The sequence below is a fragment of the Amblyomma maculatum genome, chromosome 8 (genome assembly GCF_055883805.1).
Source record: "Amblyomma maculatum isolate TAMU_Amacu chromosome 8, ASM5588380v1, whole genome shotgun sequence".
Taxonomy (NCBI): Eukaryota; Metazoa; Arthropoda; class Arachnida; order Ixodida; family Ixodidae; genus Amblyomma; species Amblyomma maculatum.
The window spans coordinates 28058001-28346358 of NC_139351.1; the positions used below are offsets into that span (position 1 = coordinate 28058001).

The 288358-nt window shown below is 45.9% G+C and overlaps 2 pseudogenes; one reads left to right on the forward strand and one right to left on the reverse strand.

Annotated features, from left to right (window-relative positions):
* The first annotated feature begins 78194 nt into the window (after positions 1 to 78194).
* LOC146180814 (uncharacterized) lies at positions 78195 to 204912 on the forward strand (annotated as a pseudogene).
* A 356-nt stretch (positions 204913 to 205268) lies between these two features.
* LOC146180815 (uncharacterized) lies at positions 205269 to 208429 on the reverse strand (annotated as a pseudogene).
* Positions 208430 to 288358: the final 79929 nt, after the last annotated feature.

Genomic DNA, 288358 nt, shown 5'->3' on the forward strand with positions numbered 1-288358 from the left:
CTCGGACTTCGGCAGTCTTCTAGGCTCAGGGCGTTGCCTGGACGTCTGGCGCAATACTCGTTACAATATATACGCATAAACCTGTATTTATTTCTTTTACACGCCGATTCCACTACCTCAGATACTTTACTACAGATCTGACAATCGCCTGTGGCATAAAATATTCAGTTCAGAGCTGACGTATCCATTCATTAGTATAAAGGGTTCCATCTTGTATTCGAGCTATCTGTATCGATTTGCAATGCCTTGAGAACACAGCGGCAGCCTTCGTTCTGTAAAAAATGTATCTGTTTATTTACTTAAGTCTGAGAGCTTCAAAGAAGCACTGCTGGGCTCTACTGTGTGCACAGGAGCATAATGCGGGGTTTGTAAAGATTGTGAGTAGTAAGCGGATTGTTATATTGCAACCAAGTGAAGCTGTATACTTCGCTTTTCTTCCAGTGCGCTGTATAAAATGGCTACCTGCGACCATGTGGAAAGCAAAGTTCTTGAAAGCAGCCTACTGAGAAAGTGTAGAACTGGGCTGAACCATACTCGTGAATCATCAGCACAAAGGCAGACTCCTACTAGGAAAAGGTGAGTTTTTGAAGCCAACAAAGTAGAAACAAAATTTTTAACAATGATATTTTGTAATCCGCAAATACAGGTCAAATAATCATCAGCTTACACATAAGGATGCAGAAAAAACCTAGAAAACTTTACAAAATCTACGACATCGTGCAAGCTCGTCAGTAGTGAAGGCAGATTATCCAGACTAACGAATTCCGAAACTACGGGAAAAAAAAAAAGAAAAGGGAGAAAGAAAATCTCTGCAGCGTACAATGACGTAAAAGGATTTGGGTACTGAATAATACTGCCGTGCTTAAAGCGTCGAAGAGTAATAAAATCGCATTTCCAGATATCTGTTCATGCTTCTTTTTACACAGACATTTTTTTTCTTCCTATTTCACCTCTCCGTAGAAACAGGGCTTCAAAGAGGGGATGCGGAAAGGGGACAACTAAGCTCCCTTCTAATAAGCTTTCCCTGCAAGCTCTCTATATTTGTATTTAATTGAATTTAGGGAGTTTACCGGTTCAGGCGCGTTCCCGCTTTTAAATTTATTCACCCGGAGCGGCATTTTCTTTCGAAATAAATGTGAAAGTACTAAGTCTATTTCCTCATGGCCTCAACCTGTCTTTTTCCTCGCAAGCAAAAATGTAAAACATTTCTTTTACTGGCGTCAGTGAAAGCGGTGTAGAACATGTGGTTATAGCGGTACTTGGTTTAGTTGTCAGCCATTGGAGCGATATGCTACGAACTGTTCTTTACGTTTGCCGCTTTGCCCTTGAAAATTGAGACGACCTCAATATTAACAAATTCAGGAGCATGTTACACGGAATGAATTCAAGCGAAAGACCGTCAAAATAGAAATATGGTGAATAAAGCGCTTAAGATTGCTCAACATGCCATCCTAGTTTTCAATTGGTGCACGCTGTTGCTGCGCTCCGTTCAGATCAGTAACTTTTGGATCAGTACCAATAAGGCCCTATTTTCACTTAGTACGAACAACGAAGCACGTTATAAATGCATGCATTGTTCTTTCCTCGATCATCGTTAAGCATAGCTTTTCTTACCCTTGGCTTGCTTATTCACCAATCCCCTAATTTCTGTCTGCAAGACTTTGCGCCCGCAAAAGAACTGAGCAATTCGGTGGAGTTTATCACTCAGCTCTCCGGCACGCTGAAGGACTTTATATGACCCAAAGCATCTATGTAATAGATTTTTATTCGGGACTTGATCTCTAAGCTTGTAGTGTTTGCGACTTCATCGTGAGTTGTATCGCCAGGCATCGGTGCGCTGCTGGTCTTTAGTGCGCAGTCAGTCGGCCGAGTCTTCGGGCTTCCTTTGCGTGCTAAAGGAAAGCCGGGTTCCCTGATATACACTTGCTGAAATATTGGTCGTTTCATAGCCATGATGAGTCATTCCTAGTCCCTGTAGTAATTACCGCTCGTAGTTAAGCATTTTTACTCGTTTCCAATCAGTTGTGGTCATTACAGGTCATCGTTTGACATATTGATCGTTTTGTAATCATTATCACTCATGACGAGTCGTGTCTAGTCATTGCAGTCATTACCACTTATCGCAAAGCGTTTTTACTCATTACCAATCAGTTGTGATCAATACAAGTCGTAGTTTGAGATGCTGGTCATTACAAGTCATTATTAATCATCATTATTAGTTATAGCATCAGCCATTAACTATATCGATGTCTATTTATAACTTTTAGTAATTACCTATCACCATTAATCGTTTTCATTCTTAATCTCCCTCCTCACACATTCGCTATTTGCGAGCGACACATAAGCGCGCAGATGCGACGCACAGATAACGCGCACACTTTTTCGCTAAGCCTAGCTTTCACCTTAAAAATCTTCCCGGACTCATACAGGTTGCTGTAGCCGAAGGCGCTGTAGCTCGGCATTCTGCCGCTAAGTACTTCTTATAAGAAAAAAGAAACCCCGAGAAGCAAAACCCAGACGCCAAATACAGCACTCTCGGCACATGCGCTGCGGTGAAAGGCGTCCACGCTATGACTGTTTGCAAGCTTGATGGCGAAAGTTGGAAGCGGCGCACCACGTGACCCGTGTTGACCAATCGGGGGCACAGCGGCGCGGGGAAAAGAATCGCGGTACTCTGAAAATTATCGAGTGACTCCAACCCTCCTGGAGACTCAGTTGAAGGTAGCGTCGTTGTGCCCCTACGTTACTATGGAGACCGCAGGAACGCCAGATAAGGAGAACTAAGATGTTTTCCCATGCCCAGCGGGATTAGTCGGTTAAGGCGGTAGGCTGGTGATCGCAGGGTTAGGAGTTCGCTTACAGATGGAAGATGATTTTTCACTCAGAATTTTGCGGTCAGTTCAGTTCAGTTCAGTCGTTCAGTCGTGTCCGATTTTTCGTGACCCTATGGACCATATCACGCCACGCTTTCCGGTCTCTCACTATCTTCCTAACATCGCATAACTTCATCTGCAGCGCCTCAAGGATGCCATATCGCGTTCGCTGCCTACCCCTTCTCCGGTGACCCTCAACTTCTATGTTGCTTCTAAACTTAGCTAGGTTGAGCTGCCAAGCATATAACTGGCAGTACCAGCAGCTCGAGGACGCTTTGAGCAAAAAGGATTTCAAGAGCGTCTTGGACACCAAGCGGCGGGGACAGCTTCGCCGCTTGAAGCCACTTCAAGCTTCAAGCATCTTAACACGGTACTTCGGCGTTGATACAAAAAAGAAAACACTACAAAATTGTCCTTTTTTTTTCCTTACAAATAACTACGCATCGCAACAAGACACGCTGGAGCACACATGCACTTTGACAGCAGAGTAAACTTGGTGCCTCACGAACTATGCTTCATTTTCTTTTTTGCCACAGTTCACAAGTAGGAAGTTAGCTCTATCTTCTTCCCTATCCACTCATTTATTTGTATACCTTATAACCTTTGCCGATTGAATAACGTTAACGAAACACCTTCTTCGTAGCTTTTAATGCCGCTCACACGTCAGCTCTACATAGGCAATATATTTGACCTCGCGCCCAACATTACCCACATAAGATATTAGCGATAATGTCTTTCAATTATTTCTAGACGGAAGGCGTTACTGCCATTTACGAAATATTTCCGATTCTCTTTAAAGCTCCAAACCATAACCATAGCAATGTGCTACTCTAAATTCTGCTAGATGCTTAAACATGAAGACATTTTTAACTTTTTGTTTACTTGGATACAGGCACACTTCAGTGCCAGCAACCTTCGAATGTGCTGCACCACCCCCTCCTCCATTTTATAGTCGTAACGGAAGCCGGTCAAGAAGCGAAACATCTAAATGTTTGTATCGATCCACATTTCAGGATCCGCTGCCACGCAGAAGTGCACGAGCGTGTAGACGTAACTGATAAAGAGAATTGGACTGAGCAGCGTCAAACGTTTATCAGCCACGCAAAAGGATCGCTGTGTCCTCGTAACTGTAGGAGAGAGGAGTTGTATTCCTCAGCAGTGTGTTCAATTTCCAACGGTGGCTGTTTAGTGAATTGGTCTTGCGACTACTAATATGTCTCAAATCAAATATCTAATAAATGCGTCTATCAAAGGTAGCTCCAAATTCCCTTCTGAAATCGTACAGAGCAGGCTATGAAGTATACGTATACTGCTCCATAAGCTGGCCACTGCGCTTCGTTCAGGGAGCCTCAGGCGTCGGTCGACGGGCCTTGAATAAAAGCGCCCCTCGGGGCCTAAGCCGTCAACAATGAAACGCCTGCGCAAAACGTTCAACAATGAAACGGCCCCGGAAGAGGTGGGGAACTTGGCGCTGAATCCAGTATACGGATGCTTGACTAGCCCCAACGTGGATTAAGTCGTGTACTTTGTGAGCGACACAAGGGGTGGGAGCGACTAAAATGAGGTTTGGGCCGTTTCGCTTTTTTACATATTTTGATGTCGCGCTGTCTTTTTCTACATTTTTCTGTAAGGTGAATCAGGGCACGAAACGTGGCTTCTGTAATATTTCTTTGCATGGTTCTGAGGTCAGAAAATAAACCTCTAAGTATGAGCGGTTACAGGCGTTGCCAATGAAAGTTTTTCTCACGAACATTTTTTTTTCTTCTAATAATGCGAGATATTGCTAGAAAACGGGCAATAATAGAAAACTGGAAGGAGCTTATTAACGGTTGGAAAGACCATGAGTGGGCACCGCGTGTCAGCCAGGAATATATTTATTTTCATAAGCTTTCAGTTGAACGGTTGCGACCACTAACGTCACACGACTGGTATTGCTTTTGGAACTGGGGGGAACGCATGGCCCTCTGGCTCCACTGAAGCGCAACGCCCCAACGATGACTCAGCGATATGGCATTGTAACGCTTTACTGTGCATTCTTGCCCATCGATTTGGTTTCTCCACATTTCCCTTAGACAAAATATCTCTGCCGTGAGCGCTTGAATTGTTTGCCAGCGTGAGGGCCACGTAGCCATGCCGTTGTGATTTATTTGATGACTGGAGGGGTGTCGCAATCGTGACACTCCGGAGAAGTAACTTTAAGGAGCGCTTACTTACTTATTTCACGATGCTGTCAATCCTAAATTAATGGTAGGTAGTAAAGGGAACAAATAAAATACATATCACAAATATTACGAAGTACAGACATTTTTAGACCATTTTTACAGAATTTCTCCGCAACGGACGTCTAATTCAAATTTTAGCACGTGCGTATACTCTTCACAAGATCACTTGGCATTTTATAAATTGAAAACCATTTGTGAAAATAAGGATACTATTACATGTCATTCTGTTTGTTAATAGAAGTAATGTACAGTGAATTTTTTATGAACCAGGCACCCGTATAAGGGCGAAAAGGCGCAAAATAACTTCAATAAATTGGGCTGGTAATTTTTTTGTACAAACGTTCCATCGTGAGGTATTTTCCCACCGTGATGGAAATATACTTGATCAGCCACAAACGTCATATATCAGCAGATCTGTTGGGAGATAGCGCGCGAAATACTAATGACACGCGGTCTCATATACAACGCGCTTGCCAACACGACGAAACAACGCTGACAGTATCTAAAGGAGCGCTTCAAGCACACCAACAATTACAGATTGATTAGGCCACTGTGATTAGCTAACAGGTGATTTACTAAGGTAGACGCTAATAATATCAAGACGGACAACTTTCGACTTCAACCAGCCTAGGACGAAACTAGGCCTTGGTGAAGGCTACGTGTCTACAGGTCATATCCATATTATAAATGAAGGGGTGATTAAATGCGCGGAGCATAACTAACCCGATATATATGGAAACTTCGCTGTAATTTGGATGGGATGGATGGAATGAATGGAATATAGGAGCGTCCCCTTTGAAACGGGGTGGTATAGCAGTTGCTAGCATGCTCATTTTCCCCCCTTTATCTTAATTATTGTTTTAGATTGGTTAACTATACCATCATTCTATTTTTGAATTTTTGTTTCCACGATACTAACATTATGTCACTTTTCCGTTTTTAACCCACCAATCTTCTGATCATTTTTTGCTAGCTTCCACCGCAGGTTCATTCACCCGGCCACTGTTATCTCTAAACCCCAGAGCTTCAGGAACAGTGATTGCGCCTGCACCATCTTCCGGATGGATACCATTGCATTCGAGTATATTATGGTCAATTGTTTCACTGGAGTTTCCACATACAGCACATGCGTCATCTCCGTTGTTAAATTTCTTTTTGTAGCTGCGTGTTCTAAGGCACCCTGATCTAGCTTCAAAAAGTAGGGCACTGCCTCTTGAGTTATCAAAGAAATCTTCCTTCCTGATCTGCATTTTTCACTTCCGGTATAATTCCACACTCTGTTTCTTTTCCATCGAATTTATCCAATTTTTACCTTCTGTGTTTTTCACCTGTTGCTTAACGCTCTTTACTTCTTCGTCATGGTGACCAGCATACTAACTGGTTAGTTTCTCAGTTTTTTTCCTCCATTGTGAGTCAACGCTTTTTAGGTATAGGTATTTAAATACTTTAGCTACCCATTTGTTACTGTCCAATTTCCTCAACGGTTCCTCATATAATATTTTACTCTGAGTTTCCCGTACTTCGAAAGATGCCCAGCCCATATCTCCCTGTACCGCCTCATTTCTAGTTTTGCCGTGGGCACCTAGTGCTAATCGTCCAACGGATCTCGGATTTGTTTCTAATGTCGACTGTACCTCTGATTTTAGGCACAAAACCGCATTTCCGATAGTAAGCCCGGGGACCTTAATTCCTTTCCAAATACCCCTCACCACCTGATACCTGTTGTATCCCCACAATGCCATATGCTTCATTATCCCGGCATTCCTTCGCTCTTTTGCCCTTAATGATTGATCATGCTTTTCAATGTATGCCAATCCTTCGTTTACCCACACCCCGAGATATTTATAATCTGCCACTCAGGGTATTTCATGGCCTTGTATTTTAAGACCCTGATCAGTTGAGCCGTTGAAAATCATCAGACCCGACTTAACGGTGCTGAAACTGAAGCCTAGAGCGTCCCCTTCGTCTCCGCAATACTTAACTAGAGTTTGCAATTCTTCCAGACTCTCAGCTAGCAGCACAATATCATCTGCATACATTAAATCGGGGAGGCGCTGCTCTACCGCCTTTCCACCTAATCTATATGACAGGTTAAAACCTAGGTTTCTTTGTTGTACCCTCTGTTCCATAGTTATTACATAAAGCATGAACAGCAGCGGTGATAGAGGACAACCTTGGCTTAATCCTTTGCAACCTTGACAGCTTGCGTACTTCTTACCCCTTCCCATGCAATTTCTCGTTTGTTATCCCTGTATATTTCCAGTAGAAAACATGTTATCTCATGACTGACATCTTCTTTTAATATGTTCCACAGGAGTTCCCTGCTTACGTTGTCGTACGCCCCGTTTATGTCCAGGAAGGCCAAATACAAAGGTCTATTTTCCACTCTAGATATTTCGATGCATTGGGTAAGCACGAACAGGCTATCATCTAGGCGCTTACCATTTCTAAAACCATTCTGAAGTTCTCCGAGTATCATCTTACTTTCTACCCATGCTTGCATCTTTAATTTCACCGCCTGCATGGCTAACCTGTATATAACAGATGTTACGGTAATCGGCCTGTCGGATTTTGTTTGCATCCTATCTCCTTTCCCTTTATAAATCTTATTCGTTATGACTGTTTCCAAAGCTTTTAACAACGTGTCCTTACTTCTTGGGCCAAGTTCTTTAATCAGCTTGATCGGAATTCCATCTATTCCTGTAGATGTGCTTTTATCAATATTTTTTTCTGCCTGTTTCCAGTTTAGATTGGTCAGTTCTAAGCTGCTTTGCATTCTTCTATCTTGTGTTTACACTCTCCTTCTTCGCCTATTTCCATTTTTGTGACTTTACAATAAATTCCCTGCGACATTCGACAGTAGCCAAGGGTCGTCTGCCTGTTGCGGAATTCCCACGTGATTTGTTTCTCACATTCTGTATCTGTATTTGCAATAACTAGGTTGTGTCGTTCACAAAATCTAGCATTAGCTTCCCGTTACAACCCGTGTGTCCATCCAGATCGTCGATGTGGCCGTTCATGTCCCGTCTCCAAACTGGCTTCTATTGTCACGGAGACATTCAATGAGACCCTTATTTTCTTGCCTCCATTGGTGTCCTGCTCCTAAATAAACTACCCCTAACCATGTCCTTATGTCGGCAATTGTTCCTGATACCCAAATATGTTCTTTGCATGATGAGTTTATTCTTTGCCAATTTATTCTTTGGTGTATCAACATACCTAACCCCTCCCTCAATTTTTTCCGTTCTGGTTCTGTTGCACCCTTTCCAGACGTAGCCTTCTATAAACGGCGGATCTTCTAGATCCATGAGATGAGCCTCACATAAAGCGTACATATTTATTTTGTCATCCTTCAACTGCTGTTCTATTTCTAGCTATTTCTAGCCATTTCGCCCTTTTTCTACCTCCTTGCATGTTTATGTTGCTGATCCTGGTAAATCTCTTTTCTTGTACTTTTCTTTATCGTCTATACCATTTTGTTGGGCTCAGCCTCTGTTATCACCCTTTCTTCTGCTTCACTTTCAACTACCCCTGCGCACGAAGCCCTCGCGGACCTCCTAAAAAAGCTACAGCTCTGCCTGCCAAGCGCCAGCCGATCTGTGCACCCACCCTTCTGTTCAAATGGATGCCATCTTGCTGAAAAGCCCTGCCAAAACCTGCTCTATGCACCTCCCAGTTTACCTCAACCACTTCGAAACGCTTCTCCAGGCTTAACTTTCTTATGTCTTGATTAACTGTCACCATGTCCTTTTCAAGCTTTCCGTTCGTTCCTAGCACCTCCGGTACTATGCATACAACTATCTGCGCTCGCTGGGCTATCGCCCTGATATTGAGACTCCCTTATCTAAACTTTCCATCACTCCTGCAGCATCACCATTTAGGACGTCGCTTAGTCCCGCGGCTACTATCACCATATTGCGCTCTGCGGAATTTTTCAACAGCCCATCTTTACTCCCTTTGAGCACAGCAGCACAGCGCTCATTGTCATACCTAGGAGTTTTTTGGAAATTGTCTAATCATTAGCGCCGCGTCGTGGTCGTCGCTCCACTGGCCTAGTACGACTGCGGCCACCACGGCAGGAGGCGCGCAATGGGCTGGTATATTATCACGAAACCTGAGGCATGCTGGCTTCGTCTACAAGTGCTCGGCTACAATAAAAACGTTGCTCTGTATTCGATTCAGCATTAGCTGCATAAAACGAGAATGCAACGAGCACACATAGGTTTTATTCCTGTTTGTGCGCTGATTTATCGCTATTCATACCGTACGCACAATTAAGATTTCTTTATTCGGTTTTACTATTTGCGGAATCCAAGGTGGTTAGCATGCGGTGTGGAGTGCACCTAGTTGAACCCCTCCTGTGCTCGAGCATCAGACAGCTCAGCGTGGCTCGTGCGCTTGCGTCGACTATTGCGAGATGGACGGGATGAAGCCGTAGCCAAGAACAGGAAAGCCGCCAACGCACAGTCGACAGCAAACGTGGTGGCTGCCCTCAGGGTTGGTTCCCCTGTTTCCCCCTTGTTGTGGAATATTATTATCGCAGACCTCCTGGACTATCCAATGCCTCCTGGTGTCTTCTTACAGGCGTATGCTGACGACACCATAGTATTAATACCGGCCAGAACGCGCCATGAACTCGAACTGTTGTGTGCAGACGTCCTCACAGGATGGCCAATTCCGAGCCTCTCACTCCCGTGTCACCATCTCGTGGGCCAAAAAATATTCTGTATGCTATTTTCTCATGGCGTGGGCGGCATGGAAGAACGTAACCACACCGTGCGCTTTGCTGGCCGGCCGCTGAGCTTCAAACAAGAACTAAGAATTTTAGTTGTTGTTTTTGACCGCCATCTCACATTTGTACCCCATGCTAACTTCCTGCGGGACAAGACAGAGGTACTCCGCGCCTCGTCACATTTCTTTCCTCCCTCTTCTCTCCGTAGGCTTTATTTTCAGGTGATACAGCGCACCATTACCTTCGTCGCTCCAGCTTGGGGGTCTCGCCCCGTTCATTCCCGCCTTCGGGATAAGATAATTACTGTTACTGCGCGGCATGTCCCTCTTCTCGCTCCCACAGGAGCATTCTGTACAACGCGCACGGCTGCTCTGCAGGTACTTCTCCGGGTACCTTCTCTGCCCTTGGAGCTGGACCGCCTGTTTGCAGAGTACAGCCTTTTAAACGGTGTGGATCCCGTCACTTTTGGAGGTCGCACTTAACTCCCATCCGATATTCTTCCACACTGATTTCTGGTGTGAGCATGCCTCTCTGGCCTTTCCTTTCTTGTTCACCCCTCTGCTCCCTTCAAATTTTGCTTTTCTGTCCTCTCTTCCCGGTCTCATGTCTTCACGGATGGTTCCTATATATCCCACTCTGCGGATGCTGCCTTCATTGCATTTTCATCTTGTGGCGCGCTACGTAAAGTAGCTCGGTCTCGTCTTGAGACAGCCTCCAGTGCCTTCTGTGCAGAGGCCGTTGCGTTTCGCGAAGCTTGTTGTTATGCCCGGCATGCCCATCTCCTTTACTCTTGCACATCTAATCTGATTACCTTTCTCTCCTTCAGACAATCCATTCTCTTTCCACCCGAGATTTCCGCATCCGCGACATAGAATTCACCCTTGCCACCATATCTCTTCACCGTCCTGTCTTTTTATATCATGTCCCAACCCACTGTGGTGTCTGGGGCAACGAGCTAGCAGACAGGGCAGCCTCTCTGGCGTCGACGCGTGGTCTCTTACGACCGTCGTGGCTATCGCCTTTGTCTGTGCGCACTCGTGTGCGCACTACTGCTCTAAAGCTGTGGGCATCCATCTGGACCGCAGATCACTCAGACACCGTCTTGTCTATTTTTGTCCCCTCCATTCTTCGTCTGCCCCTCTCTTTCCCTCCGTCCCGTTCTCTTGTTCCTCTCCTAACGGTCCACGGCCGCTTTCCTTCGTACTTCCATCGCTTTGCACTTCTTTCTTCGCCTTCCGGTCCATGCGGTGAAGCTAAGGGTGACGTGATTCATTACCTACGCGCCTGTTCACTCATTGCGGATATAGCAAAGATGCTGCCTGGGTATACGAACTTTGTTTCCCCTCAAGACTTCCCTTCTTTGTTATCTTCCGCTCGTTCTCGCGCGCTGCTTATACGCATTGCCGTTGGTGTCTCTTCCTTGCTTCCACCTGTCAGTCGCGTTCATCCCCCCCCCCCCCCCCCCGGATGGTTCGCAACCCTGAGTGCCCTCGTTTACTTTGATCTATACTAATACATTCCGTAATGACTGTTAGCTGAACTCTGTTCGTTTTTTTTATCAATATTTGTGCATCCGTAACCCTTGTTCCTACCTCTTTCTCCTCCTTTTCTTTTCTCTCTCCCACATTTTTTTTGTTCTTGGGACCTGCATTGTTTACCCCCCCCCCAACTGAACTGCCCCCTCTCCCTTCTCTCCCCCCTCTTTTTTTTCCCCTCGTCTTCTTTTCTTGACTTCTCTTCCTTCCCACAGTGCCCCGCCCCTTCTTTTATCGTGGACATTTGCGAGCACATCACAAGGATCTCGGCACGCTGGATACAGCCTTGTGGTTTTTTTTTTTTGTTTTTTCGTCTCTATCATGAGCCATTTTGTCTCGGGGAATTTCTGCCCTAAACATCACTTTTGCCGCCCGACATTTGTGCCATATAATTATTTTTCTTCTGACTGGCTTTCTTTAAATTTTCTCTTAAGAGTTTCCCATTTTCTTTTGTATTTCAATTGGTTTTCGCCTGCGATAACCTCTGGTTTAGTGCAGGCTTTCTCTCATTTTTTTTTTGTGATTTTGAGAGAGTTTATAATAAAGGGTGTTCAACACATAGTCGATGGTGGAGGTAAGGAAAACTGGTTTGCAAGGCAACGTAGCAATATATATCTAGGATCGATACAATCGTGGTGGTGCCCCTTTCATCGGCGTACATGTGGCGATGTCGCTGTCTCTAGATGGCGTTTTGATGCTGTCTTCCCAAGCTCTGTCAACTGCAGCATGTTGGATACCACTTTTGCTCACTACAATACGTGGCACTCAAGCGTCGATTTTGAGTCCATAGATGGAACTCCGAGGCAGGCAATGACCTATGCGAATACATAGTATTTTGTTGGAAGTTCTAAAAGCCAGATACGGCAACAACCGGCATGCGTTGACCATTCTTCTTAATACAAACTAAAGCAACTCACCTTGTGACCGCACATTTAGGAGATCGGGCCAATATTTCAGCCGTGCTTAAAAACAACTCCCCGACGATAGAAATCCTTCGCTGTTTGTTCTGAATGAAATGTGTGTCGCTTCAGGAGCGCTAAAACCGCTTTTTGTTTTAAATTACTTGGAGTCGTGATTGCTTACGCATTGCTGAAAAAGTCCGCACAATGTCTACTTCGACATACATACTCATGAGTCTAGTGATTCAGTAGATTTTCTTCGTTTACATCTAGAACATGTTACCTATATTATATATATATATATATATATATATATATATATATATATATATATATATATATATATATATATATATATACATACATATATATACATATATGAAGGAAAGAAGCAAACAGTTCTGTTGGCTTATTTTCTTCGTGTATTATAACGAGCACCCTCATTTCAACTATCATCATCATCATCAGCCTGATTATACCCACTGCAGGGCGAAGGCCTCTCCCATATTTCTCCACTTAACCCGGTTCTGTGCTAGCTGCATCCACTTGACCCCTGCGAACTTCTTAATCTCATCCGTCCACCTAACTTTCTGCCGCCCCCTGCTACGCTTTCCTTCCCTTGGGATCCAGTTTGTTACCCTCAGCGACCATCGGTTATCCTCTCTTCGCATTACATCCCTATTGCAAAAACCAGTGCCACTGGGTGCCAGCGCCTCAGCGCCATACCTGATTATGGTCCCAGTATGACGCTGGAAACTGGGCGCGCTGGAACGCGCTACACTGGGACGCTCCGCACTGGCGGCACTGTTCGCCCGGAGAAAAAAGGCGTGGGATAAAAATTAAAAAGCAAAAAGTAACGAAACAAGTTAGATACAAAAAAACAAAAAAGAAAGTAAAAAGAAAAAAAAAATTAGTGCACCAAGTGCGCTTCGAACTCTGTACCTAATCACATATAAATAACTACCTTAGCACGCTAACCGCTCGGCCACGGTGAGAACTGAATTCTGTTCAGACATTTCTGTGTTTTATTTCAGTACCCGCATTTATAAGGTTGGGACTTCATGTTTTGCAGTCTACAGGCCATTGCTACCGCTCTAACAATTGCAACTTCTTGATCTTGCTGTCTGCTCCCACGACTTGCAACTAATGTTCTGGGTGTCTATGCGTGCTATTTTGTGCACTGGAATCATTTTAACATGTCGAGTTTGACATCGCTGGCAAATTTACCAACGCCGGCTCTTGGGTGGTGCTCTTCTACCGTGGGCGTAATTTTCGCTGAACACGGAGCTTTAGCAGAAGCCTTCAAGGAAAAAAGTGCGACCAAGCTTCAATACCGGCAAGCGCCACAGCGATGACCCTAATTGCGTGTGACTAAACCTTATTTGTATGTAAACATTGCTGGAAGCGTTGCGATGACCGAGGGCTCGGCTGCTTGATACGCCGAGTAAGAAGGAGCGCAAAAGCTTGAGAAACACGCCAAATATTATGTATTACAAGCGCTGTATGTTGTTGCTTTTTCTCTCATGGGCCCATCGCTCGGTAAACTACTATCTTCTTGGTTTTAGTTTTCCTTTCTGCTGTTTATACTGGGCCGTGGTGCAGGCTACGCTCGCCTGCGATTGAGCCCGCATTGAACATTTTGGCAGTAATCATTGTGTTAGAGTGCCCTTAAGATCAGCTGTGAAGTTGGTTATGCATGGTAGCCCACATTATTCAATTCCAGCGTTAGTTGTGCGTTAATCGTCAGTGTGTCATGAGATCGAGGCGCGGCGGTCGTTGTCTCTCTCGAAACGCTCGAAACGACCTATGGAAACATGGAAACTCTAGAAAAAAAATATCGCCTTTGTTTTCTTACCAATTCGCAACGACTTCGCAGCAAAAAGCGCTTGCTTGAACCAAATTTTTCATATGCCCCCCGATGGTCGATTGAAAGTACGCTGTTGCCGTGTTGGCCCCTGAGGGATGCTACTCCGGCTGACGCCGCAGGGCGCACCGGCGATACTGGGACACTGGGACCAGTGCGGCCCCAGCGCATATACAGCGCTTCTCCCAGTGCATCGCGGATGCCAGCGACTCACCCAGCGTCAAAAGGCTAATCCCAGCGTTTTTCTTCCATCGCACCAGTGCAGCCAGTGTCTTCCCGTTACTGCTCCAGTGAATATCGCCGACCTCCAGCGTGCCCAGCAGATCCAGTGCAAAACCAGTGCGAAAATCTTACTGGTTTCGCACTGGAGACGCTGGTTTTTGCAATAGGGATGTCCTGCCCATGTCCATTTCTTCTTCTTAATTTCCACTAGAATGTCGGTAACTTGAGTTATTTCTCTGACCCACTCTGCAAGCTTTCTATCTCTTAATGTTACCCCTACCATTTTTCGTTCCATAGCCCTCTGGGTTGTCCTCAACTTAAGTAGAACTCTCTTGGTTAGCCTCCACGTTTCAGTCCCATAGGTGAGTACAGGTAAGATGCAACTGTTGTATACTTTCCTCTTGAGCGACACCGGTAAGCTGCTAGTCATAATCTGCGAGTGCTTGCCAAATGCGCTCCATCCCATTCTTATTCTTCTTGTTATTTCCTTTTCATGGTCCGGATCTGCGGTTACTACCTGTCCTAAGTAGAAATACTCGCCTACTACTTCCAGTATTTCGCTACCTATATTTGAGGTAGGTCAGTAAGACCAGTTGCATACAACTGCCAGCCGCCTTGCGCATTACAGGCAATTTTTGGCTTGCAATTACTTAATTCGCTGATTATGTTAATTTTTATAATTATTAAATATGAAAGAAGAAAATAGCAAGACATTGATGCCTAAATTAACAGCATACATACCCTAATACAGTCACGGCTATGTAGCTATTTGCAATATAATATATATATATATCTTCGTCTGGGCATATAATACAATATGCCCAGACGAAGACAAGTCCACTTGTTGAAACGTTGGCTCATCTGCTACCTGAGGCGTACCCTATTTACCCTTGTTCGGTTGTTCTTTTTTATACTGTATTAAGGTATGTATGCTGTTAATTTAGGCATCAATGTCTTGCTATTTTCTTCTTTTTTCTTCCATCGAGAAACACTCTAGGCCAATTTTTGGCCGCAGCGTCCCTAAGGAAGGGAGGAAAGGGGGGCGGGGGGGGGGTTCTTCAATGTGTACTCACAGACATTATCACTCCGTTAACATGATGCCAGCTGCAGGCTTCATCCTGTGCAGGGAACAATCCATATAACAACTTTGTTCTGCTTTCAAGTTTCACTTTATTTTGCATTCATCGACACTGATTGGGACATCACCTATCAATGATATACAGCTTTTGTCAAAAATCTACAGCCTATAGGTCTGCTTCTTCTGCGCCGTGTAGTGGCGCTGATTTTGCATTAGTGGAGGTCATTCCCATTGGAGAGGGCAGGACAAAAATCTTACCATGAAAAGATTCCGACCACTGAGAATGCATTACAAGCCGCACGAAGTGGTTCAGAAGTAGACCCCTAGGCCCTACACTATTGACAAAGACTGTACGTTCTTTGCTGTTGGAGGGAGAGCTCGAGCGGTGGTTAACGAGATTAGTAGACGTGGACTCACGTTCTAGGTCACCGACAACGTCTGGCAGTAATTTATAAACAGCGCGATTGCATCTACTTCATTGCTTATCGTGCCACCAAAGCGAGCCTTCCATATGAATAATTCGCTGCGGATCTTGATGTCTTCCGCCTCGAATAAATAAATATACGGCCCACTTGCATAGTTGATCAAATGCGGAGTAGGTTCGTAGCACTGCTTATCCCTGCTATACTTTTCCTCACTTTGTTATGCTTCGTTTTGCCTGAGCGCGCTCGGCAAGTTTCCTCATTTTTTGTGCTTCTAGGTTCTTGCGCCGTTTAGCTGCAATATCAGAATCACTAAACTCGCGTCCCCGCTGTCTTGGTAACCGTTGTACTTCAGCACTAGAACACGGCGAACCTGCGCCGCAGTGCCAGACGGCCTGGCTTCATCCATTGCACCAGCTTTCCTTACACCATGTTCAGTGATTCTTATTACAAATGAATGACAATAGGCAGAATGTATTGCATCCCTCTTCGGAATGCACTGCTCTGCACACGAAATGTGGGGTGGCATCATAGGGGGAGAGAAAGAAAGATTTGAGGAGAATGTAGGGCATGGACAAAACAGGTGCTCCAGAGTTTTGACACCAACACAGTCCGAGCAGTGAAATAAGGTCTCTAGGACGAAGAAACGTAATCTAAGAGCAGGGAAATGCGCTTGAAAGCGAGCGCCAGTTAAGGCGCGGAGGTAAGCACAAGCTGCTCACGACGCGGCGAACGGCTCAGAGCCGAGGTCCAGGGAGCACCGCACGTGCACGTCTGCTGTCCGTGAATGCTGAGGGGTGGCCGATACGAGTGGAGAGATGCCGAAGTTGAGGACGTGCGAGCGACACACGACTGCTCAGTCCGGAGTACTTGTACAACGCTGCCAGGTGAAATCCGCGACGTCCGCAACTGAGACACGCCCCACTTTCTCACTGGGGGCATCTGTGCGGTAGGTCCGCCTTGTTAAGTCGCGTGATGAGGGCGACGCCACCTTCTCGTTCTCCTCTTCAAGTTCACGGAGATACGGATAGAGAGAGAGAATGAGAGCCCGGCTTCTGCTGCAGCTGTGCGGCCGCTTCGCCTCCTCAATGCTGAGCCGTGCGACGCGCGCGTCGGCAACTTCACTTTTTGCGGCTAGTAGCTCTACGCACAAAAACGTCAGTTAATCCCATCGAGTCCTAGTCGTGCGTAGTGATACGCCGGCAAATATCGAAAAGCGACGGCAGATCTTTGTTTCTGTAGAGATGTGTTTCATTGATTTCTCCGCCCTCACAGTGCGCTATAATTGATCGTTTTGTTCATGATGTTTCTGCTTTTTTTCTTGTGTTTTCTTTCGTTTATTTTTTGATTCTCGCACTTATTCCTGCAAGCCAAATACGAGGGTAATCCCAAAATTTAGGTCTCCAAAGGGGTGCGGCCGTAGGGAAACTGTTTGCGTGGCTTCTCGCCATACTGCTGTGTTCATTGTTCCCCGACTTCCAAACAAGCCATGACATCGCGAAAGGGAGTGCCAGTCTTGGCACGGCTGCTATTTGAAATGTATTTCCCGTTTGTCGCTACCGCCAGGTGCGAAGTTCGCGCAGTTATTCGATTTTTGAACGCAAAAGGCGTTCAATCAATCGAAAGTTATCGCCAGTTGACGGAAATGTACGGAGAGTCATGCATGGATGTTAGAAACGTGGGCAAGTGGTGTAGGGAGTTCGCAGCTAAAATTGACGACGAAGAAAGAAGCGGAAGACCATCAATTTGTGGTGAGACAATCGCGAAGGTCGAAGAAATGGTCCGGCAAGGTCGGACAATCACACTCGCCGAACTCTGCATTTTGGTTCCTGTCATTTACAGAAGCACTACTCATTGGATTTTGACAGCAAAGTTGAAATATCTGAAGGCGTGCGCAACATTTATTCCGCGAATGCTCCCAGACGACCATCTACGGCAACGCGTTGACTCCTCCCGCGCATTTTTTCGTCGTTATGGAGATGAAAAGGACAGCTTTTTAGATTCCATTGTTACGGGGGAGGAAACCTGGGCATTGCACTTCACACCTAAGGCCAAACAAGAATCACGTGAGTGGCGGCATTCCTCTTCGCCCAAGTCCCGAAAATTCAAGCGAACACAGTCTGCCGGCAAGGTCATAGCAACTGTGTTTTGGAATGAATGGCGGCGAGCTGGTATGACATGGGTAGAGTGTACTAGAGTTTTTGAGTGGCGCGACCGGCTGCCGTGGAGAGGGCCTTTTCGCGCAGAAAAGCAGGCGGCGGCGCTGTAGTCGCCCACTCTTGAAAGCGTCGCCCGGCCACTCCGGCCTCGCAAGCGGCTGCTCGCCGCTCCTGGTAGGCTCGGAGAGATTTTGTTTTAATGCGCAAAATGGCTGTGGTGAAGCACGACAAAAGGTTACTCTAGAAAACCATATTATTAACCTTCTGCCAGGATCAAACGTCACTATTTCAGCGATCACTGCCCTTCATTCATTTTATTGCCTGTTTATGACGAAGTTTTCTCTACAAAACGCATTCTAATGAGCTTAGTGGAGCGTGCGAGCAGTATGGCGGTGACTGCATAATAATGTTTGCAGTTTGCCGAAGGCAATTGGTGGATATTGTCAGTTGCTGCATTTATATGGATGCAATAGGGCAGCATAGAATTTCTAGAGCATCGCATTCATGTAAACAGCGTTAATGCGATAGGAAGGCGCATCGCATTAATGCGCCAGATGAGGGTTGAGTTACGGGAGCGAGTCGACTCACGCATGTGGCGCTGCGTTCTCGCGATAGTTAATGCTCTGCATGTAATTTTTTAAAAATACACAGCGCAACAAACATAGCACAAGCGAGTAGACGGAAACAGCGCTGTCCCGTCTACTCTACAGAAACCCACAAAATTTAGCCTGTTAAAGTAAAAAGGGAACAAAGCTTATACACCTGTAAATCTGCTTGTTGCGCTGTGTATTTTTAAAAAATGAAGCACCAACTAGCTCAACTCACAGTTGTCTGCATGTAAATAGGGTATTTTATCACAATCTTTATTCGAACTGTAAGATGCAGACCTAAATGCAGGCGAAAAGAACGATCAATTTGCTCAGCATCCAGTGCACCGTTCTTGATGGGGTTTGTTGCATTTTGGAAGAAAACTTTCAAATTATCAAACTGTAGGAAGCAGAGTTTATATTAACGTGGTCAGTCTTCTTCGTACAAATATCGAGAAACTAAAAAAAGGCAAGCATTATATTTAACTCAGTACTATAGACAAAAATTTCACAAGTTCTTATACTGCAATAATAAGCTGGGACATCCACAGTGCACAAAATTGATGAATTATACACTACTCTCAAATATACCCGTAATTTCAGAGACAATTTTGCAAAATCTTTGTAAACATCGTAAATATTTCTTTCAAGGTGTACACTTATATTTCTCATTTGTCCACTTGAGAGGCTCCAGCAGACGCAGTTTACAAGCAGATTTACAGGTTCATAAGCATTGTTCCCTTTTTTCTTTAACGGGCTCAAATTTATGGGTTTCTGTAGAGAGTACTAGGCCTGAAATCGAAATTCTGCAACACACATTTGCTTTAATTTAACATACTCTCTTTAATAAAACAATTTTCATTCTAATTAGTCCAGCAGTTGCCTCAATAGAGCACTTATGTGCGTCATGTCGAGCGCCCGTCCTGTGTGTCTCGCTGTGTCCTTGTCTTTTTAGCGCTATGCACCAATTGAATAAGAAATCAGCGTTTGCCCTAGGTAATGCTGCCTCTTAAACGCATGATATGCGTTAAACATTTCCCGCCTCTGCGAGACTCCATTTGCATTTGTTTCCATGGAATAATCGCACTACTGCATTGGGTAACTAAACCCGGTGAGTTACACCTGTAACCTTGCCCTAAACGTAATTTGGTAAGACATCTAAATAATCTATAAATTGTGGCCAGCTTCCCAAATATATTTAAATATGGCATGCCTTTTGTATGGTCTAAATTTGAAACAAGACAAACAAAATGCTTAAATGTGTAAATGAAAACACACACTTTATTTACAGAGAGCTGGAACAGGTTCACACAGACAAAAAATGTACATGGTATTCACTAAACAAAGACAGTGTTTCGGGGGCACAGAGCACCAGAGGCTGACAGTGCAACTGGAGCATTAGTCACTGCTCCGTAGATGCCATCTAGCGAGTATTCATAAACGGCTCAGCTTTAAGTGCTGCTGTGCCCTCCTCCGTGCAATGTCACGCGACTTGTTAAGCCCCTTGACATGAGAGTGGAGCCTTGTTACAATATAGAAACCTGTCAAGTTTGCCGTCAACAGCTTTCTGTGCTCATTACAGCCACCACTGCCCATGCCTTTCTCGTCTATGATGGCAAGCACGTCCATTATGCTGTCATGATGGAGCTCAGTGTTACTGAAACAGCCCGTAAAGCTGTCCTCGAGGGCACTGATGAATCTGAATAGCTTTACTGATGGATATAGCAGACCCCCATTGTTACACGAATTGGTGAAGCCAGCAACACCCAAGCGCTCCCCTTCACAAGCAGTCAACAAAAGTTGTTCCTTGCACTCATCGCATTTCGTCTTTAGTAGAAACTTTCTGGCAGCATACCCGGCCACATAATGCGTCAGTCTCGAGTCGCTCCTCTGAGCATTGTAAGGATGGCCTGGAGTTCCTATGCAGCTGTTACCAAGTGCAGCCTCTACTCCTTCAAAATCCCTCTTGTTAATGAGCAACTCGATGAGTTCCTGCTGCTTGTAGGAACTTGCCGCTTGATCCTTTGCAGTCCAAAGTGAGCTCAATACATCCTTCTCAACATTCGAACCCACAACACTTCTTGCTAGGTTGGAGTAACTGAGACAGTTAATGGTCGTCAAGAACTACTCTGGTGTAGGGTTGGCGTTACATCCAGACGACAATCTGACAATACCAAAAAGGTTTTCTATCTTGTCCTGACTCAAGCGAGAAGTCATCAAGTAAGCATAGCCCAGCTCTGCGTGAAGATATTTGAGTAGCTCCAAGGTACCTGTGATTGTCACTCGCAGCCCTTCTGCCGTTGAATCACTCAGGAAATGCTTCTTTGCAGTGCCTTTTTCCCAATCTGAAAGATATTGCAATAACTCCCCAAGCTCTTGCTCTTCAGTTGAGTTTGGTTTCAGGGCTTCAGCTGGAAAGCGCGATGTCATAATGGAGATGAGGGACTCCATTTTCCTGTAGAACAACAACAGTTACTGTAAGTGCAACCCAAAGGAGCAGCAGTTATTATGCCAGACAGTTTACACAAATAGTTAAGGAATAGAAACTGCGTGCAGTGAAACCCGCATTGTCAAATTAAAATTTCTTACAGAAGTGCCCTTAAAAACAAGACCGTAATAATGATGTAATGTAAGCAGCCTGATTATAGAGAGAGCTCTTACCTAAAGAACTTTTGGGTTGGTTCAACGTTTCCACATCGTGCTTCAATCTGCCCTTTGTACAGCTGAATGCCCCTTAATGATTGAGAGCTGAATATCTGGAATGCATAGGAGCATCGCATTTTTTCAAAGTTTTTTGGTTCCAAATGCACTTTACTAAGCCGGGGCATAGCCTTCATTGTTAAGTTGTTTGAGTCGAGTGTGAAAGCCTCTCGAAGTGGTTGCAGAGAGACCTGAAATTAAATAAAACGCGGCAATCAATGTATTAGTTTTCAAATTTTAAGCACAATTATTTTCCAAAGTCATTTTGGTCAAAGTGACGCAGGGAACTTGAAGGCAAGAAAATATCAAAGATTAAGATAATGTTTCACTCTAATTTCCTACAAGGATGTGCTCATAAATCATAATAAGGAAAAGAATATTGGGCATTACTGCGCAACATATTTTTGAGTCAGATGTTAGCAGCAATGCTGTGTTACTGAAACCTTTCTTGGACAAGATATAAGGGCTTAGTTTATCGTTTTATAAAAATATTTATACAGGGTGCTCATGTTATGGTTGCATTGGGGTAAATTTATTGCTGGAACAACAAGCTTAATGTTTAACATTAAGACAGTGCTTAACTGGTATCTCTACAAATCTTGTGCACATAGTTGCCTTACATTCATTACCAATTGATAACTTTCAGTGACATATACTTTAAAAGACACTACAGATCATATGCAATGTGTTTATCAAAAATCTGAGTTACCATCCCATCTGGTGTGTGGAAGCTTGTAGTAATAAATCTGTTGCGAACATTCTTCACCAGGTGAGGAAAGTCAGACAGAAAATGTGGGTGTCTATTGGAATCCGATGGGTGTTTCCTCTTTGCTAGTATGTCTGTTGAGTTTGCTCGCACACCCATTATTCTCCACATCTTCCGGTTCCACGTTGCGGCATCACACGTTACATAGTCGACAAAAAGCCCTGCATTCTCAGCCAAGATTGTTGCCTCGAGAATGATCTTTGCCAGCAGCTCTCCTTTGATAGTTGTATGGGTGTAAAATGCTCCAAGAATCTGGCTCCAGCTTCCTACTAGGGGTACAAACATGACAACCAGGCCGTGGTTGCATGGCAAGTGTTTCTGTTCTGGTGGTGTATAAGGGCCCAAGTCAACAAAGCCATTCACTTTGCCAGCTGTGTTAACAGAAAGATGTTCCGCAGCTTTAATTCACCCAATACTAAGCCTCCATGGCACTTAAATGGGTCCATCACAGAAGTCTTCTTCTTTAGGGTTTAAAGTATTTTTTTCATTAAAACCAAACGCAGCCATATAGTTCGATATCTACTTTCTTATGGTGCTTCTTCCCGGAAGCACCAATATCTCTTGTCTGCGGATATAGTCGTAGAGCATAGGGCTCCGCATCCTCAGTAGGATGCACTCTAGCATCCACTCTTTGTCATAAGACATTCCTCGCGTGCTTTTTCTTTTTGCAGCTTCAAAGCAATGCTTTACAGCAAGCTGCTGTTTTCTAGACAGGTTTTGCAGTTTCTGCTCCAAGATTCCTCAGTTCTCGTTGCTGTGGCTGCCTTCATTCTAGCAATGCCGTTACTAAGAGTGTCAACAGCTGACTGTAGCCTCTTGGCTTTCTTCTTAATGGCTTGCAGCTTGCGGGATGTATTGCAGCGTGTTGTGGTTTTCCTTCAAAGGCGACACTTTCTGGTTTGCAGAGCTTTCCGCAGGTACTTGCAGGACATACAGGGTTGCTCTGCAATTTTTTGAAATGTTTATTGAAATAACATTGAGATGCTTCCGTATCTAACAGACGCTATCCAAAGTGGCTGCCTACAAGTACATATAACTTATACTACATGTGCAACCGAACGATTATGCACCAGGACTTAGTGACTGTAACACATACTGTAAGTATATTTGCTTGAAAAAATAATTCATAAAAATAACAGGAAATGACTTGGGTTCCTAGGAGGTACTGATGAACTAGCTGATAACTCATGATTTAGTTATTAAGCAGAGCGCTTGACGGACACGGTGACAGGAAAAAAAGACATACAAGAAGCACTCATTTTCGTGTCCGTGTTCTTCAAGTGCATTGCTAATAACTCAAAACAAGAAATTAAAAAGCACCACTCAAAAGTGGCAGTGATCGTTCTGCAGAGAAACACTAAATGAAGCAGAACATGCACACGCAGATCAAGCTTTATGCTTCATAATAATTTTACTATTGTCGTGTCTCACCTTCCCTTGCTGATTTGCCCATGCACTTCACACTGAAGAAGACTCCTTTGCTCTTCTCAATCCGTGCCTAAAGACCTGTCGTCAGCTCAGACAGAGACGAAGCTTCCACAGCCCCGCAACAAAGTGGAATGCTTGCAGCTCTTTGAAGAGCGTCTGTGGCTTCCGTCACGGTTACTAAGCGGCACTTCTAGATTGTTTTGTTCCTCACGAACACTTCGCAATCCACGCTGCCTTCCCCTGTGTATTTGAAAAACACTGATCTCTCGATGGCGAGTACGCCTGTGCGAAAGTTCAAGTTGCACTCAACGTATGACACACCATTGAAGTCGGGGAATTCATGTAGTGCCCACGATCTCGATGGCACGGCGAGCTTCCGAAGGTCGTCAAGGGAGGCGGCTGGCTCACAAGCAAAATTGACGACTGCGTGATCCGCTTCTTCGGCTTCGTTATTCTCAGTAGCGGCTGGTGCAAATTCGTCTGATGACGCCACTTTACCTCGGTCAATGCGACGTCGTTATCAGACTCGAGCTGACGCCGTTTTGTGAGTGGCCGCGGTGCCGGTGTTTTCTTCGTTAGGTATGAAGGCACATTCGGCAATATCGTCGGCACAGCGTCAGGCCGAAGAGTTGGTTTGCCTCTTGGCACTCGAACTTCTGTTCCATTAATTATGTTCACATAATGTCTCACGATTAAATGAGGCTGAAAGTGAAGCTCGCACACAGCGCAATCGGCGTCAAGGGGCTTATCAAGCCTACACAGGTTGCTCTCCTAGACAAGTCGTCGCTCTTCATCTATTGGGGCTTTAAAAAGCGATACCTTGCGGCCTTGGACCGTGCGAGCGTACCCAGTCTTGCACCCGGGTGCATAACAGTGATTTAAACGCTGTTTTCTTTCCATTTGAGTCACAAATCTGCGATAGAGTTCGCATGCGCGCACGCACACACACGCATACAGGTCGGAACACGCCAACCTGCTTGAAGAGTGTACGACGACAGCGCCACCGCTACTTTCTTCAAGAAAGGGGGACGCTGGTATGCAAGGCGTGCCGGCTTCGGTCACGCCACTCAAAAATTCTAGTACACTCTAACATGGGCATATAAAAATTGCCCCAGCGTCTGCAAAAATGCATAGACCGCAACGGTGGTTATGTGGAAAAGTAGAAGAATGATCTGCCTTTTAAGTACGTCTCAATTGCTTAACATAAACATTTCTTTCGATTTATTAAAGAACTGGAGACCTTAATTTTGGCATGACACTCGTATAAAACAAAATACAGGGTGTTTCAGGGAAGACTTTAAGTAATTTTAAAAATAGTAGACTCAGAACAGAAAAACACTATTTGCCGGAACACACTCTCTTCCCCAGCAGACATAGGTTGCTACAAAACGCTTCTAATTATTAGTGCATTTACCAACTTTTACTAATTATTTTTTTAATTTTTGTAGTTGGGCGGCTAGTTCCAATGGACAGTTTGATGCCGTGAACGAGACGATGCCAAATGAGTTTTTGAAACGAAGAAAAACTCATTTTTATAGAGCCATGCAACGCTCGATGAAATCCTGCACTTTCTTCCGCACGTGACCTAAGCGCTACGTCAGCTGGTGACGCCTGGCAATGAATGCAGCGCGCAATTTTAAATGCACTGCTAATTTACCTGGCTAGGGAGCCTCGGCGCATTTCTTAGACCGCGGTCAGCGTTATCGTATATGTCCTAAATGAGAATTGGTTGGTTTTGAGGAAAGGAAAGGGGCATTGTTTATCCCGCTTCTCGGTGGTCACTTTTTTTACGTTCAAGTGTATACAATTGGTGATGCATGGGTCATCGATTCGATCGAATCCTTATCAAAAGCTAGCCTCCAACTTCACTTGCAGCTGGATGCTGACTGTAAAACGAAATGATATGACAAACCCTGAATGCTGGACAAAGAATGGTTGCGCAAAAATTCTGATAAAAAATCATGTTATATTTTTGTTATTTGTTGCGGTGTCCTGCAAGCACATCTTGCGGGCATAATCTGTGGACGACACTTATGAGCATAGCCCTTCACTATGGTGCATCTTTGCCTGTTCCACTTTCACTCCCGCCTTCCTCCCTTCTCTTACGGCACTGTTTAGGCATCTACGGAGATTTCGACCACCTGGGGATATCTGACGTGCGCTGACATCGCACAGCACACGGGCGCATTGCTTTTCGCCTCCATTGAAAAGTGGCCCCTTGGCCTGGATTTGATCCTGCATCCTCGAGCCTAGCCCAGGAAGCGTGCAAGCTAACGAAAACTATTCAAAATAAACTGATGAAGACAAGAGGAACTATCACAATAGTGGCGGAAAAGGAGTGGGTTACGTCAGATAAGAAGCGCTAGTTAATGCCATTCGAGGCCAAACCAAGAAGAAATGAAAAATAGTAATTCGAAAAAAGGAAGCCGATGGTCCTCGAAGATTAACTGACTGTATCCCAAGATAAGGCCAGTAGGTGGCAGAAAATTGAAAGACGTGGACAGGTATTGGGGGGCCACTGCCCGTACTGAACCAAAATGAATGCGTCGCGATGGATGGTAGTGGTAAAAAACATTTATTCGGGGCGAGTATATATAAGGAGGGAAGCGCTTCTCCCGGATGTGACGCAATCAAGCTTGTGATGACCGTGTGACGAGAAATTCCTTCCAGTTAAGAAGGCTTTATAGACCGTTAAATAATAGTCAACCCAATAAGAATGTGCCGATGGGAAGTTTGAACAAATAAGCAGATGTGCTTGTGGAGCAAACCTATGCGCTCCTCTGATAATAATCCACAGCTTTAACAATGCCTTTAATGTGAATGTTGCCAATTGTGCTTGGAAGGACAAAAACAAGTTCGTACAGTACAGCCCTAAAATACAAAAATGAAACATGGAAGCGACGGTGCAGGACGTTTCGTCGCATCACCTGTCCTGTGTTGGTATGTGTTCCTTCGTCCGCATTCTTTCGTGCTTTTTCCCCCATTTAGCCATAAACCAACCAGACCTGACTGAAGTCGTGATTCAGAAACACATACCTAAGCGCTTTCTTTTTTCTTCAGTAATGTGTATAGTAGTGCCACAGCACCAAAGGACAAGATCAGAGCTGTGGCAGGTAATAAACGCGGGTAGTAATACGCTAGTTGAAATCGACAATAAAAAATAGGCATGATTGAGGCATCTCAATTGGTGGCGAGATAGCGTCAGTCCTTTAAGGTAACGGAATGATTTCTAAGAATGACAAGCGCGGCACAGTGTTGCTAGTGAGGTGGGCGGATGATGTTACAAAATTCCTAGGATACGTCTGTATAGCTGGCTTAACAGGGTCATGAATTGCAGGAAATTGACAAAGGCCTATGCACTCCAGTATCAGGAAGGAAAGATAGCAGAAGGCGGCAGAAAGTTAGGCGGGCGGATGAGGTTAAGCAGTTCGCAGGGGTCATGTGGATGCAGCTAGCACAGGACCGGGTTAATTGGAGGAATATGGGAGAGGCTTTCGCCCTGCAGTGGATATAGTCAGGCTGATGATGATGAAGATGATGACTCCAGTATTATGTTCGAAGTTGATTTCAAATCTGAACAAATAATATACACCCATTTCTAGTACAGGAAGAGGTCCCACAGTATGACTGCTCTAAGAGAACGTCTTATAAATATGAACAGATTGTTAACGCTCTCTAGCCACTTCAGTGGCAAGCTAGACAGCGTCAAGTTAAAGGAAACATGATAACAACGTCTGACCAACCATCGCCACAAATTAAGAATGATGAAGGGTGGCACTTCGGGCTAGTTGGTCTAGATGTTCACTGGATTGCACATGGCTTCCCCTAAGTGCTTAATGGCGAAATCCATTCCTCGTTCTTCTTCCTCTATATTGCGTGTTGGTGTACTTGTTATACTTTCATCACTCTCTTTTCTTTCTCTTCGTTGCGGGGAAAATTATGTTGACGTCAGAACCTATGCGACGTCTCGCTGACATATCTCGAAGAATCTCGCGGGTACATCTCGCAGACGTGAACTATTTTTCATGAGCTTAGAAAGGCTTTCCCCTTTAAAAACACGATGAAACAGGAAGAGAAAAAAAAGCACAAGGACTAACACAGCCAACTGAAAAGTGGTTTGTATTTTCTATAGATAAGAAGCCGATAGTTACTGACTTTTCCAGTTGTGATGTATGGATGCGAGAGTTGGACTGTGAAGAAGGCTGACCGCCGAAGAATTGACGCGTTTGAATTGTGGTGCTGGCGGAGACTCTTGTGAGTTCCTTGGACTGTCAGAAGATCAAATCGGTCGATATTGTCGACCATAATCCCTGACTGCTCGTTGGAGGGTCAAATTCTAAAGTTAAAGCTCAGCTTCTTTGGTCATCTGATGAGAAGAGAGGAGTCGCTGGAGAAAGATTTGATGTTGGGAAAGGTTGAGGGTCGCCGGAGAAGGGGTAGGCAGTGAACGCGATGGTTAGATGGCATCCTTGATGCGCTGCAGATGAAGTTATGTGGTGTTAGGAAGATAGTGAGAGACCGGAAAGCGTGGCGTGATATGGTCATTAGGGTCACGAAGAGTCGGAGACGACTGAACGACTGAACTGAACTTCGTTATTGACTTGGGAAAAAGAAGTGAAAAATTAAACCGTTTTTCACTTGGCAGTGTCACCGCTCAGGCTTGTACTCTTCCTGTGCCTTCGCGTTGTTAGGGTTGCATCCGTCTACCGTAATATCAATCAAAGTAGAGCAGAAAGCATCAACGGTATATACAAATTGACGCTAGGGTCGTATGCTGAAGATAAAAACATGCATATTAAGTTTTCATCTGAATGACGACAAAGACAATGCTCATTTCGTATAATTTGATAAAACTCTATAATTCGATGAAAAGAATTCAAATTGAACCACGAAGACCAAAGCATGAAGTTTTTCAGCGAACTGTTTTCGTGACAACTAACGTTCAAGGTTAACAGTGCCTTTGAGGTGAAGGAATTTCGGAAGGTAGCGATGGTAACAATATGCTGCGACAACCAAGCAATAAAATAATAAAATCAATAAGTCATGGATGTGAAATATATTAAAGTTATAGTACAGCAGGAATATCGGAGTGTTAATTATTTCAAGTTTCTTTTTCTCATGGCTTGATTATCAACTGAAAGTGATTATAAAATGGTGGTTGTGCGTCAGGGCGCGTAAAGGCATACAATAGTCCACTTCAGTATAAATTATCTGTTGTAGAGCGTAACCAATGCCCGCATGTTAGAAAAAGACAAGCTCTAAGCAATACCGTATAGCAATATATTTTCCTTTTAGAGTCTTTAATGGGCACGAACATTTGAGACAACTCTCGAGTAGGATACTACATATCTATGCATGGATCAATAATAGTGATAAATATTTCAAATTTACCTAAAGCAAACGAAATAACCCATAAATTGGGTTGGGAAGATATATGAGAAATCAGTTCCGACCACACGAACTCTGAGAATGTTATATATATATATATGAAGGAAAAAAGCCAACAGTCGGCGAGGCCAAAAAAAGCGTTGGGGATGATACTTTATGTCATTTTTTTTTATTTTTTAATGTTTACTCCGAATATCGCGTCCGGACGCGATATTCGGAGGTCGTGGGTTCGGCTCCCACCATCGGCACGTTGTTTTTTCTTCTACTTTGTGTTTAATTATCTTTCCCCTAAATAGATTACACTTCTAATTTCTGTGATTATCCAAGTAAACATTAAAAAAAAAATTTGAAAAAAGACATAAAGTACCATCCCCAACGCTTTCTTTGGCCTCGCCGACTGTTGGCTTCTTTCCTTCATGTATTATAACGAGCACCCTCATTTCCCCTTAATTGATCTGCTTGTAGCTTACGAGGGTCTCGGTTCTGGCAGTCTTGAAGCCATAGGTAGCGTAAGAGGGTTCTAGCACAGCTTTCGCCCTCGCTCTTGATCACGTTCTACGTGACGCTGGCGGTAACAAAGGACGTTCCACGTCCGCCGCTTTGGCTGAGGGTGGCGCTGGTGAACACTCTCAAGGTTCGTATACACACAACACAAATACCCAAGCAAGTAGCAGGGGGGGACAGCGGCCGATGTAGCTCAGTTGGTAGAGCACCGGACGCGATATTCCGAGGTCGTGGGTTCGGCTCCCACCATCGGCACGTTGTTTTTTCTTCTACTTTGTGTTTAATTATCTTTCCCCTAAACAGATTACACTACTAATTTCTGTGATTATCCAAGTAAACATAAAAAAAGACATAAAGTACCATCCCCAACGCTTTCTCTGGCCTCGCCGACTGTTGGCTTCTTTCCTTCATGTATTATAACGAGCACCCTCATTTCCCCTTAATTGATCTGCTTGTAGCTTACGAGGGTCTCGGTTCTGGCAGTCTTGAAGCCATAGGTAGCGTAAGAGGGTTCTAGCACAGCTTTCGCCCTCGCTCTTGATCACGTTCTACGTGACGCTGGCGGTAACAAAGGACGTTCCACGTCCGCCGCTTTGGCTGAGGGTGGCGCTGGTGAACACTCTCAAGGTTCGTATACAGACAACATAAATACCCAAGCAAGTAGCAGGGGGGACAGCGGCCGATGTAGCTCAGTTGGTAGTGCACCGGACGCGATATTCGGAGGTCGTGGGTTCGGCTCCCACCATCGGCACGTTGTTTTTTCTTCTACTTTGTGTTTAATTATCTTTCCCCTAAACAGATTACACTGCTAATTTCTGTGATTATCCAAGTAAACATTAAAAAAAAATAAAAAAAGACATAAAGTACCATCCCCAACGCTTTCTTTGGCCTCGCCGACTGTTGGCTTCTTTCCTTCATGTATTATAACGAGCACCCTCATTTCCCCTTAATTGATCTGCTTGTAGCTTACGAGGGTCTCGGTTCTGGCAGTCTTGAAGCCATAGGTAGCGTAAGAGGGTTCTTGCACAGCTTTCGCCCTCGCTCTTGATCACGTTCTACGTGACGCTGGCGGTAACAAAGGACGTTCCACGTCCGCCGCTTTGGCTGAGGGTGGCGCTGGTGAACACTTTCAAGGTTCGTATACAGACAACATAAATACCCAAGCAAGTAGCAGGGGGGACAGCGGCCGATGTAGCTCAGTTGGTAGAGCACCGGACGCGATATTCGGAGGTCGTGGGTTCGGCTCCCACCATCGGCACGTTGTTTTTTCTTCTACTTTGTGTTTAATTATCTTTCCCCTAAACAGATTACACTACTAATTTCTGTGATTATCCAAGTAAACATTAAAAAAAAATTAGAAAAAAATAAAAAAAAAGACATAAAGTACCATCCCGAACGCTTTCTTTGGCCTCGCCGACTGTTGGCTTCTTTCCTTCATGTATTATAACGAGCACCCTTACCTACCTCAAATATATTATTTTGTAACCCTTGGTTCAAGTTAGCTGGGACACCCGGTATATATATATATATATATATATATATATATATATATATACAGTCAAAACTCGATTTAACGAAACCCGATTTAACGAAAATCTCGATTTAACGAAGGTATCCTAATTCCCCCTCAGACGCCCATAGGCCCATCCTAATTCCCCCTCAGACGCCCATGCTTTGACTAACCCGAAATAACGAAACCGATTCCGTGATCTGTCCCGATTTAACGAACCTTTTTTCGAGAAATAAAGGTGAAAAAGTGTTAATTTTTGGTCTATTTTGTAGACAGCACCCCAAAATTTATTGATTTCGAGTCAGCGGTAACAGCGCGGAGCATCTTCATCCCGTCGCCTTTCTTGTCGAGTAAGAATTTTTGTTGTTTCTTTTCATACGCGCTAGCTGCGCCGGTCGTGGTGTTGGCGCTACCCACTCGAAAGTAGCGCGGGGGGTCATGACGATGACCATACGGACCCCCAAAGATTGCGCTAGTTGTATGATTACCAACTTTGGCGCCAATTTGTCATTAGCTGTGTGGCTTGCCGTCCCGTCGGCGGTATTTAGGGAAGATTGTTGCGCCGCTAGCCGAATCGTCCTTTGGGTCGGTGCTACCGGCGTGAATTCGTCACGCGCGAGTGCGACGAAAAGTGAAAATGGTACGTGCTAACCGATGCGACCGCGATAAGCTGGTACGGTTTATGCAGATGCAAAATGCATTATGTTCAATGGGTGTTCGGTCGGGGACTTGACTTTACTACTTTTAAAACAAAAGTACTGTTTAAGCGGGTACGTTTTAACGAGGTTTTACTGTAATCGAATGTACTGAATTATGTGCCCAAGAAATGCCTTATTCAATTTAACGAAGTTCTCGATTTAACGAAATAATTCACGGCTCCCCTCAACTTTGTTAAATCGAGTTTTAACTGTATATATATTGTTGCGAAGAACAAGATGAGCTATGGCACGAGAGGAGCCCTCAAGCTAGGCCAGCTATTAAATCATGGTTTATCCTGTGGCCATGTTGTGCCGTCTCTTTGCTTGTCGCCACGTAACATTTTGGTTAGAGGTGGAGCACATGTCATCCCCATTCTAGCCTTGGAGTATCGACGCCATCTGTAAGCCGGGACCATCGACCGAGGGCCCAGGGACATCGCCGAGCAGCTTCGCCCCAGCCCTTCCAGCCCAGACCCGACCAACTACCACCACCCAGCCCCCAGCCCGGATATGAAGACAAGGAGAACAGACAGACCAACCAGAACCGAGACGAAGGACCCGAATGACCCGAATGACCAAAAGGAAGCGGAAATGTACACGCAACCCCCGCCCAGCCGCTCGTCGCGACCTCGAGCCATCGGTCCCATGGTCTCTGGTGGCGGATGGTTGAACAGCTCCAGGGGAGGCGGATCATCCAAGCATCATCGTGTTCATCGCCATCGTGGTGGCAAGCGCATCATTCTCTTGTATCTTTTCTTGAACATCTCTACACCGCGACGTCACCATCGACTTCAACGAATCGATCGGGACGATCGCTCGGTGGCTCCGGGAAGTGTTGCGAAGAAGAAGCAGTGGCGCGAGGGGAGCCCTTACGCTAAGCCAGCCATTAAATCATCGTTCATCCTGTCGCCATTTTGGGCCGTCTCATTGCTTGTCGCCACGCAACAAAATATATATATATATATATATGTGTTTGTGAGTGTGTGTGTGTGTGTTTGTGTTTGTGTGTTTGTGTTTGTGTGTGTGTGTGTGTGTTTGTGTGTGTGTTTGTGTGTGTTTGTGTTTGTGTTTGTGTGTGTGTGGGGGGGGGGGGGGTCATAAATATCACAATCTAAAAAGGGCCAAATATCAAGATGAACGCGAATGTTGATCTCCTTGCCAGAACTGACGTCAGAGAAGTTAGCTCGTCATCGGAAAATAACTGCGAATGTGATTTATTTACCTTAATTGAAGACCACAATACCAATGTCTCGAATAAAAGATGTCAGGAATGGGGTTAAAAAAAGAGTTCATAAACATATTTGTATACCAGGTAAACATAGAGTATTGTCCATTTCTGGTTTGAACTTCTCGCTGAAAAATATATTGCCGACGTTAGGGAAATATTCAGCTCTCTATCCGAACTGTTTTAGGTGCCAGGAAGAGTTGTGTTCAGAATATGTAAGCACTCCCAGGAGGACATCGTAGTCCAGGAGCCCTCTGGCTGTTCCTTCTAGTTTGGCCCGCTCGACGAGCCGCAACTGATCTGCGGCTCCTCCGTGAAGTACCTCTTACGCGGTAACACGTGTACATAAAAGAAAGAAATACACGCGAGCAGAAGGCAAAGGGTTTCCTAGTGGCGACATGTTTATCACATCTCAAGGACAGAATGTTGGTTAGAATCTTGCCGAAAATTTTCCTTTTTTTTTTTAACAGAACTTCTCTCTTCGCTTCTCACTGTTCGATGTTGGAAGTCGTCCCCTTTAAATGGTACTGTTCTTTAATTCTCACCAAGACCTGTTTGTTTTCGAAATTTGATAGCGTGCCCCTTTCTTTACCGTCAAAATTTGGTGTCTAGGACTGTCTCAAAATGCGTCTGAGTTTTCATCGGCTTTTGGGAGCGTAAGGGTTTGCGACGGTCATGTGAGCGAGGAGAGTTTGTCAAGAAAACGTGATTTTACTTCCGACGAGACTACGGATTCCAAAACTGTTCACCTCTATGCGTACAAGCGATCAGTATAATTTTGTTTTGCCCACTCTCCGATCCCTTCTAATGTGGATTCTGGTAGAGTGTGGAATCATTTATAATGAGCCACGTACTCGCCTGGAAACGTTAGGAAGCTTTCAGTGTGTCCGCTCGCGTCGCAAAATTTAGTGGTCGCGGAAAAGAAACAACTTCTAGTGCTATCGCACGAAATCTTTTTGAAAGTAAGTTCTTTGACAAGTTTATAACAAAAACATTAAACAAACTGGTAGGGATGGGGAAATGGGGGGGGGGGGGGGGGGGCGTTGGCCGCCCTTCGGTTCGGCAGCCCGCTCCTACAGCAGATCGCGCAGCCGTGATTACACGTTAGGCCTTTATCAAGGAGAGTGGTTACGTTAGTGATTTTTATTATTATCGATCTCCTGTTAGATATGCGCGAAGTTTTAAACATAAATTGGGAGCTTGGAAAAGGTATTACTAGGAGAGAATAAGAACGGTCGAGAGAGCTCTTGCTAGACAATACAACTATAACGACATCGTAAGGGCATACGTCGATATAAACGGAAGCAAATTTTGCACCCGTTAAGCAAAAGCCTATTCGCCCGAGATTATAGAGCCGTGGAACAGGCATAAAATCAAATTTAAGGTAGAGCAGCCAGTGATTTGAACGAAATATTGAGGCGACATTACCTTACTTATGTTCTTAACATATTGCGCTTTGCATAAACCAAAATTGCTTTCGCACTAAAAAGAAACAAAAAGAGTCAAAACCGCGTATATAAGAGGACACTTTTGCGTTTTCATGTCCTGGAGCAGATGTTGACGTGAGAGAATCAGGAGATAAGTTGGCTGTACGAAAAATGCTCCGGGCACAAATAACAAAATTTAAAAGAAAGCAGGGACAACTGCTAACAACGGTAAGCGGATCCCTGTGGTGGAGACGAAAATGGCCCTGTGAGGAAATCGATAAATCGGAAGAGGCAGGATGGCTACAGCTAGCTCAGGGAAATAATACTGGCTAATAAATGGCATACTTTTATTCGTTTTTGGACTTTATTGATTGCCTATTTGGCATTATAGAGGAGGTGTTAATGAGAAATTCAGGGGTGATTCTGGTTCGCTTAGCACGGATCCGAAAGCCGAAGTGTAATTCAGCACGCGTCTAGCTCATTTTTGCTTCTTTTGGCTTTGATTTCTTATTAGCACGCGCCTGCGCAGAACGTTGAAGGATGAAGATAACGGTCGGATAACGGTCGGGATGCTCTGTTGAGCCGCTCACTAAAGTATTTCATATCGGGGTGGGTGAAAGAAATACGCTTCATCTGGATCCCCGGTCTCAGCGGTATTTTCCAGAACGAAGCGGCAGATTTCCTGGCTAAGTCAGCCCTTGATGCATCTGTTTCATGTACCATCCCTAATATCACCATTTTTGGAATGTCCCGTTTCCAGCGATATCAATACCTAGCCGCTTCATGCAATGATCCCTTGCTATCTACAGCCGAATACCAGAATCTCATATACTCATGGAAAGTTCGTTCATGTAAATCATGGCAGTGTGAGGTAACGATGACTCTCCTCAGATGCAGGAATCCTCGCATAAATCTTTATTTATTAGAAAATTTACAAAATTTCAAATTTTTGCTTCATATTTTTTCTTTCAATAACTTTTGTGATCTTACATCTTCTGTTTTTGTTTAGTTGTCAATTACTTTAATACGCTAATTCAGTTTGTGTAGGACTTTTGGCAGTCTACACAATCCCCCTTCGTGGATATGTGCCAAATATCAAGGAAGAAGAAGAAGAAGAAGAGCAAGGGCGGAAGGACGTTTGTATGCCTCGCCGCGGTCCTTTTCCTGCGTCGACTGATCCCTCTGTAAATAAACCCCTCTGTACGTACTAAGCACGTAACAGCTTCCTGTGAGTATTAAGCACGTAACAATATGTCGTTGCATGTTCAGCTAATTATCCAACAGGTGCTTCAGGCATTCATTAGGACGAAGGAGCCTAATAAGGCCATTTGTGCAACTTGATCCCAGGAGAGGAAGGCAGCGAGACTACAAAATCCCAAGCGCAGCGTGATGAGAGTAACAACAACGACAACGACTGCAAGCCTCAGATCACGAGCAAGCAGTCTTCCGAGATGGAGCCCTGGGCTAACAGGGCAGGAATTATTTATTTATTTATTTTTTGTATGCCTTCGCAGCCACCTCATGCAGCGCAATTGAGATAGAGAGAGAAATGAGGACGATGAAAGACATGCATGCTAAGTACGAAATGTGTTCCGGTTGGCTACTCTGCACTGGTGAAGTAGCATGGGGGGTTAAAAAGGGGAAGGAAGGAGGGGCGAGGCACAAGTTGTTCTCGTATGCAGAGGAAACGAGTCTTTTAAGGCGAAAGCCCTTAATGGCTCATCGTTGTCAGCAAAAGTGTCACGTTTTTGCGGCGACTTATGCCCAATCACCATTGAATTGATCAGTTCAGTTCAGTCGTTCAGTCGTGTCCGACTCTTCGTGACCCTATGGACCATGTCATGCCACGCTTTCCGGTCTCTCACTATCTTCCTAACATCACACAACTTCATCTGCAGTGCCTCGAGGATGCCATCTAACCATCGCGTTCGCTGCCTACCCCTTCTCTGGCGACCCGCAACCTTTCCCAACATCAAATATTTCTCCAGCGACTCCTCTCTTCTCATCAGATGGCCAAAGTAGCAGAGCTTTAACTTTAGAATTTGACCCTCCAATGAGCAGTCAGGGTTTATGGTCGACAATATCGACTGATTTGATCTTCTGGCAGTCCAAGGAACTCTCAAGAGTCTTCGCCAGCACCACAATTCAAACGCATCAATTCTTCGGCGGTCAGCCTTTTTCACAGTCCAACTCTCGCATCCATACATCACAACTGGAAAGACCATAGCACCAGTTATACTTGTGCTATGGTCTTTCCAGTTGTGATGTATGGATACGAGAGTTGGACTGTGAAAAAGGCTGACCGCCGAAGAATTTACGCGTTTGAATTGTGGTGCTGTTGTGCTATAGTCTTTCCAGTTGTGATGTATGGATGCGAGAGTTGGACTGTGAAAAAGGCTGACCGCCGAAGAATTGACGCGTTTGAAGTGTGGTGCTGTTGTGCTATAGTCTTTCCAGTTGTGATGTATGGATGCGAGAGTTGGACTGTGAAAAAGGCTGACCGCCGAAGAATTGGCGCGTTTGAATTGTGGTGCTGTTGTGCTATAGTCTTTCCAGTTGTGATGTATGGATGCGAGAGTTGGACTGTGAAAAAGGCTGACCGCCGAAGAATTGACGCGTTTGAATTGTGGTGCTGTTGTGCTATAGTCTTTCCAGTTGTGATGTATGGATGCGAGAGTTGGACTGTGAAAAAGGCTGACCGCCGAAGAATTGACGCGTTTGAATTGTGGTGCTGTTGTGCTATAGTCTTTCCAGTTGTGATGTATGGATGCGAGAGTTGGACTGTGAAAAAGGCTGACCGCCGAAGAATCGACGCGTTTGAATTGTGGTGCTGGCGAAGACTCTTGATAGTTCTTGAGTCTTCTTGAGAGAATTGATACTTAATAAAATAATAAACCTTGCCTCCCACCGGGGAATCGAACCCCCCCCCCCCCCCCCCCCCCCCTTGTATCCCCAGCTCAGCGCTTCACCACTGCGCCACGCCCCGAACTTTTTTTTCAGCATGGTATTTATTACACTGAATTTAAAAACGCCACGCCCCGAATCGTGAAACGCTATTCATAATTCCCTTTGTCTACCGTGATGATAATAGCGGGGCTCCGCGAGTGAGCGATACTGCGCCTTTCCTTTCCTGTAGATGAATATATAGAACGTCGGTGAACTTTAATGCGCTCAATGAAATGCTGGTTGTGTTCGACAAGGGGCGCGCGATGTACCGTCACGGCAGGTCATGACGTCACAAGGCGATTCATGCATAAACGTGGTGGTTCTGCTCAATCTTTCTAGTTGCGTCATGCGCAAAGCCTGAGGCTGCAAACTGATAAGGAAATTTTAGAACACTACAGACTTAGCAGAAGGTCCCTGCCACCACCGGACCGAACGCTAACTAACAAGGAGGCCGTCGCTTGGCGGCGCCTGCGAGCTGGGAATTTCCAAGTCCCGTCTGACTTTTTCACACGCAAGTGGAGGAAAAGGCGGACGATAAATGCGAAACATGCAGAGAAAGGGGTACTCTGGATCATATAATCTGGCAATGCCTCGATTCCCTGGCGCCAAGGAAAACAAATAGTAGAGAAGCCTGGGAACTGCTACTGCGGAGCGAGTCCCCCGCCAACCAGCAGCAAGCTATCCGTCTGGCGGCTGAAGCCGCGAAGAAACACTGTCGCTTCGCCTGTCTTTAGTCGCGGAGGCCCCGGCCTCCGTCCCATAGGCCTGCGTGCCGGGGGCGGGGAGTAGGGGGCCTCCTACATCGGTGGAAAAATAAAGTTCATAACAACTACAAAAACATGCATATACGAAGCTGACCCCACAGGGCGTCCGATCCAGGCGTCCGTACGCCCTTTCATTTGCCGCTTCCTCGAACGCCGCACTACACAGAAAACGGTAGCAGACCCAGATGTCTAGAAGGCGTTAGTACAGCAGGCATCAGTGGCGTTTAAAATTGGTTTACAGGATGGAAAAGGCGCTGTATCTATCACAATTCTCCGCGTACACATGTACCATGCCGTAAAGGAAGGGAAGAATATGAAACTGTAGTCACCCTCTTTACTCGAAGCGTCATTCACTGCCACATTCGCAACAAATGCGTAGCAGAATGTGGCACTCAGGCTTCGAAGTGTCGTCGTCGAAGGCGTCGCGCGAAAAAACTACAGAACTGTGTCAAAAATACGACAAAATATTCTATAATTCTGTCGTAACCATCAGATTTTTCTGTAGTCCTGTAGTACTTTCCTGTAGTTCTGTAGTTTTTCTGTAGTATATTTCTGTTGTCTGTAGTTCTGTAGCACTTTTCTGTTGTAACTACAGAAATTTCTGATGTTACTACAGAATGTTCTGTTGTCACAACAGGTTTCCCGTCAAAAACCGCACAGAAATTTTGTCGTAACATCTGCAAATTTTCTGTAGTTTTTTCCGACTGGTCGTTTTAGGCGTCGAAGTGTCTCGTATTTTTCTTTCTTCGCAGCCACACCGGCGAAAACGAGAGAGAGAGAGAGAGAGAGAAAGGAAGAGGGAACACAGGGAAGCTAACTAGAAAAGGTATTCTGGTTGGCTACTCTGCACTGGGAAAGTAGAATGTGGGTAAAAGGGGAAGGGAGAAGGAGCGAGAAGCACATGCACAAGTTGTCCCCGAACGCACAAGCAACGAGCCTTCTTTACTTCGCAGCAACCTTGGTGAAATCGAGAGAGAGAAAGAGAGAGAGAAATGAAGAGGGAATACAAGAATGTTAACTAGGAGAGGTGTTTTGGTTGGCTACTCTGCACTAGGAAAGTGGAAGGGAAAAGGGGTGAAGAACACAGGCAATATTTGTAGCTGAATCCACGGGCGACGAGTAATTTTTTCCTTCGCAGCCACGTCGGTGAAATCGAGAGAGAAAGAAAATGGTGAGAATAAAGACAGGGATGTCAACCAGGAAAGGTGTTCCGGTTGGCTACTCTGCACTGGGGATGTGGAATTGGGGAGAGGGCTAAAAGTGGAAGGGAGAAGGGGCGAGGAAACAGGCACAATTTGTTGCTGAACACCCAGGTTACGAGTTATTTTTTCCCATCACAGCCCCTAAGGAGAATTTGAGAGAGTGAGAGAGCGAGAGATAAAGGGAGAAGGCAGGGCTGTTTACAGCGAAAAGTGTTCCGGTTGGGTACTCAGCACTGGGGAAGTGGAATGGGGGATTGAGAAGGGGAAGGGAGAAGGAACTAGAAACACCAACCCAATTTGTAACTGAAGCCAGTATACCTGAGGTAACAAAACAGTGGCTTCTAGGCCTTTAGGCCAGTCGACTGCTAAGGCCATGGACCAGGGACCCTATCCTTTTTTAGAGGGCGAGGATCGAGTCTGTCCGGAGCACAACGCAGCGTTTGCCTTTCGCCCACAAAAGTGGAGAAATCACACAGGAGACATTCGCTTGTCTCTTGGTAGCCACATTTTCCTCAAGAAGAGCTGTCGATCATTGGTTCTTAAAAGCAACACCGAGTTCGTAAAAGCGCAGCTATGTTAAATGGCGACCAAAATCAAAGAATACAGGCAGTAATGCTTCTGAAGTAGAAACAGCATGATCATAGAAACCAAAAATTTACCACTATGCGAAGCATTTTCATAAAATAACCACCATTTTATATACTGTAGGCCGGTCTTTTAAAGCGGCTCAGAAAGGTGAAATACTGGCAATGTCTTGAATTTCCTTTTTCGTTCTTTCGCAAAATATGATCCCCATGTAGGCCACCATCGTGCCTGACGGCATTCGTTAAAAATTGTCCTTGAGTTCAGGTAGCACATCCTTCACCCGCAATAGCAAATATGCACAGCCGTGAGGAATTAAAAATGATTTCAACGAGTAAAAGCTCTTGCAGGTGCAATACATCTATCGTCACACCCAAGGAGCGGGGTGGCATTCACAAGACGGGGTTCCATCTTGCGGTATTTTATATATTTCATTGTATGAAATATTCACTGGCCAGATGGGCAGCCTGCATATGACCGTGTGCAACGATGATCGCCAACAAGGCGAAGAGAGAAAGCTGTGAAACAGCACCGGTATAGATAGCTTGCCGGATTGCCGAGAATCATCGCCGAATGGGAGCTGACAGGTGCCGATAGAGGGGGCGCGTCGTGCTAAATACAGGCATTTGCTGGCCTTTGCACGGAGTGGAATAATAAAAGCGGTGAGCAACACTTCGAGAGGCCCCTGTTAGCCCTTAGCCGTTCTGGAGGGCGCTGTGACTCGATGTAGGCGCCCGAGAACTACACCAATAAAAGTAAACGGTGGTGCGAAACGAAGTCAGCCTGGCCTGCCTTGTCATTTTCCTCCTTAGCGGAACTAAAAAAAAAAAACCAATCTAATAACAAGTTTGTCCGCAACTGCTGCTACTTCTCTTACTCTCTGCAATGTACTGTTTTCTGCATGCGCGAGAAATGAACGCGTTTATATGTCACATGTGCTGGAAATGCATAGACCTGGAATGTTTACCACCAAACTAAATTCGATATACGCTGAAAATTGAAATTGGGTTAACTGCGCGAAAAAGTAGGACAACAGGAAGAAACACATACGACACTTAGAAGCGCAGACTGTCAACTTTATTCTTCAAGAAAATTGCAAGGCGTATTTACGCACTCTCTGCTACGTGCAAAATCATTTGCTATCCACGTGAACACAAGATAAACACCATATATTCCGAAATCAGCAAGAAAGATACTAAACCATGAAAAGACATACATGAAGCAAACTCTGGGCCGGCCCACAATTATACAGGTAATCGAGCTCTGCTAAGCAATCAAGGGAACTTGGCAAAGCCAAGATAACATCAGATATCTCTGGACGAAAAGATTGAATTCAAAATTCCGAAAACACCACTGCACGAACCGTGCATCAGCACATGAAGGCCTCGACAAATGGAACACTGTAATAAACGCCTAGTCACAACCAAAACTGAAAAAAGAATGGCCAGAAAATGAGCATCAGCACTTGAAGGCTACGTCAAATACAGGAGCCGTGAAAAACACTTAGTCTAATCCAAAACCCAAAAAACATTGCATAAAATGTTGACCACCTGTTAAAAGCTGCGGCGTCAAGTTATAAGTAAGAATGAACAGGCACCAGGTCAAGAGAACAAAACCATTAAAAAGCGAAAAGGCATTAGGACCAAAAATTACATAGCAAAACTTGCACGGGCCGAATCTCCGGCAGAACGAACTGCGAGGCATACTAAGAATTAAAGAGTAAAACCACACAAATAGAGAAGCCAAACCAAATAACTTTTGGGAAACAGAAAAAAATATATAAAAATGAGTTGCAGGAAACTGGGCCTGTCCTGAATACCCGCCTGTTCGTAAAGTGTGTAACTATTGGAAGTCTCCTGAAAGCCGTGCAATATTGGGAAGCCTATACAAAGCCTTCCAAAAATGAAAATTCTTTCGACGTCAGGGTTATGGAAGTCTTGCTGACGCAGCTCTCAGATGTGCCTATCTGAAAAGCTTCAATCACTAATCTTTCCCACCTGTCGTTATAGCCTTAGTCAAAAAACGCGTACTCTCAAAATATGGAGCGCAGTCTTTTTTCCTGCAATTCATACAATGTTCAGGTAGGAAGTCACCAGCTTTGTTTCTTACGTTACGACAGCGCTCTTGTGCCCTTTGATTGAAACATCTTCCTGTCTGTCCTATATATGTCCTACCACAGCTTAGCGGAATGCAATAAACCACTCCTGACACGCAATCAATGTCTTTGGTTTCGTGATTGATGGTGCATCGGCTCTTTTGTGTGCCGTTTTTCATTATTGCACACACCTTTGACAACCTGCATGGCACTGAAAACACCACACTGACGTCAAACTTCTTGGAAATTTTCTTCACATTATGCGACAGCCTATGGATGTAGAGCATTACATGGATTTTTTCTCTTTTTCCTGCTGGTTCTTTCTAATCTTTCTAACGCTGAAAAGGTTTCTTATTAGGCTGTGGCTAAAGGTGCGTCGGATGGACTCGATCAATGGTCTTAAAGGTACGTCCGACGGACCTGGGGCGTTTTTCTCCCGGGATACGTCGGACGGATCCGGGAAATATTTTTCTGAGGTACGGCGGACGGACCCGATCAGGGGTGGACCCGACGCGTTTTTCTCCGGTGTACGTCGGGGGTGGCGCAGTGGTTACGGCGCTCGACTACTGTTCCCAAGGACGCGGGATCGAATCCTGGCCTCGGCGGCCGCTTTTCGATGGAGGCGAAAAGCAAGGCGCCCGTGTGCTGTGCGATGTCAGTGCACGTTAAAGAACCCCAGGTGGTCTAAATTTCCGGAGTCCTCCACTACGGCGTCTCTCATAGCCTGAGTAGCTTTGGGACGTTAAACCCCACAAACCAAACCAAAGCCGGTACGGCGGACGGACCCGATCGGTCAGGTTTACGCCCGACGGACCCGATGCATTTATTCTCCGGAATACGTAAGGTAGATGGGCCTTGGGATACATCGGAAAAGCCGGACGGACCCGAGACCCCGATGGTGTGGTTGTAGCAACATGGTAGCGATAGCCAAATGTAGCCAAATCGAGGTTGATACGAGGTGCAGGAAGTCATATGTGAAATTACGAAGAATAGTACAGTGGCAAGAATAGTGCCTAGAATGGGTGATAGACTACGTTATGGCATGATGATAGGTTTACGTGAGTTGGTACAAGCGGCGCTGAAACAGTTGGGTACCGCCGGCGTGTCTCTAGCCCAAGCATCACGTCATTTTTGTTTGCTGTACGACTGGAGGTGTAGGCGCGGTTTGTGCTCTCCGTGAGTTGCTGTGATGTCCGGACTACGTCCTACAGGAGTGCTGTGTGAGACTACGAGAGTGCTGTGATGAGTGCGGCAATGTCCGGACGGCGGAAGGACATCAAGGTTTCCATTTATGATCACCGATGTTCCACGTACATGGCAGTGTTTATTAGGTGCAGTGGTAAGTCCAAAAACGTCGCGTAAAGAAAGCGTCGTGGGAATGTATTTACATGCGCTGTGCAGCACTCAGACAATAACAAGACATCGACAATTTGTTATCAGACTGCACTACAGAGCTCAACACTCGTAAAATGATATTACTACAAAGTGCACACCTATTGTTTACATTTGTGGGTTTTGAAGATTCGAAAAAAAAAAAATAAACGGCAATACTTTAACCTGGTCTTGCACAAAGTTGTTGGGAATGCACATGATACAGCTATCGCATGTTGGAGCGGACAGAAAATTAGTGCCCAGATGCGCATTACTACAAGTGCAATGGTTCACACTTCTGTAAAATATTAGCTGCCTGGCACAGCACCTTCCTAAATGTTTAGGCTTTGTACTATTATTGAAGGCCACTTTATTATTGATAAAGGATGGATGGATGGAATGGATGGAACATAGGAGCGTCCCCTTTGAAACGGGGTGGTAGCAGTAGCTATCACGCTCATGTTTCTCCCTATATCTTAATTATTGATTTAGAATGGTTAACTAAACCATCATTCTATTTATTAAATTTTTGTTCCTACATTATTACCATTATGCCACTTCTCTGCTTTTAAGCCACCAATCTTCCAGTCGTTTTTTGCTAGCTTCCACCGCCGGTTTATTCACCCGGCTACTGTTATCTCTAAACCCAGGGCTTCAGGAACAGTGATTGCGCCTGCATCAACTTCCGGATGGATACCATTACATTCGAGTATAATATGGTCAAAGGAACGAATGTGATTTATGTGTTGATTAGTGCTGTTTCAATATATTATGTTCACTTTTTTGTTTTCACTTAGTTTATTTTGCTTTTTGATACTAGACAAACACAAATGGCACACTTTTAAACTTGTCAGTCCAAAGCTGAGTATGAATATCTGCCATGCATGTGACAGCTGTAATGCTCGAAAGGTTGACGTGTATAGCATGTACGTACATGCTGCAACGTCTCAGCGGCACGTTTGGCTTCTTGCCCCAAGGTCATGATATTTAATCCTAGTGACGGCAGCCGCACATTGTTGGGGGCAAAATGCAAATGCATCTGTTTCCAGCGAGATGTCAATACAAAGTACAAAGCCTGGGCAGCCAACTTAATCTGGAGCTCTCCACTACAGTATTCTTCATAGTTACCTATGTCACTTTAGGATGTGAAACCCTACATGCCACAGGTAGGGTGTGTTGTTTTTTAGATTTTGTAACCTCTGATCTATGCTAATTGTAGTTCTCAAATAGTTGTTGAAGATGAAACCGAAGCAGTTCTTGGCATGGTTTCCTCCTTGGATTAATTTGCTAATTGCAGTTCTTTGAAACTTGCATCAATGCTGGACAGTTCAAATAGCAGGCAGTTGAATTACAGGGATCATACATTTCAGTTGTGACAAATGGAAAGTAATGGTGGGTGCATGCACATGTGCCCGTAGACAAATACTTAATGGGGTGTATGATTATGATGCATATCAAGGGTCGACAGAAGCTGCTGCTGTCCCATGCAGAAAAACATTGGTCATTTTGTGCATGATGTGAATAATATCTGGTTTAGCATCCCAAAACAATTACGGCTGTGAGGGACGCAACAGCTGAGGGCTCTGGTATATACCCGACCACCTGAGGTTCTTTTACATGCATCAGCATCCTCGTTAACGATGGTCTCGGACACACTCAGTGCTATCATTTTCTTCACCTGGAAGAACGAAGAAAATGACAAGCCTCGAGCAGACAAAAAATTAAGGGGACACCTATTCTGGACCTGTAAAGGTACGATGCACCAGCGTTAATGGCTCTTGTCTGCAGATCCCACTGTGTATTTCCGTTAACTTACATACCCTTTGCTACAAACCTAATCACTAATTCCTTAATTCATGTCTCTGTTATCTTAAACATACTCATTACCATACGATCTTAGGCTGCCCTGTTATGTGATAGATAACCTGGCATAGACCCCTGTTATGTGATAGATAACCTGGCATAGACCTCTGTAAGTCTCGTGTTAACCAAACTGTACAAACATGCTTCCATGGCCTAGAGTAACCTTTCTTACTCGGAGCTGAAACGACCCAGGACATATTTCAAATATAACTTTACGAGCTTGAGTTAACAGCTCCTACCATGTCGTGTGGCCTCGTGACATTCAGCTTGTGGCACTTTTGGCTTGTGCACAGGGTCTATCTGTTAATCATACTGGTTAACATGCATGAAAAATATATTTTCACGCAAACTTGTGGTAAATGGTCAAGTGGTGCACTGCAGATTCTCAAATTTATACCTATATGCATGGAAGGGTGGCATTATCACATAACATGATCAAGAGTTCTATCAGCACTTGCAGTTAATGGCACTTCAATGCCCATTAAAGGACCATCTCATACAACGTTTGCTGCTACCACAAGACCTGTTCTAACAGCGTGATAACACCATTATACTGAGCGATGGACATGTATGCATACCTTAGATAGCTTATGATTGTGAATCTCATTTATTTTTATGACTTCCAATGAGTTCCTGTCGTCAGAAGCCCTACATTTTATTAAAGTGGGACAAGGTGAATATGCTGTATTAAGATACCAAGAAGCTTGTACAAAGAAAATTGAGAGTGAAATGGCTGGAATTTTCAAACATTGAAATAAACAACAAACTACACTTTGTCAAACTTGTCATCGAGGAATGGAAATCATGCAGTCAGCAAAAGCATATCATGGAGGGCATTTTTGGGCATCTTCAAAAACGATACACCCACACCTGACACACAGCTTCATACTTATGAAAGATGACAAACCAATATGCAAGGAGTGTGTATATGAACTAACAATAAACCATATCTTACTTACATGTGCGCCAGACTAGAGAAAGTAAGAGGAAAACATTTTGTGCAATTTTGCAGCAGATCCCTCTCCATCCCAGCATATCCTAGGAGAGACTGCACTGTTCAAATCCCCTGCATTTTTGGTTTCCTAAAATGAAGCAATGTTTCTAAACTAGCTGCATCCTAAAGAACATTTTAGACGTTACACACAAAATAAATACATTAAACCTTGTTCTTGGTACATGGCAGCATTAGTCGTTTATGCACCATAAACATCAACACAACGCCGTAAGGTACACCTCGGTTAGCTATGTTATATGAGATAAGCTTTTGGTCTGGTGTGGTCCTTATTCACGTGATAGCACTGCCATGCGGGTCTAACGTCCCAGAGATAGAAAAGTGACCTTTTCTAAATTCTAACATAATTTTAAGAACCGTGAAGGCGATTCTACAAATCTCTGAAGACGCGCGGGTGTTTGGTTTCGACTACAGTACTCAACTGCTTTATCAGCGTCCGCTTGCTTTGTTTCTTGATGACATCCTGGAATGAGAGTGTTAAAAATGGTATGTTTTTGAAAATTTAGCGTGTTTCTAAAGGCGTTGCTTTTCATTACGGGGCCCACAAAAAAAACAACTGAATGTCAAACGCCGCTAGGTAGGCTTTCTAGCAAGACAGCAGTGTAGCGTGGAAAATTGCTCCGCTGGTCCAGGGCTGGCCGCCGACTTGAAAGGCGAAATGTTCGAACTTAAAGCTATCTGACCACACCTGAAACACTGAGTTGTGAATACTATAAAAATCCGTCCACTCTTCGAGCATTGATACGTCCACAGTGGAGCATTTATGCTCCTCAGGGTAGGCCAGCCGTGGCAACACGGATGCGTGGTTGTAGCAACGATCGCTAGCATGCTACCCTCTGTAAACTTCCAAGAGTCAACTTCTGAAACGAAATGTGCAGCGCACATTTTCCACTACGTACCAAAATCCGGCGACGCATGCATATCTCCCGCGTTTCAAAGCTGAGGCCGCTCAGTCGGGTCACGCTAAACTCGAACATGCGGGTGTTTAAACTACATGTTCGCAAAATTCAATTACGAGGAAAAGATATGCAGGCTGAGCACTTGTCTGATCATCCCCTAAAGTAATAGTAGTAATTCACTTTATTTAGGACTTAAATTAAGCGTCCGACAGGTCGGCTGCCTGTTGTACCAAGGCTAGTACCAAAGAACATTGTGGTTCGTAAGCGGATCATTTGCGCTTCTGGCTTTCCGGTTGCGCATTTATGTATTGCGGTGCAGCGGGTCTTCGCCTCGACGAGTCGACGTGCAGCTAGCTCGCCGCAGTAGCGGCGTAGGCTTCTAGTAGATTCGGCATGTCTTTTGCCACGGCTCTGAGGTAGAATCTAAAGGAAGGATTCAACTAGAAACATCCCATTTCCTCGGTCTGTATGTGAGGAACGAGCATAATGCAATTTCACATACATACTTTGGACTGCCGAATGTTCTGCACGGCGAGGTGTGTGTGCTGCACAAGAATGCTGAATTGGGCGAGTTGGTGCATTTGCATTTTAGGAAACGTAGCGCAAAGAAGACAAGGACAAAATGAGGGATACACACACGAGCGCTTACTCAAATCAGTTGTGAGTAAGCGCTCGTGTGTGTATCCCTCATTTTGTCCTTGTCTTCTTTGCGCTACGTTTCCTAAAATGTACGTATTGCGCCGGCGTTCGATCTTCGGAGATCGATGCTGGATCTAAGACAGCGTGAATGCTAGAAATAGCTCGCTTGCATTACGGGCAGATCGAGGTGATAGTTTCGTGCGAAGCGAAAGCTGCTAGTGAATGTATCTCGATGCCAGCTGGTGGAGCTGGTGCAGTTCGTCGCATCGCCTGCAGCTATGTGCGTGACAAGCGATGCTCGCCGTACACAATCCTGAGTGAAGACCGTGATCTACGTTAGAATGGGCGAACTCTTCGTAGCATCTCATCGAGAGATAGTCACGCGTAGCAAGCGGAATGCCGACATGCGTGGTCGACGTGCATATAGCCATGAGCCTGTATATCGACGTCCTGCGTATCTTTACGGGAGTAGAATGGGTACGTCAGACGTAACTTTAGACACTTCGTTCTTATTATGGCGGTCAAGCGTCAAAAGTATCGCCCGTGGATATCACTGCCGAAACTGATGCGAATAATAAAATGAAAGAGCACTGCAGAATCTGCATTGGAGTAATGCGAAAGCACGGATGCTGCGGTTGGTTGCTTCTGGTTGCTTCCAGTTACTTAATTCACTTCTTGTTTGTGAGTGAGTGAGAAGACTTTATTTACACCGACATGGACCTCGGGGCAGGGGCTCAGCCAGGGGGAGGGTCTCCTTGCCGGATCTCCTGTGCCGTGGTCGCAGAGAAAGTCTTGGAGTAAGCCTCCTCCGCCAGGCGTAGGACGATCTTTTGTTCATCCACATTTGGGCTGCGGATGTAGGACTCCCAGGTAATTTGATCAAGGGATGAGTTTCTTTAGCTCCTGGAGAATCGGGGCATTGCCAGAGTAGGTGATTTTGACTCAGAGGTACGTTGCAGAGATTGCAAGCCTCTGGGTCCCCTGTCAACTCATTATGTAGAGTAACATGAGGAAAGAAACGATAGGCCTAAATTTTTCGCCAGGCCCTGCATTCTGAGGGTATTAAGGACCTATCTGGTGGTGGATAGATCCTTCTGTTTAGTCTGGGAGTCTCAGAGAGCTCCTTGTAGGTGATGAGGGGATCTTTGTCTCCGGGTAGTGGGGTCACCATGGCCGCTCGGGTGTATACATCTCGAGCGAGGCGATGGGCAGCCTCATTGCCTGGTAGACCCTCGTGAGTTGGAACCCAGATGACTGAAACCTCCCGGTTTAGCGGGTGCTTTCTCAGTAGACTGGCCGCCTGCTTGGAAATTAGGCCTTTGCCGAAGTTACTAACAGCCGCCTTATTATCTGAAAGGATAGTTCTGGCTTTAGTGACTGTACATGCTAGCGCTATCGCAGCCTCTTCAACTATTAAAGCATTACGAGTATTAATAGATCCAATTACTTTACGGGAGTGGTTCCCATCTACCACTGCTAAGCCCGCGGCCCCTTCTAGCCCACAGGCCGCATCGCAATTGGCTGATTCCTCAGAAGGGTCGTTTATTAGTTTGCTCTGAATAAATTATGCTCTATGCTGTCTTCGTTCCTTGTCACGAATCGGGTGTATATTCTTAGGGATCGGTGCAATTTTGAATAGTTTCCGCGTCTCAAGCTCCAGGAGTTCCGCGACATAGGCTGGCTCACCTGACAGAAGCTGTAGTTCTTGCAGTATTTTTCGGCCCACTACAGTGGAGTTGAGTCGCCAAATCTGGGCCTCCCTGACCGCTTTAGCAATCTCTTCCCAAGTATTATGCATTCCCATAGCTAGAAGCTTCTCTGTCGACGAGTTGGGGGGGGGGGGGGGGAGGGGATGCCTAAAGCCCTTTTGAATGACGTTCTGATAATTTTCTCTAACTTCTCTACTTCACCAGGAGTGAGAATGAGAAAGGGGGTGGCATAAGCTAACCTGCTGATTACAAAGGCCCAAAGCAGTTTTATTAGGCAGTGTTCTCTGAGGCCTTTGTTCCTGAGAGATATTCGCCTAAATATCCCCGTTACCTGGTCGACATATATACGTCTGCAGCTTTTTCAGGATGGTGGTGTTTTTCCTATTCTGCTGTAGGAAATACCCCGGGATCCTAATGGTGCTGACTCTCGGTACCTTGCTCCTTCCCACGTATACCTCCACTGGTTTGAGTAGGTGCGGTAGGTGGGATTCTCTGGTTAGTTGTGATTTGCTGCACATTGAGAAAAGTTCAGATTTGTGAGGAGAGCAAGATAGTCCTCTATCTAGGGCGTAGTTTTCAACTATATACGCCGCTTCCTGCCGCCTAAGTGATATATCGGCGCTGGTGCCCATTTTAGTCTTTGATACTTTCAAATTGCGCGCCAATCCCTTCCTATGCCATTTTTTTTCGGCTCTACTTCCGGTTACGTGACGTCATATCCTTGACGTCATATCCACTACGGCATCCTTTTCAATCTTTTCCGCTTTCACTTCCCCCTTCCTGCCTTCCCTTACGCTCGGGTCAGGTGTCCACAGAACAAGTGTGGCAGATACTGCACCTTTCATTTCCTGCAACCCAGTTATTCTAATTAATTACCTAGTTAACTTATTGCCCTGATCATTTTTTGGCAGCAACATTAAGTCACCCTCTATCGATTGACACCACTCATTAACCTCTACCACTACTCAGTTGCTCACAACTGCTACGGACACGATTTTGCAGACACGTTCTGCGGACACGGTCTGCGAACACGGTCTGCGGACACGGTCTGCGGACAGAAATCTGTGAACATAGCGAAGTAATGGTTTCGCATTAATACTTTACTTTTCGCAACAGAGTTCCATGCCTCAAGGACACGATAAGCCATCTTCTGCTTGGGACCATCTACGCTTCCGAAAACAAAAGCTTACTCTCGGAGCGACGCTGTATGCTCAAGCTTCCACCTGCGGTGCGCGCCACCGCACCAACGGCTGCGTTATGTCCTCTGTACTTTTCCTGTTTAAATTCATCTCTTTCTGCTACTGTCACAGCACCCTCTCCACTCCCCGTCCTTCTCTGACGGTGTCTCCTCCGGTCACCCTATTCAGAAAACACCTGAGGCTCTAGGCCACATGCAGCAGTGAGGTGACTAGTGGGGCACATATCAAAGTCAAATTTAAATTTAGATAGTTTATTTGGGAAACCAAATCCTGCCAGAAGTACCTGATGAAGCTTAGAGAGCGCTTAGAGAACAGCACGATCCTCACCAAAAAGGGCTTGTAAAGGGCCAAGCAACTACAGAAAGCATATTATGACAAGAGAGCCAGGAACCGAGAGCAAGCTGGACGTGGGCGACAAGGTTCTTGCTCTTTTGTCAAGCGATTCCAACAATACGCTGCTTTCGAGGAAATGACTGTTTAAGTTATTGGAGAGACACAATGACGTCGGATATATATGTTGTCGATCGGGGTCACAGAGTCTCAGCCTTCCACATTAGCGTTGTGAAAAGTAAAAAAAAGAACGAGCGACTTCTGCGCCGAGGTCAGCGGCGGCTGCCAAGGCTGCTTAGGGGCAGAGAAAAGACGCCACATATCTTTCGATGCCTAATCAAGCGAACGATTGCATGGACCTTTCAAAAATACCATGGACAAGATCCTGGTGGCCAACACATCTCAAACGAAAACAGAGGTCCAGTGTGTCCAGGCCTCTTTACAAGACTGCTCTTTGGCAGGGTAGAAAGAGAGGAAGAAGAAGGCTACTGAGTATGAAAGAGCACTGAGATTTGAAGGGGAGCCAAGCCGAGCCAAAGTTTCGACAAGTGAACTTGTTTTTTGTCTGGGCTCAGACGAAGGCAAGTCCACTTGTCGAAACGTTGGCTCGGCTTGCGAACTGAAGCTCTCCCTCAACCCTTGTTCAGTACTTTTTTATACTCCTGTTTGTGTTAATTGTGTGTTACGTACGTTAGATGTTAAGCTCTAAAACATATAATATATGTGCTGTTTTCATAAACGGCGTGACTGCTAGCATTGAAGCACACTAGGAAATTACAACGGGCAATTTTTTGTAGATCACACCTCATTTGAACATAGGAACAGCTTTTAGGAGTGCGTAAGAAGATAATATTTTTCCCACTTTGAGCCGAAAGTGCTCAGGATAATAAACTAATAGTAAATACAAAAATCAATCTCACTCTCGCCTCGAAATCAGTGTACCGGACTGCTCAGCGCGCTGCGTGTGCCTGAGTCAGCGAAAAGCTGATGAAAGCAACAGCACTAACATCTTCAACTTTTCCAGACTACATAAAATGGGAGCTCTCAAAACAATTCCTTCATCAAACATTTGCTCTTCCCGCCATGAGTGAAAATCCACCAGAGCTTTCAAGTAAGACGCGTAACGAAACGGAATTTTTTTCCAATCACTCAAAGAACTTTCAATAACGCTGGTGTTCGACTCACTTCAGGGCCTTTTCGGAAGTTTAAAACCGCAGTATTCACAGTAAACCCCGCGCAAGTAAGAAATTAAAAGCGAGATCGGCATTAAATGTGCACCAAGATCCTGGCGCTCAAGTCCATTGTTCCCGGCTCCGGCCTCGCCTCAACGGAGCGGGGAATTTCATTAAGCCCCTACCCAGGGCCAGAGGCACGGGCGCGCCCATTAGAGGGAGCGCACGGCCGGTGAAGCTCATCAAAAGTCTTGATGACGGCTCCTCGGGTTCTCCAAGCGCCGAGAAATGCACTCGAGCCGGGATGTGATGGATCCGCGGCCTCGAAGCAACGACTTTCTCATCCCCTGTGCGGGCTATATAGGACGAACAACTATACGTTGCGCGGGGGAGGTTGGGAAACGTCGTAATGGCACTGTTCGCGCGAAAATTAGCTTAGAGAAATATAACCAAAGTAAATGCTGATAACAGTCAAGGGCGCATGAAAGTTACTTGTTCCAAAATTTAAAGGAGCCAACAGTCTACTAGTCCAAGGCAAACGTTGGGGATTTTTTGTTTGTTTTTGGTATTGACAAGAATTAGTCTTATGATGACTTTTAGGGATAAGAGATATGGTATCACATGCGGAGGTCGCATGTCGTACTCACCTCAACATTTAAAGAACCCAAAAGTCAAGTAGCGAAAGCCACACATTCCCAAATTAGCCACAATGCGATTGGAAACAAAACAGAGTTGCACTGAAAATGCGTCGACGTGCACGTTTATGAAGGAACAACAACAGCATTAATGGAAGCTGCGAGGGAAAATCAATATAGGTCACTTGGCATGAAACCAATGCATTATTTCACTGCCCCGCTGCGCTTTCGATAAGAAAAAAATAATCTCACTATTTTGCTAATTTTGTGGAGAACAACAGCGTCTTCGAAAAGAAAAAAGGTGTAGGAACAGATGTACCGGCGCGGAAAAAGTAAACGAAGCATGCTTTTTCTTCTACCATTTTGCACGCCGTGCATATTTGAAACTGGTAGTCGTTGTATGTGTGAACCGGTAGTAGACGCAAGTTCCCTTTCACTTGGACAGATATTGTTTTCTTATTTAGAGTGCGGAAGGCGTTATTTTAATTTGACTGAAAAAGCGTGCTCCGTTTACTCATGTCCGCACCTGTCATGCGCAGCGGCCTGTGCTGTTAGAGTTATGTATGAAAACAGTTGACATATTGGCGTTTACCAGAATGTAGTAAGTACCCTGACGTCAGAATTATCTTATTCTAGTGGGCTGCGGTCATTAATTTTCTTTAAAAAAAAAAAAACAGAACGGGACTGCATTACTCTAGCCTACCCGGTATTTCATATCCGACGACTCTGCATATTTATGTATTAAGAAGGGAACTCTATATATATATATATATATATATATATATATATATATATATATATATATATATATATATATATATATATATATATATATATATATATATATATTTATATATATATATATATATATATATATATTTCAGTGATTTTCACATGAGTGGGTTTGTTGATACTTCACAAACGCAGTCAACAAGGCATGGCACTGTTGAAAGACATTAGAAGATAATGGGCCACAGTTACAAAGCATTAGAAGGCAAAAATAAAGAAAATCAACCCAATATTCGGCATCAATGTTTCGCATTTGTACACGATAACTTAAATACAAAATACATAAATTCAAGAATAGGGAAAGAAAATGAAGTATGTACACCCCTGCGCAAAAGTGGGGAGACCGCGCGTTTTAGCAAAACTGCAAGCCAGCTTTTTCTGAAGGTGACGCTGTTATAACGGTGAGGCTGCGATCTTGCCCAAAAACATTTATCAGGTGCATTGTTTTATACAGAAAAATAATAATTGCAGTGCTTCGCGTGGTCTCTCCACTTTTGCGCAGGGGTGTACATGAGGTTTTATTTCCCGATAATACACTTTTTCCGGCTATTTCCAAGACTTTCTCAATACTTGGTTGGAAATCTTCATATCATCTAGCGAGTTGCAATGCCGCACAGTTCGCGGGAAAAAAAAAAACATAAATGTGTTAGTTGTGTAAAAATATACTTCCAGTGTACGTTTGTTCTTGTGACGTATTTTTCTGGACAGGTTGAAGCAAATATATGTGGCAAAATTACCTTTAAGCTTGTTATGCAAGAGCATATACAGAAATTTTAGCCGATGAAACGTCGCACGACTAGATAGCGTATCAAGCCCGATCTCAGACAGCATTTGGGTTGGTCGTTCACTGCGCAGCCTCCAGCGTGTCCATATGTTCTTGCGTGTACGAGAACCAGGCAACGTTTGCGTATTCTTTGATCGGACGTATCATTGCTGTGTACGCCAGAAGCTGCGCTTGTTTCGTGGAATACCGCAGGGCTCGTTGCAGAAGCATCAGCTTTCGCGTCGTTTTATTTGCTTTCACCACAAGTCGGATGATATAATGACACCTAAGTATTTATGTTCCATGACATTCTTGAGTGAAAAGCTGTCATATCCGTAAGGGAAAAAAGTTTTCTTTTCGTTACAGTCATGGAGACTGTTTTGTCGGAAGTTTAGTGACATATGCCGCTTCTCATACCATTCAGCTATCTCGTAAATCTTTGTATAGGCTGATTCGATCTTATCGGCTTTTTGTATCTCTGTACAGAAAACAATCATGAAAAAGCAATCATGTATTTGCAATGTCATTTATAAAAGGAGGAACAGAACTGGGGCTAGTACAGAGCCCTGCGGTACACCGGAAAGGACCGGGACAATGTCTGAAGTGTGGTCGCCGAGTTGCACGAACTACTTACGGCCATTTAAATAGCTGGAAATCCATTGGACTACTGACCCCTCTTCTAATATGTGAGTTAGTTTCTGTGGCAACTTAGAATGGCACACTCGATCAGATTGTATCTGGTTTTCATTAGCGGTTTATTGCTTTTGCGAAGTCGTGTAGATTCTCGACGAGCTACTGCTTTACAGTAGACAGGCCATGTCTGAGGCCAAGTTGATGGGGATAAAGAATGTTATTTGACTCAACGAACTCTATAATAGATTTTAGGATAACATCTTCTAATAGTTTACAACAGGTACATGTAAGAGAAATAGGCCTGTAATTTCAATGACAAGATTTATCACCTGATTTATGAACTGGTATTGTTTTTGCAGCTTTTCAATCCATTGGGAGGCAGCATTCGCGAGCAGATGTATTGAACAGGAGGCATTGATAGGTTCAGCATAACGTTTCAAGAAATTACTTGGAATTCTGTCAGGATCACTGCACTTTTTGCCATCTAGGTTTAACAACAGTGCTAGTACTCCTTATTCGGTCGCAACTATCACGGCAGGCGCTGGCAACTCGGGTCCCTCCTTTCATAGGGGAGGGTGATATCAGAATCAGCCTGCCAAAACCATTTGCATTCTCGTTACCCCTACGGCACGCAGGGACGTCCATACGACTTGGTTGAAGCGTGGCTTTATATGTGGGCTGGTAGCTTACGCTCTCGCGTCGCGTACACTTAAGGGCTGAGCTTAAGTGTCCCCAGTCATGTAGCACTTAACACTGATAGGGCGTGATAGGCGAATAATGTAGCAGGCAAAGGAAGCTTCTGCCGTTGCTTTCGCCATTCAACTAGGGTTAACCAGAGATAAACCACAACTAATTTTTTATTACGAGACCCTAGCTACGCATCTTCACGGCGTAGCTGCGGCCACTCGAGGTCTCGTTTTGGCTGTCGTAGTATTGTTTTCGCAATAAAACGTCTACAGCATTCAAATTATGCGAGAGCAAGCTGCATAAGGACAAGCTCTTGCCTATTTATCAACCGCAACAATTTCGCCGCTGGGATGCGACTTCAACTTCCGGAACTGGCTCAGCATTATTACTTCCGCCGCTCGCTCTGCCCGTTCCGCTGGTCGATCAAGGGCGATTCGCTCTGTATACCGGTAGGTCGCTCTATTCTTGTTCGAGCACCCAGCTCCACTTGACCAGTGGAAATCGCCATAAGAAATCGAGGGCTCTCAACACCGAGGCTGATTCCAATTGCTAAATATCCTTTATCGGCAACGCTTTTGGAAAAATGTAAGGCCAGAATTGGGCTACTTTTAGCTCGTAAGTCACGCAATCCACATACTTAAGGGATTTTGCTGGACGTAACAGTAATGGGGAAATCATGCTAACTGCATGCTTATATAAGGCATAAACAAATCAACGGCTTCCGTATTTGCAGCATTATAAATGGTTGCGACTTCATTTCAAAAAACGTGCGTTGCAGGAAGGCAACTTTACGAACTCAAAAAAAAAAAAATGCCTATGATTGGCTTTAAATGTTTCGTGCTGCACTGCAGATAAAGGACATTTAAAACCGGACCAGCTTTTACGTTGACGACTTTCAGTTTCTTAGTATAGTGTTGGCCTCTGAAACCAAAATTACAAAAGTTGGTTATTTATTTTAATCGATAAATCGCTTAACCACTGAGTTCTGTCTCGTACATAATGCCCACCTTGCAGTATAGTTTACCTGCACTGACGTAGCCCACGCACGGTTTAAAGCAACTATCTCTAATCGGTCAGAAATACACCCGGTATACCCCGGATATACTTAGATTTTACAAAGCGTTTCACTGTGTAAGTCATTTACATTGTTAGCAAAATTAGACCACGAATAATAACATGGTACCTAAAAGTAATGTTTTTGCGTTGGCATTAATGTGTTGAGACAAAATATAACACAAATTAAACACACCAGACCCTATGTCTGTAGGGGGGGATGAGCGGGGGATGAGCGGGCCATAGAGATAAATATAATCTATTTCAGTATATTTTGTCGCAAACTGCAAGCATGGTGGCGGAAATTACTTCATAACGAATGCATCTAAACCAAAATACATCCCCTATTCTACCTCAGTAAAACAATTAGCACACGGGTTCGATCTCGACCGCCAGTCGCTGCTTTTCGATGGAGGTGAACGAAGAAGCGCCCACGTGCCGTGCGATATCGTGCACGTTGAATATTCCCAGGTGGTCGAGATTACTCTGTAGCCCTCCACTACGACATCTTTTTCTTTCCACTTTAACTCACAGCTTCTTCTCTTATGACGCTGCTGAGGTGTCCGCGGAAAAGGTGTGACAGATAGCGCGCCTTTCCTTTCCTGTGAACCAATTGATTGATTGATCAAAACTTTATTTTCCGCCGATTTAGGAAGACCCCTACTTCCCGCTCCTGGCAAGCAGGCCTGAGGAACGGGGACTGGAATCTCCGCGACTAAGGACTGACGAATATACATTGGTTATTCGCGTCCTCAGCCGCCAGGCGGACGGCTTTTTGCTGGTCAGCGGGGACGTCGCTTCGCAGCAGGGTTACCCAGGCTTCTCTACTTTTAATGTTGTCCCTAGCACCTGGATACTTAGGGCATTCCCAAAATATATGGTCGAGGGTCTCCCTCACTTCGCAGGCTTTACATTTATCATTTTTTTCCTCATCTATCTAGGTGTGAAACAACCCGACAGAGTTTGGGAAATTTCCGGCTTGTAATCGCCGCCAGGCTATGGCCTCTTCATTATTTAAGCTAGGATCCGGTGGAGGCATCAGACATCTTCCTAATCTATAATTTTCGATTATTTCTTTGTTTGCAAGCGGTCGTCCATCTCCTGGCAGTCAGGAGACTCCGCGTTTGTCCGGAAGTATAGATCTCGGGCTAAATCATGGGCCGCCACGTTGCCGGGGACGGACGTGTGTGCTGGGACCCAAATTAGGTGATTTTGAGATAGATTTTAGCTGCAGCTGTTAGAATTCGAGTGGCTTCTTGCGAGACCCTGCCTTTTCCGATATTTCAGATAGCAGTTTTACTGTCGCTAAAGATCAATCTAGCCTTCGTTCCGACGCAAGCGAGTGCTATTGCGACCTCTTCAGCCGTGTCAATGTTTCTGTTTCGGATGGTGACGGAGACGACTGGTGTGCCGCTACCATCGACTACCGCGGCGACTGCCACCCCCGATCGGCCGCTTGCAACGTCTACGTAAGCAACTTCTTTTACTCTGAATTATTTTGCTCTTTTAACCAGTGCCTCTGCTGTCTTCTCCCGTCTCTCCTTGTGGTATTCTGGGTGCAATTTGCGGAAGAGAGGACGGACAATGATGTTCTCGCGACATTTTATTTCTTAAAGCGAAATTTTTTATTGCCTCAGCGTTGTCGTCAGCAAGTGTCCCGCTTTGCGGCGGCTCTGATTGGTCGAGACGGAATGACGTCTTGAAGGATGACGTCATGCGTGCCTATATGGTCGTATGGCAATCAATGATCGATTACTAATAATGATAGAATAATTAAAACCTAACAAAGTATTACTAACTAATGACTGATTAATTATTAATTGGTGGTTATTGAAAGTCGTGTAATTAATTAATGCCGTGGCCTTATAGGGTCATATGCCAATCAATGGTCAATTACTAACTAGTGGCTGATTATTTAATAATGCTAGCCTAAATAATTCCTATTTAATGTTTAATTAAACAATTACTAATTATTAACTAAATAAATAATGATTACTAATAAGTAACAGTTCCTAAATAACTAATTAATCATTAATGCCGCACCCCCGGTAAAGTCCTCGCAACAGTAAACGTAGAACAACTGCGAAGATACATGGAGCATAAATGTATTCGCAGAATGGGAAAAAATAGTCGCTCGCTTTACTCGTAGCAGCATTCATCGCTACATGCGCAACAGTAGCGTAGGAGAATGCAGAACTCAGTCTTTCGCCTTTCATCACTTAAGTCGCCAAAGTGTCCCCGAATTTTTAATTTATCCATCAGGCCTGAAAGGCGTCTGAGGGGCAGGATGCTGTCGGGATGCGCTAAGAAAACGAAGTCTATAGAATATTAGATAAATAGATGTTTTGTGTTGTTGTGGTGGTGAAGCTGTGAGGTAGATCAAATGTAAAGCGTTTGACGAGAAAATTACTCTCAATAGCGATCTTTTTCAGTGTCTATGCTAGGTCATTCCAACTTATCTGAGTGAGGTTGAAAACACCTTGTACGAGTAAGAGTGAGTGTGGATAAGATGTGGCAGTGCCTCCAGGGTCTTGTGAAACCGCACTGCAAGCAGTGCTCGGCGTCTGGGAGCCGGTAATGGGCACATAGGTGGGTTAAAAGGGGTTAAAAGATCTGGAACGAGAAATACAGATACAAATACAATCGCCTGGTCATGCTGCCGCTACGGAAGGCATCGTATATAGATATGGGAAGTGATTGATATTTTGACATTTGTTACAGAGATATTCAACAAGTTTGCAGTTAATTCCACAAGTTTCCTTTTAGTCATATCGATTAATCTGTGCAAAGGGCCAGTTTTAGAGTGTAGGGCTAGGACTGGTAGGTCACCGCCGCTTCCGGCGGGGGCTAGCCTGCCACCACATTTTTGTCGGTTGTAGGCCGTCAATAAACCCGCTACCGTTTCGCTGGTGGACGACGGCTGCTGCGACGCGCGTCTTTTACTCCCTCTTTTCTTTCTTTCTTTGCTATTGTCTCTTCTGTCTGCACAAGGCAGCGGAGGTGGCTCAGCTACAGTCAGTAGCAGGCCGTGCATTTTCTTTTCCTACTTCCTACAATCGCAACTACAACAGCATTAATGGTATACAGTCATGCCTCGTTAATATTGACACTTTGGTTTCCGACCAAAACTGTGCAATAGCGAGTCATCCATAATAACGAGTCATGAATAAAAACAAAAAGTATTTTATTGAGAAAAAATTTGTAATTATTGACTGCTTTTGTAATTAACTTTGTAATTAAAAATAGCCGAGCTGTATATGCTACCCCCTCCTCTATGAATCCGTCAACCCGAGATATCATGTGTGTTCTTAAACCTTGTCAGCCATCCTCTTAAGTAGCTGAAGTCAGTAATGCCTAGACAGAGCGTAGAATATTTTTTCTCAGTAAACATCACCCTGTTTTACTGAACAAAATATTCGGTAAGTCATCACAGCTAAAATCTATCAAGACGGAGGAGAAGGAATGGTACGTATCCATAATGTTGCCGAGGCAGCGAGCCTTCTCTTGAAGTATTTCGTCGCTCACGACAGCACCATTCGCGCGCACATTCCCGAACCACATTAACAAGGCTGACTCCATTTCTTCGAACTGTTATGGATGCTGTCGGACTACGGCTGACGCTGTGATGCCGACGTTGAGCCATTTATCAGAGTCCTGTAGTATCGACCTTAACTTCGGTCCAGTCCTTCACGGCTTAGATTGACTTAGATGGCTTTTGCCGTTTGTATGCAGAGATTTCCCGATTCTTTACACTGTTTTTGCCTAGTTAACCTCCCTGCCATTCCGTTATTCTTATTCTTTCTCTTTTGCCTTGTACTGTTTTTGTAAGGAAGCGAGGGAGTCAAGTTGGCAGGCTGCTATGCAGAGGGCTATCGAACAGCCCTTTCCTTCGCCGTTTGTATGTGTTCCTATGAAATAAACGCTGTAAGCTTAAGTACAGTTTAGAACGACGGGTACCCGACTACGAAGAGCTCAAAACTTGTCAAGACCTACTGGCGCCCGGGGAAGGCGAAAGTGTCAGAGAAAGCATAGATCGAGAAATCAGAAAGCATCTATACGTCTCGCCCATACCGAAGAACATGCACCCCGTACATGACGAGGGGAGGAGAAAAAGCAGAGCTAAGCACCTCGCTAACAAATTGGACAAACTCCCGCCGGGATCGGTCGCCTACACCGATGCAGCGATCGGGAAAGAAGGCGACGTAACCTCGGTCGCCTTATTGGACACTGGGATCGCCATAGGAATAGAAAGAAATCGAGATCTACCGCCGGTAGAGGCGGAGGAGATTGCAATAGCCATTGCCATTGCACGACCAGGCGTGAAACACGTCATCAGCGATAGCAAAGCGGCGGTTAGAAATTTTAGCAAGGGTAGTGTCAGCAATCGTGCTGCAAAACTTCTGAACGAGTCGTCTCTCGCCGAAAGCGTGACCATAATCTGGACCTCAGCACACGCCGGTCTCGCCGGCAACGAGGCTGCCCACATGCTCGCCCGCTCCTCGCTACCTCGGGGTGCTGCGGACGCCTCCACAACATCTAAAACCAAAGAATGTATAGGTACCTTTAGGGATGTAACCGACAACTTGAAGAAAGACCGGAGGATATATCCGCCACCGGTTAGATCCCTGAGTAAAAAGGAATCGTATGACTAGAGAAGACTCCAAGCTCGAAATTTCTTTTCGCCCCTGTGGAGGAGTTGGACGGGTGCCAGAGGGCGGAAGAGGGACGGTGCAGAAACCGAAATTTGTAAATTTTGCGGCCACGTGGCAACATTAGATCATATAATATGGAGATACGTTCGTGCCCCAGGGCGCAACGGGATTAAAACTAGCGATGAATGGGAGACCACGCTAAGAAGCTCCGACGAAAAAACACAGCGATTCGCCGTCCGCCTGGCGGCCGAGGCTGAAGACCTCTTCTCCTAGACGAGGCCGGGTGTCCTCTGGCCGCGGTGTGACAGACTGCCTCCCCGGACGCCTGCGTGCGGACTCGTAGGTGGCTGCTGCACCATATTCGGCGGAAATAAATGTTCTTCCTCCTCCTGTCAAGACCGCATCGTTGACTCAAAGTGAAGCCGACATGCGGACCGCCTGGGGTGCAAAATGTGGCAGTTCGGCAGCGCAACAGCGACGAAAACCAAGAGCATGAGAAGGAAGGGCGTCCAGGACGGGACGCCCGGTCCCCGTTGCGTGCTCGTCGCCTTTCTTTTGTCGCTCTACTTCGTGAGTGTGTCTTAACTGTGACCGAAAAGCGTTAACGGCTTCATGGAAAACACTTTGTGACTTGGAAAGAAAAACTTAAGTCCCCCCCCCCCCCCCCCCCCTTTTGGCGCTTATCTTTCTTCCTATTATTTCTCTCTTACGCTTTTACCGGCCTCTCTGTCCACGTTCAGCAGAATGTATTGCGACCACATGTTGCTGTTTTCCCGACTGCGGCCTCTCGTTGCGGCGCTGTCGCTGCACCCAGAAATCTCCCGGTTCCCTCCTTTCGGGGGCTTCTTTACTTAGCTGACCCTCGGTTTGCTGCGTACGTTCCTTTCCGCTCTTGCGCTCTCCCCTCCTCCCTCCTAAAACGACGACAACACGCCCGCGCTTTGGTTCTTTCCAACCCCACAGGACTCACTCAGGCATCCGGCCTTATCGGCTGTCGCGTAGGTTCGCTGCCTGCGTGCCCTTCTTTACCTTCCGTTCGGACTCCCCTGCTTTTTTCAAACGATGTCCATATTACTAAGACAAAAATACACGGGCCCAAATGGGCTATGTGCATTCTTCCCCTATCCATTGTAGAGACAGCGAGTTTCCATATTAACGAGGCATAAGTACATTGAAAAAGTTTAGTCCCCAGAAAAACTGTCCATAATTCGGGTCGTCCATATTAACGGGGGTCATATTAACGGGGTACGACTACTAGTATGATGAGTCCCAGAGCAGGGAGATAGAGGCTCTATAGCCACTGTCGTCGTCACCTCCACAGTCTTAAATGAATATAAGGTTGTATATATTTGTCGTGCCATCCATGATCAGTTTGTTGTAGAGTGATGGCACCGCTGGAATAAGCTTCGCATTTGTTTCGAAATAATATTTTTTTTACTAAAACGCAGTTTGCACTCATCTCTACCATAATAAGCATGTTTTACCATACTATTCTATAGTTTATTCTTGTCACCGATAGCATTCAACGTATTACCGAACACGCCTGCGTTGCCATCGTTGGCTAATTTCCTAATTCCTAATCAAGCCACTGTATGCAATTTTCACTTCTTTAACATTACCAGATGTAGCTGCTTTAAGATCGTTCCCTCGATTCAGCATTTTCATTTGTAAGCCGAAACGGAGCCCATTTTTTTATATTGTTGCACAGAGGATTTCCACTGCAAAACTAATTAATGCAGCTCTGGGAAAACCTATTGCATATTGCCGCGAACACTTCAAAATTGTATTTGTTGTTTTTTAGCAGCAGCCGGCATGCGGCCTTATCACTGTGATTCTGGCACGCTTATCAATTCTGTATTTTTTTGTTTGTTAATGCTCGATGTCGCGAGACGCACCTTTGTCAGTTTCTTTATCGCTCAAGATGCGCCGAGATCTGTCTCGAAGATTCCGGCCACTCGCGTATGCTTCTACAATGTTCCAGGTTCTGCTAGTGACAGTTTGCGACGTTATCTAGATGGTTCTCAGCCGCCTTTAAATTGAGCGTTGATGTGTGCGACAGGCATTCTTTGTTCGACGATCGACGAGCACGTTTGTTGCTATCGCCACCGCCGAGTTGCTTAGTTCTTTTGTGGGAGAAGGTCAGTCCAATAAACAGTTATTTTCAGTTCTATCAAGCCTGCGTCTTTTTTTGGTGTCTACGGCCCTGTAACCACCACGTGACAATATATTCTGCAACAACCCCCTGCAGTGACTGTCGCGCTGTACTCCAATTGCTAAAGTCTTCGAGAATTCAGGAACAGCTCACCGTTGACTTAAATGGTGTGGCTAAGCACTGAGACCTGGGAGCTGCGTCGTCGCACTATGCTACAGTGGTTGCCTGTTCACTGCGACATCGTAGTCAACGGCTAAGCCGGCAATGCTGCAAAAATAGCACCTGAGGACTCATCAGTAAGAATTCCAACTTCATTCTCACGAAGAAATGTAGCAAGGCTTGTGGCTGCTGAATCCCCGCGATCGCAGCACTCTGTTGTGTGATCCGGAACAACAATACCGACATCGAATAAGCACCACCTGTGTCTTTTCGAATGCCACACAAATTGAGAAGATGTCATCGTAATTGTCTGCACCGAATTTGCCTGAATGTGTCGTATACAAATTTCATTCCGCACAAAATCTGTATATCCAGCCGCCCTCTGTGCTGTATATGTGATGTGTGTAACAACGTCATACATTTGATCTGCTCCTGCAAAAGGCTCAGCGCGAACCTCAGGACAATTCGTAATTATTTAGGTTTACTCGTAGTTCAGGACAAAACCCTCCGTCGCTCTCGGTACCTAGTGCGATGGGTTTTCCACTGGGCCAGCCTTAGTAACTTTCCTTAAGGCCACAGGGTTGATAGAAGCCCTTAGAAACTCCTATGTGTGTGCGTATACGTGCGTGTGGAAGTGTTTTCTTTCATCCATTTTCCTTAAGGCCACAGGGTTGATAAAGGCCTTTAGAAACTCATATATGTTGCGTACGTGCATGTGTAAATGTTTTCTTTCAATCATTTTATTGCGAAAGCAATACTACTCGCACTTTTAAGCCTTCGCGTGACCCGGCCGCAGTTACGTTTGACCTTAAGTGGAGTGACGTCACACCAGCTGCTAGATATGGGGGACCAACTCGCTCCTTCAGGTCGCCCAGCCGCAGTTACGGCGCGTGGTTGCTGTGCCGCTCACCTGCGGCGATACTGTCGCTGTGACGTCACACCAGCTGCTCTATATGCTGGCGTTAACTGCTCTAGCCGAGATTCTTTACTATGTCGTCGACTATTAAGGCTAAGGAGAAAGCTGATCGCCAGTGTGAAGCCCAAAAGAGACAGAGCCACAGAAACCACCGAAGAAAGGGAAGAACTTTTTTTTTTAACAAAAGGACAAAGCGCTAACGACACATTCACAGGAAAGAGGACACGGACAAGCGCTGCACCATGCTGCACCAACTAGCCCAACAAAAAGTCCTTCTTGAAAGGGAAGAACGGCTTTCAAAACGACGGGCACGAGATGCAGCTCGTCGAAAGTGCGTAGCCAGGCAATTATTGCTTTCGCAATTCTCCAGGCTTAACCAAGTTGAGCCACAGCCATTTTTTTCTTTCCCTTTCCTTCTTTTTCACCCTCATCAGGAATAGCATGCTAGGCTCAGCACCAGGCAAAGATCTGCTATCATTAAAATGTCTTCCTTCCTTCCTTCCTTCCTTCCTTCCTTCCTTCCTTCCTTCCTTCCTTCCTTCCTTCCTTCCTTCCTTCCTTCCTTCCTTCTTTCTTTCTTTCTTTCTTTCTTTCTTTCTTTCTTTCTTTCTTTCTTTCTTTCTTTCTTTCTTTCCCTTCCTTCCTTCCTTTCTTTTTCTCTCTCTCTCTCTCTGTTGTTTACGACCTTTTATTACAAAAGCTATAGTACGACAGCTAAAGCGAGACCTCGGGTGGTCGTAGCTATGCCGTGAAGAGGCGTAGCTACAGTCTCCTCATAAAAAAATCAGCCTGCCATGACATTTGAATTCACGTTACCCCTATGCTACGGGCGGGAGCTGCCAACTCGGGTCGCTGTTTTTATATGAGAGGGGATATCAGAATCAGCCTGCTAGGACCGTTCGCATTCTCGTACCCCTACGACACGCAGGCACGTCCTTAAGGCTTAGTTGAAGCGTTAATTTATATGTGGGCTGGTACCTTACGCTCCCGCGTCATACCCTTAAAGGATGAGCTTAAGTGTCCCCAATAATATAGCCCCTTACACTGATATGGCGTGATAAGGAAAAAACATAGCAGGCAAAAGAAGCTTCCGCCGTTGATTTCGCAATTCAACTACGGTTAACCATTGCTAAACCACAACTAATGTTTTTCTAACCCAGGGATCGTAGAGTGTTTAACATTCATCATCATCAGCCGGACTATACCTATTGCAGTTCGAAGGCCCTGCCCATTTTCTTCCAATTAACCTGGTCCTGTGCTAGCTGCATCCAATTTACCCCTGCGAATTTCTCAGTCTCATCTACCCACATAATTTACTGCCACCCACTGTTACGCTTATCTTCCCTTGGAATCCAACCTCTATTTGAACTACATGTCCTGCCCATGTTCATTTCTTCTTAATTTCGAATAGAATATCAGTAACTTGTGTTATTTCTCTGACCCACTCTGCACGCTTCCTATCTCTTAATGTTACCCTTACCATTTTTCGTTCCATAGCCCTCTGGGTTGTCCTCAACTTAAGTAGAACTCTCTTGGTTAGCCTCCACGTTTCAGCCCCATAGGTGAGTACAGGTAAGATGCAACTGTTGTATACTTTCCTCTTGAGCGATACCGGTAAGCTGTTTGTCATAATTTTGAGTACGTTCCAAATGTGCTCCATCCCCCCAATATTATTCTCCTAGATATTTTCCTTTCGTGGTCCGGATCTGCGGTAACTATTTGTCCTAGGTAGACATATTCGTCTACCTGTTATAATGCTTCGCTACCTATATTAAACTGCTGCTCCTTTTCCAAGCTGTTCAGCATTACCCCAGTCTTCTGCACATTAATCTTTATGCCTGCCTCGCTACCTTTCCTGTCTGGATCATTTATCATTAGTTGCTGTTGGTGCCCTGAGTTATTTGTGTAGGCAATGTCATCAGCAATTTGCAGATTACTGAGAGATTCTCCGTGAAACATGATGCCTAACTGTTCCCAATCCATGCCTTTGAATATACTCTCTAAGCAAACTGTAAATAACACTTAGGAGATCTTGTCTCCTTGCCTAACACGTTTCTTAATTGGAATTTAACATTACAAAAATTAAAGAGCACTGCAGAATCTGCATCGAAGTAATGTGAAAGCACGGATGCTGCTGTTGATTGCTTCTAGTTGCTTAATTCACTTCTTGTTTACTCATTTTAGTCTTCGGTACTTACAAATTGTGCGCCAATACTTCCCTATGCTCTATTGCGGCTGTACTTCCGATTTCGTGACGTCACATCCTCTACGTCACATTAATTAACTTCTTGCTTACCCGTTTCAGTTTTTCGTACTTTGAAATTGCACGCTAATCCTTTCCTATGCTCTATTTCAGCTCTACTTCTAGTTGCGTGACGCCACATCCTTGACGGCACCATAACTGACTGCCTTAAATACTTCTTTAGTGTTTGGTACTTTCAAATTGCGCGCCAATTCCTTCCTATGCCCATTTTTCGGCTCAACTTTAGGTTGCGTGACCTCACATCCTTGACGTCACCTTGTTTTACTGATTTAATTCACTATTTTAGTATTTCATACAAATGTGGGTAATGAGACCATTTTCGCCTTTACTTTTACATTTTTGCGTCAAATTATTACTTAATTAAATTATTGGCCTAAATATTTTAGGACGCAACATTACGACACCCTGTATCGATTGACACCACTGATTAACTTCTACCATTTTTCAATTACTCACAACTGCTGCGGACACGATTTTGCTGACGCGGTCTCTGGACGCGGTCTGCGGAGGCGGTCTGTGGACGCGGCCTGCGGACGTGGTCTGCCGACGCGGCCTGTGGACGTGGTCTGCTGACGCGGCCTGCGGACGTGGTCTGCCGACGCGGCCTGCGGACGGGGTTTGCGGACGTGTTCTGCGGACGTGATCTGTGGACGTGGTCTGCGGACAGAAATCTATGAGCATCGCGAAGTAATGCTCTCGAATTAATAAGATAATATTGTATATGAAGATGTGGCCGTCATCGGGCCAGCAGCCAGCATAATGTCCATCAGCCATAAGATCACTACCGCCCACTGCCCACCTCGTAGCGAATGGAGTGCTTGCATCGGCTCGTGCCAGCTACAGGACCAGCTGATTCTTGTGCGGAATGCCCTCTGCTAACTTGAAGGCGAAAAATACTGTGGATAAAGTGTTTCTCTCTCTCTCTCTCCACCTAATTCCTCATATTTCGGATGTTTCCGAATCATAGCTTGGAACGATGTTAAATTTGAATTAATCTCTCTTGTAACAGTGTGTAGAAGTTTTGGTGGAATGGAACGGCAGCACACTTTAGATTTGGTGCTACGATTGATATATGCAGTTAAATGGCGAAACGTAGGTAAAACAGCCGTCGCCTAGAAAATAGCCGAGGTCATCTATATCGGTACATACTTTTCGTCGAGCTATATATAGATATAAAATTTAATGCGTAATCACATAGGCAATCATTTCAGCAGCGCCAAGCCATGGTATAGAAAACGATTGGCGTAACGCTGAAGAAAAGGGAGATAGAGACCATGTGGCAACTCACGCGGTAAAACCAAGAAAGAAAGAATGAGCGTGGGCAGAGCGTGTAATTCGATGTCATGAAACCAACGGACTCTGATCAGTATAACGGGAGACAAAGAAGGAATAGGACAGCAAAGCATCGATCGGTTAAACTTCCTAGATGAGAGGAAAGGCGAGCACAGGGCCGTCGAAGCTTGTTTGAGGCAGGTTTATTTTGACGTATACGAGGGAGGTGCCCTTGTGCATCACGGTTCACAGCTTAGCTGTTGACGATAGCGTTGAAGCTGATGTCTTCAAGCTTAAACACTGTTTGTCTGCTCGTTATATCCCCACTCTTCCGCTACCTCTTATTTACCGGTCCCAATCGTTTCCTGCCTACTATCGTAACTCCTATTGTTCAAGCAGCATCACTGTGAACAAATAAGCACTACTCTACACTCCCACATAAAATGTATGCCAGTAGTCTGACAGAGTATGACTGGTAGTAGCATTTTACAGATGGCATATTTCCTATGCTGTAATGAAGCTATGTTATAAACAGCGCCTAAAGAATCATGATAGCTATGGTAGCCATACAATTTGAGAGCAAGAAGTCACCTTGCTTTCTCTTGCGCTACTTCCCTTCTCTTCAGCTTCTCTGCACTGATGCCCCGAATAACCACTCCGACGACGACCCTTTCAATGCGATTCCTTAGTATCTCTTGGAAATGATATGAAATGATCGAGCCGTTCTTTGCAACTACACTTACGTTTTCACTCTAAAATGAAGAATGCCAGAGGTCATTCGCCTCAACCTTGGCAGTATTTCATCTCAAACAAGCGAAATTTATGCCGTCTGCCGTAACACGAAGACGTCAGCAGGAGGCAGCGAAACAGGCACTGCACGCACGGCATTCTTTCGAGCGTAAATCTTCCTCGCACCCGTCTGGACGCAAAGGGACCCCCTTCCAGCTGCCCTCACCTTCTTCTCGACGTTGCAGCGCCTCCCACCGAATAACTTTGCATTCGTTCGACGGCTTTACGGCTTTTTCGAAAAGCCTATCCGACAAGCGACACCGCAATACACGCAGTGTGCTTTAGGCTGCCGCTGCGCGTCGTTTGGCTCTCCTGACAGCCGCAGCGTCGCCTGTCAGACAGCGCGAGGTAGCGCCGAGCGAACAGCCGGTGCAGCAGGAAAAAAGAAGCCTACGTCACGTTACTGTTTCTCGACGCAGTCATGAGAAAGAGACGCGGTTTTGGAACCTTGGCCGTTTCACTTTGCCTCTCTCGACACTGCGAGCGAAAAGAAGTAGTTGAATTCTGTTTAACTAATATCATCGATACTTTCGTGTTTTCCCTTCGAATTATTCCTCACCTATGTATTCCCCAGCTATCCTGCGGCCATACTTGATCAGGGTTGCTTTCATCATTCATTCGTTTTCCTATTCTCATCGGGGCAGTTTTAGCAAATACACCCAACCATCTTGGTCAGGTAGCCAAGACGGTTTTGGCTACATAGCCAGACCTGGTTGGCTAGGTTTCCAGCTTTGTTTGATGAGAATACTGTTGCGATGAACGCAGACAAGTGGTGGCGCGATCGGATCGTTAATCGACCAGAAATGCAACGTGAGAGATAGGGCACATCAGCACAGCTATGGCAGCCATTTGCTCGCAAAAAGCAGTACCGACTCCCAGCACTAAATATATGGGTGTCAGTCGCAGAACACAACAGTCATAAAGCTACGGTATCACCACCAATTTCCACCCCTATAGGTGCTTCGCAAAGATTGGATGCCCACAACAGCAGCGAAAATTGTCGTCCTGTGTCCGTTAGGCGTACGACCAATTTGTCTTCATACTTCCAGGTATTGCTATTAATGGCATAATGTATTACCGCCGTACACACAACCGCGCCATGCAGACGTTATTCTTGACACAGAGCTGACTTTACTACACTCGCTTGCAATTAAAAAAAAAAAAGAACAGCCTAGAAAGTGCGCATACGCTCTACCTACCGAAACACCAACGTGTCTCATAAGAGGTAAGCTATATCTATCTCTCTCTCTCTCTCTCTCTCTCTCTATATATATATATATATATATATATATATATATATATATATATATATATATATCTTTAGTGTCGTTCATATGGAGTGCTCACTCACCGACTGCCCTTCTTCGTGGTGCAAAAAAAAGCTTGCTGCGTTGGTAGCTTTTGAATGTAGTCGAGTGTTTTCTCGGGCTTACAATGCTCATGCTTTTCCTCCAGAGAACCGTAACTTGCTATACCTATCCTCGCAATTATTTGCCAATTAGATATCACGGAGAGGCGACGTGTTTACAATGGTAAGTCGAAGAGTTCGCACATGCAATCATCCAAGCAGGGAGTTCATTCCTCTGTAGAAGAGCCACACCGTCTGAGTTGTAATAGAGACTTGTAATAATTAGCTCGGAGCTGACATCAAGACTATAGGCGCAGTATTATTTGACGAGTAGCAGAACCAGCAGAAAAGCGCCTGGTTTCTCCAAGGCTTCGGCATGTGCAGTTGTGGATTGTCTTCCCGTTCCCCTATTGAAGACTCCCCTATTGAAGATGTCTCTCTTTACTTTTCTTAACCCCTTAAGGAGTTGGAGTTTGAGAAAGATAGAGGGAGAGAGACGGAAAGAAACGGAGATAATGGATGCTAGGAAATATTAAAGAGCTGTTGGGAATAGCAAGCGTGTTGTAGGCTAGTGCGATCAGACCAAAGGAAGGGAAAGCGACGGAAGATTGTAAACTGAGTTGATAGTCCAGCGGTGCTCAAGCTATAGGATGAGACCTAGGTTAAATGCGGACAGATTTGTTCCACAGGCATGCGCTTCCGCAACACACGCGACAGGTTTTGATGCCTCTTTCGGCACAGTAAAAAGTGGACTGCGTTTTCTGCTTGCAGGTGAAAGACAACTGCCGCTTGAGCGCTAAGCGAGTTTTTTCAGTGGGAGGGAGGTAGTCCAAAATAGCGAGATTGCCGTCAAGTATTGTCGCACATTAACATCACAAGAAATTTGGAACAGGTTCGGGGAAACTGTTTTGAACTCATTTTTTTTTTATCGGGTAATATATAAGGGTACCATAACAATTCATATATTCGCAGATTCTCCACAGGCAGGCTTGCTGGTTTTGCTGTTTCATTTTTAATGCAAAATATGTTAATAAATGTGTCATACAATATGCACACTTGCTAGATCAATATGTTAACAGACTATACTCGATTTAGCCTAGTTACCCAGATTCGATGTCGAGTTTGATTTGGTTTGGTTTGGTAAAACTTTATTTCCCACAGTAGGGGTCCTGGTCGATGTCGGGTCGAGGCTAGGTATATTAGGTACGTCTTAGGCAAATGATGGCGAAATACACTATTGAGACCCATATGCAAGCGCACTACAAATGTTTTGCACCACTTAACGTACCTTCTGAATGAAATGCGGTAGCGGTATGTTTGGATTCACTGTGCACAGATGGAAGTTGAAGATGGCTATATTCAATGCACAGCGCAAGAGAATTTCCATCACGCGGCAGGGTAAACCGGTCTGCTTCCGCATTGGGATAGAAACCTAAGTGCAGCGAAGTTGTGGCCATATTTATTAAGGTGAAATACTTTCTTTCTTCATCAGTGGCATGTACAGGAGTTGTCCGTCAGCTGAGACAGGTTCAAAGCCAATCCAGCAGGAGTCAGACCAGAATCCAGTCCAGAACAAATCCTACAATCCAGTCTATTAGTTGACAACCAAAACCAGAAGTCAATTCGGAAAAGAGTCCATAACTCATTCCAAAGCCAATATTATTTCCAATTAACATTTCTTTTAACATTTCTTTTATCATTTCTTTTAACATTTCTTTTAACATTTCTTTTAGCATTTCTTTTAACATTTAAAAAAAATCGTCTCTCCAATCACAAGCCGAGCGCGTTAACAAACTACACCACGCCAAGCATGCGAATAACATATCTTAATTCTCCTTGTCTAGCGTCCCAGCCGTCTCCATGGCAAGGTAGGCTTCACGACAACGACGTCTTCCCCCTCGTCTCTAGGAGGAAGCATGGCCGGTCGTAGCCGCTTGTCGCGCATACATCTTTCGCCGCGACGCAACATGTAGGATTCCTAGCATCGAAGAACAGTGACTTTAGCGTCGAACACCGCCGTGAACCATCTGGCGGCAGCTCTGAACACCAAGCGGTGCGATGAGAGATAATCATCGCCGCCGAGTGGAGCTGCTCACCTCGAATCAGGCACCGAAGAAGTCGCTGTCCTGTCCTGTTTCATTGCGGGGATATATCAAATAAACAGTAGAGTAGAATTAGCTCCAACGGCTTTCGCCTTATCGCTCTTAAGAAGACATAGGTGCCTTCTAGAATTTTTGTTTACTTCTTTCACGGTCTTCAACATTGTCAGATACAACAACGGGTCATAGGGATGCAACTTGGCTACAGAAAGGCTACCGAAAATACAAAGGAAGGCTGTTCGCACCATTGCAAACGTCCCTTTTTAAGCTCATACTATACCTTGCTTCGCATAATTAAAAACTATACGAATAAATTAAATCTATATTTTAAAAATATTTAGACCTTTTAAAAGATGCCGCAAAAGAACATGATACTTCTTACGATTATCGAGTGATCTAGTTAACTAGCAGCCTAAAAGCTTTTATTACTCAACACGTAAAAAAGTGTGAATGCTATATGTGCCACGCCTTCGTACAATATACGCCGTAAATCACGTAATAAGATTCGAAGTACTGATGCTGTTTTTTCTTGCTCTGCACTTTCGTCAATCATGGCTTCTGTATTTATCGCGTATCTATACTTCTCTGTCTCTTCACAGTTATCACTTACGTAGTTTCTTAGAAAGTTTTTCTGATAATTTTTAGCCATGTACAAAAGTTATTTTGTTTTCTTCTGTTTCTCTTCCTGTTTCATTCGTGCTCTGCTGCTGTCGCTTTTTCTGTATATAGGGATGCATCCCACCGTCAAGTAAGTCCTAGTATTTTCGGACGACTCCCTAACATCCTTGATCAGAATACAAAGAAATTTGCATTGGTATTTATAGCCACTCAGACACCGGGTTTTCCGGAGATTGGCAGCCTTCATGGTATCGCCTTCAAGCGTAATCCATTAGTCTTAAAATCAGTTTAGCTACTCTCTGCAATAGCGGGAAAAACTTCAAACCGAATTTCTGCCGCACATCCGAAACTTAAACCACCCCCTTATAATTTACATAACATCTTAAAATGTCCAGCAGCTCCCTCACAATAAAGACACCATGAAAGCTGAGCTGGACTGCGACTGCTTCTAAAATGTTCAATTACCCACGGCTCATCACTGTATCCTTAGCACTAAAACGAATGTGTGTGGTGGGGGGCGGGGGGGGGCAATTAAGCTCCGTCGTTAGGTATCACGCGACAGCTTTACGGCTTCCGTCTGCGGCCCTCCTTTGAGGATTGCCGTCCGCGTATATGCGCTTCGCTGCTCGCTTAATCCCTAATTTCTTACTTTTTTCCTCTTTATCACCTCCCGCATAATATTTACCATGCAGTGGCAAGCCACCATTTGATTTGAAACACCAGCCGACATAGATATAAAGGCCTGTTTATACAAGCCACACGAACGTGCTCGCGTGGCATAGGGGTGAGCATACAACTGAAGTCCTCGAATGTTCGGTTGCCCTCACCTTCCGTTCCGAACTCAGAAGCCCAAGCCGGCAGATCCTGCCAAGTCGGTCATGTCACGTTGTCACGTTCGACCACAGACTCAGCGTTGTGCTCCCAACACACCTCTCTCCGACTCGCTCCTTCCCGCGCAGTCCTCCCCGAGTCCCTTCTTCCCATCTATGGAGGTAAGAAAACTAAGGAGAGAGTGTGACGTCACGTGGCCAACTTTCGCAAGCCAAGCACCGAGGAAGCCGTTCCCTGTCCTGTTTTTGCGCTCTCCCATTCTGTCCCTATGTTTTGATGTCGGTATGTTTTAATGCGCGCGTCTGCCTTGGCGCGGGCGCGCGGCTGTCTGCTGTGGCGAGCATGGATTATCGCGCCGATTCCCCGGTGCTACGCGCGCGACAAACCCCGCGTGGCGCTGATTCGCGCATGCGCGATGCGCAGTGGTAGTAGATATCACCGCACGCTATCACGTGGTCTAATCACGTGGTGACCAACTCGCTCTCTTTTATTTTTTATTACTAGGCTTCAAGAGCATTGCCCGCGCTCCCTCAGTTTTCCTTCCTTCATGGGTTGGAACCCATCTCATGCACCCGCGCCATCTCATTCGCTTCCCGGCAACTGCCCACTTGTCCCACGAGATCTGCACCCCCATACATGCACACCACTGTGCCTCCAAAATCTAAACTCCTACACGCGAATACGTCCCCTTCGTCACCCGCCCCCTAGTGGGATAACGGTTCGTGGTAGAGGACAAACTGATCGACATGGGCGATAGTTCGGTTAAGTCCCGTAGCAGGATCCCTCTCAGAATGAAGTCATTGTCACCCACTCGCTTGACACGATAAAGTCCGCCTCGCCGTGGTGCCAACTTGGCAGAAACACCTTTGGTCGCGCCACTGAAGGTGTGAGTATCAAAGAGCACGAACTCACCATCCTTGATGCTTATTGGCTGCCGATGACGGTCATAACTTGACTTCTGGGTATGCCAAGCAGCTGCTTGATGCTCCTGAGCATTCCTGAGGGCTTCTCCAAAACACTGCAGGAGTTCCGTAGCCAGGGCATGGTGCGCACGCTTGTGGAGGCTCCATGTCCTCCTTGTCATCTGCGGGTTCCCATAGAGTGCGCAACGCTCGGCCGTGACAAAGCAACGACGGAGTATATCCGGTGACAACGCTTTCTGCAATACGCATGGCAAGCCCAATTTCGGGTATATGTTGGTCTCAGTCCTTGTGGTTAGTGCAGTATTTTCGCAAACACTGCTTAATCGTGCCATTCCAAGCCAGACTAATCGTGCTGCCACACGCCTCACTGTCTTGAAAAATCCATCGTGGGCCACAGTGGGGTGGTCGGCTGCCATTTTCAATGCAAGGTGCCTGAGATGGGAAGGTAGCCATGGTACTTTTTTGTCGCCTCTTTGCTGGACGAGCAGTCCGCTGGGTGCCAGTTCTGTATTTTCTGCCAGATCCTGTAAAAGGCGCTGATAAGGAGTTTGGAAGCATTGTTACTTGGACAACAGGTTTTAGCTTTGAAAGATGGCTGTCGCGAGCCTGCTCTTGTAAGAGTTGTACTGGGCCTCTAAAGAGTTTAGTATCGTCCTCAGAGGCAGCAGCGACTTGTTCTAGTGTAATTTTTCCTTCAGGTTCTGGTGGAGCCATAGGAAACAATTTTTCATGCAGAACATCACTTAAGCGGTATTTGCCCTGGAGGGGCGCTCTACTCAAGGCATCTGCGGGAATATTTGCTAGTCCTCGCCTGTGCTTGATTCGGCAATTATAGCCGAATTAGGTTCCTGCAGCCGGAGGACCCAACATTTGACCTTGGGTGAAGCTTGGTCAGTGCTAAACATAAACGATAGGGATGAATGATCGCAGTGTACATCAAACTGTAAATTCAAGCTACGTCCTGAAGTTGTCCACTGCCCACCCCACTGCAAGGCATGCCCACTCCTGGACAGTGTAATGTCTTTCAGACTCTATAAGAACCCTGCTAATGAAAGAAACAGGCTGCAGTCCATCAGGGTTATCCTGCAGAAGCACTGCTGCAATGCCGATTCCACTTGCATCCATTTCAACCACAAAGGTTCGGTTTAGGTCTGGGAGGCTTATAACTCCATCCTCAGCCAAGGATTGCTTGAGTGCAGTGAAAGCCTGCACTTGGCGCTCTTCCCACCGCCATGACTCATTTTTCTTCAGAAGGTTAGTGAATGGATGTGCTGTCAGTGAGAAGTGTGGGATGAAACTGCGGTAATAACCAGCAAAGCCCAGGAAGACCTGCAACTGTTTAACCGTGGTGTGCCTCAGGTAATCTAGCACCGCATGCAGGTCTTCTTCATCCGGTCTACACTGCCCAGGGGAGATGATGTGGTCCAAGAACTTGAGCGACTGACGGCAAACATGTACTTTGTTCGAGGTAATTGTAAGGCCAGTCCTGTCAATGCGCCGCAACACCTCCCTCACATGCTCAACGTGGCTCTCAAGCATTTGAGTAGACGAGAACGTCATCCAGGAACGCCATAGCAAAGTGAGGATTGATTCCCTATAGCCTTCGGTCCATCAAGGTTTGGAAGGTTGCCGGCCCATCTGCCACCCCGAAGGGCTTCCTTGTAAATTCAAATGTACCTTGATGACAGATGAAGGCTGTTTTTGCTGTGTTGGAGTCAGGAATAGGAATCTGAAAAAAAAAATCCTTGGGAGAGATCAACGCTTGAGAACCACAGTGCGCGACCCAGTTGCGCAAGCCGCCAATCCGATCGAAGCATCGGGTAGGCAAGTACCCTGGTGCGTGCGTTCAGTGGCCGGTAGTCTACTGCAAGTCGGTAGCCTCCGGAGTTTTAGCAACGAGCACAGGGGCGCTAGTCCAGGGGCTTGTGCTATGTCTTATAAGGCCCTGCTCTAAGAGGTTGTTTACACAGCTCTCAATTGTTTTTTGCTTTTTTAAATTAACTGGATGCAGCCTGCACCTCACAGGTGCACTATCCCCAGTGTCAATGCCGGGCTGAGCAAGGCTGGTACATCCAGGATTTCTAGTAAACAAATGGCAAAAGTCATCGAGGACTTTATTGACGCTTGCTTGTGGTTCAGGTGTGATGACATGGTGCTTGCCTTCGTCAGTCGGAATGGTGCTCCCAGTGCCCGGAACCACAAGCACTTCTTCAAAGAAACTGCGTAAAAAATAAGACTCGCAATCTCCCTCTATTACCAGTGCTATTGATGGATCCTTATTGCGCTTAGCGAATGGCACAATACACTGAAGGTCGGTTCTAACAGTCCAGCCAACCAGCGCTACATGAAGAGATATACCTGTCGCAGTCAAACAGACAAAAAGTATCTGCCAAGCACAATGTTCCAACACAGATCTGGCACACACAGGAAGCGCTGGTTGCGGGCGCCTGAGGACAACTTTATCTTGCATTTTAAAGAATTGGTGGACTGCGAACAACCTGCTGCCAGACGGAGCGCTCGCTCTTGTGTCCTAAGTTTGATGCCCCTCTCCTCTGCCACTCTTGTTGCCGGTGTTCCAAGCATGCTCACACTTGAGCCTGTATTTAGCAGGGCATGTAATATAGTCTGCCAAATTGCCAAATCCGCACTTCCGAGAGGCTCCTTGTTGCCGGCCAATGCCGCTACCTGCGGCGCAGTCTCGTAGGGGCTCGCCGGCATAGCACCTACCGGCTCCCGTTTCCCAACCACTGGGAGAGGAAATGTCTGATTCCGTTGCATCGGTAACAGCAGGGCGGGCTGCTACGTCGACTCGTAGGGAAATCGCGGGCCGGGTTACCAACGCCTCTGTAGCGATGGCAGGTAAATCCCCTGGAGTCGAGAGGTTGGTATCCTTGCTGTTGTGATGGCCCTGGGGGACGCTGTCCGGTAGCGGAAGCAGGCAATCTGCAGCTAGTCTCAATGGTAGGATGGCTGTATAGCCGTGGTGTGTAACGGCTAGTTGGGTACGTGCCACCGACTGTTACTGGAATTGCGCGGCTGTTGTCTCCACCATAGCTATAAAGAGTTCTCCAGGCAGACCAGCCACGTTTGTAGTCGGCTGTAAGGCTAGGTCTCTCGCAGCTTGGTCGGTCGGAGGCGGCGGTGGATTTTATTGTAAACGCCTCCAATAACGCTCCATGAGGCCATCGATATGCCTTTGCCAACTCTGCAAGACTGGCAAACTGTTTACCTTCCACCATGTCTGGGAGCTGTGAGTGCATTTCCCGCACACGCGGTGGACCTTTTCAGAACCTGACTAAAGACAAAGCGCACAGGAAGACACACTCAAGAGAAGAAGACACAGGACATGCGTGTCCTGTGTCTTCTTTTTTTCAGTGTGTCTTCATGTGCCCTTTATCATTAGTCAAGTTGCAATGCACTATCTAGCCCATCTTCAAGTTTTATAAAGACCTTTTTGGACTCTGTAAATCCGGTCGTAATAGGCCGCAATCGTGTATATAAATTCTTTTAAATTTTCTTCGGGGTGTTCCGTGCGGAGCTCAAGTTCCTGCTTCAAGTGGCGCTTCGCGTCAGTGGAACAAAATTCCGCAATGAAGGCCGCCGTAAATGCCTCCCAAGACGCGAACGGTTTCACGAAGTGCCACCACAACTTCGCGCTGCCCTCCAGCGCAGCGGGCACGATGTGCGTAAGTCTTTTGTCAGCGGCGACACCGGCGACCCGGCAAAATGTCTCCAGTCAGTCCAAATACTCATAAGGAGACTGAGTGTCATTTAACCCCGTGTATTTTAAAAGCTAACCTCCGCAGGAACGCGGAACGCAGCCGACCGCCAGTTTGCACACTATCGTTGTCGCCGCCGTCACTGAACCTGCTGGCGCAGCCTCCGCCGCGATTAGACTTCGTCGTACCGGCGCCGCTACTTGCTCGCGCTGCATGGCGGAGACGTTGGTTGGCCCCAGTAGATGATGCAACAGCTATTCAGGAACATTCACAGACTCCCCGTTCATATCTATGTTCATTCCGGACGAGCCCCCACTTGGCACGTTTGACCAAAGACTCACCGTTGTGCTCCCAACACCTCTTCCCGACTAGCTTCTTGCCGCACAGTCCTTCCCAAGTCTCTTCTTCCCACCCATCTCATGCATCCGCGCCATCTCGTTCGTTTCCCGGCAACTGCCCACACGGCCTCCGAAATCCACACACCCACACACGCCCACCACTCGGCCTCCAAGATCCGCCCTCCTACACGCGAAAACATTCCCCTCCCCCTCCCATCGTGGGATTGTTCCGCTTATGCCGGCACTCCTCTCCCACAACGTCATCGCGTGACGTTGCGCAATTCCACGACCTATCAGCGGCCACCCATGTCTCCTGCCAACTTTCACCTGTCTGTCATTCCCACGATGTTTTGCGCTCAAATCCGAGGACAGACTTTCTAGAGAACAAGGTCTCCATTAGTATCGCGTTAAAAGAATGAAGACGAAAACAAGTGCCCTTGTCGAAACGTCAGTTCAGCTTATATATTATATATACGATTATATATTATATATCAGATTATATATACGATCACCCAAAACTGACATATAAAGGCCCGCTTTAACCAAGGCTTGCGAACATGCTGTCATTGCCTGGGAGTAGCGTGCCTGACTACGGATCCCAGGCCTGCCGGAATGTTCAGTTCCTATCTCTCACTCCCATATCTAATAGAAGAAGCCGGAGTTGACAGATCCTGTCACACAACTCTGCACACAATGTTATTAATGCACGTCATGTCATGGGCATGCTGGTGTTATTTCAGTCGCTAGGCCGACAAGGCCAGAATGCACAAACGGTGTGTCCATCTTATGCATAGGACCTGCGATATAGACCTCTTATGCCTCTGTCCGAGTGGACAATATTCTGGAAGTCAATTCCGCGACCTCTCAAATACATGTTTTTGGCTTTCTATACCTCGAATCGCATTACCGATTAAGAAAATCTATAAAAGGGACTGTTCTGCGATTTTAGCAGCTTTCAGTTTGCAATATATTCTTGTCACTAAGTATCAATTATAAAAATTTGGTCATTTCATTTTAGTCAATTGTCTAATCCCCAAGCTCAAGCGATCGCGTTCGCCTTCCTGTAAAACCGAACTCCACAGATAGCACAGACGTATGCGCTGGGTTTCTTTTTTTTAGTTCAAGCTTTTAAACGTTTAAAAGAGATCACCCTAAACGTTTTGAAGTGCTCTGTATCTGCTCTTATGGCGAAGTATGCAAAAGCATGCTTATTTTGTTTATTAACCCGTAAGGGCAAGGGGAGAGGGGGTGAGGGGGTGAGGTAACCTAGAAGAGGACAGAGCCATTTGCCCCTTTGATCTTTTAATGCATTATAGCTGGGGCCCACGTACCAAAATACTCTCCGTCTCTTTGTCTAAAGCTTCAGTTGGCAGATGGAAAAGAGAAGAAGAGAGGGAAAAACAAAGAAAGCTTCCGAGCAGTACGGACCGACAGGCCCATATCGTTTCCCTCCTTCGTGCTATATGCCCCTGCGCAGACAATACGTGTTGCAACAAAAAACATGGCTGCCACAACGTGACCATAACCACTGCGTGGGCAATGCACACAAACGACACACACTGCGTAGCTAATACAATCCAGCCTATACATTCCTAGACAAAGTGCAGCAGTGCTCACTTGTTCTTTAAGTTCCTTTTTGTAATTCAGCAGTCTAGAATCGCTCTTTTGCAGCTCAAGTTAGTTAACCTAACGTGCTGCATCTCAGGCCTCATTTAGTACATGGTGTCGAGCAGCAGGAACGCGCTGACAGTTTCACAAAGGAAGACCGGAAACGCGAAAAAAAGAGGGATGGATAGGAGAGAGGTCAGTTGCGCGTCTTGTCGGGGATCGAGACTGTAGCCGCGACAGCGCCACGCAGAGAGGTCGGCGCAGCGAGAGTTGGCGCGCCCGTCCGCCACGCCCAGAGTCGGCGAGTCGTGAAATCGAGAACCACACGGCGACAGCGGTCACCGGCGCGCATCCAAAAGAAGCGCGGCGTTCTTCCCAGTGACGGCAGTGCCGGACGAGCGGGCCCTGTTGCCAGCGTTGATGTTGTTTTTGGTTTACTACAATGCGGCACCTTCCTTCTAATCTTTCTTTCGGTCTCTCTTTCTGTGCTTTTTTTTTGCTTTTGTTGTCAGTTCATCTTCCCTCTTTCTTTCTTCTTTCCTTCAATCGCGCTTTCTGCTTTCATCTTTCCATTTTGCATTGCTGGTCTGATTCTAACATTTGTTTTCCTCGACAGAATTATTGCATAGCGTTTTGTATTGCTGGATTTCCCCTTAACCCTATGTCCACATTAACCTTGGGTTATGCTTTTTATTTCACAGTGTTATCCCATGCAAACCCTGCTAACTTGTCTTATTGTTCACCGTCTCTGAAGCTGTTAAAGGGAATTGCGGTACTTCTGGAGCCTTTCGACAAAGTTTATAATCGCATCACGTTACTTACAGTTCCCCCTTTCTGGTGAAATAAACGTTTTTCGAGATATTGTTACGATACGGCAAGCCGATGAAAACAGGAGAACACAGGACAGAGAGATGGTCGATGACAGTGAGATGACGTTTATGAAAATGTTGCCGGGCCTAGCGCGAGCGCTCCTGTCCGCGCCACTGCCCGCTTCTTCTCCCTTGATGTCGTCCGTAACATGACCCAGGGCCACCGAGCGATCGTCCCGATCGTGGACGAGGAAATGCACGATGTTGATGATTCCATGGCATGATGATGGGTGTGTCTAGATGCTTGAAAAAGAAGAGGAAGAAGGAAGAATAGAATGGCTTGCCGGCACGATGATTCGTGATGAACCTTGGCAGGACACTCTCGGGCCACACGTTGCCACGACTCGATGGCGGAGGCCAAGGCACGCACCGCGTGGCATAGGCAGGAGAGAATGTCTTGAAGTGTAGCGGTGTCTTGGGTCGTAGGGTCCTTGGTCGGCACATCAGGTCAGTGGGGTCACATTAGGTCATTCGGGTCTCTCCTTGTGTCTTGTGGTCATGTGTGGCGTCTCGGGTCAGTCCTCCTTCGTCGTGTCTTGTGGTCGGGGCGGGGGGGGACGGGCCGGAGGAACGGCAAGGTCTTGCTGGGTCCGGCAGGCTGGGGAACAGCCATGCAGTGCCTCCTAACCTTTCGCCGATGGCGCAAGAAGTCGCAGGGCGCTGATGCTCCGGATCAGGATGGGGGGGGGGGGGGGGGGGATGATGAAGTACCCAGTACCTCCAGCCAAATGTTACGATACGGCAAGCCGATGAAAACAGAACACAGGACAGAGAGATGGTCGATGACAGTGAGATGACGTTTAATGAAAATGTTGCCGGGCCTAGCGCGAGCGCTCCTGTCCGCGCCACTGCCCGCTTCTTCTTCCTTGATGTCGTCCGTAACAATATCAAGTAAAGGTACTTTAAGAGAGCAAAAGCCAAGAAAAGAGAACCGAAAGTAGGTTCCGACCAACTTGTGGCGTCACGACAAACCACCCTGTCACGCCCCGGATACGGGCGCAGTACCTATCGTATGCGCGTGGATTATCAGTGAAAGTGGCGACTGTAAGTCACTGCTAGATTCACTATTTGTCTGAAATGAACAAAAGCAAACAAAGTTTTTCCTGCGCAAAAAACGCAGATAACCTGTAGACGTCCTTGCATCCAGGGACGTCACGAACCCAAGGTTTCCCGCACAGGTCTCTGCGAATCACGCCAACAAATTGGATATTGTAATATTCATTTGCGCTTCAGACAAATATCCAACTGCGGCTAAATTAGGTAAAATGACCGTAGAGTATTAGGGGAATACTACTGATTTCCGAGGCCGAAACTTCCGGAGACAGTGGGGCGTTATTATCACACGTGCGTAGACTGCCAGAGCCGTAAATCAGCACCTGTAAAACCAGAAACACTTTTTAAGCAAATTGGAGTAGACCTCCTAGTGCCATTTTCGACGTCTACAGCCTATAATAAATGGGTGATTGTCGCCACCGATTACACCAACCTCTACGCTGAGACAAAAACACGGGCACAGGGCACAGCTGCCGAAGCAGCTCGTTTCTTCGTTGACAACATTGTCCACATGCATGGCGCTCCGACACTCATCATAATCGATATAGGAACTGCGTGTACAACTGAACTCTGATAGATCGCTCTCCGACACAGCGGCACCAATCAACGTAACACGACGGCTTAACACCCTCAAACGAATGGTTGAACGGAACGCTTTAGTAAAACCCTCACTGACAAGCTTTGCATGTATGGCAAGGTAATCGCAAGACCTGAGGCGAAATTCTTCCCTGTGTGACAGTCGCCTACAAGACGGCACAAGACACCACTCGCATGATACCGTTCAGCCTCGTTCACGGGCGACCAGTGACAATTATGCTGGATGCTATGCTGCTGCCATTGCCGAAGACGGCAATGTCGATCAGGATGCCAAACAATTCGCCTAACGCGCAGTAGGAGCTCGACAACTAGCGCGAGTGGGGATCAGCAATCAACAGGAGCATTATGCCCGACGCTATCCTTCTCTCAGACGTGTTGTTTGCCAACCTGGAGACAAAGTGTGGGTCCGAACACCAATTCGTCGCTGTGGACTCTGCAAAATTTTTGCGGCGATACTTTTATTTATTTATTTGACATTACCGTAAGCATGATTTCCAGGTTCATCAGGAGTGGGCTGAACAGTTTCGTTCTAGCAGGCAGGGCCGGAGCGACTTAAAATTCACAGTCACAATAACTAACAATTAATAAATGTTGGCAATACATCCGGCAATAGAATACTGCTAAAAATTCCAACAAACAAATAATAACATGTTTAGTAATTATTTTAAGGGCTTCGTTGATCGAACAGACTCTCAAGCTTATTAACAAAAAGTTAAGACGTGCCCACATTGATACAGTCTCATGGCAACCTATTTCATTCTTGGATGACCAACGGAAAAATGAGTATTTGAAGATATCATAACGGGATGTAAATGGTCTGATACTTTACATAGTTGGACGTTTAAGCAACGCAACCTATAAGGCGTCTCCAGATGGGGGCCAGCCATCGAAGCGACGCCAGCACCAATATGACACCATCCATGTTTTACGCATGAAACCACATCATTCCAAATGAAATTGATCTCAGCTTTTTTTTTTCTTTTCATGCTCAAGAAGGGGGCAAAAGCGGCATAGAAGAAGACGACGGGGCACCAGAAAAAAATGATGGAGCAGCAGCATTTACGGCTTTACATAGAAGTAGAAGACAACGATGCAATTTGCGCGAATAGGAGAAAGAAGAAGACAGCGCTTATAAAAGAGGAGCAGGTGACATGGCCTCGGGCAGAACTCCTCGCACTACGGCTGTTGAGGCGTACACCGCCTTTTTTCTGTTTCTTTTTTTCTTTTCTCCTTCAATTATTTTGTCCGCACGAGCTGCAGTGATAGCACAGCTATACAAACTGCCAGGCTCGTGCATTTTCTTTGTGTTATAAATGATACTTATATCATTTTGAAGGTAGCGCGAAAAACGAGGACCAAGAGTAGAAGGACAAAACACGAAGGACACACTCTTGGTCCTCGTTTTTCGCGCTACCTTCAAAATGAACCAGATTCAACTCGCCCAACTTTCAACCTTACTACTGATACTTATATCCTCAGGGCATCAGATGGTTATGTAAATGAAAGATGATGAAATTATTAAATTAATGGAAAGAGGTGTGCCGGTTTTATGAAGTCCAGAAGTTAGCGATGATATGGTCGCTGCGTTCAGGCAATATATGTAGTAGGATTCCGAGTTGAAGGACCTGCTGCTGTCATGTGTCTGGTTCTTGTCGGTGTCAGTACACAGCAATACCACAGCAAGTGGTGGATTTTGGTTGTGCATTTTCTGTTCCTTGTTCCGACAGTCGCAACAACAACTACCTCGAGACCGAACGTTCCAGCCTGCCACATCGGTGTGCGACGATCGGCGGACCTCCATGGTTCCTGGCGTCTCCCCGTCCAGGCGTAGTCCCCACCACATTTTGCTCCGGTTCCGTGGGCTACGGCGTTTCTCATCTGCGGTATGAGGGCCTTGGAACCAGACACATGGGCCCCCACGCTACCGATCAGTACTACTACCAGACCTACGTCTCCGGTACGAAGGTAGCAGAGCATCGACGCCGGGCCACAAGTGACGTGGGTTTTCATTTTCATATCATTTTCGCTGCCTAATTAGCATGCATCTGCTGGTCTAGCTAGTGATAGCGATTCGAACTGGCTTATATGTGCCTCAAGTTGTATGATCTAAACACCTCGCTATACCACGTGACCTAGAACAGCGGTGTTTTCGAATCAGGCATCGCTGCGCGCTCGAGCTCCCCATTCATACATGCATCCTAAGTATCTCCTTTATTTATTTGCTGAATTTGCACAGAAAAGCGGACAATCAACCCTCGAACTCCCACCGCTACCTCACGTTCCTGACAACGTCTCATATTTCGTGGCTCTGTTATATTTACATCTACTTCGCTTGGAGAGCCTGCCAATACGTCTAAATTCTTTTTTGTATGTCAGTCACTGTCTACTTCATTTTATCAGAATCGCCGCTTTGGCCTCCTACTCACCTCATAACCCATTTTTCATGTGTTTGCGTTTCTTTCTTTTTTTCTCGTCTCTCTTTCGTGGGACTCTCCCCTGCCCCCGCGTCACCTTACTGTCGGACACTCCTTTTTTTCCTGTTAAGAACATCTGTTCTCTCTCTCGTTCCTGTTTTGTGTCTGTTTTAGCTGCAGTCTTTAAACATATTGTTACGTGGTGACAAGCAGAGAGACGGCACAACGTGGCGACAGGATGAACGATGATTTAATGTGTGGCCTAGCGCGAGGGCTCCTCTCGCGCCACTGCCCATCTTTTTCGCAAAACTTCCCGGGGCCACCGAGCGATCGTCCGGATCATTTTGTTGACGTCGATGATGACATGATGGTGTAGATGTTCAAGAAAAGGTTGAAGAGAATGATGCTCTTGCCACCACGATGACGACGAACACGATGATGCTTGGGCGATCCGCCTCCCCTGGAGCTGTTCAACCATCCGTCACCAGAGTCCATGAGACCTATGGCTCGAGGTCGCGACGAGCGGCTGGGCGGGGGTTGCGTGTACATGTCCGGTTCCATTGGGTCCTTCGGGTCTTACGGGTCCTTCGCCTTGGGTCTGGTTGGTCTGTCTGTTCTCCTCGTCTTCAGATTCGTGCTGGGGGCAGGGCGGTGGCAATTGGTCGGGTCTGGACAGGAAGGGCTGGGGCGAAGCTGCTCGGCGATGTCCCAGGACTCTCGGTCGGTGGTCCCGGCTTACAGATGGCGTCGATGCGTCAAGCCGAGGATGGGGATGACGTACGCCGCACCGCCAACCAAAATATTACGTGCTGACAAGCAAAGAGACGGCACAACATGGCGACAGGATGAACGATGATTTAATGTCTGGCCTAACGCGAGGGCTCCTCTCGCGCCACTACCGGTCTTCTTCGTAACAATATGTTCAGAATCAGTGTGACCGTAGCCTTGACAAAGACCTGTTTTCGTCCAAACGTCAGTAATTTGAAATTTGAAATTTTATTCCACAACAAAAAGATGCTACGAGGAGGAGAGAAAAAAGCTGTGTGAACAGCCTGAAAAGCCCTGACTCCCTAGCACACGGGGTAGAACAGAAGCGTGCGGCAAGAGAACACAGTCGGATATGACAACATCGTTAAAAAAAAAGTAAGTATAAAACAGGCAAGAACAAGAAAATCATATGACAACATTATACAAACAATAAATGCAGCTCTTTTGGTGATATATCTGATATGTCAATGTTAGCATCCTTTATCATGTGATTCAGAAGTGTAGACAATTTAAATTTTAACATTTGATTTCCATAATTGGTTCTACAATTTGGAACATACCACACCTCAGGATGGCGCACATCATAAGCAAATATGTTTTTCTCTAGCCGTGCTAGGGTAGTGATGGCATCATTATTTTTTATTAAACTGAGTTTATATAAGCGGCATAGTCTGTGATCGTTCATCGATGTTATTTGTATAATGTGGTACTTCTTGAATAGGCCTGCTGTGTGGGAGCGATATGGAACTTTACAGGTGAGGCGTAAAGCCCTTTTCTGCAAAACAGTGAATTTTCTAATATTTCCGACCGTTGTTGTTGCCCATACAGAAAACGCATAATTTAATAAAGAGGAAAATAAAGAATTATATATGAGCACGTTACCAGGTATAGGAAAATTGTAGCAGTAACGGCGCATAATGCCAGCTGTCCTAGATAGCTTAACAACAATATAGTTTACATGATCATCCCATGTTATGTAATTACGAAGGGGTTTTGTGACTGAATTCCTGTACTTCTTGAACACTTTCAGGGCTTCAAGGGACTTACTCTCTATAAATGATTTGAACTGGCCCGTTTTTTAATAAGCTTAAGACACTCTTTATCCACCCAAGGCTTCCTACTTTTCTTACAAATTTTAAACGTCTTGATAGGAAAACACGCAAGGTATACCTTAAAGAACTTGTTCATAAATATCTCGTACGCTATATTAGGATCACTCACTGCGAATACATCGTTCCAGTTTTCTCTACTTAAGCATCCTCTAAAAGCGGAGCGCGTATCAGGAGCAATGCGTCTGTATGAAAATTCTGAGCGCATACGTGTAGGCGTGTTAATTACTTGACTGACAAACATAAATATAGGCAAGTGGTCGCCGATATCGTAAATCAAAGTGCCGGATATAACAAGGGAAGTGTCAATATTGGTGACAAACAGATCTAAAAGTGTTGTTGATTGTGCAGTTATTTGCGTAGGAGACGTTATAAAGTTTTGACGGGAGTGAGAGCTTAATAATGATTCTAGTTCTAATTTAACCCTGCTATTCTGTGACATGTCAATGTTTAGATCACCACCCAGAATTTATGTATATTTTCTTTCACTGACAAATTCCAAGAAAGAGTCTAAAAATGACAAAAACAGACGAACGTCATTTGAAGGGGGGGCGATAACAAACACACAAAAAAAAAAAAAACAGAAGTACCACACCTAATGGCAAGCGTTTCGTAAAAAAGGAGTAATACAGCTCAATTCTGAGATTAATTCAGAATCTATTGAGTTAGAGATTAGCATTGCTACGCCAGCACCCCTTTTGCCTGTGCGGTTCATGTAATAAGATTTATAAGTCGGAAATGTGAACACATCCTCTTCCGAGGCAAACCATGTTTCTGAAAACATCATGACGTTAAAGCGTATTTGCGCTTCGCCGAAAAAATAGTAAAGTGCATCCTGCTTATTTCTACCGGATCTCAATTTAAAATGAACACAACTAAGGCACTTCTGAAAACTAGTAACGCAAACGTATTTAAGGTTTACCACGTCTACCTGCGCAGTCGAAGAATCCAGCATGATCGGAGCAAAAACAAATATACAAACGGAATGCTTTTTCAGGTAGAGCCATGTCACAGCTTATCAAGGTCAGCCACGCAACGAATGACAACTGCGCTATCGCCCTCATTTTTCCTAACTATACTCGGGGACAACTTTCTGTGGCAATGTGGTGGAAGCTACGGAGCCGAAACGCACCAGCTCGCTCCGCACAAGAATATAGTGCCTGCAGAAATTTCGCAAGTGATGTTCAGGAACGTTATACCATTACGGAACTATTAACCTTATTATTGTATCAGGCTTATGCTACAGTACTAGCAACTACAGCGGGAGTGTAATACGCAGCGTTCATGTCGAAGGCTGCGCGGCCTGTCGACAATCTCGCAAATCGCAAGCAGCGTACGCGGGGCCAGATGGGATGCGTCTGCCGCTTTACACCGGTCATTGCTGTGCGCGTTCGTAACGCGCGTCTGTTTTTGAAAGGCGCGCATTCGTAACGAGCGTCTGTTTTTCTGTTTTTGACAGAGTATTGGAAAACATTTATTGTCAGCAATGGGCGTTGTGCGCGGTGCCGAGACCGCAGCCAAGGTCACATACTTGGAACTACATGGCGTAGTAACACAGTTATGAAAGCCCCGCCCCCGTAGCTATGGCTCCATTGCCACAGAAAGTTGTCCCCGAGTATAGAATCCTGCCATTGCAATGGCATGAAAATCGATAGTCGTTGTCCTCTGCCAATTCCTTAGCGCGACGGAGCAGTTCTCTGTTTTGATGCGTCATGTTTTCAGTGATGGCGACTCCAGATGAACCATTTCTGAGGGTTTTTATCTCGGGTTGACTGCTGGGCAAACCGAACAAGAATTCCAGGCGTTTTTTTTTTTTTTTGGCCTGAACAGAAGCTTGTAAATAGCGTCAATGTCATTCGCCGTTAGCTCTGGCAGGTTAACAGTCTTAGCCACAGCATTCAACTTACAGTCCCCATTTGGCGTAGCTCGGATGCCATGAACTTCGATGTTTAACTTTCTGCTACGAAATTCCAAATCATTGACAGTCGCTTTCAGTTGGTGAACGTCACTTGAAGTACCTACATACCGCCTCTAGTTTGTCTACACGTCTGTTCAGGTTAATGTCTTTTTCTTGTTTAACTTGTCGGTTCAGGATGTCGTCATACTTCTGGGACAATAAATCGATTGCGTCCTTAATTTCCCCAACTTGAGCAGGCAATCCTGCTAGAGCATCAAGCCTTCAAGTTATATCTGCCAGGCGAACAGTCAGCTCAAAGTTCATGTTCCCTGTGTCCCAACCTTTGGCTTTTGATGGACGGCATGCCACGCATCGCCATGCCCTGCGCCCGCTCTCGCCTTTGGCATTAAATGTTGACTCCGAAGAGCCAGAACAACTACCAATATGATAGGAAGACTCACATTCTCAGCACATCAGGATTTGGCCGTTATCTGGCAGGGGCTCATTGCAGGACTGACAAGTGTCTGCAATGACTCGTGGACCAGACGCTCGGGGTATCACACAGTACAAAAAAGGTATATAGAGCACATACCACTGAGCAAAGCACGGAACGCGGTGGCAACGGCGGTAGCAGTACCGGAGCGTTAAGCAACGAGTAAGTAAATTTTACCAACCTGGATAAGCAAAAGTAAAAGAGCAGATAATCCAAGCATCCTTTCGCCACCGCCGCTGCCGCCCGTGTGTCCAGCTGTAATTTCGGCCCAGGAAACGCGACAGCACTTGCACGGTGTGGATGACATCAATCAGGGCACAGCATCGCAGCCAGGGCGGCAGTTGCAGGGGAAAGCTGGAGGGTGCAGAAATTCCAAGCTGAACAACACGTAGAAAAAGAAACCGTTGCCTCGGAAAACAGCAGCAGGCACGTCGATTCAAAGGCACGAACAGGCACCTCCTGCCCAGAAGTTGAAAACCCACCTGGATAAGCAAAAGTAAAAGAGCAGATAAGCCAAGCATCCTCAATAAAAGTCTAAAAAGTGGAGAGTCACAGTAGTTCAGGAGCGAAAAAAATTACTAGCGCTATCATCCGCAACCTCTGCACTGAAGCCCTCCGAGCAATAACTACCTATATCAACGTCAAACCGGGAATACTTTGCCACCTTCGAGATCAGTGGAAACATGTTGAGGTCATTCCTATTCTAACACGCAAAACTCTCGCCTCCATCACGGCTCTCAGACGTGTCTCGCCTACCTCTTGTCTGGAGAAACTGGATGAAAGGGACTTGCATACGCATCTCCAGAACTTCATCGAAGAACACCAGCCATTCTTACTTACCTGCTCGATTTTCGGGCAGCCCTTTCTCCCCGAGGTGCTTTTGTCCTGAAACGTCCTTGAGGGAAATACGAGTGTAGCGTTAACGAAGCTCCACCCGTTTTGCGACGATATCAAGAAACAACAGACATATAAATTCAGGAACCTTTCGCCATTCATATGAGGGGACAGACCTGGGTTAGCACGCCTTCAATCGACCTCCTTGAGAAAGATGCTGTATATGAATTTTGCTAGGCCTTAATCCTAAATCGCCGTATCTTTGTCTTTGCACTTTAATCGCCGTAACTGGTTTATCGGATACTGGTTTTGTTCTAGACAGCAAGTGGTATCTTGTGTTTTCTACCGGTTTTTATCGGCTTATGAAAATGAACCTCTTCTCAGTTTGCAGTAGTTAGCGCGTGTGCTCGCCTTTCCTCATTCATCTTTGTTCTGTTTGCACTTAATTCGTGGCTCATAATAAATCAACTAGCCCGTATTGCCGCCCCTCATCAGTCCTTGAAGACATTCATCCAGCAGGGAACGTCTCCTCCTCGTTCTGAACGTTAAAGGCGCTTTCGACAACGTCTTCAATGACGCCACACTAGAGAAACTGTACTCACTGGAATATGGGACGCACATCATTTATTACATCACCGCTTTCTCACCGAGCCGCACCGCAACCTACAGCACCAGCTCCACTCGTTAATGCCGTGTCACCACCTCCAACAGAAAAAGACCCTGTCATCACTCCTATTCAACATCGGCATGGTCACGCTGGGGCCCCAAACTTTTTACACTCCCTGACATTTCTACGCCCTTTACGCTGATGGTGCTACCATCTCGACTGTCCATAGCTCCGTAGTTGACGAGACTGTTCTGAAATCAGCTGTACACGTTCGTGGCATTTGCCTTTTTAGTTTTATTTACATGTACTGCGAGCCACTAGGCTGGTCCAAGCAGGAGGGGCAGTCACCTGTCACCTGAAGTGGCATATGCAATGTGAAGTGGCATACAAAATCGGAAGTCATCCGGCTCTATAACTGGAACTACTTACCTCCGAAGTCATTACCGCCCTATTTCGGAACGCCCACTAATATGCGTCCTTGGCCTCTGGCACCACCAAGACGGATATCCTACACATAACATTACTACACCTCTAACCATCGTCCTCGACAGCGACTTAAAAGAAAGGTCGGTTGCTGGTCATCGAAATGCACGCCTCAGGAGGACAGTTTCCTTCTGGTCATAGCGCTTGCTATACGCCGCGTCAGATGTGGTCTGCCCTACCAGCACTTCACTCATGAAGGGGCTAAACAAAGTGAAAAGTATATACACCATTTATAAGACTGCTGTGAGCCTCTCTATTTGTATCGCTATGGGACGCCTCGTCGCCCTTGACATCCACAGCCACTCCAAAGAGATGCAGGAAGCTGAACTTACATCTCAACGTAAGGCCTCTTCATTACTACCGCCAGCAAATTCATTCCCTATCATAATGGTGATCCCCAGGATTCATGTACACTGGTTCATACAGGCAACCTCCCTGTGGCTCCCGACTACGCCCACGCCACATATAGTAACGCAGCCTGTAATTCAGGCCTGCGTTAGCGGCCGAGTTGCTAAACTCCACCGAGCACCAACACCATGTGATCACTTGGGTCTTCGGTCTATAGCGCGTTTGCAAGGCAACTTCAAGGCTGACACTCTAGCTCGTGATTACACCAACCGATTAGGGACTCACAGCTCAGACAGGTACCCCGTTTAGACCTAATACTATTCGTGCTTGAGACCTTGCGACTCAATCGATTTATCTACAACCTCCCCTACAAACATCCTCGCTGAACACTGTGCTGAATGCGGACGTTCACATTCCCTAATCTACACCATCAACATCGCCTCCACCGAACACTATATATTGTCACGGTGTTGGCGACGGGGGCTAGCTCGTGATGAACCATGACGGACAGTAATATACGTGCGCAAAAAGACGAGACAAAGAGAAGTGGACAACGACGGCGCAGAACTGACAACTGATTTAATCGAAGAACGGAAGAGCATATATATGTACACACACTTGTTGTACCCACGTGCGCATAGTCAAAATTTATAAAAATATATATCAGCACATGTAAAACTCCCCCCATCACACGCACGTGGTGAAAACTGCCGACGCACTAACGATTGTGCAGCATGGTCATCTCTTTTTCTATCAATGCGACGGACGTTTTACTAACACAAACATTTTGCTTCCGGTTAATATGGAAAGCCTCGGCGATTTCTCGAGTAGTCTGGTCTTTATGAAGAAACAAAATAATAGTATCAACAAAGAAAGGTACACATTCACACGCGTTACAATGTTTTGATAAGTTTGTTTCATTCTTTTTTAAGGACTGCGCATGCTCCATCAGCCTTATGTTGATGCAACGGCCTGTCTGCCCTATATACGTACGGCCACAGGACAATGGTATTTGATATACTACACCCATCCTACAACTACTGAAACTCTTGGCGTGATTAACCTGGCATCTGTTCTTACTTCTTGTGCCCCCCAGCTTTCTTTGAACTGCTGCACCTACCTTGCCAATCTTATTAGGGGCTGAAAACTACACCTGTACGCCATATTTTGCGCCTACTTTTTTAAACCGATTGACAATGCATGTATATAAGGCACAACTGCAATTTTATTTCTTTCATTTTTTCTGTCTATCTGTCCGGAACACTTCAGAGAACGCAGAACCTTATCAGCACTAGCTACAAGCACTGAGTCTGGATAACCAGCCTCCCTGCATCTATTACCTTGGATTTCAAGGCTATTAAACATTTGATGTGCACAAGACTTATTGACAGCCGTCCTAAAACAAGCTGTTACTATTCCAGATTTAACAAGTTTGGAGTGGCATGACTTGTAGTTTAAAAGAGGCTTTACACTCCTAGGAGAGTACTGCCAACAAACATGATTCATATTAAAAGTCAACTTTAAATCTAAAAATTGCAATACATTTTTCTGAGGAACCTCAAAGGTGAACTTCAGTCCTGTACCATTCCGAGCAAAAATGTCAAGGATCTGAGGCGCACTTACAGCATCCAAGGATCTAACTAAAACAAGGAAATCATCTACGTATCGGAATATACGAATGATCTTTCCTATTAGGTCGCTCTCTATTTTTCGGTCCACATAACTAAGATAAATATTGCTGAGAACGGGGGCTACTTTAGCACCTATACATACACCAGACTTCTGCATGAATAATTTATCGTCCCACATGAGATGAAAAACGTCGGCCATCATTTGTGAAGTAAAGGCAGTCCCTCTGTCAGTAATAATACAGGTCGGAGCACCGTGCCGCAGTATGATCTGGTGTACAAAGGAATGGGCCACTTCAGACGCTGTACCACTAGGTGACCCTTTGGTCTCAGCCTAGCGAGTCAGATAGTCTGTGGCGATGATTATCCAGCGGTTGCCACCGGAGGACCGAGGAAGAGGACCGAAAAAGTCCATGCCGACTTGATCAAACGGTGGGCGTGGTGGTATTATGGGCATGAGGAGGCCTGCAGGCTTTGATTGCGGAACCTTCCGACGCTGACATTGCCGACAGCTCTCTACATAGCGCTTAACAACAGTGGCAAGGTTGGGCCAGTAGAATGTCTGTCGTATTCTAGCAAGTGTGCGAGAATAGCCCTAGTGGCCAGAAGTTGGTTCATCGTGGCACGCGGAAAGGATTTCCTCTCGCAGAGCTGTGGGCACCACGAGGAGGTAGGCTCTCGACTCGGACCTAGAGTTGTGCTTATAGAGCACACCACCTCTCAGGCAGAACGTTGAGAGGCTCCGAGAAAAGCACTTAGGTATGGTGGCTGGCTGACCTTCTAAATAATCGATCAGGACTCGTAACTCTGGATCGGCGCGCTGCTGATGAGATATATCTGAAGCATCAACAGTTCCGAGAAAACTGCCATCGTCATCCGTGTCTGGTGAAGCGAGCTCGACAGGCGCACGAGAGAGCGCGTCAGCATCTTCATGCTTATGTCCGGACTTGTAGACTATAGTGAGGTCAAACTCCTGTCGGCGCAGGCTCCATCGCACCAGGCGGCCACATGGGTCACGCAGGTTGGCCAGCCAACACAAGGAATGGTGGTCAGTGACCACTTTAAATGGGCGACCATAAAGGTAGGGGCGAAATTTTGCAGCAGCCCAAATAATGGCGAGGCATTCCTTCTCAGTAGTTGAATAGTTCATCTCGGCGCGGGATAAAGTACGGCTGGCATATGCGATGACTCGTTCAACGCCCTCTTGACGTTGCGCGAGAACCACCCCAAAGCCAATGTTACTGGCATCGGTGCGTATTTCTGTCTCATCCTGCTCATCAAAATGGGCTAGAACAGGCGGCGATTGGAGACGGAAGCGCAGCTCGGCAAAAGCAGCTTCTTGCTCGTGAGTCCAAACAAAAGGGGTGTCTCCCCGGGTGAGCCAAGTCAGCGGTTCAACGAGATCAGCAAAGTTATCGATAAAACGCCGGTAGTAACTGCTCAAGCCGAGAAATCTACGAACAGCTTTCTTCTCACTTGGGATAAGAAATTACGCTACAGCAACAAGCTTGTCAGGGTCGGGCTTCACGCTGGCGGCGCTGACGACATGGCCGAGAAATTTAAGCTCTTGGTAGCCAAAGTGGCATTTCTCTGGCTTAAGTGTCAGGTTAGCGGATCGAAGGACTTCGAGTACTGACCGCAGGCGCTTAAGATGTTGTGCAAACGATTCTGCGAAGACCACCACGTCATCGTGTTAAACTAGGCAACACTGCCATTTAAGGTCAGCGGGGACAGTGTCCATCATCCGCTGAAATGTGGCCGGTGCGGAACAAAGTTCGAAAGGTAAAACTTTGCTAAGTTCTTAAAGGCCATAGGGTGTGACAAAGGTTGTCTTCTCATGATCTCGTTTATCTACCTTAATCTGCCAGTAGCCACGTTTTAGATCGGTGGACGAAAAGTACTTTGCACGCCGAAGGCGGTCGAGAGCGTCGTCACGTCAAGGGGTAAACATCCTTCTTGGTTACGGCGTTCACTTAGCGGTAATCGACGCAAAGGCGTAACGTGCCGTCTTTTTTTTTAACTAGAACGACCGGGGAGGACCTAGGGCTATTTGAAGGCTGGATAACATCATCTTGGAGCATTCCCTTAACTTGTGATTTAATAGCTTAGCGCTGTGTAGAAGAGACGCGGTAGGGGTGCTGGCGGATTGGGCGCACATCATCGAACGTCACGATCTGGTGCTTGACGATGGGAGTTTGATTCACTTTTGAAGACGATGCAAAACACTCTCTGAATTCGAGTAACAATGAAAACAGCTGTTCACGCTGGCCTACCGATAGCGCTGAGCTGACATTGAGATTGTCGAGGGATGTGGCCGGTGGCCGGTGTCTGTGGCCAAGCACTCGGAGACATCAGAGATGCCGAGGGATGTGGGCGGTGGCACGGTGTCTGTGGACAAGCACTCGGAGACATCAGAGATGTCGAGGGATGTGGGCGGTGGCACGGTGTCTGTGGACAAGCACTCGGAGACATCAGAGATGCGTTCGACGGAAGCTACCGAAGTATCACGAAAAAGGTGCCGATACTCGTGCGAAAAATTGATAATAAGTACCTTTGACTGACCACGGTGAAGATGGATCAAACTGCGGGCCACGCAGACTCCTTGCGTCAACAGTAACGAGACGTTAGTTTCGGCTATTGCGTCACCATCGTGAAGTGCACTGCATTTGACATTAATGGAGGTGCTGTTCGGGGTGGCAGCGTGACACCGTCCACATAATCTCGAAGCTCATTGAGTGGTTGCTTTGCACTGCTTAGGGCTACTGCTTTCTCAGTAGAAAACGAGACCTTAAAATCCCGGAGGTCGATAATTGCGCCATATTCACGCAGAAAATCTACGCCCAGAATCAGGTCACGCGAACAGCTTTTCAGAACAAGGCAGCGTACCACAAATGTATAGTAGTAAGGTTGAAAGTTGGGCGAGTTGAAGCTGGTTCATTTTGAAGGTAGCGCGAAAAACGAGGACCAAGAGTAGGAGGACACAACACGAGCGCTCGTGTTGTGTCCTCCTACTCTTGGTCCTCGTTTTTCGCGCTACCTTCAAAATGTACCACAAATGTTGACTCTTGAATAGGAACTCTGGCCGTGCACATGCCCAGAGGAATAATCAGATGACCACCTGCAGTGCGAACGTGTGTGCCAGCCCACGGAGTCAAAACCTTCTTGAGAACTGCGGCAAACTGGCTGCTTAAAATATAATAATCAGAGCCAGTATCCAACAAAGCTCGAACATGGCGACCGTGCTGTATTACGGGTATGTCCAACGAAATCTGCTCGCGAATGTCAGGCTTCTCAGTCTTTGAGTGTTCTGCGACGGTGTACGCGGTTTGCTTTACGTGCAATTCGTCGTCGTTGCGGGTGCGTGGTTGCGTCATATGTCCCACCGGCAATTCGTCGGCGTAGCGTGTGTGTGGTTGCGTCATATGTTCCACCGGCAGATCGTCGTCGTTGCGGGTGCGTTGTTACGTCATATGTCCCACCGGCAATTCCTCGTCGTTGCGGGTGCGTCGTTGCGTCGTCGGTTCCACCGGCAATTCGTCGTGGTTGCAGGTGCGTCGTGGTGGCGTCGAAGTGGTTATATGATCGATAACCGCGGATGTTTTCAATGTCGATGCGTAGTCTTTCCGTGTCCGCGTCGATGGGGGGTCTCCCGCGCAGCGATGTCCAGCGAGCCTACCCCCGAGGGTCGCTGGTTTCAGTTTTCCCGTCAGGGACTGGGCGGTCGGCCCTGCGCTGCCCATGAAGAACTCACAGCAGATGGCGAAGGGTGAGCCCTGGGTGACGGTTATCTAGATTGCCGCAGACGAGACGAAACAACCCGGTGCTGGTCATTCGCAAAATCTTCAACGACTCGAGGCTGTTCGCCGTAGCGAGGCCGCGGAGAATCAGCAGAAATCCCTTCGAGACACAGTCGACGGTAGGGACAGCGCCGATAGATATGGCCCGGTTCGCCGCAGTGAAAGCATAACGGCCGTCGTCGAGGGTACTTCACTCGTCTGCTTTCCATGTAGACGGTCGGGAATCTGTGACGTACTGGATCACGGAGGCTGCTGTTTTCGGCACAGCTACGTTCGCAGGAATCAGGGACGGCGATTGCAGAACCTCGGCGTATCTGGGGCGGTGACACTCACGTGGCGTAAGAGGAGGAGCAGAGCGAGGTTCACTGCTTAGAAATGGAGGCCGGAGCGCATGCTGCGCCTCGTCGCGGACAACGCTCGCAATGGAGGTAGGAGCTGGTTGAGGTGTGCCATATAGCAGTCGGAGTTCGTCGCGCACAACGGAACGTACGAGCTCCCGTAGCGCCGGTGTGTCCATGCCATGCGATGGGAACTCGACAGAGACGGAGGCAGCGTGGACGGTACGATCCTGTGCCGAATCTCGCTGCTGAAGCCCTTTCTCTATAGTGGATCTTTCCGCAAGGAATTCTGCGACCGTTTTCGGCGGGCTGCGCACGAGGCCAGCAAAAAAAGCTGCTCTTTGACGCCACGCATGAGGTAGCGCAGCTTTTTGTCCTCGGACATCGTAGGATCCGCACGCTTGAAAAGGCGCGTCATGTCTTCGATGTACGCCGCGACGGTTTCGTTAGGCATTTGGACCCGACATTTGAGAGCGCGTTCGGCACGTTCGCGGCGATCTTAGCTACCATAAGTTGCCGCAAAATGACGATTGAACTGACTCCAAGATGACAGCTGCTCTTCATGGTTCTCGAACCACGTCCGAGCGCCATCCTCAAGGCTGAAGTAGACATTTCGAAGCCGGGCGACGTCATCCCAGAGGTTGAACGTAGCTACCCTTTCGTAGTGCTGCAACCAGTCGTCGATATCTTCGTAGGTGTCCCCGTGAAAGGTGTTTGGGACGTGGGGTTCTGAAACGTCACGTAGGTGGGGGTCGCGCCAGGAATTGCGACGACGTCGTGGTTGCCGGTAGTCATGCCTGATGGGGAAAACTCAGGCGGTAGGCCTCGTTGCCTGCGGCTGGTGCGGTGAACAAGCGTTTCTTCGAATATATGACTAGCACTCCTGTTTAGCATAGGGGTACGGGACATCAGACCTCACCGCCACCAGATTTGTCACGGTGTTGGCGACGAGGGCTAGCTTAATAGAGGCGGTACAGGTAGAATTACCCGATCCGAGTTTTTGGTACGTCCTGCGAGTGCGGAGCTGATTCACTTCATCGTCTTTTCGCTCCGAACGACCCGTGGCAATATGAATGCATGCCCTTGCTGTGGCTACAGTTTCACCTTCATATCATTTGGGCATTGACGTGTAAACAGTGCCAACTAGAGTCCTTAATGCGACCTTGGAGCAGATGTAGGTGCGGCTGACCAGCGCCACCCTGTGAATGCCATGCTACTTCAGCCAACCTCTTCATCCATCAAGAAATTCCTCCTCATCCTTCCCCTAGAGCCTAGTCATATTCTTCTTCACAGTTGACACAAAACCCGACGTAAATGCGTCAACAGCTTGTAATGTCTTCACATGTTCACCACATGATGGAATCAGTTTTCCGTGCCAATGATTATTTTTGTTTCATTCTAGCATATCAGCGAGTTCGCTTTACCCCACTCACGGCGACTCGGGTTGTACAGTACATAAATTATAAGTCAAGAATCATTGTCGGTGAAAAAGTTTTTGGAAAAAAGTACATACGGTAGGGATAGCAATCGACAAAAAGTATTATTATAAATAAACCTTGAGGTTGAAATCAAGGCAGTGAACCTCTAAAAACGTGTTCTGGTAAATAATATGGTTGGTTTCTTCATGATGTTTAACGTCCCAAAGTGACTCACGCTATGAGAAACGTCGTATGGAGGGCTCTGGAAATTTCGACTACCTGATGTTCTTTTATGTGCACTGACATCGCACAGCACACGGGCGCCTAGTTTTCCGCCTCCATCGAAAAGCGGCCGCCGTAGCCGGGATTCGATCCCGCATCCTTGGTCAAGTGGTCGAGTGTCCTAACCACTGCCCACCATGGCGGGGGGGGGGGGGGGGGTAAATAATATATCTATGAAGTAAAATACACTACTGGCCTTAGTGCATGCCATTTCACGACTGTACTGAAGGAGAGAACGTCAGCAGCCGTAAACGGCAATCTGCTCCTCAGTGTAGCTTTCAGCACTCTTCCATTGAAGTGAGAGAAAGTATGCAAAGCGGAACAGCTTTCGCAATCACTGAAACAGCGTTGTAGATCTTGCTATCCTGTGGCCGACACACCTTTCTACACAACTAATGCATGACGGTACGAACCCACCCGCTTTTCTCCCGACGGGCAACTGACTTTTCGTAACAATGAGTGTGACATATCATGTAGAAGGTAAGTCAGCAATCTGGTTTCGTGCATGCTGAATATTGTCGCGGCTGCCAAATGTTTAGCCAGGGCAGTCATAAAAGTAAATGTTTTGATAGGAGTTCCATAGTTTTATATTCTGAGGTGCCTTTGTTGTTTAATTTAAACGGAATATGAAGAGATTTTAGAATTCAACTTAAATAAATTAGTCGAAAGTGTGAAGGCTAAGGTTAATTAATGCCTAGCCGCTTTGCGCTAGCATTTCAATTCACGACCGTAATTGCTCAAAAAAAAAATATTTCGGCATTCAGACTTCTCCGCAGTACATGGTGACAAGTGGGGAAACCAATGATATCTAGAGATCATTTCCAACGCCTGAAAAGTTTACACTGGGGAAGAAGACCGACGCCAACGAAGGTAAAGGTCGCTAGGCTTGGCGACATCGGGTGACTCGCTGAAAGAATTGGAAGAAAGATGGTGAAACTCTAAATATCACCCATAATGACGTCAGTGTCTAGTTTTACCACACTGCTGCAGTGCTGTGAGCTGAGAATTGTCGCAGATTTAGTAGTATGTACGTTACAACTTAATACGATAGCGCGAAACCATTTCATGAGCTTAATCTACAACTTTGATATATTCTAATACGCGCATCTCAGGAAATTGTCAAAAGGCATTTCAGCTTCCCTTTAAGAGAAGATCTTGACTCCTGCATTCAATAAGAGAAAGATTAAATTTATTTATTTGGTAACGGCATCGCCGTAGCCATACAGCAGGGGGGGAACTATCTTATATTCATAAAACAAGAAATCATGCACTTGCCGCGTGGAAAGTCTTCATTTTCATTTCATTCATTTCATTTCATTTATTAATACTGTCAGCCACCATAAGGGGCTGTAACAGGAGTGGAAAATACAAAACGAAAAATGAGCAATATAGAACACGATGAAAATCAATAGTCAATCAAAAATTGTCTCTGAATGCACACACAAACAAAACAAAACTGAATTACACAGAAATCGGAACAACAGCCATCCTACACAACAGCAATAGAACCTCATCACCCTGTCGTAGTGCCATAGATGAAATTTTCTAAATGGCGTACAAATTCAGATAATGATGATGATCGAACAGCAGAATCTGGAAGAGAGTTCCAGTCCTTACAAGTTCGCGGAAAATAACTAAACTTGAAGCAATTATTTTTTATAGCCGGCAATGGAATGAACCTACTATGACGATGCCTTGATGTCTCATTAGTTTTGATCTCAAAGTAGACTGATTTATTAATTTTTAGATAATTATTGATAATGAGGTAAAGAGTTTTTAGTCTTTCATACCTGGTTCTGCTTTCTAACATTGGTAGTTGGGCTTGTTGGCAGAGGTCTGTTGAAGAATGGTTACGGCGGTATTTATTATATATAAACCTTGCAGCGAGCCGCTGAATCCTATCTAGCTTGTGAATGTTAGTTGCTGTGTGAGGATCACATACTACTTTGGCATATTCAATAATTGTTCACTAGGGTTTTGTAAGCCAGGCACTTTACATCCGGGGTAGCACTGTGCATTGTGCGCCGCAGTACCGTAGTGTTTTAAAAGCTTTGGAGATGACATTTTCAATGTGGGTATTCCATCGTAGGTCTGATGTAAAAGTTAAGCCTAGGTATTCATACTGATCAACTCTTTCGAGCATGCAACCATTTATTTGATAATTGAATTTAAGAACATTCTTTTTCCTAGTTACTGACATGAACACAGACTTTTTTTAAGTTTAACTCCATCTACCAGTCGTTACAGCAATTGACTATTCATTGTAGGTTTAAATTTAATTTAATCTGATCATCAATCGTATTTACGCTACTGTATATCACGCAGTCGTCAGCAAACAGTCTTATTGGAACATCAATGCTACTTTGCAAATCATTAATGAAGATGAGAAAGAGTGGGCCTAAAACGGTACCCTGCTGCACACCAGAAGCAACAGGAAGAGTGCTAGATTCACAACCTCTAACAAATACATACTGTTCACGAGAGGATATATACGCGGAAAACCACTGTGTGAGTGTTTGATTTTTAAAAACCGCATTAACCTTATATAACAATTTTTCGTGTGAAACTTTATCAAATGCTTTCGCAAAGTCAAGGCATATAATGTCTGTTTGACCAAGTGAATTTATTGCTTCTGCGAGGTCATGAACTATTTCTATCAGTTGGGTAGTTGTGGACATGTCCCTGTCGGAAGCCATGCTGGCGATAATAAAGGATATCATGCTGGTCGAGGTAGTTGAGCAGGTGTTTAGATATGATATGTTCAAGCAACTTCGAAACTGTACTAGTGAGCGAGATTGGGCGATAATTGCTAACAGAGTTATTTCCGCTTTTATGGACTGGTATAACTTTTGCTCGCTTCCAGTCAGTTGGGAAGCATCCGCTAGTAAAAGAAGACTGAAATATTTTGGTCAAGTATTTATATACCCATTCAGCGTACCTATATAAAAACTCGTTAGGGATATGATCTGGACCTTGGCTTTTCTTCATGTCAATATGTAATAGCAGATTTAGAACACCTTGCTCATCAATTTGTAAGTCAGTAATAGGAGGCCTTTCAGTTTCAGCATTAAAAGGAGGCAGTACACCATTATCACGTATGTAAACAGATGAAAAATATAAATTAAAATCTTCGGCACGTTTATGGGCGTTCTCCTCGGTCTCAGCATGGTGCAGAACCTTTGACGGATTTATATAGCGCCAAAATTTACCAGGTGACTCGCGAAGAAATTTCGTGAGCGTCACATTATAGCATCTGTATTTTGATTCCTTAAGAAGTCTCTTTAAATCCTGGCTCATGCGGCGAATACAAAGTTTATTTTCGGGGTTTGGGTTGTGTGAGGAAGCCTTACGTTTACGTTTAATTCTTTCAACAAGTTTTAAATTGTGGTCCCTACCACGATTCCAAACATATAGCGGCGGCTTCAGATATTTTGTTTCGTCAATACCGGTCTTCGAATAGTAGATATTGTGCAAAAATTTTAATCTCGGATTTTTTCTTCCAGCTTTGAGGTCTGGCCACTGAAGACTGCTTTTGCTTTCTGACATACTAAGTGTTCTATCGTAATTTCCAAGGGCAAAGCGGACTGCTCTTTTCTGAATTTTTTCAAGTTTATGAATAAGTTCTTGAGTATATGGCTCCCAGCACACTGGCGTATATTCAAGTACTGTTCGGGCTCTAGCAAAGTATAACTCTGCTTTTAGACGCTTTGGAAAACGGCTGAAATTTCTTAACAAACCTAAGGTGCCAGCAGCTTTCTTCACGATCTAGTTAATATGCTTTGACCACCCCAGGTCAGCAGTAAAGTAAGCGCCTAGGTATTTATATTTCTACCGTTTGTTCAGCGCCACATGATCGATAATATATACATAAGACGGGCGCTTCCCCTAAAAGGTGACGTGTACACATTTTTTAGCATTCAAAGACATGTCCCAACTATTAGACCACACAACAATCTTATCTAAGTCATCTTGCAGGCTTTGTACAGTACTCACGGATTGAAATAGGACACTCGGAGCGCGTGGCCGTCGCTACATGCAAGGCATTGTGGTAAACAACAGGCCGGTTTATTGGCGACCGGAAGGAGCAGTTCTGCTTTTTAGATGTTCTCCCCCTCGCGCTATACCACAACGCAGCCCCTTGGTTCCATGAGCATCCACGGGCGGCGCTGCATGCAGCGACGGCCATGCGCTCCGAGTGTCCTATTTCAATCCGTGAGCACTGTACATAGAGTAGACTATCATAACTCTGTAAATCACGCCATCGGCTGCGAACATTCATATAAAAAATAAAAATAAGATAAAGACTAAAAATGAGGGAAGTGAGAAATGAAAAAAAAAACAGTGGCTTAGCTCTGGGTAAGCCTGGTAAATTGCGTTAGTAACTTGGCTATGGAGTAACACATGACACAAAATGGTTACGACTGTTCTTCCGGCGATGTTTCAGCGTGCTGTCTTCGCTTGGTGGCATTGCAGCGTTCCTGAGCAGTCATGTGTTCATCAGTAGCCGATGAGGTGGAAGCACTCGGAGAGCTTCATCTTGAGCGTGACGCTTAGCACGATGTTCTTCACGTTCTTCCACTGTCTCTTGTGCACGTTGTCGCTTCCTTGCCGCAGCTTGTCGCTGACACTTCTCTTTAGCAGCCTGCATAGCAAAGCAAACACGGCGAGGCCGAAGCAGCGACGAACCATCGGTTCGGCGCGACAGCGGTGCCGCTGCAGCGCGCGGCGCGCCGACGGTGCCGCCATCTGGTGGAGCTCGGCTAAAGCGGTTGCTGTTCAAGGTAAAACACGGCGCCCGCCGAGGATACGCGACGGCTCGAAACCTGGCGCAGTATTGCTATCGCAATAAAAATTGCGGCCGATTTGCATAGTTAATCAAACGCGAAGTAGGTGGGTGCGTAGCACTCCTTATCCCTCCTATACCTTTCCTTCTCTTGCAGTCACGCAGCCCGTTGTCCTGGAGTTTCTACCGCACATTTGTTCCTTCGCTTCGGCATTCGTTTCACGATGACGCTCAGTATCTTGAGCTGTTTCCTGAGCCCACTCGTCATGTTTCCTGATTCTTTGTGCTAGATTCTTGCACCATTTAGCTGCAATATCAGAATCAGTAGACTCACGATCCCGCTGCCTTCGTAACCGTTGTACTTCAGCACTTCGAGCACGATGAACCGGCGCCGCAATGCCAGACGGCCTTGCTTTATCCATTGCGACGCGAAGCAAACGCGCGGCGCAGCCGTGTCCTCAGCTTTCCTTACACCATCTTAAGAAATGAGCAAAAACAGGCACAATGTACCCCTTTATAAGGCACTGTTATGGAGCCGAAAGGTCTGGGGTGGGATCATAGACGGAGAGAACGACAGAAGAGAGAGGGAAACGCGCTTGAAGGCGAGTGCCAGTGAAGGGACGAAGGTAAGCACATGCTGCTTCACGACGCGCGAGTGGCTCGGAGCCGAGATCCAGGCATGACCGCGTGTGAACGTCTGCTGTCCGTGAAGGCTGAGAAGTGACTGATGCGAGGGTAGGGATGACGAAGTTCAGGACGCGCGGGCGACACACGACTGCTCACTCCGGAATAACACACGCTTGTGCAATGCTGCCCAGAGACGGCCGCCATGCCTGCAATAGACACGGCTCTCTCTCACTATCTTACTCTCTCACTGGGTGCATCCATGTGGCCCCTCCGACCCCTCAGTGTTAAAGTCTGGGGGTGTGGATGTCGCCACTTCCCATTCCTCCTCTTCACGTTCACGGAGAGACGGATGGACAGAGAGAGAGAGCGGCTTCTGCTGCAGCTGTGCAACCACTCCACCTCCTCAAGCTGAGCGGCGCGACGCGCGCGTCGCCACCTTCTCTTTCTCGTTCACGAAAAGAAAGATTGAGCGGCTTCGGACAGACATCGGCGAAATCCGTTATTGTGGCTTACTAGCCGCAATACCTACACTAGAATCACTACGCACTAAAAATGTAGCCGTCCCCCAAAATAGGAAACCTATAGTGATAGCTACAATCACAAGACACGGCAACAGCCGCTACACATTTTTAGAATTCGCGTAAAAAATCGCATGGTAAGCCAAGGGCAAACATCCTTGAAATTCAATAACAAGAAAATCAAAACATCATGTATTGGCAAGAAAACCAACTCCTTTATTGACTGTTAGTACGGGTGGCTGACTGACGCATTCTTAGTTTCATTTTGCGGATATTATATACGCCCATTATTTCTGGTAATGTCTCATAGTTATATGACAACACAAAAGGCCCTGCCCTGATGCTCCAGTGGTTAGGGCTTTCGACTGCTGTGCCCAAGGAGGTCGGATGAAATCACGGTCGCGGCGGCCGCTTTTCGATGAGAGCTAAATCCAGGCGCCTATGTGCTGTGCGACGTCAGTACACGTTAAAGAACCCCAGGTGGTCGAAATTTCCTGAGTCCTCTACTTTGGCGGCTATCATAGCCTATGTCGCTTTGGGACGTAAAACTCCAGAAACTAAACGAAATGAAATAAAAGACGTGCGGATGTGTAATAGTCAGCATACTTCCTTGCTTTTGTAGTCGTGGGAGGAATAGTTTGACTCCGATAGTTACCTAACATATTCCCGAAAGTAGGAAGGCTGGTATACTCAGTTAGCAATATGTTTTATGGTATACCATCAGTGTCGACGTTTCGAGAGAACGTCTTCGTGTGTCCCGAAATTCCGTGGCAGGTCGGCAGAAATCACGTACTTTCGTGAATTCACGCACCCCACCAACGAATCAGCACTTAGACAGCACACGTGACCTGGTGACGCAATCAACCTCTGGATCAATCTGGAATTTTTAATCATCAGCTGAGCTGGCAGCTGGTCTTGCAGGTCGCAGTTTATAGGTGACATGTTAGGCTTATTGTGACGGTGTCTACAGAGTCCCAACATCAGCAAAACAGCATTACAAATTGAAACGCCGTGAAAAACGATAAAGTGCATTTTTGTTTAAGATAAAAAAGAAGTGGTCAAGCGGATTCGGGCCGCTCGCTGCCCTCGCGGTCGCAAGCAGGACACGCTGCATCTGCACCGCGGGGCAAGGTTCGTTCACTTCAAAGCTTATATAAGCCTTATGCAAACGCTTCCTAACGCCGAGTAGACAGCAGCGACACGTTACGTGAAGCAACACTTAATTAAAACTCAGACCTGCACTACTTAGCAATTGTGAGTAGCGCGGTGACTTACACATCGCTTTACAAGCTATCTGCGGCTCTACAAAAGCTAATGGCGACCTGGGGCAATCTGGATCGCGCGAACTACAATTCTGTATTGATACGCACCTGAGCAACGGAATGTCTTCATCATCATCATCATCATCACCATCAGCCAGACTAAAGTCACTGCAGGACGAAGGCTTCTCCCACACTCCTCCAATTACCCGGTCCTTGATAGCTGCATTCATTTTACCCTGCTAACTTCTTAACCTCACCCGCCTATATAACTTTCTACCGCCCCCTGCTACGCTTTCCTTCCGTTGGAATCCAGTCTGTTACCCTAAGCGACCATCGGTTATCCTCTCTTCGCACTACATGTCCTGCCCATGCCCATTTCTCCTTCTTGATTTCCACTAGAATGTCTCTAACTTGAGTTATTTCTCATAACCACTCTGCACGCTTCTTATCTCTTAATGTTACCCCTACCGTTTTTCGCTCCATAGCCCTCTGCGTTGTCCCCAACTTAAGCAGAACCCTCTTCATTAGCCTCCATGTTTCAGCCCCATAGGTGAGTACAGGTAAGATGCAACTGTTGTATACTTTCCGCTCGAGCGATACCGGTAAGCTGCTAAATGTGCTCCACCCCAATCTTTTTCTCCTTGTCATTTCTCTTTCATGATCCGGATCAGCGGTTACTACCTGTCCTAAGTAGACATATCCGCCTACTACTTCCAGTTCATCGCTACCTAACGGAAATTGATGTTCCTTCCCGATGCTGTTAAACATTACCTTAGCCTTGTGCATATTGATTTACAAGCCTAAATTTCTACTTTTCCTGTCTAGGTCATCAATTATTATTTGCAGTTCATCCCCAGAGTTACTTAGCAAGGCAATTACAACTTGTATTTATTCTAGTACAGTATTCCAGCATTGATCACTCTCCAATATGTTTCATGCATTTATGTTTTAATCCCCCACTCCTGCTTAGCACTCGACAGCGCTGCGGTATGTATAAATAAAGAAATAAAATAAATCAGCAAATCACAGATTACTGAGGTATTCTCCATCGACCTCAGTAATCTGTGATTTACTGATTTATTTTATTTTTTTTTATTTATACATACCGCAGCGCTGTCGAGTGCTAAGCAGGAGTGGGGGATTAAAACATAAATGCATGAAACATATTGGAGAGTGATCAATGCTGGAATACTGTACTAGAATAAATACAAGTTGTAATTGCCTTGCTAAGTAACTCTGGGGATGAACTGCAAATAATAATTGATGACCTAGACAGGAAAAGTAGAAAAAAAAATAAATCAGCAAATCACAGATTACTGAGGTATTCTCCATCGACCCCCGCCGGGGTGGTGCAGTGGTAAGACGCCCGACTACTGTGCCGGAGTTCCCGGGTTCGAACCCGACCACGGCGGCTGCGTTTCGATGGAGGCGAAACGAAGTAGCGTCCGTGTGCTGTGCGATGTCAGCGCACGTTAAAGATCCCCAGGTGGTCGAAATTACTCCGTAGCCCTCCACTACGGCTCCCCTTTCTCTCTTTCCACTTTCACTCCCACCTTCCTCCCTTCCCTTACGGCGCGGTTCAGGTGTCCACAGAGCAAGTGTGACAGATACTGCGCCTTTCCCTTACTATGAACCAACCAGAACCAGAACCATCGACGCTTATCCTTAACTGCTCCCATTCCAAGTTTCTCAATACTTCCTCTAAACAGCCTGTGAATAGTACTGGGAAAATCGTGTCTCCTTGCCTGACACCTTCTGTTATAGGAATTTTGTTATTTTCTTTAACGGAATGTGTAGGTAGCAAAATAAACACATGTGCCTCGGCGGCCGCTTTTCGATGCAGTCGAAAAGCAAGGCGCTCATGTGCTATGCGATGTCAGCGCACGTTAAAGAACCCCAGGGGGTCAAAATTTCCGGAGTCCTCCACTACGGCGTCCCTCGTAGCCTGAGTTGCTTTGGGACGTTAAACTCACATCCATCATTCTGGTTGGCCCATACCTCCCATATCTTTCGTTTTGTTGCAAATAGCTTGCGAGACGGAGTATATCCGTACCACTCAATGTTGTTAATCAGCGCTAGTAAAACCTAGTAGGTAGTAACTAATTAAGTCCATTACTTAGCGAAACTCCAAGCGGCAGTTCCATCGTATCCACTCTCCACTATCCTTAAGCATGCATCCCCTAAGAAAGTAAATGGAGGTCAAGTTCCCACACATCAAAAGCGTGGCAAATACTGCGCCTTTCCTTTCCTGTAAGCTTCCTGTAAGCTGATTTTTTTTTTTAATATACAATGTTAGGAAAAGATAAAAAGATTGCCCAAGTCAGTCATTCTTGCTGCTTGAAAGTCGGCACGTTTCTTTTTTTATTGAAAATGCGAGAATTTGTTATTTTTGTATTTTGTTATCGGTTGTAGAAATTTTGGCCGTTGGTTTATGGGGCATTTTTTTTTTTCCTATAGTACTGTGAACATATGCGCAGCAGTCAAAGGTCTCGCAATTCCGCAAATACTTCCATAGCACTCTTTAATAGACATTTTTTGTTTCATGTCCTTCCTTCTTTGTAATAGAAAATGTTGGATCAGTCAGCATGTCTGTGTGTTTTTTCACAGTTGGTACTGCATACTTTATTTAACGCGTTTTAACCCCCAAATTATACAGATAAAAACTCGTGATTATTTATTTATTTATTTATTTGTACCTCAAATGCCCCTGGTGGGGTATTACATGAGGGGTGGGCTGTTATAGTTCATTGGCGAGTCTTTCAATGAATGCTTTGAAGTGTGCTGGATGAGCGTGATGAACTGCGTCGGCAGGAAGGCGATTCCAGTCCTTTGCTGTCTGGACGAAAAAAGCATTTAGATGTGCAGTGGTATTTGCGGATGGTGGGTATACTACTTTATTGTGGTTAAGTCGATGGGATACGCGGTGACAAGGCATGATGGCACAGTTTCCTAGTGATGAATGGTAAAATTTATGAAAAAGGCACAGCCGGGCTATTTTGCGGCGTGATTGGAGGGAAAAGAGATTAGATTTTGTCTTCAAATCTGTAACACTTGAGTGATATGAGTAGTCTGAATGAATGAACCTTGCTGCACGATTTTGGATGGATTCGAGGGTGAGGGAAAGGTTAGACTGGTGAGGGTCCCAAACTGCGCATGCGTATTCCAGTTTGGGACGGACGAGTGTTAAATAGGTCAGCAGTTTGACAGAAGGAGGTGAAAGTCGCAGGTTACGGCGTAAAAAACCAAGCGTGCGATTGGCGTCTTTAGCAATGTTAGAGACGTGAGTAGACCAAGTGAGGGAACGGTTAATGGTTACACCAAGATATTTATAAGAGTCAACCGCGGAAATTTTAGAGCCAAATATATAATACGAAGGTGAAGGAAAGGACTGTCTACGGTGGAATGTAATTAATGACGTCTTATTTGTGTTTAGGGACATGAGCCATTTGTTACACCAGGATTCGATGTAATTCAAGTCGTTCTGTAACAGTTTAGTATCGTTGCTGTTAGCGATAGGTCGATATATTACGCAGTCATCCGCAAATAGTCGTATGTTAGAAGCTATATCAGTAGCCAAGTCATTAATATAGATTAGGAAGAGTAATGGACCGAGTACAGTACCTTGTGGCACTCCAGAGGCGACGGAGCTTAAAGGTGAGAAAAATTCATTAGCGTGTACGAACTGCTTACGGTTAGTGAGGAAGTGTTCTATCCAAGTTAGAATGAGTGGGTCAAGGTTCAAACGTGAAAGTTTAAGTAGAAGCCGTCTGTGGGGAACTTTGTCAAAAGCTTTCTCAAAATCCAAGAACAATGCGTCAACTGGTATGTTGTCATCTAGGTTAGAACTAATGTCATTAATAAATAGAGCTAACTGTGTGTCGCATGACATTCCTTTACGAAAACCGTGTTGGTTAGGGTGAAAAAAATTTACAGATATAAGAAAATTTGCGATGTGTGTGTAGATAGCATGCTCCATTAACTTTGAACAAATGCTTGTGAGGGATATGGGACGATAGCTATGGCGTGAAGATGGCGAACCTTTTTTAGGAACTGGAATCACCTTGCCTACCTTCCAGTCCTGTGGCAACACTCCAGATGATAACGATTGCTGAAAGATATGAGACAGAATGATACTTGTGATATGTTTGGTGTTTTTTAGTAGTTTTGAGTTGATGCCATCAACCCCGGCTGAGCAAGAGACCTTTAAAGAATCGATTAGTTTCGCAATTCCGTTGGCATGAAAAGTTATGGGAGGCATGACAGGGTGATTGTGTCGCGGAAAATCAGGAAGTTCATCATTAGACTCGTTAGTATAATAGATGAAAATACGGAGTTCAGAACTTCTGGTACATCTTTATCAGGAATAGGATTATTTCGGTCATCGAGCAGAGATAAGTTATTGTTACGCGATGGATGAACAATTTTCCAAAACTGTCTAGGATTTGTCCGCAGCATGTTGGGCAACGTGTTGTAATAAAAGCTTTTCTTTGTTTTGGCGGCAAGTGTCTGAAATGTTTTGTCGATGGTGTGATATTTTTCCCACGAAACTGAGGTGTTTAAGCGTTTAGCTGCTCGATAGTACCGTTTCTTTTTGTTGTTCATTCGTTTTAGGGTAGCGTTAAACCACGGCGATGTGAGTCGTTCCGTAACAGTTATAGTGGGAATGTATGTGGTGACAAGTTCATGCATTTTATTCTTGAAAAGCGACCAGTTAGTTTCGACAGAGCGAGTAGTGAAGTCTGTTAAGTACCACGTCGTAAACTCTGACAACTTATCATTTATGCATTCATAATTACCCTTATGATAGAGCGTTAGTTTCTTTTTAGCCTTTTTTGTGCAAGGTAGCTGGCATTGGAATGAAGCTTGTATTATTTTGTGATCGCTAATGCCGGGTAAGTACGTAAGGGGCGAGACGTTGTCGGGGTGGGAAGTTAGTACCAAGTCGAGTATATTCGAAGAATGGTTATCTTCCCTAGTAGGGGCGGAAACAAGCTGTGACAGATTGAACGTGAGGCATGCGTTTAAAAATTCGCTTTCAGTGTTTTTTTGGCGATTGTTAATGTGACATCAGACCATGTGATAGCAGGAAAGTTGAAATCACCCGAAATAAGAACGGAAGCGTGGGGATATTGCGAAGTTAAGGAGTGGATAGTGTCGTAGAAGTGATTAGAAAACGAGGCATCAGCATCTGGGGGGCGATAGAAGGCTCCGATGATGACGGGAGGGTAAGACACGTTGCACATTATAAAAACAGCTTCTAACGGGCAATTTATGTTAATTACGGCGCAATGTAGGCTATGATGAGCAGCTATTAGTACACCACCACCTCGTCTATTTACACGATCGCGTCGGAAGATGTTGAAATTTGGAAGAAATGTTAGAATCTCGGAGTCATGGATAGTTGCGTTTAACCAGGTTTCACTTAATAGCACAAGTTTGCTGTCTGTTGTGTCGATAAGGTAGCGAAGTTTGTCAAGCTTGGGCATTAGGCTCCTTATGTTAGTGTACAGAAACGGAACGGCTTTGGTGCTTGAAATCGGGTTAGCTTTGGATTCTAGTTATGGGGTACGTGGGACGACTCTCTTCGTGGCATGGTTAAAAGTATAAGTTTCATTGTCAATAATGAGTTTATCATGACGTAGCTTGAATTTTTTCGGTTGTGCCTTGCCGTATTCTACAAGATGTTTTCGCGCGATACGGGTGTTGGGTGAGTAGTCCTGGCTTATGCGGTAATCTGTGTTTTTCAGCTTATTAGCGCTTGAAAGTATGTTTTCTTTTGTCTTGAAGTGAGCGAATTTCACGATGATAGGTCTAGATTTGTTGGAATCAAATTTTCCTAGTCTGTGTGCGCGTTCAATATCCATCGGTGTGATATCGATCCCAAGTTCTTCGCTGCAAAGATTTATGATTGCGTCTTCGGACTGGGACCAAGATTCGTTTTCTTTATCGGTTAGTCCAAAGAATAGGATATTAGATCGGCGCGCCCTGTCTTCTGAATCATCCAACCGGCTTGTTAGTACTGATATGTCGTGGGCGTTATCTTCAGCCAGGGCCTGGACATCTTCAATTTGGGTCTTTATTACTGCGATAGACGAAAATTCATTTTCGATTTTTGATAACCTTTGCCTAATGTCATCTAATACGGCGTCGTTTTGAGTGAGTTTAGTTTGCATTGCCTTTACTTCGTTTAAGATGGAGGCTTGACCTTCACGAATTTCCTTGAGAGCGGTCAAGATGTCGCCAGACGCCTCGGTTGAAGACGAACGCGTGGGAGGGCCGGGATTTAGCTCAACGTCGCCAGCTAGTGCTAGCAATTCCAACAATATGTCTGCACAATCACGCATAATGTCAATGCAACAACAGGGGCTCGGCAGCACTAACAAGGCAGGGTAACGGGTACGCCGTGCGTATAGTGAGTACCGATTCGTTACCTGAAAGGTGAGGAGATGGCTGGCGTAAGGTGACCACATTGTTGCTGTGCTGCCGAGCCCACTGAAGGGAGTGATGGGATGGGAAGCGCTTTTAGGCGGCTGTGTTGATGTTGCTTTCGATGGGATGGCTAGCTTTCGGGGGGTGGAGGGTGACAAGCGCCGCGCTGACGTGTCCAGAGGCGCACCGGGGCAGCAGCGCAAAGGTTCCGCTGCGCAGTTCAGTCCAGATGACAGGCAGTTCAGTCCAGATTATATTCTCTGCCGGACGAGGAAGTTAGAGGAAACGACCGAGGTGGATTACCTTTGTAATAAAGGAGTAATTACTCATTAACATGAACCCAAGCGCAGCCATACGGCTACAGAGGAAAGCTATACAGCTTTCTCAGAAAATCCGTAGTTAAAGAAAAATTTCTCCTTGTCCGGGGATGAAACCCGGCACAACCGCCTCTTCGGGGCAGTCGCTCTACTGAGCTAACCAGGAATGTTAGCAGACCAGATGGTAGGGTTGGAGCGCATTGACAACTCGAAGTGGAAACGCTGTTGGAAACTGCGGAGTTTCTGAGAAAGATTTATAGCTTTCTTTTGCAGCCTCATGTATGCGCTTGAGAGGATGTCATCTGGAGGGTACGAGTGAAAATAATCGTGACGCCTTATTATACGCTCCCTTCCAGACCGATCACGGTTTTCTTTGTTGTCACTGAACGAAGGGGCTTCCTAAAATTAGTTCGGAAGCACTAATTGGACGTCAGAACCGATCAACGATTTTGCATCTTGTGTCTCTTATTCCTGATTGGTCCGCCAGCGGATAAGCTAAACACAACTTTCAAAACGTATCATCGATATAACCAGGTTAACCCCCCTAATAATGCTTTACTTCCATTGGGTGCTGCGAGGAACGAAATCTTGCTTTGCGACCAAGCCAGAATGTCCACTTTCCCCGCCCGACAAACCATGAAGCTTTGATTTCAGAAGCATGATTGCTAGCGGTGACTTTCCGCATTACATTGAAAGCTCACGCGATATTCGGCGGTCAAACTAGATTGGAAAGGAATATTTTGTCGCGACCATACCATGTGGGTGCCGAAACGAGACAGGAAATAAACGCATCATTTCGGCCTATGATGGTTCGATCCTCACCAGAGGACAACTGATGCCCGAACGTGTTAGTCACGGCACACGAGTGAACGCCACCGGTCAGGAGCTCAGCGGAGCTCACCTGGATCCCGGTCTGAGAAGCGAGTGGCAGGGGGAGAATTTAGGGGGGGGGGGGGGGGGGGGCGAGCACGGAGACGAAAATAAGCGCTGCAGACCGGCTCCGCAGAGCAGCAACAAAGCGGTGCTGCGGCGAAGCGCTTATAAGGGGCGCGGCATTGCCACGCTCGACGGAGCACGGTGCGGTGGTGTCCCGGCTTCCAGCCTCTATACCGGCCCTGTGGTTAGCCGTCTTTTCCGGAGCGCTGGCTCGGTGGCAGGTGATGCGCTGGGATGGGCTCGGGGAGCGCCTGTCTCGGCTACTGTTTGGAACTTGTCGCGAAACCAAAGGAGGGAAGCCTGCTGCGACCGGCGGGGGCTTTCGCAGGGAGGACCTTCCGTTCGTTTCTCTGTGATCGCGGCCAACGTCGCGGCGGGTGGCAACGCTCTTTAATCATTGGTCGCCAGAAAGAAATTCCAGCCAGGCGAACGAGCTAAGAGAAGGAATGGAAGATAAAGAAGGAAGGGACGCGTTCAAGGTGTGTTCAGCAGGCTCTTAACTGGGCGGATGGGAGCAGCTGTGTTTTGCGTTGCTCGTCTAAGAGCTACTGGTTTATATAAATTTTGGAAAGCGAAACCGGGAGCAGCTCAGGACATCGTAGCTTTAGAAAGCGTTCTCCTGCCACTTTGGTTGAAGCAGTCCTAGGTTCTGTGCCATTAGTGGGGCTCGAAATCCTACTGAAAGTTCAACACGAGTTTAAAATTTCAATAGGATGCCAGCAAAGCGGTGTTGATTTCTGTTGGAGGAATGGCCATTTTCCTTCCTTGCTTTTTCATCCTAAGACGGAAGTATAGCAGCGCACAAGCTTAAGGAATCTGGAGCATTAGTCTGTTTAACGTAGACCCGTCGCCTCCGAAAGAACAGAATTTCGCTATTAGCAGCTAGAAAGAAGAAGGTTGGTGGCTGCGTGAAAATGACAAGATCTTCCTTTTCAGTATAATAAACGCTTGGGCTAGTTCGCAGGAGCTCGGCATATCTTATGCAGTAGCGCAAAAGAGGAAAAAAGCATGACAAGCCTTTTTAGTTTACACTGCAAAAGTTTTTACCTATATAATATCGTTAGCGCCGTCAAAGAAAAAGACTTCTGTAAATAATGTCTACTTGATTATGTAAGACACCGGCTCTGCAGACCTTATAATCGTGAATTTCTTAAGCTCATACGGCCCTGATATTTTGCCGCCTCCTGCTATTAATCTAGCAATCTGCTCTGTTGCTCTTAGCGCTAATCGGCTATCCTGCCTTTGCTTTACACGTATGCAATTTTCTACTAAATTCTGCTCTTCCTCTCGGACCAGTTGTGCTCTCCAATCACCTAAAGTTACCCGTGTTATTATTTCTAGTGATGTGCTCACAACTTGCCCTAGACAAATGTATTCGTTTACCACTTCCTATACACCGTTGAGGATCATAAACTGTAGTTCATCCAATATATGAGCCATGCCGCGGTAGTGCAGTGGGTATGGCGCTATACTACTGTACTTTAGGATGCGGGACCGAATCCCGGCCGCGGCGTCTGCTTTGCGATGGAGGCGAAAAGCAAGGCGCCTATGCGCTGCATGATGTCTGTGCACGTTGAAGAACCCCGGGTGACCGAAATTTCCGGAGACCTCCGCTAAGCCGTCTCTGATAGCTTGAGTAGCTTTTCAAATTTAAACTCCATAAACCGAACCAAATGAAACCTTCCAGAATAACGGTAAAAGTACCCTTAGTGGCTTTTTACATCAATATCACTGTTATTTGGCTTTGAATGCCTCAATACTGAGAGTCATATAGCCAGCAAAACCGGGGATAAAAACAATTTTTCATGGCAACAATTTTTCATGGTTCCGTGGTGATCGATACCCCGCACCTCCACCACAGTTGTTACGTGGTTTACTTACAGGGCGAGTGTCAGATGCGGTGGTCGTTAGCACACCCAGATCAAGCCAAACCAGCTTCCTCTTCCTCTTCAGCTTCTCCTGCAACCCCTCTATTTCCTCCAATACAGGACCACCGCAGAACATGCGTGACAATATATTGTCCAAGCTCTTCCCAGCATAGCCCTTTATATATCTTCTGTGGCCGAATTGCGCTATGATCACATCCCAAAAACTGTCACAAACCTGCGTCAATCAGCCCCCGCTCATTCGTCGACAGGTCCGCTGGTCAGAATCGACCGATAGGGCTAGCCGATTGGTTTGTGATAGTTTTTATGTTGTGGTCGGAGCGTAGATTGCCCTCTGTAGAAATACGGGGACATTTCCACCTTCCCTGACATCCCTCCGGGTCGACATTTTTTATTTACATTTTCACCCGGGCGCTCATGGCAACTGCGCATATGCAAAAACTCTGTATGGGGAACTTTTTGCATAACTTTTCCACATCCTTGTTACGCAATGATTGTATGACTTCTGTCCTCTTCGTGAGTAGTCAATAGTGACATAGCATTGATTTGTTCCAAATGCAAACAATATCCATTCATGGTGTCAAATTTAGAAAAAAAAAAAGAATAAATACACGTTTTTTTTTTTTTTTTTTTACTGCTCCTTTCTGCGTTCTGTATATTTTAAATCAAATTCGAGTCAAGCTGCAGCAGCATTCCTCAAATATTTCTCACCTTCCGTGTTTCTCGCTTCCGTGCGACTGTTTTCAAGCATGACCTCGCTTTATTTAAAACAAGTAAAATTTTTTGTCTCGGCAATTCTTGGACATGTTTAACAACAATGCGTTCTGTGATCCGTACTTATCTCCAGTCAACAGTCCTAGTCACTCAACTTGAAGCGGACATGCAAAAATAGCCATAGAGATTGCACATAAAACTATTGATAATCATTTCGACATCCAGGTTATCAAGTTCAAAAACGCATGCCTGCTGTTCAGTGCTGTGATTGAATATACAAAGGATGGAATCCCAAAAGATATGTTTATACTTTTTAAATTATTTAAGTACAGCTTTCTTGGAATTGTGAAGTAACTGTGAAGCATTCTAAGGTACTGATATCAACATTGATTGAAGTGGCCTATTCTCCTGAGGTACAACCAAAGCTTAATTTTAAAGTTTGTCCATCACTCGCAGTGTGTAGTTTACACTGTCATAGTAAACGAATGTGGAGCGTTATTGACGAAAACGAAAACGAGCCTTATGAGAGCACACCAGCGGATAATGATTGTTGCAGTGAAATTCTACTATATGCGGGAAACAAAAACGCGTTCCTAAACAATTTCGCGCTCTCTAGAATTTCTGGGTATGCACTAATAGAGCAACCAAAAATGACTAAACGTGTACGACATGTCTGGTGAGAAATAGAAGAGGTTTACTCTGCACACCCTGGAAATATCTGAATATGCATATGAAACAATAGTTAAATGTTCCACAGCAAGCAATGTGAGGTCATGCGGCGTGATGTACGGAGTGCAATAGTGCTGTTTCATACTCTCAAAATTTCGCTCCTTAAAACATCATCGCACTCATGAGTTGCACGAACGACAGAGAAACGAGGGAACTCCAACAGCCTTAGGAAAGATGTGCGCACAACAACGCCCCAAATTTGCTGTCTCCGGCCATCCATCATTTCTATGATGGCCAACCGGTGGCACGGAGAGTTCACATGTGCAATGAGGATCCCGGGCATAGTATTATTTAGTTCAGATACTGTGAATCCCCATTGGGACTTTTACAGGATGAACATATAATTGAACACAGACTACAATAATGGTGATACCAAGGTTACAAATACATGAATATAGAAGAAAAACAGTTAGAAGGTGATAAACAATGGCATACACAGCATATCTGCTAGGTAATAATGCGTAAATAAAGTAGTAATACAATAGATTTCATGTACAGTATTGTAATTGGCTTGTTATATTTCGTTCGAAATGGTTTACGTATTGTGTAGTAGTTCTTCTAGAAGGGTTACAAATTTCAGCAATGATGTGCTGTTAGTGATGCGTGGATCCATACCGTTCCATTCCGTAGTTGCACGTGGAAAAAATGAATATCTAAAACACTCGGTAAGGAAAGAATATTCTTTGAAAGTTTGTGGGTGCTTATGGCGGGAAGGACTGCATTCATCTAAGGATATATACAACGAGCTATGTTTAGTGCAGTGTGTAATAACTGGTAGAGTAATTTTAGTCGTGCAAGTTTGGCGCGGTTTTGTAAAGTAAGAATAGAGGCTTTTTTAAGCAACTGAGATGGCGAATCAGTGATCCTATATTTGTTAAATATAAATCTAACTGCCTTTCGCTGTACTCCTTCGATTTTGTTAATAAGCTGCTGTGTATAAGGGAACCAAATTGTGTTACGGTATTCGAGAACTGGTCGTATAAATGTATTATATGCTAATAGTTTAGTTTCTAGTGGTGCTTCACGAAGTAGTCTTCTCAACAAGAACAACCGTTTCAAAAGAGAATATACAATGCCTTTATGACAATCATGTTGCGAATAAAAATTAAGAAACGTCACAGTTATCGATACCACTGAACCACGCTGATGGGAGGAATAAAGGGAACGGGGGGATCTGTTCACAAACGTCAATCTACACTTCAAAATGCGGATAAGGCTTCTTGACCACCATTGAAGAAAATGCTCTTTGCAGAGAGCGAAAGGTGGCTGTGAGAAAGTAAACAACTCAAACAATGTGGTATCATCGCAAACACAATTCGACGACGACGAGGGGCTTAAATGCGCGCGTCCCCCACTCGGGACGCCATCGAAGACGCCTGACTGCGTTTGGATACGTGGCAATAATGAGCGCCCACCCGCTTCCGGTCAACCTCCTACACTCGACAGATTTCAGGTAGAAGATACAAAAAAACACAGCGACTCGCATAGTCTTAGTGGGGGCATGCAACGCAGGCTTGTTCGGTGAACACCTGTCCCAAGTGGGCTTAAAACACGATGGAGGGTGACGCATAAAACCAGTTGCTAAAGCAACAGATAATACCCCTAACCCTTATTTGTAAACTATAGATATTTACCTCCCTGCCTTTCCTCCTCATCTTCCTCCTCCTATAGATATTTAGAAAGAGCATTTGTTCATGTAATAATTAACTTGCGACCAGTGTAACATTAGCAACAGTACTACCGCTAAAATTTTCCTCGATTTTTGTACGTCCCGCACTGGGGCGGGCAGTGGTTACGGCACTCGACTACTTTTCCCAAGGATGCGGGATTGAATTCCGGCCTTGGCAGCAACTTTTCGACGGTGGCGAAAAGCAAGGCGCTCGATTGCTGTGCGATGTCAGTGCACGTTAAAGAACCCCAGGTGGTCTAAATTTCCGGAGTCCTCCACTACGGCGTCTCTCATAGCCTGAGTTGCTTTTGGACGTTAAACCCCACAAACCAAACCAAACCACTTTTGTACGCAACGAAGCCCAAGCAGGAAAGCAGCAAGTTCTCTTATTTCCGTGTATCACTGTTCCATTTTGCAATTAAAGAGGACGAACCTTCTCTATTGTTTCCAGCGTCGCCGTAGACAGGCATCAAGAGAAACAAAAGGGTGAGTGGCAGTCAGACCGAGCTGCACTGAAGAAAAGCAAAGAGTACACCTGAAGAAAAAAAAAATATTGGTTGTCTTCTATTTTTTCGCATGCTCTCTGCGGGCATGCGTCGACAGTCAAAGAGACTAAGAAAGGTCCACCTTGTCATTTGTCGTTCCTAGCGAGGAGACAAAGAAAACACAATCCAAACAGTGGCCACGAAGCGGCACGTCATGTACTTACGGAGGCGGCTTTCAAGTTCGTTTATTAGTGCCTTCTTTCGGTAGGTTATTCACAGCAAGTCAAAGAAGGGCCTAGCCTGTCATCAGCATCTTTTGACAGGGAGAGAAAAAAAATGGCTTGAAGTGGATGTGCGGCGCATATCGGAATAGTAATGACTGATTTGAAGCAGAATGCCGTATACGCGATGGCAGAAGGGGATCAAAGCGGCCACTCCATGCAGGTGACCGAAAGAAGAAAAACTTGAAATACGGATTACCACTGGGACAGTAAAAAAGCGACACTTTTTATTTATTTCTTAGTGTTCAATTTACAGACGACGCTATAATATCTTTTATTTGTTTGTTCGTTTGTTTTCTTTTCTTTTTTGCTCGTATCACACAGGCCAAGAAGAGTATTGGACAAGGAGGCGTAAAGAAAAAGAGTAATGTACAACCACCACTAGCAGATATTTGTGATGGATACCACCTTGGCCACCTTCAACAGCAAAGTCAATTTTCATTCCTGAGCTACCCTCTCCGGTACAGGAAGCTATCATCTAAGAAATCAAAGTAGGCTTTCTTAGGCCTAACAGCTCCACTTCTCTACTGTGCTATACATGCATAATTTAGACTTCACCTCGATAGTTGTGCTGCTGTGTTTATCTTCGTTTACAAATCCACTTCACCCTTCCCCCCTTGTTCACTATCTATTTCTTTGTTTCTATTAGAGCGAAAGCCTTTATGGCCTCGTCGTGGTCGTCAGCAAAAGTATCACGCTTTTGCGGCGGCTCTGATTCGAACGAGAAGGGATTGCGTCGTGGAGGTCTTGACCAATCACAGACTGCCACCACAGTATGCGCGAATGAGTGCCTTATATGGCCATATACCAATCAATGGCCAATTACTAATTAAATAATAAATAAATAATAATCACAAGTCAGTGCCGGTTACGTAATTATAATTACTAGTGACTAGGTACTAATTACTGAGTAATAATTTATGACTAATGCAATAATACTTATTAATTAGTGACAGCTCCTTAATTAATTATTGCTAATTAAGTTATGTCTATGAATTGTAATGACAAATGATAATTAATTAATCGATTGCTAATTACTAACTAATTACTTATTAATCAGGAATTACTGGTTATTGCTAGCTTTTTTCTCCTCAGCCATATTAAAGTAAACGAAAGTACTTAGGAAATACTGAGAATCAAGAAAACCATAAGTTTTTTTTTCAATTACCAAGCTTTCGCAAACTTGTTAACTTTGTCCGATATGCTTAAAACATCTAGTATGTCTTCACTTCACATTGTGTTAAAACGGAATTTTAATTTCTCCTTGATCTTTCAATTGTGTCGAAGCCCGTTGCTAAACCGCAGTAAAGAAAGGGCTAGACACTTAACCTCTACCTTTCAGGATATAATGCGGCAGCCTTAACCCCGGCTACATTTGAAGTTTCTCGTTCACATACAATTAGTCAATGCTCGCTTAATTACCAGTTCCGTAATTTCTGCCTCTATAGTAGGAGCACTTAAATGAATACGAAAACAATTCACCCTCAGTCCAACTTAATAGCCTTAATCCAGCGTAAACTACTTTAATCCAACAAAATTCCCCCTAATATAACGTAATCCCTCCTAATCCTAATTAATCCGCACCAAGCCAACTTGTTTCACCCTCACTCAACGTAATCACCAAACGTACCCACTATAATACAACTTAATTCCCTTAATCTAACGTAATCACCTTTATACCACAGTAATCCGTCATAATCGCCCCATTGCCCCTTACTCAAAACCCCATTAATTCACCCGTAGTTTGACCTTGATCCAACTTTTTCCACTCAAGTCCTCCTTAATTGACGCCAGATTCAACTCCATCCACCCTTCACCCAACTTAACACGTTAATGTTTTGCACGACATGCGACGCCACTTCCTGATACGCACCATACAAGGCCTCCATAATTTTTCAGCGACGATTTTTTTTCTTTTTTTTTTTTTCATTTCTAAGGAAGTCGACGGCTTTGCGACTGAAGGAGCTGTGCAGGTTGCGTCCACTGGCGGCCACGCGACGCCCATCCAGGCTGCCGGCCGCCAATTTTGCGATGCGCGTAGCAAACGAACTCCTGCCATCGTAAGTTCAAAGCGCTAAAACACACACGGACACAAGAAAGGTAGAGGGGCGAAGTGCCACTCGCAACTGCTTTATTGAAGGAAAAACACGCAAATATATAATCGTCGTTAACACCAGGAACATCATCGTGATTCAAGATTGATATGATACCGCGCGGGTCAGTCTTTTCGGCCTTGTACAGAGGTATCGACTGTCACGTGTCACCAAACTAGGCCAACAATACTTTCAACTCCTGCCAATTCTGCTCCGAAAGTCGGCTTCCCCGCGTTACGGCAAGGCTCGCTTGCCGCATTGTTGTCGCTTAGATGCGCATGCATGGGCAATCGGGCCTACAGTTATCGCACGCGACAGCCGCATGAACATGCATCGTGAACATTGTTTAAAATCCACTTAGGCTGTACACATGATCTGGTTAGCGATGCTCGAGCCGAGATACGCGAAGAGGACGCAACGACGAACGGTGTTCGTGAATCCGGTTTCTCCCTATTCCAGAATGAAAGCTCGGACGAAGGTGACGACAGACCTTCCGTGAGCCCGGAAAGCCGCATGTTGCTCAAGCACACCAAAAGAATATTGAAAGGACGCGTCCAGATGGCTGCGGTGGGTCTACGGTGCTCTTATTGTATTACTCTGGACGACGGATTTGCGCAGAACCCTCGATTTCCATCTCTTTTTGCACATGTGACCTGGACATGGCGCTTAAGAGTAAAATCTCTGGTTCACCGGCGAACTTTTTGGACGACATTCATAATAAGCCCAGGAGGTTCAGTTCAGTTCAGTCGTTCAGTCGTGTCCGACACTCCGTGACCCAATGGACCATGTCGCGCGAGATTTCCGGTCTCTCACTATCTACCTAACATCACATAACTTCATCTGCAGCGCCTCGAGGATGCCATCTAACCATCGCGTTCGCTGCCTACCCCTTCTCCGGCGACCCTCAACCTTTTCCAACATCAAATCTTTATCCAGCGACTCCTCTCTTCTCATCAAATGACCAAAGTAGCTGAGCTTTAACTTTAGAATTTGACTCTCCAATGAGCAGTCAGGGTTTATGGTCGACAATATTGACTGATTTGATCTTCTCGCAGTCCAAGGAACTCTCAAGAGTCTCCGCCAGCACCACAATTCAAACGGGTCAATTCTTCGGCGGTCAGCCTTCTTCACAGTCCAACTCACGCATCCATACATCACAACTGGAAAGACCATAGCACGAGTTATACTGATCTTGGCTGGCAGACTAATGTCTCTGCTCTTTACTAGGCGGTCAAGGATAACCATGGCTCTCTTTCCCGGAAGCAGGCGTCTCCTAATTATATGGCTACAGTCTCCTTCCGGGGTAATCTCGGAGCCAAAGAAGAGAAAATCTGTCACAGCTTCCACTTCTTATCCCTTGATGCTCCAGGACTTGATAGGGCAAGACGCCATGATCTTCGTCTTTTTAATGTTCAGTTTAAGCCCAAACTTCTCACTCTCTTCTTGTACGCGCATCAGAAGTCTCTTGAGTTCCACTTCACTTTCAGCCATTAAAGTGGTATCATCCGCATATCTAATGTTGTTGATACGTTTTCCAGCAATCTTCACTCCAGCTGAAGACTCGTCCAGACCGGCCTTCTTCATGATGCACTCTGCATATAGGTTAAATAGGCAGGGCGACAGTATGCAGCCTTGCCTCACTCCTTTCGCAATCGGAAACCAATCAGTGAGACCATGCCCAGTTCTGACTGTGGCCTCTTGCCCTTCATACAGGATCCTGAGGAGACAGATGAGGTGAATTGGAACTCCCATCTCTTAGAGAGCTTGCCACAATGTGCTGTAATCTACGCAGTCAAACGCTTTCGCATAACCAATAAAGCAGAAGTAGATGGGTTTCTGAAACTCTCTTGCTTTTTCAAAAACATGATCCAGCGAAGGTTGGCAACTTGGTCTCTAGTTCCTCTGCCCTTGCGAAACCCAGCTTGCATGTCCGGAAGCTCCCGATCCACATACTGCTGCAGCGTACCTTCGAGGATTTTCAACATCTCCCTGCTAGCATGCGAAATAAGTGCGATCGTGCGGTAGTTGGAACAATCTTTGGCACTGCCTTTCTTTGGAATGGGGATGTAAACTGACCTCCTCCAGTCCTGTGGCCACTGCAGGGTTGTCCAAATCCTCTGACATAATGTTTGCAGAATGTTAACAGCGTCATGGTTGAGGTTTTGAAGAACCTCAGCTGGAATTCCATCAATTCCGCTAGCTTTGTTCTTAGCAAGTCTGGCTAAGGCCCATTCAACTTCACTCTTCAGGATGCCCGGCTCGAGATCAGTAGTCACAACCGTCTCATGTTGGGTTTGCACATCCGGGTCCTTCTTGTACAGTTCTTCTGTGTATTCCTGCCACCTCTTCTTTATCTCTGAGGCTTGAGTGAGGTCCCTGCCTCGTTTGTCCTTTATGACGCCCAGCTTATCACAGAAGCTTCCTTTGATATCTTTAATTGTCTTATACGGCGCTCTTGTGTTCCTTAATTGGCTGTTGTCCTTAACTGCTTGGCACTGTATGTTCAGGAAGGCATTCTTATCTCTCCTTGCTATTTCCTGAAAGCCCGCATTGAGAACCTTGTATATTTCTCTTTCCCCCATAACTTTGGCCATCCTCCTTTCCTCAGCTATTTTCAAAGCCTCTTCAGATAACCAGTTTGATATCTTTACTTTCTTTTGCTTTGGAACTACCTTAGTAGCAACTTCTTGTATTATATCACGAACATCAGTCCACATCTCTTCAGGCTCTCTGTCTTCTAGACCTAATTCTTGAAATCGATTCCTCACTTCCACAGCATATTCTGATGGAATTTGATCCAGATCATACCTGAAAGGCCTTCTAGCTTTCTGAGTTTTCCTCAATCGAAGCTCAATTTTAGCAACAAGAAGCTGCTGATCGGTGCCACAATCGGCCCTAGGCCTTATTTTTACTGCTTGTATAGCGCTTCTCCATCTCTGCCGGCAAAGAATATAATCGATCTGATCCCTGTACAGACCTTCCGGTGAAGTTCATGTGTACAGGCGTCCCTTGTGCTGTTGAAAATGAGTATTCGCTACGGTCAGGTTGTTTTCTTGACACAACTCTACTAGCCTCTGCCCAGCTTCGTTTGGCTAAGACCGAACTTGCCTGTAATTCCGGATATTTCTTCACTCCCGACCTTAGCATTCCAGTCTCCTATGAGAAAAACGACGTCTGATGATGGGGTGCGGTCTAAAAGGCATTGTAGGTCCGCATAAAATCTCTCAACGTAAGCTTCTTCAGCAGTAGTGGTCGGTGCATAGACTTGGATAACTGTTATGTTGAAAGGGTGACCTTGGATCCGGAGTGAAATCATTCGGTCGTTTTGGGGGTTGTACCCTAGCACTGCTTTGCCCATTCTTCTGTTGACTATGAGAGCGACCCCGTTCCTTCTCTTGGATTCGTGCCCACAATAAAAGACATAATGGTCGCCGGAGTTAAATTCTCCCATTCCAGTCCACTTGAGATACCCAAGATATAAATATTCAATCTGTCCATTTCTCGCTTGACGACATCCAGTTTACCTTGCGTCATAGATCTTACATTCCATGTTGCTATGTGATATACCTCCTTGTAACATCGGACTTTTTGGTCGCTTCCCGACACATCCACAACTGAGCGTCCTACCCAGCCGCTTCATTCTTCGGGGACCTACTAGGAATCGCCCTTTGTTCATCCCCAGTAACATATGGCACGCCTTCCAACCTGGGGGGCTCATCTTCCGGCGCCATATCATTAATGCGATTGTGACTGGTCTTAGGGTTTTCTTGGCAGGAAATACTGGAATGGGTTGCCATTACCTTCTCCAGTGAATCACATTTTGTCAGAACTCTCTGCCGTGACCTGTCTATCTTGGGTGGCCCTACACAGCAGAGCTCACGACTTCATCGAGTTTCGCAAACACCTCCGCCACGACAAGGCCGTGATCCATGAAGGGGAAGCCCAGGAGGAGCCTCAGGTAAACTTCCCCATAAGCTGTAAGCATCAAATAATATATGACATCATCCTGTTCCGGACTGAAATGAATCCTTGGAGCATGTGCTAATTGTTTCCCAGGATAGTCGTGGCCACCCTAGCGATGATATTGCTTCTTTGTACACTATTGCAAATCTATATTCTTGGGTCAGGGTGATAATGCGAGCTCACCACCTAGCTCGACAACCTTCCACTTTATCGCGGTCACTGCACCGTACGTGCACTGTATTTACCGGTGCCGACACGAAAGACCGACAAGACAGGGATGAAGCGCGGACTACCGAGTGTCGCATCCGCGTGTCGACTTTTGTCAATACGCATGGCGCACAGTGTAAATATGTACCAGCACCATGCACTTAGGGTAGGTGCCTTAATGAGAGACCATTACCAGTTAGTGAACAGCCACCTTTCTTAAAAAAAAAACATTTCTCTGGTGTGATAAAAACAAAGCTTTCATATTCTGACTCTCCAGTGTCCTGGAAGCGCTGCGACCACTGACATTCATCTGCACTTCGAGTCCGCCCACGGCATCGTTGGACCCATTTTTCGACCTCTGCTCGAGCAGCGCTAAGCAGTGCAGCTGCCTATCCGAAATAGCGTTTATTTGCGGCGTAGTTTGTTGCTGCTGTCGCGAGCGTCGACGACTAGTCAAATCTCCCGTGCCTGCTAATCCCCAGAGACCATTTGAATGCTCCGTGCGTGGAAGACATGATAGCGGAGGTGTTCGTCTACTAACTGCACCGCAAGTCGGGTCGCCGGCGGCGTGGTCGGGTAGCCATATCCATGGGCGCCAGTGCACGCCACCTATGCACTTCAAGTAACTGAGTATGACTGATCGCGGTAAATATTTTGTAAAAAACCATTCATTTTTCTCGCACATATCAGTCGGATACTAAATAGTACAACAGCATCTGCGATGTTTTCACTATCAATCTCAACAGATAAATATGAAAAGGCTAGCTGGAGGACAATTTTTCCCGGTTAACAGTTTCAAATGATCGAATTCTCTCTCCTTCCGCTGGGAAAAGTCACGCAATGCAAAGGGAAAAATAAGAGGGTAATCTAAAATTAACGTGTTCTGCGATGTGTATAGTTTTACGACACATATGCAAATGAGGCTATCATGCGCCTTTGTTGCGTTGCGCTTCGTCAGTGTCCAGTGAATATACGGTATTAATATATTCGCACCAGGTGAAGGCGTGGTTATCGGCGTAATAACCGAACCGAGCTTGCACTCTCGTCACAGCATACTCTGCAAATAGTCATTCTGCCTAGGCAGAAAGTGTCCATTCTTTCCTATACTTCATTGTACTTGTTTATTTTGTTTGTTTTTGCCTGCTTGCTTGTTTCCTCGTTTGTTTGTTTTCTTTTAACCGTCATTCGGCTCACATACCAGATGGTTTTTAGCACTATTTACAAATGTGTAGTTGTAAACAGTGAAAAATGTCACGGTGTTGTCTGTGCAAGCTGACTGCACAACAAGGCGGGCAATATATATGTTGTAGAGCATATTATTTAGAATATTAAATAAAATTTCCTGATAAACTTTTTGTATTTGGATTCTATTGCACAATCAAAAGCCACCAGCACCGGAGGTGAGCTTCCTCTTCAGATTTCCGTAATCAGCAATACGGCTCCGAATATCAACATCATAAATTTAAATATGAAAGGTCATTGAGTTTGATTTCACGCACTGCATACATATAGAATGGTGTCGCTGCGCATTTTATACTCACCGCAATCACGCTGGCTACTTTTACGTAAATTACGCAAACAGGGTCAGCGTAAGATGCACTGAACTCCCAGTCAATTCCAGTTTATAAACTTGCAGAGCCTAAAAACCGAATCATCGAGAATTACGATTCATGCATATTTTCGAGATTTGATGTTAATGTAGCACTATTTGTTTCAATACAAATTAAAAACTGACTTTTCTTTAATAATGACGGCCTTCAATTTCACATTATACCTTGCCATAGAAGCAAAATTAAAAAGAACTTAAACTAAGAATGAAAAGTTGATTCGCTCCTTTCAGTTAACTATAGTCATCTAATTAGTAAGCTCTGGAACGTGCACGCTTTCCGCCTTGCTGTAAAACTCGCTTTCAGAAAGCGCACCAATGTATCTCACTGTTTTCACATACACATCTTCGGACAGTAAGAGCCATCCAGTATAATAGTTCTGATCTACTCTGCACATCGCACTAGGCTAGCAAAAAATTAGCTCTGGTTTAGCTCTGGTTAAGATAGGCCTAGTTGAATTGCGAAAGCAACGGCGGAGGTTTCTTTTGCTGCTACATTAGTACCCTATCACGCCCTATCAGTGTAAGGTGCTACATTATTGGGGACACTTAAGCTCATCAGTTAAGGATATGACTCGAGAGCGTAGGCTACCAGCCCACATATAAAGTCACGCTTCAACCAAGCCGTATGGACATGCCTGCGTGTCAGGTGTAACGAGGGTGCAAAAGGTTCTGGCAGGCTGATTCTGCTTTCACCCTCCCATATGAAAGGAGCGACCCGAGTTGGCAGCTCCTGCCCGTGGCATAGCGGTAACGTGAAATCAAATGTCATGGCAGGCTGATTTTTTTGCGAGGAGACTGTAGCTACGCCTCTTCACGGCGTAGCTGTGGCCACCCGAGGTCTCGCTTTCGCTGTCGTATAGTATTGCTTTCGCAATAAAAGGGAACTGGTCATTGGTTGGGTCATCTGTACAGGAGGTGCCTGCCCGTGTCTTGGCGGTGACGAAGGAATCCCAGGATCAGGTTCCAGACTCCGGAGATGTTTTTGCAGCTAGCACGGAGGATGTATTTTGGCTGGATCAAGGAGCCAAAGATTGAGGCTGATTAGTTTCTGTCAGGTTGCCTAACGTATGCTCCTTCTCCCAAACTGAGGATAAACATTCTCGAACGAGATGCTTAGCCATAGCTCGAAAGTGACACATTTCACGTGTACCCGACGCTTTTGGTTGAGATAAGAAGTTACATTTGTGTTGGATGACGCGGGTTTTGATGAGAAGGTGACGCGAAACGGTACATCAGATAAATAAAGGGACATGGAAAAAGCTAGTCGGGATGTCGACGAAGAACCTTTTTCCATTCATTTAATCATTCATTCATCCTTCATCTCATATCCTACTGATTCCCTGAGGCAATAAATATCGACTCAAAAGAAAAAAAGAACTTGCAGCACCTTCTCGTGGTTCCGCTTGCCTGCGAGTCGGAGAACTTGGCCCGTATTCCGAGTTTGCGTCGTTATCGAAAGTGTCGCTATCTCCCCGACAGCGAGTCATCCGATTGGTCGAAACAGTGGAACATGATGTTGCCATCTCTTCCGGTTGCGTAGTGGCAACACCCGGTTCCGGTGTTTCGACCAGTCAGATGACTCAAGGTCACGTGAGATAGCGACACTTCGATAACGACGCAAACTCGGAATACGGGCCGTGATGAATATATTAGGTTTGTCTAGGGGTTGCGACCATTCATTTCCTACGACGCATGCATGACCCGTAACCTAGATCCCCCGCAAAATAGCACCGCTGAATAGAAGTTTCGGTGCGTAGTCGTCAAGGGAGACGGCAAGAAGCGTAACCCAAGTAGGGGAAGCACAGAAGGGTACGGTATATTGAGAGTCCGCGTGGACGCCAGTATAACGAATGTCAGGGCGTCAGGGGCAGAGCTCCAGAGTGTAAGTGGCTGAGGAGGGCTGTGAGATGGAAGCCATGAGAGTGGCTATGAGCTCTAGCGCAACCATATTTTATGAGTTGTGGGAGGAGGAGATTTGAGGGCGCTAGTAACGGGAGCACTATGTACAAAATTTTACCGCATTTACGGGTACAGCGCGACAGACACCCTTTAATGACTCTTTGCCACCCGACGTCGAATTAGGTGATCTGTGTATCTGGTCGGCAATGAAGCAGAAAAGGTCGTAACCAGGCATTACCATCCAACCACACGCCATCGCAGCGATGCATTGCTCGGACTTCACCTTCGCGATGGGCATAGCGAAGCCCCCCCCCCCCCCCTCCCTCTATGTCCTGAAGGCATGCCTGTCGGTTGCAGTGATGGGAGGCGAAACCGTCCGAGAGGAGCACTCGGAAGGGTGGCCACCGAGGAATTCGCGACGCCCCGTCGATGACGAGACATGCCTTAGCTGCAGTCCCACCGCCGGAGAGACGGAACCGACAAAGCGTTCGTCAGAGTCGTGAGGCAAGCGTTCTGAGCTCGCGGGTACATCGCGCTCTCATGGGCAGAAAAGACGCCAGGAGGAAAGTGCCTAACCACGGCCATGACGAATGCACTGCGCGAGTGACGCGTGAACTGGTAGTGGTGTGTCAAAGCCAGCGTGGGGCTACATTGACACACGCCACCGTGACGAGCCGACCGCGTTAGGTTAAGGTCGATAGTTGCAGGCATCGAAGATGCGAAAACTGGAGGACGTGAAAAAAAAAAAAACATGAGACACTAGTGGTAACTAACATTCTAAAATATTAGAAGCCAACATGTGCGAAAACAGCCTGGCATGCAAACTCAATGAGTGAGTGAGTGAGTGAGTGAGTGAGTGAGTGAGTGAGTGAGTGAGTGAGTGAGTGAGTGAGTGAGTGAGTGAGTGAGTGAGTGAGTGAGTGAGTGAGTGAGTGAGTGAGTGAGTGAGTGAGTGAGTGAGTGAGTGAGTGAGTGAGTCAGTGAGTGAGTGAGTCAGTGAGTGAGTGCCATATGTATCGAGCTGCACCCCACAAAAACAACTGAAAGTGTGGCACCTAAATGTGTGTCTGATACCGGTAGAACGAGAAGAAGAAGATGGTTTGCACGGTATGAAGAAGAACTGAACAAGGGTAAATGGGGGTACACCTCAGTTCGCAGATGAGCCAAAGTTTCGACAAGTGGACTTGTCTATACCAGTCATATAAAATGTATCCCCGCCACGCAAACGTTCATGATGTACTCGAGGTGTCCTGCTCGCTGTACATGATGCTTTGCAGGGGCCTATTGAGAGGCTATACATTGTGCCGAAACTGGATGTAATCTGGTGTGTATTAATTACCCGCGCGGTCATATGAAATGTAAGTGCATACAGAAAACGAACCGGGCATTATCTCTCTTGCTGTTCAGGGTTCGAATGCAGGGTTCGGGTTGGACCAGCCCATCATATATTTGCTAAATATGCTTGCACGGCAGCAGCACTTCAGGTAAACACTGAACAAAGACCGGTGTACTTTGTGGCATACGAACGGTTCTTTCCGTAGTCATCTGTATTGTGCGAGTGGCACATTTCGGTGGCCCAGACGTTAGAATTACTGTCTAAAATGTTTTAGTCGCCGCTTAGCATTTCATAAATGCTTTGATATAACAGCAAGGCAGGGCTTGGTACCTGAAAGCACTTAATGATTAGGTAATTGCTTTAAAAATTACGTTTTTTGATATCTCACTCTTCATTTAGGAGCAATATACATCGGAAATTTTGTTTTCTAAATTTCTTTATTCGACAAAGGTTAGAAGCAAGGAGAGAAGATGGCTACACAGTATGAAGGAGCACTGAACAAGGGTTAAGGGGTGGAGCCGCAGTTCGCAAGCAAAGCCAACGTTTCGACAAGTGGACTTGTCTTCGTCGAGTGGACGCTTGAGAACTAAGGCTCTCTACAACAACCATCACTGCATGTCGTCGTCTTTTTTGGCTGATGCACGTGCGCATACGCGGTCAGAAGATTGGGCCGCATCATCTGGCATAAAATATCAGCGAGCACGTTTTGCAGGTTCCCTGTTGCTACCCAGGTGCTCGGATTCATGTAACCGGCCTCCACTGGAAATTTAAAGCCTCGTGAAAACCACGTGAGATGTGGCTAGCATTTAATCACTTCGAGGACGACTGCTTAGAGTAGGTTCTCATTTCACATCTGACGCCTCAGTTGCCCGAATAGCCTTATACGCGTCTCGGCGAGCTTCTTCAAGTTATGCGACTAGCTACTGTCAGACCTTTTACTGCTTAATTGTTGCATTTTCGCTAGTTTTCAGGTCGGAATGAAAAAAAAACGATAGCCTAGGCCTCTGGGAGTGCCCGTCAGTCCGTAACAGAGTCGCGTCTACACTGTGGCAAGCTTGGGCCGAACCAAGGGGTATCAGATATCAACGAGCACACGCCGGCAGTTAAAGCGAAGTTGCTTCGCATCCTGGCTTTAATGATGAAAAACTCATTTTTTTAATATGATCAAATCATATTGAAAAATCTCGTGTTCTCTGTGTACCATGTTTCACTGTGGCGAGAATATCAGCCATGCTAAGTATATGAATGGTTGCTCACTGGCTATAACTTAATATTCCACAGATACCACTGCCTGAAGAGTTGTAAGTTACGGCTCCTCGAGTGTATACCAGGGCTGAACACACTTACGTTTATACCGGAAGTAGTAAAGAAGTGATCTCGATCAGCAATGGCAACCTAGAGCCACTGTAGTGCCACTTTGAGTACTGACAAACCGATTTCAGAGCCTGTTCATGCTCTTGAAAAAGAGCAATTTGTTCTAATTATCTGGAAAGAAATGTTTTTAACTCGTTCACTTCCTAATTGCTGGAGTAACCTAGAGCCACTGTAGTGCCACTTTGAGTACTGACAAACCGACTTCAGAGCCTGTTCATGCTCTTGAAAAAGAGCAATTTGTTCTAATTATCTGGAAAGAAATGTTTTTAACTCGTTCACTTCCTAATTGCTGGAGTATATTTTCTACAGCTGAATTCATCGAGTTTTCTCTTTTTTTGCAGTACATAAATGCATGTACTTATATGAGCGTTGTCGAGCTTATAGCACTGTTACTGTTGCAAGTTATTGTTCCTGTCATTGTGCATCTTTGTTATTATAGTAACTGGAGGAGTCACAATATTGCTCTATGTCATTTATAGTCGAGGGGTTTTGTTTACATAATCTAGGCAAGTTGTGCTGAATCTGCTGATATTCAGTTATATTCAGTCGTTCAGTCGTGTCCGACTCTTCGTGACCCTATGGATCACATCACGCCATGCTTTCCGGTCTCTCACTATCTTTCTAACATCACATAACTTCATTTGCAGCGCCTCGAGGATGCCATCTAACCACCGTGTTCGCTGCCTACCCCTTCTCCGGTGACCCTCAACCTTTCCCAACATCAAATCTTTCTCCAGCAACTCCTCTCTTCTCATCAGATGACCAAAGTAGCTGAGCTTTAACTTTAGAATTTGACCCTCCAATGAGCAGTCAGGGTTTATGGTCGACAATATCGACTGATTTGATCTTCTGGCAGTCCAAGGAACTCTCAAGAGTCTCCGCTAGCACCACAATTCAAACGCGTCAATTCTTCGGCGGTCAGCCTTCTTCACCGTCCAACTCTCGCATCCATACATCACAACTGGAAAGACCATACCAAGAGTTATACGGATCTTGGTTGGCAGTCTAATGTCTCTGCTGGGCGGTCAAGGTTAGTCATGGCTCTCTTTCCCAGAAGCAGGCGTCTCCTAATTTCATGGCTGCAGTGTCCTTCCAGGGTAATCTTGAAGCCCAAGAAGAGAAAATCTGTCACAGCTTCCACTTCTTGTCCCTTGATGCTCCACGCACCTCTGAAAGGTCTTAGGTACATTTATGTAGCTAAGCCTTACACACGTAGGCAATTATAGGTCGCTATCTTTAACTTCCGTTTGCTGCAAGACGCTTGAGCATGTCTTCTACCCCAACCTCATGAAACATTTCCAAGAAAATGACTTTTTTACCTAAGCTCAGCATGTGTTTCGTGCTGGTTTTTCGTGCGTAACACAGCTAACTGAATTCACGCATGACATTGCAGCTGGTTTGGACAAAGGGGAACAAATGGATGCGCTCTTTTTTTATTAACGAAAAGCATTTGATGTCGTCCCACTCAATCTGCTTTGCATGAAATTATCAATCCTTGGCATCCCTGAAAATATTCTTGGCTGGATAAAAGATTATTTACACATGCGCAAACAACAGGTTTGCCAATCGGCTCCAATGCATGTTTTTTTGGCAGTGCCTCAAGGATCTGTACTTGGTCCATTATTATTTCTGGTTTATATAAATGATTTAGTCGTAGGCCTCCAATCGACCATTATGCTGTATGCTGATGATTGCGTCCTGCATCGTCCGGTTAAATGTTGTGCTGATATGTCTGTTCTGCAGGGCGACTAGAGAAAGTGTCTATATTGTGCAACCGGCGGCAGATGACTCTGAATACCGGAAATGGTTACCATGTGAAATTCGCAAAGAAAAAGAAAAGGTTCCCCAGTCCATATAGCATACGTAATAATGCATTCAATACCACCGAACATGTCATATACCTCGGAGTACCGTTTTCTCAAACGCTTGACTGGTCCAATCATGTTAACCATATTACCACTAAATCTTACCGTCTTCTTCATTTTCTCCGAAGAAACTTTAAGTATTCACCTCCTTCACTGAAAGCGAACTTGTATCTGACTAGCGCTCAACCTATTTTAGAATATGCAGGCGTAAACATCGGGTCCATGCACAAAACACCTAATAGATAAAATGGAACGGGTGCAGAAACAGGCAGCACGCTTCGTAACCGGAAATTATCGCTACACTGACAGAGGGTCTGATATACGGGAAGGCTTGGGCTGGAAAACACTCTCTTACGGCTAAACTTTATGCACAATATATATCAAACTAACACTGGTATTGATAAGACCATGTTTATTAAGCAGCCACAATACTTGTCATCTAGAAGAGACTAGAAGAGACCACAATAATAAAATCGGACCCTATCAGTGTCGTACTAATGTGTTGAAGTATTCATTTATCCCTTGCACTATTAACGATTGGAACCAGCTCCCTAGTGATGTAATGGCTGCAACTAATATTGAGAATTTTATTGACAATTTTAATCATTGAAAGTTAGTTTATTCATTTCTGAATTTATGCGATTTGGTGCACAATTTAGTTCTATTGTTATGGAAAGTTAGTTTTGTTAATTTTCAAAAATACTGTATACTGTGTCAGTTTGTTATTGCTTTATTGCTTTTTTGTTGTTGTTGTTGCTTGCATGTTGGATTTACTGATGTATTTCCTCGCGCCTCCCCATGTATCTATACCGCCTACAATAATGCCTCCCAGGCGATGTAGGTATACTGTATAAAATAAATATGTCTGAGTGCTGTTTAGCCAAGATGTTTACATTGATTGCTCGTTGTAGGTTTGTATGTAGCCGCAAGTTGTATAAGTACTCATGTGATCTGTATGCTTGTACCCACTTTCTCCAGCCCTTAATGTAGCAATTTTAGTCTCCCTTTATGAAGTGTGATAAAGTATGTGATTACAATATTGCCTTCTCGGATATTTTTACCATTTGTATTTTGTGTCTGCTGTATACCTCACACAATGTCAAGGTAACTTAGCACTTTAATAGGGCTTTTATAATAAGAATATTAAGGCTTTATTTTCTTAGTTTTTCTACTACAGTTACAGTGCCTATTTTTTTATTTACATTGCAATAACAGTGATATGCTGCAGACAAGCTATTTTGAAAGCGAGAAAATCTGAGCTTCTTGCTTTATTTAGTTTCTTGGTTAACTTAGTTCTGTTTGGCATGCCAAAAATAATACTATTGTAATGTATGGGTCCATATTTCGAAGTGTATTGCGAGCCCATTTATTATATATATTTTTACATAAAATTTGCAAAAAATCCTTGAACCTATCTGCATCTGTTACATTGCTTAGGTTTTTTTTATGTAGAGAATATTAGGAAAGTTTTGCTGTTTTGTATTGCCTCTAGTCTTGAAGATGTAGTCAATGAACAATTTAACTATCATGCCGATGTTTGTCGTCTTTCTATCACACCGATGTTTGTCGTCTTCTTTCTAAAAAGTTCTCTTGTGTGGTCGATTTCTGTACCACTAAATTCGAAATCCGGCAGAGCAGCCTATTTCATAACCTTCAGCAAGTTGCAAAAACTTTTTGCCAATTTATAGGCCAGCCATTGTGGCGTACGAAGGTCACACATCTTGGGCGATGTAACCAACGTCTATCTCAAGGATGTATGCCTTTGTAAAGGTTAAACCACAAAAAAAGTTGTGTAACCTATGCATAGAAGGAAATAACCTTTACCATTTGTAACTTTTACAAAGGTTACATTGTGTAACCTTTAAATTATAGGTGAACTGCAACGTGAAAATGTGCAACTTTACAAAGGTTACCCAAAGGTTACCTTATTTAGAGTTCTCAAAGCAAGCTGTGAATCGTGCTGGGGAGATCGTGTCCCCTTGACTAACAGTTTTCTTCATAAGAACTTTGTTACTTTAGCAGAACTATGGTTGCTGTGCAGGCACTATATATATATATATTTTTTTTCAGCACTTTCACGTGCGCCTCGTCTACACCCTGATTTAACAATGCCTGCATGACCTCCGAGGTTTCTACTGAGTCAAATGCTTTTTCGTAATCAAATATTGCTATGCCTGTGGGCTGGTTATATTATGAGCATTTTTCTATCACCTAGTAGATAGTATGTATATGATCGACAGTGGAGTACCATTTCCGAAAACCTGCTTGATCTTTTGTTTGATTGCAGTCTAAGTTGTTGTCCTGATTCTATTAGCGATTGTCTTAGTAAATACCTTATACGTAACAGACAGTAAGCTGATTAGTTTGTATATAGCGTCCCCTTTTTTATGAATTGAGATAATGTTTGCGTTCTTCCATGGTTCGGGTACCGTCGATGACACCAGACACTGCGTATACAGGGTGGCCAGTTTTTCTAGCCCGATATCCCCCCATCCTTCAACGAATCTATAGTTACCTGATCCTCTCCAGCTGTTTTCCTCCTTTTCATGGTTTATAATTCTTTCTTAACATCGTTCTTCGTCACTGGCGGAACAACTGCTTTTCCTATATCGCCAGTCGCATTATTTTCCTAATTTATTTGGCTATTGCACAGATCTTTATAGAACTCCTCGGCTACTTTGACTATCCTGTCAATATTCGTGTTGCCCGCCTTGTCCCTCAGCGCATACATCTGGTTTTTGCCTATGCCCAATTTCTTCTTTACTGCTTTAAGGCTTCCCCCGTTGTTTACAGCATGCTCAAGTTTCTCCATGTTATACTTCCTTATATGGGCCACTTTGGGCTTATTGATTAGCTTTGATATCTCTGCCAATTCTATCTGGTCTGTTGGATTGGAAGCTTTCATATTTTGGCGTTTCTTAATCAAGTATTTCGTCTCCTTAGCTCACTGGTATCGTCTCCCTACCGCCTACTTCAACAGCGCACTCAGTAATGATATCTCTGAAATTATTGTTCATTGTTTCTAGGCTAATGTTGTCATCCCCCGTTAGAACTGAATATCTATTCTGTAGCGAGATCCTGAGCTCTTATGCCCTCCCCATCATCGCTAATTCGTTGATGGACTTCTTTCTTACTAATCTGTTTCGTTCGCTCTTCAGATTTAGACTAATTTGAGACTGTACAATCTTGCGGTCACTGCATCGCACTTTCCCGATTACCTCTACATCCTGCACAATGGCGTGGTTAGAACACAGTATGAAATCCTTTTCATTTTTAGTCTAGACGTTAGGACTTTTCCATGTCCACTTCCTGTTCTTCCGTTCGCTGAGGAAGGTGTTCATTATGATGATGAAGGTGTTCATAACGAAGGGTGAGGCGGAAGGTATGAAATTAGGAAGTTTTCTCTGACAACACTGTCGTACGCCGGTATAGCACTGGGGTAACTGAGATACATATTTCCTTTTTAACAGGTTCCCTCACACTAAAGTACACCTTTATGGACGGGTATATCATGCAGTGGGCATTGTTAGGTCGATGACAACGATGATGAATCGACTGCATACACCCCGCTAAGAGTAGCTCTGATGTATAGCCTGTTGCCGAAAGCTCAGATTGATTTTCACTGGGTAAGCAAAGGACTCATGATTTTATTTTGACTTTGGTCTTATTAATAAATTTTCACTTGGCAGAGCAACGCTCGGCCTGCCTTTTTGTGCCCTCTCAGCGTCCTCGTTTAAACCATGCCGCGAACGATTCTACCCTAAAATGACAAGGACTGACACAAAAAAAAAAAACAACAACAGAAAAACAAAAAAAAAGAACCTTCCGTAAACTCTATGCAGCAATTTGTTGGGGACAAAAACCATCAACGACAGTGTCACAGGCGCACTGGCCAGAAATTGTAGATGAATGCGTCTGCTAACTACTATCTTCCTCATTTAACGCTTCCGGGGAGCTGTGCACTGTTTAGTGGAGTACCTACTCTGATGCCTGTACTCTGAGTGCGCGAAAATGACCGACACCTATGTGATACCGATAGAATGGTAAAAGAAAGCCTCATTCAGATCCTCGACTCGTATATTTTAAATTTTTTATGTTGGAATTTCCTCGAACGTTGTTTTCGCTAAATAGCGGCCAAAATTTGGAGCAATAAGTAAAACCATAGAAAACTTCATTTACAAGGGTGCGGAAGAGATGAGCTCGAGTGGTGGCGCTAGAGGCAAAAATCAAGAACCATACAGGTATTGCAACCAGGCGCCTGAAATAGCGTCAAGCTACACGGTGGATTTTCAGGAATATGTGCTCCTTTATAGTTCTACGATAGCGGGTGACAGGAGAGCACTCTAGCGACCCGGAAGGGCAGCATTCCTTGACACTTCTGAAGACGCGCTCTTCCTCCAACCAGAGGGCCCACTTCCGACGGTTTACCTTCCTGCACCGTGTCCCCGGTCAGGCAGCCGTATCGAATGTGTCCGATGGTCGCGCTGCCAAGGCCGTCCTACGAGAAAAGAAAAAAAAGCAACCGGTTGCAAATAAAACGGAGAGACGATACAGACAACGAAGACGCCAGGCTGTTGCTTGATATGCCGGCGGCTGCCACCAACACATATAGATGGCGGAGCGGCGTGCGTGGTCTCTGCGGCGCTGTCTGTACACTGATGAGACTGATGGACTCACCCTTGAATTAACGCACTCCACTGGCTCCCGGCCTGACTCGCTCTGCAAAGACAGCTACGTGTGCCACGAATGATAATAACATGCCATGTACTCCCGAACGCCTGGGCGTCCTTGATGGACAAATAAAAGGTGGATTGGGACACGGTCATATTGCGTAACAAATGCAACGTCTATAGGGGTGCCTTCTGCTTCACTGCTGTCATTTGTACGATTATTGCCACTTCGTGCGCCCATTGAACAGCTAAGCGTGTCTTTACGGTCTATCCTGTGCAGTCGCAGTCCGCAAACAGCAGCAATAACACGGAAAGTTCAGCTAGTTGGTACATATTTTGAAGGAATAACAGCGCGGAGACAAAGGACAAGGAAGAAGACAACACCTGCGCTGACTATCAACTGCAGTTTATTAGAAAGAAACACGCAAAAATATACTCTTTTCACAACCAATAACGCATGTGCAACACCAATCGCCAAACAGATACCTCAGTCTTTTGAATCAAGATAGATTAGTTCACAGTCATGAACAGATACAGAAGGGCTGCTTACACAGGAGTCATGATTTTTATGAATATGAAAGGCTTCACTGATTTCCCTTGTTAGTTTATCTTTGTGTTTGTACAGAATTTTTGTTTCATTAAAAAGGGGAACACATGAATTTTTAGAACAATTCAGTTGGTTGTTAAGCAGACAGTTCCTGTAATGCAGAGCAAGATTTGAGGATGGGGCGCCCTTCAATGAAGTGTTGTGGTCACGTATTTAAGCACCTTCCCGTTTGACCTATGAAGGTCTTCCCGCATGTAAAAGGCACTTCATACACAACTCCTTCTGCGCAACTGACAAACCTCAAGTCATGCTTTATCTGGCACCCTCTTTTCATTTTTCTTTGTTTCTTTTCATCTTGCCTCAACCATGGCGCATATTTTTCCCAGCTTTTTGGGGGCAGAAAAAAGAACACATACTTGCTTCAAACGGTGAGACATTTGGTGAATATACGGCTGGACTGCAATTTTATTTTTCTGTTTTTGGGAATGCTGAGGTGATTCTTGTCTACAGCACGATTTCATCCGTTTTAGTATCTTGCTGCATGCAAGAACTATGGTATCATCCGGAAACCCCGCTGTTCTTAGTCTTTGAACCTGTCGATTAAAACTTTCACTGATAGCATGTACACATGACTTATAAATGGCGGCACCTAAACAAGAAACAGCTATACCACATTTTACAATCTTGGAATGCGCGGAATAATAACTAAGTAAAGGCTTTTCCGATCTCTGCAGAAAAGACCAGCACACATGATACGGCTTCATTTCCAGTCTAATATCTAAAAATTGCAGCTCGTTCCCAGGTTTTTGAGTACAGTGGACACGGCCTTACATTCACCTTTGAAAAGCCTAATGGGAATGAGTTGCAATTTTTAGATATTAGACTGGAAATGAAGCCGGATCATGTGTGCTGGTCTTTTCTGCAGAGATCGGAAAAGCCTTTACTTAGTTATTATTCCGCGCATTCCAAGATTGTAAAATGTGGTATAGCTGTTTCTTGTTTAGGTGCCGCCATTTATAAGTCATATGTACATGCTATCAGTGACAGTTTTAATCGACAGGTTCAAAGACTAAGAACAGCGGGGTTTCCGGATGATACCATAGTTCTTGCATGCAGCAAGATACTAAAACGGATGAAATCGTGCTGTAGACAAGAATCACCTCAGCATTCCCAAAAACAGAAAAATAAAATTGCAGTCCTGCCGTATATTCACCAAATGTCTCACCGTTTGAAGCAAGTAGGTAGCAGATATGGAGTAGATGTTCTTTTTTCTGCCCCCAAAAAGCTGGGAAAAATACGCGCCATGGTTGAAGCAAAATCTAGGGAAGATGAAAAGAAACAAAGAAAAATGAAAAGAGGGTGCCAGATAAAGCATGACTTGAGGTTTGTCGGTTGCGCAGAAGGAGTTGTGTATGAAGTGCCTTTTACATGCGGGAAGACCTATATAAGTCAAACGGGAAGGTGCTTAAATACCCGCTTACGTGACCACAACACTTCATTGAAGGGCGCCCCATCCTCAAATCTTGCTCTGCATTACAGGAACTGTGCGCTTAACAACCAACTGAATTGTTCTAAAAATTCATGTGTTCCCCTTTTTAATGAAACAAAAATTCTGTACGAACACAAAGATAAACTAACAAGGGAAATCAGTGAAGCCTTTCATATTCATAAAAATCATGACTCCTGTGTAAGCAGCCCTTCTGTATCTGTTCATGACTGTGAACTAATCTATCTTGATTCAAAAGACTGAGGTACCTCTTTGGCGATTGGTGTTGCACATGCGTTATTGGTAGTGAAAAGAGTATATTTTTGCGTGTTTCTTTCTAATAAACTGCAGTTGATAGTCAGCGCAGGTGTTGTCTTCTTCCTTGTCCTTTGTCTCCGCGCTGTTATTCCTTCAAAACAGCAGCAAGTCGAGCTTTGACAAATGCTCAGACCAGTTGCCTGATTGACAGAAGTTTCTTTTTCAAAACAAGATAATGGCTTCAGCTGCAACCCGTCCCAGTGGAGCTCTTTCCGTGACAACGTTTGCGCGGCCTTTAGAGGTGCAAGCCACCGGTCAGGCTTTTAACAGTATTACAACCTTGCCGAAAACAAAATGGCTATGCAGCCCGGTGTGCCGAAAATGGAGAGAAAGAGGGGGAGAGAGAGATAATCCTAATGAAAAAAAAAACAATTTATCCGGCGTTTAGAACTCGTGGGCATCTAACTCTTCCTAGGAAGGGGAATTAGGGAGAAAAAGAAGGAACAGAGCTGTGATAGAATATAGAAAAAAAGTATAGCATGCGGCCATTTAATGAGTACCAAAGTGCATTGTCGAGACGAGTTATGACATGAAATCATGAAATACGTATCTTTACAAAGGGGGTGACAAAGTTCAAAGTGTGAAATATTTGTTATGTTCACAAGCAAGGTGAAATTAGACCTTTTCGAGATGTTCAATGGAATTCAAATGCGGAAATAATAAAACACTGTAAATTGTTAAGGAACAGTACGCACGCTCGTCGGCATACGCAGGACACCCATACAGGATACGTTCCACAGTTTCAACCAAGCAGCAGTTATCACAATTCGGACCGTTCATTTGACCGAAACGGTATAGCAAGCTGTTTGTAGATGCACAGTTCAATGCAAGGCCGAGGTTCGAGATGCCGAGGAATTCTGGGAGGTAGTCGTGATCTTAGGTGTGGCTGGACTGAATAACGATATTAACAGTGATACACTTGAAAGTTATAGATCTGATGCTTTTCATCGGAGCGAACCTTTTAGCCCGATGAGGGGCATTAGATTTCGTGAAGAAAGTCCGAATTTATATCGATATTGGCGGCCTTTTTCGGACCACTTCATCTGCTTTTTCACACGCCAGAATGCCTCAGTGAGCTGGTATCCACTGGACTGTTATGTTGTGGCTTGCGCCAATAGCCAAATGATGTAGATACCCGATGTCAAGGGATACGAGCTGACGTTTGGTCTTATTCAGCAGGTTGGAGTGGATTTGCACATTTTGGAGTCGATAAATATAACCCATCGGCGGGCGGTGGTTAGGCGCAGGATGAAGGAAACAGCTTCTTTAATGCCGTGAAGGTCAGCTGTCGAAATGAATATCTTCCGTAGAAACCGGTGAAAAAGGTCATGGCTTGTTAAGGGCACATACAGCCACAGGAAGAAGCTTGTTCAGTAGTTGAACCGTCGGGGAAAAGATGTGATCGTGCTGCGTACGCCTACAGTAGGTTGCAGAAGCGCTGCGTGTCTGCCTGTAGCATGCTGCTCTTTGCATTTACATCTGGAAAAAAATTTCTCATCTCTAGAGGCGAGAGTGTTGAGGGGGGAAATTTCGTATGCAATAGTTTCTGTGGCTGATTGATACCATAAGGAGGGTCAGGAGCTGCACAGCTTGACCAAAGCAATAGCTTTAGTAGGTTATGAGAACACGGTGTAGGAAACGCTTCTTGCCTTGGAAGACATTCGGAGATGGGTACGCATAGTTTCCTGGGCGGCAATCACATCTATCTGGAGACATCCTGCTTCTGCTAGCACTTCTGATACAGTGTTGTTAATGCAAGGCACATCCGCAGGCAGTTGTTCACTGGACCTCAAGACTCTTCTTTCTTGTGGGACATAATCTTTGAAGCACCAGTAGATGGTAGTGCAAGGTTCCTTCAACGTAGGCTTTTTCAAGCAGAACCATTCATCGGCAGTTGCTGCTCCACCGTGTTCCCGCCATAAATCTGAAAACTTGTGACGTAGCTCTGACCTTCTCACGGATATTTTTTTTTTTATCTGAAGTAACGAAGAGGGATTACTTTCGATCATAACACCTTGGAATCGCTCAGATCGCGCTTAAGGTAGTGGCCGTCCACCTAAGAAGAGTGGACATCGAGTCATTGTTTTTCTTGTGAAAGACAGGGCATGAGTGGGCATGAGAAAGCAGCAGCTATGCGGACGCGCCATAACTCCTGCTTTCTAATGCAAATATTACTGGCCTGCAGATCTAGCAGTCCTTCACATGATTGCAACTCGCAGACCTTTCCCTATGGGCAACAAATGCGCAGTGTGTCACTACCGACAGAAGAGCTATGTCCGATTGTGGCGCCTTCTACAACATCGCTCATGGCGGATCTGCGCTGCCCGGCGCTACCACCCGAAGCGTGTCAGTTCACGTTGCATTAATCTTTGATATCGCCAGCCCCATCGGCGGAAAAATCATGTCCCGGCAGCACGTTTAACCACGTACTACATGATTGGCTCTTCAGTGAGCATGAGAGAGCAGCAGCTATGCGGCCGCGCCAAAACTGCTTTCTAATGCAGGTTGAGCCGAGTCCTGCCTTGTGTAAAAGCACAAATGATGTATATCTGCAGCCGCGTCACTGATGAGGCAGACGCAAGGAACACAAGACAACATCTAATCCTCAAACCAATGCCTTCTAAAATCTTCCCAATTCCAGGAACCCCGTTTATTGTTCGCAAGCCCTTTTTTATAGCCTCTAGGATGACGACGTCACCAGTCAACGCGAACACCGCTCTGGACTTCAGACACGGGCGTCGATGCGTTGCAGAGCACGCTCAGCGGAACGCTGGATGCAAGGCCACATCTTCCTTTTTTGTTTTTCAGTCTTGTAGCCGTTATATATATTTACTGCACCGCGCACACACACAAGATTCACACTGATCCGATAACACAGCATTCGAAGACATTGGGCGCGCAGCAAGCACACAAAAATCATGACACCAAAATTTTCACTGCTCGATCCCGTAACGTTGTGGTTCAATCGCTCTTCTCCCCGAGCGTGTCACGTACCCTCTCGGTCGATCCGTACGCAACAGAGCAAACTATCCGTCCTCGCCATCAATTGACCCGAAAGTCTGCTCACCTGGCGGATGGAAAGAATTTCTGGCTTGGCTGGGCGAGCGTTCGCCCTGAGGGAAGTTGTAACTTCCTACCTCGTCACCCCCATTTGGCTCGAGCTGAAGGAGATCACTCCTGTTCCTCGCAATTTGTACTTCCAAGTCCATTTCTACAACATCGGACCTTGGTATCGTAGCGTTCCGCAGGACAACTCCAGCGGCTTTGCTGTCGGTCGACCACATACTATTTCTTGGTAGCAGGGATGAAAGAATTCGAGCCGCATGACGGCTATTGCAGTTCCTTCTCTGCTTCTCCCTGACAGCACGGTCCTCCTCGCTAGCCCTTTTCAAGTTGACGAGCTTTGGTTTAAGCTTTAAGCAGTCCAGAGGAATTGGGGTACGCAGCCGTCGGCCTATCAAGAGCTCCGCTGGACTTTTTCCAAAAGGTCCTGTGGTGTTCCTGTAATAAAGCAGGGCGAGGTATGGGTCCCTGGATCTTTCATAAGGCTTTTTATCGTCTTAACCATCCTCTCCACCTCTCCGTTGGCCTGGGAATACCTCGGGCTGGATGTGACATGACGGAATTCATATTCTTGAGAAAAGCGTTGAAACGTCCACGAGACGAACTGTGTTCCGTTATCTCAGAAAGCTATCAGGAATACCATGCCATGCCAAGATGCTGTTTAGCTGGTTTACTACGTCACTGGTAGACGCTGCAAGACGAGAAACTTCTGTATATCATGATAGGTAATCAAAAGCAACCAGTTAGTCCGCACCCTTGATTTGGCAAGGATCCAGACTTACTTTCTGCCAGGGCAACATTAGGGTTTCGGACGAGATAATTGGTTCTGCGGCCAGTTCGTACGACATGCAACACACTTGGCGATTCGTTACCAACATCGCTATTTTCGAGCTTAGTCCTGGCCACCACGCCAATTCCCGCGCACGAGGTCGACATTTCGTGACGTCTTGGTGACCATCATGCAGGTGACTTAATACTTCTCCTCTTTCACTCTGTAACATAACCAGTCGCAATTCTTTTATCAAAGCTCCATTACAAACTCAGATATACGCCCTATATAGCTAAAAAGATTGCATGCAGACTTGAAGAGAGCGATATCGGGGCCACCCGTTTCGATAGAAACGAACTAAGGTTTAGCAGACGTCATCTGCCAACTGCCCCTGCTTCACCTTCTCGAAGCCATTAACTTCAGCTCTGTATCAACGCAACCTTGTACAAAGCGTTCTATTTCGGACACAGAAACTTCTTCCGGATTTCTCTGGCCCGATCGGATCGGAGCTCTTCACAAAGTATTTGCGAAAAAACAAACATTTTCTGGGCACATACACAACCTTGAACGTGAAACGTATTAGCCTCATCCGAAAGCGTTGGATGCGCGGAGGAAGCAAATCAAGAAGGCTTTGCCCAGTAGTGTTACTAGCGGTTTGTGGTCAGTCTCGAACTGTACTTCGAGTCCCCTGATATACTATTCAAACCTTCCCGCTGTTCATGTCAAGGCCAGACATTCCTCCTAGATTTGCGCGTGCTGAGACTGCTGGCGATAACGACCTAGAAGCAAACGCTACCGGACGACGCACGCCATCATCCTTTTTCTGGAACAATACCGCTCCGAGTCCAAATGAAAAAGCATTAGCGAAAAATATTGATGGATTCTTCGGGTCATATTTTGCCATGTAACGATTAGAACATATCAGTTCTTTGATGCTATCAGAGCCTCTTCTTGAGGTGTACCCCATGTCTGTTCGCGACCCTTTTGCAGAAGGTCGGGCAGCGGAGCGCTAATCTGTAGCAGATTAGGAATAAACCTCGTTGGATGTTTAACCATGCTAAGAAGTCTCCGCACAGCGCTTACATCACGAGGCGCCTCTAGGGTTTGAAAGCATCCCAAGAACGCTAATTCGGCGACGCCGAAGGAACATTTGGATTTACGGAGCGTTACACCTTATTTTTCCAGCGCTTCCAAAGTTTTCTGAAGACACTGGTCGTGTTTAGCTTTTGTGCGCCCAAACATTAAAATATCATCCATCAAATTGGCAACGCCTGTCGTGCCAGCCAAGATTTCAGACATCCGTTTCTGGAGGAGTAAAAAATTAGTTGTGGTTTAGCTCTGCTCAACATTATAGTTGAATTTCGAAAGCAACGGCGGAAGCGTTTTTTGCCTGCTACATTATTCCCCAGTCACGCCCTATCAGTGTAAGGTGCTACGTTATTGGGGACACTTAAGCTCATCCTTTAAGGGCATGACGCGAGAGCGTAATTGCTACGAGCCCACATATAAAATGAGAAGGGTTCAACGCTGCTGTAGCCAATGTGGAGGGGAAAACATTAGATGCGGGTGACCGAGCGTTCTTCTTCTTCTTCTTCGTCTTGTTGTTCTTCGCGGCTGTTCAAGGTCATTGGTGACTGCGGCCACGGACTACGCGACGGGCTGAAACCTGGCGTAGTATTGATTTCGCAATAAAATTTCATTTCATTAAAATTAAGGCAGACACTCCCAGGAGGGCCCCTTAATCCAGTAGCCCTCTGGCTGTTCCCTCTAGCTTTACCCGCTCGATCAGTTGTAGCTCACCGGCGAGTTGCGAGACCAGAAAGGCGGCCTCCCAGGAGGAGGGTGTGGGGTTTTTGATCGAAGGAACGAGGATGGGATATGGGCATCCCCATAAGCAATCGCAGAGAGTGGATGGGTTGGCGTTGCAAGTGGTGCAATATGGTTGGAAGACCGTGGGGTGAAAGATGTGGGCTAAATGAGGAGATGGGAACAAATGTGTCTGGAGTTGTCGCCAGTACGTGCTGTCGATGTGATTGAGCGTGTGATGTGGTGGCAGGTACGTGACGCGGCAACGACGATAGTGGTGAACAGTTGTAGTGTAATCAAAAGGTTCGATTAGAGTGCATACTGAAGGTTTGGGGATGCCATCCCATCCAGCGTCGTCCGGAAGCTTAGTTCTCGGGAAAACGCATGAGCGCGCTCATTTCCGAGGATGTCCTCGTGCCCAGGTACCCATGTGATGGTGATGGAATCGGGAGGGGTAGGTAGTGTAGACAGTATTCTAGCCGATGAGTGTGGGAGGATTCCTCGCAGGAGATATCGGTATGCTGCTTCGGAGTCTGGGTATATCGTGGCGTGATGAGTCTGCAACAGACTGATGAGTACGACAGCGAATGTGATGGCCAGACATTCGTCCTCGGTGATGCTAATGCATTGGATGGAGGCCGCATTCAATGTTGAGCGACGAATGTTCGTGAACACGGCTGTGCAGATATGATGATTGTCTGGATTATGTGAAGCATCCGTGTAGGTGATGTCCTGGTGTTCAGAATACTGCCTAGAAATATGAGGCCCGGCCTCCGCGACGACCTTTGCGGTGTTCGGGATCCATAATTAGCGGGAGGGGTTTGGGTTCCACGAGGCCTCGCAGATGCAGGGGAATGGCTGCTTGAGTGGGATGTGAGGGGTCAGGGATATTGTAGCCCATTGTGCGCAGGAGATGAGTGCCTGTAGTGTTGTGCAGAGCCGACGTTGTTGGCTAGAGAGGTGCGCCTCTATGATTTCCTCGGCATTGTTACGTATGCCTAATTGAAGAAGCCGAATCGTACTGATATGGCGAGGTAAATGAAGGTCAGCTTTAAAAGCTGAGCGGTGTGGGATATAACGTTTAGGGAGTTGGGTGTCTTTGGTGAGGTGGTGGTATGGGAGGTTGTAGGCTTGTCGGCTGCCGATGATTGCGTCTATCAGTCTTAAAGTGTCATTTTCTTTGAGGCCATAATAGCGGCTTGAAAGGCGACGGATGAGATGTGAGATCTGGTTGATCTGGTTCTGCAGGAGGTGTATGATGTGGGTGGCTCTCGGGTGCTGTTGAACATGGAGACCCAGCAGTCGGAATCGTGGTACTTTGGGAATCGGAGAGTTGTCAAGGAGCACGGTGATAGTTGGGGCGCGTGGGGAAGGTTTGATGACGAAGAGCTCAGATTTCTGCGGTGCGCACGCAATACCTACAGCCTGTGTATATGCGTGGATGGCATCTCTAGTGAGTTGTAGAGTAGGTCAGCTAAATACAGGAAATGAAGACTCAGACAGTATCGGACGCTGTTCACGCCGAAACAAACACTCTCCATAGACGTTCAGACGAACTCGAAGATAGGTCAAGACGTGAAACCTTACAGTTCTATGGTCTTCCTGGTCAGCAGTCTCCGAATTTGGCGCAATCTGAAAAAACCGTTTGAAGTGCTGTTTCCTCACTAAACATGGGCATACGTAGTGCAAGTTTGTTCCAAACAAGTGTCGTTCGGTGACAGTCAAGTTTTAGAGCTTTAAAATCAAAGAGGTCATTTTTTTTTATAGGTTAAACTGAAACCGTCCGGCGTCAGTGTTTGCAAAGTCCGGTTACTCGCGCATCAGGAAAAAAGCTTCATGATTTTGACAAAGCCAACGGTCAGCAGTACTCAATTCGTTACAACAAGCTATTTATATCTTCTGACACCGCACGGCGCACGATCAGAAAACTTCCTCCATGAGCGTGAAGGTCTACGATGTCTTTGAGAAAATAATAAACAAAGGCACTTTATCGGAATCAAATTGCCCGAAAACTGGCTGAGTATTAGAGTTTTAAAAGTGTATACGTGTTTTGTTTGTAAAATGCAACATCACCTTTTTCACAAAGCTTCGCAAGCGCTCGGAGCTTCACCCGTAACAAAGCTAGCAAGGAGCGAGGAGGTGCATTGGAGCTCTAGACTGGGGATCGTCGTCATAACCGTGCAGGCAGTTTCACAGTGATGATATAAGGTCTACTCTCCTGCAACGCTCTAAGTCTCAACTCAGAATCACAGCTCCTCGTCACGGACGGAAAGTGAAATAGCTGAACAAATTGAGGGAAACGATGGCCAGAAGAATAGCAGACTACACGGATGTGAGGCATATATATATGCGCAGGTAACGTGTTGTCACGGGTTACCAAAGGACACCACGTTTTTTCCATAGCTCCCAAATCCTCTTCTTCTGAAAACGGGCCCCTCTGGAACGTCAAATCTCTATTGCCCGCTATGTTTCCTGACCAAACGGAAAGCCGTCAAACTGTCAACAAGTGCCTTCATACATCACGAAAATTCCAACTGTCCAGAGTACGACCCGAACCCATTGCGGGCCAAAAGCAATAGCTTGTTCGACGGACACCTGAATCATTTAGTCATTGCCATGAGCCTGCGGGTGGTTACTGCGGTTGGTGTTCGCAGGTGCAAAACCTTTACCTGCAAACACTAGGTTGGAAAACTACTGCGAGTGCTTAAGGTGGCATGATTTAGAGACAGCAAGTGTATTGGAGGTCTGGTTCGTTACTCTGGTTTGACGTCGACACAGAGAAGAGCTCGACTTCTCGACAACGACAGCACATGTATGAAGATGAGAGAGGAGGTCAGGACGGGCAAACACGTCGCTGGGGCTAAAATAATAGACAGGCGGGTGGGCGCAGGCTTCAACGGCGGAGTACGCTTGAATTACTGATATATGGCTTATATATATAGCTTATCATCAAAGAAGCACGCCGCTCATGCAGGAGGTTCTTAGGCCAGCGACAAATCTGGGAGGCGAGAAAGACCGCAGTTTTTTAGCCGTGAATGGCAGCGGTCAGCTGGATGGTAATTTTCATTCTTCATTTTTCTTTGCATTTTGCCTTAATGAAAGCAGAAATTCCCATGTGGCGGGTGATGCCTGTGCGTTAAATTTCCCGCGTGATCTGCATTGATCACGCAGCACACAGCAGGGCGGTTGGGAATATTTAACGCAATCAGACATACGCGGTTCCAGGTCGCGAGAATTAGCCTACACTCGCGGCGTTCGAGTAGCCATTTTGGGTCTGAGGCACATCAGAATGCAATCTAAAAGGTACCGAACCCCATGGGTGAGACACTGGAAATTTTCCTTCCAAATATTGTTTTTCAAATCAGTATGTACGAAAAAATTTCCCTGCGCTTAAAGAGCAATTTTTGATTACAAGTGACACAAAATACCCTCTCATCTAAATGCGTTCCATCACCAACTCGTCACATATATCAATTAAGCCTTCATTTAGGCTCCATTTTCTTGCATATATTTTTATTAACGCTGTTGCAGCTGTTAAATGCCTTTTTGGTGGGTTTTATTTGCTTGTGTTTGCCTGTGTAGGCTTTTAGTTTCTTTCCTTACCTATTTGTTTAAAAAACGTTATGCCGGGCACTGTCAGTTACTTGCTTTTTATTTATTTTATCCTGCGTTGTGCTTTAATCTGTGTCATGTATTTAGTTTTGTTAGTATTATAATTATTTCCGTGTCGTTTCCTCTGCTCTTCTTCACTATTTTGTTTGTCCATATATTGATTACCGTGATTTGTATTCTTGCCTGCTTTCTTACAGTTTTTATAATATATAGCACTGGTATAGAATTTTCCGCCCCTCTTACGCAATGCCTAATGGACCTGTAAATTATTTCAAATAAATATTAAATTAATAATTAAATAGTGACACAAGGGAAACAGCGCAACTGTTAAGAAAAGGGCCAGTTAAAGCACTGCTATGTGGGCGTGTTTATTCATTCACTGGTCCTTGTTTTAAATGTAGGTTGCGCTGTTTCCCTGGGTCCATCGGATCATCGTGGTGTTGTCTTCAGCGTTGCGTAACACACGCACAGATACGATCCGACAACTGGCACATCGGTGAGAGCGCCGTGCGTCGCTACCCAATGGTGTCACCCGACGGGGGACGTCGCAACTGAGCATCTGCGTCACTGTCGCAGTGCGACCGCGGTGTCCCGACACTCGAACGCAAACGAGATTGTCGCTGCTTGGAAAACGGGCTCGCGTCACTCGCCGCGACGCCTCGCATGACGACAGCGCCACAAATGCGTGGTCCTTTGCATACGCTTCGACAACGCTGTTCCGCCAAGACTCGTGTCGTTTTTCCGAGTCTCCGGCCATGACGACACTGGGAAGGCGAAGTCAGTGAATATTTGAGTTGGAACGACTCCTGTCGACTTTTAGTCACTACAATTCTAGGAACATTGTAATGACTCAAGCAGCGTCATTTCAAGATATGACTGCAATCGTACACTGCGTACAGTGATAGTATCCAGACAAGCATTTCCTCGAAGGGCGGCTCAGGGGGTTTCCTAAATTGTCCATATTCTGATTAAACTAATACTGCATATTTTTTTCTCTCGTTTCTGATTACTTCCACCAAACATGACACCCACGTGACAGTTCATTTCGGATCGAAGCTATTATAAAGTTCGCAGGTCTCGTGGCCTGGGCTCATATAATTTCTCTGAAAAACACCGATCTTCCGATCGCTGTAGCAAAGGCCAGGTCAAAGTAGGCAAACTCGGCGGCTACTGGCCGACAGATGCCTGAACTTGTGCACAGATCTGCCGACTGTGCTCGCGATGCTGCCAGTATGACCGTCAATGGTCCTCTGTAGTCGTAGCGTAATTGGGTGTCCAGGCTAGCGACAATAAATCTGAAAATGCCCGAACAACTTGGTATGGACATGTGCGAACTGGTCTGCCGAGAATTGTCATCAGCGCAATTTGTGAACAAGACTTTGCTCTTTTATTTATTTCGAACTGTTGACGTGCGTAGTTCTGAATCAAGAAATACAAGATCAAGTATTGATTAAAAACAGAAAAAAATAACGACAAGTACTGGTCTAATTATAACCAAGTAAAGTTATAACTGGAGTTCAAGGGAAGAGAATAATTCGTCTCATAAGAACTGACCTCGCGGTTTTTACCATGGAAACAAATAGTACACACCTGAGTACGCGTCTTTGTTAATAGCATTGTACCGGAGCGCTGTAGTCGCAGTCGAAGCATTCGAGCTGCGCTTCAGCCCTAACACAGAAAACATGAATGCCGCTCAATTTTCTTGGCACAAGCAGCACAAGGAGCACACAGCCAGCAAATAGCCTCATGAGCCAGAACAGTTAAGTTCAAAGTTGGACACGTTATGTTCATGGTGAAAGTATAGCGCAGGAAACGAATGCAAACGTAGGAAGCAAGGAATTCATGGATGGAAGAATCTGTGCACTTTGCCTCCATAAAACTCCATATGCGCCCAAAAGATTTCGGAAGTCCTAATGGGCTTAACTACATTAAAACTCTACCAGTTTTATATCCGTCAAGTTACCTCAAACCACTTCGTAGTAACGATTATTCGCATCCGTAAAGCGATAAATATTGCTACGAAGATGACGAAGCGGTCAGTGGGGCGGGGCGGAGCGCTCGCGCCAGGCCCGCTGGTCATTAAAGCATATTTCATCGTCATGGCATCACGTCGTTCTGCTTCTGTTTTGTCGCCGTGTTCCATCGCTTGTCATGCCACTACGTAACATTTGGTTGGAGGTGTGGTTCATCCCCATCCTCGCCTTGCACCGTCGAAGCCAATCGTACGCTGTGTCCATCTGCCGAAAGCCCGTGGAGATCGCCGCCCAGCTCTGCCCCAGCCCTTTCTGCTCAGACCTGACCAGCCGTTGTCCCCAGCCTCGTCCGCAGCCCTGACCACAACACACAACGACCAGGAAGAACCCAAAGCCGACCCTACCGACCCCACGACGAAGCGACCTCACGACCACTCGAGCGAAGACAGCACCCAAGCCGTTGGGCGTGTCCATGAGCCGTGGCCTCCGGCAAACGGTGAAGATTGGACTTGATGCTCCGGTGCAAGCATTCTTCCCATCTTTGTATTCATTGTGGTGTCCAGCGTTTCATGTCCCAATCGTATGTTTGTGTTCATCGTCACGTCATGCATTGGATTTCTAGCAATCAATCGGGACGATCGCTCGGTGGCCCCGGGTAATGCTACGAAGATGACGAAGTGGGCAGTGGGGCGGGGCGGAGCGCTCGCGCCAGGCCCGCTGGCCATTAAAGCATATTTCATCGTCATGTCATCACGTCGTTCTGCTCCTGTTTTGTCGCCGTGTTCCATCGCTTGTCATGACATTACGTAACAATATTCAAATAAGCTTAATAATAACTTATATCTACTGTCTATCTCTGCGATGTTGAAGATGAGGGGGAAGAGCCGGGAGACAAGCTTGAGGCGTTTTCCGCCCAGAAAATAGTAGTTGGTTGGCAGTATATATATTGTAAGGTGTTTATTGGGGTACCAAGACCGTAAGCAATGTCCGCAAACCAAAGCGACGGTGGTAGCGTTCGAATGAACAGTGCAGTACCAACAAGGCTCCGGCTCCACTTCGTCTACCTCTTCGGGTTTGCGCGCGAGCTGATGGCGATCGGGATTACTACAATACCCCCCGGCGGAAAAGGAGCCATCCTGGCGACTCATGGTGAGGAAAGTGTAGGGGGATCATAATACGGTTTGAGGCGGTCGACATGTACAGTTTCTCGGCCGCGGCGGCGATGATCTGGAGATGGGTTCAAGGGCTCCACTACGTAATTGATGGGAGAAGGTTGTTCGATAATGCGGTAAGGTCCATGATAGCGCGATAAGAGTTTGGATGAGAGGCCGGGTGCAAAGGAAGGCACCCAGAGCCAAACGAGGGCACCTGAGGGATATGAAGGCGCTGGATTTGTAGGGTCCCGGTTATGCTTTTGTTGAGCCTGGTTCTCCGTTGTGAAGGAGCGCGCCAATTGTCGGCATTCTTCGGCAAATGTGCGCGCTTCAGACAGTAGAGTGGTCTCTGAAGCGTCGGGGTGGTAGGGCAGGATAGTATCCATGGTGGACGTGGGTTCACGACCATATAAAAGAAAGAAGGGGGAGAACCCAGTCGTAGTCTGCGTAGCCGTATTGTAGGCGTACGTTACGAAAGGCAGCACTTGGTCCCAATTAGAGTGAGCGCTAACAACGTACATGGCTAGCATGTCACTAAGAGTGCGATTAAATCGCTCAGTCATGCCGTTCGTTTGGGGGTGATACGCTGTGGTGCTCCGGTGAATGATCTGGCACTGTTTGAGGAGGGCTTCGACAGTGTCGGAAAGAAACGCACGTCCGCGGTCACTGATCAATTCTTTCGGTGTGCCGTAACGAAGAACGAGACGATGCAGAATGAACGAAGCAACATCCCGTGCGGTGGCAGACTGCAAGGCCGATGTTTCCACGTAACGGGTTATGTGGTCAACGGCTACGATGACCCAGCGGTTGTTAGCCGACGTGGTCGGAAGCGGGCCATACAGATCGATACCGACACGGTCAAAAGGGCGGCTGGGGCAAGGCAATGGCTGCAACGGAGCGGCTGGCTGAGGGGATGGATTCTTGCTACGTTGGCAGGCGGTACAGGATCGGATGTACTGACGAATAAAGCGGTACATGCCGCACAAGTAATATCTCATACGCAGTCGAGAATAGGTTTTCATGACACCTGCATGGCCGCATTGGGGATCGGCGTGGAAAGAGGCGCAGATTTCAGTACGGAGATGTCGCGGAATCACGAGAAGCCACTTTCGGCGGTATAAAATCCATCACGAGTGGCGAAGTGGTGGACCTGACGGCAAAGTGCACGTGACGGAGACAGCTCTGCGGGCGTAGACAGGAATGTTAAGAGGGAGGATATCCATGGATCCTTCTGCTGCTCAGATTTCATGTTGGTAATGTTGAGCGGCGACGCATCGTAGGCACAAACGAAGCCAGCCGTCGAGTCGTTAGGAAGCGGTGAACGGGAAAGGGCATCAGCGTCGGTGTGCTTGCATCCAGATCGATAGATGACGTCGATATCGTACTCCTGAAGACGTAACGCCCAGCGGGCGAGGCGGCCGGAGGGGTCTTTGAGGGAGGATAGCCAACAGAGCGCGTGGTGGTCGGTAACAACGTAGAATGGGCGACCGTAAATATAAGGACGAAACTTGGTAATGGCCCATATGATGGCCAGACACTCCTTTTCGGTCACATAATAGTTCGATTCCGCTTTCGTGAGGGTACGACTAGCGTACGCGACGACATACTCGGTATATCTAGGTTTCCGTTGAGCAAGAACAGCGCCCAGACCTACGCCGCTTGCATCAGTGTGTATTTCGGTCGAGCAGGCAGGGTCAAAATTGCGGAGTATAGGTAGAGAGACAAGTAGACGGCGTAGTGTACTGAACGCATCACAGGCTGGTGACCACGAGGAGAGGTTCGGACCTCGGGCAAGAAGTTTCGTTAAAGGGGCGATAATACTGGCGAAGTTGCGGATAAAACGGCGGAAATACGAACATAGACCAATAAAACTGCGAAGTTCTTTCAAGGTTGTGGGCTTGGGGAAGTCTGCGACGGCACGCAGTTTGATAGGATCCGGTAGAACGCCCTCCTTGGATATGACATGACCAAGTATTGTGAGCTTGGTAGCGGCAAAGTGACATTTCTTCAAGTTGAGCTGTAGGCCGGCTTCAGTAAGGCACGTAAGGACACGCTGAAGGCGCAGAAGATGGGAAGGGAAATCTTTCGAGAAAACGACAATGTCATCTAGATAACAAAGACACGTTTCCCATTTGAGCCCACTGAGAATGTTATCCATTATTCTCTCGAAGGTGGTGGGGGCGTTGCACAGTCGGAACGGCATCACATTGAATTCATACAAGCCATCGGGAGTGATGAAGGCTGTTTTCGGGCGGTCAGCAGAAGCCATCGGTACTTGCCAATAGCCAGAGCGCAAATCTAGCGATGAAAAGAACTCCGCTCCTTGCAAACAATCCAGCGCGTCATCAATTCGTGGTAGTAGGTAAACATCTTTGCGGGTTATCTTATTCAGACGCCGGTAGTCCACACAGAAGCGGATCGTGCCATCTTTCCTCATCACCAACACTACGGAGGAGGCCCAAGGGCTATGAGATGGTCGTATGATGCCCCGTTGAAGCATATCGGCGACATTGTCACGAATGACGCGGCGCTCAGTGGGCGACACACGATATGGTCGCTGCCGCAGGGGACCATGAGGACCAGTGTCAACTGCATGAGAAACGGTCAAGGCGCGGCCCAAGGAAGGCTGGGACACGTCAAAAGATGCACTGAAGCGCTGAAGGAGGGCGACTGTTTGGTCCCGTTGGGCGGACGGAAGGTCGGTCACGATAGCTCCATGAAGGGCGTCGACAGGAAGCTCATCACTCGTAGCAGCACAAGACGTCAGGGCAGCGACGGGAGGAAAACCTTCAGGTTCGGAGAACATGTAAGTGCGATCAGGGTCCAGCTCTTCAATGTAGCCAAGGCACTCCCCGCGAAGAACAGCCGTTGGGCAGGGAAAAAGGTTGGAAGCATAGATGACACAGCTGCCATCAGAAATCGTTAGAACGGCGAAAGGAAGAAGGAGGCGGTTATGGTGGGCGGAGGCGAGTTTGGGCGTAAAGGGAACTGGACTAGGGAGGGCAGATGTCGAAATAAGGGGAACGAGAACAGAAGAAAAGGGAGGAATGTCGGTGTCTGCAGCTACAAGGAGTTTAGCAGGGCACACAGGCGGGTCACATAGGGAAACATTACACACAGGGGAAAGCTCAACTTCAGCACGGGCACAATCAATCACAGCACTGCGAGTCGACAGAAAGTCGTAGCCGAGGATGATGTCGTGGGAGCAGTCGTAAGGCACCACCATCTCGACGAGGTACGTAATGTCTTTGATGCAAACTCGTACCGTGCACGCTGCCACAGGGGTGATGCGCTCTGAACTGGCCGTACGAAGCGAAAAGGCAGAAAGCGGCGTCGTGAGCTTGCGAATTTTGCTGCGAAGGGCATCACTAATTACGGAAACGGCAGCACCTGCATCCACCAGCGCAAGAACGGGAAAACCTTCTACGAACACTTCAGTGACGTTGGCGGGAGAAGGCGGAGGACTTAACGAGTTCGTCAAACGAGCAGTTCTTGCCTCCGGAACTGCGGCATTTAGTTTTCCCTTTGCGTAGGGCCCTGTCGCCGGAGCATTGGCGAAATGAAACGTCGGCGAGGCGAAGGCGAACGGCGTGTTGAGTACTGAGCCCGAGGTGGAGATGATCCAGAAGAGACGTTGCTCAAGGGCGGCTCGGGATCGTAGTGGTACTGACGGACTGTGTTCTCAGGATGAAGCGGGCGCTGACTGCAAAGGCGAGCGACGTGACCCGGGAGCCCGCAAGTATAGCAAATTGGGCGATTGTCCGCGGTTCGCCATGGGTTCGTAATGCGGCGTCGCTGTCGAGGGATTGGAAACTGAGGGGCCATGAAACGAGGTGGAACATAAAATGTACGGCCGTTCTGGTAAGACGATGTAGGAAGCGGACCGCGCGTTCCAGCGGTTACTTGAGCGTGAGTGGGGCTTGCACAGGAGCGATGGGAACACTAGAAGGCAGCGCTTCGGCGACATTCTCCTCGATAACTTGGCGGATAGCCGGCGAGATGGATGGCGCGTTGGCCGGCGCTAATTGCGAAGTGCAGACGGTCGGCTGAACTGGATGGAGGAGGGACAGCTGGCATGCAACTTCTTCGCGCATGAAGTCTTGGATATTCTGGATTAATTGAGACTGTTCCGCAGACGGCGTAGCCAGTGCCAAGCCAGCAATGCCGGCAGGTGCGGCAGCCCGCCGCGTAGAAGCGCGTTGCTTTCGTAGCTCGTCAAACCTCTGGCACAGGGTTATAATGTCAGATACGGAAGTAGGGTCCCTGGCTGACATCATATAGTACGCATCATCAGTGAGACCTTTTAGAACATGGGTGACTCTTTCGGGCTCGGGCATAGACGGATTGACCCGCTTGCAGAGGTCAACCACGTCCTCAATGTAGATGGTAAACGTTTCCTCGGGAAGTTGGAGCCGTGCATGGAGGCGTTGTTCGGCGCGGAGTTTACGTACCGCAGGACGGCCGAAGACATCCGCGAAGTTCTTCTTGAAGATAGACCACGTCGGAAGATCAGCTTCGTGGTTTCGAAACTACAGATTCGCCACGTCCGTGAGGTAGAAGAGGACGTTGCTCAGTTTTATGGAATCGTCCCAGCGGTTGTAAGTGCTGACGCGCTCGAAAGAGGCCAGCCAGTCGTCAACGTCATGGTCGTCGGTACCACTGAAGAAAGGTGGGTCACGGGGGCGTTGTGCCCCGGGACAGAAGATGGTGGCAGGAGTGGCAGGGATGGGCGCCGATGGTTGGCTGGGGGCGTCCTGCATGGTTGTAACCGAAGGCGGTAGCGTGCGGTTGCGAAGTTCCAGGGTGAAATTTGCGAGGAGGACTGGGGCGACGACCGAGATACCTCCACCAAGTGTAAGGCGTTCATTAGGGTACCAATACCGTAAGCAACGTCCGCAAACCAAAGCGACGGCGGTAGCGTTCGAATCAACAGTGCAGTGCCAACAAGGCTCCGGCTCCACTTCGTCTACCTCTTCGGGTTGGCGCGCGAGCTGATGGCGATCGGGATTACTACAATATATATTTTTTGAGGAACTAAACATATAAAAAATTGAACGGCTCCTTTTTTTTTCAACTTCGACGCCAATAAGAATGCAGTGCTCAAACAAGCAGCATGCACCGCTTGCAAGGGTGCCCCTGAAAGCGGTCCAACGCCAACCGTTAGTTATACACAGGCTGGCCTCTCATTCTGACTTCCCGCCGTCATTGTAAGCACAGGAACGGTACGCGTCCCGTATTCCTATATGCAGAGAAAGCATCCGCGCCGGAATCACGTTGCATGAGCGTGGACACGTAGCCGACGTTCATTGCACCTGCCAAGGATGATTTCATCTCCTTAAATCGAAAGTCTTCGACGTAGACGAACGACGCCAAACCCTTTCATAAGTTTTAGAGCAAAAGCACAACTACCCCAGGCACAATCCACTGTTTCGCGTCGCTTTGCCCGCCTGACCTTCAATCCGACCAAAGTGAAACCATGCACCCACCCCCCGGCCAACAATGTATGGCTATATATAATATGATCACGCATGAGGTCCAACGTTCGAGTAGTGCGTCGAGGATTCTAGTGCCGAAAAGGCCGTGGGATCGACTCCTTCGCTTGCGTCATAGTAACTATGACGCCAGCTGTTTTTGACCTAACCTGTCTGCGAGTGGGACAATGGCATGCGCCACAGATAGAGAAATTTATTATGTTGCACCGTACTTCCAGGTACATATTCTCATCATAATTGTTCTTCACAAAATATCACCGCAATGACAGTGTGCTAGTCTCATCGAGCAGAAAGTGAAATTTCCGGAGCATAGTGGTCCCCTGTAATGGATGAATGCGAAAGCATTCGTGTGTGTTCCTGCTCGCCATATTGAATCACTTGACACATTTTCACTTGACTGCGATGTGACGGCATCACTGTTTCCAAGCCATCCTGAATCACTTTGTCGCATGGCTCGATTTGACGTCATCATGTTTTGGGAAGTTGTCCTTAATCATGGATACTTATCTGCCACGTGACTCCGATTTGATGTCATCACTTTCAGCAAGTGATTATGAACCACGTGACACATTTTGTGACCTGACTCCAGTGTGACGTCGCCCCTTTTTTCAAGTCATTCTGAGTCTCCTGACAATTCGGTGACATATATATCACTGTGGGGTGATGTCATCATTTATGGTAAGTAAACCAAAACCACGTGACAATTCTTTGCCACGTGATCAGTCATAAATCATCACTTTTTGCAAGTCATCCTGAACAACACGACACTTTGTCATGTGACTACAGTGTTATGTCAGCACTTTGCAAACCATCCTTAATCGCGTGACAATGTCTCACGCGACTCTGGCTTGACATCATCACAGTGCAAGTCATCTCGAAACACGAGATGACTTGCACTGTGAGAAATGTGTCTCGAAACACGAGACACATTTCTCATGTCTCCTTGCTCTGATGTGATCACTTTTCTGCAAGTCACCCTGAATCACGCGACATTTCTTTGTCACGTGTCTCTTCCTTTAAGTCAGCACGTTTGGCAAGTCATTTTGAATCATGTGACCCTTTATTGCCACGTGACCCCGATGTAAGTTCATCACTTTGTACAGATCATGCGGGATCCGTGACGCTTCTTTGTCATGTGATATTCGTCGGACGTTATCTTCTGGAGGGTCATCCTGCATCAGGTGACACTTCGTCATGGTGAATAACGTGGAACTTCTGATCATCACTTTGTCATGACATTACGTGATGAGTGTTATATATAACTCACACGAAGCTACATAAAACATTTCCATCTTTATTTTGTACCTCATAAGATCATAACGACACATGACTGGTCATGAATTACACAACTTGCCATGTGCCCGTATGTCTGGCTATTAGGCTCTCTGACTTTTTGAAAGGCAAAAGGTCGGCCGAAATTCTGAGTGAGTATTTGGCTAATAACGATGATTTGCAGTTGATGTCAGGGGACAGAGTGGTGTGAGCGTGATTTTCAGTCTATAGGTAGACCCAAGGAAGTTATAAATAAACTGCTGGACAGAGTGTCGCCTACACCGGTCAATGGCCTCGTGTGAATCCTGCGGCGACCATCTTAAGGGGGGCAAGAACCGGCCTGCCAAGCGCTTGAGACGCTGTTCGCCGACCTTGTCAGTGGGTTTCAAATGTTTAAAATATTTTTAATTTCTGATGCAATACTTCGGGCAATCAGGCGAGGCATATTGGACGTCTCTGAATCGGTTTGAACCATTCGGATATTTAAAAACTTCGGCGATATCCGAGTACTGGGGTGTTTTCAGCTCTACTCAGTGCGAAAGTCGCAGCTAACCATTTATGTAAAATATTTGAGTCAAGCCAGAGCAGTGCAAGTATTATGTAGTTCTGTAGCTTATGTCGAGTATAATAGCCAGGTTTTAATTAAAAGTAGTGAACTAATTACCTGCCATTTAACTTTAGATTTTATACGACGTCGTCGAGTCATATATCGTTAGATAGCTTATGCCGGGTATAATTGCACTGGACTTCCTTCATGCCATAATTATTTACTTCTAATTGAACAATTTAACTAAAGTTGACACTATGCTATAATTTGAAGTAGTATATCGTTTCTTAGGTTATGTAGAGTCCAGTGGCACTTAACTAATATCGTTGCACTACACTGAGGTCCTAGCTTCTGTTGATTAGTAATTATGCTTAAAATTAACCATACTACAACTTCAAGTCATATATCGTTGAAATGGTCCCGAAAGATAGAATCCAAGCTCAAACACTAACTAACGCAAAAGCTATCTAAAACACTCTGACTCGGTTAAACCGAGTCAGACGGTCATCTTTTTTCATTTTAGCGGCACTAGCGTGCAGCTTCTTTTATCGGGATCGGGTCCATGACCTTAGGATTAGCAGACGAATGCCTTTGCCATGGCCCACTGCGGTCGGATTTGCGAGCTCCCTCTAAATCTTAAAATATGCCTAGCCCCGACCTAATGTAGAAAATAATATGAAGAGCAATTTGCGTTTCTTCACATTCCTAATGCACTCTCTTGAGATATAGAAACGAACAGTCATGTGAATTTTCAAAATAAATGTAATTTAAAGAACGAGAAATAACAAATCCATGCAAGAAACCGGAGTAACTACTGAATTATGGTGTTTTGAAGAAAACCAAGAAGAAACCCATAAGCTTCCGATGCTTCACCAAATCAAACACATGGTGCTGCAAATAATAAACCCAACCGGTATGCTGATACAGGTAGCTTTATTAAGCTGCTGTGAAGTGGCAATGAAATTAGTGAGCACACCAATTAATGTGTGTTATTTTACGACGCGTATATACGCTCGCAATGCGCTTTACGACTCGATGACAGCATGCAGTTTTAAGCTGGAAACGAGGGACGTTTGGTGTCTGCGTTACCGTCGATTGTGGGCATATTGTCGCAGTTTAATTTACAATTTGCACAACCGCCTTGTAAAGAGAAATTTTAATACATTTTTTAATACACTAGTGCACCTAGCTATATTGCTGTATTCAGTCAGTTCAATCGTTCAGTCGTGTCCGACTCTTCGTGACCCTATGGACCATGTCACGCCACGCTTTCCGGTCTCTCACTATCTTCCTAACATCACATAACTTCATCTGCAGTGTCTCGAGGATGCCATCTAACCACCGCGTTCGCGGCCTAACCCTTTTCCACCGACCCTCAACCTTTCCCAACATCAAATCTTTCTCCAGCGACTCCTCTCTTCTCATCAGATGACCAAAGTAGCTGAGCTTTAACTTTAGAATTTGACCCTCCAATGAGCATTCAGGTTTTATGGTCGACAATATCGACTGATTTGATCTTCTGGCAGTCCAAGGAACTCTCAAGAGTCTTCGCCAGCACCACAATTCAAATGCGTCAATTCTTCGGCGGTCAGCCTTTTTCACAGTCCAACTCTCGCATCCATACATCACAACTGGAAAGACCATAGCATGAGTTATACGGATCTTGGTTGGCAGACTAATGTCTCTGCTCTTTACTAGGCGGCCAAGGCTAACCATCCTACTCAGTTCGAAGCGTTGATGTGATTAGAATTTAATAAATATCTGATATAACTGTCTAGCTATGCGCAGCTGATTGTGAGATTAATTTAGTTAATGGTTAGCTCCATATACGGCGCGTTATTAAATAAAATGATTCTGACACCGTTTGGGACTAATTCTTCCAGTTCCCTGTTCGGTAGATTGTTTTTTTTTTTTTTTGCTTGCGGTATTTCTTTTTGCTGATAACTATTCGGGAGACCTTTTTTCGAGTCTCGACAAACTCTTCCCCCAACTAAATTAATTATTTAGTTATAAAAATGCAACGCATATCTCATCATCATCAGCCGGATTATACCCACTACAGGGCAAATAAGACCACTCACATATTTCTCCACTTAACCCGGTTCTGTGCATAGCTGCATCGACTTGACCCCTGCGAACTTCTTAACCTCATCCGCCCACCTAACTTTCTGCCACCTCCTGCTACGCTTTCCTTCCCTTGGAATCCAGTTTGTTACCCTGAGCGATCATCGGTTATCCTCTCTTCGCACTACATGTCCTGCCCATGTCCATTTCTTCTTCTTATTTTCTACTAGAATGTCGGTAACTTGAGTTATTTCTCTGACCCACTCTGCACGCTTTCTATCTCCTAATGTTACCCCTATGATTTTTCGCTCCATAGCCCTCTGAGTTGTCCTCAACTTAAGTAGAACCCTTTTCGTTAGCCTCCACGTTTTAGCCCCATAGATGAGTACAGGTAGAACGCAATTGTTTCATACTTTGCTCTTGACCGATACCGTTAAGTGCTAGTCATAATCTGCGAGTACTTGCCAAACGCATTCCACCCTAACCATACTACCCTGGTAATTTCCTTTTGATTGTCCGGATCTGCAGTTGCATCCTGCCGTAAGTACACACATTCACCTACCACTTCCAGTGCTTCGCTACCTATTTCAAACTGCTTTTTCTTCCCGAGGTCGTTGAACATTACCCTAATTTTCTGCATATTAAATTGAGGCCTACCTGAGCGTATCCTATCCAGGGTCCGAATTACGGGACTCGCTCTAAAGTTATAGAGCGTGACGTGAGAATTACGACACCATGACTCCTCGGCGAGGCGTGAACAACGCGGAATCAATCAATGATCGCTAGGGTGCCGCTCAGGCCGCTTATTTTCACGGCAAAGAGGTTTATTCGCACGTGAATAATCTGTTTGCTATCCTTCTCGTAGATAGCGTATGAATAAATTAACTAATGCTTTATTTTTTCAAGAAGCCGAATTTCAAAATCAGCCTCAAAATTAAAAATAAAAACAAGAAGCCGCTACAGTTTTGCAATTGAAGGGTCTCGTGGGTAACTTCTGTCGCCGTGAGGGTGAGTTGGCAGAGGTAAACAAACCATACAAATGGCGCCCTTCAGTAAAATAGCTGATTCTACGGCTAGTTGCTGCTTTTTAGGCGTCGTCTCAAGTCAAGGTATTTATGGTGGTCCTAAATGCGCTGAGAAATCTCGTCGAAAGCAGTGTATTTGGGGATCTGTTTATTTTTCTTTACGAAACAGAAACAAAAGAAACATCGACCACAGAGCACGCTCCGTTGGGCAAAATGGACGCACGAAGGCCTCACACACAAATAATTCAGTTAGAACGAGCACAGGAAAAAGCAATGCGGCGGAGCGTACACTACCAACCACGCTTGTTTTTATTCGTTTTGTACCGTATGTCGCCTTCGTCGTCGGATTTTGCTGTGGGTGCACTGCGAAGCGCACCCACCCTTCAGTGCGCCAACTTTGTAGAAGATGAGTTCAACCATTAGACGCACACACTTGCTCCTGTCGATTATGAAAGGCCGACGATCTGCAAAGAGGTGAAATTTTCCTGAAGCAAAAAAAGAAAAAGAAAGAAAAAAGATCCGGAGCGAGCATGACACTTACTGTCGCACCGACAGAGCGTCCGATCGCGAGCTTCATCACACTTCATCGGCGAATTCGTCGCCCGACCCTATTGCCCTATTTACTATGGTCCCTATTGCCAATTCTACATCTCTGTAGCTTTCGACTTCCTGATCATTATGACTACTAGTAGGCTAGAAAAAAAAAATTTCTATTTTTCACAGTAGCGGAAGAAGTCAGCAAATTATTCCTTTGAGAAATCCTGAAGAAGGAATGATTTGAGGATTTTACAATGAAAAAAATATAGAGAAAATAAATTCATAGTTCATAGTTCATTACACATTATTGCAAGGCTTGTTTTCATGAGAAAAAGAACAAGGCAAAGCTGCTCGCAAAACACCCGATTTTTAATTATTTTGTTTCCCAAAACATTAATTGCTTAGCACCCAGCCACAGACTCGAGATAAGGCTAAAATGACAAAAAAATGTAATTTGAAGAGAATTTGAGGCAAGCGGCTTTTTTTTATATGAGATGCAAGAGTATGAAAAATTGCAGACAGATATGAAACAGTTGAGCGCGTCACTAATCCGACGTTTCGTTTCATATGGAGTGGAACCTTTGGCACTGTGCCATTTCTGCCCCGCCCAAAATGGCTGACGCCGGCTTCAATTTTTGAGTATCACTTCTACTTCAGCAACGTTTTTTAATATATTGTACCAGGACGGCGGGCCCGCCCAGAGAAATCCAGACAAGGACGCAAAAGACTCGGAGAAACACGACCGGGAGCGGCGATTTTTTCCGTGATCTGTCGCGCGCTTGCTGCCCGTGCTCCCTCCACACTTCTTCGTCGGCGCAAGGCACTAGACTGGCGTAGACAGTACGCCGTGCCTAACATCCTGCAACAATATATAACTTCCTTTGGTAAGCCAAGTATAGTCACGTTTCGTGCGAGCAGTCGAAGGCGAGCAATTGAAGGCGCCTTGCTGCGCAAGCTCTTGTCAGGGGTATCTGGTAAATGTTAGTTGTACCGTGAGCCGTCGAGTAGCATCGTCAGCTAAGACTTTGCCAACAATGCCGCTATGGCCTGGTAGCCATTGGAGGATGTATCTATTGTCTGATGGTGCAGGTGTCGTACCTCCGCTAAAAGTTGCGATCTTTTTTTTTTCCTTTTTTGCCTGACTTTGACACATTATATATACAGTCGTGCCTCGTTAATATGGACACTTTGGTTCCCGACCAAAACTGTCCATAAAGCGAGTCATCCATAATAACGAGTCATGAATAAAAACAAAAAGGATTTTATTGAGAAAAGAGAATTGTAATTAACGACTGCTTTTGTACATAACGGTGTGCACTGGACTCAAAATTTCACAGAACACCGGCACATTTGAGTGCATTACCCTTGTCATTGTTGTCTTCGAAAAATTGTAATGCAGCCTGAAGTGACTCGCTTACCATGACACCCGTGATGTTGGGCTTTGTGTTGGTCGAACTTTCGAGCACGAACTCATCACTGGCCGATGAATCAGCGTCTGATTCTCTACTCACCGCCACTTCCAAAATGTGCTCTTCACTGAGCTAAGTAGCCGCTAAGTAGCTGCTTGAGATTTTCCTGAGGCGAGGAAACAGCTGAGCTGTCGATACTAGTCCCTCGCAGCTTGGATTGACTGAGATGGCTTTTGCCGCTTGTATTCACAGATTTTTTCGCGCCTACGTTCAGCTCTGTTCTTTTGCGTTTAACTCCCGCCATGCCAAAAGCCAGACTCAAGTTCAGGGCTACAGGCTCCTGATGCTGTGCACTTTTTTTGCCTATAGTTAACCTTTCTGCCTTTCCGTTCTTCTGATTCTTTTTTTGCCTTGTACTGTTTCTGTAAGAAAGCGAAGGAGTCAAGCTGGCAAGCTGCTATGCAGAGGTAGCAGAGGGCTATCGAACATCCCATCTTCTTGGCGCCGTTTTTATGTGTTTCCATAAAACAAACACTGCAAGCTGAAGTACAGTTTAGAACGACGGCTAGCCGACTACGAAGAGCTCAGACCTTGTCAAGGCCGCATCGTTGACTCAAAGCGGAGCCGACATACGGACCGCCTAGTGGGCAAAGTTTGGCCGTTCGACAGCGCAACAAGGACGAAAACCAGGAGCATGAGAGGGAAGCGCGTCCAGGACGGGACGCCCGGTCCGGGTTGCGTGTTCGTACGTCGCCTCTTTTGTCGCTGTACTTTGTGAGCGTGTCTTAACTCTCACCGAAAAGCGTTAACGGCTTCATGGAACACACATTGCGCTTTGGGAAAGAAAACTTCAGTTCCCACCGCCACTGTAGGCACTTGTCTTTCTTCCTGTCATTTCTTTTTTACGCTTTTACCGGCGCCTCTGTTCACGTTCAGCAGAATTTATTGCAACCACATGTTGTTGCTTTCCCGACTGCGGCGGCACTTCCGCTGCACCCAGAAGCCTCCTGGTTCCCCCTTTCGGGGTATTTCTTACGCTGGCCCTCGGTTTGCTATGTACGCTCCTCTCCGCTCTTGCGCTCCCCCCCCCCCCTTCCCTTAAAACGGCGACACGCCGGCTTTGGTTCTTTCCAACCCCACAGGACTCTTCAGGCATCCCGCCGTTTCAGCTGTCGGGTAGGTTCGCGGGTGGCGCGCCCTTCTTTAACTTGCGTTCAGACTCCTCTGCTTTTTTTCAAGCACTGTCCATATTAACGAGACAAAAATACATGGGCCCAAGTGGGGCGCGTGCATTCTTCCCCTGTCCATTGTCCGGACAGCGAGTTTCCATATTAACGAGGCATAAATACATTGAAAAAGTTTCGTCCCCAGAAAAACTGTCCATAATGCGGGTCGTCCATATTAACGGGGGTCATATTAACGGGGCACGACTGTATCACCAAACCAAATTTAACAAAAAGCACACAAAACGCTATTTACATACGACACCGTCGTGATCATCTAGCATGTGAGACTGGCGTCATCACATTAAAATTCACGTCTTCACAACAAAGGATCTAATCTTGAGAGCCACTCGAGAGGTTCCGCTGCAACTTTCTGAATTGCAAAAAAAAAAAAAAAAAACCTGTCTACGCTTTCCCGAAAATAAATTCGGGCAGGCCGTGCATCTTTATCACAATAGTAACCAGCCATGCTTGACCGCCATATGCAGTCATAATTACAGAGACTGTAGCGCAACACAGACTCACAAGAAAGAGGACACCACGAGCGCTTACTCCAACTGTTTAATAAGTGAAGTTAACTCACATATACAGCCTTCTCGGCTAAAGAGCACGCGTACAAGGTGTCAACCAAGATCCGTATAACTCGTGCTATGGTCTTTCCAGTTGTGATGTATGGATGCGAGAGTTGGACTGTGGAAACGGCTGACCACCGAAGAATTGACGCGTTTGAATTGTGATGCTGGCGAAGACTCTTGAGAGTTCCTTGGACTGCCAGGAGATCAAATCAGTCGATACTGTCGACCATAAACCCTGACTGCTCATTGGAGGGTTAAATTCCAAAGTTAAAGCTCAGCTACTTTGGTCATCTGATGAGAAGAGAGGAGTCGCTGGAGAAAGATTTGATGCTGGGAAAGGTTGAGGGTCGCCGGAGAAGGGGTAGGCAGTGAACGCGATGGTTAGATGGCATCCTCGAGGCACTGCAGATGATGTTATGTGATGTTAGGAAGATACGGAGAGACCGGAAAGCGTGGCGTGACATGGTCCATAGGGTCACGAAGAGTCGGACACGACTGAACGACTGAACTGAACTGAACAAGGTGTCAAGGAGATGCATGTCTTATCAAAGCAAGCCTGACAGAAATGTTCGCTCAGCGTCATAAAGGAAAACCGACGTGTCAGGTACAATTCGAACCTGCTTGTTTTATATAGAAGGCTTCTAAAGTTTCACGACCCGCCTGATGCCTGCCTCTGCCCAGAATCCTCACGTCGCGGAACCGTGGTGCACAATTGGTGCAAGCCCTAGAGCGCAAAACAAGTCGCTCACCCACATTTTTTTTTTTCAATGTATTTTGCATGTTCCCGAAGTTGGTCATTCACGCAACGTTCCGTCTGTCCAATATAGGATTATAGACAAGACAGAGGTGCCTCATAGACAGCACTGGTGGCGCAGTTGGTGAACTGCTGGCAACGCTGCTGGCAATGCCGTCGCATAACACGCGAAAGCCAAAAAATGGTTGTCTGTCAGAAGGATGCGGGACCGAATTCCGGCCGAGGCGGCCGCTTTTTGATTGAGACGAATAGCAAGGCGCCCGTGTGCTGTACGATGTCAGTGCACGTTAAAGAACCCCAGGTGGTCGAAATTTCCGGAGTCCTCCACTACAGCGTCTCTCATAGCCTGAGTCGATTTGAAGCGTTACATCCCACAAACCAAAACTAAACTGTGTTCACTCGCCTGCACTAAAATGTAAACACACACACACACACACACACACACACACACACACACACACACACACACACACACACACACACACACACACACACACACACACACACACACACACACACGCACGCACGCAGGCACGCACACGCACAAACAATATACAGAGTGGAGTCATACGCGTATTCATGAGGACGTTCTATATCAAAGCAAAACGAAGCATAATAAACTGTAAAAGGCATTGAAATCTACAGGAGGAGCAAGCAGTGCTGCGCACCTATTTTGCATTTGATTAACTACGCAAATCGGCTGTGAATTTGGTTTCTTTATTTCCTGTTCAAAATGAAAATTACAGTGAGTTGAAAGTCTGACTTAAATTACAATGCCACTAAGAGCCCTGCAAAAAGTGAGGCTACACTGTCTTTCAAAATCGTTTGAGGTTAGCCAGCTCAACCTTGGTTTAAATATGCTTTATGAACCAGAACTCGACATTTAGAAAAGCTCAGTCACAACTGGCGTCCATTCGTAGCGGATTCCTCGAAGCTGGATTCCTCCACTTCAGATGTCGTCGTTTTTAACGGACTCGTCTGGTTTGACAAAGTTACACTAAAGATGTTAATTAGGCATTATTAATCCTGCTGAAAGCCTAAATTAAATATTAAATACAGCAGCAATGCAAAACATCGTCTCCCCTTACAACACCCACAAGCACCCTTTAAATGCTACTAACCCCGCCGTGGTGGCGCAGTGGTTAAGGTGCTCGACTACTGTACCCAAGGACGCGGAATCGAATCCCGGCCTCGGCGGCCGCTTTTCGATGAGAACGAAAAGCAAGGTTCCCGTGTACTTTGCAATGTCAGTGTACGTGAAAGAACCCCAGGTGATCGAAATTTGCAGAGTCCTCTACTATGGCGTCTCTCCTAGCCTGAGTCGCTTTGGGACCCCCATAAAGCAAGCTTTAAATGCTATAGCTAAGCACGGCCGCACGTGTAAAGCAAGAGCCAAAGGAAGCAGGCTGAGTGCTATCAGGTTTTTTCGCGTTAGCCGTGCTTACCTAAGCTAAACCACCGCTTTTTTTTTATGCAAGACTAGCAGTTAAAAAGAAAGAGAGCAATGGTTAGCCTTGACCGCCTAGTAAAGAGCAGAGACATTAGTCTGCCAACCAAGATCCGTATAACCCGTGCTATGGTCTTTCCAGTTATGATGTATGGATGCGAGAGTTGGACTGTGAAAAAGGCTGACCGCCGAAGAATTGACGCGTTTGAATTGTGGTGCTGGCGAAGACTCTTAAGAGTTCCTTGGACTGCCAGAAGATCAAATCAGTCGATATTGTCGACCATAAACCCTGACTGCTCATTGGAGGGTCAAATTCTAAAGTTAAAGCTCAGCTACTTTGGTCATCTGATGAGAAGAGAGGAGTCGCTGGAGAAAGATTTGATGTTGGGAAAGGTTGAGGGTCGCCGGAGAAGGGGTAGGCAGCGAACGCGATGGTTAGATGGCATTCTCGAGGCATTGCAGATGAAGCTATGTGATGTTAAGAAGATAGTGAGAGACCGGAAAGCGTGGCGTGACATGGTCCATAGGGTCACGAAGAGTCGGACACGACTGAACGCCTGAACTGAACTGAGCAGTTAAAAAATGAACTATAATGCGACTGTTTCATGTGCTATATATATTTTTTATATTTTTTCGTATTGTTTTTGGAAGTTGCCGCTATTTTTTTCAGCTTTGAAATCAACTGACATCGAATTGATTTTTCAACAAGTGGATAGTCACCTGGGCTAAAAGCTGTAGAGACAGATTGACAAAGTCCCGGGAAACCAGCACATAACATGGCACCAGCAAACAACGAAATGGCAGAATTTTGTTAACAACACATATCAATTGAACGCAACAGAGAGAAGCTCACAGAAGGTTTGTGAATAATGCAGTCGATAGAAAAAGTTCATCAAAAAAACAAAAGGTGCGCAAAAAGTTCCTAAAGCCAGGGATAATAAAAAAAAGATCCGCGAATGAATATAGACTACATTTGCACGAAGTTCCCAGCTGCTCCAGATACAACCCAGCATAATCTTTTCTTTTTTTTGTATTTTTGTTAAGAAAGGCACATGGAGATATCAGTAAATACCCTAAGTGTAGGTTCTGGAAGAAGAGCAGTAGATATTGAACCATACGAAACACGTTGCTTACCAGTGCATTGTTCCACAGTACTTCCACATAGTGTCTTAGCAGCCTATGAAGCGCAGCGTTTCGTATTCAGTCCTTTGATAAGGCGCCACGTGGAAAACCAAGGAAAAACAGAAAAATTGTTGTAGGTTTCTTCGAAATCTTACATGTGGCCTGCTATGCGAACATAGAATGGAGATCAGTTCGATTCGTCGGATAAAAACAGTCGGGGATCCGGGGTTCCCCTTTCCAGACTTACCCACTTCACCTTAAACTGAGCTATCGAAACGGACTGTAGCATAAATTCGCGTTCCTGGTGGCCCCCCAAGTATAGTCGATGCAAAAAAGGAAACCGCCTTTTCTTTTTGTTATTCAAGCCATCGAAGTACCGAGTGTGTGGCATCAAGATCGTGTCGAGAACCAAGCTGCGGCGCCAAGAGACAGAATGGGATGTCCCTTGTCGATACTGGAGCTGCTATAGGAAACGGCGGTAGCCAGTTTCGTGTCGCTCTGTCACAAATGAAACATTACCGCTGTCACGCGTTGGCACGCCATTGATGATCTGAAAGCTGTACCGCTTTTTACAACCGGAATTAGGGAAAAAAAGCTATTGCCAGTAATTGATTGCAGGAAAGGGCAATTGCGTTACCCGAGACGTTACCGCTTGCAAAAGGAATTCGAATGATAACAAAAGAAGATAACGGGAACGGTTGCAAATAACCAGTTACTGGACGAGATGAAATCCGCACCCCTGTAAACAAGTATGGATCTGAGTTGGTCGATTACTTCGCTTCGTGGTGTATTGTGTGGTCCTTGTTTTTCATGGCACCTTTGCGATCAGCATGGTAAGCCAAATGGGACAAGGGGTGCAATTATATAACCAAGAACACAAGTAACAGCCTACCAAACTCTCCCACGGGATCTGCGTTAAAAAGTTATCGAAGCATTAAAAAAAGCCAAGAAAAAACAATCTCTTATGTCTGGAGTTTTGTTCGTGGCACGTTGCCATCACCATGTCGTTTTGAGAGTATTTTTCACTATAACAGTATTTTGCACTTTTTTATTTTCCAGCTTCGCCCGTGTTCTTCTCAGTTCTGTGGTTATTACCACGCTGTTTTGTGCTTATACTTCATTGGCCTCTTCATACCGCGTTGTTCCTTGACTGTGTGAACATTTTGAAAGCAAGAAAACACAAAATAACTGGGAAAAAAATACTTACTGGCATTCCCCGCTATCCTTACCGCCTCCTTTTACCTATAGCCTACAGAGATTGCCAGCCGTTAGCTTCTCTATTCCGCTGTGTACAGCCCCAACCGGCACGGTCAGGCAGGACAACGATGCCCAGCCTGCTTCTTCGTGCTTGTGGCGTCAGTCTCTGCGCGCAGTACAGCGTGGCGAATCGGGGTCGATCGGCCGGTCGCCGCCGAGGACACGGCCGCAGGTCTCTTCTCTGAGGGCGCGCCATTCCGACGCTGACGCGCAGGGGCGGCTGAGACGCTCTCCGGACAGCTGCCCTCTCGCAGCTCGGGACAGGCGCGGACGAAGGGGTCTGCCGCCGCTAATCCACCCGGCACGACACCGCAGCGCGCGAGCGCGAAAAGTAGAAGGCAGGAGAGGTCGACCTTCGGACAAGATACCCATTGGCATCGACACGTCGCAGTTTTGCATCCAGTATGCGCATGATAAGAAGCCTAGCTGTTGGCTTATTTTACTTCCTTAGTTTTCGTCATCCTTCCCTGTTACTTCTCGCCTGCCTTCTTGTCGTTTTTTTTTTTTTCCTCGCTGAAACTCACGCTTCCTAATTCCAACGGCAATCGCATTCAACAGATCGCTGAATAAGCTCTAAAACACAGTACACATGTCAAAAACTTTGAGTATAGTATGTGCCACTGCTGGGCAAACCTGCTGCAGGGGTATACCCCGCTGCGGTGGCACAGTGGTTAGGGCGCTCGACGGGCACTATGCCCAAAGAAGTGGGATCGCTTTGTGGCGTTAAACCCCATAACCAAACCAAACCAACACGGTCGTGTTCTATTGTCACGCATTCACCCACTGCGTGCGACTGCGTGCGTCTTCGATGAAGAAGTTGAGGTGGAAAAGGAGGGTGTGCTTAGCGTAAAATTACCGCACCTTTCATGCATTCTCTTGACGCGAGCTTCACGGGAGGCTCACATTTTCAACAGAGACTGTACTACCTTATTTGGCTACCACTAATTTTTCTTCTCCATTTTCAAAGCAAACAGACGACATCAACAGCCCAACCTCCTGGCTACGCTGTTCTTACGCAGTTCATATTATTCGTAGCCATATCAAATGAGTTCATGCTTATTCTTTCGGAACTCTTATAGAACGAAGTGCTAGCTTATTCGTAGAGATTCAAACCAGCAGAAGGACGCAGACCCTGATAGGCACACAACACAACGCTGGTCCTGCGCACCTCTTTGTGTCTGCGTCCTTGTCCTGGTTTGAGTCCCAACTGGCCCAGCTCTCCCCACCACGTAACTAAGAGTTCTACGCCAACGTACGCAATGAGGTGCGACACGAAAGCGGTGGCCTGATGATGTAAATTTATCGCCAATTGGTATGTACGTTCTTCATATTGTTCAATACTTACGGCAATTTTTGGAAAAAGCAGACGATTCGACGTTTCTATGTCCTTCAGTTTGTTGAAGTTCTTTTACCACACCAGTGAGTCCGGATATTCACGTCCAGATGTTCTACTCGACATAATCACACATAGATGGTGGTTCCAACTGGCTCAACTTTTAGCAGATAAGCTAACGACTCTCCTTCGTTCCAAAAGGATAGTCGTTCGCTCACAGCACGCAGACGTTGAAAAGCATAAAACAGACTTAATTTTGTCAGCAACCCCATTCTCAACAGTCTTATCCTAAAGCGTTTCGATAATTACGGTAATAACCACCCACAGCGCAACGAACATCGACCGGCCACGCACGAAATCGTTACCCTCGCCAGAACAGCTCTGCAGTTGTGGATGTCGAGTACCCGTCGCGTCCCTCCAGGACGCGGCAGCGTCCACCGACGGAGCCCGTCACGCGTCAAGCCTTGCAAGCTGTATACGCCGCGCGCTTCGACACCTGAAGGCCGGCCATGTCATGCGGTCGAATATCAGGTCACCACGAGGTCGGCGCTTCTTTGCAATTCCGAACCGATCTCCCGCCGCCTGCAGAGAGAAGGCGGTGCCCCACTGCGCGACTGCCTGCCTTCCTGCCACAGCGGCACGTTTGCAGTCGTCGGCCTACCCTCTTCTTTGCGCGCTTGTGATCCTTCCAGGAGCTGCTCGATTCTTTTCGGACTCCGGTGCAGCTTCAGCCGCGTTATCTCCGCTGTCCTCTTCTGTGTCACACAGAAGCTTCTGCGCTGTCCCTTCAAGAGTAATCCTGTAGGCGTGGTTTTGCTTGATGGCTTCATTGCTGAAATAATATAACACCCCCACCCTCCTCCTCCCATAAGGTTGCAAGTTGCAACCAGCAGTGGCCGTGACTGCTATCTCCACTAGAATGGGACTTCTGCGCGCGTATCTTAAAGGCAACGTTGCTTAGGCATGTTCGCCGCATCCACTATCGCCGCGTGTTAATGGGCTTCTTTGGATATAGTACCTTCTACCGAGGCTTCCACTTTTTCAGTTTCTCTATTTTCATGGAGAACATCCTGGGCTCTGGCTAGCGTCACGAAGTCCACTCTAGTCGGGTGATGTATGGGGCGACACGTCACAAGGCATGTGACATGTCACGTGACGACATATAAGACGTAACGTTTGAGTAAAGTATTTCTGCCAGACGAAAATGTGCAGTAACGTGACACACATTACGGCGCAATTCGGCTTCGTGTTGCACCGATTCCACCTCATTCGCCCAAATAAATGAACTTACAAACTACTCTGCGACTCATCCAGCGTTTGTTTGTTTTGTTTTTTCATTTCATCCTTCCTTTCTTTTAAATTGTTTTCCGAGGCTCCTAAATGATTCTAAAACTAATTAAACATATAGAATGGCCTCTTGGGCAAGTTGGTGCGACATGATTCAAGAAGCTGGCGCCGGGACCAGGACAAAAATTGAATAACACACATAAAACGCATTGCTTGTGTGTTGTGTCTTCGTCTTCTTCTCCGTGTCGGTTGTTTGGAGCACTCGAACACGAGTGCGAAAGGTATCCTCTTTGTTTGAAAACGATGTTCATTACTGGAAACAGCGGTAAGTAAATAAATAAAAAGAATAGCAGAAAATATACGGTGCAAGCCCTATTATTTCCGCTGAGCTAACATTTTAAACCATCATGCTTATAACCACTGTGAAGTATGAAGGTACAGATACCGGAAGCAAAACGCACGAAACTATAACAGGACATAGAGCAACAAGCACGAAAGACAATACGGCAAAATTATTAAGGCGCCAAGAAGACAGCCCTTATTGGTGAGAGCTGAGTCGCTTATTAAGCTGTTGTCTGTTTTTTGTTTGTTTTTTGTTTTTTTGTCTGAAGGCAGCTAGACTCAAAGGATAACGTATCAAAACTTCGCCGAGCCTCAGTCTCAAACTCGCCGCCGGGCAAAACAAGTCAAATTCACTGGCCACATCACGAGAGCACTACGTTATCACCGCCATTGTGTTTTCATCGTCGAAATAATCGAAAGCACCGGGCCCAACAGGAGTCGGTATGTGATTGGTGCACAGTGATTACTAGCATAACATCCAAAGCAAGACATAGCTAACGATGTAGTGGCACAGTCCATCTATTGCAAGACCGCTCGTTATAACCTGACTCCTGTCATTAGGCGAAAAGACAACAAGAATGATAACTAACTTAAAAACAACACTGGGGTAACAGCACTGCCCCAACCATATGAAGCATATGAAGGCCGAGGAACATCATGTTGGAACGGCCCAAAGATAACAGCGCCCCTCGGCATGCAGTCTTTCGAATTCAGGTAATCGAAAACCAACAAGCATCAGTGAAAACCGTGGCCCTACATCTGAACTCTGATTCTGAAAGAGCGCTCGTCGGAGTGAGCCAGGGGTAGTACGTGAAACTCAGACCTGAAAAGTGGGCCTCGCCGGACGACCAGGTCATCATCATCATCATCATCATCGTCACCATTGCAAGGCATTTCTGATATCACTCCACATAGCTACATCTAACCCAGCAAACGTATTAACCTCATCCGCCCTCATAACTTTCTGGCCCCCGTGGATAGCTTGCCTTCTCCTGGTATCCGATTTGTTACCTTTACCATCTATCGGTTAATCTCCCTTCGCACTACCTGCCCTGCCAGTTCCCACTTCTTCTTGATTTCCACTACAAGGTCATTTAACTCGAGTTTCTGCAGAGGCCCACTTTTCACGCTTCCTGTCACTTTGCGTTACACCCACCAATTTCCGTTTTGTAGCTGTCTGTGTTGTCTTCTATTTAAAAAGAGCCCTTTTTGTAAGCCTCCATGTTCCCCGCTTCATTTGAAGTTTTGTTAAAAGCCGGATTAGAACTTTTATTATTTCTGTTTTTTTTTTTTCAAGTGCATTTAGGGCACATTTCTTTGCAAGCAAATTATTTACGTTTATTTACATATGCAAAGTCTCCTTTGCATCAGCCTGCAGGACTGTACTGAAGGCCCCGTTATCCTAGGTGTGAAGTGTACTGCCAAGGAAACGCGCCTAAGATCGGACTCGTAGCGCCACCCGCTTTTAAAGTCAGCAATCATATAGTAGGACGGAGCAGGGGAGTCGCCGGGGCGTTATTGCACCGATCGGCGAAATGTGAGCTTTATTTTTCGTGCAAAATGTTTTTAACGCAGATTTAGTGTTCCAAAGAAGTGCAGTTTAAGCGAAAAAGAGCAACCTGAAGGCCTCAACTACCTGGCAACTTGGCTACGAGATACGATGTTGCTTGTTTACGGAAACCATAACATCGCTTAAGATTACTTTTTTGTTTCTTGCTATAGGGTGCTTGCAAAGTGCGACGACTCTGTACAGCAAATTACGTGGACGCCTTTGAACAAATAAGATTTAGCTGGCACGAAGCAATGAGAGCTACTGGAGGCAAAATTTCACAGCAATGTGAAATTATTTCAATATTCAGATGGAATTCAGCGGTGTTGGCTAGGCTCAGTACTGAAGGCGTGAAATACCTACAGCACTTGTGAAGGACTGCTGTGACTGAAGTACCTTTATTGGGAAAAATATTTATCCTCTCGAATTGTGCCTCGTGTGTCTTCATATATAGTGCATCTACTGTGAGGGCGAAGCAATGAAATATATCTGTAGAGAAACAGAGGCCTGCCATCGCATTTTGACAATTGGCGGTTTATGACAGCGCATGACTACAATTCAATAGGTTTGCTTTTGTTTATTCTTCGAGGAGAATAACACCAGCATCCGCCTCGACGCATGCCTCTGGGAGGCTCGTTTCGGCGGCACTGTAAACAATTATTAGCCGCAATCGTCCTATTGTCAAATGTCGGACAGAAATCGCCGACGCCGTACAATGTCAACGCGTGCGGGAATGTTACCATATCTCGTAATCTCCTTGACCTCAGCCCGCGCTCTCCTTCTGTAAGAGCCATGAGTAAACAGCGCGATGTATGGTGTTAGAATCAGTGCTAATTAATTAAAGGAAATCAACGTAAACTTGAAAAAAAAAAAAGTTGGGGTGCTTGTTTCCTGCAAACGACGAAATTTTCATCAGGTATCATTTTAAGGGTGTGATGTGTGTGACTGTATGTTGACTGTTGTGTTGTGCAGTGTTGTGTTGTGTTGTGTTGTGTTGTGTTGCGTTGTGTTGTGTTGGGTTTTATGGTGCACAATCATGACTACACGTTCACGTGCGCCACCACCACCCTTTCCCGACCCCCGGCCCGTGTGCTCTCAGCGGCCAGGAATCGGCGTAGACTATTTTGCGGCAAGAAAAAAGGCACGACGATACCTAAGTTATCAATATATGTGTGTTAAAACAATTGTTCATGTGAAGCAGGTAGAGCGTGCAGCGCGATATTTAAAAAGACACGTTGTTCTGGATGGAATTGCAGAATATCTACCTAATCTCCAGAGATTCATTCGTATGTAGGCTGAAACAATTATCACACGAATGTTTTCAGCGATGCGCTGTCACCAAGCTCAACCATCTAAGGAACCTAAAAGAAACAGTGTTTTTAGTGATCCTGAAGTGATATACCTTTCATCCGAAGCAATCAACGAGCCAATCCTATCATTTGGGAAATGTTTTCAAGCACGGCTCACTTACCTCCCACAACGCCGCTAGGGGGCTAACGCGAGCGGATGCCTGCAAAGACAGCTTCCGCTAAAGATACGTGCTGCGCCTACTCATTCTCTCCAACGGTCACTAATCTGCTCGAGTCGAGACATAAGCGCCAAGGGGAAGCCGCCCGTTCTGGGCGACATTCGGCCTTTAGGCGATTACCGGACTAGACGATCAGCCGCCGAGCTCCGCCTAACCCAAACCCCGATCTCTCGTCGACAATGCCGGCGACACCATCCGTTATCATGGGAGTAACTGTTAAAGGTCGCACTGCAACCATAGAAGAGCTTGAGTCAGGACGCCACTCATATATAAGCCTACGCTTCGAGACCAGCCGCATCAACGGATCTATCTAACCACTCCGGCAACACTACCAGCGAGGAACCTAGCCTGAACACTCGGCACTCGTTCCACGGCGGTTCAGCCATGGCCGGATGCCGGCCCGCCTACCACCAGCGACGAAGGAGGCCAGTATGACCGTTCAAAGCAGCAAGCAGCTGCCAACACTCCCACCAAGCACTGTTCGAGTAGTTGTTCGCCCGAGAGGTGAACTGTGATTTCCCCAAGATACCCCAATCCCTCGACTCTGCAAGGCAGGGCAAATCGAACTCAAAATCACGCTACCGAATTACTTTTGCCTGCGCAATTACCGAACCAACAACACTTTTACCGTGGAAACGGCACACATCCCAACAGTCGAGACACTCAAGACGCTGGCCTCACTCTCCATTGGAAGCTTATTACCTACCCATGCGCGGCCTACGTGGCACTCCCACCGGGGACTACCAGAAAAGCCATCGCAAACTCCTATGATGATGATAACCCAGCGCAGCTATATCAAGACCTGGTCAAACAAAATCCAGAGTTCACAATACTAGCAGTCCGGCGCATGGGCAGGAAGCACTCCATTCTAACCACCTTTGACTTTACCACTCTAGTTCCCCTCCTATTAGCTAACAATGGAAGCTTACACGGAACCGCTTACAAACTTATCTCTATGAATAATGCCACTCCCTCCACCTTCAATTCACCAGACAACTTACCAATCATACTTGTGTATTTGCTGCTCGTTTTGAAAAAAAAAAAAAACTGTTGCCGGAAGCTATAACTCGCATCAATCAGGAACATGCAACTCTCAGAGATGCGGTAATCCGCAAAAGGGAAAACAAATTAATCACATATTAGATGTCCTAACTCAAGAAGTTCCTGACCGCTATACGGATGGTGAATCCCGGCTGAATTTTTGCGCAACCTGCCTCCCAAAGCGCAAGGTGCCCAAGGCAACAGAAAGACAGGACAATCTTCTCCCTGCTGTAACTCATCAATCCCACCCCTCCGTCACAACTTCACCTCATATAGGCTCTCATGATGGCATATCGAAACCGAAATCTTACTGTCTGGCAGTGGAACTACTGGGGCTTTGGCCAGAAGCGTTATGTGGCCCATCAACGGCTGTATAGCGCTTCGGGCCCCGACATTTTTGTCCTACAGGAATCCTTCAACCCACTCAGCCTCCCCACCTATACACCTATTTTGCCCGCATCTGTTCCCGCTCGAGTAGCGTTTTAGTTAGTCGCTTTATGACTACCATATCCCATTCACTAGCGATTACAGACATTGATAACCTTCTAATTGAATTTGTGCCGCAACACGCTCGAGTAAAAAGTTTTTTCCCCTTAAATGTACAAAGTTATCCTAGGTGTCACAAAAGCAACTATGAACGGCTATTTACACTTGCAATGCGCGTAGCAAACAAGTGTCACTCATCCATGTGACACTTGTGATGGAGATTTTAATGCCCCATCAACATCACATCATCATCCTCAGCCTGACTATACCCACTGCAGGGCAAAGCCCTCTCCCATATTCCTCCAATTAACCCGGTCTTGTGCGAGCTGCATCCACTTGACCCCTGCGAATTTCTTAATCTCATCCGCCCCCCTAATTTTCTGCCGGCCCCTCCTACACTTTCCTTCCCTTGGAATCCAATTTGTTGCCCGAAGCGACCATCGCTTATCCTTTCTTCGCGCTACATTTCCTGCCTATGCCCATTTCTTCTTGATTTCCATTAGAATGTCAGTGACTTGAGTTATTTCTCTTACCCACTCTGCGCGTTTCCTATCTCTTAACGCTATCCTTACCATTTTTCTTTCCATAGCCCTCTGCGTTGTCCTCAACTTAAGTAGAACTCTCTTGGTTAGCCTCCACGTTTCAGCCCCATAGGTGAGTACAGGCAAGATGCAACTGTTGTATACTTTCCTCTTGAGCGATACCGGTAAGCTGCTAGTCATAATCTGCGAGTGCTTGCCAAATGCGCTCCATCCCAATCTTATTCTTCTTGTTATTTCCTTTTCATGGTCCGGATCTGCGGTGGCTACCTGTCCTAAATAGATATATTCCCCTGCTACTTCCAGTGCTTCGCTATACCTAACGTAAACTGCTGTTCCTTCCCTAGGCTATTGAACATTACCTTTGTCTTCTGCATATTAATTGTCAAGCCTATTTTTTTACTCTTCCTGTCTACAGTCCGTTTCAAACATCAGGTGCAACGCAGCGAAAGCTACGCAAGTAGTCCGCAAGAAAAAAAAAGGAGGCGTATCACTACGCGCTCGTTTTGTGGCCGAGTGGTTCCTACGGAAGCAGGCTCTATTTCGAGCATACAGGTTTGAAATAACTTGCTTCGCATGCCTAGACATCTTCGCAGTGCGGATCCTGTAGAAAAAATGCGTACCGAAGAATCATTTTCACAAAAAGAGATGCGCAGCGCGGAGGGCACAGCCAGCATCATCTAGTGGCACACCTGGCAAGGTTGCGGGGCAACGAAAACGCGACACGAACGAAAACGACATAAAAAACATACAAATTCACCGAATCCGATCCTTTCTTCCCAAAAGAGGTGCTCTTTATGAGGTTGATGGCAAATGTAAAAAGTATTAGGCTTGCAGACAAAATAACTATTATATCCTCGCGTCAAGAGCAGGCACTATTTTTCATCTCGAATGCGGAGAGCGCAAACAAGAGCTGTAGCTTTGGCAGTGTTGCACTTGATGTATGAAACGGAGTATAGGTCATCAATCATTCTTTGCAATTCATCCCCTGAGTTACTTAGCAAGGCAATGTCATCAGCAAATCGCATATAACTGAGGTATTCTCCATCTACTCTTATCCCTAACTGCTCCCCTTCCAAATATCTGAATGCTTCTTCTAAGCAAGCTGTTAATAATACTGGGGATATTGTGTCTCCTTGCCTAACACCTTTCTTTCTTTAACGCCCCACATGCAGGTTATCCGCACGACAGACCGAAAGGACGACGGGCGTGGTCAGCCGCACAACAAGCTGGTCTCTCCCTCCTCGCCGACCCTACCTTTCCTACCCGCCCAGGAAGCAGTGTCTCTTAGAGTGACTAAACCATACCTTACTTTCGCACATCTCCCACACGCGTCGTGGTGCAATGCACAGGAGAATCCATGGAGTGATCATTTCATCGTCGAAATTCTAAACATTTAGCTGCCCTGTAGGCCTACCCAGAGGTTCAAATTTCACGAAATGAGATTCTTTTCGATCGTGCAGAGCAGCCCGCGCCTGCGTCCCATTCAATGACATCACAGAATGGTTCAAACAATTAAAAAATGGATGTCCAATTCGTAACTTGTCCTCTACCAGATGACTGCCCAAGCGACATGGTGACTCGCGCCTCCTACATTTATGGGAGGCTAAATGAGGCCTAGAACGACGCTGGAAATGGCAGCGTTGGAACCGGACGCTTGGACGCCGCCTCGCCAGTCTTAACAAGAGACAGAGACGCATGCAGCATTCTCTTACGATAGAACTGGGAATTGTCATGCAGCATGTTAGATGGAAATATGAGTCTATCTCAGACTTGGAACCTTTCTCAGGCATTAATAGACTCTACTAAGACTACGACTACCCAAAGAAACAACGTACCTCACAAAATAATAGATACTTGCTATACTCATCCACCAGAAACTACAAAATCAGTACTTCCCCATATACCCTTCTGTAATCCACGCCGACTATTCAGGACCGCCTAACGACTTCCTCGACCAACGCATCACAGTGTCAGAGGTGCAGCCTGTGCTCCAGAGGCTTCACACATCTTCAGCCTCCAGATGGGGTGCATAATAAGGAACTCTGAAATCTTTATGCCCACGCTACCGCCGCCCTTACCGAATACTTTAGCGTGTGCTTGCAAAGGGCCACCCTCCCACCGCAATGGAGAGGCAAAGGTTGTATTCATACTGAAACCTGGAAAAGCTCTTCTGATTTCAAACCTCAGACCCACCTCTCTCACCTCTTCGGTCGGCAAACTGTTGGAGGCGCATGTACTCCAGGCTAGGCTTTGTGACTACACAGAAAGCAAACATTTCATGCTGACCTGCATGTTTAGATTTCGTTCTCCTTTCTACACAGGATGTCTTCTTAAATCTAAATCATCACATTCTTGACTGTCAGACCTATGACACCAAAGCTATTCTAGGTGTGAATCTTACTAAGCCATTCCATAATTTTATACATTCAGCAATCCTTCAGAACCTTGCAACCCTGGAAGTCGGTGCGAGGTTTTATAATTACATCCGAGACTTCCTCAACCAGCGCACTGCCACACTTACCTTTGGCGACCATTGCCTTCCAAGGATCACGCTGGCAGCACGAGGTACACCCCAGTGCGCCGTCCTCTCCTCTATACTAATCAACCCTTCTTCACCTACCCCAAAACTCGCTCAAACCCTCGAAATTCATTTCACCTGTACGCCGACGACGTCACTGTCTGGTCTAACCGCGGCAGTGATGCCGAAATAGAGGGACACCTACCATTGGCGATAACCACCATCGGCACATATGTGCGGCAACGTGGCCTAACATGTTCCCCTTCAATTTAGAACTCTTTTTATACCGCTCCAAGCAATACGATTGAGGCAGTCCGATGATTTTCCTCAAGCTAGACACCCACCGAACCCCGAAGAATCCAAAATCCATGTGCTGGGTCTAGTTCTTCACTCCAATGCTGCATATGGAGAAGTCATAAAGACTCTCCATACACAATGTCATCAGACCACTCGACTGATTCACCACATAGCCAACCACTGGGCAGGCTTACGCGAGCGAAACAGAATTCGCCTCACCCAGGCTTACATTATAAGCCACGCCACATACGCCCTCCCATACCTGCCCCTCAAACAAAAAGGGAGAGAGCAGGTGAACGTGCTCCTACGAAGTTGCACGTCAACGGCTCTACGACGTGCCCCCAGCACATCCAACGCCCGACTCCTCAAACTTGGTGTTCACAACACTTTCCAGGAACTTGGAGAAACCATATTTACGGTACATTAAATATCTCGCCTATTCAACTCGGCGGCTGGCCAAACTCTATTATCCCGATTAGGCCTACACAAATTACACACCCTACTGATGGTGTCCCCCTTTCTCCTAACCCCTGTTCTAACCTCAACATACCTCCTATCCCTAAAACCTCGCACCCTGAGCGAGACGAGGGCCGAAGAATAGCCAGGGCTCACGCCTTTCACAGGTAGTATAGCGAGGACCTGGACACAGCGGAATACACGTCAGGCTTTCATATGGTCCTGGCTGTAGCCAACAATCAAGCAAATTTGCTTACTTCCAGTTCGATAATCTCCAATTCCACCACAGAGGCAGAAGAGGCAGCCGTCGCCCTTGCTATCATATCTACATCTGCTACAAAAATTTTCTCCAACTCCAAATCTGCCATTCTAAATTATGCCAACAGCTGTATATCTCGCACCGTTACTCGCTCATTGCGCTTCTGGCAGCCCCGGCGCCCCATAAGCATCATCTGAACGCCTGCACATGCCGGCCACCCTGGCAACGAGGAGGTTAACTTCCTAGCATGAGGTCTTAAATTCCGGGCTAGAGGAAGGGAGCCCCCTCTACAGGCCGGGGAGAGCCTGCTCTCCTTCTGTGATATTCTCTGGTACTGTATACCGGGGCAAACGAAGGGAATATACAACCTAGCCCCATCCCTCACTATAGCGCAGGCCGCACACTGGCGAAGCTTGCAGACTCGCACTGCTCCATACCCTACACTTCTGCATGCCCGGTACCGAGATCAATTCTCCTCATAATGTAGACTTTACGATAAATCGGAAGACTTCCTGCACAACCTTCTGACGTGCCCACATTTCCTCATCCCCCATCGCTGAACGTCGCCGAGTCCTACTTGGAGTCTTATTACCAGCACTTCCAATCAAGACCATCGCTGGATGATCTAGGATTGCGCTACAAGGACATTTTTTTGCCTTGTAGGGAGCACCCAAGTGCCATGCAAGGGGCTTCACTCCCCCCCCCCCCTCCCCCTCCCATTCTGCACATATGGAGATAAATGTTTCTAGCACCACCACATACCACCTCTCTCAGAAATTGTTAAGAGATCATCGGGTGAGTGGCACTAGCTCACTACAGAAAGAATTCTCAACACTTGCCGGTAAGTGTATCCCCTCTTAGCGCTTCCGCCAAAGTACAGCCTAATTGAAGTGAGATAGAGATATATGTTTTAATGACAACAGGAGATGTCTGCCTGGTGGTAAGCCTAGCATGCTACTCCTAATTGAAGTGGTCGTTGAATGCCTTGGTTTGCCATCTAGGTAATCGCAAAATCCACGCTAGCATTCGACGTAAGTTCGTCCTTCGTTGACTGCGACTTCCTGTCCATCCTGACGTGGCCCACGCAAACGCACGTACCACGCTGAGCAGTGTGATGCTTGAGCGCGAAGCTCGAGCTCAGGCGCAGATCAGACATGTGCCCTTCCCACCAGGTTCTCATTTCAGATTGCGCAAACGATAATTAAAAGCGATTAAACAAGCTTATACGTGTACGGCAGGGCAGGCGAAGAAGCGTAATAAAGCGCGGTAGAGAAGCGCACAAACGAACAGCATCAACCGTCCTTCATTTACTCATCTAGCCGCGCTTAATCCAGTTCTGCCGCCTCTTTGTGCGGCTGCGGCTGCGGGATCGAATACAGCGGGAGTATCATTGCAGAGCACTTGTAAAAACATCAGCATGGCTTCGGTTTCGCGATCATTTAGCCACCGATCCCGGGCCTCCAGCCGCGATGACCAAAGCCATCCTGCTGAGAGAATGGTGGGATGGAAACTAGGTGGCGCAACGGGTACGCGGAAAACTCCAGCACAGGTATATACTACCACACACGCTAAAAGGGCTGACGAGTCGTTTCACTTGGAGCTGTTTTACGTCAGATACCGTAGAGAGCACTGGCATAGTGTGGAGATCGTGTTCCAAGTCTGTCTCATCAACTGAGAAAAAATAAATCGGTAAAATGATTTCTCCCATTTGTATACAATCCGGGTCGCCAGCCACTTTCTCTCTTCCTCTGCATTTCGTTCTCCATAGTCACTAAAGAGCCCCTTCGATGGAGCAAGACTTTAAGCACTGAACCAATTACACTAAGTGCTGCGGGGAGAGCCGCCCATATACGTGCAGAAACGGAGAGATCTATAAAGGTATGTGCGTCGAGTGATCATTGCGCAACGAGCGAAGCTTCTGGTATTCTGATTTCATGAAATGCCCAGCAGGACACGGCAAACGCGACAGCGAAGGAAGAGATTTCGACTGCAGATTGCATTATTTTTAGTACATCTGAGCTCCTCCTTGTCTCCCACCTTGTGGGCGTCGTCTGGTGAACGACTGCTGCACAGGATGCGCGAGCCGACAATGCTGCACTTGTGCTAGGTAGGGATCAGCGACCGAAAAGCCACGCCGCGGGTCGCCGGTCGCAACAACGAAGCGTCCAAACACTCCCGGGAATTCCACCGCGAGTGCTTCGGAAAGGACGCCAACAGTACGGGCATTAATCGGCACGCACAAAGCCTCCAGGAACCAGGCCCACTTTAAATGAGCTCGCGTCACGAATCAAAACGTGCAGGAGCTTCTGCTGGACCTTCTCAGTATAGTTGTTGGCGTGCCGCTCGACTCTCCCCCACCTTCTGTATTTTTCGGTTCGGTACTGCAGTGAGGGAAGCCAGAAAAGCCTTGAAGCATGCGCTGGAGATAGAAAGGGAGAGGCGGTGGCGAGGGCTTAGAAACGAGGAGTATAGGTTGGCTTATAACTGCGCGGGAAGACAGCTGGCGAAATTTATCGCCGATAGCGCGCGATACACGCCGGAAATAGAAAAATACAAAGCGTGCTCCATGCGCTCCCGACGCCGCGGCTTCCCATCCGCATGGTCGAAAATCGACTCCGCCTTCGCGGACTCCTTCACCGCCGAGGAAAGAGTGATTCTCTCTGTCGCCTCGGCAGCCGCTGCCGATTTCAAGGCCGCCAACCCGAGCTGAATGCGTCGCGCTCCGGGGGTGCCGGCGCCATATTTTTGAACAGCACAGGAAAGATGGAGGACGAGAGGGTGTAAAGAAGCGAGATAAAGAGAGAGAGCGAAAGAATTGGACTGAAGCAACTGAGGTATCGACGACGAAGGGAGGATAACGATATCGTTCGCTGGTTGCGTGTCGAAGGAAAAGCCGCTGGTGGCGTCGGCGGTTCGCTGTGTCAGCCAGGTGCCTCAAAAATTGCCGTCTGCTACGAACGAGACGAATTGGTTCCTTGAACCTGGACGACCGCTGCACATATCTGAGAATAATATTGCGCATAACACTTCGTCTGCTTCTTGAAAACTGCCGTCTGTGTCTATATTACGGGGTTATCGACAGCAAGTGCAGTTGATTTGCTCTACATGACACCCAATACTAACAGAAAGGCTCCGAAAGAGGAATGGAAAATTAGTTTTCTGAAGTATGCGAGCGTTTTCCGGCACGTGCAATGCGTCGCGTCTTGACTCGATCTACATCAGGAAGAGCTCTTGTCAGAATCAAGCGTTTTTACCGGCCAGATGATGGGTCGTCTACCGAGGCGTCGAATAAATGGTCAGTCTTACTGGCGCCCTCAATCTCACTATATCGATCTGTTTGTCGATCGGAGATGTTGAAAGAACTGTGGCACTTCAGTAAAAGTAATTTGCAAAGGAATTAATTACTTTTGCTGCTATATTACTGCGAGAAGTAATTCATTACTTCCCTAAAGTACAAGACTGGAAAAGTAAATCATAACATTTTCAAATTGTTGGGAAAAGTAATTAAAATGCAGTAATTTTATTACTGTAATTCAGTAACTGCTATTTCTGATCTGCTATACTCAAACTGCAGGATAGTTTGCGATAGGTGTCCGAACCGACGTGTCTACAGCCACTTGCAAGCTATTGATTATAAGTGTTGGTGTCCCCCATGCAGAGAAGTGAGACGATGTGCCTTCCTTCCCTCCAAAACTAAGCCAACGAAAAAAAAAAAAAAGAAAAAAACGCGGATTGAAAAGACGGTGCTAAAAGGGCTGTCGCGTCTAATCTGAAGGCGAGAGTAAGCAGCCTCCTAATTTTTTCAGCTTTACTTGATCCGAAATTGTTCGGGAACGCACTGACAGTGCCCCATTTCACAAGCATCCTAAAACAGCCTGGCTGCCCACACGCCAATCTTATATCAGACAAGCAGCGGCCTCTGGCAGATAAATAACGTGGCTGAAAGCCGAAGTGTCATTTGCATGATAGGTTGAAACAGCAAAGCAGAAAGAGCTTCAAACAATGCCAGCATAGTAATACTTTGTCAGGTTTATGTCTGGCGCGCAGGACACATCAGCAGTACGGCATACTTGAAAACAACATGCATTGTTACTCTTGAAAATATTCGTATGTATTGTTTCGGTTGAAAATTTAATTTGCAACCTCGTGGTTGTCTATATGGACAGAAACCTTATGTTTTTTTCCCGCTTGTGCACATGGTGAAGCGACAAACACATCATCATCTCGCAAATAGTTACAATAATCAAAGTCATAATCTATACATCAATTTCCTGTAGTCATCTAATATCATCAAGCATTCGTAGTTGTACATTCGTATTTTTCTTAGCGAAATATAACGCCGCCTGCACAAAAGTACCAGGCAGATTTCCTCCAGCTTCTTATATGTAGGCAAAACGTGCAGTATAGGGGGAGGTAATTAAAAGTTTATTTGGCCAGGAATGGTGGCTTTGGCGCTTTGGGTTTAGGAGCTCGACTGCTGATCCCTAGGACGCTCGTTCGATTCCGGATGCTGTGGCCGCGTTTCAATCCAGGAGGAATGCAATGCACCCGTATTCTGTACGATTTCACTGCACGTTGAATAGCCGCCGCTGGTCGAAATTATCCGAAGCCTTCCACTACGGTGTCCCTCAAGCCTTAATCGATTTGAGATGATAAACCGTACACAAAACCAAACCAAAAAAAAATGTTTTAGACGCCCTCCTTGCAAGCAAGTGCTTTATTTATACGCATTTACGCACCACCACCTTCAATAACCTCGTCATAATGATAACACAGCTATCCAAAGTCAGCCTAAAACCGAATCCGGAGAAGTATGTAGGTCTCACACCACCAGTCACGCGGAAAAAAAAATTGAAAAAGGAATTATCTAAGCCTTCAAGTTCACAGCTGCTAAGACGGAAAACTGCATCAGCACGCGGTCAATAGCACTCAAATATACTGAAATAGAATGATTGGTGTAACTGGCCAGATTATAGATGGCAAGTCGAAGTCAGTTTTTTTTCGTATGCAAATACTTTATTTTATCTTTCTTGCTTCACTGTTCTACGTCCTTCTTTTCTGCATAAAAAATACCATTCCTTCGAAATAAAGTATGCTCTTCGTCCACCTGTGTCTACGTCTGTCTATACCACTAACCGCGATTTTCCCAGCATAAAATGCCAACTAGCCCCCGCCCTTGCTTTGTTGCTTTTCAGGAGGATACGTCACAATGACAGCAGTTTCATGGATTCTTTCTCTACAGTCCTGATGCACAAGTTGGCTTTGACATTTTCAGAGGTTGAATTTCTTAATGGTCTTCCTGGTCTCTGGTCTTTTTACCGTGATAATTGCACTCTTGAACCGCGCTTGGCCCTCAAAACTCCTTGTGCAGCTCGCTGTAGCTTCCCGATAACATTTACGGAGGCTACCAAATGCCTCTGTGGTATATTCGCCCAATTTCAAGCAGAATTGCACGTTCGCTTCTTGTTCTTTTACATTATAATGTTCGTGATGTAATCTCAGATATCATTGTGCGACGAATAAAAATAACTGCAATTGCAAAGTTTTCGATGTTCCCAGAAGGATGCCTTTTCACACACTATTTACAACTAAGTGCTTCCTTTTTCAGCCAGAACGTTCTCTTGCAAGACACTCTACTTACCAATTACCATGCACAACATAAAAATTTTACATAGGGAAGTATGGCCCAAGTGATTTTACCCGATTGCTTGCTTACAGACTTTTTCAAGAATTTCAAAGAAATATCCTCACAACGCTCCATCATGATGAATCTGCTTTCCTTTCTTGGAACACTTTCGGATTAAACCGTATTCGGAAACTCGCCTTGTATCGAAAGATCCATACAGCACCATTAGGGCGGAATTTGCCTTGGTGCACGTTTTTCTCTTTGTCATCTTAGTAACGCCCCGGTATGACTTAAGGACACAGAAATAATACCTTCTATTCACTAGTAGGTATACACATATGCACATATAATATGCAGAAGACTAAGGTTATGTTCAATAGCCTCGAGAAGGAACAGCAGTTTACGTTAGGTAGCGAAGTACTGGAAGTAGTAGGCGAATATGTCGACTTAGGACAGGTAGTAACTGCAGATCCGGACCATGAAAGGGAAATAACAAGGAGAATAAGGTTGGGATGGAACGCATTTGGCAAGCACTCGCAGATTATGACTAGCAGCTTACCGGTATCGCTCAAGAGGAAAGTATACAACAGTTGCATCTTGCCTGTACTCACCTATGGGGCTGAAACGTGGAGGCTAGCCAAGAGAGTTCTACTTAAGTTGAGGACAACCCAGAGGGCTATGGACCGAAAAATGGTAGGGGTAACATTAAGAGATAGAAAGCGTGCAGAGTGGCTCAGAGAAATAACTCAAGTCACTGACATTCTAATGGAAATCAAGAAGAAATGGGCATAGGCAGGAAATGTAGCGCGAAGAAAGGATAAGCGATGGTCGCTTCGGGCAACAAATTGGATTCCGTTTTACCGAGAGCAAGTGGGAGAGGAGGAAAATACTCTCTAACCAGATTCCTTGCGCCGGCCCATTGTTGCCAGTACCGAGTGGGCTGTGCATTCACACGCTTCATGCGTAGCAGATATGGCCTTGCACCTCGGTATATTGTCCATTGAGACACTTAAATACCTTTATTAGCGCCCCTTTTAGTGGTAATGTCATCGGGACCACAATGCGTGATCGTGGTCTGCACAAACAATCAAAGAAATCGCAATATGATTGCCGAAAGCGTATGCGGGAAGCATGCATCGACAGTCTGAGTTCGGCTGTGATATAATTCTGCTTCACCGCTTTCCAGTCTATCGTTATTTAATTCGCCTATAAACGTTTTATGTAAGCCAGATAGACTTATGTACCAATGACAGACTCACGAATATGATGCCCATTTCACTTCCACCGCTGTAGCAGCCACGCACGCTCGGCAGGCCGTGCCTCCTGAAGCCCCCCACGCCAACGATACTGTGAATCACTTCCGCCAACGCAATAGCGTGCTAAAATCTGTTCTTCACTTAAACAATAAGCCGACAGCAAAAAAAAAAAAAAGAAAAGAAAGTCTTCCTTGCGGATTTCTGACCCATACTGTGTTATTGATAATTGCAATATAAATAAGTTACGGAACACATTGCCTCTGGTGCGGCCCGCAGCTCATCGTCTGCACGCTGACTCCGCTCCTAAGGCGTCACAGAAATTTACATCTTCCTTTTACTGATACTATGGGATCGGCAGTAAAGCAGTTCCATGAGAGACCATTTATTCTAGCGCTCAGCAATTACAAAGCATCGTCGGATGTGCCTTCGATGCGAAACAGTCTATATAGGCCTAGCGACGAGCTAGGGAGTAGCGCTCGACGAGAGTGCCGTAGTCCGCCGCGCCAGCGGGCGGTGCCGCTTTCGTAAGCGCTGCTGTGTGTGCTGCGAATTTGTCTTCTTTCGTGTTGCAGCTGAGAGCGCACGTTTTTCGACGTTTTGCTCAACAATACGTCATGCAGACGATGCTGGTACGGGACGGGGGTATACGATGTTGTTGCGCCGCAGGACGAACACCAAGGCTTTATAAAAACGTCGACGTATTGTACTTTAGACACTACTTCTTTTATGTGCTGGTCTTGAACCGCGGTTTAACTTGAAAGTATACATTGTCGAAATAGGTCGCACTTCATGTTAAATTAATGCGGCGATAACTGGAAACCATCTTTCGTAGTATCCATCTTTCGTTGGGGCGCGGCGGAACCAGCGTAGGCATGTGGTCTCACAAACTTCTCTTCTGCCTTGTGCAGGTTTTTTTGTCCAGTTCTGCCGCATCAACGACTGCAGTAAATGCATCAGCAATCGACACGTGTTTTCTGGCTGCACCGTCACATTTGGAGCCTCTTCTTTTTGATTGTCCATTCCCGCGTGACATCAAGCCTGGAACGCCACCTAGCCACCACGTGACCTTGTCCGAATCGCCTTTAAAAGAACGTCAACAGGAATTTGTCTTCAGTGGGCGCGGCGGAACCAGCGTAGGCATGTGGTCTCACAAGCTTCTCTTCTGCCTTGTGCAGGTTAGTACCGATTACTGTTCTGTTAAAAGTGATTGCCGCTGTCTTCTGGTCCTGCCGTGCCCACAGCAGTGCGTTGAAATTGCCTACAATGCTTTTTGTATGTGCAAACTGCTCCTATGTGGAGACGTTGAAACTAATCCCGGTCCGGATACTAATGAAATGCTGAAAGAATTACTCTAGCCACTGAAGTGACTGCAACAAAGCAACATGGAAAAACTCATGAATGATATGAGACTAAGGTTTACAGCCTTGGAGAAGCAGACAAACAGGATTGACACTCTAGAGCAAACAATATATGAACTCCAGGAGAAAATAATTGATTTAGAAGACAGGAGCCGCCGCTCAAACCTTATTGTTTTTGAAGTAAAAGAGGAACCCGGGGAATCTGAGGCTGACTTTAAAAAGAACCCTATTGCAAAAACCAGCGTCTCCAGTGCGAAACCAGTAAGATTTTCGCGCTGGTTTTGCACTGGATCTGCTGGGCACGCTGGAGGTGTGCGATATTTACTGGAGCAGTAACGGGAAGACACTGGCTGCACTGGTGCGATGGGAGAAAAACGCTGGGATTAGCCTTTTGACACTGGGTGTGTCGCTGGCATCCGCGATGCACTGGGAGAAGCGCTGTATGTGCGCTGGGGCCGCACTGGTTCCAGTGCCCCAGTATAGCTGGTGCGGCCTGCGGCGTCAGCCGGAGTAGCATCCCTCAGGGGCCAACAGGACAACAGCGTACTTTCAATCGACCATCGGGGGGCATATGAAAAATATGGTTCAAGCAAGCGCTTTTTGCTGCGAAGTCGTTGCGCATTTGTTATGAAAACAAAGGCAGTATCTTTTTTCTAGAGTTTCCATGTTTCGATAGGTCGTTTCGAGCGTTTCGAGAGCGACAACGATCGCCGCGCCTCGATCTCATGACAGACTGACGATTAACGCACTACTAAAGCTGGAATTGAATAATCTGGGCTACCATGCATAACTATACTTCACAGCTGATCTTGAGGGCACTCTAACACAATGATTACTGCCAAAATGTTCAATGCGGGCTCAATCGCAGGCGAGCGTAGCCTGCACCACGGCCCAGTATCAACAGCAGAAAGAAAAACTAAAACGAGGAAGAGAGTAGTTTACCGAGCGATGGGTCCATGAGAGAAAAAGCAACAACATACAGCGCTTGTAATACATAATATTTGGCGTGTTTCTCAAGCTTTTGCGCTCCTTTTTACTCTGCGTATCAAGCAGCCGAGCCCTCGGTCATCGCAACGCTTCCCGCAATGTTTACATACAAATAAGTTTTAGTTACAGGCAATTAGGGTCATCGCTGCGGCGCTTGCCGGTATTGAAGCTTGGTCGCACGTTTTTCCTTGAAGTCTTCTACTAAAGCTCCGTGTTCAGCGAAAATTACGCCCACGGTAGCAGAGCACCACCCAAGAGCCGGCGTTGGTAAATTTGCCAGCGATGCCAAACTCCACATGTTAAAATGATTCCAGTGCACAAAATAGCGCGCATAGGCACCCAGAACATTAGTTGCAAGTCGTGGGAGCAGACAGCAAGATCAAGAAGTTGCAATTGTTAGAGCGGTAGCAATGACCTGTAGACTGCCAAAACATGAAGTCCCAACCTTATAAATGCGGGTCATGACATAAAATGCAAAAATGTTGATTGAAAATCCAGTTCTCGGCGTGGCCGAGTGGTTAACTATGCTGAGCTAGTGATTGGTATGTACCTAGGGACTTAGTTCGAGGTTTTTGTTTTCTTTTTTTTTTTAGGTTTTTTTATGTACCTAACTTGTTTCGCTACTTTTTACTTTTTAATTTTTATCCCACGCCTTTTTTTTCTCCGGGCGAACAGTGCCGCCAGCGCGGAGCGTCCCAATATGCCCCGTCCCAGTGCGCCCAGTGTCCAGCGTCATACTGGGACCATAATCAGGTATGGCGCTGGGGCGCTGGCTCCCAGTGGCTCTGGTTTTTGCAATAGGGAAGGTTCTAACTGAAGTTTTTGCAGAAAAGCTTAAAGTATCTTGCAGTTCTGTGGGCAGAATACACAGGCTGGGCAAAAAGGCAACAAACCGCCCTGTAATTGTGTTCTTCCAGGACTATAACGAAAAGCAAGAACTCTTTAAAAACTGCAATAAACTAAAATGCAGTAATATTTCAATACAGAACGATTATTCACGAAACACACTTAGGAAGCGTAAATTACTGTGGGACAGCGCAAAAACAGAAAGGGATGAAGGGAAAAAAGTAACCTTGATAAATGAGAAGCTGCGAATCGGAAAAAAGGCTTTACGCCTGGGATGATAGCGATAACAGCAGAGTTCAACTCGGTGATAAAAACAGTTATCAAAGCAAAGATTGACTTTCACAACCTCGTGTTAAGGACTTTCGCTTACTTAATATTAATGCACGTAGTGTTGTAAATAAATCGGAGGCTTTGGAGTCTATCTTGTTGATTCACAATCCACACGCCGTAGTTATAACCGAGACTTGGCTGCGAGATGATATTGATGATGAAACTGTTTTCCCCCGCTCTTATCAAGTTTTTCGCCGTGATAGAGCAACACGTGGAGGGGGAGTTGCGGTCCTGGTGAATCAAAACACAGAGGCACACACGTTGCAGCAAATAGCTAACCATGAAAGTGTGACTTTAAAACTATCGTACGGGGGTAGATCGTTTGTGCTTTTTGCTGTATACAGACCTCCTGATTCACCACTTCAATATTTATGTGCTCTGGCCGATCACATGTCTAAATTTCGCCGTGATAAAATATACCTTGTCGGTGATTTTAATCTCCCAAATATTGACTGGAATAGTCCCTTCCCTAGTACAAACACTGACATAAATGCTTCATACATGTGTGATATTATGCTGATGCATAATTTGCAACAGGGAGTTAAGCACCCAACGCGCATACACGGTGAAGCTGCATCTATTCTCGACCTCGTCTTTCTCAGCCAAGAAACAGAACGTTTTACTGTATCAGTTGAAACTGGGTTATCTGATCACTGCATGGTGGTTTTTACTTGTCCCATTCAACAAAATGTCGATAGTGAACCAGCAAAAATTATTTCCGTGAAAAACTTCTCCAGAGCTAATGATGAAAGTGTGTTAGATTACTTCAGCTTACGCCTTGACATGTTTCGAGGAGCTAATGTTGATGAACTCCGGAATAAATTTAAAGAAATCTGTACGTACTGCATTGATAACTACATTCCTAATAGAACAAAGAAAACGTGTAAAAAAACTTCTTGGATCAAGCGAGAAATAATACATTCGAGAAGAAAAATCAAACGACTGAAGCGTGGGGGTGCCTGTCGAAACATAGTTAAAATACATCAGGCTAACTTCACTAGCGCTTCGCGGCAGGCTAAACAAAATTACTTTCAGTATAGCCTGCCAAATTTCCTTCGTGACTCACCACATAAGTTCTGGAAATTTTTATCGAAAAAGAAAAAAACAATTACGCGCATTTCATGTCAAGGTGTGCAGCTTGCTGATAAATCACAAATCTCTGAGGAATTCAATAAGTATTTTCAGAGTGTTTTCCCATCATGGTTTATTTGTTCAAACCAGTACCATGTCTCCCAACTCGACCCCCGACATTGTTTCTTCATCTGGCGTATTCTCCATGCTACTCAACCTCAAAACTAAAGCGTCCGCTGGACCTGACGGGATACCAAATATTTTTTGCGCCGTTATGCAGAAGCCATCACAGAGTTCCTGGTTGTTATTTTCCGCAAATCATTTGAAACAGGAAACATTCCTTCCGACTGGAGGAAAGCGCGGATTGTGCCCGTGCTGAAAAAGGGTGATCCTGCCTTGATTGCTAATTATCGTCCCATATCAATAACTTCCACATGTTGCAAACTTGCTGAGCATATCATAGCTAACTACATAACTACATTTCTAAACGATAACAAGGAGCTTACCCCCCATCAGCACGGGTTTCGAAAAGGCTTTTCCACTGTCACTCAGCTAACTTCTGTCATTCATACTTTTGCAAGTGTACTAAATAGCGCTGGTCAAATGGATGTTATTTTTTTAGACTTCATCAAAGCCTTTGATGTTATTTCTCATGCCAAACTAATTTACAAACTTGAACTTATTGGTCTTCCTAATTTCATAATTCGTTGGATTTCCTCATACCTTTCTCACCGCACACAATTTGTTTGTATTGATGATTGCTATTCAAACCACCTGCCGGTCACTTCAGGCGTCCCACAGGGAAACGTCCTCGGACCTCTCCTCTTTTTGATATATATCAATGACATTACTAACGTTATAACTACCCCTGTTCAAATTAGATTATTTGCAGATGACTGCGTTTTATTTCACCAAATTACTTGCCAAGATGATCAAGTTTTACTAAACTCCAATCTTCAGAACATACATACATGGTGTAATAAATGGGACATGAAGCTAAATTTAGAGAAAACAGTGTACATGAAGATAACTAACAAAAAGGCTTCCTTCTCATTTCCTTACAATATTTCATCTCACCTTCTGACCGAAGTCAGCGAGTACAAGTATCTAGGAGTTACAATAACGAAAAACCTTAGCTGGAATAAACATGTATCAAACGTATGCTCCTCAGCCTTTCGTAAACTCTGCTTTCTTAGACATAAACTAAAACTTGCCCCACCTGAACTTAAGAAATTAACCTACTTCTCAATAATAAGGCCATCACTAGAATATGCGTGCACCGTCTGGGATCCCTACACTAAACGTAACATCGAGGCCCATGAAATGATTCAACGCAAAGCCGTCTGTTTTATTTTTTCAAAGTATCGTGTAACTGACTCACCAACGACCCTCATGAGAACTCACGGTATTGAAACATTACAGCTGCGCCGGAAAATTCAAAGACTGAAACTACTTTTCTTACTAAAAAGCCATAAACTGTCTATGAATGCAGACCCCTTCCTTAAACCTATCATCATGCACAATCTTTAACCCCTTACAGTGCTAGAATTAACGCCTTTAAATACTCATTTTTTCCCCGCACCATTGAGGAGTGGAACAGGTGTCCGCCAGATCTTTTAACCAGAGCTGATTCTTTTGACTCAATGTTTTCTTCACAGCATTTAATTTGAGAGCCATTTATTTCTGCGTTTACTTTTTGTATTTTGCATCTGAGCCTTGTATTTATTGTTGTATTTTGTATTACAACTTGTATTTTAACATTTTTCAATTTTGCTAATCCTGTTCTTTCTGCATATATTATGTATTCGCCCCTCCTGCTTGGGCCTACTGTAGGCCTGCAGTATGTTCTAAATAAATAAATAAATAAATCTTCATTCCGCGTTCGGTAGCTGCCCGTACGGTTCATTCGCTGTGTGATTGTGCGTGCAGTTACCATTGCGATTATAAAATATAATTGAAAATACATGTATCCTGAAAGATATAACCCGTACATCCTCACTGCGGAAGTGGAACGCAGTCCTTCGCAGTCACCCTGGCCGCTAGTGCTGTTTCCAACAGCTGCCGCCAAGTCAAACGGATGGTATACGGTTTGCTGGCACGCTCAAACAAAGCACAAATAGCACCAAGGTGTCGGACAGCTTTCACAAGCACCGCGAAACAGCACTTTTAACACGCACAGCAGAGCCCAAGATGGCGTCAAGAGGAGCCGGAGCGGACGTTCGGAGTTGGGCTCATACGGGGCGCCACCATCAAACTAAGATGGCTGCACCCAAGCATCGAAACTAAAAAGGTCTATATTATTCATGGAAGTACAAAACGGCAATACATCGACCGATCCTGTCACTGTCCCTTTAAGGGTTTCAGTCCCAAAAAAGGTTGTGGTTTCGAGTTCCGAAGAATGTCTTGGATTCGAGTTCCAAGAAGGTCGTAAATTCGAGTCATTCGCTCGCGTCACAGCAACTGCAATGGATTCGAATTCATCGCAGTCACATCGCCATCTTAAGGCGCGTTAAAGGTAAAAGATGGTTTCACTAATGGACTTGGCCAATCCCCAAATTTTGGTGAGCCGTCGTTTAGTGAGCCGTAAGGAGCCGTTCTGCCAGAGTTGGCTCTTCTGCTTTCTGCGACTTCAGCGCCATCTGTTAGCAGTACGAGAAAGCAAGTCCAGTGAGCAGGCATGGGTCGATCGAGCCGGCATGTAAAGAAAAGAAAGAATTCTACCGTCTGCACGAGATTAAAGCCCCTCAATAGAGGGGCTTACACGATCTTCCGCACGCCGTCGGCTACCGTCGGTCGGAGCGCGGTCGGCTGCTTCGCCGCCGTGTCGATGCTCCGCGCCGATGACCTGGCAGTCGCAATGCTGCGTGTATGCTTCGGATGGTCGCCGCTGGTTTTGTACTTCTTTTGTTTTGCTTTCCATGCTTGCTGTGCGTCGTTTTCTCAAGCTGCATTACAACAAAGTGAATTTCGAATGCATAGCCTCTTCCGCAGCCAGCCCAGCAGAAAAAAATGCGGTTCGGTCACGAACAAACACCACCGACTGCAGCGAGTCGTGCGCTCTAAACGGGAAACAGATGCCTAGAAAATTAAAACCACATCTCACCGCATGAATGGCGAACGATGTGGCTTAGACACAAAATGAATGAATGAATGAATGAATGAATGAATGAATGAATGAATGAATGAATGAATGAATGAATGAATGAATGAATGAATGAATGAATGAATGAATGACATACGGTCGGCTTCTGTATGTGGCGGCGAAAACAGGGAGGTTGAAACACGTGAGTTAAGGGACCGGGGCAGAAACCTGTTGCCAGGTGGAAAGGAAGCAACGGGGGATGCCGGAGGGCTGAGCGCGGAGGGCATTGAGAAAAACTGCCGCAAAGTTGAACAGGCTGAAACAAAAAAAAAAGGGGGGGGGGGGCGGTGGGTGCCAAAAAGAGCAATTTAGAAAAGACAAAAAGGACTAACGCGGACTCGAACTACAAAGCGCACACTGCATTAAAAAAAAAACAATGCATTTAGATTATACTTCGGGCTCTTCCTGAATTCATTGCCTCCGGGAATATAAGAGGGACCTCGAATCAGTTAATCTGTGTTCTCTATAATCTCAATTCACTATATTCATATCTGTCTATGTCACTATAATCATCTCTATTTATATTTATTAACAGTCACTCCACATGAGATTTTGGGCTATTGTTAGAGATAGATGGCCCCAAGTATCTATTAGGGATAATTCTCAGTGTGGTGCATGATGATCAATGTTAGTCAGATAATTTTCAAACGATAGGGTAAGAAATGGGCGAAATCCTGTCTTGGGAATGGGTGCACCTTCAGTAACTATAGTGCACTTAAAGAGAAAGAATCGCATCTAAAAAACTGATGTCGGTGTTTACAGGGATTTTGTAGTCCCTATGAAGGGAGATAGAATCGAGACACACATATTTCCATACTTTCGTAGAGTCTCGGGGGGGGGGGGGGGGGGGGGGGGGGGGGAGGCCGAACGGGCGCGGATCAGCGAACGATAGAGAGCGAGACAGAGCCGTCTTTCTCCCTCTCTAATAGACCACAGCTCGCTCTAGCCGTTCAAATGAGCCGGCTCACTTCAGTGAGCTGAGCCGTTCATAGCCGCTCACTAAATTGAGCCGCTTTGCCCATCTGTACATTCAGTTGACCAACGTTCACAAACAACTTGGCCTATACTCAGATAACTGCCAACCCCAGAAATCTGGGTAGCCCACTCACAAAATGAGGTCAGAAAATCTTTCAGTGCCTGTGGTGTGGACAATGAAGATTTAGATGCCTTCGCATGATACTGCGTTGGTTGTGAAAGTCAAACCGTCTGCCTTTTTTTTTAATCCAAATCAGCAATAAAAATACTGCTCGGGAGACAAAAGTGTGCTTTCCTTGGCAGCGGTGTTGTGTCTTGGCAAGGCACCCGGATTCCACTCAGGCGGACGTCAAGCATCTCCTGCTGACGCTCCCTTTGCATGCCCCAGTGTTGCTCCGTAATACAACGTCGCATTGCAAATAAGCATAGGCGAGCTTCATGTTGAAACACGCCGCGAAGTTCCAGAGAGCATGGCGCCGGTCCCCTAGCGGCAAAACGCCGGCGCTCCGCGGCAGATTTGAAGCGGGCAATCAGCACGCTCGCTGATCGGACTTCTCGGGCCGCTGTCAAGTGTTGCCTCCGGATTGGACAATCGGAGTGCCAACGGTTTCCCAGCCTATGTAGGTGGGAGCACTGCCGCTGGAGACCGAGACATTCACGGCGTTCGTCGAGTGCAGTGCCGCTGGAGAGGGACGCGTCAATCTCCCCAGCCGCCGCTGTGCGACTACAGTTGTGTATGGCTAGTAGCCTTCGGCCCCTGTGGCGATCTTCTGCTGTAAATAATTCCCTGTAAATATTGTATAAAGATGCGTTTCGTTGATCTCATCGACGCTGACTACGATTCATTGCTACCGCCATGGGAGCACGTAGCTCTCGATCACGAAACGGATGACCAGAGCTAAAAGCGCAACTCTATAGGCGCAACACTGGCGGCAGCGTTGGGTGTCCCAGGCGTGTCTACGGCGCAGCACCGGTAGGCAGCAGTCGGCTGTCCCATGCGTGTGCATGGCAACCTTTCAAGTAAACTGCTTATACCAGCGTCCCACATGCTACAGAGGCGCACTGGCCTGCACAATGAAGCGCGCGCAAGGGATACGAGAAAGCCACTTTTTCCCAATTTCCGCTAATACCTGCGTCGCTTCAGTACCACGTCTGCGCATAAGCATAATTTAGAGCGTGTTGCGGCTCTGTTTCAGAAATGTCAACGTCATAGGCACGTGCTGATATACTCCCGCCATTCAAGGAAACGCCGTCCATCCAAGGGCGGCGCTGGCACCGAGGCACCCTATTCAATGCCCGTTCACGAGGCAGCTCTGTTTCTTTCTGGTAGCCAGAATTAACTGCTCTGGATCGTGTCTTTTACCTTTATCTCAAGACCTTTTATGAATGAGTGGGGCTATAATAACAAAAAGATCAATATATTTTTGGTGAAGGAAGCCGCATCAACTTAACGATACTTGATTTATGCAGGCTTCCTACAAATCGCCCGCTCACAAAATGTAGCTCCTTGTTGTACATCCTGACTTTCGAGTCGTCAAAACGCCAAGGGTGACAGTTGCGAAGCGAGAGATTTCTTCAGTCCTTCCGAGTATCATCTTATGAGATGTAATTCATGAGGAACCACAGCCGATTTGAAAGGAGCAACTAGTGTCTGGTGAGCACTGATTTATAACGCTGGCACCTGCGTCTGTACCTGTTTAGCAGTGCGCGTGGGAGACACTTTTACAGCCGCATGTACTAGACTATCTTCAAGCAGCCGTATATTTTACGCTTCAGCTCGCGGCAAAAACTAGTTCACAAGAGCAAGTTCCATCTCGGCGCCGGTTGGCACTCACCTGCGTCTCCTTCGGCGCCCGCTGTCAGGTCTCGACATATGACTCGAGCAGATCTCGAATCCCTTCAAGCTCGACACTCGTACCTAAAGGGGGCTGTGAAAGAACAGTCACAATCCCCGCTGGACGACACGTTGTTTATACTGGACAGTTCAGTTCAGTCGTGTCCGACTCTTCGTGAACCTATGTACCATATCACGCCACGCTTTCCGGTCTCTCACTATCTTCCTAACATCACATAACTCCATCTGCAGCGCCTCGAAAATGCCATCTAACCATCGCGTTCGCTGCCTACTCCTTCTCCGGTGACCCTCAACCTTTCCCAATATCAAATCTTTCTCCAGCGACTCCTCTCTTCTCATCAGATGACCAAAGTATTATACTGGACAACTGCAAATAATTTGCCACATTTCGAGCCCTCCTTGTGCCAGGGTCTGACCGTAGCGTACACGGCCGCGTACGCTTAGGCTGAACACGCGAAGAGGTGATGCCTCCATTTAAAGCATCGTTAAGTCCAGTGCGATTGCACATCAAAGCTAAGTCAATATTGAGAAACCAGGAAGAGGTGCTTTGTATGGCCTGCCAATTAGCTTCTTTGCACTGCCGGGTCGGAAGCAATGGCGCTTTGAAAAGAACGGCCGCGTGCTCGCGTGTTCACTTTAAAAGTGGACGACTCCGTACATAGCTTAGCTACGAACGCTTTACGGCGCGAGAGCATAAGCGTCGTCTAATAGCTTGCTAATTTCTTCGGTACTAAGGGTTCCAAAAAAGTGGAAGTTTGGACTGCCGTCGCTATGGCTCGGTTCTCAAGAGCACCGGACGTGATATTCGGAGGTCGTGGGTTCGGTTCTCACCAGCGGCGCTTTGTTTTCCTATTTGGTTTGGTTTGGTTTGGTTTGGTTTATGAAGTTTAACGTCCCGAAGCGACTCAGGTTGTGAAAGGTGCCGTAACGGAGGTCTCCGGAAATTTCGACCACCTGGGGTTCCTGAACGTGCACTGTCATCACACAGAACACGGACGCCTTGCTTTGTCCTCCATCGAGAAGCGGCCGCCGCTGCCGGGATTCGATCCAGCATTCTTGGGCACAGCAGTCGAGCGCCATAACTATTGCACCATCGCGCTGCCGGCCTCTAGTTTGATTTAAACATATTTCTCCCTAATATAATGTTATATGTCGGTACTAATTCAGGCCAATAGCATAAAACAAAAATAAGAACCCCGCTGGGGTGGCGCAGTGGTTACGGCGCTCGACTACTACGCGTGATCGAATCCCGGCCTCGGCGGCCGCTTTTCGATGGAGGCGAAAAGCAAAGCGCCCGTGTGCTGTGCGATGTCAGTGCACGTTAAAGAACCCCAGGTGGTCGAAATTTCCGGAGTCCTCCTCCACTACGGCGTCAATCATAGCCTGAGTTGCTCTGGGACGTTAAACCCCACAAACCACCATAAAAATAAGAAAGTAATCACCTACGCTTTCCTTGGCCTCCCTGAGTATTCGTTTCTTTCAATGGCACGCGCGTGTGTGCGTGTACGTGTGCATGTGCGTGTGCGTGTGGTAGGAGTCTGGCAGGTGGTAAGGAGACTAAGGAGAACCCCACATGATAGTAGTTAGAGTGCGGATGGAGGGTGAGGACTTCATAGCTCAGTGAAATTTCTTATGGTGATCACAGTTATTGAGATCACGAACACACACTTGGAGCCAGTCATTTCGCGCAGTGTGCAGCAGTCTTCCACACATGCAAGATGCCGCTGCGCACAGGAGCACATTTTGCAAGTAACTGAAGGAAAACGGCGGCAGTGAACTAATCTAGACGATGGAAATATGCACCGCAAGCACGAGCGCTTGTACCTGGCCTTCCTGTTTCCGTCGATACTGTCACGCAGTGGCGACAAGGCCGTACACACCAAAAGAAGACACAGGCATGATGGTACTGAAATTAACTCTTTATTGGGCTGACGTGCGCCCGCAAAAGAACTAAGCAACTCGGTGGCGGCGATAGCAACAAACGAGCTCGTCGATCGTCGAGCAAAGAATGCCTGTCGCACTCGTCAACGCTCAATTTAAAGGCTGCTCAGAACAATCTAGATAGCGTCGCAAACTACTACTAGCACAACCTGGAACATTGTAGAAACATACGCAAGTGATCGGAATCTTCTAGACAGATCTCGGCGCATCGTTCGCGACAAAGAAAATGATAACGCGTCATATCGCGACAACGAGTATGAACAAACACGGGATACAGAATTGATGCGCGTGCCAGAATCAGAGTGATAAGGCCGCATGCCGGCGGCTGTTAAAAAAATATATACAGTTTTGAAGGTTTCGCGGCAGTATGAACTGCATATGTAAATTGTCATTTTTCTTCAAGTTTGTACCAAAATAGTCAATGCACGGCACTGTGGGCAAGCGACACGAAGAAAACAGTGACGCAGTTACGAGAAGAGGCGCATGCGGGAGAATCTATAGTCTGAAAACACTAACGGCGACGTAATACGCAACAATTTTAGTAATGATCTCAAGCCCACTGCTGAATGCAGTTTGGCAGGCTTGGTACTCCTTATTTACAGTAAAATAATGCAGCTTTCTCTCAGTCTGCAAACCGACAAATAATGCTATGACCCTTTGATTGCTGCTTTAACTGTCAAAATCAGCCTTTCACTTAGATGCTTTGCACTTATTAATAAAAATTATCACTAGACTAACGAAGACATTGTTTTCAGGTTGCCTGCCAGCCGTCAAAGAACAGTGAAGAGCCACTGAACAACGTGGAGCTGAAACAGCCTCTGGGAGACTTTGAAATTACTTTTGAAAGACCGCTCTGCAGCCTCCAGTTTGGAACTCCAGTCGAAATTTAGCAAGTGGCTAAAAGGATTAGTATTGCGGTGACCACAGCAGAAAAAATTGAAGCTGCCACAAGACAGCAAAGACACTGCGCTGCGTGGTTTTTGCGTCGAAAGGGAAGAATAACTGCTTCAGTATTTAAAGATGTTTGTCGCTCGAAGCGCTTAAACTGTACTGCTCTATTAAAAAGAATACTTAATGCTGACAGCATAACCAGCCCTGCCATGCGGTATGGCATTAACTGTGAGCCCGTTGCAAAAGAGCGTGCTCTGGCTGGTTTCAAGGCAAAGCATACAAATGGCAGGCTCAAGGATTGTGGCCTTATGATACATCCGGACTATCCCTATCTTGCTGCAGTCCAGATGGTTCGTTGTACTGCGATTGCCACCCCACGGCACTTTTGGAAGTGAAATGCCTGTACAGCTTGCGGAACACGCATCCAAGTGAAATAATTAAGGAAGGGCAAAGCAAAACAGATTTTTGTTTAGATGCAGCAGGTAGACTGAAGACATCACATAAATACTTCTACCAGGTTCAAGCGCAGCTGCACCTAAACCTGGTGGGAAGTACTGTTTGCTACTTGTACTTGCATGTGGATCAAGGTGGAGTTTTGATTCCAATTCAGAAAGATAACGGGTTCATGGAGACCCACGTTGATACCCTTGAAAGCTTTTTTCAGAGCATAATAGTGCCTAAGCTGTGAAAGCAGGCAGCAGAGCAGTCATTTCAAGGCAGCTTTGACTATATACCATTAGTCTGGTCGTAGAAATATGTGCACAGCATAAGCACTATTAACTGTGAAAATTCAAGAGCCACTAATTCCTCCTTTAAGGGTATGACGGGAACGCGTTAATGGCTCCCATTTGCAGCTCCTCGATTATGAACATACAATTTGATACTCACTTAACCATTACTCTGCTATTTTATGCCTGTATTATATCTCATATACTTATAAAAAGTAAACAATCCCATTATTTGAAAGACCATTTGGCACAAATGTAAAGCCCCACTTTAACCAAGCCGTACAGATGTACCAGTGTGGCCTATGGGTAACATGTCTTACGAGATCCAAGGATCTGTGAAGCTGATTCCCACCCTCCCACCACAAATGAGTGCCCGAGCTCCTGCTACTCTGTACATGTTGCGGTCTCGTAATGTCGCACACCACGACGACCACGTAGAGCCTGGCCATGTCACCTCCGAAGTACCACCTGCCAGAGACATCAGTGTGAAGGACATATGGGTTAACCCAGGTAAAACAGGTCCGGGCTAATTGACAAGACTGCTCTGGCACAGTGGATATAACCAAGTTGATAAGCTGCCTTTCTTTTAAGAAACACACACAGTAGAAACTTCCTCATTGCAAAGTGATCTCTGCGATTCTCAGCAGTTTATTGTACTGTGCAATGTTGGTCATGTCTTTTTTTAGTGCATTTTCTACTTCATGTGCATGATTTGCAATAAATGTGTCAAAGCCTAACAATGTAGGGATCACAGTTCAATCTTTATTTTTGTCTTTATCAGAGGGCCCTTCAAGTTGCATAGCCCAGCACATACAAAAACCATCATGTTAATGTGCTTCCTTGATTTGATAGCTAAAGGTTGCTTAAAAATTCGGTATGTCTTTATCCGATTAATCGCACGTTCTACGTGGATGCGCAGTGAGGCAATTCGCCTGGTTTTAGTCACTTCTTGTTCGGAAAGTTGACTCTTTCCTGCAAACAAAGATAAAAAACAACTATGAGAGTTATTAGAAAACCAGAGGTGAAATATAGAAAACATAGTCTACATACCTTTGGTGAAGGCCGGCACATTCATGCGGATTCCTTGTGCTTCGAGATGTGGCTCGAGCTTGAATCCGCGATCTGCCATAATTTCATCACCTGGCAGTAAATAGTCCTCCACACGTCACTTCCGAACAATGTACTTATCGGAGGCTCTACTGCCAAATACATCTGATACAAACATGATGAGGCCATTGGGAGCAATGACGGTCAAAAACTTTATGGTATTTGCTCCTTTATATGCACTGTAGCTCTGCACCCTAATGACGGTCAAAAACTTTATAGTATTTGCTCCTTTATATGCACTGTAGCTCTGCGCCCTAGCCATTAATTTTCTTGGCCTTTGTAGCCATGCCTCCGTGCAGTCAAATATGCACGTTGTGCGGTCGTAGCCATTCTTGGCAAAGCTATCTGGCATACTGTCATGCACTACTGACCGAGGCAGCCAAACCACTACGTCTTCCATTACTTTAGCCAAGTTGGACAACATACTTGAGAATATTGTTGACACTGTTCAGACAGAAATGTTGAACCTTCTTGCAAGCTGTCCACAAAGGAGTCCAAGTCTGAGCCTGCATAAGTGTGAGCAACAGCTGTTGTTTTAAGCTCAAGACTCCCGTTGCTTTTGTGCCATTGGCCCTCAACAATAGAACAAGTTTGTTGAAAGCATCAACATGGAGACCAGTATAGAAATGCACATCTTGTGGTGTTCAGTATTGAAAGAGAATGCTTCTCATGGTAAGAGGGATGCTTGCACCGTGTTCTGTGTAAGCATATGTGTGGTCTGGTTCCACCCATTCCCACTGTGTGGAGTTCTCTTTCATCTCCACCTGCAATAATAAACAAACTTGTAACTTGTTTCAAGAATACATTTACCTGCAAGTTACCTTTTCTCTTTCCTCTCGTGGCATACTGCTGTTTCCAACAGCCACCTATTGCAAAAAATAGCAAAAATATAAAGCATTTTTCTGCTGCTGCGCTGTTCAAATCAAGCCACTGTAGGTTGGCTTAGTTGTTGGAAAAGTGAAGTTTGCACGAGCATTGCTTCAAAGCTATCGTCCGGGTGAGATGAGGCAGCATCAGCTTTCGGAGAGAGTTGCGAGAAGGTGGAACGGCAAGCATTGTGTCTGAAAAAGGCATTTGCAAGCTTAGACAGCATGCTACTTGTTATGCAGTTTACTGTTGCAGAACAAGTTTAATTGACATGCATTCTTTTCTTAAGACATGCCAAGTAGTAAGTCTGTTGTTGCAATTTCAAGTGAATTGAGAACAGATTTATAACTGGAAAACAGGCTGCAAGAGGCAAACTACTTGCAGACAAGCACAAGAGTGGCAAAATAGGCTCCGGGCTTACAGCATATTGTGTACCTCTTATGTTTGCATGCATGCTTACATCTGGTTCACTGCTGGCAGGAGTCATCTTGAGCATTGCAGGGGACCTGTGAAATAAAGTGCATTAGATGACAACTTAGCCACAAAGGAATCTTCAGATGACGCATACTTACACTCTCTTCATGGTTGGAAGGCAGGCTGCACGAGTCATGTTCAATACAAACAACCTGTTAACAAAGAAGTGCAATTGTTGTGAGTCTATTTTTGCAACATGGTGCAAAGCATCAGAGAGAATGCACACTAACATTGTGTTTGCTGGTTGAGGGGAGGCTTGCTATGGGATCCTCTGAGTCAGATGAGACCTGTAATGATACATTGAACAGCAACAACCTTGGATTAAAATAATTCAGCATGGGATGCTTAACAAGCTTCTCCATACACGTTTCATGCTTCACTAGCAAATAGCATGTTTGCTGAGGAAATTCTGGTGGGAATTGTTACATACATTTTTGTGTACCATACATGTGTGTTCCAGACATCAATCTGCGTTAGACCTCTTCAACACTGAGCTCTTTTAGGAAAACTTCTTCCTCTACAAATGCCACACTGTGAGGGGAACTAACTGCTCGGTGGTCTAAAATCATGCTCAAAAGCCAGTGCATTGCACAAATTCCTTTTCCTGCGGTATCATGTTATCAGCATAGATGCATACCTAAAGCCTGCCAATGTATCAAATATCTTACTTGATGCCTTTGTAACCAATGCCATATTTTTTTTTAATCCTGTGAAGTTGTTTGAAGCTGTGCAATTATTTGAGCCGAACATGTGGAAGTGCATTGTTTTTATTTTTTTTCTAAACATTGTGTTTGCTGTCTGTACTTCTGCTCACTCCTGTAGAGTGGCTCACAGTTGTTAAATGATAATAAAAGTGCATTTCTTACATTCTGCTGTGGTGTCAGCTGCTCTGTGTCAGATGAGTCAGTTGAGGCCTCATTGAGGACATCTTTTCTCTAAAACACAAAGAAAACAAAGTGAGTTTCAGTATTTCCTTGTACAAACTCAACAGTCTGACCTTGCACTTTGCATGTGGTGGACCATGGTCATCGCGCATCAGGCGTCTGCGGCCGTAGATCACCTGTAACGATTACAACGTAACACGCTCATGCAATTCGCATGCGGAGGTAGTCAAGTTATGAAACTATAATTTTGCGTTCTCGCCAGCGTTTTAAGTTCAAACTGTGGACAACCAGCACATTTCGCACCACTGCCGATAACAAGCCTGGTGTTCGCGTAATAAAAAAAAAATAAAAACGCACCGTAGATCCCCTGTAACAATTACAACATAACATGCTCTTGTAATTCGCATACGGAGATAGTCAAGATATTGACGCATGTAGAAGACGACGCAAAAGATGGCATCTGGGACGACAAGCGCGAGCCTGGAAGTGAAAGAAGCTTGAACGCAAGACTTGTTCTGGTCTACCATTCAAAACATCCATCGCTAGGTCCTCCTTGGTGTTCTACCGAGACGTGACACTGGTGGAGGTGCGGGGTATGCATAGGACTCCTTCCGGCAGTCCACAGCGGATCCCAAACGTCGACACGCCTGTCCATCGTGCTAGCCGCCGCCTTCTAGGCCTAGCGCCGGAGTACAGTCACCTACCGAACGACTCCTCAAACGCCCAAGTTCCTCAGACCTCCCAAGCCATGGCACATACCAACCCTACGCCGGTGACTCTACAGAACACCAAGGTGCCAGAGTGCTTTCGCGGGGAAGCGTTTGAAGATGTGGAGGACTGGCTCGACCAGTTTGAGCGAGTGGCCAAGATAAACCAATGGAGCGCAGACCAGAAGCTTTGTAATGTTTATTTTGCCCTTCAGGATAATGCTAGAACGTGGTTTGAAAACCACGAGGCCAGCTTATCCACATGGGATGACTTCCGCTGCCAGCTGGTCGACACTTTCGCGAGAACTGACCGACGGGACAATGCGCTGCGCCTGCTTGAAGTGCGCATCCAGAAGCCAAATGAGAGCGTGGCTATGTTTGCGGAAGACATGGCTCGCCTTTTTCGCCGTGCCGACCCTGATATGAGTGAGCCAAGGAAGCTACGGCATCTCATGCATGGTGTAAAAGAACAGGTGTTTGCCGGCTTGGTACGCAACCCACCTAAAACGGTGAGAGAGTTCGTTAAGGACGCTACTGCTATAGAGCGAGCCCTACAAGACCGGTGCCGCCAGTACAACCGACCCGTTAACTGTGCTTCGACGACTGCGGCGGCGCTGAATGCAACCGATAGGACCGCTCTTCGAGACCTCATTAGAGAAATTGTCCTTGAGGAGCTCCAGCGAATTACGGCTACGAAGGCTCAGTCATCACAGGCCCTCGTGGAAACCGTCAGGAATGAAATTCGGTATGCCTTATCACCGTCTGCACCATGTAACCAGTCTCACCCCGTCGACAACGCGGCAGCTATTTCGGAGCCATACCACGCTCCACAACCGGTCAGCTTCACGGCCGACGTTCCTGCACCTTACCAGGAGCAGCAACATGAGAGCTATGCCGCAGTCCTTCGTCGCCCGCCTCCAGACTACGCCCCATCGAGCTCATCGAGCCGTCAGGAGACGCGACTCTTCCATGGACCTCAGTGGGCGCCTTCCAGGCGCTTTCAACCACGCCGAACTGACAGGTGGCGCAGTTATGATAACCGGCCACTCTGTTTCTACTGCGGACAACCTGGCCACGTGTATCGGTACTGCCGCTACCGCGAAGAGGGGCAAGCCTTTCCGCCTGCTTCTGCTCGCCAACACTTCAATGCCGACACTGCCCAAATCGAGGACAACCCTCCGGTCAGCAGGGAAAACAAGTCCCGGGGCTTCCGCCGCCGCTCCTCCCCATCACCACAGCGTTATCCTTCGCCAATGCGCCGTAGCATTGCTGACGCTAGCGGACAGCGGTCCCCGAGCCCTCACCGGGGAAACTAACAGCCGCAACCTCGCGAGGGGAGGTTGCAACCAGTCGAAAAATGCCAAACCCCTCACCACCGCCGCAACCGCCGACAACCTGTGCTTCTGACGCCGCTGTTAACATTAACATTGACATCGCCGCACTACCGCCGAAAATGCCGCCTACATTACCGCCGAAAATGCCGCACCAGATGAGCAGCCCCGACGACGAAGCTGACAGCGCCGACCTTGCTGCACTTCCGCCGCAAATGCCGAAAAAGACGAACAACCTGGATGAAATTGTTAGTGCTGACCTCGCCGTTTCTATTGACGGGCTGGAGGTACATGCTCTAGTGGATACCGGAGCGGATTTTTCAATTATTAGCCAGAAACTGGCTGATACGCTGCGTAAAGTAAGAACTGAATGGACTGGGCCAGTAATTAGAAGTGCTGGGGGTCAGCTACTGGCACCGACAGGGAAGTGCACTGCCCGGATAGCAATAGGAAACGCGGTGTTTGTCGGCAGTTTCGTTATTCTCCCTGACTGTTGCAAAGACCTCATCTTGGGCATGGACTTTCTGCGCCTTCATGGGGCTGTAATCAGCATTCGAGATAGCGTCGTTGCCTTCACCAAGAATCATGGAGACCTTGGTTATGCGGAAGTACCACTGATGCCCTTACGCGTCGCCAAGGAGACGGTGACATTACCTCCGCGATCATGCTCTCTTGTTCAAGTGAAGTGCGACGTGGCGCACACCGGCGATGGAATCGCCGAAAGGGCAGTCACCCTGGTACTAAGCCGAGGTGTTTCTATAGCTCGGGGGCTAGTCAACTTGACCGATGGACAGACCGAAGTGCTGCTGACAAACTTCAGCGACGAGCGTCAGCAAATTCCGAAAGGCACAACTGTGGCCTTTTTCGACAGCATCCTAAATGCGCAGCACTGCTTCTCACTGCAACAGGAAGAGCCAATGTGCAAGACGCCCGTAACCATCGTCGATGTGAGTCCAAATTTGTCTTCTTCAGAACGGGACCGCCTTTTGGATCTCATAGATCAATTTCGAGACTGCTTTGCTTCCGAATCACGGGTCGGCCAAACGCCCTTGACAAAACATCGAATCATTACGGATGACTCGATTCGCCCAATTCGACAAAATCCTTACCGTGTGGCTCCGAAAGAACGCGAAGCCATTCAGCGCCAGGTGGCCGAAATGCTTAGAGACGACGTTATCCAGCCGTCACAGAGCCCCTGGGCTTCCCCCGTGGTGCTTGTTAAAAAGAAGGACGGCAGCTTACGATTTTGCATAGACTACCGCAAGCTCAACCAAGTGACTAAAAAAGACGTGTACCCTCTTCCTCGCATCGACGATTCCCTTGATCGCCTACGAAATGCACGTTACTTCTCATCAATGGACTTGAAAAGTGGATATTGGCAGATAGAAGTAGATGAGAGGGATCGGGAGAAGACAGCATTCGTCACTCCCGACGGATTGTATGAGTTCAAGGTGCTTCCGTTCGGTTTGTGCTCTGCACCAGCAACATTTCAGAGGCTGATGGACACTGTGCTCTCGGGACTTAAGTGGCAAACATGCCTGGTGTATCTTGACGACGTGATTGTGTTTTCGGCCACATTTGAAGAGCATCTACGCCGTTTGCTAGCTGTGTTTCAGGCCATACGATCTGCAGGCCTCACCCTAAAGCCCGAGAAGTGCCACTTCGGTTACGAGGAGCTGCAGTTCTTAGGCCACGTCGTTAGCCAAGAAGGTGTGCGGCCTGATCCTGAAAAGCTATCCGCAGTCGCCAAGTTCCCAACACCTACGGACAAAAAGACATTACGGCGCTTCCTGGGTCTTTGCGCCTATTATCGTCGGTTTATTGCTGGCTTCTCACGAATTGCCTGGCCATTAACTTCGTTGACGCGTGACAACGCTGTCTTTAGCTGGGGTGAAGAACAGCAACAAGCTTTTAATGAGCTGCGGAGGCGTTTACAGACACCACCTGTTCTGGCACACTTTGATGACGACGCCCCTACACTGCTTCATACGGATGCCAGCAACGTGGGCTTAGGTGCTGTGCTGGTGCAGCGCCAGGATGGTGTGGAAAAAGTAATTGCTTACGCCAGCAGGACCCTATCTAAAGCGGAAGGGAACTACTCGACAACCGAAAAAGAATGCCTTGCAGTGGTATGGGCGGTTATGAAGTTCCGCCCTTATTTGTACGCTCGCCCCTTTGAAGTCGTTAGCGACCATCACTCTCTCTGTTGGCTGACGAACCTAAAGGACCCTTCAGGGAGACTCGCGCGTTGGAGCCTTCGATTACAAGAATTTGACATGGCCATTATTTACAAATCTGGAAGGAAGCACACGGATGCTGATTGCCTTTCACGAGCGCCGGTCGAGCCTTCCACTATGACCGATGAAGGCACTGCGTTTTTAGGTGTCATAGATGACGCAACGCTTTCCCAACAGCAACGGGAGGACCAGCAATTGCTCCCTCTTATTGATTTCTTGGAAAAGCGAACTACGGTTGTGCCTAAGACTTTCGCCCGAGTAATGCCTTCGTTCTTTATTCGCAACAACGTACTTTACAAGAAGAACTTCCGCCCTGGGGGAAACAGTCATTTACTCGTCGTCCCATCAGCTCTCCGCAGTGAAGTTTTGCAAGCGTGTCACGACGAGCCAACCGCCGGTCACCTAGGCTACACCCGCACTTTGGCTAGAGTACAGCATGGATACTACTGGCCGAAACTGCCGGCGACAGTGAAACACTATGTACGTACGTGCATAGACTGCCAGCGCCGTAAATCACCTCCTGTAAAACCAGCTGGCCTACTCCACCCTCTTCAAGTGCCAACGACACCTTTTAAACAAATCGGCATGGACCTCCTGGGACCATTTCCGACGTCCACAGCCGGGAATAAATGGATAATTGTCGCCACGGATTATCTAACCCGCTACGCGGAGACCAAGGCTCTGCCAAGGGGTACCGCCGCTGAAGCAGCTCGGTTCTTCGTTGAGAACATTGTCCTGAGGCATGGCGCCCCGGCACTCATTATAACAGACCGAGGAACTGCATTTACGGCCGAACTTTTGGAGACCGTTCTCCGCCTCAGTGGCACCAGTCATCGTAAAACTACAGCCTATCACCCCCAAACCAATGGGTTGACGGAACGTCTCAATAAGACCATCGCAGACATGCTTTGCATGTACGTCGACGTGAACCACAAGAATTGGGACGAAATTCTTCCCTACGTCACGTTCGCCTACAATACGGCGCGCCAAGACACCACTCGTATGACACCATTCAGCCTCCTTCACGGGCGACCAGTAACAACTATGCTGGATGCAATGTTGCTCCCAAATGCTGACACCGATGATCTCGATCAGGACGCCGAGGAATTCGCTCAACGTGCAGAGGAAGCTCGACAACTAGCGCGTGTGCGAATCAAAAATCAGCAAGAGCATGATGCACGACGCTACAATCAGAGACACCGACATGTCATGTACAAACCTGGCGACAAAGTGTGGGTCTGGACTCCTATTCGCCGCCGTGGTCTCTCCGAAAAATTATTGCGGCGATACTTCGGGCCCTATGTTGTCCAGCGACGTTTAACCGACGTCACTTATGAGGTGGTGCCAGACAAGGTGTCGACATCAAAGCGACGCCAGCAACAAGCAGACGTCGTCCACGTTGTGCGTATGAAGCCGTACAACTCGGACTGACCTCATCGAGACGATGCTTCCTGAGGAGGGGGGCAAATGACGCATGTAGAAGACGACGCAAAAGATGGCATCTGGGACGACAAGCGCGAGCCTGGAAGTGAAAGAAGCTTGAACGCAAGACTTGTTCTGGTCTACCATTCAAACCATCTATCGCTAGGTCCTCCTTGGTGTTCTACCGAGACGTGACAATATGAAGCTATAATTTTGCGTTCTCGCCAGCTTTTTAAGTTCAATCTGTGGACAACCAGCACATTTCGCACCATTGCCGATAACATGTCTTGTGATCGCGTAAAAAAAAAAAAGAAAAAAACGTGTAGAAAAAGTACGCGCTTTCATGTACATAAATGCAGCAAACTAGACCTCTTCACCTTGCAATGAGCAAATTACATGCATTACTACACACGCAAAAGAAAGAGAACTGCAGCCTCGTACTTGCCTTTCGCTCGTAGCCAAGATTTAGCATCGGTAGTGGGTTTTGCTCCGTTCGCTTGCCATCGACGAAATGCAGGGAACAGACGCGCGAGTTTGTGTTCGGGAAAAAATTCTTTCTGTTGACCAGCGAAGTCCACTGACGACTCAACTCGGGGTCGACTGGAAAGCGGTGCAATATGAACATGTCGCACCCGCACTGAGACCTGGGTGCAGCATGCTTAGCGCAAGCGCTGTCGGCAATCCTTTTCCTTTTGCGCTGGTTGTTTCCACAACCCACGACTACACAATGCTGACCAGATGAAGTTCGAGCCGTGAACGGCATCGCAGCATTCGTTTTGCAAGGTCTGAAAAACTGCAAGAGGTGACACACACACGCTTCAGAGAGCAAAACACGGTGACCGATGGCGATGTAACAGCCCACTGCCAGTCGGCAACCATGGGAAGCCGGAAAAGCACTCGGTTCGAGAGTACTCCCCTCCCTTCCCCGCCGCCCTCAGTAAAATCGTGTATAGGAACCCATCTCAGTTGCTGGAATGTAAACATCAACCAAATAGGCGAATCTCTCAATGAAAGACTTCAGGAGCACAAGCAGTCGTTCAGAACTGGCACTGGCTTCAACCTTCCCTTGTAAAAGTACTTGCTGAAGGACTAGGTAGTTCATACTAACCAATGAAACGGCGCAAGGAGACGAACACAGGAAAGGAAGAGAAACAGAAAGAGCGCCTACTATAGAAAGGCGCTCTTTCTATTCGTCTTCTTTTTCTGTGTTCGTCTCCTTGCGCTGTTTCATTGTATAAACTTCCCTTGCATTGTAGGAAATGAGATTATGGAAGTTTTTGAGTACTTTTGTACAACAAAAACAATTTGAAGAAATGCAAAGATGCGATCGTCCGACAGCTAATTGAATCTTATCATATTAAAAATATTAGAGGGGTTCAACACTGCTGAACCTAGGATGCAATAACCATCATTCAATGGTTATATGGTGAGCTCCTGGTTTCACCGCATTGCAGCATCAGGTATAACACCACCCTTATTTTCGCTAAAGTACTAAAAATAAAAAAACCTCAATAAAATAAACAAGCGAATAAGTTACTCTGTTCTTCGCTTCTGCACTAAGGCTATGGGTACCTGAAATTATAGCAAGACGACAAGGTCCATTGAAATGAGAGGAACATAATTATGAGCTACTTTTTGCTTCACTGCTCATTCATACAGCCCTTCTTTGCACGTCACTTTGCGTTACTGAATTTGCTGTCTTGTACTTGCGGCCGATTGATGTAGTTTATCGTTGACTACCGCGCCGCTGGCGCAAAATTGCATCCCCCTTTCTTAATAATGCTTCTGGCGAAGAGACCCGAGCAAAACAGTTCAGGCCACGCGAACGGCTTCTGCGACAGAATTGCGCTGTGTGATATCAGCAACAATTACAGTATTATGTATTTATACCAGCGCAGCACAGCAAAAAAACACGACTAAGACAGGGGGCACAGAACGAGGAGCCGTGTCGTTTTCTTCGCGCTGGTATTGATACATAATTGAACATCAACTGACTTGCACTCTTACCCCCCCCCCCCCCACACACACACACACACATACACAGTAGTTGAGAACAGCGCCCCTGCGCAATGCATTGAAGGGCGAGAGTGGACACCGCTTAAGGGAATGGTTTCTGGATATGACAAAAGCAGTTACAACATGCTTCCGATTTTCAGCGTGGTTACCAAACTACTCCTGCCACTGGGACAACTGTGTGCAGGACTGCACTCACTGCGCGAGAAAAACCGCACGCGATTTACACGCACGCATGGTACAAACCTTACAAAAATGAAACTAGTCTGCGGATTCCCCAAGTTCTATTCACAAAATTAGATTAGAATCCCGTCGTGGTAGCTCAGTGGTTTCGCGCTCAAATCTTGAACTCGGGAACGCGATGACCGCATTTCTCTAGAGGCGAAAAGTAAGGCGCCTTTGTACTTTGCGATATCGATGCACCTTAAGAACTCCAGGTGGTTGAAATTATCCGACGTCCACCACTGGGGTATCTCTCAGAGCCTGCGTCATTTTGGGAGGTCAAACCTACAAATCAAACTATGGTAGTTGTGCACTGACTAGAACAACCGTAAGAAATGTGTCTGTGACAACTTGATCGCCTCCGACACTAGCGCCGACGCACTGGAATGGTGATTCCCGCAGTATGGCGCTGCAGTCGCTCAGCCAATCAATAAGAGCAGAGATTTAATTAGTGGCAAACTAGCGTCTGAGTTCAGCAAGCTACACAGATCTATGCACAGAGAAGGAAGATGGACCTCTTCTGCTACTAGCACAAGACCTTCTTGGAGAAATTAACGTATTTCCTATCCTATCCTATCCTATCCTATCCTATCCTATCCTATCCTATCCTATCCTATCCTATCCTATCCTATCCAGAGCTATGCGATGGAAAGGCAATAGCTGTGCGGCACAACTTTCACAAGATATTTCAACCAAAATTGCCTGCATTTCTCATTGTGGCTGTAATTACGAGTCATCATCGTTTGAAGCATCATCGTTCATATAACACATATGTACCGCTTATCTGCATTCGCGGTGATGCTTATAAGCACTGGTTTTCTGGCGGCCTTCGACGGCTGTTAAGGAAAAACAAAAAGCGGCTTTTTCGAGCTGCCAAAAATTCTGTCTCTGCTTCCAAATGATACAAGTGCTTTGCATGCCTCAGGACATATACATACCTTTTGAGGCACTCCAAAAAGAAATTTTGCATGAAAACTTGCATAAAATCATTCGCAACAACCCTAAAAAGTTCTGGAATATCCTTTTGCCAAACCGCAATATCATCTTGCACGACTAAGATGGCTCGCGCGTCCCTGCCGATCGCTGCTCGGATGTCATCTACTTTTCTTCAGTTTTTACTCGGGAACCAGCAATCAATGTACGCAGCTATCTCAGCCGTAATTTTAGCCAGATGGCTCCAATTGCCATTTCAGCCGAAGGCACAGCTAAATCCTTTGAAAACTGCCCCGCCGGGGTGGTACAGTGGTTACGGCGCTCGACTACTGTTCCCAAGGATGCGGGATCGAATCCCGGCCTCGGCGGCCGCTTTTCGATGGAGGCGAAAAGCAAGGCGCCCGTGTACTCTGCGATGTCAGTGCACGTTAAAGAACCCCAGGTGGTCGAAATTTCCGGAGTTCTCCACTACGGCGTCTCTCATAGCCTGAGTTGCTTTGGGACGTTAAACCCCACAAACCAAACCAAACCAAACCTTTGAAAACTTGAAGCCGTCAAGCACTCCCGGCCCGGACGACATAACTACCAAGATTTTAAAAGGTACAAGAGAAATTTAATGCCAAATATTAAAACTCATTTTAGTCAATCAATTTCAATTTCTGTTATCCCAAATTACCGGAGATAAAGTAATTAGATTGTCCCGATCTTCACGGCTGGCGACCATTCTGATCCATCAAACTATCGACCAATTTCATTAACATGTATTGTTTGTAAAATGCTGGAACACATCATATACTCACAAGTCTGCTCCCACCTGGACAAGAATTTCTTCTTTTTTTGCCAAACAACATGGATTCCGCTCTAGATTTTAATCCGACACCCAGCTTTTCGAGTTTACTATACTGACCGTCACCTGAACTTAGATTTCTCATTTAAAACTAATATCATCTACCTAGATTTCTCGAAATCTTTTGACTAGGTTTCATATAAACGCCTTGTGGCTAAACTGTCCTCCCTCTGTCTAGATCCGTTATTACTGTCATGGATTTCTTATTTTCTCTCAGACTGCCCCATTTTACTGTTATCGGCAATCACCGCTCCAATACCTCCAAAGTTATTTCAGGCGTACCCCAAGGCTCTGTCCTTGGACCACTTTTATTTTTAGTCTTTATCAACGACCTTCCTGCAAATATCTCTTCCACAATTCGCCTTTTCGCTGACGACTGCGTTCTTTATCGTCACATAACTGCTACCTCTGACCAGACACTCCTCCAGAAAGACCTCGATATAGTGCAATACTTGGCTGATTAATCTCAGTTCAGTTCAGTTCAGGCATTCAGTCGTGTCCGACTCTTCGTGACCCTATGGACCATGTCACGCCACGCTTTCCTGTCTCTCACTATCTTCCTAACATCACATAACTTCATCTGCAGTGCCTCGAGGATGCCATCTAACCATCGCGTTCGCTGCCTACCCCTTCTCCGGCGACCCTCAACCTTTCCCAACATAAAATCTTCCTCCAGCGACTCCTCTCTTCTCATCAGATGACCAAAATAGCTGAGCTTTAACTTTAGAATTTGACCCTCCAATGAGCAGTCAGGGTTTATGGTCGACAATATCGACTGATTTGATCTTCTGGCAGTCCAAGGAACTCTCAAGAGTCTTCGCCAGCACCACAATTCAAACGCGTCAATTCTTCGGCGGTCAGCCTTTTTCACAGTCCAACTCTCGCATCCATACATAACAACTGGAAAGACCATAGCACGAGTTATACGGATCTTGGTTGGCAGACTAATGTCTCTTCTCTTTGCTAGGCGGTCAAGGCTAACCATTGCTCTCTTTCCCAGAAGCAGGCGTCTCCTAATTTCATGGCTGCAGTCTCCTTCCGAGGTAATCTTTGAGCCCAAGAACAGAAAATCTGTCACAGCTTCCACTTCTTGTCCATTGATGCTCCAGGACTTGATAGGGCAAGACGCCATGATCTTTGTCTTTTTAATGATTAATCTAAACATATACAAATGCAAGAGTATGCAAATATCCCGAAAGCTTTACACGTTCAACTATTCATACCCGTTAAACTCCGCTGCCATTTCGCTGGTTGAATCTTACCGATACTTAGGTGTTGTTATCCCCGGCAGACTCCACTGGTCTGAACACATCACGAAATTAGTACCAGAGACATCCAAACCACTTGGTTTCATCAAGCGTTCCCTTTCTTTATCCCCCAGTCACAACAGCAAACTCGCCTACGAGGTGTACGTTAGACCGAAACTTGAGGGTTTCATATTGCGCTGCCAGGCCAATATGGAACCCTCACAAGCAATATCTAACTGAATCACTTGAAAGCGTTCAGAATCGGGTGCCTGGCTTCATTGCCGGGTTGGTACCATTAAATCATCCTTTAGCCTTGACTCATTAGCTCTTTGAAGAGAGACTTCGCAGCAGTGCCTATTTCTCTATTATAATCGTCCTGACCTGAGAAATTTCTTTTTAGCGCCACCTGTACGAACATCAAGTCGTCTTTTCAATTCTATGAGCGTGCAGCTCATAACTGGTTCGACAAACACATTCAATAAGTCATTCCTACTATGGCGATTGTAGAATGGAATTTAATTCCTGAACCAATTCATAGTCTACGAACGTGACAACTCTAAATTCAGGTAGCTAATATAAGCTCACTTTGCCAAATAATCTTATCAGTAAACGTTTCCTGCTTGACTCATATATCAAACAGAAATTTCGCTTGGTAGCTCTTCCCTAGGCCCATGTATATGTCATATTTTTCTGCTTTGCCCTGTATGTTTTTTTTTTCTTTTTCTTTATAAGAATTTATTTATTACATTTATCATTCATTATATTTATTATGTATCAGAGTTATATAGAACTTTGTATTAAATGTCTCATGATCACATGGGTGTTCTTTTCGTCTTTATTGTCCTTTCATTACTTACGGTTCCATAGAAATGTATAACGTTATCTTGCCTCTTCGCTTTTTATTTCACTGTATAATCATTTGACCACGTACATACTTTACTCGTTACCCCCCCCCCTTATATAATGCCCAACCAGGGGCCCTTAAGGGACAATAAATTATGGTGATTATGATGATGATGGTGTTTTTTTTTTATTTTACTTTCGTGTTTCTTGCCGCGGCGCGTTATATTATGCCTGTGTCGCCATAGTATGTATATTCCTGTGCCGCTTTCTCATAATGATTGTTTTAAATACAGCTTTCCTCCTCGTGTGATTAAAGAGTGGAACATGCTTCCTGACTGCATTGTAAAAAGTAATACTCTAGACGTCTTTATTGAAAGCCTGAAAACATACATTGAACAAAACGCTCCCATATAAAAGTTGTCCCTCTGCATAATCTGTTTCTCTTTGTTTTTTGCTCTATGATTTGACTTTCTGCTTTACGTCCACTGTATTTGCTTGTATTTTTTTGTACGACTTTTGTAGTTGTGGAAATGTACTCCTTTTTTTGTGCATTTTGTTTATTTCCACTGCTGTTATAGCCTGCATAGGCTGACAGTATTAATGAATGAATGAATGAATGAATGAATGAATGAATGAATGAATGAATGAATGAATGAATGAATGAATGAATGAATGAATGAATGAATGAATGAATGAATGAATGAATTGTATGCTTTGTATGCTTTGTAGCGGTGTTCTGTTTTGCTGTGCTTTATGTCATCATTTCAAGTCTGAATGCTTTTTGCTGTGTGATAAGGAGCAGCGAATGGCGCTTTCAGGCAGCAATTTAACCTTCTCAAACTCATACAAGCAAATACCTTGTATATACCCCTTTACCTCCTTGCGGATAACAAAGGAACAGAAGTGCCGGGAAGGCTGCTGCTTCAAGTGTCTCACCGGAACGTTCGAATCGCGCTCCGTTGTGCCCAGTCTGCTATGCATGCATAAAGGTGGCTTGGTTTGGTTTGGTTTGGTTTATGGGGTTTAACGTCCCAAAAGACGTAGGAAGTGTTCCTCTAATGAAAACATAGAAATGCAAGCACGCGTAAATGGGTGACCATCATAGCCACTGGTTAGGCAGATCAATATATATGATAAACACTGTTTCACAAAGAATGTTGTACATACATCTCACAGCTTCGAACATACATCTGTCCATGCAAAACGCTTGATGCGGCTTAGTTGAGTTCTGTCAGCGAAGCATAGGGATTTGCATTGGTATACGCAGTCTGCATGGTTGAGACGAACAAAGTGTTGCATGCCGAATAAAATCATTCTCATTCTGCTTTGTAATGTTGCGCTGCGCTAGTAAGCGAAGTGCATTCGCAGGGCAACGTTCTAAATGTATACAGCAAGAACTTATAGCTTAGTAAATTGTAATAACCCGCACTGCGAAAAAGGCAAGTCCTAAAACAATTTTTTTTTTTCGCCTCTTCCCCGCAAAGCAGTTTACGTCGAAAGTGCTTTGGTCCGCAAGTAGCGGGCCATTCCCATCACCGTCCTAAAAAACAGCAGCGTATTCTTATTCTTTTTATTTTTGTGTTTTGCTAGCAAGCCACGCGTTGAGGCCCATAGTGAACGGTGCAGGCCCTTCTGAGCACGCTGTTGTTATCATTGTTTATTAACTCAACTGCCTTGCGCTGGCGCCGCAACGAGTGCCGCGCGTCAGAACGGCGGCAACACACACAGAACAAATCGGAATTTCGTGAACGGAACGGAGGAAATGGGCCGAACTTCGCCGATCTCCGAATGCAACTCAGCAGTTTCCTCGCACAATTTTGTTTTCTTTATTTATCTTTCTGCATCCCTTGTACCTCACTCTGTCTTGCCAGTGCACATTTTGTTCCGCAAATGAAATACGGAATGCTCGCAGGCGACGCGGCAGCCCGGAATCGAGCGCGCGTCTGAAAGAGTTGGTTGTGGATATTTTAATGCATTGGTGACTCATTGTTGTGGGAATTTTCGTTACGACACCACGTTTTCTGGGTCGTAAAAGTGGAAGGAGGAGGGCAGATAATGTAAGTGAACTGCAAAGAACACAACGGCAGAAAGCACTTGGAGGGCATACCGCATAACGCCAGCTACAAGTTGCCACCGTTTTCTACCGCAGCCTCATTGTGGTTTGGTTTGCTTCGGATTGTTCGGGTTTAACATTCCAAAGCGACTCAGGATACTACAGACACCGTAGTGGAGGGCTCCGAAATTTCGGCCGCCTGAGGTTCCTTAACGTTCACTGATATCGCGCAGGACACGGGCGCCTTGTGTTTCGCTTCCATCGAAAAGCAGCCGCCACAGCCGGGCAAAACATATTCGAATGTGGGCTGTAAATATGCCTATGGGTTTGATACCATTTCCGTCTCGTAATCTTGAGGCTGAATTTCAGACTTCTACAATAATTTGCAAATGGCGGCTATTAGTGAGCATTAAAAAAATGCTGACATCACAAGAGCAAGCAAGGGGCAGGGCATGCACGAATATACACTGCACAGGGCAAGTTGTGGCCTTGATTTTATGCGTTACGATGTACTCTGGGTTCAGGACGAAATAAAAAAAAATGGAGGTGGGTGTTGAGAGGTGCAGCCCATGGCGCAACATTACCACTACAAAATAAGTGAGGTACGGAAGTGCAGCCGCCAATATAAAGCCACATTTCTTCGGATACAGCTGCAGATCTTTGTACATTTGTCCGAGCTGGGAGTGCTCTGACAGTTTGTAGCTGCTCGTTATATCTGTCGAATAGTACCATCATCTTGACTGAGATGCATGCGTTTGCACCCTGGTCGTGCCCGACACACCACTTGCAGAGCAAGGGGTAGGTATCGCCATTTTGCTGTCTTGGCGTGAAAAAAGAAAAAGATATGAAAGGCATCTCACGTGATTGTCCAACACGAATATTTGAGCACTAGCTGCAAAGAAATGATGTTCAACCGGACATGTTATATTTGTTTTCTTTTTCAGTGTCAGGCGCCAGAGGTGAAGCTAGGCTTACCAATTATTGGAGTGAAATTTTGAAGTGACCTTTCGGAAGGTTGCTTACAGCAGCCACAGTTATCGTCTGCGTCTGTTTAAACACTGGTCGTCCGGAATTCTCCGCCCACGCCATGGTCTCCTTCCTTCCACGGCAGCCACGCTCCACATTTTTCCAGTGGTAATCAACCTCCAGTGGTTACCACAGGAATTCCTCTGATCCCGACATAGCCTGCCAAGCCATTCGGCAAATCGTCATCTTCTTCCATCTTTTCCTGTCCTGCCTTCCCTCTCAATCCTCTCCTCTAAATGCGTAAAAGGAGATTTTAATCTGCCCACTTGGTATTCTGCAAGTGCACAGCGGACGCCGACGCCGACTTAGGGAGCCTAATGGACAATCTGATAAGCGCTAACGCTCTAAAATACAAAACCGAGTTTAACTATAAACATCCCAAATTAAAAAAACATAGCTGCACTCATACCTACTAGTGCTTCCTTTTCGAGCGAGCTATCGGAAAGTCTGCCATCGATGCAATTAATTGGATACTCCATTGATCCTCAGCCAGAGCCTCGCTTTTTTTTTTTTTGTAGCGAGAGCTACACTACGGGCAAGTTTCGCCATTTCGCCGTGGCACCAGTTTCGCCGTGGTCGCGCCATGACCTTGAGCTGTTGCCTAGCAACCGCCACAGCCGAGTGACGTCACAGCGCGCAGCTGGCGAGCCTGCGAAGCGAGGGGGACCCTCGACCATATACTTTGGGAATACCCTAAGTCTCAGGGCGCTAGGGACAACATTAAAAATAGAGAAGCCTGGGTAACCCTGCTGCGAAGCGACGTCCCCGCTGACCATCAAAAAGCCGTCCGCCTGGCGGCTGAGGCCGCGAATAACCAATGTATATTCGCCAGTCCTTAGTCGCGGAGGTTCCAGCCCCCATTCCTCAGGCCTGCGTACCAGGAGCGGGGAGTAGGGGGCCTCCAAAATCGGTGGAAATTAAAGTTTAATCATCAGCATCATCTGGCGAGCGTCTCCCTCGCCGCTCGCCTCACCGCCGCTCAGATCGCCAAGATGTAAAGCAGCCTAGAAGCTCGAACAAAGAGAACGCCTTGCCATATTATTAAACGCGCAGCTTAAGCGTCCTCCAACATTTGCATATTTTTGCTTATTTCGATCACCTTTAATCTGAGATGCTGAGTTTGTCGCAAGCAAAGAACTACACAGACAGTCGAGCCCACGTATTCCAGGTTCTTAGATACGGCCGAGAATACAAAGAAACACACACACCACAGCGAGTGCTGGACAAAAAAAAAGGCAATTTGTTGCTTCCGCCGATGCAGCTTAGGCTCGCAAGTCCCATTGGAAACTCCGGGTAGCCGACAGCTCAACAAGCCCACCGCTTGAGTGAGATACTTTACAACGGTAAAATTTAACAATAACTCGGCGAGCAAATCGCGCATGATACCCATCGCGTCATTAAAACGTATTCTCATCGCATACCCCTCTGTTAAAACAAAAGCAAAAAAGAATGCCTTGTCCAAGCCTTTGTGCGCGGCCTCACACAGTCGGTTAGCGGGGACAGTTCAGCTAATGGTGTTCCGTCGGGGAGGACTTGGGTCGACAAACTGAAGTTTAGGACTGGGAGAGTGGCGCGATTCTCAGATACGTGTACGATGAGGTGTGGGAGGATGACGTGACGCTGCAGGACGATGTCTGTAATTGGTCACGCCAGGTAGTCTCCATCGGGCACGGGCGGAAAAGGGCCCATAGGAATATAAACAACAGCTTCCGGAGGGGGGCGGGAATATTTTGCTGAGCGGAGGCGAAGTGGCATGGAGAGGTCTTCAGAGCTGAGAGGAAGGTCCAGGCGTAGAATGCCGGTTGAGCAGTCAATAAGGGCTGAGTGAGTGGTCAAGATGTCAAGGCCAAAAATAAGGTCATGGGGCATTTCTGGAGCACGGTGAATAAGACTGGTGTGTGACGACCAGCAACGGTTACACGGGCGGTACACATACCAAGCACGGCAGCAGGGCTGCCATTGGCGACACGAATGGTGTGCGAAACTGTTGGCGTCAGGACTTTCTTCAGGCGACGACGAAAGGAGGAACCGAGGACAGAGAGTTGGGCACCAGTGTCAATAAGGGCAGAGACAGGAACCCCATCCACAAGGACTTCGATGAGGTTAGATTGTGGAGCAAAGGTCAACAGAGGATTTTCAGTCAAGGTCGCGAATGCACCAATATTGATCCTCAGCTCGCAAAGCATCCCAGTCTGTTTTACTTGCCGATGACAAAAGCAACCTTCGGTCGCTGGCACCCGTCCACGCGCACAAAAGGATGCGACCGCAAAATGGTACGTGTCATGTCTTGCTCAAGTTTCGCTCTTTAAAAAATTTGTTTTTGACAGCAGAAACCGGTAAAATTGTGCCGTTTTTCTTTTTCTTTTTTGCAATATGCTGTCTTTCTCTTTTTATACTCTCTACGTTCTTTCCTGGAGCAGATGCGTGTCACAGGCACTTGGGGGCTCGCATCAGTCTAAGCGCTTACTGGAAGCCCGGATGTTTCGAATGCTGGCTCGGTTTACGATGCGTCTTCGTTAGTTTCGAACGAGTTGCGCCTTCAAGGATATTTGCTGTAGTGCATATTTGGAAGGCAGTGGCGCCTTCGTTAGTAATAAGCAAGTGTTCGCTATGGTAGACAATATACAGCGATTGTAATGACAAACGTATACGCAGGAAACACGACAGCACGGGTGCTCAGTGTTAAACGCACTTATCTTCTTTTTTCTCGTTTGTAGTCTTGACGATACAAAGCTTTTTAATGTGCGTTCTAACTTTCCTTATAAGTGAACTCGACTGTATATTCCTCAGTGGTGCCACATGCAGCCTGGCAGCAGTCATGGTCGCTTCTATGTCCCAGAGCACCTCAAATGGGGACTTTTAATGGGACAGCATTTGTACCTCACGCCACAGGAAAAACCCCCGCGTTCTCGCTAACTAAATGTCCTGATCGGTCAAGGTAAGTAACTTAGCGTTGCGACATTATTAAACTATCAGCCAATCAGTGATACAGTAACCAAGTCGAATGACCTCATCGCTTATCACTCATTTATCAAAAGGTGCGTGACGTCACCATGCCCGAAAACGTCTCCCCGCCATTTCTTGCGCGCTTCGACAGCGCACTTGGGATTGGCCACGTACGCCGTGTGAGGTATTTCGTATAAGCCTCCTCTGACGCAATAAAACATGTTGCTGAAATGTTGGTGGATGATGAAAAATTATTACAGGTCTCTGAGTACGAACTCTTGTCCTGTACCTTCAATCGGCAAAAGCGACTGAAACAAATGTTCCCCGTTCAACATATATATATATATATATATATATATATATATATATATATATATATATATATATATACAACAACAGTTTCGGACGGTGGCCCGTCCTTCTTCAGGGTAGAATTCAAAGTAGCATTCTACCCTCAAGAAGGACGGTCCACCGTCCGAAACTGTTAGCATAAAATAGATAATCGCGAGAGTTGGATGACATCCTGTTTGAATTTAACTCTCCCATTAGTCACAAGCAAACCATGTCGAATATATATATATATATATATATATATATATATATATATAGAGAGAGAGAGAGAGAGAGAGAGAGAGAGAGGGCGAAGTGTACGCTTCATTTAAAGAAACATTTTATTTTACTCGACGTTGCGACGAGAAGCTGGCCTTCATCAGGAGTACGAATGTAAACGACGCGGGTATACAGGTTATAAATGCGGACAGCGGAAAAGAAACATGTGGCGGAGAGGCAAAGAGAAAAAGAGGGCTTATCACGAGGGAAGTACAATGGTATTGTCATCATCATCATCATCATCAGCCTGACTATACCCACTGCATGGCGAAGGCCTCTCCCATATTGTATTGTATTGTAGTGGTGGTTAAATGTTCTCGCATCCGTGTGCTGTGCGATGTCAGCGCACGTTAAAGATCCCCAGGTGGTCGAAATTACGCCGTAGCCCTCCACTACTGCTCCTCTTTCTTTCTATTCCCTTACATTCCCACTTTCTTCCCTTCCCTTACGGCGCGGTTCAGGTGTCCACAGAAACAAGTGTGACAGATACTGCGCCTTTCCCTTCCTGTGAACCAACCAAATGTTCTCGCATCCTATATATATATATATATATATATATATATATATATATATATATATATATATATATATATATATACCCAGTCGAAAAAAACTACAGAAAATTTCTGATGTTACGACAGAATTTCTGAGCGGTTTTTGACGGAAAACCTGTTGTGACAACAGAACAATCTGTCGTAACATCAGAAATTTCTGTAGTTACAAAAAAAAGTGCTACAGAACTACAGACAACAGAAATATACTACAGAAAAACTACAGAACTACAGAAAAGTTTGATGGTTACGACAGAACTACAGGACTTTTTGTCGTATTTTTGACACAGTTCTGTAGTTTTTTTCGACTGGGTATATATATATATATATATATATATATATATATATATATATATATATATATATATATATATATTGACGTTCCTCGTTTTCTGTCACTCTCTCCATTTAGCGTTCGCTTTCACTTTCCTTATAGTTTGGAAAGCTTATACAGACGCGTTGTATGCACATACGACGAGTACTTTCGGCACAATCGTATTTTAAACAAAATCGTCGGGGCTAAAAGCCCAGGCAGAGGACGTAGTGCCAAATTGTCATTTTCGTGCTCTAGAAGAAGGCTGACTACCGGAAAGTACGCGAAAAGATGCACCGAAAAGGTTACCCACACCTATCTTGATAATTATTGCCGTCTCATCTTTGCGTTGCTCCTAAATACAACCTCAATTTTCAAGATCATCAACGGACGCTGGAGTGGTCAATTATGCACAGGTTGAATTCACGACTGACTTATAAAAAGTCAGCAACACTTATAAAAACATGCACGGAAAGCAGTAGCGAAGCACCTAGACAAATGTTTTTTTTTTTGCAAGTTCTATTGCATGCTTTTTTATCGAATGATATACACAAGCGGCAAATTAATGTGCTGGAAGTTTACTGTTTAACTATTCGCGTTATTTTCAGTTAATTAGGAGAGGACAAGCATCGTATCTACAAAAATATTTATACCAATATTTCAAGGAGAGCTAGCGCTGCAGCAGTACTTTGAATTACAAACCTGGAATCGAGGTCGTCAAGGGGTCGCCTAAGGAAGAGGTGGGCAGGGCGAATAGCAGCAACATTACATCTAATGCTATCGCAATCCATATAGAGCCAAAATAGAAGCCTGGGCGAGTTGGTATGTATACATTCTAAAACAGCGCAAAAGAACAGGGACGAGAGAACGAAACGTACAACACGAACGCTGACTTACAACTGATTTATTGAACATAATTGAGCAATATATGAGAAGAAAACTGGGTGATAAAACCAGAAGTAGTCAACGTCAAACATGGTGTAGGGGGCCGTAAAAGCGATAAGAGCGTGGTAGGTTGATGAGGGTAAAAGACGATATAATCTAAAAAGAGATGATTGAAGTGAACAGATACATTCGAAAGATGGGAAGCAGTTAATGTGACAAGGTGTAAAGAGCCATAAAAACGATAAAAGCGAAGCATCGAAACATGATAAAATTGATAAAATATACAAAAGGAGTGGAATGCATAAAATTGACAGGTTACTGCTAAAAACTGCTTAAACTTTAACGGCGAGTTAAACGATGGCGATCAATGTTCTGCAGATAGAAACCTTATTTCCTTGTCGGACAGAAGCACAGACGGAGCACTGACACAGGTGTATTTATTAGTTTTTATGTTAAAAGCCTCAATCACTTCCCTAGTCAGTTGATCAGCGTGATGTCCTATGACTCTGCATTGTTGAAAATCTGGTAGACATTCGCTGCAGTTTTTTATATGGTCGGCGATATGTCCTTTGTCACCTTTTTGCACATCTTTGTTGTGTTCTTGCAAACGATCATTGATGCATCTTCCTGTCTGTCCGATGTATTTGTCACCACATGTTAAGGGAATTGAATAGATGACTTCGTTTTCACATGGGATGAATTGCTTTTTATGATTGGTCCTGCAGGTTCTTACGGTCTTGGTAGGATGGTTGACACGATGGCAAATGTTAGCCAACTTTTCTGGTGCGGAAAACACTACTTTTACTTTAGCCCGATTCATAATCTTTTTGATCTATGGGACAAGGCGTGGCAGTACGGAATGACTGCGACCTTCTGTTTCTGATTATCCTTATTATCACGAACTCCTTCACATTGCCTGCCTTGTATATTTATCTGGTTTAGAAGCTTCTGGGAGACAGATATAATAAGGTGCGTGGGATAGCCTGCCAGAGATAATCTACTGCATTGTTTTTCATAACTTGAAAGCATGCTGTGTGGGCATGATTTTTTGAGCGCATTAGACAAGCACAGGCCAGCAATGGCTCGCTTCATCAATTTTGAATGAGCTGAATGGTAAGGGACAACTGGTTTCTTATTGCGTGGCTCATAGGTCGAACAAATCTGGTGGTCTTGGAAATCCAGCTTGATGTCAAGAAATCTGATAGTATGTTCCTCAGGCAACTCATGTGTCAAGACAAGAGGAAACATAGCTGAAGTGAAAACATTCATAAGATTCTGTACGGTTGACTGGAAAGGCTGGCTGCGACTATTTATGATCACTAGGTAATCGTCAACGTATCTGAATATACGTACCACTTGATAATGTCACATACTGCCCTCACAGCTCTTCGGACGTAAGCTTGCTACGGGGCCCTCTGGCGAAAATCCGAGATCGCCCGACAGAAACGAAGTAAACGAGCCAGGCATACAAAAAGTGGAAAATGTTTGTGAAGTCACACCTTGTTCCTGGAACAAAGCTCGGAAATACAGTAGAAAACACGGGACACCGCAGAGTACTTCCCGGAAAACCGAACAAACTGACCATTCTTCTGTGCTGTTGACGTTTGTGCTTCCTAAGGCGCTGACTGCAGTGGACTGAAATTCCAGCAGAGCTACAGAGGGAGAGATCGACCCAGAAAAACGCAGCTTGCCGAACGTAGAGGTTCGCTTTCATCTGTCTAAGCAGCGCGCATCGACGTAAATCAATAGGAATGCGCGTGTGCGATATACAGAAGCATGGTTGCCTTATCGACAACTGCGCCTTTGCAGTATTTCGCCTGCAACGGAACGGATACCGAGCGATGAAGTGGAAGGGGGCTTTGGCAGGTAGAGAGCGAACCCGTTTCCGTGTTTCCATTGCTGCCTCCGCCACCATTGTGTGCGCGCCATCTGGTTTCGCGAGTCATTCCGGCTTTTTCACTTGTGTTTTTCTTTCTTTTCAGAAGATTCGGGAACAGAGGCTGCTGTAATTCAAGGCGAAATCGAGTTTCGCCGAACAAAGGCCTCCGCTATTTGTTTTACCGAAAGGGTCTTGTTCCGACTGTCGTAGTCCAGACAGAACTCCTTAAGACTATATTATTTATTCAAGATGCAGCCTCTAAATGTTTACTTCGTGCAATAACCGAAGTCGACCGACGAAAGAGTGCACTATCTCCACAAACAAAGAAAACTGGAAATAAACTGATTGACTGATTGATTGACAACTGCCTGTCACGACAGGAATTCACGGCGGGAAGTCAGTGACATTGGCGTTCGGCAGGTCCTGCCAGGGTCACTCGTTCAATCCCGGCCACGATGTCGTCAGGTGTAGAATATGTGTAAAGGCCGGCAGGCTATATGCAGGTTGTTCCATTAAACCTCACCATAAATTATTGTAACAAAAGTCCCTCAGGACGCGAAATGAATCAGATCCATGATGTTGGCATGTATCTTATTTTCTCTAAATAAAAAAATCTTTATTTGCTCATCATTATAAACATCATTAGCTGGACTCTACGCACTTGAGGAAAAGCCTCTCCTATGTTTGTCCAATCATATTTATTCTTTCCACTTGTTACAACACATCCATCGACACAGGCTACATGGATCAATACCAGATCATAGCCCAGCGAGACTAGGCTTCGAATCCACAAGAAACTTACCCCTAAAGTTCGAACAAACTACGGCAAACAAACACTAACCTATACCAAGTTCCCACTGTTCTTAACAGGCCTAATCTTAATGTTTTCTCTTCCGTTCGCAGCATCAGATTCAAACGTAACATTAAAGCATACCTAATTGCAAACAATATTGAATTTTCTCCAGTCTAACATTTCAAGATTTCTGTATGTTGATCTTAACACTTTGGCTGAATTTTCTCGGTTGGAGCAATCGAATCAATCGCCTATGTTAGCAGCGTAAGAATGGATGGCCAATTATGATTCTATTGTATATGTCTGTAACACGGTTTATTTTGTTTTTGTTGTGTACTTTTTTTGCTGCTGTGGTTTCGCGTGTGTAACAATCTTTTTGTGACAAATTCATTTATTTGTATATACCCAAATTGATAATGTATTCTTTCACTGGTCTGTCAAACTGCTTGGGTGCCGATGTCTCGTCAGGTTTTTCAACCTTTTGTCTCGGCTGCCTCTTTCTGTAGACAGAAAAGTAATAAAGAAAAAAAAACCGGTCCTGTGCTAACTCCATTCATTTGACCCCTGCGAACTTCTCCCCTTTATTCGCGCACCTAACTTTCTGCCTCCCTCTGCGACGCTTGCCGTTCCTTGGAATACTGTTGGTTACTCTTACAGACCATCGGTTGTCACCTCTACACACTACATTCCCTGCACATGCCCATTTCTTCTTGATTTCCACTAGAATGTCATTTACTCGAGTTATTTCCCTGATCCACTCTGCGCGCTTCGTATCTCTATTACCCCTACCATATTTCGTTTCATGGCATCATGAAACTCATTGAATCATTGAAACTTACATCTTCATCTGGTATCGACGGCATAAACCTAAAATTCTAAAAAATACTGAAAACATTGTAAGTGTTATATTGTGCCAACTTTTTCAGTAGTTCATATCAACAGGCGTCCTTCCACAAGGTTTGGAAAGTGGGTAAGATTATTGCGGGCCCCAAAAAGGGCTCACCTGTTTCATATAAAAATGACCACTGCATTACCCTCACAAGCGTCTGCTCGAAAGTAATGGAACATATAATTTATTCGTACATAGTCAAATTCCTTGTCTCCGTAAATTATTTTCATGGTAACCTGCATGGCTTTCTGAAAGGACGGTCATGTGACTCCCTATTGGCTCTCTTTATTAACGACCTAAACTCAAACCTTGACCGAAATTTTCCTACTGACACTCTCTTCCTTGATGTCGAAAAAGCTTTCGATAAAGCACCGCATAAAAAACTGCTACTAATGCTATCATGTCTAAATCTTAACCCGTTAGTATTGGAATGGCTGTGAAACTTTTTGACTAACAGAGAGCAATTTGTCTATGCTAACAATTATTCTTCCCCTCGTAGCCCGGTCATTTCAGGTGTTCCCCAAGGTACAGACCCGGGACCCTTGTTTTTCCTGATATACATTAACGATCTTCCTTCCAATATTCCTCTACTACCTGCTTATTTGCTTACGATTATGTAATTTACCGCACAATCACTAACAGTACTACGTTGGCATTCTTCAACAAGATCTTAACCATAACGAAGCTTGTTGCAAACGTTGGTTAATGTCTCTTAATATTTCCAAAACATGTTTGATTTCGTTCCATCGTCGGCAGATGCATACTCCTTCTAAATACGTTCTTTTTGGTTCTGAAGTGTCGTGCGTCTCTTCCTGTAAGTATACTTGGGTATTACTGTAACGCAAAGCCTAACATGGTCATCTCATATCATGAACATCGCTAACGAGGCTAATCGTACCCTTGATTTCATGCGACGCAATCTACGTTTTGCTACCCCATCCATCAAATCATTAGCATACCTAACTTTTGTCCGTCCTAAACTAGAATATGCTTCATCAATATGGGATCCTCACCATTCTAACCTCTCTTTAACCTTAGAATATATACAAAATCGTGCTATGCGTTTCATTTACTCTGATTATTCATACTACACCAGTGTGTCTGCATGCTTTAAAATCAAGAGCCAATTTGCCTTGCCTTGAAACCCGACGGAAAATTTCTCGATTCTGCCTCTTTGATGTGTTTTATCATTCATCTTTAGGAGAATCAGTCATATCACCTGCTTATCGCCTCTCAAGCCGTATTAATCATCATAAGACCATCTACGCCCCCTCCGCAAGAACTACGCTCATTCTCGATCTTTTTTCGTAACGTCATTCCGGGACTGGAATGATCTACCACAGGACGTCGTGCATCATATCAACGCCATTCATTATAAGAACGCTATTGAGACCATTGTTGTTTAACTCTCATGCCCATCCCCCATTTAATTCCTCATACCAGGGGCCTTTGAGGTATCCAATAAATAAGTAAATAAATAAATAAATCCCTAGACGGAATCATAATAGCGCGTTCAAAGGCTGTCGTCCCAATCGAAAAGTGCTTTTACTGTAATCATTTAAGTGCACTTATGAATATTTGTAAGTCTTGCATGAATAATATTATGGCCGGGGTACGAAACTCGCTTTGTTACTTTCCATACTTCGGAACCTATTCACGTGGTATTGATAGCTGCGGGGAAAATTCACATTTCCTCGTAACACAGTTTAAGTGACTGAATTACACGAGATGGCGGAAATAATTTTTTCCCGCGCACTCAACAACTATAAACTACCGATAACATATTTTGTTTGTCTGGAAGAACACAACACAAACTAAAAATGTCTGTACTAGGGAGGGAAATCACTCAACTAAGCACGAATTATCTCGAGCATGGGCTGCTGTTTTCGCTAACAATTTTCCACGCTTTGTGGGGCCAAGAAGTCGGGTTTTGTGAACGACATATTAAAAAAAAACCTGAAGCCCATAATAGGCCTGCATTGACCATTTTTCCAGTATGCTTAAGCCCTATGCGTTTCAAGCGTTTGGTAGGACTTCAGACCATCCGCAACGGACCATGCTAGTCATGGAACAGAAAAATTGCATGCTTGCCCAGACTACCTTTTTCAAAGTGAGAATTGCTTACGGATATGTATACTAAGGGGTGATGCATATTCTGCCGGATATGAGTATGGCTAACGCACAATTTGAGGCAAAACTACAGCCCCGACGCTCCTTTAAGCAGGGAGACCCGGCTGGAAAGGACGCTTTTGCCCACCAAGCCGGTTTTCCTTGGGCGCGCCCCCCTCGTCACGTGCCTCCGTGACGTCACGAGCACGCACGGTAGCCGCCACGGAGGAAGAGGGGGCTTGAGCTGGGGGGGAGAGAAGGGCGGAGCTGGTTACGAGGCACGACGCCTACGACAAGGGCGACGGCGACGACGACGCGAAACGCAGGAGCGGCGCCAAAGAGCTGCGCTCTAAATAAATCACGGCCGTGGTGCAGTGGTAAACGCTCGGCTGGGGATCCAAGAATGGAGGTTCGATTCCTGGTGGAGACAGGATTTAGTTTTAACTTCTATCCCTACGGTAGACAAATGGATTTATGAAGTCAGTTTTGATTGATGACGTCATTTGATTGGCAACTCAGGACGCCGGACGTCGCGTGTATGAGCTATTAAAAGCTTTTGCCTTAAAGCATCAAAGACAGGTACCCGCAAACCTATCAGCAAATTTCCGGGACTGCAAGCTCGAATATAGCTCCTCGGCTAGACCTTAGTTGCAAAGAACTTCAGAGTGGAGAGTCGGTGACGCGCAAAGTGTAGAATGCAACGCATCGGAGATGCCTTTGCAGGATATAGTGCGTTATAGTTCGGTATAGTCACTGCCAGGAAGATAAAGAAGCGCTTTCGCTGCATGAGGCTGGAGCTAAAAAGCAGTCATCCAGAGTCAAGAGTTTAACCGCGTTACACTTGAATACAATGCTTATTCCGACGCCGAGAATCGAATCCAGGTAACTAGGGTGAAAGCCAGATATCCTAACCACTAGACCACGCTGGAGCCCAGAGCGCATTTACCATAAATGGCAGTTATACCAAGACAGCCTGGCAAACTTTGAACAACTCTTAAAAAGCCTTGACAAAGGGAACATGCAAGCGACAGCATTTAGCAGACATCACGTCGATGAGGCTATGTTAGAATCGGGCTTCTAGCCGCGATTCGCGGAACTCGTGCAGCGGTCGACGGTTGGACTCGAGCGGGTGCCGACGAGCGCCTGACGTCCCTTTACCAACCTCAGTGCTGCTCCGCATGACACCCGCGCACTGGGGAGAACCAACGGCTTCGAGCACGTCTGCTCACGTTTTGCCATTCTCCATGGCGCTTTAACATACTGCTTGCGCCGTAGAAACGTGCCCTCCTTTCCCCCTCGCGCAGCGGCAGATCCGCGGCGGCAGAACACCGCGCTGGCTATTGGACCTCTTGGTCTGCCGCAAACTGCTGCCTCCGGATTGGTCAGTTCAAATGCCAACGGTATCCTTGCCTATAGCACGCTGGCGGTTTTCGAGAGAGACCGTCGTGAGCGTCCGTCGAGTCATGCGCTGCTCGCCTGGAGGAGGCCTAGCAGAATCTCCCTCGCCGTCATTGTGCGCAGACAGTCACGTGTAGACATCAACGTTCGGCCCCCGTGCCAATGTTCTTGTGCCTTTTACCATGGCGGTAAATAATGTATAAAGCCACGTTTTGTTCCCTTCATCTCATGGACTCAGAGCCTTGATACACGGACGAGAATCGAGACAGCTTATTGGCAGCACTGGGACAATCTGCGTGGTGTTCTCGCTCTAGTTTAGTCGGACGTTGTCTTGGCAGGAGATGGTCCAAGCGGCACTGTCACCCAATAGCTAGCTAAGGTCTTTTAATTGGATCGCTGCCTGTTAAGGTGGAGACACCCATCGGTCAGGACACCTATCGCATATTAGCCCATTTCACCGATGTCGATCCGGTCCTTAAGGCTGGTAATTGACCGCTGGCTGTTCGCAAGCATGCAGTTAGAGCCTGCATCCATCGATTTCGCCAATGCTTGTCCAGCCCTTGGCCTTTGGAAGGTGGCAGTTAGCAAGCAGTAGTTGAGATTAAGTTAACCTAAAACGAAATATTTCCTGGCTGTGAGTGAGCTTCGGATCCGAGGTGGTACAAACAGAATTGCACTGCATAAGACCACTCACTGCACATGGATCGGCGAAACAGAACGTCCCACGCGTTTCTATACTTTCTATACTTTTACATGTCTTCGTCTTTATCTCATCAACTTCCATTTCCGTGCATTGGATACAGAACTGACCGCAATCGCATCGTCTTGCCAAGGTGCGTTAAGCGGCCCTAATATATTATAGTTAAGCCACTGCTCATCGATTTTTTTTTCTTTGCCTCAAGCATGCTAGACCTTTCAAATTTACCTACTTCCGAACTGAAGCTAAGTGACAGCTAAACTTCTAGAGAGCGTAATTCACATTTCGCCTAGCCACGCTGGATAGTTTTCATTTTTAAGTTTTTGAACGCACAATAGGAAAGACCTGTTGCATGGAAGAGAAGTTTCTTAATCTCTGCCGAGATATGACCTTCCCATCAGGAGCACACTGTGCGGTGCCGTGGGCCACATAGGCGAAAATGCGACATTTCAAATGAAGCTGCGGCTGCACTATATAGCTCTACAAAAGAATGACTCGTGTGTCACAGCCCTGAAAATGACACGGCGTGACGACTTGAACGCTTCACAAAATATGCCGAAGGCGGGGGGTTCGAGCCACAGAAGAGAAGAACCAAACCATTCCACATCTGCTGAAGAGCGACAGAGACAGTATGGTATTAACCGTGAAAAGCATTCAATGATGCCTACGCGGTGCCTCGCCATCCTAAGGGTTCCACAAGGATAGAAGAACGCCAGTGCAACAAGCATTCATAAACATCAAAGATGCAGAAATAATGGACTGATTAAGTTAGCTCTTGTGGCTAAAAACTGCACTAACCCGAAATAAACGAGAGAGGGTACACAACGCTGTTCCCCCTTTCATTTGTCTCTTGTTAGCGCTGTTTTAGCGACAAGATTATAGCTGAGCTCGCTGAGCTATTAACTCAACCTACTGTTTGTTGCTCACAAGCTGCTGACTGAGGTGAACATAGGGTCATAACAAAGTTATGCCACACACAAACGAAAGAACCGTGTTTTTTTTTTTCTTTAATACATGGAGTAGCCGACCATAGCCCCCATTCACACAGGCAGTCCTTTTGTGCGAAATGGCAAAAATGAATCGTTTCTATATTTAGCTCTCGTATCTTCAGGAAATCATTGGCTCTAGCCAAGGTAACAACCATCAGCAGATGTTGCGCAGCCAGCGCATGCAGAATACTTTCCTAAATGTGTGCTTACCTATCATGACTGCCCAGTGGCAGACGTTTTCAGCAGAAGTGATGGTTTACTGACCACAAATGACCGACGGGGAACTGTTTGACGGCCGGCACCCCTTTGGCCTGGCGTAAAATAAGTTTGAGAGCATGCACTGCAGATGTCTGCATTGTAGAAATGCGAAAGGATGTGTGTTTGCTGCTCTTTAGTAGCTCCTAGAGTGTCATCATTCATTTTGGATGGGAAAAAACAGCGCAAAAGGACATCATTCAGTACTTCTGAGTGTAATAACCCAGTACTTTCGAGACACATGACTAGATGCTAGTCAAGGTCATGACTTCGATTCACTAACACAAGTCATGCACATTGGATTTCCGATTTGAATAAATCATGAATAAACAATAATGACGCCCATGACCCAACATTTATACGCCCCTTGTCATTACATATACCTTCATGACTACCAGCTCCACCTTAATGTGACATCATATCACACGTTACATTTCGCTTCCATGTTTTGAGGACACGTTGCAACCGTACGTAGCCAAGTAAGTAAGTAAGCCTTAATAGCAGGAGCCGAGCACGAGCCGAGTAGACCTTAAATGACACTCGAGCGGAGCCAACGTGCAATCAACTACTGCCCCCCCCCCCCCCCCCCCCCTGCATTAAAGCGTCACGATTGTGCAACTGCATTCGCGCGTCATGACTGTGCTACTCACAAGCGTGGTTTGAGTGAACGAAATTAGCCACGGTGGTGGCTACACGACGCTGTTGACAGGCCGATATATTTTCACGTAGTGGTGACAAGCCCGGTAGCCACACATGAAGACACTGGCGCTGCAGTTGATGGAACTGTTTATTGGGCTGACTTCCGCCCGCAAAAGCAAGTGAATCTGCTGCAGCGATAACAGCAAGCGTGTTCTTCGGTCGTCGAACTAAGAATGCTCGTCGCATACGCCAACGCTCAATTTAAGGCGGCAAGGAAACATCCATATAAAGCCGCAGACCGTGACTAGCGCTATCCGAAACATCGCAGAAACACACGCGGGTGGCCGGAATCTTCTACATTCCTCTGGACGCATCTTGTGCGACAAAGAAAATGATAAAGCGTTGTCTCGCGATAACGAGCATTAACAAACGAAGAACACAGAAGAGCTCCGCGCGCTGGAATCAGTGATAAGGTCGCATGCCGGCAGCTGCCGAAAAAGAACAAATAAAGATTTGAATAGTTCGTGGCAATATCATCAGCAGTGCCGCACTCGGCAACGTATCAGCCTACAGCTGTAACTGGCGTGCGCAAAAATGGCGTGAAAACGGCTGCCAAAAACACTGATTTAGATACCAAACCTAATGATGTGTTAAGGCGATAGATGACTGGGTAGTATAGTTCTCCCCTTGTCGCACAATGTTCCCGGACTCAGTAGTGCCGAAATACCTAGGAAGAAGGAGGGAATGTTGTCAGGTTTATCATAGCGCGATCCGCATTCGCTGCCGCGACCTGCTTACGCAGGGAGCCACCTGGGCAGGTGCGCGCCCTCATGAGCCTATCGCTACTGCTGATCATGCTCTGCTGAAAGTGTCCACTGGCACCATTAGCCTGGAATGAGGGAATGAGTCTACTGGTCGAACGAATTCACTAACATGCTAACAAACCCAATGGCAGGCGCTCTTAGGAATTCACAAACTGTGCGGTTTAACTGTCAGAGAAGCGACTGATTAGGAGAAATGCAGTTTAAATCACTACCAGGTAGGCTGCACCGTTCTTCGTTGTAATGTGTGGAATCCTGATGGAGCTTAATGCGCATTTTGCTGAAACTGCTGGATGAAGTACTCTCGTAAGGTCCGTCTACTTGTTTGCTTCTAATCTAAGGGACGTTTGCCATGAATGCACATTCTTTCAGAACTAAATTTCTTGCGTGAACTTAGTTTTACCTTCCCCCGCTGTTGACGAAGCCCCCTTTTTTTTTTTTTTTTTCTGCCTCTTCGCTTCTGAAGTGAAGTTCTTTTGTTTTTGTTTTTTACACGCAGGTCTTAGGCTGAGGTTCGTTTCGCCAACAGGTCTTTAGTGCTTCAGGCGCTTTTGCGGCCAATGTAATAACTCATTTCTCCAAGGACTGCTTCTGGGGTGTGTGCGTTTCTGGCCTAATTGAAATTCAATGGCGCGAGTTGCCCCGCGGCCTTCACGAAAGTATTTCTGTTCGCTTCCGTGTTCCTCTTTTTTTTTTTTCTGTGTCACTGCCTTTGAAGTTCAGTGCAGCTGGCATTTTTCTTTAATCGCTCTTTTCTTTTGGCGCAAAACGCATACAAGATAACCCACCGGCCGACGCGCATGTATCATTTATTTCGTGCATTAGACACACAATTTATATTTCCCCAGCCAGACCATCACGCGTTGTATTAATCATGCGCAGTCTTAACCAATTTGTTTTCCATAGGTTCGTTGCCATCTCCTCAAACCATGCGACGATTAGATAACGAAAGAAGCAGGAGGTTCCTTGGGGAGAGCTTGAAAGGACGAAGCCGCAGCAGCAGTTGCGATCCCGGCGTTCGAGGTGGGAATCGGAGAGAAGGCTAGCGTGGAGGCGCGGCCAGCGTGCTAAAGACGCGTATTCAAACCCAACCGAGCGCAACCAGCTATGGAGCCACTCCCGACAGTTTGCGCAGTAGTTGCGAGCGCACGACGACACTGGAAGCGGGGGCTCCGCCCACTTTGCAGCAACCTGCCTCGACCACGGCAGGCACCGGACCCCAAATTAGAGGAGAAAGGGTCTCGTCCCCGCAATTAATCACTCGCGCATTCATCTAAACGCAGCCCAAGGCGGTATATATAGCTCCAGCCAGCAAGTGGGACGCCGACGTTGGAAAGGGTGAAGAAAGGAAGGGGAGCTGCTCCGCTTACAGCTGGAAAGAACAGGAATGCGACTCAGTATTGAGAGGAAGGAGAGGAAGGGGAGAGAGGTTGAATGTGTACGGTTATGTTGACGAAACATACAACGAAACGGAAATGGAGCTACAGGCAACCAGCGGTAAAATATCACAGGAGAGGACAGAACTTTGTTTTACAGTTGGCCAAAAGCAATCGATGGCTGCAAGAGCATCAATTGAATAATGAGCGCATTATAACAGACAGAACGACTGACAGGTTTTATTTGGCTCACAGACGAACTCGTGACTGCAGTGGTATGAAAACAGCACGCGCGCGATCAGGGGCGCCGTCAAAAACGCCAGATGAGCTATAACGAAAATCGAGAGGAGTGGGACTAGCAATGCAAAATATGAGTCGTTAACCTGAAATTAAATGCAGATCAGCACCTTTGAGCGCCGAGAGAGCACCCGTCATAATAATTACTGTAGGTAAATGAAGCAAATTTCGATAGCGCTCGATCAAAAAGCGTTGAAATAACAGTAACTATACAATAGAGCGAAGCTACCACGCTGACTTTTCAGTTACCAAAAGAAAATAGCCAGCGATGCAAGGGTCAGAGGGATGTACGATGGATGACAGAGTAGGAGAAAAGAAGCGAGTTTTTGGTACTAAGCGAAAAATGTGTCTGGCTTGAAATACGAAGTCACAGCGCTGGCGCGGGACACTTATAAAATGACAAAGAAAAAAATGTGACAGCTGAGGCAGGCAAAATTGAAAGGCCGTCCGAATGAACCCAACAGTGGCAGCAGGCGGCTGTCGTGGGTGTCGGGCTTCCGGCACCGGTGGCATCCGCTACGCGGCGCTGCGACAGGCTCCCTCATTAGGCATTCACACCTGCCCTCTGGCGTCCGAACCGCTCATTACTGTCGCCGCGCCAGGCAGCTCGTTTCCCGCGAAACCGGATTTGAGCGGCGCGCATAGAAAGAGGCGCCGCCGCCGTTCCGCCCGCCGGCGCGGGTCACTCACTCGCCTCGGACCGCGTGGTGGCTCCCCTTTCGCCAACCCCGTGCATTCTTTCGAATCAGTTTCGCATGGCTTTCCATTCGCGGCTACCGTTGCATTCTTCCTCTCTTTACGACTTCGCCAGGATGCCGATCTCGCTAACGATGGAAGGCCCGCTCAGTAGACACACGATCTCCCTGTCGCCCTCGGAATCTGTTCACAGCTTTTAAAGACACTGTGTTCCCTTGCGGCTATTAACTGGGTGAACATACGTCGTTCTCCCTCCGAAATAATAGATTAACTGCGAGTCCGCAAGTGTCGTCAAGTGCTTCATGATGGAGCTAGCACAGTGTAGAATAGAGAATCTGACGATAAGCGGAACAAACAAAGAAAAAAAAAACGTACAGGGTTTCGCTTTACTGCCGTTCTCAGGCGTAGTAGCCGCTATGACGTCGGTGCAAACCACATACACGCTAGAAACAGTCACAGCGTACTATATTTGCACGAAGGGCACCGCGAGTGTCAGCGAACGGTCCTATATCGGAATCTACATTCTAGTAAAGGTCAGCGATATCCGCGGAAAGTCCCGAAAATCCAACGTTCAAAAGAAAATAGTGAGAGGCCATGTAAACTTCCGTTTTTTAGGTTTTCCTTTCACTACCGAATGATGAGCCCGTCAGAGACGCAAAAGAAAAATAAAGACATCTTGTTGATATGTCTATTTTAGCGCTTTCCTGGTATCTTACTGATGTGAAGTGAAAGTATTTGGTCCAAGGACACTTGATAACATAGCTGAATGAACCTAAACACGGTTTGCATCTGGAGTTGTCTCATCCATCCTGGCCAACACCACAGCTGCGTCTTTCGCGCGAGCAGCCTCTTCCAGCTGCTATCTGTGCTGCGCGCAACAAGATTTCAGTGCGTCCTATAGACACTGTTAGTTTGGTTTGGTTTGTGGGGTTTAACGTCTCAAAGTGACTCAGGCTATGAGAGACGTCGTAGTGGAGGGCTCCGGAAATTTAGACCACCTGGGGTTCTTTAACGTGCACTGGCATCGCACAGCACACGGGCGTCTTGCTTTTCGCCTCCATCGAAAAGCGGCCGCCGAGGCCGGATACTTCGTCGCGACTGAACAGAACATGATTTAGAGACATTTTGAGTCGGAAGGGTCTGCAGGGGGTCGGTCTGATCCCCCTTTACACGTGACTGTATGACCTGACGCTAATTAACAAACTAAACTATGACATATGCTGCGGCAGCAACTCCCTGAAACTTGCTTTTTGAAGAGCCGAAAGCAGCCAGCGGAGGAGTCCACGCAGTCCGATAGAGCTTGACTGCGACCAAGACTCTTTATGGCACCTACGTCCGCGTACTCGCAAACTCTGGAGAAAAACAAAATTCCTCCCGCGACCTCGTTCTGCAAACTGGGATCCTCGTGTATCTCGGAGTACATTCGAGGACTTAGTCGGAGAAATAAGTTAGTCGGTGAAATCTGAAAGCGTTCCCACAGGAAACCGTAGAATCGAGGCGGGGATCTTGAACTACCCGAAAATAAACAGACATTCTCGCACGCCTTGGTGCTGTGCTATGCCGGTGAACGGAGGGGATGATACGCTAATTGTTGGGCGTACTGAGCCCACGCGCTTCCGCACGCGCTCCATTCAGCCGCGGAGCAGACCTCCAAATCAATCGTACTATTGTTTACAACATAACTATTGTTGCCGTGTGATCAGAGTATAGTCACTTCGCCGCTGATAGCACATGGTTACTGTCTCTAGTTTCAGGAACTATCGAAAGAGCCGCTGCTAAACATTTCTAAAAATCACACGGGAATGCAATGACCGGCGAAGCAGACGAACCATGACGCGCGTGGTTAGAGAGTGGGAAAGTCTTCAAAGCCGGTTGCAGTAATCAGGTGAGATGTTTCACTTGTACAATATAGACAACACGGTCTCAAACGCAGACGGTCCTAGAAGAGTTTGCAACCTATCTTCAATACTCTGTGTATAGCCCCCCTGGAAGAACAACTTGGACTGGTCATTCCAGTGACAACAACACGAAAAAATGCGTGAATTGCATGCAGTTGACCTCACAGTATACGGCGCAGAGTAGAGACGAAATTACAGAGCGCCCTCGGGTGTAGCAACCGCGCTGATAACGCATTCTTTTGTCTCCTGGAGTCGACAGACGTTGGAGGCTTGATAAATGAACCACATTTCACACATCTTGTTCCTCCGAACCCTGTGCAACTCGCAGAGGAGCCAACGAACTCGTGCCGCGAGTGAACTATATTCTGAGGTTCTGGACATGAACTCGGTGCACGTAACACACTACAGGCGATTTATGAAATCAGTCAGCAAGCCAGCAGAAGTATTCCGCATGGCAAGCCTTTGTCCGCAATGCGGCTGCTTGCCGCATGCCTTCAACACTCGTCAAGGGAATAACATACGCTTAGATAACTTTTTTCACTTCTGCGGCATTAATAAACTGCATATTTGGCTCTTTATAGAATGTCTTTTCGGTTAGCTACTAGATCTCGTTGCTGAATTTTTTTAATTAAAAGTCCTGTAGACAGGTGTGCAGATATATAGTTAAGTAGTAATGAGTATCGGAATAGAAGATTTTCTCTTGGTACGTGCTAGAAACCAAAATATAGTGCTGGTACGATTTCAGTTATTTTTTTGTGGCCGTGAATCTAAATTAAGTTGTTTATGAAAACAATTAGTCTGCAGGGTTCCCCGAGACTCCTATAGCGCCACACTCAGTTCTCGTGACGCAGGCGAAAAGAATACGTCCTAAGCCTTTATTCCAAGGAATGAGTGAAATTGCCTGTCATTCCATCTTCCTGTCATTCATGGTAATTCCGAGCCCGCAGTGTTGAAAATCAAAGAGCTGCGCTCCCTCTCTTTTCGGCCAGAAATAAATTCTCTTCGAGGGAAATTGCTCTGGTCTTCTGTTCTGAGCAGGGAGCATCTGAACCACTACACATTGCCAGGTAAGTGAAGGCCCGTTCACACTTGCGACTCGCAGTGGTCGCGCGACCGTTTTGGTCGAAGAGCGACAGTCGCAAATGGTCGCATATCGGTCGAAAAGCGACTGCCAGTCGCGCGACTGCTGATCGCAAGACGCGCGACCGGCAGTCGCATGCGACCAGAGAGCAACCGATGTTCACAGTTGCGAATGCGACTTGCGGGTTGCTTTCCACATCGTATCTTCCTTGACTGTTCATCACTTAGAGTAAAGCTAACTTACGTTCACGTCAGCTGAGCCGCTGATTGGTTTAGCGGTTCGAGACCAGCAGTCGCGCGACTGGAAATCGAGCAGTGCCCGAACGGCCCGCGGTAGTCGCTTTTCGACGGATGCGACCATTTGCGACTGTCGCTTTTCGACCGAAACGGTCGCGCGACCGCTGCGAGTCGCAAGTGGGAACAGGCCTTGAGCTAGTTAGTGAAGGTAGAAAGTGTGCGGAAATCGCATGTAGGAATTTAAAAATAAAAATGTGGCGTATGTTTTATCGCTGAAAATCCATTTTAAAATAGAATGTTTTTTTTTTTTTTTTCCTGCAAAACCTGCGAACAACAACCAACGAACGCCACGCGACAGGAACGATGGTGTGTGCAGTCCAAACTCGCACTTGCCGGAACTGTTGTTGTGGCTGTAGGAAGAAGGAAAAGATATTGCACGGCCTGCTACTGGCTCCGTAGCTGAGCCATTTCTGCTGCCTCGTGCGGACAAAAGAAAGTAGAGAAGAAAGAAAAGGAAGAGGAAGAGAAAGACGCGTGCTGCAACAGCCGTCGTCCATCCCTAAGCGGTGGCGGGTGCAAGGATGGCCTCCAACAGATAAAAGTTCGGTGGCCGGCTAGCCCCCACCGCAAGCGGCGTTGACCTGCCGTCCCAGCCCCATAGGGCCAGGAACTGCCACCCTTCACCATCTCCTCCCTTCCTTGTTTCGACTCTAGGAAGAAGGAAAGATTGCTTTGGTTTTGGTTTTGTGGGGTTTAACGTCCCAAAGCGACTCAGGCTACGAGAGACGTCGTAGCGGAGGACTCCGGAAATTTCGACCACCTGGGGTTCTTTAACGTGCACTGACATCGCACAGCACACGGGCGCCTGAAAATGCCCCCCGCCGGGGTGGTGCAGTGGTAAGACGCCCGACTATTGTGCCGGAGTACCCGGGTTCGATCCCGACCTCGGCGGCTGCGTTTTGTGGAGGCGAAACGAAGAGGCTTCCGTGTGTTGTGTGATAGCGCACGTTAAAGATCCCCAGGTGGTCGAAATTACTCCGCAGCCCTCCACTACGGCTCCTCTTTCTCTCTTTCCACTTTCACTCCCACCTTCCTCCCTTCCTTTACGGCGCGGTTGAGGTGTACACAGAAAACAAGTGAGACAGTTACAGCGCCTTTCCCTTCCTATAAATCAATCAATCAAAATAAAATGCGCGGGCCTCCTACTGGCTCTGTAGCTGAGCCACCTATGCTGCCTCGTGCGGACAGAAGAGAGAAAGTAGAGAAGAAAGGAAAAGAAGAGGGACAGAAAGATGCGAGCTGCAACAGCCGTCGTCCGCCACCGAAGCGATGCAATGACGGTTCACAACAGATATAACCCGGTGGCGGGCTAGGCCCCGTCGCAAGCAGCGGTGACCTACCAGTCCCAGCCCCGTAGGACCAGGAACAGCCACACAGCCCCTCGCACTTGCCGGAGAAAGTGCAGCCGATACCGCCTCTTTCTTTTCCTGTAAACCAATCATAACTATATGTTGCACTGCAACGATTACCGATAAGAGGCAAACGATGAAAGGCAAATGATAGGAAAGGAAGGGTAGGTTTTCTCCATTCTCTTCTCAAAAGCTAATTTAAACAGCGCAAACACGAAGACAAAGGACAAGATAAAAGAAAGGCACAGTACAAGCGCTGACTCACAACTATGCCTAAGCCCTTTACTCCAAGCCCCCCCCCCCCCCAAAAAAAAAAAACATGAATAAAACGAAACAATCACGTGAAATAACCCCTGGGTTCCCCTGCTGCACAAAAAGTCACTTAAAAAAGACACCTCTTTGCTTGAGAGAGCAAGAGAAGTCTTGCTGACACACTTATTGTCCGTTGAAATAAAATATCATTCCATTATCTCTCTCGTCCTCTTCTTTTTGTGGCGATACAAAATCCTAACTGTTTAAATTAATAATGAATAAGTAACAACACTCCCAATAAAGTACCTTGGTCTTCTCAAGAGACATCTATGAGATCCTCTAATTTTCTTTTCTCTGCGCCTTTACTCAAGCGCAGCCACCGGGGTCAGAACCGAAGCGGTGATGTCAGAACTGCGGAACACCATAACCTTCGACTCGAGACTTCGAGCGTACAACCTTTGTCAAAAGCTTATAGGTCAGGGGGTCTGCTTCTGATCGTATAGTGGGGCTGATTTAACATTAGCGAAGGTCTTCCCCGTTAGAGAAGGTAGGACAAAAATTCTTGTTACCATCAAGAGATCCGGAACCTTGGAAATGCTTTGCAAGCTGCACAAGGAGGCTCAGAGGAAGACCCCCTGGGCTATACTTTTGAAAAGTGTCACTAAATTCCATGAAAACGAATCACTTGGAGCTTTTACTGGCAATGAACCGGGACCTTTTACAGTGAAATACATATTATTTCGATAGAAGCATGACATGAAGCTACTGTGTGTCGTCGCGGCGTCTCTTGCATGTTCCTTTGCGATTTTAGCTAATGTATCATGATATACCTTCATGAAGACGTGCGACCAGGGCATTTCCTGCCACACTGGTCTCTTCTCTCTACTCTACCCGCGTAAAATGTGCAACACTAAAGTTGTTGCGCCTAGGATGGTGTCCGCACCGGCGGCGAGAGGCCGCCAAGAGCGCCACAATGCGCGCACGGAGCATGGCCGGCTTTTTCACGGTCCGGCGCCGAGAATGAAAACCCGGACGCGCTCTGGCGACGCTCCGCTGAACTCGTGCGCGACGGCGCTCGCTACTTGGGCTTTTTCTCAGCTCTGCTTTTGATCGTACAACGTCTGCTAACAGCAGCCCCTCCTCCTTTTCTTCGTCCCATTATGAAGAGCGCCATCTGCCGGACGACGACGGCTGTCATGTGACGCGCACCCGGATTCCCGCGACAAGGAGGCGTTGGCACCCAGGCGTGGCCTGCGGACAAACCTCGGCTCGCTCAGTAGCGTCGAGCCTTCCTACGACGCACCAGAGCGCGCAAACTGCGCAGTGTCCTTTTCCCGCAACAGAAAGCGGTGCTTCTTTCTTATAGTGTGGCATAGCCATCGCTGGGCGCATATTAAAAAAAAATAAAAAGGAAAATCAAACTACACCTCGTGTGATACGTCTATAACTACATAACTCCATCAAAGGCATTCCGCACCAACGCTGGAACCAAGGTGAGGGACTGGAGCGTTATACGAACTGAAAGACCAGAAGCTGAAGCTCATGCAGGTGTAAAACATCTCCGGAGCCGCGTGCCGTAGCCGGAAGCATTTTTCAGGGGGTATTATACGCCATCGGTCGAAAAGTACTGGGCGAAAAAGGAAGGCCGAAAGAAAGCGGGAGGAAGTTGCAGTGGTTACGAAATTTCGTGGGTGTCCTCCATCCTCCACAAAACCCTCCAAGACACCCTCCACAAAATCGAGAAATAACTTTCATATTGATGCCAATGTATTCATCACCATCGATTAGAAATGCATTGTCAGTGAACAACATATCGCGTATACCGGCGACATTAGCAACGACTACAAGTACCGACTCTCCTAAGCTCAGAAGAGTGTTCGCGGGGTGCACATACGCAGACACATGAGAAAAGCGGACGAAGCAGCCGACAGGCAGGGTGTGCCACGTTCAGCGTGGCACACTCCATTCAAATTCACCACGTTCAATTTCACCACGTTCAAAAGTACTGTAGTCTAACAGTGATACTCGGCCTTAACTGAATATGCGTCGTTTGTCTAATGTATGCATGGCTTGCATGTCAGAGACTCGCCGCGTTGATGGACGGCAAGGTTCTCACTGGGCTAGTGCCGACCATTAGTTTAAAGACATAAACAGGACTTTTACGGTGCCTTTATTTGGCCCGCAAACACGCATGATATTGTAACATCAATGCATGCCATGCTGTCTGTAGAGCCCAAGTAGCTTTCTTGGGAGCCATGTTTTGTGGATCGATATGTCGTCTATTCAGCTGCTTCTGTCATAATGTCTAAAGACCAACTAGCTCAACGTTATACTTTATTATCCATATGCATGTTCATGTTTATATCTATTGAAACTTGAAGCGACTCTTGTCCACACTCCTCTAAAATTTAGTAGACTGTATGTCACGGATGTCTGACACAGTGATTTAGAAGCAAGCCCCTCTGACCTTTTACTTCCGAGAAAAGCTGCACTTGGCAAGACTTGTAGAGAGGATTCTCAAAAAACTTTTCTAATCAACTGTTAGCGCCCTTATTACGTTTTTGAGCTCATCTCGCGGTATACAAACCCACTGAGAAGCATAATATGGTGCAGGGCTCCCACCCGAGCCACGGTGTTTCATTCTTCGAGCGTATAACCGCTGGCTTTAACCTTTTATTCACATTTTCATCTCCATCGCCATTTCGCTTTCCTTTAGAGGCATGGTCCACATTTTCTCATCTCCATGTAAACGCCGTCACCGCTGGCCACTGGTGCCTCGCTGACGCCTTGGCACGCACCAAAGGGGAAGCGGCGCCACTCAACCAGGCGGATGTCGGTTTCTACACTCTAAGAAAAAAAGGTGTGATCTTACCCCTTTAGGGGGGTAAGTCCACTGACGCACTGGGGAGCCCCTTTGGGTGCAAAGTTACACCCTCGATGGGGGCTTAAGTGTGTCTGGTGTAAAGTTTACGCTACAACGAGGCTAACGTTATGCCATGTGGTGAAGTGCAAGTTTATGCTACTGGGGAGTAACGTTACCCTCTCTCAGAAGGACTAAAGGTTAGGCCATGAAAGTGCAAAAATATCCTCTAAAATCGGGTGCATGTTTGCTCCCAGCTGGAATAAGCTTATGCTTAATCATAAGGCGTAAACTTACCCTCACAGGGTCTGCATTTATGCCAGCGTAATGAGCTTACTACAGCACCCCGTAAGTGCATGCTTGCACCCTATGAATGGGCGTAACTTTGCACTTTTACGTTCATATTTATGCTTTGTTTGGAAGGGTAATATTACCACCCAGAGGAATAAAATAAATTCATATTATAGTGTTTTTTACACCCATTTAAGATAATGTTCTTTTCCTTCGAAGGGTATGTTTGCGCCCTTCTAAATATAGTCTAGGTGCACACTGGTATGCTAGTAATTTGAAAACAACCACACTTCGACTGATTGTGCACTCAGTCACAAGACATCGCCGCTATCGAAGCGATACGAGACATACATTTTCTTTATTTGCAACGCAAGCGACTCCGTTTGGCATATGTGTGGTAATGCTGCCTCCGCTGCAACATTAGACAGCCTTAACATACGCCCTATACAGAACAAAAACGTTTGGTGAAAATATGTGATGTCTTCGTCAGCCGGTCACAGACGCCCTCGCTTCCGCAATGTTGGTTTCTTCGTGCTAGAGCGACATATTTGTGACGGGCCATGTAGCCATTCAGGGTGCAGTTTGCACACCGATATTTGTACATGAGAACGGAAGGCAGGGTTTACTTTTTATTGCGTTTGAAAATGGCAGGATAACCGAGCAGTCTTTTGTCATCGTCGTGGTTGAATCCATACTCCGAGGGAACCTGTGTGAGAGAAAAACGAGAGAAAAATGAGATGTGGAGGGAATAGACACATTCACAATGTATACACATGCAAGCGATGGAAACACCTCGGCGACTAAACTGCGGCGGCGCGGCAAAAAAAAAAAAAAAATGGAAGCGTGTTGGAACCGCATCGCGGCTGCAGATACAGCAAGCCCTTTCTCTTGCATTGAGAACATTTTTCCAGCACCGCACCCTTCTTGTGGCCGCCAAGCGAGGAACATCTGACGGGACGGGTTACCGAGGATCGCTCCTATTTTTTCTGCACAAATTCTTTCGCAGTAGTGGTGCCGGCCTGTTTTCCAAGCAGTATATATAAGTTCTGGGCTACTTTCAGCTAGCATGTGTAGTGATATGCTTTAGGCATCTGTGGACACGCCCTGATATACCTTCCCCTGCACTTGACCTGCTTCCTACATGACAGCCCTGCATTCAACTACTGCTCAGAAAATAAGCCCACTCAACTATTGTGAAAAAATGTTTGCTGGAAATATGCGAGGGAACCTCAGTAAGCTAGCCGTCCCGTCAAGGGTACTTCACCTGGCGGTCACAAGAGGGGTCGCAGCTGAGAAAAGGTCCATTATTGCGCAGTAGGCCAGGGCGTCGATAACTGAGGGGACGTTCGTGAAAAATCACGCTCAGAAAACTCCTCCATTTTCGCAAGCATGGTCATCAAAAATGGTAGATGAGGGGGCTTTGTGCAATTGCATGAAGCTACTGCAAAAATGTATATTATGAGACATGAAATTAAGCTGCGCGAACTGGCCTGAAGTTCAAAGCTGTGTGCATGATTCTGTTAAGCGGTTTTACTGTAGGAGAAAGGATATGACACAGTAATCAACAACGCAAGCTCTCAACGCCAGATAACTCTGAAGGACATGTCCCAAAACTAAACCAAACTTAGGTATGCCAAGAGTGCAAGGAACAACAAGGAAACACACAGAAGAATGGACGGACACAGGCGCTCAATAACAACTGAAATTTTATTTCGGAGCACAACATATGTAAACATGCACAAAGGTGTGAAGCCAAGGTGATGCTGTGCGATCACCGAAAACAGTCTATAGTAATCGCCCTGGCTACACCTCTTTATGCATGTTTATATATGTTTTGCTCGGTAATAAAATTTCAGTTGTTGTTCGTCTCACAAGTTACCTGCAGCACTGCAAAAGGCACAGGAGTCCTTGCAACTGTGCTCCGAAGTGCCTCTCGCCCCTGCACACTATAATAGAGAATTGTGCTTTTATACTGTTGCCCCCGCCAATTTGGTGGCAAGAGCCGCGTAGGAGCACAATTGCCTATTGCAGTGCGCGTGATCCTGATTACACTGGGGTGCCTCTGCCTTTCGCAGTGCTGCAAGCATCTTGTGAGACGAAGTATAGTCAGCGGCAGTGTCCATCCATTCTGTGTGTTTCCGTGTTGTTCCTTGCGCTGTTCTTTAAGAATGCAGTACCCACTAGCCCGGCATCTCGCACTTGCAAACTTGGGTAACCACGAATATTGATTACGTAAGTGCCATAAGAAGCCAATTGTTACGAGTTTAGTTAACCACCAAATTAGCTTGATTAAACTGTATCCTGATGTAAACAACTGCAATTTGAAACCACCTCAATATCGCAAAAAGCAGTTTTAAAACTTCTGGTTCACCTTTGCTGAAACACATGCTATACGTATGGGTGGTCACTCAAATGCAGTCACGCCTGCTGATCATAGAGATTGGGACCACTCGAACCTCGGACTTAACACCGTGCTCACTATTGTGACGCATGCTGATTAAACGAGTACCGGCTTAACCCCACAATAAGGGCAGCAAAAAGTTTGAAAAATGGAACTTACAAGCACCACGCGCCGGTTTACGTTGACCGCTGCCGCCGCACCTGCTGCTGTCGGCCATTATTGACATGAGTAATGGAGTCCGAAGCTGGTACATGGCGCCACCGCAGCAGCAGCAACCTTTCAAGTCCATAGTTGTTCTCAACGCTGGCCCAGCGAATCTGCTAACGTGATCTCTCCTCCGCTGTTGCTTTTGGGCAGCCCAAGACTGTTGCAGCACTAGAAGATGCATACCTCTTGCTTTATCCAAGCTCCACGTCGTCGCTGATTGCAGAGTCGTCGTGAGCTGTGCCCTTAACAGAATTCTGCCGCGTCAGTTAATTTAAGATTACGTCTTTACAGGGGGTAGTTCCCGGCAGTGACAACGAAGGACTTTGCTCGCACATATCTATTTGTATGTTGAGTATGATACAAATATTTACAACTCAAGGGCAGTGCAGCCCGTAGGCATAAGACTGAGACCACTCGATGCTGCCGCGTCCGAACAGGACATCGCTTCTGCTGGAATGACTCGTGACCCCACGGAGCCTTGAGAAGAGTATGTGTTCAGAGCCACCATGTGCTCGCCGTCGAAAAGAGGCACGTATTTTGGGCTCCCTGGGACCTGTCATATTGTTCACAATGAAGTATTGTGTACCCCGCCTAGGCACTGTGGAAGCTACAGCCAAACTGGTTTCCGAAAGTCCGGCGAAAAATGACTTCATGCTGTGAAGAAAAGAGTTCCGGGGAGCAGCAGGCTCTTCTGATTGTTCCTTACCCCACCGCCATCATTGGCGCTTGAGATTCAGTGTCCAAAATTCTGATGTTCACTGAAGGGGCAAGCTTATCAGGACAAAAGAGCGTGCGTCACCTTTGCGCTGTGTCATACGGCGAGCGAAGGAATCAATGCCCAGTTTCCTGAATTCTCGGAACTAGAAAGGATAAGTGACCACGTGCAAGTATCACAGGTTGTACGTGGCTCCGCAGCCAGCTAGCTGGTCTTTTGTAAGTTTTCCACTCAACTTATGCTCGAAGGCATCGTGTCGCACAATGCTGCTGCAAACACGTGTGTGCTGCATTGAAAACCGCGAAGTGCCTGGTGTGCGGCGTGGCGGAAAAAATGCGTGCGTCGTGTTTCATCAGAAAAGCGCCGGAGAAGTGGCGATTGGAACCACCCGACAGCCTGGTGCAGCAAGTACGAAACACGCCGAAGCACTGCGAAAAAAAGGAGCCCTGGTAAACTAAGAACAATAGAGCTAGCTCTTGGGGCAGTTTGTACACCTTAAAATTAAAAGAACCTGCTGAAATCGGAACGAATGAAAAAATTATGAATGATGACATGCAAAAATAACGTCTCCTGCAATATTAATACAGAGCAATACGACACGGTGTACGCATTATGTTTTCTTCACTTTCCAAACTGATTAGCCTATTTTAAAAAAAAAAAAAGGAATGAAGAAGAGAGCATGTGTGTAGAACAGTAAGATCAAGCAAATGAAATCCTTGGTCGAGGCAAGACGAGTTATTTACCGCATTCCGATGGCCCGTGGAAAAGTGCATTTATAGGACAGACAGGCAGGTAGGTCGTTTGCAGAAACATAAAAACTCTCTAAAAGACGAGACCCAGGAATATACAGGGCGTTGTACAATTACCAGCGCGCTGTAGAATGCTCCTCCAAACTAAACCGCAAAATCCTCGCAGCTAAAATTTCGCACAGAAATGGAATTTTGCCGTTGGTATTTTTAATAATAAAGTTGTTTGGCGTACTTGCCTGATTCGATCAGAAGTCGAATGTTCCCATAATATGCGGCGGCTGCGATGCAAGACAAGCCACTGCCTCAGCGATAGCACCGGCATTGCCGCCGCATACAATGGGAACATCCGACTTCTGATATAATCAGGCAAGAACCATACCATCGACAAAATGCCATTTCTGCCCGAAATTTTGATCTATATATATATATATATATATATATATATATATATATATATATATATATATATATATATAGATCAAAATTGCGGGCAGAAATGGCATACTTTCCGCGGTACAGTAAATGAGGGTGAAGAAATCCTTATTTTCAGTGTAGCTGGTCGCATTCAACAAAAAACTAGTAGAAAGAATCGACTTTTGATGAAATTTGTCCTCGTGTGTCACAGCTTTCAGCTGCCCACCAGCCTGCCTCTAGTTAACGCTATAAAATTAAATAATTTCAAGCCAGCATGACACCAAAGCTGTAGACGCGATAGCGCCTTTAACACGGCGTTTTCATTCCGCGAATTCTTGCCGTTAAGAGACGCAGAGTTTGGCAATGTGATTAACGCCTTTAGTTTGCTTTGTTTGGGGGAACGGAAGGTGCTCTATCTGCCTCACTTCTCGGTGAACGGCGAACTTTAAAATGAAAGGCATAAAAACGGAGGTAGAGCCGCCCAAATCTTTAACTGGCGTGCGCATGACGACCTCCTTTTCTATGCTCCTGCGCCTTAATAAGGACAATACTTGCCAGATGATCAAGATTACGCAAAAGCTTGGTGAGCCATTTCTTATACTTGACTTTTCGCAGGTTAGCTGCTCTGTAACACTCAGAATTACAGAAAGTACTGCCGTCACGAACGTCAGTTAAGATTTCGGTAGCTGTACATAGGTCGTTGGTTCCAATCTCTGTCGCAAACTAACCTTCAATATGACTAGCAGATGGATGCTAAATGTGACGCGAAAAGGGTATGACACCACCCTGAAAGCTGTATAAGGAATCGATTTTATCAAGATTTTAATATAAAACAGAGCATATATTTTTCCACGAGTTACGAGTTTCGGCGACGACCATGGCAATGGCGATGCCTTTTCGGCCGAACGAGCTGTATGCGCTTCAGGTAAAATCAAATATGTGCATAATTTTGTTGCTGAACACAACCAGCACCTCTTTCTCTCTTTTCTTTTAATCCACCTTCCTTCGAAGCTTCTCAAGCTTCCCCTTACGGTGTGGCTCAGGATTCTACCAAGAAGTGTGACAGATACTGTGCCTTTTCTTTTCTTCAAGCAGCTTAGGAAATACGTTTGCAGAACGGCCCGTGACAGTTCGCTATGCAGTCGGAGTGGCTCCACTATAAGCCTGAAACAGGCTGTGCACTGCCAGAGCATTACTCCTACAAGCAAAACAAAATTATCTGCTGTTTCATTACAATTTAGAGGCAGTTTTGCAGTCATGACGTCACCCCATAGAAACCAGGACACACCTGCAGCTTGCAGTTCCTGACTGGGGAGAGTAAACATGGAGAGGGACCCAAACGCTGGGAGAGAAAAACGGTGGCGAAGGTGGCACAAAAGGCGTCCCCTCTCTGAAAGCGACGGTGCAGGAACGAGACATGATGGGACAGAATGCTGCATGAGCGCCCCATCGTGACATGTGCTCAAACTATTCACCCCGCTGTTTAGGGGGCAGGAACATACACACAAACACACAAACGCTGGTAGAGAGGGTAAGTAGGGTTGCAGTAGGGTGCAAGTTTTCTAAGAGGGGGTAAGTGAATAGGGACCTGCTTCCAGCAGGTGCAAAGTTACCCCCAAGGCCTTCTAAAGGGGGTAAAGGACCATGCTATGCCCTTTTTACCCCTTTCGCACACCCTTTTTTCTTAGAGTGTATACATTACCGCACAGTACTGATTCGGTGGTACGAGTGGTGCTGCGCACGGCGTAATTGCACCGGTGCGTCCTTGCGTTGGGCCGTCGAGGATGGCATCGGAGGATGCCGAAAGTAGCCAACAGCGCGGCTGCAGTGCCTCGAGGAATCGACTCCTGGTCTGCCATTTATCAGCTTATCAGCAGCACGGCCGGACTCCGCAGCCGGTGTGAGAGCCAGTGTCTCACCCCCAGTGCTCAACCTCCGGGTCCGCACCCACGACCACCTCGGTAGAGGTCGAAGGAAGAAGGCGCGACGGACTCTGAAGTGCGAGGTTTCAGTTCCAGCTTTGAGTTTACTTGGCTAGCAGAGAAGGTCGACAAGAGCGGCCAAAGATGCGAGTGAAACGGCTTGTCTAGGGCTGACCTCTAAATTTTGGCAGCTAGGACTGCAAATCAGCTCAATAACATCGAAAATTCGGTTACACTTTCCAGATATGTCATCACGAAGGAAAACAAGCAAACAAGCAAAAGACTTTTTTTGCTTTTCTCACTTGCATTTATCTCATGCACATATTGGCCCACGTCTGTGTTGAGTACCATTTGGCCGCAGACTCCCTCGGCACGAAAACTTGGAGGATACCTGGATATCATTAGCTGTGACGATGCGTTAGCGTAACTACCTCGTTACTAATTGGCATGCCTGACCGCACATACCAAACGTGCCACTCATACCGTACGTATGACTCAAGAAAACAATGCATTTCCGCTCAGATCATCATTACCACTTTTACAAAGCACTAGTTTCTTCAATGAGGCGGATGGATATATTCTTCCCGTGGCAGATACGATTCGGCCTCTTTCTCTCCTCTCCCCATGTGAAGAGAGGGGGATTAGCATCTCTGCACTCGTAGGTGGTAACATGGCCCTATGGTTCTTCCGTATGGAAAGCAGGTGGCAAGTGTGTGACATTGCCACCGGCTTCTCTCTCCCATTGAGCCTCTTATGGTATGGCAGGAAAATCTGTTACCATCGCCATCTGGGGCTGGACGCCGAGGAGGTTCCTTTCGAGAATCGTTCTCTTTCAACATTACGTCATTTGACGTCAGCGAGACCGCGGGCGCCTCCTCGGGGAGAGGATGGGAAAGACAACGGCCAATCTGTCCAGGCGCGCCAATCCGCAGGCATGTACGCCACGAGCGTGTGGCTGTTTCGAGAAATAAATGCGCGTATCCAAATGGTGCTCATCATCATCATCATCATCATCAGCCTGATTATACCCACTGCAGGGCGAAGGCCTCTCCCATATTTCTCCACTTTGCCCGGTTCTGTGCTAGCTGCATCCACTTGACCCCTGCGAACTTCCTTAATCTCATCCGCCCACCTAACTTTCTGCCTCCCTCTGCTACGCTTTCCTTCCCTTGGAATCCAGTTTGTTACCCTCAGCTACCATCGGTTATCCTCTCTTCGCACTACATGTCCTGCCCATGTCCATTTCTTTTCCTTAATTTCCACTAGAATGTCGGTAACTTGAGTTATTTCTCTGACCCACTCTGCACGCTTTCTATCTATTAATGTCACCCCTACCATTTTTCGTTCCATAGCCCTCTGGGTTGTCCTCAACTTAAGTAGAACTCTCTTGGTTAGCCTCCACGTTTCAGCCCCATAGGTGAGTACAGGCAAGATGCAACTGCTTATACTTTCCTCTTGAGCGATACCGGGAAGCTGCTAGTCATAATCTGCGAGTCCTCGCCAAATGCGCTCCATCCCAATCTTATTCTTCTTGTTATTTCCTTTTCATGGTCCGGATCTGCGGTTACTACCTGTCCTAAGTAGACATAATCGCCTACTCCTTCCAGTACTTCGCTACCTAATGTAAACTGCTGTTCCTTCCCGAGGCTGTTGAACATTACCTTAGTCTTCTGTATATTGATTTTCAAGCCTACCTTTCTACTTTTCCTGTCTAGGTCATCAATCATTATTTGCAGTTCATCCCCCGAGTTGCTTAGCAAGGCAATGTCATCAGCAAATCGCAGATTACTGAGGTATTCTCCATCTACCCTTATCCCTAACTGCTCCCATTCCAAGTCTCTGAATACTTCCTCTAAACAAGCTGTGAATAGTACTGGGGAAGATTGTGTCTCCTTGCCTAACACCTTTCTTTATGGGAATTTTGTTACTTTCTTTATGCAGAACTATGGTTGCTGTGCAGCCACTATATATATCTTCCAGCACTTTCACGTACGGCTCGTCTACCCCCTGATTTCGCAATGCCTGCATCACCGCCGAGGTTTCAACTGAGTCAAATGCTTTTTCGTAATCAATGAATGCTATGTATAAGGGCTGGTTATATTCCGAGCATTTTTCTGTCACCTGATTGATGGTATGGATATGATCGATAGTAGAGTACCGTTTCCGAAACCCTGCTTGATCCTTTGCTTGATTGCAGTCTAAGGTTGTCCTGATTCTATTAGCGATTACCTTAGTAAATTCGTTATACGTACCAGACAGTAAGCTGATTGGTCTGTAATTTTTAAGGTCCTGTCCTTAGAGTCCCCTTTCTTGTGAATGAGGATAATGTTTGCATTCTTCCATGGTTCCGGTACCGTCGATGACACCAGGCACTGCGTATACAGGGTGGCCAGTTTTTCTAGCACGATATCCCCCCCACCCCCTGTCCTTCAGCAAATCTGTAGTTATCTGATCCTCAGTACGAACTAAATCTAATAATTACATAGTAATGCAAACTAGTGCATAATAAACTGTGACATTGGTCGAAACTTCCAGTTAAAAATTGCCACTGAATTTTATTGGGTCATGGGTACTTTTTCTCGACGATAGTGTCGTAAGTATGATGGCGTCACCTGAATCTCCTTCGCGCACAGTGCCGTTTTCCTCAATTCATCAAATTCTGCCTTTCGCACAAAAGGGAACTATGAGAGGGAGAGAGAGAGAGAGAGGGGCCTACAACGCCCGTAGTGATGCAGTCGCTATGGCCTATCACGCTAGCTCTGATGAGGAGTTTCTGCCGCTGTCCCGGGCTCGAGCGGCTCGATACGGGCTCCGTACCGGCGCGCCCGCCTTCCTGTGCTCTCGGGCCGTGTCCTCAACCTTACTTGTCAGTCGCTCAAGCATTGTGGGTGTTTGCGAAATTTTTGAGAGTGGTCGACAATGTTTCGAGGACGCAACTGACGACGACACCCGGAATCCGGTCGCCCTTTGAACACTATCCACCGCCTGTTTCCTCTAAGCTGATGCATGTAGAAGCGGAAGAAGCCCAGCCCGCACACTTCCCTACTCGAGTATGCCTCACCACCTGCTGGAGCCAAGTGTCAGCCTTGCTGACGACAGAAGGTTCTAGATTGCAAAGTAGCGATTGAAGTGCACAGGGCACGTTCACTTCTGGCGGCAGAATTCTATACGCCTTCGTCCTATACCCCTTCGTCGTTCGCCTTTGCGATCAGCCGACAGTCCGCACGAATGCCGTCGTCAGCCTAAACTTTTGCCTGAAACCTTCCTCCGACAAGAGCCATCTCGTCCTTCACGCCACCTCTGTTGACTGCGACCGCAAAGCGCAGGGAAACGTAAAAGACGCATACGCGGCGCCATGTTTACAAACAGCGGGCGTGGATCGATTCCCTCGAAGCGAACCTACCCGCCACAGTTCTTGCGACGGTCGGCGAAATGGTTCGTTTCGGAACGGTGGCCACGCCCCGTGAGGTGGACGAAAAGCGCGGAAGTATTGTATCACGCCGGACGGTAAGACGGTGGGCCAATTAGGAACAGCGAAAGGAACCAGCTGCCGAACAGAACCATCGCGGAATCTGGCTCCAGTTCATTCACGTGGAACCTGTATGTAAATTAGGGGACACTTCACAACCTTATATGGTTGATGCGATAGCATTAGCGATGAACATTATTTGTTGCTGATAAGTAATTATATCAATTAGTAGGTCTAAGTAGTAGCACTAATTAGCGGCGGCAAGTAGTAGTGTTGCCTAGTAGAGCGAAGTAGTTGAGCTATATAGTAATGGTATTTATTATCGTTGAGTGTTAATTATTGGCATTAATTTCAGCTAATTGATGCTGTAATGCAGTAAGCTTATGCTTATTCCAAGGGTAAAGCATCCCAAAGAATCAGGCGGTCTCATAACACCTCTGGCGACACTGAACGACTGCTATCCCTTGCAGACGAGAAGGCTCCCGGTTTGCAACTGAACGAGCAGCGGTTCAGTTCCCCATTAACCACTATTTCTTTTCAGCAAGAGTGCCTTTATCGTACTTTGCAGATGTGGTTGAATGACGCAACGACCTGTAGGGTCGTATAACTGCTTTGGCGAATTAGATAGCTTTCTTATGACCTTGGGGTTTACCGAGAACCTTTGGCTCTTCCAACTCAACGGCGGCAGTACTTCTCCCATATCCCTGCAAGCACACATGGTTCTGTGCTACCGCCGAGGACTAATAGCATATAAGTGCATTGTGTATTATATATATATATATATATATATATATATATATATATATATATATATATATATATATATATATATATATATATATCGCCGACAGAGCAGGTGATAGCTAGCAGCTGATTATCAAATGTAGAAATGAAATACAAGGAGTTTAAAAACATACACATTACTCTCAGTTACGTTACAAGATACGTTAGGTAACCTTATACCCAATGCCCTTTGTGCTACTGTACTAAATGATGCATTCTTTGAGAGCTTTTCCTCTAGTTCGGCTAATCAACTTCCCAACATACCGCTCCATGAATTATCTAATATGTCTCCTATAACTGTGGATGTACCTGGCGTTACTAATTTAATTGAGTCTTTGAAATATGATTCTTCTCCTGGAGCTGATGCAATTAGTTCCAAGTGCTTGAAGAGTACTTGCGCCTATAGGTCAAATATACTAACAAAACTTTTTCAAATATGCTAACAAAACTTTTTCAGCCGTCACGCGACTCATCAAGCCTCCCTAACGATTGGAAAATCTGGAAGGTGGTTCCACTTCACAAGTACGGCAATAAGCACTCGCCTCAATATTTTCCTCCCATTTCACTCACTAGCACATGCTGCAAATTATTGGAGCATATAATCTTTAAGTATACCGTTGCCTTTCTTGATGACAATTCCTTTTTAACATCTGCACAACATGGTTTTCGGCAAACATATTCATGTGAAACACAGTTGCTATCATTCACTGATCACCTACATCATATACTTGACGAATAATATTGCACAGACTGCCTTTTCTTTAGACATCTCTATAGCCTTTGATAAAGTATGTCATCAATTTCTGTTTCACAAGTTAAATAATCTTAATCTCGATCCTCGTGTCTTCGAATGGATTGAATCTTTTCTTCTTAATCGATTACAATTTGTGTTCGCTAATAGCACTACCTCACCGCTTACTAACGTACTGTCTCGTGCACCACAAGGTTCTGTCCTTGGACCACTTCATGACTTACCTGCCTCCGTATCTTCTAACATCCATCTTTTCGCAGACGACTGTGTAATTTTCCGGAGAACAAGTAACCAGAACGACACTGACTTACTCCAGTCCGATCTTAATCTTGTCTCCAACTGGTGGTGGTGGTAGTGGTTGATTTATTTATTTTTTTTTATAAATAATCAAAAAGAAGGAAAGAGTATTGCCGGCCGCGGCAACTGCTATCTAAAAAACTGAAGTACTTGAGCTGCGGCCGGCGGGAAGGAAAAGGGGATAGGGAGAGGATAGCGAGGGGAAGTAGAGAGGGTAGCGATAGGAAGAAAGAACAGGGGGAGCTTTGTACATAAGTCCAACTGGTGCAGAACATGGAAAATGGAATTAAACTGTAATAAATGCGAGCTCATGCGCGTTTCTCACACCTCAAACTTTTCTCCTTCATATTACCTGAATGGCATTCCCCTTGATTCAGTTATCTCATATAAGTATCTAGGTGTCCATATCACACGAAATATATCATGGCGTACCCATATCGAATACGTGATTAACAACGCTAGTCGTATGTTAGGGTATTTACGTCGCAACTTCTTCGCCACTCCATCCTCCCTAAACCTTCTACTTCACAAAGCCCTCATACGTGGAAAACTTTAATACGCAGCATCAATATGAGACCCTGCGCATGATAACTTAGCATATTGTCTTAAACTTATCCAAAATAATTCCGTCCGCTTCATTCTCTCAAATTATAATCGTACTGCGAGCATCACAGCCATGAAAGCTAATCTTTCCCTTCCATCCTTACAATCTCGCAGGAAAATCAATCGCTTAACTCTACTCCACAAGATATATTATCACAACACACTACACAACGACGTCATCTCACCACCAGAATACATTTCCCGTCGCATCGACCATCGTCACAAGGTCGGAACCACTAAATGCCGTACCAAAGCTTTTTTTCTGTCATACCTTCCCCGGACAGCCATCGAGTGGAACCGTCTTCCCTTTGACATTGCAACCATTGAAGATAGCATGTTTTCACGATGCACTAGCTAATTTTGTTCATTCTGAAGAGAACTGACTTTGCATTCTTGTAACATTCACTGTAATGTATTTACCTTTGTATTCTATGTGACCCACTCCCCTCTGTAATGACTCTGGCTCTGAGAGTACAAACAATATATATATATATATATATATATATATATATATATATATATATATATATATATATATATATATCATCATCACCAGCCTGACTATACCCACTGCAGGGAGAAGGCCTCTTCCATATTTCTTTAATAACCCGGTTCTGTATATATATTGTAGGCACAGTGTGGCGCTTCATATCTTCCACATAGCTGAACGTGCTGGTTCGTCTTCATCCTGCTCTCTTTTGTAAACACCCATCGTCATCGCGGAGTGTGGTTGGCTGCAGGGTGCGACCAAGGCTTCAGGTCTCTAATGAAACCTGATCCCCCAAGTCCGACCTTCGCGTTACCTTACACGTGGTGGAGGTATATATATATATATATATATATATATATATATATATATATATATATATATATATATATATATATATATATATATATATATATATCATCATCACCAGCCTGACTATACCCACTGCAGGGAGAAGGCCTCTTCCATATTTCTTTAATAACCCGGTTCTGTATATATATTGTAGGCACAGTGTGGCGCTTCATATCTTCCACATAGCTGAACGTGCTGGTTCGTCTTCATCCTGCTCTCTTTTGTAAACACCCATCGTCATCGCGGAGTGTGGTTGGCTGCAGGGTGCGACCAAGGCTTCAGGTCTCTAATGAAACCTGATCCCCCAAGTCCGACCTTCGCGTTACCTTACACGTGGTGGAGGTATATATATATATATATATATATATATATATATATATATATATATATATATATATATATATATATATATATATATATATATATATATATATATATATATATATATATATATATCCTCACCAGCCTGACTATACCCACTGGAAGGCGAAGGCCTCTTCCATATTTCTCCAATAACCCGATTCTGTATATATATTGTGGGCGCAGTGTGGCGCTTCCTATCTTCCACATGACTGAACGAGCTGGTTCGTCTTCATCCTGCTCTTTTGTAAACACCCATCGTCATCGCGGAGTGTGGTTGGCTGCAGGGTGCGACCAAGGCTTCAGGTCTCCAATGAAACCTGATCCCCCAAGTCCGACCTTCGCGTTACCTTACACGCGGTGGAGGTATATATATATATATATATATATATATATATATATATATATATATATATATATATATATATATATATATATAGGCGTTCTTTCCCCGTGCTTCATTGGCACCATCGTCTACGCAGACCGGCCTCGAATTAGCTGGGCGCGAACTGCCCTTTTACTCATTTTAACTCGTTACCTCAAGTCCAATTTCCATGTTTTCTGTGAACAAACCGCCTTCTACTAAAAGCCGAGTATCTGGGCATCTCAGTAACACCATTTTCACATTTGTTTTCGAGAAGGATTTAAATCTTTCTATTCGTTAATTTTCTATGTGGCCGTTATTTTGTAGAGAGAATCGAGCTTGCAATATCTGCAATGAAACGCATAAATGTGGTTGAAGACCCAGCGGCCACCCCGAGAAAGAGAGAGCGTGGTTGGGCGAAGACGAAAAGCGATTGCCGCATCGCGGGTCGTTACGCGGGGCCCGATCAATCAGGCGCTAGGAAATGGCTCATTAAACTGTTCAAACATGCGGAACCTCCGGGGCTTGATGTCTGCGTTGGCCGCTTCAACGTTTGGCACTCACGTCGGGTGCTTCGCTTCTTTCCTCGCCCCAGTGCAGTAAACAGTGCGCCATAATTGAACGAACTTAATTGAACGATGGCCGAGAGAGGCTTACAGTGTCTCTGCGTGGCATCCCGGGGCCCGAGGACTGCAATCAACATCACAGAGAAGTTTGTACGCTTCATCAGCAGGAGAACCAGTGCTCTCTTTTTCAGAGTTTTCACCTCGCCGCCTGTGCCTGTTGTACCATTCAAAGTGCACTTTCTTTTTAAGTGGGTTTTCTGAACCGCTTTTCATACCAGCAGGGAACGAAGCGTCACCTTATAATACGCCCCGTCACCTCATAATACGCACCTCAAAATGCGCCCGTGCAAAGGGACATCCACGCCACTGGTGGCCGAAGTTGAAAGTAAATCCGGAAGCAGCTATCCGCATGTGTTTCTATGCAGTCTTTGCGTCATCAATTCATTTTCCAGCGGCGCTTGCATTGCTGCATCAACAGCATCCGCTTCCAATGCACTGCGACACAACCTGCCGGGCATTTATAGCGATAGTTTTAAGTCGAAAGCCTTTATTGCCTCATCGTTGTCGTCAGCAAGTGTCACGCTTTTGCGGTGGCTATGATTGGTCGAGACAGGATGACGTCAGGAGGTCTCGACCAGTCACAGAGCACCACCACAGTATGCGCGAATGCGTGCCTTAATGGCCATATGTCAATTAATGATTAATGTCCAATTAATTATGCGTGCTAATTATTGGATGGTTAATTAATAATTACTAAAAGTGAGGCTTGTGTCAATATAAATAATGACCAATAATATGAAGTCACAGAGCGCCACCACAGTATGCGCGAATGCGTGCCTTATATGGTCATATGCCAATCAATGATCAATTAGTGATTAATAACTAATGAATGAGTTATTTACTAAATAACAATCACTAATTATAATTACTAATCAGTTGCTACTTACTACCTAATGACTAACAAATTATAATTACTAATTAGTTACAGTTGCTAAATAATTATTTAATTACTAATGAATGTCGCGCACCCGATAAAATAAACCACACAAACACAACAGTAAACGTAGAACAACAGCGAATATACAAGGAGCGCGATCTCGTCGCTGCCAAGCAGAATTCACTGAATGAATGCACTCGTAGAATGTGAAAGAGTTGTCGCTCGCTTTACTCGTAGCAGCATTCATCGCTACATGGAAGTAGCGTAGCATAATGCAGCGCTCAGGCTTTCGCCTGTCATCACTTTAGTCGCCAAAGTGTCCTCGAAATTTTTGCAGTTCAACTCAAGCACATGTACTTGAGTTGAACACATAAAAGGGCCCACTGTGCAAGAAAGGCACTTTAGAATGGCGGTTTGCGGGGCGATTTGGTTTATGAGTTAAAAACACGACGGCGCAACTAGCGAAGATGACATAAGAAAGAAAAGGACACCACATATTCACACCACCATTGCTAACATTGCATCTTCAACCTGCCTTGCAACATTCATCTCATTTTGCCTGCGCAAAGGACTTGTTCCCTCGGAAGTAAGTGCGCTACTTGGTGCGACCAAACCCTCGGTCGGACATACAAAGCCGATCTGCCGAATTCTGCCGAACTTTCGAGGTAAGTGAGATCGTTTTATGACTGGATGCGCGTTTTGTGTTTTGCCCTAGACCCATATAGGATAGCTGAAAAGGAGCTGAAGGAAATGAGGCGCCTGACAACACAAACGACATAGTTTTTGTGGCAGCGGTACCCCCCCTCTTACTCCTCCGAAGATGCAAGGAAAGCAGACCGCGAGATTAAGTAACCTCATCTGGCTTCGTAACGCCTCGTTCCAGAAGTAGTGGCTATACTAACGAAAGGGTCGAAATTCAGTGTCCCGCCAAAAATCCCACCCAGCATTTGAACTCATCTCCCTGAACAAGAAGGTAGCGAGGACCGGGAAAGATGCTTATTGGACGGGGTTGATGGTATGCTGAAGCATAGCTGAGGACAACCCGGAAAGAGGATCTTCACCCGAAGCAAAGAACGCAACACGTCGTCTCGTTTTTTTTTTTTTTTTTTTTTTTTAAAGAAAATTAGCCTACAACTTCTACAGGCGATCAAAGATGGTGACTTTGCGGTTACACCAACTCCCATATTTAAGGACAAGGCTACCGAGGCGATAATGAAGAATTTTATTCAAGCAAAGAAGATAGGGTAAAAACAAAAGCCATCTCGTTGTGCAATGACCTGCAGCTCTCGAGGTTGGCAAAGGCAGTCGTCGATTGTAAGAAAGGGTACCTCGACGTGTTTTTCACAGTTAAGACCCATAAGGTGGACATGCCATTCAGATGCATTGTGAGCGAGAGGGACTAGTGGCTGGAACAGGAAAGCCGCCAGTTTCTGCTTACGAAGCTCAAAGGTCTGGTAGTGTGCCCATGTGGCGTCTTTTTCTTTCTTGCGTCGTCTTCGTTGCGGCGTAGTGGTTTTCAAAAATTTTATGGATTCCTTTTTTTTTTTTTTGCAACTAACGAAAACAAAATAAATTACTATCATATTTCTTGAGGCTCTACCTGTCTGCTTTTTAGTAATTCCCCTTTTAGGATACATCATGTGATGTTTAATTTGTGATATGTATAGCCGTAAAGTGCCTTGTAAGCCGGGACGTAACATATCAAATGTTCTGCAACGCTCACATTATTTAATTCAGTGCTTATGTCGGTAATCATTCCCTGGCTTCAGTGGTTGCTTGTTTCCTTTAGGTTGCGTTCAGAGAATCGTTTTCATGCCACTTAGCTGGCACGCCCTTGGTTTAAACGGTGCTTTATATATGGAGTGGTCGCTTTCGCTATCGCGTCATACTCTTAAAGACATACCTAGGTGTCCCCCTACTTATTATTTTTTTTTTTTTTTTGGTGATGACGTCGTTATTACTATGCTAGGCTATTTGGATGTGCAGGGAGAAAAGTCTCGTGAAGGGCATCTCTCACAGTTGATGTGGAATGAGGCCATGATACTTCTCGGCTGGAAAAATATTTTTGTTCCTTTTCGTAGCATTTATAACCAGGTACAGCCATGTACTGCTACTAGTACTCGGCGGTGGAAAACAAAGGGCGGGAGGGGTTTAGGTATGTCGAACAACGCGAAACAAACGGCAGTCATACTTCTCTACTTTTTTTTCGTGCTTAGAACTCCTCAACCTGCTCGTAAGTTCTATCAACGTTGCAGAAGGCCCCCGAAGCTCTCTATCAATTTCACCAGTACAGCCTTGTTTCAGCAATCCTCTTAGTTCGTAAAGCTTACGCGTCTCGTCTCCTTAACAGGGACAGAGATTTCTGGTGCTCAAGAGAAGCACACAGCACACGAGGAGAAAATGTTCTAATCGCGGCAACATGTGTTGAGCAGGCAGATGGAGCAACACAACACATTACGTACAGTCCAGACGGCATATAGACAGACTGAGTGAATAGTGGGTGGAAGAGAGTGGCGTTCTCTTGCGCGGGACACCTTGCCTCACAAGAGAGGCGTATATAACCCTAACGCAAACTTCTCTTATGGTGTGTGTGCACACGCATAATTCGACACAAGTTCGCAATGACGTGTTGTTACTTCCTACTGGAACCTATGTCGGCTTTGAGAAAAACGCAAAGCGTATATAAGGTGCATTAAACTATAATGGACATTCTCGCAACGAGCACTGTGGCGAGAACCTCACACGAAACGAGTTCCTTTACGAAACGAACGCGTCTGAGGGCTTCGCCCACTGCGACATATACTGTCTGCTTTTCTGACGAGCAAGGTTGGTACAACTTTCGTATTTCTCACATGCCATTAGCATGCCTTTCGCCGACAGCGCAAATGAATCCGGCGATACTCCTTTGCGAGCCCTTGCCGTTCCATTCGCAGCCAGTCACACGGGAAGTTTTAATGACTGGCCGGCGAAGGAGACCGGCGAATTCGCTTCACCGCGCTCTGACGAGACCACGTCTTGGACTTTCAACAGAACAGCATAGAGAATGGAAGTGCTGCTACTGTAATACAGACTTCATTTAAAGCTTTGTGCAGTTTTCTGCAACCTGACCGCCAGGCACTGCCAGTCAAGCCCCCTGAGGCTTTGGCGGACCTGCTATCCATATTCTGCATGCATACTTTTTTGCACAATAAAAATTGTATTGTATTGTATTGTATTGTATTGTACTGAATTGTATTGTATTGTATTGTATTGTATTGTATTGTATTGTATTGTACCGTATATAACTGCTAGAAAAAGAGTGATATTTGCGATGGCGTCTCGCTTATTCCTTCGATCGATGCCAGTTGTCGTTTTCGGTTCTATGTGCCATGGAGGAAAGAAAAGAATTCAAGATGAGCTTGAAATGTCTGCCCGCTCCTTTCGATGTTGTGGCGCCTGAGTTTCTTCCCCCCCCCCCCCCCCCCCTTCGCCACCCGAAAATAAAAATAATAGACGAGCAAGTTGGCCAGCAAGGTCTCTAAAGCAACATACTGCTCAATGTTTAGGGATTTCCTGATCATCCGACGCCTTTGTGAGTCGGGGCATGGAACGGTAGCAACTTGAGCCGAGGCGTTCTAACGTACAGGTTCAGAAGGCCAGATACACACGGCCAGCGCAGCTTACGTCACAGCCCGACACATGCCGCAATGGACGTCACTGCCGATGATGTGCTGGTAAGGTGGCACCTCAGCCGCGGGTTAAGGTCAGGGCAAGGTGAGGGCACAGCCAGCATTCACTACGCGTCTGCGCTCTCACTCGACCCGAAGAAACGATGAGCACAAGCGGTGTTTAATAATAATAATAATAATAATAATAATAATAATAATAATAATAATAATAATAATAATAATAATAATAATAATAATAATAATAATAATAATAATAATAATAATAATAATAATAATAATAATAATAATAATTTATTGGCAACAAACTTACACAAAAATAAACAGCCCGTTTAAGCATACATGCTTGTGAACGGAGCTGGGCAGCACAGCGTCATTGCATACCCGTGAAGAGCCATGCACAAAAAAAAAATTCAAAAACAGATACAAATAATACATAAAAATGAAAAGAGCAAAAAAAAAATGACAAAGCATTTACAACACAAATGAACTAAAGCTAAGTGTAAAAAAAATCTACTATACAGCATTCCTTACTGATAATGTATCTAGAATGAAACAGCACAGGGGAACCGTAAAACGTTCAATCGCATTGCACGCATGACCGAATGGACTGTTTAATTTTTCGAAGAGAGGTGAGTTACGTATCGATTTCAAATTTATTGAAAATAAAAGGTACATAAAAACCCTGTTGTTGTTTTTTTCACGTAATTTGTATAAACGCGCGGAACTATGAATTATTCTGTATGGCGCGAACATCGCGTTCTTTCTATACTTACATTTGAAAGCTTCAGAAAAGTAGTGCTTATACAAAATTTCATATGAAAACTGTTTCTCTGTAGAAAATATGTCGAAACGAACCATGCTCAGTAATACACTTCCATTGGGGAAGTTAGTACCATAGGAATGGCTAGAGGCAATTCTTTTTAAAATACTGTTTAGAATATTTAATTTTTAAATGGAGGCGAACCCATATACAGTGAGACCATATCTGAGTACCGACTCACCTCAGCTCTTGTAGACCATTTTTCTTATACGTACATTACACAGCGATCTAAGGGAGAATAGGTATGCACAAACCGTTCCTAAACGTTTGGCTACTTCCGCGATATGAATAATCTATGATAGTGTACGTACTATCGAACGTCATGCCTGAGTATTTTGGGCTTTTAATGAGCGGAATGGGGATGCACGAACAATTTCCAGAGCAATTGTAATGCAAGAAAGTTGGTTTGTAGTTTGAAATGATTTTATGTGGGTTGGGGGGGGTGAAAACATATAAGATTTGTTTTCGCTTTATCAATTACTATTTTACTATATGCAAACCATGAAAGCACTTGTATTGTATCAGTTTGTAATATATCCCCGAGATGGCTATATGATGTTCCAGGCAGTACAAGGGCAGTATCATCTGCATACAAGTATAATTTGGATTTAAGTGGCAAAGTATTTAAATCATTGATATAAATAATAAATAGGAGGGGACCTGGAATCGAGCCTTGGGGTATTCCAGCTTTAATGTCTAATAACTTAGTCCAAAAATCTATTTTTACGCATTGTTGTCGATCTGTGACGTAATTATGAAAAAATGTTCGGTATGGCCCTCTGAAACCAAAATTCTCTATTTTGTCTACAAAAGTGGATAATTAATTGTGTCAAATGCCTTCTGAAGGTCAATAAAAAGTGTTATAACAATATTATTTCTATCAATTTCCGAGCACGAGGTCATTAAAATGTTCTATAAGATTAATAGTGCTTTGACCTGAACGAAATCCCTATTGAACGGGGCTTAGTAAAATCCACTTTTGACAGAATGCCACCATGTGGGTGTGAACAGCTTTTTTCAGAATACAGGCAATTGAAGAAAGGATGGCCACTGGTCTTTAGTTATCGTGAATATTTCGTGATCGCTTCTGATAAAGGGGCCTTACTACACTGGTTTCAGCTTAACATGAATCAGGCCTGTTCTCAGTGTTTCATTAATGAGGTAAAGGAGGACTGCTTTCAGTTTATAAAAATTTACAATAACATCCCTGATTCTAATGCCATCGTAATGAGGCGACCTTATCGTTTTCACGATATTCCAGAGTTCCGTATCCGAGATAGAAGGAAAATAAGCAGAATTAATATTCGATGTATTAAGCTTGACGCTACTGGAAAAAGATGCATTAGGCGAAAGTATCTTGCTAACAGATTCTATGAAGTACTTATTAAATTCTTCAACCAGCTTAAAGCTGTCAGCATTCGGGAAGGCTTGTGTTATTGAATCATCAATCGTCCGCCTTGGTGGCCTTCATAAAACCGAGTTTACTAAACTGCAGGTATTTCCAGAATCGCAGTGAGAAGCAGAAAATTTTTGCAAATGATAGCGTTTCTTATAGCTAGTCTTATTTTCGCGGTTATTTTATTTCTAATTTGTCTAAAATCTTCTTTCATTGTAAAATCATTTTGTTTTTGCAGCAGGTTTTTCTGCAGTTTTCTCCTAATATACGAAAGTTCAAGTATTTCTTTGTCAATCCAAGGGCTGCGACAGTTTCTACGCCTGAGCCTAATTTATCTTTGCGACTGTGCCAACCACTCGTAGCATTCCAAATGACCCAAACACGTAAACGAGTCCCTGTCAAAAGACCTCATTTGTTTATCTACTAATTCATTGTAATTCACAGCTTTTCTAGGAGCTGTTTGCCAGAGGAGTCAGAGTCGCCCAAAACGACAAGAGCAACAAAATAGTGATCCGCTACTTTTTCCTTAATTACACACCCGAACACACTGTCCCTGCACAACTTTGTAACAATGTGGTTAATACAGCTTTGAGTTAAACAATTGCCTAGAATTTCTTCGCGGGTGTAACTATCAATTTGATTTTCAATTCCAAAGCTCGCTAGTAAAGTTAGGTATTCTGTTACTCCTGTTTTGTTTACATTAGAGACATTTAAGTTGAGGTCCCCAGCTAGTATGACTTGCTTTTTTGATCCTTGATTATGACTAAAACATGACAATTCTTCAAAAAAAGCGTCTATGTTTTTGTTCGGCGGTTTGTATAGGGCGCACACTAACCATTCTTCTTCGTCTTTTACGAAATTTAAAGCAATAACTTCCGCTTCCTTGAAGTCTACTTTCACCTGTTTGCATAACCAATCGTTACGCACAAACATTAGTTTACCACCCCCCTTGCGGCTTACTCTGCACTGTGAGAATAACCGAAAGCTTGGAAGGAAGAACTGGGAGCATTCGGGTTCAGAAACATTAATCTCAGTCAAGATTAGAACCTGTAGGGATGATAAAGCATTTTGCAAAAATACCTGCAAGGCATCCCAATTATTTCTGACATCTATGCGTATAAGTTCAAAGACGATATTATTCGACTTTTCACAGGCCCATTCTTCCTTCCACTTCACCCAGTCGCTTATATAATTTACGCTATCAGCCATCTCGCAGCAGTTAGTTTAAAGCCTCTTGACTGTCTATTCGGGTTGCAGAATCACCATCTTCCTTTCTTACAAATATTCGCCCATTTCGAGCCCAGACAAACTTCTATTGCTTTTGCGCTCTTTTTGGTCATCCAGAGCAGTGTTTTCATGCGTGCTGTCAGATTTTCATTCACAAAAATGTCTTCGTTCCATAGAGTCGTTCTTTTTTCAACCCATTCGTCTCTCATCTCTCTCCGTGCAAAGCGTTCGAAAATTGGGGGCATAGTGTTTGATTTGATTTTAATTCTGTGCAGTACCTCTATGTCCTCATCATTTGGCTCTGAAAGATTAAGCCTTACGGCGATCGACCGCAAAACTACTCTTAAATCTTCACGATCACTTTCTTTGACACCACGTATTTCAAGGTTCTTCCGCCTAGAATATATCTCTAACCGGTCTAAATCCTGTTCTACAGTCAAAAGGCGAGCACTCTTTGCCATCAATTGTTTGTCTAGATCAGTAGTTTTTTTTCTTTAGTTCATGCAAATCACTGCCTTGAGATTCAAGACGTTTTTAAAATATCGTCATATTTTGATGACAGCAGATCATGGGAAGATTCAACTGCCAAAAATTGTTGCTCCTTGTGCTTCAATATTGCTGATCGTAGCCTCAGGTCTCGCCGGTTGTCCTTCCTTCCTTTTTTTTTTTTTTTTCTTTCTTTTTTTCCAAAGCATCTATGCATCGCAGGATGGTATCCAACTTATCGATTAAGCTTGCCAGCGAGTGTTCTGCCGTACTTCCTTTATTATCATTGTTTTCTTCGTCACTTTTATCGCTGGCACCACGCACTTCACACAACCAGGACTGCAGTTTATCAAGGCTCATCCGCTTCAAGTTAGTTTTAGATATGTCCGAGCACTTTCCTGGGTGATAAGCATGCTTGCATTCGGCACATTTTAGGTACTGGCTGTCAGGCGAAATCAATGTCCTACAAGCAAGGCAATTACGATCAGACATTTCGACAGGACACAGCTAGTGTGGTCCGGCGGAACAAAATATAGGATAAAAATAGAAAATGCAGGTCTTGTCTCACCTAGGCAGGCAAAGCAGATTGTGTTAGCTCGGCCCATGCACTTCGCCGGACTGCAACTGGTGCCCTGAAGCCTGTCGCTTTTAAACGCAGCTGAGCCTGGTTGAAGAAGTTAGTTGGCTGCTCCCTGCATGACGTAGAGCCACACTGTCGAAACATGTGGCCTTGTCAGCAGGATCCTGACACGCCGCGTATGGAAAGGGCATCCGAAGCTTCAAATCTTGTCGATGTGGATAGCGTAAACGCTCTGTTCCCAGTCCTAGACAGGCAAAGCAGAGTACGTTAGCTCGGCCCATGCACTCCGCCGGACTGCCGGACTTTATTACAAAGAAAGCTACATCGCAAAACACTGCACTAATTCCCAGACCTTGCTAAATCCCTAGCCGCAGCACCCAAAAGCGGGGCACGCACCTTAATAATCCGCAGAGAACGAAATTACGGCTTTAAACATGTGTAGGCGCCGTGTGACAATGTGCATGGTGAACAACGAAGTGAACAACAAAAAAAAAAAGACAAAAAATTAACAGGGCAGGCACGCACAAGTGTTTACTATAGCTACAAAACCGTTTATTCCCACTATGCTTATACACACGGATCAGAGGAAATAAGCAAAGAAAAACGAAGGACAACAACAACAACATAAAGGTTTGCTGTTACAATCTAAAAACGAAATCTTTTTCCGTCAGTACGATGGAGGGATCGCTGACACGATTGCTTTGGTAATATGATATATATGCCTCTACAATCTGCCAGATTTTTTAGTCATGACGTGAAAAAATGTTAGATCTAGGTGTACACCACGCGCTTTATCTATTTCCCGGTGTATTTGCACATACGACATGAAAAATAAGGTGACAAGAGCCTGTGCCTTTTTTTTTATTGCGAAAGCGATACTACTCGTACTTTCAAGCCTTCGCGTGACCCGGCCGCAGGCATGTTTGACCTTAGGCGGAGTGACGTCACACCAGCCGCTAGATAAAAGGTACCAACTCGCTCCTTCAGATCGCCCAGCCTCAGTTACGGCGCGTGGTTGCTGCGCCGCTTACTTGTGGCGCTACTGTCTCTGTGACGTCACACCAGCTGCTAGATATGGGGGACCAACTCGCTCCTTCAGATCGCCCAGCCGCAGTTACGGCGCGTGGCTGCTGCGCTGCTCACCTGCGGCGCTACTGTCGCTGTGACGTCACACCAGCTGCTAGATATGCTGGCGTTGACTTCTCTAGCCGAGATTCTTCACTATGTCGTCGAGTAGTGAGGCTAAGGAGAGAGCTGGTCGCCAATGTGAAGTCCGGAAGAGACAAAGAGCCACAGAAACCGCCGAAGAAAGGGAAGAACGGCTTTCAAAACAACGGGCACAAGATGCAGCTCGACGAAAGCGGTCTACCTCTAAGGAAGCGTAGCCAGGCAATTATTGCTTTCCCAATTCTCCAGGCTTAACCAAGTTGAGCCACAGCCATTTTTTTACGCTCTGCTGTTTTCTGCAAGGCCTGTATAAATGCCCCGGCTAGTTAGACCGACGTGCACAAAGCCGCATGATACAGAGATTCTATACGCCGCGTTTTGGTTACAGGACATAACGGCTTCACATTTTTGATTTTACATTCTTTTGCGCTTGCTCACGTTTTATTTTCCGCTGGACTTTTTCCATATACCGCGCGGCAATTTTTCTCATTTGGTTCGATGCATCTAGCAGCTAACCACGTTCGCCCATGAACCGTTCCATAAATATAAGGAAGAACTGCGATTTCCCTACACTCCTTTTCTTCAGAAACGCGCGGGAATTTTGGTTACTTTTATGATGTGTTAGCCATTTGGTCGCAATCGCAGGAATCTACGTAATGAGTGCAGCCAGGGGTTAACAGTCGACAGACCTTGACTTTGAAGCTTATCGCATAGAGACGCGGCTTTCGTAATGCAACTGTAAAGCTGGGCAATGCTATTAAAATGTGAACTGTCCTAAGATGAGCAAGTTTGGACTGACCTAACATAACATAAACCAGTGGTTCAACTCGCATCGGATGTATTCCCAACACCTATGGTGGTCCTGAAACTTAAGGCGTAGGTTGAATAACTATAGCCCGTTGCTTTCGGATCTCAGAATTGAAAATCAGGCCATTCTCCTTTCTTAAAACCTTCTATTGCACGTATACTATAGAAAGCGATTGAAAGTGCTCCCCTCATTCAACACAATGGAATCAACGACGAACTTGAAAATATTTTTCCACAGAAGTCAGGTTCGACAGTTTGGCCAGCCCTGAAGAACAAAATGTAGCTGAGCTCAGCGAGTGACAGAGGAGCCGATGCACACAGCAGACACCGCACACGCTAATTCCACACACATTGAAGAGAGGAATGCCAGTAATGCTAAAGATGCGTCGACTGTGATTCCTTAACTTATGGGGATGAAAAATTTGCCGTTTTCGCGGATGTGAATACAAACTGCGCCCATGATGCTACAGATAAGGCAATAAAATCTTCAGCATCAATGCCGAAGGCCCAGCAGAAGCCTAGGTTTATGTTCTTTGAAAATTGGACGCCTACTTCGGAGTTGGCCATGAGGTTATTGACTCAAAAAAGCGTTAAAAAACGGCGCAAACCCTCTCTCTCTTCTTATTTGCATGTCGCCAGCAATCCGCTTAGCGGATAAAATTTACAGGGGGAACCTTGGACCACTAAAGTGCGGTGAGGCGAAAGCCTTTATTTGAAACCATCGATTCTTTCTGTACTACGTCTGAATTGTGTATACTGTGTGATGTGGCGTTCGAGGAAGTGCCAAATTAAAGGCGCAGCACGGATGCCTGGATCAGACGCCCGGCGGGGTCGGCTTCGGATATGCGTGAATCACCTGGTGATGTCATTGGTCATGACCGGACAAGTAGTCATTACCGGACGATCACGACGTCACATTTGGTCACGGCGTTACGTTCGGTGATGACCGATGGCGTCACCAGGTTACGACGTCACAATCTAGCGGTATCCCGCGGAATCTCGGGAAGAATCGTGACACTTCTCCCAGACGCACACACGCACGGACAGACACTCATGAGCCCATAAAGGATTTTCGCCTTAAAACCTGTGTAGGCCAACTGAAGCTAACATCTCTAATCAATTTTCACGGCGTGAACTATCGGGGAGAAAAAAATTCTGGACTAAAAGCACGATGTGAACGAATTATCACTTGATTTCTCAAGCACACACGAAAGAAATAAAATCCAGATTTCGCATCGACAAGTATGGCCCGTCACTACTGGTCGATACGAAAGTTAAGCTCTTTGGTTACAGTTTGCGTGGTCCACAGACTCTTGCTCCCGATAGTACAAAGGGCATGATAAATGGTAGAGACGGTGCGAGCGAGCAACCATCGCACTTATGGGGAAATAAGTCTAAATTTTAGACTGTAAAGGGTAATATTTGCTTTTAGTGTGCCGAGAAGCACACTCATAGGATCACCTAAGCCAGGCATCAGAAGCATGTGTGACGCCGCTGTGATTCACTTAGCTCTTTCATGACACAAATAATGCTAATGGCGTAATTAGCCTATGACATAGCAGCGTGAGCCCAATGGTTGCCATAGCAACCGCCAGACACTATAGAAATCGCCATTTGAAGCTCGCAGCTCGAACAAACCACAAACATTCTCCGATCACCGATACTGGCCAAAGGACGCCGACTGTTCGGGAATGGTCACGTTTAAAATGTGAAAGACGTCTGCAAGGGGCATCCCCGCAAAGTGCCACTCACGGCGGCACAATTAAGCGCGCGTACAACGTTGAGTTTCGCATATGAGCAAACGGAGCTGTACCCTTTACCTATTACATGCACACCTCATGTACAAACATTGAAAGTGCAGAGCAAAGCCGAGAGGAGATCGAACAAGAAATTAATCCTTTTTTTTTTTTTTTTTTTGCTTGCAGCAGCATAATACTTTGCTCGTAGAATCACTTTACAGTTTCATACCATGCCAAACAATATTGTTCTTCGCGTGCAGCTTTTGAATAGGCCGCGGAAATTACAGTTAGGCAGGTTGCAGTTTCCGGTACGGACGTGATACCTTGGCGACTGTGAGCACTATGCGGCTGTAGTGTGCTTCATCAACGAAAACGTACATGCATCTTGTGCGTCCGTAGCACAAGTGTGGGGAAAGCCGACGGGTAAGCCGCGGCATTCGACGAAAGCGTTGATAAGGGGCGTCATTAGAAGCATATGTTTGATTGCTGCTACTAATTATGGAACGCTCTATCGCCAGGGACAAGAAACTGTTGAGTCGATGGAGCAGTCCGGTGAAAGAGGTGTTTTTTTTTTTTTTTTTTTTTTTTTTTTTTATGCGGAACTGGGTACTAAGTTCATTCTCCGCTCACGGGGTTTCACGGGGCTCCACACGCCGCAGTTCGGCTCAAATCTGTACTTCGAAGCTTTGAGCGTATGGTGGATGTAACGTCCCGAGTATAGACGCCGTGGTAGAAGTCCACTTTGCGGAGCCCAGGGGTATTCTTCCCATAAAATGGCGCTGGAATTCGACACTGCGACTGCGTAGTTTTGCAGCTTGTCTGAACATTCCGTCCTTTAAGAGACAGACAATGTCACACCGTTTCTGCACATTACATACCTGTAGGCGTCAAATTTTACAGTGCACAGCGCGCATTGCAACTGCAGCGGGGCTCGGGAGTGACCAAACAAGAAGGTGGTGGCCCTAGTCAGTAGAGTATACATACCTTTGTCTGCTCAAACAGCCATCGTTTTATTCGCTCCTTGCCGTCTATATACGCCATTGATTCCATAAGCCGACGAATTTCAATTACTCTGCTTACCATACAGCCGCTATATCCACTTTTATCCTTTTCCGCCTTGGGTCTCCACGGGGTATACAACTCGACGCTCGGGTCCCCTTCATGATTGTGGCAATCTTTCAACCAGCACTGCCTGCGCCTATTATTATGCTTGTTCGTATCCGTGGCCTTCGAAGCATCGCACGAGCTCAGTGAAGCCGCTAAATGAGAAAATCTGGATAAATTGGATATAAAACGCGAACGCAAAAGGAACACAGAGGCCGCAAGATACATGACGGCTGCTTGTCGCCTCATTGCTAGCTCCCGTTGACCGCTATGTGGCGTCACATGTGTCAGCAAACTCATTGCAGGGTGCCTCTACATAGCCGTCATACATGAATTGCGAAATTAGGGTATAAATGAGCCATACGTATAGTACTGGAATATACCTATAATGGTCGTGCTGCAACCGTAGTACTCTGTAAAGAAGGTAATAGAACTTCCCTAAGGAAAGGTGCTAGGCAAGGGACACGACCTCCCCAGTACTATTCACCGTTTGGTTATAACATAAGATTTATTCACAGACCTGGAATAGGAGACACTGGGGATAAGGGCTAATGAAGATTACATCGGTAATCTGCGGTTCATTGATGCAATTGTCTCGCTATGTAACCCAAGAAACTAATTGCAAATAATAATTAATGACCTAGACCGGCAAAGCTTAGAGGTAGACCTAAATATTAATATTCAGAAGACTGAGATAATTTTCAACAGCCTAACAAAGGAACAGCAGTTTACAAATAGGTAGCAAATCACTGGAAGTGGTAAAGGAATATGTCTGCTACTATAACCGCTGGTCCAGACCACGGAAGTTAAATAACTATAAGATCATATTAGGATGAAGCGCATTCGGCAAGTTCTCGCAGATCTGAGCTTATCGACAGCGCTCGAGAGGAAAGTATACAATAATTGTAGGGGATGAGGAAGATGAGGAGGAAAGGCAGGGAGGTTAACCCGTAAAAGAAACCGGTTTGCTACCTTGCACTGGGGGAAAGGGGTGAGTGGATATAAGTTGTGAGAGAGGTAGGGGTGAAGTTAGTACAGTCACATCACGTCACAGTCATATCACAAATGCCGGTACTTATATATGCGGCTGAAACGTGGAGGCTAACGAAAAAAAGGGTTCTAAGTAAATTGAGCAGAGAGCTATATGGAACGGAAAATAGTAGGTGTATCGTTAAGACATAGGAAGCGTGCAGAGGGTGAGATTGATGGACACACGTTTATTGACAGCCCTGTCGTGCACTTTCGCTGCTGGCATCTGTGCGGGCATCTGGCCCCACCACAATCGCGGCCGAGGAGGGTGATGGTTCGATTGTCTGTGATATCTGCCGTAAACCTTGGCTCATGGGGCCTAAGCCAACAAACTCTCCAAGCTTTGCCCAGAGCATAGCGACGGCCGCGTTGTCGAGAGACGGCTGAAGGACCCAGTCGATGTAGCTGGCCGGGCGGATGGCAGATGGAATATCGGCGAGAACCCTGATTCGAATGTCAGAATACTCTTGACAGACCCATTTTATATGGGCAGCGGTCGCTGGACTTCGGCAGTGACTGCACATCCCTTCGTCGGGGTCGTTGTGAAATACTTTTTGCCTCAATGGCGGGGTTAACGAAGTATTAGTTGCGAGGCGGTGGACTAACCTCTGCGTGGCCCTCGATAACTCATCCGGCATATAGGGGGAATGGGGCGCGCCTGTTCCTCGGACGTTCCTCTCTTCATTGCGGAGGTGCTCAAAGGCCTTGCGCCGTCTCTTCCTCGCGATTGCTTTGAAGGTAGAGGGTTCCAACGGGCAGGTTTTGCTACCCCCTATGGTACCATTCTAGTACATTCTACATTCCACATTCTAGTGGAAATCAAGAAGAAACGGGCATCTATAGTTAGGACAGGGGCTGAAAAGGCCAAGTAGCCGATATTCGCTAAGGATAACAAATTGCATTCCAAGGGAAGGCGAGTGTTCCAAGTGGCGGCAGAAACTTAGGTGGGCGAATGAGGTTAAAAAGTTTGCGAGGACACTTGGATGCAGCTAGCACAGGACCAGATTAGTTGGAATAATATATGAGAGAGGCCTTTGTCCTCCCGTGGGACAGTGATGATAACGACGGTAGTGGTAGAATAAACTATTTTGTTGCTAGCAGATGCATGTGTGTGCCTCCTTCACTTGTTTCGTCTTTTTTGTGTGCGTGTTGCGCTACCCCCCATACAATAAACAAATACCAACTTGCCACGGGCTCAGGGGAAAGAGCAATGCCAATTAAAGCTTCGAAAAATTGTTTGTTTTGCCATGGAGCAAAGTAGAAGTTTAATTATACTCTTAACATCGGTCAATGCTCTTAATTTGGCTAGTTGGTGAAAGAATTCAGGCATGGTGCTAGCGCACAAGAAAGACACACACTGAAGGTAGAAGCTGTTGTCTCGTCTTAGCCCTTGTTATTTTTTGGCGGGCAATATGTCCTCCCCTTCCTAGGCGATCCCTCATTTCCTCTACCCTACGGCTTGTACACGTGGTTGCGTCAAGGGCTTTGGTGGAATCTTCTCTACATGTGTTGGAACACTCGCTCTCATGGTTGCTTGGGCTTGTCGCTGTGTAGTTGTTTTTTATCCGTTCGCGGTTGTATTGTCTGTTTCATCCAATATCACCTCGGCCTGCCTTTACACAGGTCGTTTTTAGCCTTCACGTTGCCTTTTGATGATTTCGTTTGCCATCACAGTTGGTTTTTTTTTTCGTGTTTATATTTTTATGTTATGTAAGGTCTATTTCGTACAGTAATAATCTTCATGTTCATTGTCACTTATGCATTTCAGTCTTATCGAATTTAATTACTTCAGCGCATTTTGTAAGCGTGACGTTTTTAGGTAGCTTTTTATCACATTTGACTCGACTAGCAACTGAAGGCGCCACCATCGGAGCAAGTTAAGAAGGAGGAAGAAAGAAAGAAAAGAAGGAATAAAAGAAAACATGTTTATAAATTCGGCCTTTCCGGAATAAAATTCAGTTGCAAGCTAGCGTGTGTCCTGTCCCTCTATCTTAAGTGTGTGTCTTTCTTGTGCGCTAGCACCATGTCTGAAGAGTACTCTTAACATGGATTTATTCAGCTGCTCTATAGACCAACACCGATCTGTGACGTAAGCACGATGCGGCGGCGCCTCTGTCGCCAGCCTGGGTCGACTGGGGGTGAAAAGTAGGCTTCGCCCATAGGAATACATGGAACCGAAAGATTTTAAATCAGTTTTCTAATTTCACGGGACACCTATGACAATTTTATTCGGTACAGAGCGAACATGAACATCCTAGAAGAGGTTGTGAAAGTATGAAACCTCGTTATCGAGGCGAAGTATTTTTTTTTTTTTTAAACACCGCGAAGCGTAGGGGGGTGCTAGTTGGGAGGGCGACCCATAAAAACACATGTAAACACAACTTACCGCAACATATTTCTCGTTTCGCAAAGCACCAGAAGTGGTGGCTAGTCTCTAAACATTGGCCAGCACTTTGAAAAAATGTGTGACAAAGCGTGCTGCATCATTGCGGAGGCAACCTACTCCTCGTTGTCTAGAATCCAAGTTAGAAATGCATTGCGGTGGCGCGGCCGCCCAAACAAAATATATGTAAAGAACAGTTCGTAAAGAAGCTGACTTTTGCGGCTACGAAAGCAGTTGTTTGTTAAGAGCTCGTGCATTATTTTAAGACCATGAATATACGTATGCAACAACATTTCGCGTCTGACATCTCTGTAAAGCATATTTATCAATGAACATGTGCGTCGCGTTTCCAGATGAACTCCCACGTCTAGAAACGGAGTCGCCCAAGCGGCTTTTCTTTTGCTTTTTTTTTTGGGGGGGGGGGGGTGAACGTCTTGTACCACGCCTCGACATCATGTTGTATGGTGGAAGTAGAAAAAAAAAAAAGTTCCAAATGCTGGCGAAACGCATGAGCTGCGTAAGGCAGTAATGATGCCGTCGAGACACGGCTCATTTTACAAATTGAGATGAACAAAACGCAAAAAAGCGGAAACTATGTCATTTCGTTCTGAAAACATCGACCATGGCTAAGTAGAGGTACGGTAGTATTAAAATGAATCAATATGTAGTTGCGTCGCGATACATGCATGCGGTGAGCAAGTCGTATGCAAACATTTTGGCAGGCTTTATATTCCGACGTCCGTGCACGCGCTGCGTGGTCTGCGCCGTACGGGGGGAAAAATAAGACTATGAAACCACACAGAAAGCGCGGATCGATATAAGACAGCCACCATCAGCATCATCAGTCTGAATATACCCACTGCAGGGCGAAGGCCCCTCCCTATTTCTCTAATTAACCCAGGTCGGTGCTAGCTGCATCCACTTGACCCCTGCGAACTTCTTGACCTCATCCGCCCACATAACTTTCTGCCACCCCCTGCTACGCTTTCCTTCCCTTGGAATCCAGTTTGTTACCCTAAGCGACCATCGATTATCCTCTCTTCGCACTACATGTCCTGCCCATGTCCATTTCTTCTTCTTAATTTCCACTAGAATGTCGGTAACTTGAGTTATTTCTCTGACCCACTCTGCACGCTTCCTATCTTTTAATGTAACCCCTACCATTTTTCGTTCCATAGCCCTCTGGGTTGTCCTCAACTTGAGTAGAACCCTCTTGGTTAGCCTCCACGTTTCAGCCCCATAGGTGAGTACAGGCAAGATGCAACTGTTGTATACTTTCCTCTTGAGCAATATCGGTAAGCTGCTAGTCATAATCTGCGAGTGCTTGTCAAATGCAATCCATCCCAATCTTATTCTTTTTGTTATTTCCTTTTCATGGTCCGGATCTGCGGTTACTACCTGTCCTAAGTAGACATATTCGTCTACTACTTCCAGTACTTCGCTATCTAATGTAAACTGCTATTCCTTCCCGAGGCTGTTGAACATTACCTTAGTCTTCTGCATATTTATTTTCAAGCCTACCTTTCTACTTTTCTTGTCTAGGTCATCAATCATTATTTGCAGTTCATCCCTCGAGTTGCTTAGCAAGGCAATGTCATCAGCAAATCGCAGATTACTGAGGTATTCTCCATCTACCCTTATCCCTAACTGCTCCCATTCCAAGTCTCTGAATACTTCCTCTAAGCAAGCTGTGAGTAGTACTGGTGAGATTGTGTCTCCTTGCCTAACACCTTTCTTTATGGGAATTTTGTTACTTTCTTTATGCAGAACTATGGTTGCAGTGCAGCCACTATATAGTATATATTCCAGTACTTTCACGTACGGCTCGTCTACCCCCTGATTTCGCAATGCCTGCATCACCGCCGATGTTTCAACTGAGTCAAATGCTTTCTCGTAATCAATGAATGCTATGTATAAGAGCTGGTTATATTCCGAGCATTTTTCTATCACCTGATTGATGGTATGGATATGATCGATAGTACAGTACCGTTTCCGAAAACGTGCTTGAAGACAGTCATAGCGCGGGGGAAAATAAAATAAACGAAAAATAGTTAACTAGCATATATGCCCGTTTTGATGAACTTGTGCGCACCCACCTGATTCAAAATAATTGTATGCCTCGAGGGACTTGTATGCCTGGCCGGTTTCTGCAGTGAAACGAATCGGAGAAAAAAGTTCAAATACGCTACAATGTTTGCCATGCCCAATAGTGTAAGAGCACCCACGTCAGTCTGGAGGACTCCCCAGCGTGTTTCAGGAGTAGCAAATGGGTCCGGGTGCACAACGCCGTCAGTGTACAGCTTTTCATTGTAGCTGTTTATCCGATTTCAACAAGTCATTCACGTAGTCCAACATAGCTGCATCACACACTACATTCCCTTGCAAGCACTGTAAGTCTGACGATTTGCAGGACTCTTCACAGCACAATAAACTAACCGCGCACTGTTGAAGACGACCATTCACCACCTGCGCCGTCGCTAGCAGACGCTCGGCGGCTGCGCCGTCGTCTGCTGCAATGCGCGATTCTCGTTCGGTCCATATTGTCGTATGGTGTTTGACAGCTGCTTTTTAAATGTAATTCTGTCTAGACTGTATCACTTGAGCGACAGTATTATCAAGTTAGCTTACCCATGCGGCAGCAGGTCAGACTGTAAACAAAACTGTGCGATTCGCTACACAGCTTTCTTTTGGGGGTTGTCCGGATTCACAGCACAAATAACTCGGGGAGTTTTAAAAGTAGATTGCCTCCGCAATGACGCAGCATACTTTGTCACACGTTTCTTCAAAGCTCTGGTCAACGTTTAAAAACTGGCCACCACTTCTGCTGTTCTGCGAATCGAGAAAAAAATGTTGCGGTAAGTTGTATTTACATGTGTTTCTACGGGTTGCCCTCCCAACTTGCACCCCCCCCCCCCCCCCCCCCCACGTTTCGCGGTTTTAAAAATATTTCTCCTCGGTAATGAGATTTCATACTTTCATGATCTGTTCTACAATGTTCATAGTTTCTTTGTACCAAATAATCACATCATAGGTATCCCGTGAAATGAGAAACCTGCTATGGAACCTGTCGGTTCCATGTATTCCTATGGGCGCTAGGCCTACATTTTTCACCCCCAGTCGGCTGCGGCGCCGCGAGGGCCCCCTTTGTTTGTAAACACGGTGTTGGTATAAAGCTGGACAATGTTACCTTTCCGCTGGGCATAGATTACATTGTGTGCAGTGGCTTCCAGTGTAATTTACGCAACTCCTCAAGGTCTACATTACGCTTTGTAAGCGGAACGGCATGTATGGGCGTAAAACAACTGCTTTCCGGCTAGTATGCAGTTGGTTCATGAGCGATTGAGCTGTTGCAATTCTATACATAGGCCCTCAGCCCGCTTTCGTAGCCACCGGTTTATGGACAATAAGTTTGGAGACGTTTTTACATGCCTGCGAAGTTTATGAACGTCCAGACGTTTTGTCCTTGTTGTTGTTGTAGTTCCCTTGCTTCACCGCTTTACAGTCCCCAACTCTTCGTGAACGCTAGGAAGGCTGCGCTATAATAATGCGAGAGAATTACTTCGCTATGTTCGCAGATTTCTGTCCGCAGACCTAGTCCGCAAAATCGTGTCCGCAGCAGTTGCGAGTAATTGAGAAGTGGTAGAGGTTAATGAGTGGTGTCAATCGATAGAGGGGGACGTGATATTGCTGCCGAAAGAATAATTAGACCAACGCCAACAGAAGTAGCACATGATCCCCTTTGCTTTTTGGGGGGTTGAGGACATAACCTCAACCCCCAAAGGTCGATGTCGTTGACAAAAAAAGTCTCCAATATTGACCCAATCCTTAATTCAACAATAATCGAAACAAACAGCGTCTCGTGCGGTGTGCCTATGACGGTAATAAAGTGCCACCCTTTTTAACTGCCTGAACCACATTTATTTTCTTTTATAATTAAGAAAACCACAGAGCTGCAAATCCAGATTAACTAAATTTCTGTCACAGCCTGACCTGATGGTTGTGCCCTTCTGTCCAGCTGTCCCTGTTTTCTTAGCAACCGAACTCTCGTCTTCATTCATGCTGCATATACATTTGGTATGATTCCTTTTTGTTGTGGTATGAAAGGATTGGATAACAACAATATTTAGGATGACTACTGGCATGAGCACTCCAGTATTAAAATTAACAAGGACTTTATGACGTCTTAAGTTACACAGCAGAAGTCAAACTGATTGAAGCACTATTGATTTGCTGATGTACCGGAGAATAAGTTATTTAGGTAATTAATTACAGGTAAAGAATGTAAACGTTGTCCGCAGCACTGGTTGTGAGTAATTGAGAAGTGGTAGAGGTTAATTATTGGTGTCAATCAATACAGGATGACGTAATTTTGTGTTCGAAATAATAATTAGGCCAATAAGGTAAAATTAGGTAATTCAGTTGAGTTCAGTCGTTCAGTCGTGTCCGCCTCTTCGTTACCCTATGGACCATGTCACGCCACGCTTTCCGGTCTCTCACTATCCTTCTAACATCACATAACTTCATCTGCAGTGCCTCGAGGATGCCATCTAACCATCGCGTTCGCTGCCTACCCCTTCTCCGGCGACCCTCAACCTTTCCCAACATCACATCTTTCTCCAGCGACTCCTCTCTTCTCATCAGATGACCAAAGTAGCTGAGCTTTAACTTTAGAATTGGGCCCTCCAATGAGCAGTCAGGGTTAATCGTCGACAATATCGACTGATTTGATCTTCTGGCCGTCCAAGGAACTCTCAAGATTCTCTGCCAGCACCACAATTCAAACGCGTCAATTCTTCGGAGGACAGCCTTTTTCACAGTTCAACTCTCGCATCCATACATCCCAACTGGAAAGACCATAGCACGAGTTATACGGATATTGGTTGGTAGACTAATGTCTCTGCTCTTTACTAGGCGGTCAAGGCTAACCATTGCTCTCTTTCCCAGAAGCAGGCGTCTCCTAATTTCATGGCTGCAGTCTCCTTCCGAGGTAATCTTGGAGCCCAAGAAGAGAAAATCTGTCACAGCTTCCACTTCTTGTCCATTGATGCTCCAGGACTTGATAGGGCAAGACGCCATTAATTAATTAATTAGAGGCAAAACACGCAAAATTGTGTCCGCAGCAGTTGTGAGTAATTGAGAAGTCGTAGAGGTTAATGAGTGGTGTCAATCAATAGAGGGTGACGTAATGTTGTGTGCGAAAAATAATCAGGGCAATAGGTAAATTAGGTAAATAATTAAAGCCAAAAACTTAAAACGTAAAGGCAAAATGGTCTCAATAGCCAATGGCTTGGCGCCACATTTCAGTATTATGAAATACTAAAATAGTTAATTAAATCAGTCAATTAAGGTGACGTCACGCAACCTGGAGTCGAGCCAAAAACATAGGAAGGGATTGGCGCGAAATTTTAAAGTAGCTAAGACGAAAGTAGTTAATGCAGTCAGTTAGGTTGACCTCAATGGTGTGGCGTCACGCAACTGGAAGTAGAGCCTAGAAAAGGCATAGGAATGGATTGGCGCGCAATTTGAAAGTACCAAAGACAAAAATGAATAAACAAGAAGTGAATTAATGTGACGTAGTTGATGTGGCGTCACGCAACCGGAAGGAGAGCCGGAAAAGGGCATAGGAAGGGATTGGCGTTTTAGTTAAGTTGTGCTAAGTCGTATTCTAGTTGTGTGGTGTTGTGTTGTATGTTTCAATTGGACTTTTCGCCTGCAGGCTGATTACTTTGTAAATATTGTATATAGCTCTATGCTGAATTTAAAGGCATGTAATAAATACGATTCTGAAAACAAAAACGATCAGGGGCGTGGCGCAGTATGAGTGGCGCCTTAAAAGGGTACATGCGCGAAGTTGTTTTGTCTTCCAGAATGTTGCATGCGCGTTTTTCAATGAAATACTTGAGCAAAGTGTGTAAGAAGAAGCTGTACAAAGATCTTCTGGATGTGACGATACCGTTGCCGATTTACCGTGCACCACACCGTGGAGGCCCCGGACAGGATGTCTTAAAGCGTGTGAAAAAGATGCCAGTTAGGCCTTCAGTTAAAACGTTCTTCTTTAAGCTACATTCCAACACATTACCTGTTAAAACCTGGTTACATGAAAGAGGCTTATTCGTTCCCTGGACAACAGACTGTCTCCTTTGCAAAAAACCAGAGACAATGGAGCACGTCTTTCTGGATTGCTGGGACCCGGTCTTTCACTGGGATGTTCTCCAGAGAACACTAAAGACAGACCTTCCGTTAGATCCGTATGGCATACGGTTCCTTCCAGTCGAGAGTGAGGGTGTTCCTTTGGATTTAGTCATGGTATTGGGCCTCCACAGCCTGTGGAAAACAAGGATGCAAGTGCAACATGCAGATGTCAACACGCGTTCTGTACGCGAGAACTTTATCGAGAGTGTGCTGCTCCTTAGAGAAACGTACCGGGTGCTTTCTGATCCACCTGACTGGATCAGTGTGCTCGATGAACTGGCTGTCCTCAAGAAATTTTAAACCTTTCGTGACAGCCGAATTCTGGTTGTTGCGAGTTTTACCAGTATTGTGGATCTTTTTTGAATTGATTTGAATTCAAAACAGGCAATAAAGAAAAAAAAAAGGGGGCGTGGCGCAGTTGGTACAGCGCTGGGCTAGGGATCCAAGGGATGGAGGTTCGATTCCCGGTGGAATCAAGGTTTATTGATTTATTTTTAACTCTCGCTCTCGAAAGCGTCACACCTCTGCTGGCAACCTTCTGTCGAGAACGATGAGACATTAAAAGCTTTCGCCCTAAAGGTGATTCGATAACAAGAAATGAGCAATAGGAGTGCTCTCTCGGTCAAAACAAGAAGGAGAGCCCTCCTAGATCTGCCTGCATGCTGAGCCGCTAAATAGATGTTTTTTACTACTACTACTAGCTGGGAAGAGTAAGCATCATTTCCGCTGCGTTTTTTAGCATTTCAACGTTTTACACAAAAAGTATGTTGCTTAGGACGCTCCAAGCTTTTCGTAAGCGCGTAACCTTTACATTGGCCATTATAAAGTCAGAGCGCAAAACAAATAGCCACACACAGACAGACTAACGACACAGCTCAAGCGCGCTTGTGCTGTGTCGTTAGTCTGTCTGTGTGTGGTTGTTTTTTTGCGCTCTGACTTTATAACAGAGCTACAACCGTCCGCTGGAAATTAGCTTTTCAGTCACAAAATGAAAGCAAATATTTTGAATTTGGCATATGCCCGATTTGATTTTTTTTTTTTCATTTACCA